At 39.7% G+C, this 288358-nt stretch overlaps 2 protein-coding genes and 1 long non-coding RNA gene across 9 annotated transcripts; all 3 read right to left on the bottom strand.

Annotated features, from left to right (window-relative positions):
• Positions 1-141765: 141765 nt before the first annotated feature.
• On the bottom strand, positions 141766-246356 carry TBC1D1 (TBC1 domain family member 1). 7 transcript variants are annotated; one of them, XM_018068212.2, is made up of 23 exons: positions 246263-246351; positions 245509-245622; positions 238141-238656; positions 193505-194038; positions 190371-190460; positions 187782-187886; positions 187025-187157; positions 185523-185614; positions 183861-183971; positions 181449-181577; positions 179313-179399; positions 177366-177655; positions 175508-175636; positions 173089-173208; positions 171805-171944; positions 161056-161241; positions 157639-157800; positions 155679-155837; positions 151173-151417; positions 150613-150772; positions 146233-146402; positions 144069-144239; positions 141766-142825 (listed from the first exon to the last, which is right to left on the bottom strand). In XM_018068212.2, the coding sequence occupies exons 3-23, from the start codon at positions 238555-238557 to the stop codon at positions 142625-142627; spliced, it is 3831 nt and encodes a 1276-aa protein (XP_017923701.1). In that variant the 5' UTR covers positions 238558-238656; positions 245509-245622; positions 246263-246351; the 3' UTR covers positions 141766-142624. The 7 variants fall into 7 exon arrangements, with proteins under 7 accessions (XP_017923701.1, XP_017923697.1, XP_017923704.1 ...); XM_018068208.2 differs by lacking the exon at positions 245509-245622 and having other exon boundaries at positions 246263-246356; XM_018068215.2 differs by lacking the exon at positions 245509-245622 and having other exon boundaries at positions 177405-177655; positions 246263-246356.
• On the bottom strand, positions 219889-233491 carry LOC108638850. The gene is made up of 3 exons (XR_001920110.1): positions 233089-233491; positions 231541-231663; positions 219889-220210 (listed from the first exon to the last, which is right to left on the bottom strand). It is a non-coding gene; the product is annotated as an uncharacterized LOC108638850 (long non-coding RNA).
• A 5880-nt stretch (positions 246357-252236) lies between the features above and the next one.
• On the bottom strand, positions 252237-266296 carry PGM2 (phosphoglucomutase 2). The gene is made up of 13 exons (XM_029961495.1): positions 266113-266296; positions 265114-265220; positions 264682-264766; positions 263553-263636; positions 262552-262745; positions 261957-262146; positions 261167-261264; positions 258550-258730; positions 258343-258436; positions 257117-257246; positions 254382-254571; positions 253644-253777; positions 252237-252875 (listed from the first exon to the last, which is right to left on the bottom strand). The coding sequence occupies exons 1-13, from the start codon at positions 266197-266199 to the stop codon at positions 252773-252775; spliced, it is 1677 nt and encodes a 558-aa protein (XP_029817355.1). The 5' UTR covers positions 266200-266296; the 3' UTR covers positions 252237-252772.
• Between the last annotated feature and the right edge of the window lie 22062 nt (positions 266297-288358).

Below are 288358 nucleotides of genomic sequence, written 5' to 3'. Positions count from 1 at the left end.
GAAATTTCACTTATACAATATGGGCAAATACTTTGAGACAGTACACCCAACAGAAACTTGAGATGAGGATTATCTTGTAGTTCTGGTTTTTCATCCTAGCTAGGGTGTGTTACCTTAATAAGTAAGCCAAATAATTACTTATTTACAGATTCAGCAAATGGTAAGGTCACACTGGCATTTCTGAGCAGAGAACCACACTGAACTGATCGGTTAAAGTGGCCTGAATTTCTTTGAAATACTCCAGTGGTAGTTATAATTCAAAAAAAGTCTATGGGATTGTAAAAGAAAAGGTATTGGGTTAGAAGTGGATGTGGCATTCAGAATATCTGAAGTCGAGGGAGTCACTAGGTACCTGTCTCCAGTTTATTTTTCAGCCTTTCATTAAGAAATACTGACCTTTAAATGACATGGAAGTAAAGAAAATCTTTCACAATACGTGCAAGTCTTCCAGTTGTACTCATTGTTTTTTCAATACAATAGGAAAAGCATTTGTACAATATGTTTTTCCAAACACCTTCAAAATTTTTCATTAATCAGATAAGACTATGACCAGAAAAACATTTTCCAGTCTAAGCTTTAAGGGAAAACTCACCATTTCTGTTTCTTTGTCTACATCACTTTGTGCTACTATTATATTTTCAAAAACAACCAGATTCTTTTTAAGTCCTAAGGTTTTCAATGTGCATCTTGAGACACTTTTGAAGGAATCAGGTTGTCAAAAAGTGAGCGTTGTGATTTAACCCCAGCTGGCAACTAAGTACTATGCAGCTGCTTGCTCTGCCCCTGCCCCCAGTGTGATGGGGAGGAGAATCAGGGAAAAAAGGTTAAATCTGTGGGTTGATGGGAATAAAATAAAATCTAATAATAATATTAAAATAAGTGTAATTAAAAGGGAAACACCAAGAAGAAAAGAGTGCAAAATAAAACCCAAGAAACACAAATGATGCACAATACAATTGGTCATCACCCACTGACAAATTCCAAGTCCATCCCTGAGCAGCAATCGGTCCCTTCTGGCCAACCCTCCAAATTCATTTACTGAGTGTGACATTCTATGTTATGGAGTATCCCTTTGGCCAGTTCAGGTCAAGTGTCCTGGCCATGCTGCCTCCCAGCTTCTTGTGCACCTCCTCACTGGCAGAGCACGGGAAGCTGGAAAGTCATTGACTTAGTGTAAGCGCTATCCAGCAACAACTAAAACATCTGTGTTATCAACGTTATTTTCATTCGAAATCTAAAACACAACCCTGTACTAGCTACTAGGAAGAAAATTCACTCTATCCCAGCCAAAATCAGGACAGTGGGGGAGTCAGTATATTATAGAAATTCTTCTCTGTTGGCATTTCTCAGGGCAACCTGGGCTATTTTTTATTTGTTTGTTTGTTTTGTGGGGTTTTGTGTGTGGGTTTTTATTTTATTGCTGATGACTGAAGGAGGAAATAGGATTGAATTGTCTGTGTATATATGTATGCACTACAAGCACTGGAGTCATGACTTGTCTTCTCAGTGCTGGATCATTTACTATCCCTCTTTATATTTACGTAAACCCTGTCTTTTAAATACACAAATGTGATGGAGCTGTGTCTGACCTGTTCTACATGCTTTGGGAAAACTCTACTTCCTTAGGTGGACTAACTGTACATTTATTTTTAATGGTGTCAGAGACTATTTCAAGTACAGCACTGCACTTGTATCTTGTGAAGAGTATCTAAATGGCCTTTGTTTAATGAAAAACTATGTATGGGTTAAAAGTTCTGATATCAGTATAATTGGCATTTGAGGAGCTGCAAGATATAAAACTGGGGTAGCAAGTATATGCACGAAAGGTGAAACAAAGCTTCTCTTCACAAAGTCTGCTTGCCTATATTGCCATGTGATGTTAATTAAATCTTACTTGTGGTCCTAAATGACCGTCCCTCATATCTCTGTTTTGTTGAGCTCTCTCCTTGTTTCATTAAAGATGCCACAGCATCAGTACTGGTTGTAAAAGGAGCATTTGTAGCAGTTGTCAAGAAAGGCAAGATTACAACAGACAGTAGTTTAAATAAAAAACAGTTGGACATTTTGTATGCCTTGGATGCAGGGATTTTCCATTTCAGCTTTTCTTCAGTCCTTTTCATCAGACTTTGATGTTAGCACCACATACTCGCTAAGAGAATTTGTCTTTGCTGCAGCTCTGTGAAATAGGGAAGCATGATCATCACCTCAGTCATAGAAAACAGGTAGTGTGAGTGGGAAGGGTAAAAATTAGTGTCTGAATCATTAGATTCTTTGTTGAATGTTCAAAAGCCTATTTCAGTTTGGAATTATGGACTTAGGCTTTAATGTTTCAAGAGGTCAAGAGCTGAAAATTACTTTCTTGAAAACATTGGGAAAGCAGTGAACTATCCTTCCCCTTACATGGAGGTATCCACTTGCAATTTAACTGTATTTGGTGGAACAATAGAGAACTGATAGACTTTGAGGATAGTGGACTTTTTCTAAGTAATTCCCAAAATTATGAACATGATGGTGACAAAGCCAAATGAATTTACCAGTTGGTTTAGAAACTTCTTTTTCCCTACCATATGATAAAGAAATATTCATGAGTAATAGGAAAATGCCTGAGGCTGTAAGCATACCACCATGGTTAGGTAAGATTGCTCAGAGTTTGCTCTGAGCAAGCTGGTGATTTTTGAACCATGCTGAGCCAGCCACCACCGCACGTCTTGTGCATGGAGACAGCGGTGACATGACAACTGACTAGCTCTGCTTTTTGGGCTCCTTAGCTGGGATGCGTGGCCACACCGACACCCTGGGCCTAGAGTTAGCTTCTTCCAGGATGGTTGCTTTCTGTGCACATCATTGTCCTGAGTAGTCCAGACAAATGCAATGTACCTTCATTTCTGTTTCCAAGCTGTGGAATGTCTGCTAGTATGTGTTGCTGTCTCTCTGTGTCTGAACAAAATCTGCTATTACCCTTTCAATATTTTTAATGACTGTCTTAATTGAGTTTCACACAATTGTTCCCAGATGCTTCAGCCATGTTCAGTCCCTTGTGGGCCTCAGGGCAGGCACACAGGCTCTCAGACCTAGAGAGAGGTGTGAAGGGTACCTTTCCCTCCCAGCGCTTTTGCAGCAAATGCTTTCTGCATCAGATTTGCACAGGAGGGTGTTATGTCCCTCCTGACACCCTTGCCCTCACTTCTGCAGAGGCTGACTATGTAACTTGGTGAGGCTGAATTCCAGTATCTGTAGTAACACTTAAACAGAAATAAAACAGTTCCCAAAACAGGAAAAAGTTATTAAAAACTATCCAGAAATTAGATCTCACCTCTTGTGGGTCACACAGGCAGCAAAACATGGGTTGTTGGATCTATAAAATCTGTAGATGAAATCCTTATCCTTACTGTGTCCTTTCATAGTATGCAAGAGAGATGGAAGAGAGGAAGAGGTCTTTAGAGAGGAGACAATTGACCTGAAACGAGAACAGATGCAGATGTGTGGCCACTTTCCAAAGGTTCAAAGATACTTTGAGAAACTTGGTAAGAGGTTTTTACTAGGGGTGGGTGTGGGAAGAGCCACGGGAATATTATAAGGGCTGCATTTAAGGTGTATTGTTGCTGGGAGAGCACTGCTATTCATGTGCCAGCTGAAGAGTCTGTCTGGGATGTCTGGATTACATGGAACTAAGAAGAGCAAGATTATGAGAACATGAAGATGGCTTTTCAGTTTACTCTCCTCTGTCTGCACTGAAGGCATGCTGTCCTCAGGCTTCTTTGAATCCCTTATGAACAGCAAAGCTACTCCTATGGTGAGCACCTCTCAAAGGAACTGCTTCAGGAAAACGTGGTGAGACATGGCAAAAGCAGATTCACATCAGTGAAGAAATTCCACCTTTGGTAAACAGTTCTTTAGAGATACCATCATAAAAATCTGCTGTAGCAATTCTGAAGCTTGATTTATTTAAATAAATAAATGCTGTATTTATAAATAAATAATTTACAAATAAAATAATTTATAGATAAATAGACATGATGTGTTTATTTCTGCAGGCATCGAATCTGCTCTGTCATCTCTTCAGGGCATGCAGTATTCAAAGTTTTTCTTTGGCCCCTTCCATTGTGCCTGTTGCCATCTCCCTTCTTTATGAAACCTTTTCAGAGAGCATCTGGAGAGGGCAATATATTGTGCATACTTCTAATAAAAGGCCTGGACAAACTGCTACTGGTCAGCCAGGTATAGTTGGAAATTTAGTGTTTGGAGTTTGTGGAGCCTACAGTTTTGTACGGAATACATGTTTTTTTTCTTGGATAACATTAATGGCTCTTACTTTTAATGCAATTTACAACTTTTTTTTTTGTTCTATGTTTGAATACTCGACTTTTTCAAAAGAAATGTGATATAATTATAGCATTCTATTCTGGCACAAAGTTTCTTCTCTTTTTGGAGTGTGCTTATGGCAGGTAAGAATTATAAGTTCAGAATACAGAAGTTTCAAATCAGAGTTTTTACTTATTGGTTTTCAGAGATGATAATAAAATGTGTGAGTTATTTAAGATGTAATGTGAAAATAGAAAAGATGCTTCAACTTAAAGGTCAAGCTTTAAGGAAACACAATTTTAAAAAATATGACAGGTAAAATAACATTCATTTTCAAAAGCAGTTGAATTTTATTACTTTAGGGACATAATTATATAAATCAAAATACAAATTAATGTTTCACTCAAAAAGGTCTATTAACTTCCTGCAAAATTTGCCACTAAGTCTGAAGTCTTTAAACTCTCAGATCTTTCAAGGAAAATTTTTGCAACCACCAGTCCTTTGGGGCTGGAAGTTGTTGGAAATAAGCACTTTAGAAAGTTAGAACTTATATGGGCACCATCAACTTAGAGAAGTCCTCAGCAACATGCTTTTTCCACAGTACTCCAGAAACCAAGACTTACTCTGTTAACAAATTAGCTTTTAGTTACATGGCTAATTAATTAAAAGGTCATCAATCCATTTAAACTTTTTTTAAGCTGTTATGATCAGGGCTGGGGAAGAGGGTTAAAGGTGAATGGAAAAAGGATCAGATATGGAATATTTTGACCACAAGGGTCATAAATCTGTCTTCAGGTGTACAAAACCCCAAAACCAACAACAGTGATCTTGGCAGGCAGTAATGAAGATTTGGGAGGATCAGAAATTCTAGAGTGGAAAATCAACATACCCACTCGACAAAATTCACCCATCTGTTAACAGCCAGCAACAGCCCATTTAATGATAAATCCTATTTAAATCCTGAAGTTAGAGTACAATTTTAGGAGAAATTTCAAAGATATACTCAAGAAGAGAGAATTTCAGTATTTGTGAAGTCTCCTGGATTCTACAAAGGCTTATGTATGTGTCCAACCTAATATACCGCATATACTGCAGTTATAATAACTAATAATGTGTAAACTTAGAATGCTGGCTCTAAAGGTTAGGTAGAAATGGAATCTAAGTGAAGAAATGCAAGACATGAAGAATAAATCATAAAGTCTCTCTTTTAAGTATGTGTCAACAGTAATGGAGTAGTTAGTGCAAGCTTTATATATCAAAACCACTGTTATGAACAATGGTCCAAATTCTTAATGCCAGTATGTCAGTAGTTCCAAGGAAATGCAAGAGGCTACTGTGGTAGAGTTGCTCTTCACTAAGCTTTATGTGCAACAGAGTCACCTATGTTATTACTTCTTATAGTTTACAGATGAAGTACCGTGATGGGGTAAGAACCAAATATTTGCATCTTCTTGATATTAGTAAACATCTCAACAATTCCAAGAGGAAACACCTTCAGGAATCAGATGAGTAATACTGTGTAGCTGTGTAGACAGACAGTAGTAAGGCAAGCTGGTGTTATAGTTTTTTCACTTTAAAATTCATTTTAAATAGAGATACATCATACACTTAGGGAGATTATATTTTTTCCTTTAAAGATCCTGATCTAAGAAACTCTAAGCCAGTACGTTCACCAACAAGCTATTGAGTCTTCAGTGGAATGTTATCCAAGGTGGATTTCCATTGTGTGGTTGCCACTGTTTTAAGACTTGCAGTAAGCATTGCTTCAGTGTTGCTGTGGAGCCAAGCAAGAATTGTTTACTTTAAGAAGATGCCACATCTTTTCAGGCCGAGCTGACTTCTTTCCAAATACACCCCCACCTCCTCATTTATTTGTCTTTGAGGGGTTTTTTTGTGTTGTTGTGAGGGTTTTTCCCCTTCCCTTTATAATTTCATTTATTACTTGAACTTCTGTCAATTTTACAGACTAGAGTTCCTGTTTTTGTATCGATAGATAAGAAAACACACCAAAACAGTTTCTTTCAATCTTAAAAATGGCTCACGTATCCCAGTGGAGAGAAGAACACAAAGTGCATAGAAGGAGTGAAAGAAGTAAGGTGATTCTGTATTCACATTGGTTCTGTGAATACAGGCTAAATTCCGCATTCTCCTCAGCTGTGTTGCACCCAGAAGTTATTTGCCCCCGCATATTTAACAGGAGATGTACTTGGGTGTGCCTAGTGATAACTCTTGTTGAGAGAAAGCAAAGCAACGCAGGTCCCTTTTTATGCCAGTGGCTCGCACACTGAGGAACCTTGAAAACTCTCTTGTTTCTCAGACAGGGTATCTGTGGAATTCCTGCCATCTATGTGCAATGAATTCAGACTGAGATCTTAATACTGGCTTTCTTCAATTGAGTTTTGTTATGCACTTGGCATGCTTTCACACCCAAACCTCCCATCTGCGGCCTGCACCTGCATTACTCAATATTTAACTCAAAGATCTCTGAACTTCCTGGACCATTAAGGTGTCTTTTGGTTTGTGGCTTGCTGGTGTGGCTGTTGCTTACCATAAGAAAGGGGTTTAAATGCAGTAAACAGTGTAGTTTTCCAGTTTCCTCAGTTTTGTTTCTGCTCACTGAAAAGAGCTCCTTTCTGGCATGCTGTAGCTTTTCCTTGGCATGAAACTTGGGGCATGAGGAGCAGAGTATTTACAACCTGAAATTAAAATGCTATTGCATTGCATTCTTACATTTTCTCTTTCTGCACAGTAGCAGCATGAGTGCAGGGTGTACCGCTATCTTTACCACAAACAAACCCACTATTTTCTGCTCTCAGCTACAGAACTGTTTGAAAAAGAGCAATTCCTTCTTTGTCTTATGACTGTTTCTGATAAGCTGGTAATAAGAATTCAGGGCTCCTATGAAGCCCCTTGTATGACAGAGCTGAGCTGCTCCACAACACACCCTCCTTGTGCAGTGGGGAGTTCAGTGGCTCAGTGGATTAGAGACATGGTGGGTATTTACCCAGTGGTCTTACAACTACATTGCACCACAAATTATTCACCCCGGCTTTATAGCCATACTTCTCCCTTCCTGATCTTGCTGGTCTCTTTAGAAGGCTGAGTCCAGCTTGATAAAGTGAAAAATATCTCTCTGGGGTTTCTCTTCAGGCGCATGCAAATTTCTGGTGAGCTGTATACTTCTGTAGTAAGAACAAATATTTAAGTATCAAGAGTTAGCTCCTAAAAATTCAAAAATTGTGTACAAACATTTCTGGGTACACTCAAATATGTGTAAGTACATATATTATTACAGGTACACATATATAGTGGCTTGGATAACCTATGAACTTGAAGCTTTATTGACCTACTTTTTATATGGGAAGTGACACAGTACCTGTGAAGGCTCAAGGTCTGCTGTACACTAGAAAATACGTTTGGAGCTCACAAGCCTTACACAGTTACGATCAGAGGAAAGACTGCTTTTACTCATATCCCTTCTTTCCTGGGAAACAAAAAAAACAACCAAGCAAACACTTTTCTGGTACAACTGTCTCCACTGGAATTTTACTGAATCCAGAACAGTGAAGTATCACTTAGAGCTGCTCTGATGTGGCCCTTTACTGCTTTTTTCAAGCTTACTTGAAAGATTTAGAGGGCATGGACTGACCACTCAGTTCCAGAGTATCCTTTGTGTGTGACTACTTTTTTTTTGCTGTTCAAAGGCAAGGCACTACAAGCAATTAATAACCCCCATAAAACTGCTGTTGAGGTGTTTGCTGGCAACAAGTAAAAAGATGTTTGTTGAAAGAAGCATGATTTAATGGTCTTAGCATTGTGATGGAAGATCTCTTGTCTTTGTTTTGTGACTTTGACAGTGATTGCCAGTCTGTCTTTTGACAGGTTAAATATTCTCTATGCACTTCTATTTACCTTCTCTGAAATGGGCTAAAAAGTTTTATTTAGCTTTTAAGAGCCAGAAATAATTAGTTTCCGTTTACGAAACACTGTCAAGACATAGACCATCAATCATCGATCTCATCTACCTTTAGTTTTCTGAGTCTTAGGTGTCCTAGACATGCTCTGCATTCAGTGGAGAGAGACCTCTCCAGAGGGTGAGACTGCCCCACTCTGTCAGAGTGGGAGAAGTTTTTCTTCTGAAAGAAATTTCCCCTTTCCTGTTATTATAGAGAGAATCTAAATGATTGACTGAGGCTGACTTTTAGATGGCTAAGGTGAAGTGAAATAAACCCTATCCTAGTTGCTACAGTCAAGGTTGTTCATAGACTGTGCAAAGGAGACAGAGTTTGTGTTTCACATCTCTGATCTCTGAAATACAAGACCTGCCTGAATGAGAGTGATGAGTGCTTCCTAAGGAAATGCCTGAAAAAGAAACATTCTAACCCAAATTAGAAACAATTTAAGTAAAATCTTCCAGCAAAGCAGAGTCTTTTCCATGAATTAAGGGGAATGGGCTACAGGGTTGCTTGGAGCCTTAGAAGCAGAACAAGGACACAGGATCATGAAGTAGTGCAAAAACTCAGGTTAGGGAAGAGAAGATACAAGGTAAGAAAAATAGCAATTATAGATATTATCATTGCTATGGGGCAAGGCCAGTGCAATAGCCCAATTGCAAGCTCACTGTATCACTGAGAAACTGAACAGAAGGAGAGAGACTTAGACCATCCATCTGAGTCCACAAGTAGAGAGACAGTGCTCAGAAGTGATCTCAACTGCAGCAGGCAGGGTGCCAGCCACATTACTAACACAGTCTCCTTCGCCAGCTGATCTTTTTGGCAGCATTGGTGCCAGCAAAGCAAAACATGGCTTAATGAGATTGCAGGAAGAACGGCAGGCAATGGCTGTAGCTGAGCAAAACTTCATTTCAGTACGCAATAGCCACAATTTTCCACATCATGTGTGGTGACAAGGTTGCAAATAGACCAGAAAGTGACCCCTGGGTGGGACTACCCCATCCATCCAGAAAGATGGTCTTTGATGAAAAGAGGATGAAGTCAAAGAGCTGGGCTTGGAACACTCCAAGATCCACAGCTCATGTTAACAAACTGTCCTCTTGCTGGCTGCTTCAACACTGCTAGTCTCTCCTGCAGTTCCTTGGGTTTACTGCGTGTTTCATACTGGGTTTCCAGCTCTCTGAGTGCTTGTGCTCAATGCATGGCAGTTTGCAGCAGGGATGTGTCACTGGGAAGTGCTCAGCAGAGGAGCCTGGGAAGGGATGAAACGGCACAGCCTGGACTTGGGTAACCCATGCACTTGAAGGTGCTTTCAGCAGTGACTACCACTGGCTGCACATCTATAGCCACAGCAAGCCAGAGTGATTTCAGGAAAGAAGTAAACATGAGTAGGCATTGCCCAAGACCTCTTAATTTAAATTAAAAACTAAGTTTGAGATGGTAGTACTTGTCAGCTCTTGCAATCCTTGAAACACTGGTGATGCCCAATCTTCTACGGATGGCTGAACCCTGGAAATCCTGTGGGTTGTACCATACCTATAGGATTAATACCAATTAGGTAGGATGATACAATTCAGAAGGACATTTTGGATGATCTGTGTCTGTCCTGTTGCAAACAATTGTATCATACAACCCCTTTCACAAGTTAATCGTGTTTCTCTGCAAACCCAGTTAGGTTTCTATTTCCACTTTTCTTATTGTCTATTTCAGAACCCTATTTCTTTGCTGGTTAAAAATCTAAGCTGAAGAAGTTATTTTAGCTTTCTGGTGTTTATGATGTATCCCTATTTCACTAATGACGTTCATTTCCCTAGGTTTAACAAACGAACCTATTGTGCTCTTATGTATTGGTAACCTATCCATTCTTTGGCTCATGCCAGTCATCTGCACTGCTTTTGCATCCTGAATTCATCCCTTCTGAACAATGGGTGACTAGAATTGTATAGAAAATATTTCAGAATTAGGTGAAGAAATGCATTGCACATTGCCATGAATATTGTTCCATTTCCAATGGAAACATATCCCAGGACCACATTACTTAGTTCATAATTACATTTGGGTGTAATGGGCGTGCCGTGGTCTTGGTATCCTCAGTTTTCTCTTCTGTGTTTCCAGTTAATAACTTCCATCTTTCTGCAAGAATTCTTGTTTCTAATCCCCAAACACAGGAATTAATATTACATTTAATTTATGTTAACCTACAGAAACACTTTGTTCAATGATGAATTTGTAAAGCATTTAATGAACTGCCCCTGATTTATATCAATGCAGACAAGTAATTAATTCATTATTATTTTTATTTCACATAAAACAGAAAAAAAATTGGATGTACTCAGAGTGTGTGTTGCCTAGTTTATGAAAGCATTACCATTTGAGTGGGTTAAAAAAAGACATTAGTAGTAATCCTGAGTACTAATAGGAGATCTTTAGTTTAGATTTCTAAATCCTTGTCCCAATTGTGTACAATTTTACTAAATTTGAGCTTCATAATTTGTTCCTTTGCATAAAGGAGAATGCATGTACTGCATTTTTCATTCCAAACACATTAAAAACCTTTTCCCCAAACAAAACCACACTTTCTTTGTGCGAGGAGAACTAAACAAGATGATTTTACCAAAATTAGTTTAATTAAGACACCTTGCCATTCAAGTATGACAAGCTTGCAGAAAACTAGCTGAGCAGAAGTTCTCCAGCCTATAGATGTAGAAGGGCTGAACATTATTTTTGGTAGAGGATATTATGCTGAGTTGTATAAAAAATGGTTTTGCAGGTTTTGTGTTTTTGGTATCACCAATATTTCTGCTGTTTATTTCTATAACAAATCCCATATTTTAGAATAAATATAGGAGAGTAAAGTTCAAGGATAGCATTTCATTTTAAGACTTTGTTTTCCTGCCTTTGAAGTGCTTGTTTTCTCAATTCTGTAGTTGCACTAATGGCATTATTTTTCTTGACATCTCTGTGTATACTTTATATACAGAACATTCACGAAGATGCAAAAATATTACATACAGTGGAAGAAAGGCTTGTTCATTGTCTTTTTATTACTGGCAGTTCTTGACGAATGGAAAACAGTGTTTGCTTTCTTCTTCATTCTTTTTAATTTTTTGCTCTATTTCAGGCCTACAGAGATGGGGCCTTTGGGAACTGTGACATTTTTTTTCCTACTTTGAGGAAAATGTAACTGTCATCCAGCAGTGCCTTATCTGCCACATTTCTCTGCTTGAAGCAATGTTTTATAGAAGTACTTGTTTATAAGTGTAGAGGATCTCTGGCTACCACATGCCCCTGGCTTTAATAGTTATTCCTGGGAATCTGACCAGTCAGACTACTTTAAAAACAAAAGCTGGCAGGTCATTTTGGTGCTAGCACTGTTTGAAAAGCAAGATAAAAAGTTTTATAAAAAGCAATATTAACCGGGACAAAACAACGGCATAATCTCCAGAAACACTTCATGCTCCAGGTGAGTTTGATGTTCACAAGAGAAGGACAAGCCTACAGGTAAATAAGGAACTTTCTTTTTTTTTTTTCACAGCTTTTAGTGCAGCAGATGGCAAAACCCGTGGTCCTGATGTCCCTGGTGTCACCTCATGTCTTTTCTCTGCCTCCAGTGGACTTTGGGTTTTATTTTTATCTTCTTGAGGTCTTTGGGATCTGATGTATACAAATGCCAATTGTCTTTTTTTTGGGTATTAGAAGGTTTGATTCATTAATCTGTTTAAAGAATATTAAAAACCTGGTATAAGGGTTGCTATAAAAACTGTTAAATATTAATATTGGTTTGGATTTTCAAGGGCAGGGAAATGCAGTAGGAACCCATAGGGAGTTTGGTCCATTAAAAGCCATGGGAAATTTTACTGTTAAAAATTCTTTTTTCTTCTGGCAGTCCTTGCCACTCTGTGCAGAGTACAAATGTGAATTAAGATATATCATGCTAACAGTTAAATTCATAAATGTCAGCTGGTTCAGCTCTCAGGAGAATAAGGAAACTGTGAGTAAAATATGGCTACAACATTTGATAAAAATTGACATTGGTAAATGTCTGATATGTCCTGCTGAAGAGGACCACGAAGAGTGGAATTGGGATCAAAGGCAGAGAAAAAGCAGGGGCTGAGGCTGACTTGCCAAGTAACCCCCTGCTACTCTAAAAATATGCATTTTTAAGTTAAAAATCAGAAGTAGGTTCCTTATAGTTGAAATTTATATTGTAGCTTCAGAAGAAATAATGGAGAATGGGATTTATTTTATTTTCTACAGTAGTGACACATCTAGTTTCTCCAACTTTGAGCTAACTTGTCCTGTTTTTGCAGGAAAACCTTGGTGTCCATATCTGAAAGTATCACTCCACACCTTCCGATAGGCTTATAAGCAACCCACAATCCTGGAAGCAAAGTTGTGGGAATGAACTCTCATGTCCCTGTGAAGCCAGAGCCTAAAAAAAAGAGTAACGAAAGAAGTGCCTATAGGATAAGAACAAAATTTTTGCAAAAGAAACTATAATGTTTAAACCAAAAATTAAATTTGAATAGCAGACATTTTTATTGAACAATTGTACAGAGTTCAAAACAAAGTAATCTCTGCATTTACCCTCCCCTTTTTATGATTCACTTTGAAATTTATTTTTTGTTTAAATGAACTTGCTTACTTCCCAGAAATTCATTCCTCTTTCTATAAGTAGATTCATGAAGCAGAAATAATGTCCTCATGTTACACAAACTCCACACCCTTCGTGTTTTATTGTACTGCCGGTAGTTTGGTCTTGTTCAGATGTTTGCTTGCAAGGAGATATGGGGCTCTGGTTATGATAGTAATTTATTACCTGTTTTATTGTTGCCATTTGGCCTATGATTTTAAAGGTGACCTGAAATGTTTTCCTAAGAAAAGTTTAGCCTTGGACTTGTGTCCCCAGTCCTCCGGGATGCTCAACATCCTCAAACTCCTGTGTGAGCACAGAGTACATTTAATATAATTTTGAGGCTGAGCCAAATGCTGAATGTTTCACAAAAGGGCAAGAAAAAAAAAAAAAGAGAGGTCCACTTTATTTTAACTTTCTCCACATCTGTCAAAGAGTTGCAAATGTTTTAACTTGGAAGATACTTCCCAGCGTTTGCTATGTGGTAATGTCAAGTTCACTTTGTGAACAGTTATCAACAAATCACTGTCTGAGGTATGGAATTAGAAATGCACTGTAGGTCACAGAGCAATGCTCCAGAGACCAGATTTCATTTCCTGGGCTATGCCACCAATTTGGGAAAAAAATGCTTTAAAAAATTTAGTGTATTTTGAGCACAGTTCATGCCCAAAGTCTATATGTGCCTACACTCATGGGTGCAAGAGTCCAGAACAGATTTGTCATTATAGCTCCTTGGCCCACTGCACTGATGTCATGTAGGTAGATTTGATCAGCCAAAAGGCCCTAAAAACACATCCCAGAATGGTTAAAGAGGAATACGATCAATCAAGCAGCTGTCTAGGGAAAATGCTGGTGCTGTACAAGCTACAGGCACCCTATGGCTGGTAATAGGGGTATGTAGGATGAGAAGCAGGGAATATACCCCTGCTGGAGTCTGATCTCTTGCTGAACCCCTCTCTTCTCTACTCTCTTCTGGTTACCACTTTAATTTCTTTTTGCTCTGCAATTTTTTTCTCCATAATACAAGCAAGCTTTTGACCCAGAGCGTGGTTGGGTACTGGAACAGGCTCCCCAGGGAAGTGGTCACAGCACCAAGCCTGATAGAGTTCAGAAAGCATTTGGATGATCCTCTCAGGCACATGGTCCTATGCAGGGCTAAGGGTTGGACACGATGATCCTTGTGAGTCCCTTCCAACTCAGCATATTCTGTGATTCTGTGACTCTTCCACCTTAAAAAAACCTCCACCTTTGATCTCAATTGCTCCTGTAGCTACTGCTTCTGCTTTCTCTTTTTCATGAAGTTTTTAAACACTGCTAGGATTTCCTCTCAGTTTTGTGAGGCTCTGTTCAGTCCAGTTTTCTGTTCACTGCAGCTCTCTTCAAGTCTTAGCTGAATTCTAGAAATACCCTGCAATTTCAGACCTCTTTATCCTATCAAGCTTCTCTGGCACATAGTCTGGGCTTCCTTTCCACACATGGCCTTGCTCTTACCCCTGAGTGTTTCTACAGCATGACCATTCCTGCTCTGTGTCGGTCTCACTGGAGCCTGTACTTGGTCCATGTATGCCAAAGCTTTGCACAGAGCTGTGTTCAAAACAGTACAGCAACAATTGCACCTGGGGCTGGATGCACAGTTTTCACATGTGCACATGATAAATAGGTAAATAAAAATGTGGATAATCGAAAAGGAGAAAACTCACAATATCACGTTGAGATTTGCACGATAATTTTGCTGAATTTCTGCAATGTCACTGCCATTATAAAGGCAGTGGAAAGGTGCTTTTTGCATGACTCTTTAAGCATACCTTTCTTGTTTGAATAATGACCTTTTTGGTTCTGTGCAGCACCGGGGGGAGTTATTTTGAGTGGTGACCCACAAGAGAGAGTGAGCACTGACACAGAGCAGTTTCTGCTGAGTTCAACAGCCCATCTGGATCTTGCTGACCAAGGAGACACTGTGTGTGAGGAGGTTTATACCTTTGGTCTTGCTGAGAATCAAAAAAAGGTTGTTTCAGGTTTATTTCTTACCAGCTTTTACATACATCTCAGGCTGTGCTTGCACAGCAAGTGGTCACTTAATGTTGCCACTTGTTTTTCCTTCTGTCTTTCTGAGTACAGAGTAATCAAGGATTTGTGGTTTCCCCCCTTATCAAGAATATCAAAACTGAGACAGTAATATTCCGCATGTCTCCATTTATGGAAATGACCTTCTTGGGGCTGGAGAAAGAATTTTACCATTTCAGTTTAGAAGAAGCCGGGAGTTGAATTTCAATATAAGGGTCTTTAACCACTGAAGAGATGTCACTGGTACTAAGTTACTTTTGTTTGGGCCTGTTACCCCAGACTCATGTCATGCCTACACCATGTGTCAGTGTGTCAACTGGCTAAAATACTGAATACCTGCTCACAAGGTGGAAGCAGTCAGGTGCCATCATTTCCACGAGAGGTACAAGTCACCTTCAGTCCCAGAGCTGCATCACATTAGGATGGGAGTTTCCATTCCAGCAAGACTACCTGAAAACCAAGATTTATTATAATACAGACATTGCATGCTGACCTATCTCTACAGCTTACACTCTAGAACTGGCAGAAGTGTGAACAGAGCTATGCAGTAATGTCTCCTTCTTTGCCCTCTCAGCGTGTCTTTCCTCTCTTGGCAGTCAGCTGGTCCTCTCACTATTTTCATTTTGATTTCCATCTTTGTTTTTTCCTCCTACTCTGTGTATCCTAATTTCTCCAGATGTTTCTGGTATCTGAACCTGAACATCACCATAGAACTTCAGAATCTGTTTAGCTGAGGTTGAACTTCCTAGGAATTTCGACAGATTTGGATTTAAATGACATAAATTGGATAACTCATTTTCAGTAGAGTTGGGTCTGAATTAAGATTTTGAGTCTGGGTCTGAATTTGTGTTAGATCAAATCTGAACACAGCTTTGAAAAACCTAAAAAGATGGAAAGATTAGATTCAAGTCCAAAGTCCTAATCCCTAGATTTAAGTGCTCTTGTGTGCAAGGTTCTAGTTTCCCATAGAAAATAAATACAAAACTCAGATCTATAGTTTTGCCTGTGGTTTATCTCACAGTTCCGTTTCACCACTCAAATTCACATCCTTCTCATAATACACATTAATAGTCCTTTACCTCTCTGTCCTTCTGCAAAGGTATCAGATCAGGTTTCAGCTCCTTAACCATTGATACTGGGTGTGTCGCCTTTTTCTGTAAGTCATTGTGCTGGTCACGCTCGCTGCACTAGGCAGTGGATCGTGTACTCAGGGCTGAGGTCCCTGGTACAGCAGCTGCAGGTCTGATTTTTCATATGGCACACTCCCGAACAGCCAGCAGTAAATACAAACTCACCTGTAAGCATCATTCATGAGGTTTGGGGGCTGATTGATTCCCTCAAAGTCATGGAAAAAAGCTCCTCTGATTGATGTAGGATCAGAACTATCAATCTGGGTGTCTCCTTGAAATTATGATCTCTCACTAAATGCTACAAGGAGCAAAATGGCTCATTATTTTTTCTATAAATGAACAAGTCAGACCTTTGGAAAAATATGATGTCTAGAACAAGAAACCATGGCAGAAGAGTAAGGTTTTTCATGTCACAGCTGCCTGATGACATGTTCAATAGGCAAATTCCTACCATGGAGTACACCCTTGGGTCTGCAGTGGTAAGAAATGCCAGACTGGGGGTCATCACCTGTCTCTGGTGGGGAACTGGCAGCAGTGATCTCTGAAGGGAAAAGAAAAGATATCAAGTGCTGGGGAGATGGGAAAGGGGAGAAATTAGGAGCCTAAATGAGAAGGATGTCTCAGCATCCTAGTAAGTTGGCTCAGCCATTCAACCTAAGGCCCATTGGGTGAATAAAAGTAAATCTCTAAATTCTGGGACTTATACAGAAAAATCTCTGGGCAACCAGACATACACTGATGAAAAGCATCAGAGTCTTACTGTATGTGTAGCAACCTCTGCTGAAACCTAAACCGCGGAACTTTTTAAACATTTTTATTTGTTCATGATTGAAACTACACTGAGGATTAACTAACCTTTCTGTTTTCCAGTAAGATATCTGGAATTTTGCCACATTGTTCTCATTTAACATTTATCTACAGAAATATGAGAATTATGCAACTGCAATTTGTTTAAAAGTGACAATTTGTCATAGGATAGTTTGATTTAGCAACAAAGAAACAACTTGTAGTTACTAGAGACATATTTTGTAAGGATTTTCAAAGTAGAAACTGACGGGCTTGACTTCATTTGAGTGCTAGGCAAACAAGTTGCTCCTTAGCTGAGACTGAGCGAGCTAGATTTCACCCTTGATTGAGCTAGGAAAGCCCAGGGATCAACAGCTCTAGATAGTATTTATAATGAAATAACTTAGGCAGTCAGTACAGCTTACTCAAAGGCTACATGAAAATTCATGGCTACTACCGTGAAAACAGGCCTAAAAGAAAAAATAGTGTATTCTGTTTGCATAATTGGAATTATGATTAACAAAACAAGAGACTGATTTCCATTCCTTTTGCCCATGAAACCCGCTCTCATTGGGAGTAATTGGCACAGTCATCAGTGAACCAGCCAGCTAAGGCGTGGTACACAAGGGCACTTTGGGCAGTCAGGTGCTGGCGGAGATCACTGATTTTGGGAGAGGTACTGATTAGGGAAGGTTAGAATTAGGAAGGGGTGAAAGTGGAGTTCAAAACATAGATACACAGTAGGAATAGATGGTGAAGCAATAATTTTTGTGTGTCATATACTTAGAATACACGTGATAATATTTCATCACAAAAGGATTTCACAGTTTATGGAAAGTATTTTTCTTTTCCTGGATGCAGGATCTTCTCACAGAAGTGAGGTTTCCTGTTACAAGCGCCTTAGGTGCTCTAAAACCAAAACTGGCCCTGGCCCCCCCAGAGGCTGGGGATTTTCTTCCTCAGCTTTGCTGTAGTTTTTGTATGTACTCAAAACAAAGCAATTATATGAGGTTGCATTGCTTGAAAATGATGAAAACACTATAGCCAGCCATGCCATTAGCAGTCCATCCTTGCCACATCAGTGTGCAGCTCCACTTTTGCCATGTGATTCATGTATGTAGATACAAGCTAAATGAGCATCTGCATCCACATGCAGCCAAGATCTACAGAAAAGTCTGAGATTCAGAAATTCTATGGAAATTCCTAAAAAATTTGACTCTCTCATACAAATGTGTTTTTTCACATCAAGTTACAATAACCAAAATTTTGGTTTCCTAGTGACCTGTTTACCTAATAAAGGCTATTTATTTTATTGGGCAGATTTTTATATAAATCCTTAGAATATAACCCCCCCCTATTTATATAACTGTGTGAAAATATGAAACAGACTGCAAATGCAGTAATGTGTAAGTTATGGATGCCCCAGAGCCATAGACAAGAACAGAATTAGAACACCTCCTGAAGAAATAGGTCTCCTACTGAAAAAGTTTCAGGTTCATAGAAATGGCAAATTTGTACATCCACATTCTCACAGATGAGTGTTCAGGCATTCACAGAAAGATAAAGGAGTTAATTAAGATGTTTAACTCTGATGGTTGAGCTCCTATCCATTGTGATGTACAGTAATTCTTCTTACATGATAAAAAAAGAAAAGAGAGAATGTAAGAGAAGCCTTTCAAGCCTTGGAGGAAGGCCAGAAGGGAAAAAAAAAAGTCTACCAAAAGCAGCTCTTTAAGTCTGCTTATTTAAAGAACATCTTCTCAGTGAAGAAAACGAAGATTGTCACAGAAAAACTAGTGAAGATCTGCAAAAAACCTGGTAACACGCAGATCTGAAATATCAGAATCATCAGAAAAATGGGCTTAGCTTGATGCTGTTGAGATGAATGAACCCCCGAGGCAATTAACTTTTTGAATTCAGAGGAGTGAACGAGTCAGATTTTATAGGGAGAGGTAGTGTCTTTTGCTCAAACAGCACATGATACTGCAGACTGGGGATGGAATTACAAAGGCAAGAGAGAAAAAGTAGGAACGAGAGCAGGGGAAAAGGGAATATAATGTCCACGGCAAGAGTAGGGCAACCAGGGCTGGGAAACAACACAATCTTTTCTGAGAACTGTAGGGAGTGAGGGCTGAGGATGCAGAGAGCTGGCACTGAACCAACAGCTGAGGAAATGGTGGAAGAAGAGAGGGTTGAATTCGTGGAAAATGAGTTTTCTTTCTCTGGGAAAGAGGTTGTTTTGTTTTTGACAGTCTCATTTGAACAGAAAGAGGAATTTGCCATCTGTGGAGACGCCACTTCCAGAAAATCTTAACCTTTTCCTGACCAACTGTGGAGCAGCAGCTGCCTCAGACACTAACTGTGCAGTAGCCCCACTCAGTCTCATTTTTCACTGCCATCAGTTTGAAACTGCACAATACAGAGGTTTGCAATACAGTTCTTCTAACATAACTTTTCGTGGCATTACACCACTGGAAGTACAGATCTCCTTTCTTGGCCATAACTCACCTCCATAAATGTTATACACTCACACCCAGGGACATAGCGCACAGTGTCACAGCTTTTAATGTTGTGAGGACTGATTGCTAGGATTTCTGGGATCTCTGGGAAGCCAATCTGATTACCTCTCCTCCATACTCTGAAGTAAGAAAGTTACAGTGTTTATGTCCTTTCTGTTTGTCAACACTTGGGTACTCAAATAGCCTAAGTGATGGGGGACTTGTGGGGAAATCGGTAAGTATTATTTGTGCCGTAATCAGGTGTGCGGTGCAGCAAACTAATAGTTAAATTTGAATTACAGTAAATCACGTCAGGGTGGCACAGGAAAATAAAAGCCAGTAAGACAGGCTAATTCTAAAAATAAAGCAGAAGTTGTTTGTTAGGGTGGTCCAGAAAAAAACAGGGCAGTAAAATTTGTAGATGCCGTTTTATAAAACACGACAGGAATGTGTAACAAACATGAAGAATTCACTGCTTTATTGTGAGGAAAGGAAAACCTTGGCTCAGGATAATAGAAATTGTATTCCTCAAAGATACTGGCTCATGGAGGAATAGTTGAAGAGAACTGATGTAAAGTTTTGAAACTGAACTTTCCCTTTGGAAAATGCTGCTCCACAGGGTACAAGATGTATTTCACAAAGCAGAATGTTGAAAACAAATGGCTTTTTCAATGGGAAAGTTTCAAAGAAATTCGAAATTGAATTGGGAGATCCCATTGGGATATTCTCTCCTTGTTTTATTTTGATTCTTCTGTATCACTTTTCTTGAATTTTTTGTTGGTATTCTTGTTGCACTTCAATATTTATTTATATTTTACTTGTGTTCATGCAGGTAGGTGCGTGTGTGTGTATATTATGTGATAATCTTTTAACAGTATTAAATTTTTTTACTAATTGGATATTTTTGATTTTTCCTGTAAAATATATGATCTGTATTTTTCATCTCAAATCTGATTTCAGATACACCCTGGCATGCTGGAAATTCCCCATGACTAAGTGAACTCCATTTCCTGATAAGCTGGGCTACCAGCTGATAATTTGGTTGGGAAGCATCTCTCCAACATCTACATTTCTGGTTTCTTTTTTTTTTCTTTTTTTTTTAATAGGTAATGGTTATTTTCTTGTCCCTGAATTTTCTTAAATTCTTTTTTGCTACTTCTCCTTGATAGTTACAGTGATATAAAAATCCTCATAACCTCTTAACTAGTGCTCCTTCAACTGAAATACAGTAACTGTCCATAAACTCTCAGCATCACAGAATAATTGAGTTTGCATGTCTGGATATCATCTAGTCCGCCTGCCCTGTGCCCTGCTCAGAGCAGGTCAGCTGGGGCAGATTGCTCAGACCATGTTTAAACGTCTCCAAGGATGGAGACTCCACAGCCTCTCTGGGCGACCTGTGCTAGTTCTTGGTCCCCCTCATGGTGCAAGTAATTGCCTTGTATCTAGTTGGAATTTCCCATGTTGGAGTGTGTGTCTCTCATCCTACCCCCGTGCATCTCCAAGGAGAGCCTGGCTCTGTCATCTCTCCACACTCCCATGCCACAGCTGCTCTTTTTACTGGGCATCTCAGCCAGTTAGCAGCACTCAGACTGTGTACTGCTGTCTTTCAGCTATGGTTCAGGGAAGGTGTGGGTTCAGGACTGACAGGCGTGGATGGCAGCTTATGGGATACAATAATATGATAGCAAACACTTGTTAGATCAGCTCTGCTGTTATCTATTACAAGATAATAAAAGATAAACCTTTTTCCATGGTTTGAATCCATTGATTTTTACCCAGGATTGATGAAGGAGTTCAAATGGTGCTGTCTGTTTTGCTAATGCAGTAGATCTGTGTCTACTCAGATAGCACAGCAGTTTACTACCTGGTGTCATTGGGCTTCTGCAAGAACCTACAAATTAAACAAAAAATATTTTAAGCTAGTCAGTAGTTATCTGAAAGTCTTCACATTTTTAATCTAGGAGAGTTGGTTCAGTAATTTCAGAACAGTCCACTTCACCTGAAAGAAAATGCACGTACAGTAAGGATTGTCACTGGTTATCACATTCGGCTACTCTTCTAATTTCTTAGTTTATTAAATATTTGGATTAGAAAATGAGCATGATAATTTTGTGCTGATTGGCAAAAGGCTTTGCTGGGCTCTCTGAGGCTGATGTGGAGCCCTAAAGAAGAGAGATGGTGCAATGGCAGCACAGAGAGGAGCAGGCTAAACAACAGGAGGGCTGGCTGGCAGGAAGGGCTGTCCCCAGAGCGCTGATTCAGCAGCCAAGAGCTAATTGTGCAAGAGGAATGGCACTTTTAAAGTGTTTACATTCTCTTATCAGACCAGTCAGTGTAAATAATGCCTTTGTCAGCAGTATGGTTGTGACCAAAAATCTTTGCAAATGTAGTATAAAGACTGTCTGGACCTCCTATAGCAAGGTAAATCATGCTGTTTGAGCCCTTGGAAGTCCTTTGGAAAAGGCCAGGAAAGATGATTCTGCCATGGTCAGAAAATGGCTTAATCTTATCTAATTTCAACCATCACATCTCCATGAGCTTCTGAGAACCTATACTGGTTTAGGTCTTGTTCAAAGTATCTGAATCCTCTGTGGTAAAAAGTGCTTTAGCTATGCAATATAGCTTTATATATAGGCTACATATGTTATAGCCAGCTTCATAAAGTGAAAAGCTTTCCTTACTGTGTGACCATTAAAATTATATACATATGTATATTTGCTTAATAGAGTTCTTTAAGAGACTCTTTCTGGCCCATTACAGTAACAGGTTGTGTCTTTAACTTCTAGGAGCAAACAGAGAAAATACCAGTAAAAAAAGAAGTAGAGGGGAGATTTGTTATTTGTAGTGTTCTAACTTATAAGATAATGAGTTTTCATTCCCACTCTATTCTCACATAGCAATGTCGAGAAGGAAACAAACACATTACATTTTTTTTTCCCCAGAGATGAGTTTTCAAACAGAATGTAGGCAGGTAAATATCTGCATACAGCCTCAAAAATACTTAGCATTATGCACTCCAGTAAAGCAATTAGATTCCCCAAATCAGTAATTAGACTTGAGAAATTTGAGCTTGACTATCTGGTCCCAGAATCAGTGGGAGGTCACTGAAGTTACAAACAGATTTACATTTACTTTTTAGTCTTCATTTTGCATTTTTCCAAAATGTAATTGAATTAGTAGCTGAAGATACTAAATTGCTTATAGCAGTAAAACTACCCCGCTGTATGAATCTGTGATACAGCACCCGCTCTGAATACTGTGTGCTCCTCTCAGAAAGGGTACAGGAACATTGTACAAGGTATAGAGAAGGTCAACAAATATCATTGAAGATATGGAATAGCTTTCATCTTAGGAATACTTGAATACACCAAGATCCCTAAGCCCAAGGAGACATAACTGAGAGAGGATAAACTAGCAACTGATAAACATAGTGAAAGGGAGAAAATGGATGTGGGTTGAACTGCTTAGTGTTTCTTGTAGTACAAGAATTAGGGGGCAAAATCATCAGGTGGGAAGTTCAAATAAATTAATAAAAGGAGATGAAACTTCATGAAACGTTGTTAAAATAGAATTAATTGGCATTGGGTATTGTGGATACTGGGGGTTTCTGGGGTTTCAAAAAATAATTAAAGTAGGAAGTTAAGCATCAAGCACATTGAGAGCTCTGAAAGGATGCAGTAAGCCAATTTAAGCAATTAAATTTATTCAGTAGAGAACTTTTTTCACCCCCAAATTACGTAGCTCTCTGATCCAAAAGGGTAGGGAAATACTGTTTTAGGCTTAAGGACCTTCAGCTCCCGTAATCATTATAAGCAAGCTACAGTGCTGGGGTCTGGCTGCCTGTTCTGTGACAGACGAAGTTTCCACTGCTATGTTCAGCCATGGCAGCCATAATAGAGTTCAGATATTAAAACCCACTTATGCTAGTGCTACCTGAAGAGACTGATGCTGTACCTGGTTCCTGGAGGAGCCTGATCATTCTTAAAATACCAACAGAAGGCACCCCCCTGAGCAGACAAAACCCCTCACCCTCTCCCCAAGTTTTATTTTTAAGTGGGAGCAAATAACTTGTAATTATCAACAAATTAGAAGCAGCACTGAAAGACAGTACATTGCTTCCTTGAAGGTAAATAATTTACTGAAATCTTAGCTTTAGACAGATGACTTTATAAACTGCTCTTGGTGTTTCTTCAGTACAGTATATGCAGATCAGCTGTGGTTTGTAATCTGTGAAGGCATTATTGTTTGCATTACCCACATAAATCTTCCAGCATCTGTGTATTTCATAAGGGAAAAAACATTTCTGCCTATTACAAGAACGCGACCATTGTAATAAACTCATGTTATGACAGACTGTAATTACTGCAAGCAGTTTCCCCAAAGCCTATAGCCAGGGTGTTGCACTGAGACAAGAGTATTTCCAGCAGCCTCGGGAGGATCAGTAGATCATGATCAAACTGCACAATAGCTCATATTTTCTGTTGGTTCTGCCTTACCGTAGGGACTGGTGATCAATAGCCCAGTCCCCCAGGGCTAAATTTGCTGTCTTTTTGCCCACTGCCTGTGGAGAAGGTCAGGGAGGAGTTCTCTTGCCCCGGGCCAGTGGGGCTGTTGCAGAGGGAGGGAAAGGATGTGCAACGCCCTTGGGTGGCTGTGGTACACACCCACAGAGGCACACGCCCAGCCACACTGGCTCTGCCCGAAGTGGGCAGAAACAAGCTCTTACCAACCTACAGGGGCACAAAGCAGAAACTGTTCAAGTTAAATATTTTTATAATTGCTCCTCAGAGCATTACCAAAGTTGTCAGAATGACTCTCTGAACTGCCAGTGTTAGCTCAGCACACAGAGACGTCTTGCAGAGATCTGCCGAGATCTGTGTTAGTGCTTAAAGGTTGCATCAAATTGAACCAGGAAACTGCTTTGATCCCAGGTAAAATCTTAGAGGGGCTACTGTGGCTTGCAAATAGTGAGCAGAGAGGTTAGTTGCATGATTTGTGCTTAGCTGTGAAGTTGTATGGTAGCTAGATTTCAGTTTGATAACAATATCTCCCCCAACACACTTAGCCTAAGAATTGGCTCCTCCAGCCAATCCTTCGACTTCTGAAAAGCATTTTTCCCCATGATATGGATTGAAAAAAGTGCCTGACAGAAAAGCAGTACAATCCACTGCATTAAGTGAATTAAAAATTGCTTAACTCATAAGTTTTAAAGAACAAGATTTTAAAGGCTTCGTTATGTGAAGAAGCAATTCGCAATACCAATTGGTTTTGCCTTCAATTTCCATGAATCCCTGACTGTTTTCTGGGCCTGTAGTTTTTTCTCTGGTAACCTCTTGAGCTATGAATTCATGACTACTAACACTGGATCCGTGTTTGACTGGATCTTCCAAAAGTACATGTTTCAGATCAGGTGTGGCTCAGGATCGCATTTCTGTGTAGTCATACCAAGCACATTTCTGTTGCCTCTGTGTGCTGGCCTGGCTGGTGAAACGCTAGAGGGGATCAGGCAGGCATGGTAATTGGTCAGTCATAAAGCCTGCAGGTACCAGACAAAGTAAACCCATCACAGATTTTTTTTGTACTATCTGAATTTTTAGTGTCAGTGCTTTGCAGACAGGGTTGTGGTATTTGTGATCCCAATCAATACACTTCAAATCCAGATTTACATAGCTTTTGCCATACTAATAGTAACAACCATAAGTGTAGACACTGCATTTCTCAGGTCTTTGATTTCAGGATGAGGGCAGACGCATTGCCTTGTCCTGCCACAGCAATGTTGTACAGGACAAAGCCACCCACCAGCCCAACCCTGAGTTGCTGCCTGATTCTATGAGTGAAGTATCACAAAAAATGCAGAAAAAGGAATTTTCCCTCTTTGCTTACTTTGTTTTATTTTTTATTAAGTGAGACTACATCTTCAAAATATCATTTTGTCAGTTCTTTTTCCCTTACCCTCCCAGAACAAGAAAAAAGGAAAATAAAATAACCTTCCTTGTGAGGGAGCTGATTCTCCAGCAGAAGAAGGTGCCCCTATGTCTTACATGTGTTTCATGTACACTATATTCCACTGATGTTCAGCCAAGCAACACACAAAAGACATGTCACTGACATAGGAATGGGAGCGGGCCAAGCAGGAAAGAGTCAGAAGAAGAAAGGCGTCATGGATAAAAGTGAGCCTGTCCCTGATGAAAGCTGGGGACTGGGTTTTAGGCAATGATTTGAGCAGAAGCTGGTTCTACCCACTGGACTTAATTTCAAATTCAGCCTCTCTGTGTTGAAGTGGTACCTGTGACCCCAAGTTGGTTCTTGAGGGTTGCTGAAGAGGTTGGAAGAGGACCAGGCACCCCAAGGTGTGCTAAGTCAGAAGTTTGTGCAGGTACTGAACTGCCTTGTGCAGAGGGGCTGGGAGCACGCAACTGCCTGCAGTCATCCACACCCGCCACAGGTGAGGCATTACTGTGGCAGGGAGCTGAACTGAGTTTGATCCACCCTCTTTTTCTAATAGCTACATGTCCCTCCTCATTATTCTAATGTTCCGCTTATTGCGTTGCTACATGCAATACCAGCTCCTCCTTGCCTCTCCTGCTTCAAGGTGCTTTTAGAGGTCTGTCACTAAATTGTGATAAAAAAGTCAGTCCCACCAGAAGAGGACATCAAAGCAGTGAGGGGTGCTGGTTTTGAGCTAAGTGAATAAAACATCTCTGATGCAGTTCTAGGGAGCTAGAGCAGAGGAGCTATCTAAGCCAAGGTGACAGTAATATTGCACAGCTACGAATCCTTAAGCAATAGCTTATAGGAAGTATGTATGAGGTATAATGAATATTATTAAATTTGTAACAAAATGAAGACTATCAAAAGTTGGTTTTCTTTGGAGAAGCATAAGTTAGGGGAGTTCAGCCTTTGCAAACATATTTTCTTTCTTTTTATGTTCTTATGGTTGTGCTGACTAAGGATTACTGAGAAGTTTTACTGCTGGTGTACGTGCATGAAAGACATTTTGAATAATGTATTTATGTACCAAGACATTCATTATGCATTCTCCATATGAAATTAAAATAATAATTATACAAGTCATCATGCAATGACATTTATTCAATATACGTATCTATACACACACACATATATATCTATATGAAAGAGATATTTTTAAATTGCCAAAATGAACATTTTGGACAAAAAGTAGTAGTTTCTTTTATGAGGACCGAAGTCAGACCTAGTCACAATCAGTGACATTATGTCTCAGAAGAGACATAAAAACCATAACTGAGATTCTCTTGCAGATGAAATATAATTAAATCCACAACTGCTACTGCCGTCACATCTTCTAAACAAAGTGAAAGACAGATCTGTGTTTTGTCATAGCATACCAAAGTAGAAATGTGAAGAGAACCAAATTTCTTCTATTTCAAAGGAAAAGCTGAGTCATGTTTGTGTTCACTCAGGAACTAGCTGGGAAAGGGCCCAGGCAAGTACAAGCTGGAGAAGTTCCCTGCAGCTGAAAGACTTTTCATGGGCAGAGGGGAGACAAGGGTGCAGGGAAGTGAACTTGAGCGCGTATGAATATAGATGAGCTTTTAGATACTTCCTCTGCTGGCCTGACTGATGGCATCACCAGCATATCATCTCCTAGCAGAAGAGACCATCCCTCAGGTGAAGATGCTGCAAGAAACTTGCACTTCAGATGCATAACAACGTCAGATGTTGAAGTCCCTCGTGGGTAAAACAGTTGTGGAGGAGGAGAAGAGGCATTGTATGCACTGGAGGATCACTGAGGTGAGTGGCTGTTGGTATCAGCCATGTGCTCCTCTGCAGGCAGGTGTGCATGAGTTCTGCCTTGCCCCAAGCTGAGCAGGGCTGAGGGATCTGCTTGTAGGGTGACACAGGCACAAAGGTGGTAGTGATTCCTGATGAGAGGAAGGCTGGGGGTTGCCAGCACCTCAGGCTCAATGTCCTGCTGATGTGTGCCTCCTCACTGACTCCCCAGACAGGCATCTCCATTCCTCTGCAGATGCACACAAGCATGCAAAGCCATGCTGCCAGCAGCATGCCCTCAGCTTTACTGCAGTGCATAAAGATTTCATTTATTTTATCCATAAAACTCTCTTTGTTAGTTCTCTCTGACTTTTCAGTTCTCTGTGGGGAGACACTCTCTAGCAGTCATGCTGCAGAAGACTTGTAGCAATACAATAAAGCAAAATTTCTGCCTCTTTGCTAGGCTGCCTATTTCAATATGTTTAAGGGAACCAAAACATTGCCTAACACAATCCTCTAATTTAGAAAGTTGCAAAGATTTCACCTGTCAATACAGCAGAGACTTTTATGTTTCCTTGGGAATATTGTAATATGTCTGTATTGGATACCATACAAAAAGAAAGAAGGGTTTGGATCTGAATAAGAAATTTCAAAATGTGGGGACTTGAGATGACAGTTCAGTAATTAATTATTAAATGTCTATGCTTTTAACATTAGATTTTTTAAACTGGATTAAAATCCTGATGCCTTTGTATTGCTGTGAAACTTGACTGGTAAAAGCAAGTCATTGAGAAATACGAAGTTTCATAATGGAAACAAAGACTTAATGTCAAAGAAGAAGGAGTTAGAAAAAAAGCTGTTTTCAGCACAATAAGACTTTATTTTGGTGTGATTTATTACCTGGATAAATTTGATGCCTGATATTAAACTCATTATTCATTACACTGTAAACATGGACACAAAACCCTCTTTATTTTGCTTCCTGTAAGATGTCAATTGCATCTGGATTGCCCACATTCATAAAGATTCTCAGATCTGTACTTCAGCGATGTGATCTGCAGGGCCTTCTCCCAGACAGGAGCGGCGTGCTTTAACATGTAGGGACAGGAAAGCAGTACGGATGTGGTGGATGTTGCTGGGAAGACAAGATGAATGTCAATTGCATTTTCCCACAGCAACCTCATCTGTGTGCATCACACATTGACGAAAAAATCAGTGAATTTTTTCAAATGCATTTCTGTTAATAGCACCCTGATCAATAAAAAAAGTAACGCAATGTTTGCAAATACACAAATGTTTCTTTTTTCATTACTTTCACACTTGCAGTCTACATAAATATAAATCATCTTATGTTTCACAGGAGAACAGATTGTGGAAGTTACCAATTAGCCATGCCACTAATTATCCATACTATACATCTGAGTTTTAATTTTCTTAGCTAAAATTCAACATTTCAGTGTCTTAGCTAAACTCAGTACTTGCTGCAGTCTCTTTGAGGTGGAAAGAAAACAAATGAGAATTTAATTTTCTCTTAAGGTGTATGACTGTTACCACCCTCTGTAATTTATCTCCTGTCTTCCAGTCTCTGATTGCCTTAAAGAAAGGTTCAAAGAGGTGTGTGTAGCTTTTTTCTCTTACACATCCAGCTTTCTTCTGCTCTTCTAAACTTCTCTACACCTCTCTGATTAGTAGAAGGCTAATAGCTCTGGGAGTTTCACTGGGATCTGTGTTCTGTTTGGTGTGTTTGTTTCAATCATATTTTCTGGAGATAAGTGACAAGGGCAAAACCTTATCTTGATTCTTCTAATGGAGGAAATGGTTGCATATGAACCCTAGGGACTCAAAAAATCAGATGGAAAATAGAAAGAACAAAAATGTCATTTTGCTTTTGAATCTTACGATTCTTTGGGACCTGACTCATGGCTGTGCTGTGCTAGGACTTGGCAACGATATGATTGTTCATTTCTGCCTCCCTATTCTGTGCTTCACAGAAGTGTTTTGAGGAAAGAGCTTCTACCTTTCCACTTTGTCAGATCAGCTTTCCTGCCTATATCCTGTGTTTGCAGCCACAGCAGCTCCCACACTATTGTGTTCATGCTCACAGTGCTGCTGGTAGGGAGATGATCACAGCTACTGCAAGAGGAGTGGAGGCAGAGGGGCTGTGAGTACTTTAGCCCTGGGGCATGGACTCCCAGCTGGGCTGGAGCAAGGGTCCTCTGGCACAAAATCATCTTAGGTACTCCGCTCCCACTCCCACTTGTAGTTGGCCTGAGCTCAGGCAGCACACAAATCTCATCTCTACCTGTGGCAAGAGACATTTCTGTCTCACTCCAAGTGTTCTTGGAGTATCCACCTGATAAAGGTCATAGGATATGTTTTCGAGGGCAAATGGGCCAGGCAGAGGCTTTACAGAAATGTGGGGCCTGTGTGCACTGCATGGAAATAAGGGTGCCCTTGAGTGCTTTTCAATGTTTTGGGTGCACACAGAGTTCATCTCTCTGAGTACCAGCTGGGCTGCCCTAGAACATATCCTGAAGGTACTTCTGTGAGCAAGTAAGATGGATAGGAGGTGAATATGGCCTTGAGCCTTGACTTTGTGGCACTGCTGCACACAGTGGAGTTCCACTCCAGAGATTAAAGGCTAGATTAACATTTAGGCTAGTATTTGGCTAACCTGATGCTTGCATGTTCCTGAGATCATCAGAACCCCCTCCGCAAGGCCTGCTTAGCTTGAGAGGCACTTGATGTCCTTTGATGTTGATGATAACAAAAGTTAAGGCTACAGTGCACCTACATTTTTGCTGTCAGCATGCATACAATCCTTCCTCCTAGATGTATCTGAGCTGCTAATACCTGCTTAGAGCTCCAAGTGTCTCTACCTTGCCTGAAACATGCAATCTGAGAGAGCACATCTTCTGTATTGCACCTGTCCCAAAATATAAGAAGGAATCCTGGCTTCTGCATGAACCAAAACCTAAAAAACCTCAAACAAACAAACAAAACCAAACCCCCAAAACCTCTCACAGAGATGCTAGAAATTCAAGTCCTGATCCCTCTGGGTCTAAACCTATCTCTTCTGTAAAAATTGCCTAATTTAATAGACTAAAGCATATCCTGCAGTGGGTCTCAGCTCTTCCAGTTTGTATATAGTACACTGGATGAGAGCTGGAGTGTTCACCCTAGATCAGTGCTCTAACACCAAGGAATGAGAGTACATTTTTTTCTCTCTGGCCATAAGAAGCATTTAAAAATTTTGTGCAAAGTTGTGCCATTGACACTGAAAAGCCTGAGTGGCTTGCTTGTTTAGGAGACAGAAGAATCGAGATTAAATCCCTGCTCAAGATTCAGGTTTGGATACCTTCTCTTCTGCCTCAGAGCAGGGCAGAAGAGAAGGTATCCAAACCTGAATCTTCCACCTCCAGGGTGAGTTCTCTTGCCTCTGGGCTACTGGGCGTCATCTCTGCCACTACATCCTCTCCTCCTCTTTCTGTGTACAGTCATTGACCTGGTTTAGCTTGCCTCAGATTGTAAGAAGGAATCCGCTCGCAGCCTGGACTCAGGCATTGGTGCTTTAGGAGGAGTTTAATTTACTACTCATCCTTCTCCTGGTATTTCCTAGGTCACGTTCAGCACCTTTGCACCCATGCTGCATGAGGACCTTGGTCTCCTTATGGGTCAAATGAAGAGCTTGTGAAAGGCTTGTAGGTGCCTTCATGCTAAAGGGTGAGAATGAAACATAGATATTACATATCTATCTATCCCTTAATGTTTTGCCCAAGCCACACAGGACGTCTCTGAAAGTGGAGTGAGCTGCCAGAAATTCTCACAGGTCCCATGCTCCCATCTGAAATGGAAGCATTGTCTCTCTTCTCCTGTCTCTCTTCTCCCTCTGGAGATCTATTTCTATCCTTGCTGCTTTCCTGTGCTGGTATAAGTAGATGCCCATGCCTGGACTGTGCCTCTGTTTCAATTTGTCTTTGTAAGCCTTTGGGTAGGTTTGTGTCTTCCTTTTTGTTCCACATTTATATCACCATCAGTACTATCAACATAACCTGATTTCAACAGGATCTGATGGACTCTTCTGGCATATGTTGAACTTCTTGCAGGAGAGGGCCTTGGATAATAGGTGTATGTGGCCACTTACTCACCTGAAGCTGGCTGATTACCAGGTCCATCCTCTAATCATTTGATCATCCCACATACATTTATTTGGCAGAAGCAGAGCTATTGTTAGCCAGTCAATATTGCTCCATACAATGTCATAAATACAAGATTTCTCATGGAACTTCACCATTTCTGCTTCTGAAGACAATCTTGCACAAACGAAAGGGCTATGCTTCAGTCCAAAAATTTCTACTGTGGCAGAGAAACCTAACGAGATGGGAGATAGGGTATATAGGGTAGAATGTCTGTCTCTTAGGGAGGGGAGGCTTGATGTCCCAGTGCCAAAAGCAATGATTTATTACATGAGCCATGGCTGCAGGGTCTGTGAATGGTGCGCATCCTCCTCAGATTCATCATATGTCTTTAAGTATTGTTTGTGAAGGACATCTCAGGTGAAAGGAACTTGATATTAAGGACACCTAACTCCTGGTGGTATGTAGAGCACGGGAGAGAGAAAACTCCCCATGGCTTCCTCCTTAATATCTGTCATGATCAGGAGAGCCTAAGAGCAGTGTTTTGGAGGGTGGCCTTCTACTCTGAACACCAACTAAAATTAGAGTGGAAAGATTGGTTTGGGTAGATTTTCTTTCTCAGGAAGTGACAGATGATGAGTGCTGATACAAAAAATCAGTTCTTTTTTTGTGCGATAGCTGGGATTCAAAACACACTGGTTGGCTGGAGACCAAAAGCCAGAACTGCTTGCCACAGGAAAGCCCATAGGGTTGACAGTGAAAAATTAAAGCAGATTTTACAACTGGTGGTGAGACCTAGTTACAAGTTTTCTCACAAGCTTGAAATTGGAATGATTGTAATTTTTGAGGTCAGTTACCAAAATACTGGCTACTGAACTTTCTTTCAAAACTAACCAGGATTTGGCAGGTGAAAAAAAATACTAAAAAGATTTAACTTCTGTTTACTGCAATGCTGAAGACAGAAATACCATTTGTCCTTTTTCAGTAGTCCACGTGTCAGTTTGTGATGTTTTGGGAATGTTAGTCCACTGCCTATACTGTCAGATAGTGTAAGTGGAAGAAAGAGGGTCATTGGCATTTGGTTCTAGATGTGCCAAAGGTGCTGACAAAGTCTGTGGAAGTGTACTGAGACAGTGAACAAAAGCCAATCTTGACTCAAAAACAGAGTAGGCAGGGAAAAAAATAGCGAGATTTCCTGGAATTTATTTGCGTTTTACTGGCCAGCAAAACAGACAAGCTTTGGGCTATGCATGACAAATTGGACTTTTAGACATGCACCTTAACACCACGTCGCGGCCGTTCTGAATCGCATGTAATTCATTAACAAGGGTTTTAGCCACAGGAGGAGCAAGAAGTCCCCCCAAGTTATGCTGTTTTCCCCGCTGAAGCTCTCGGGAAAAGGAAGCTGCGCTGCGCTCGCCGCCGCGGGCGGGGGAGCCGGGGCGAGCGGGCCGAGCGGGCCGGGCGGGTGGCTGCGGCGGCGGGGAGGCCGGGGCGGGGAAGGGCGGGCGGCGGGGATGCGGGTCCGTGGGCGGCGGGCCGGGCCGGGATGTTCCGGGGACGGGAAGAGGGGGCGGGCAGGGCACGGGCGGTGCCCCCGGCGGCGGGTGGGTCCGCCAGCTCCGGCCCGGGGCTGCCCTGCCCCGCCCGGCCCGGCGCGGGGAGGAGGGAGCGCCCGGGCTGCTCCTGCCGCCACTGCCCTTGGCACCGAGGGGACAGCGGGGTTCGATGGACACCTCCCCTTGGAGCGTGTCAGGAGCGGCATTCAGTCTGCGGGGTGCGGGGAAACAATTCTGACCTGCCAGGAACTGTAGGAGAAGTTGGACATTAAAAACAAGCCACCCGGATAACTACGTTCAGATGAGTTATCACAGTCGTTCTCAAGAGTGTCTAATTGCTCACGTGTTCAGTGATTCCTGAAACTCCGGAAGAGCTGGGAATCCAGACAATTTTTGGTAGATACCAGAAGGCCTATTGCGTATCATGGGCAGAATGACAAGCTGATTAAGACTAGATTAAAGAAAAAATATATAATTATTGCCAGTGACCATTACTAGATGTGACATTGAAACTGTAAATCTAATTTACCACCTTTTTTTATGAGATGGCAAGTTTGATAAGGACAATGGAAACAACCAAATTTGACCCAACATCACATGAGGCAGCAATTAAGAAAGATGAGCAATATAAAATTAACCTGACGTGTTATATTGATTGAGAGCTGGCCAGCTGACAGGTCTTGTAATGCAAACAGAGAATCAGGACAGAGTCATTTGGGTTGGAAGGCACCTTTGCAGGTCATATAGTCCAGCCCCTTGCTAAAAGCTCTAGCAGCTTCAAAGGCAGATCAAGTTGCTCAGGGTCTTGTCCAGCTGAGTTTGCATTGTGTCCACAGGTGGAAATTGTGCATCTCTTATTTGGTATGAAAGTTCCTCTTCCTTAAACAGATATGTTATATCAAAGTTCTTATTCTTCTATCTGTGATGTTCAGTACTTTTTTGAAATATGCATAGAACTAGTGCAAATGAAATTTGCAAAGGACATTAATGCTGAAGAAACTAGCAAATGTCACTATAATTCAAGTGACCTTTGATTGCTTATTTTAACATGGTTGAATATAAAGTCACTGGAGTGAGAACAAAAATCTTAGGTCATACAGATGGCATGGACAAATTTGGGCTGGGGAAGAGTAATGTTCAGAGGGACATGGTAAACAGGGTGAATAACTGTCTGAGCATGAGTTGGCGGTGTGGGTCTCTGAAAAACGAACTCCTGTAACCCTTGAAGTTAAAAATATGAGGAAATTGATTAGACAAGTTTATAATCTGTGTCTATGCTAAACAGTAAAGTGGGTCAGGTTCAGTTCTCTGTCGGTGTGAACAATTGGGATAGCATAGCTTGCCTCCATACAGCTGGACTCCTCTGAACAAAGTGTCCTCACCCATACTGCTTGCTTGAGCAACTTGTCCTGTGCTACTCCTAAAACCACACTCAGGCACTGGCTGGCAGAGGTGTGTTGTGTGTGTGAGCAAATGTGTGTCTATACTTGCACCCGCATTTAGTTTTCTCATGCAGACACTGCTGTTAGTTTTGTACTTAGCACTGTTTTAACAATTGCTGGTGTTCAGTGTCCAGTCTGGGTATTCACAGGACAGGAAGAATGCTACCCTGTTAGCAAGTGTGCAGTCAAAGTCCTGAGAAATGGCAAAATGTGCCTAATAATGTTCATATTTTACTGGGGAGAAGGTAAAGGAAGGACCTGGCTGTAGTCTGTGAACAATGCAGATAGGTGGGAGACTCTGATGGCCAGAAGTTGAATCAAAACAAGCTTTGACAAGAAGGAACCTCTCAGTTTCATGGTTTTAGTCTTACAAATAGGTGTATTCCTCGTAGATGTTCTCTAGTTTAAAATGGGATTAATGCAAATCCTGTGGAGTGTGCTATGTAGGAGAACAGAATAGATGATCACAACACATCTTCATAATCTTTGAATCTTTGAATTAATTAACAGTATTTTGAGATATGAATGAAAGTTTGGCACTGTTGTTCTGCCAAACAGGGGGACTGATAGAGGTTCAAGGCTTCACCTTCTGTCACTACCTTATATGACTATATACCAATTGGGATGATTCCCAGCACAGAATACACTTGGTTAACATTTCTGCCTTTTGTATACTGCTACTGAAAATTTTTACATTCTCATCTCACAATATGTTATAGAGACACTGTAGAATCTATTAATCTATTCCTTATAGAAGATTTTCTTCTTCATAACATACTATTTTTTTGGTCATTGTGCTTTTATTTCTCTGTTAGTCCCTATTTTCTAGTTACTAATTATTATCAGCTTCCTTTTTGCTTCATAGCATTTAATATAATACCTGCCCTCACTCCCTTCCTAAGGGAAAGGATGGTTGCCTTTGGCATTTTGAAACTGTGGCTTACTGAACATCTACAAAGTTTCTCAAGAATTTCATAGAATCATTCACACATTTGTCCTTTTAAATCTCAAGCTCAATAGAGGAATGGTTTGAACTTCACAGTCTTTACATGTAACTCATAGCATATAATCCCTTGTGTTATATACTGGCACAAACTATTTTCAACCCAGCTCTAGTATAGATTTACTTTATATCAGAGACAATTAATCTTTAAATTAGGAAACGATTACCTGTACTTTTGCATTTGCTTGGTGGCCACAGAGACATCCAGCATTCTTCATCCAGATAAAAGATGTGAGTGATAATGCATTTTTCTACTCTGGCACCATGTAACTTATTATGGGTCTACTCATCTAGCTAGCTGATTTGGTTTGATAGTCTGCAAAACGGACATGTTCACTCATCTTGAACTTCATAAGTGACAGTATTAATTCATAAACTTTCAAAATAATTTTCTTCCCTAGTGCCAGCAACTTGGAGATTAGTTGTAGATCTGCAAAGAGCGCAGCTTGTTTGCAAAGAGCTTGTAGTGGCTGGGCTGCACACACAGACGGAATGGACAGATCTTTGCCAAACATTTTAGCTGTAAGGGATTTCTGAGCTGCACACTTGTAATGATGTACCTTACATGATGTGCAAGGCCATCTTCTCTGTTCCCTGTGCCTATGCAGATCCCACCGATTTGCTTTAACATACTCATCATGCTGGGCTCTGTAACACTGTCACATCGCTTGTGTAACTCCAGTCCCTCTCATCTGTTATCCAGCTATTGGTGCTGATGATTAGGCAATTTCAGTTTTCTTCTTTTTACATTCTTTGGGCTCATGATTAATTTTTTTCTCAATATCTAGATTTTAATCAGTGTTCTATGAGTCTTCCTTTTCACTCCCTCTTTTTCTGTTAGTTTGTCACCTTGCTAATTCATACACTGCACTTGTCTCCTAAAAGTAAATTTTTCTGTGGGTGTGGAGGCCAGCTGAATGCCTCGCCTCTTCTTTATATATTCCACAGTTTCAAGCCCCCCTATTATTTACCTTTTTAAAAATTAGGAAGCTGTTTGCCGTCTATTCTGCTTTCAGAATAGATCCATCAAGGATTTCTGAAAATGCAACCTTCCCTGGTTTATTCATCTTTTGTACAACCTCCTGAATTGACAGCAGGTCAGTCCCTTTAGGATGGGATAATGAGAGTTGCTTGGTAATTAATGCTTGCAACTATAAACAATCATGCCCATGTGCTGAAGGGCCAATTAAAAGCAATGGGAAGAAGAACATATTTCCTGGGCTGGTGTGAACACTGGTAGCCAGTAAACACAACTCTTTGCCCGGAAGGACTGAGCTGACTAACTCTGCTTTTGTTAGTATTACGTGGCCTCTTTTGAATGCTTTCAGGTCTTCAAAGGAGTCACAATCCACCATTTGAGAAGCATTACTGGAGTATGATGAACTTCATGGGACACTTGTCATTGGTAGGAGAAAATAAATCAAAGAGGTGGCTCAGTCCTTGTTAAGGAAATGATATTTCTGAATCCATCTGGATCATAAATCATCAAAGGACTCTTCACAACTACCCACTCACCTCTTCATACACAAATGACAGTAATGGCCCATATATACTGATAGAGCTCTCTTCTGTCCTGGAAAGGTAGTAAAAATCATCTGCACTGCATCAATGAAGTGCCAGTCAATGGCAGCTCTTCTGTGAGGTTAAGGTATGCAGCAGTTTATAATTTTTAAAGCATTAGGTTCTCACAGAGGAAAGTATGTTATAGGCTAAACTTTCTGCATGGAAAGCGTATGAAACAGAGCAGAAGGCTTTCCTTAGTCTTGCTGTTAAAAAGAAACTTGAGACACACCCTAGGCCAGTGTACAGTGCTGCTGGTGCTAACAATTTTTGAGAATGGCATAATTAAAAGAGGAATCCTAGAGTGGAATTGCACATGACTGTTTTTCAGCAAAGCTTTTCAGATGAGTCCCACATCACTGAAATCAATAGGACATTCACAGGACAGGATGGAGCTTTAGTAGTTTGTTGGCTGCGATTCTCCATTGACATTTTCTGGGGCTGCCTGCAGTCAGTGCCGCAAGTAAGGATAAAGAGCAGCAGACTTCAACTATCTAAATAGCAAACTTGGCTACATTTTACTTTAAAACTTCTTCTTATTGAAAATTTAGAGAAATTGTCCACTGACTGTAAGTAAAGATTTTGCTCAATAAGTTCATTGCTTGAACTGTTGCTAGGTGTGGTTCAAAACAGTTCTAATTCTACCACTATGTCCTCTTAAATAACAGTAAAACATGACTCTTCAAGGAATTAGAAATGTGTTTCAACCATGTCCCTTCTGCTGGCACAGCTTTGTTGGTTTGTTATGTTTTGCATTAGTACTTTACATAGAAACAAAAAAATATTCTACTTATACAAAAATACTGTCTCCTACCAGGAATGACATGAAATACAAACAATATCAGAAGTCTCTATCACATACTACCAATTCTTAGTGATTTAATAAAATGTCCATCATCTGCTATGTGTAAGTTTGCAAGTCACAGCTTGTATACATGTACTTAATAAGTTATTGCACTGAATTGGTGAGGCCAATTAAAATTTAGAATTGAAAATCATCTGTAGATAATCAGAATTCTGAATTATGCATTGTCATTAATTTAGCTGTTTAAATCTAGAAATTTTACTGCTAAAACAGAGAAAAAACTGTAACATATGGGCCACATATTGAATCTATACAGGGACTTCTAGAATTGAATAGTTTTTCTCTTTTAATCCAACAGAAACAAGGGGAATAAAATACTTAGTGTATTTCATAGCAAAATTGTTAGGCTAATAATTCCATATTTAGTAATACATGTAGGTTTTTAAAATATTAGCAAAATGAAAAGGTTATAACTTTTAGTAGTTTGTTTTTATTTAATAAAAAACATATATTTGCTACCAGAAAGTTTCAATTTGGTCTAATTAATTAATTAATTAATTAATTTTACAGATGTGCACCAATGTAGGTCTGAGAACATTTTGAAGGAGATTATTCCATATGGTGATACCGACTGCTGTGATCTTTCTGGATCATAATTTGAGGTTGTTAAGGAACACACCATGAGACATGATCAGATCAAGGCCTTTCCTAAACCTGGAGTGCAAAAAATCAAGACAGTACTATTTCAAAGTAAACTTAGATTTGGCTTGCAGCATGGCAAGCAGCTCCCACATTTCCACGGAACAGGAAGGGATTAATATTCTCTCCCTGCAGGTGGGAAGGCAAGTTTCCACCCTCTCCTCTACACCTGCCAATGCAACCCAGCGAGGAATGAGGGGAGAATATCTGAATGGATGAAATAATGAGAGGACTGAGGGCTGGAACTGTGCTGCTGTGTTGGGGGCTAATGGCTGATATCTAGGACAGAAACAACCTTAGGGGATGGCCCCAGGTTGTGATTAGAGTTGTTAAAAAGAAGCACGAAGAGTGAGCTGAGTCTGTTTATTTTTCTAGTAGCAACTGGAGGAATTTTAACAAGAATTTGTCTGTGGGGTTGTTGATTTAATCTGAATAATTTAGCAGGTGTGCCAGCCACTCCTGTGAATTGTTTTAAATCTTTTTTTCCTTATACAGTTGATTTATTCCAAAAGAGTTTTTAAAAATCTGGCTCTTGCTACTTGTGATTTCCCAGAGGTGGTGGGGTGTGTGTGCTCTCTGTCCTGTGCTGGATTCTTTGCGAACATTTCGTGAATGCAAACTGAAACAAATTCTGTTTTTATTATTCCTTGCACAGATTAGCTGTGAAAAATAATGGTATACTTAGGGCATCTTAGGAAAATTTTTGATCATTTTGGATGTCATGCTGATGTCTTGAACCATGAAAACAGGCATCATCTGTGGCAATCTCCACAGAGGAGCTCTTCCCCTCTTATCTAGTTTTTCCTGTTTTGAGAGTTTCACAATGAACACTAAATGTGAACAAAAGAGATGTAATCAGGTAAACTGGGCTGCACCAGCTCTAGAATCACAAGACCGTGATGGTGTGGTTGCGTGGGCAGTGTGTGAGCCACTTGATAACTCCTGTTCCTTGCGGTGACCCAGACCATAGAGTAAGAAGAGGCTGAGGAAAAGCAAAAGTGTGCAAATGGGTGCAGCAAAACAACCAGAGATCTGAAGTGACATTTCCAGCCCTACATCCCAAAAGCCATCTGAAAATTTCTTGATTCTGTACTTTTTTCTGAATTCCACATTTCCGTTTCTCCCCTTGAGAGCTGCAGCCCTGGCTCTTTATTCCTCCCCACAGCTTCTCCCTTGACAACTGATCTAGGGCCAGCCCATCAGGAGGATAGATTGTGGACACCATTCCAACTCAACTGTTTTAGTCTTGCATTTCTGATAGTGTGGTATTGATATGACTTGAAATTGCTTTTCACTAGCCCCGTGGTTTCCCTAACAACATTTGAGTGTGGCCATTTATTTTACCTTGGTAATGAAAGTGTGAATCCTTTAAAATAGATTCATTTTTTTTGTCAAAAAATGTTTAAAAGAGGTTTACAGTTTGCTTTAATGCCATGTCAGCTGCTTGTAATCTGTTACATTTCTCTGAGGTTGAATTAATATTTTACCATCTGTCTGGAGTTCCTTGTGATTTTACTATTCTGTTGGGACAGAAGCATCCTCGTGCCACAGAGAGAGGTGCTTTGACCACAGACAGAGTGGCAACCTGCAAGCACCTAGTTAGGTAGATGAATAACTTCTGTATGGTCACGGCCTATGAAATCCCTTTGATTTAATGCCAATTGTGGGTGCTCTGGAGGTGTGCCCCTTGTGTGGGATTCTTCAACTTCATTTTTATTTTCTAGAGACAAATACTGAGCAGGTGCTGCATCTGGTAAAGCAACATGAATACAACTGAAGGAAGCATTCAATAACAAAACACATCCCCTGGAGTAAATCCCATGAGAAATCATATTAGCTAACTTGCTGCAAGAAGAGGTGAACTACTTTTAAGGGTACTTCAGCTCGGAGACTGCTTTTTCTGCTTATTGAACTTCTCTTTCATATTTGTGTTCTGCGCACATTCACAGCCGTGCCCTGGGGTGGTTGCACAAATGATGTTTTAGACATGTAAATTTGACTAATAACACACCCACCCATGGTTGGCAACTGAGCATGAAGCCTGACACCAAGGGATGATCTAATCCCCGGTGGTATCTCTGGCCTGAAGGAAAGCAGGGAGGGAAGGGAAGGGTGGCTTCTCCAGTGGGTGAGCCACACTCTGTGGTGCTTAACTTAGGACTTGCTCATCCAACAAACCACTGGGAGAAGTGTGGGCCCTTGGATAGCCATATCTGGTTTGTGAAACATCTTTTGCATAAATTCATTCAGGTTTATAGATAGATCAGCTTAGAAGCTGAAATTTTACTTTTCCCCAAGATGACTTTTTCCTGATGATCAGGTATGACCATCTGATGGGGGAACCAATAATTTGCTCCAGCAGGCACCTACTCCACTGTAGGAACTGTCCTCAGCATCACCAGTTACTGCCAGCTGTGGCAAGGTGGTGTCTGTGGAAGCAAAGCTTTGCTAAGAGATGATCAAATCAGGAATACCTTCCTGAAAGTCAGCAAAGTTCAAAAATCTCAGGCCTCTGTTGAGTTGTGTTGTCCCTTCTACCCCCACTAGATCAGTGTCCAAACTATTAGAGAAGTAACACAATTTCTGGTTCAGTTTCTGATTTCAGTTTTCAGATATGACTAAGATGAACATAGAAAGATGGGAGAATTTGGAAGAAAGGACACACAAGAATACCAGCCTCTTGTAAAAAGTCCTTTGTTGTCTCCATCATTGATGAATTGTCTTGTGACATGAGGGGAATGTAAAATAAGGCAATTCTGGATCCCTCACTGTTCAAGACAGGTTCAAGTCCTTTTAAGAATCCTACCAGGCTTTTGCCTCCATTGAACATCATAACTGAAGTTGCACTGAAGTAGGTAAAATAATACGACTTGATTTGTTCATAGTTTGATGTTGTAGTATCACATGTGATACCTCCTAAGAAACTGCATAGCTCTGGGAACTTGGCTAGAGATACTTTACTTCGTAGCTTTACTTCCCTAGCCATTTTCCTCCTTTTCTTGGTTTTTCCTCGAAGCACATTTCTTTTTGAGTTTATCCTCTGAGTGGCAAGTGCTGTTGTTGAGTAGGAAGCTGGCCCCAGGGATCTGGGAGGGGAGAGCTTGGATGTAGCCTTTCCCTCCCTCCAGGGCTGCTGCGGGTGTTTCCTTCAGTGCCAATCCCAAACTGCCAGCTGGGGTTTGGCAAGGAGAGGCACCTGCTACACCCTGTTCCTGATGGTACACTCTCCTTTAGGGCATGCAGTGCCTCTGGCTGTGCTAGAAAACCACTGCTTCCCCATCAGCAGGCAACACCAGCCTCTGCTTTGCCTGCCTCCTTTGCAGTAATGCAGAGAAGAAAAGGGCTCCCTGGTTTATTTGCCTCTCTTGTATCCCTTATAGACGCTGTAACACTAAGCCAGACCTCATTTACATGTAACTCACTGCACTTGTCCCTTTAAATTATAAAGGCTCAGAACTGTCTATAAAATGGCTTAACAGGTACCTCTAGCATATAATTAGCACTGCATGGGCTCCTCATCTGGGCTAGTACAAACAAGCAAAACTTCTGCATGTTGACACCAGGCATGGGCTGTCTGAAGAAGAAAGCATCTGTCTGTCAGAGGCTAAGTGGACATAAGCAAGCCCTTGTTGTTACCATGGGGTTAACACAGAGCCCCCACAGATGAGTGCCCCTGAGGATGCCCTGTTTTCCTTGCAAACATGCTGCTAGGTAAAGCCAGGGTTTTTAGACAATAGGAAGCCCTGCTCAGATCTATCACTGTGTGATAGATCCTTGCCTGAGCTGACATAAATCTGGAAATCTGCACTGTTTCTGTGGTGCATGCACGGATTAGCTATCCCATATGTGCACAGCCAGCCTGAAAGTTCTGGTGATCTTAGACAGTGTTGTTCTGCTTGTGTAAATCTATAGTATGGTAAGTCTGAAGTGTCCAGGATTCTGGATTTGCCATGCTCATTCATGTTATTAATTGAGTCAAGCATGCATGCTGAGCCAAACAGCTTCCTGAGCTTTCAGATCTATTGAACATCCACAGATCTCTTGTGTAAAGTATGTGCAGTCAGCCTGGAGGCTTCCTGAAATTTTGGGTTTCTAACATGTAGTCTACAGAGCTCATTCACACATATTTCCATATGTGAAATCCCAGAGAAAGTGTTATGAAAGTCTGACTGTTAAATGAATGTAATTTTCTATCCTTAAGGGCAACTCAACTTGCCAACAATCATGGGTTTATCCTCTGAAAAGAAATTCTAAAGTTATGCTTGGCTAACCATAATTATTTGGCAATTTAATGTTTGCATTCTCTTTTCTTCAGAGCAACTGATATGAGCCTGCTCTCGGGACTCAGGAATACCACCAAGCACCCAGACGTAAATTCTCTTCCAGTTTTCTCCCTCAGTCACTTCATATCTATTCCTCCATTTTTTTTTTCTTGAATTTACTGGACTAATTTACAGGCTGTCTGCCAGGATAGCAGTGGCCAGAGTTAGGTGGAATGCTGTTAGACATGGACAATTGATCCTGTCTTGAAGAGAGAGTAATTTGTGAGGCCAGGTTTGGGTGGTGACCCCAAATAGTGTGATGCCAACAGAGGGAAGCTCACCTCCTCATCTCACCCATGGGCTTCAGGAACTGGACTGTTTCCACTGTTAAATATAAAATGAGTGAATTCAAAGGTGTGTGTCATGTCACACAACACTGAGTGTGAATCAGATCATATTGCAATGAGAGGAAAAGCCTCTGTGGATGCTCTTGAGAAGCAGCTCCTGGGGGACCTGGGTGCAGATGCAGTTTCAGGCTGGGGTGCAGTGTGTGAGGAAATTTTGCTGCCCAAGTGCAAAGTGGGCAGTCCTGGGTCATCCTGGTTGTGTTTGGCCTGGCAGAGTGCCACGCCTGTGTGTCCATGTGTGTGTACATGGGTACCTAGGTGTACATGGGCTGCAATGATTTGGCAGGGGCTGTGTGGTTGTGATGTGGGCAGGGCTCAGCCCTTGGTAAGTATGGAAGCTGTGCAGCCAGAAACTCATGAGTCTATTGTGGGAGATCCCCAAGGCATGTGGGATTTCTCCTTGCCAAAGCAGATTCTTGCAGGAGATGCCCATGGAGCAGCACCTCATCATCAGCACAGGACAGAAGGGGAGGTGGTGGTCAGAGGGAGGTGGCACCCCCTCCCACCCGTCAGAGGGAAACGGGAACTCCGCCTTCATTTGCGCTGTGTGTTTAGATTGCAGGCTTTGCAGGCAGGCACTGTCCCTTACTGTTTGTACAGTCCTTGACCCAGTAAGTCCTGATCTTTGACAGGGCACCCAGGCACCTCTGCAGTACTAATGAACAGTACCAAACCCTACAATATTAACTCTTTACGTGCTCCCTACAGCAACCCCTGGCTACAAAGTCAGGCAGGCTCACAGAAGAACAAGATGATTAGGAGGGTAGTTCTGTTCAGATGTGAAGAAAAGGATGTGGGTACCCACTGCTAAGCCACTGAGTGTGGGAATGGGCACATAAATTAGTTTCCTGGAGGTAGCCGAATGAGATTTGACCAGTGACTAAAGCACAGTATAGAGATGTTTGTAGGACAAGGAGGGCATCTGCCACTTGGTTTGTAAATGTCTGTGTAATAGGAAAAGGTTTTAAAACACTGGAGAGTTTATATCTGGAAGCATGAGAGGTGGTGGAAATTTGGTTGAGTGAAAGTGGAAGTAAGGAGGTTTATGAGCTCAGTGGCCCTGACATAGTCAGGGTAGCATCTCCTCCTCTGAGCCATAGTTCTATAAAAATGGATTGGTTTTGTACCTCTGAGGTACCAGGTCAATTAGATTCATGACATACTTGAAGGGAGCGTGAACTCTTGGCAGCAGGAACTCCAAGCCCTTACTTGCAACGGCCTTCAAGGGCAAGTAATTACACTTGGCTCAGTTTATGTGTCAATATTTCACAGAATTAATGAGATACCCCTCTACTGAGCATATAGGTACTCTGCCCTTTAAGATTAGCTCAGGGGAGAACTGATTGCTGCTCCTCCCAAAAGTTCAAATTCCCTAATACTTTCAGAGAGTCTTTATTTCTTTTCCAGCTAAGCTAAAGTGGTGTGAATTCAGTGAATCAGAAAAAGTGAGACACTCCCTGGTACTATTTGCAGTCACTTTTGAGATTAGATCAAGTTGCCCTTTCTTGAAATGAAAGTAATCAATTTTTGTGTTTGTTGCACTCGCTATGTTACTAGCACGAAAAAATCAATATCAGGGCGGTCAGTCATTTCAGTGTTTTGCTTATTACTTTTAATACACTAAATTCTCTCATTGAGGGAACTGAGAGGTGTGGATTCTTGAGATGCTGATGATAGAGGGCTCTTGAGATAAAAGGTGAAAAGCAAAAGAGAAGAAAGGGGGGAAAACAAGCTGTTTAAGGTCAGGTGCTGGCATCATTTGACATGTTTTCTAAAAGTAATTTTTTGATTAGGAAGATTGCTTTATTTCTGTTCTGCTGATTGCTTTATTTCTGTTCTGTTCTTCATACATCTATCCATTCATATATCTTACATTTTATTTTGAATATATGTGCACATCCTTCTTAATCTGTTTTCAAGTTGAAGGTGTGTTCATGAAAAACCCTAAAAATCCACTTAGCATCCCATGAAAGAGAACTGATAGCTTTAATACACTGGAACCATCTGGAATGCCATTCCTCATCCTAGCATTTCAGAGGAAGCTTTTGGGGTACTTTGTTACCCTAGTCTGTAGAAATTTATTAGGCAACAAGTCATTGGCTTGCTGGCTTTTCATCTAGATACCAAATGTTCCCTATCTGGGCCCTTTTCTGTTTGATCTCACACCCTGGGAGTGGGGTCTTAGTCTCTTGTTTCTTATGACTTCCCCAGCGATAGTAGGGTGTTTGTGTTGTGTGTCCTCCTTTGGATTCTTTATGTATTTTATGAATTGAAACTGAATTAATTTTTTTTAATAGGAGACAGGAGACAGAGAGTGCCTGGAATATCACTTTAGACATGGGGTGAGTCCCAGCTTGACCCAGAAGGCTGCCCACTTATGTCTTTTTTTTTTGAAAAGATTCACATTTCCCTACATAATCTGCTCCCCAACAGTAATAGCATTTTGGGGTGCAACAGAATGTCTTACAACACTGACTATTCCTGTAGGCCTGGCTGCATAATTGTAAGAGGAAAACAAGCAAATAAAACATCTACACCTGAATTCAGACTTCCTTGAGTGGAGAAGCAGTTGGGAATTCAAGATTCTCATATAAGCAATGCAGACACCACCATTGCATTGCAGTGGTCCTTCTTTACATCCCTGCTATTAATCAGCTCTGTCTTTTTCTTATTCTGTTTAGTACACTCATTGGGCAATCTGATGGTTTGCTCTTGTTATCTGGTTATCTTTGAATGGAAGACACAGTTCAGCTTTCATCTGAAGAAGCTGGGTCCTATTTCTGTCTCTTTTTTCTCTTCACATTCTTTAATACTGCCTGTTGGTTCCCATTCCCTAATGATTTTTTAGATCCTTTTTTGTTTGTCTCCTAGGACACTTGTTCCTTTTGATGCAGATAAGAAGATGCACAAAAGTGCTTGCAGTTAGATACTTAGAGTAAGCCACCTAAAACAGACACATGAAGAAGCAATATTTATTAGAGCTACATTTGTTTTCAACTGAAAGAAGACCCTTCTGAAAATGTACTGGTGGCACATTTGTCTGGTGGAAGAGCAGAATTTCCTGAAGGGTTTTGTAGAAAAACAGATAGTCATTGCTATGACCTACTCATAGCAGGGGGTTCTTCCAGGAGTAACAGGTGAAATGGAAAGGCAAAGCCTGGCTCTCTTCAACCAGTAACATACTCACAGGTCAAAGCTATTGCTCTACAAAGCACTCTGCAAAAGTGATATCAGTACAGTGGTAACTTTCTTCTGTTTTGTGCAGAAAAAAATCAGTTCCTGTTTTGAATTAGAGCAGATGGCCCAGGTTTGAACTGATACATTTAAAAATCCACACACAGTCACTCTTATAAATTTGTTTCTTCTTTCAGAAGACTGAAAACTGGGTGTGAATTCCAGGGAAAGGGTTAAGTGGATCAGGAGATTGTCAGCCATTGGTCTGACTTTAAAACAAGGTGCCTGAGGGCATATCTTAACTTGACATGTTGCATTGTTAATCTACAGTTTGGGTGTGGAGGGACCTGCCTTCCCTTCTTTGTAATCTATGCAGGTGTGTACAGGACTTCAAAGCCAGTTGCAGTGGAGCTTATGTCTGTGAGAAAGCCTCAGCTGAACAAAAATGTGCTGGGAGATGTGAACCTCAGCTGCCTTGTGCAACTGCCTGTATGGCAGTTTGTACATGTGGATTTTTGCTGGATATCGTTTTTGCAGAGGGGGTTTATCCCTTTTCTGCCACAAGTCCCAAAGCTGCAGATCTTAGGTTTTATGCTATAATGAAATTCTTAAATGATTTTTTAAGATGTGTTTGAAATCACATAAGCACACTAGTCACTTTAGTTTTTTTTCTTTGCTTCCAGATCACTTGTGAAATACTCTGGATTTCTACCATTGTTTTAATTAGCAGTATTTTGAGGCATCTCAGAAGAGAGCAGTTTAACCCAAAAACTGATCACAGGCTTTTCATACTAAGAATTTGCTATTGATTATTTCTCACGTGAAACTGGGCAAATAAAAGCTCTTCTGTCTGGACCTGTTGATTAAAACTCTTTAAACATGGAATAGCAAAAATGCACAGAAACAGTGCATGGTGAAGCACAAGTGCGTGTGCTCTTCCAGACCCTGTCTACATTCATTATTTGTAGGAAGTGGAGCTCTTAGTAGGTTTGGCAGGGCAGGGCATGCAGTTTTGCCCACACAGGCATTTGCACACAGGTACCTAACCATTAACACTGCACAGCTGAATAGAGCAGAGATCAGTCTATCCCAGTTTTAATCTTTCAAGCCGGAGGGAAGAAACTTCAGCTCTGTATTCAGAATTATTAAGCTTTTTATTTTTTTCCATTTTTGACATTAGCATAGAACAGTTACAAGGAAATTAAGTGTGTCAATAAAACTGGACTTCACAAGTGTTGCTTATTTATTAAATGGCTCCAGTACTTCATTGTTGCTTGTTATTGTGATCACAGTTATGGAAAGAGTAATAGCAATTCATTCCTTATGGCTCTGCTTTGTTCAGTAATTTCTTTTATAGCTTTCTCTGTCCATTTTATATTTCCACTTATCAATTCTTTTGGACTCCATGGAATGAAATTCAGCATTGCTATATAGGAGATGGTATTTCAGCAGTTGTACAGTAGAGAACATTACTTTTTGTCTGCATCTTTTATTTTTTTTTGAAGTTTGGTTTTGGTCTGATGCAGAATGAGACTTGCACCTTTCAAACACTTTTGGGGAAATGCACAGGGGTAGCAACCTCTGATGGCCAGATAGGCTGCCACACTTTCATGTGCCATGCAGGTGAGGCATGGGGCATCTGAAAATGGCCTGTGAAATGCTTACTGGCTCCAGCCCTTGCTAATGCCTGACTGCAGTCATAGCTGGGAGTTGGCAGGAATTGCCAGCATTTTTAATTAAAATGTTTGTAGCTATAACAGTAAAATTATGAGTTTGTAAAACAATAATTTTGTATAACTTTATATCTTCTCTCTGCAATTCCGCTCATCTCCTAACCACCAAAGACTAATTGAATACAGAATGTTCTGGGAATTTTTGTTTTGCTTGTTTTGCAGAGGTCATGAGGCCTCATAAATGCTGTGCTAGTGTTTGGAGTCCTCTTTTGAGACAGAAAAGGTCCAGATTGAACTTCTGACTTTACCACATTCAAATATTTTTTCTTGTCCAGGGAAGGAACTAAACCCCATGATATCTGTATCACAGGTGAGTATTCAATGTACCAAGTTATAAAGTCTCTCTAATAGGAACAGTTCCATTTTGAATTAAATATTCATTAGCTCAAAAAGAGAGAGGAGTTACTCTTTTACCAGCATTCAAACATAAAATGTCCCTGAAGCCTCTGCTGTTAATATTCACCTCATTACTCATGATCGATGAACAGATTCCTTGATCTATCCAGTATGTCTTATTCTTGTAAAAATGAGGTTCTTACTGTCTTTGAATCTGTGGAGAGTTTAAAGGAATTGCATCATGCTAAATAGATTTAAGAATGTCATTTCTATGAATTAGAGCTTAAATCACTGACCAGCTTCTCATGAAATTTTATGGAAGCCTTGAAGGTCAGGAGCAGACTTTTAAGTGAAAACTTGGCATGGAAAACACAGCGCAGGCAGCTGAAATGACGACCTTAGAGGATGCAGGTGATATCACTGAACTGGTCAGGGACAAGAAAAGACTGCCTAGAAAGATGGGTAAAATAAAAATAAACTGTGCATTAGGCTCCATAGCCTGGTCTTTTGGGGAACTTCAAGTTATCACAAACCCCTGCATTAAATGGTGCAAGATGTCCTAGGCAGGAGAGATTGCAGCTAGTGGCCAAGGACTGGTGTGTACAGCTCACCTGGGAGGGTGCCCAGGCTCCAATTGTGCATGTTCTTATCTGTTACTTTCTGCTGCTGGTGTAAGATGAACAGAAGTTGTCTCATTTTAAAGCAGCAGTCCAATACAAATGACTGTGTGACCTTTATAAAGGAAAATACTTGCAAGCCCCTGATTTTTTTTTAAGCTTCAGAAAATACAGAATACAGAACAAAAAACAAAAATCTGAGAAGGGGAATTAAGAGGAATATGTAGAAGGATATAAATTTGGAGAAAGAAACCAAGAGAGAAAAGAACAACAAAGAAATTAATTTTAGTAACTACAGTAGGTTGTTTGCTTGCCAAATGTTAGCCTTTTATACCAGAGCAGTAAAACTAATATTTTTTTTTTTGTTGAAAGAGGTTGTGTATTCTCCCATCCAATGTTTGTTAACTGGCTTCCAAATATGAGGACTAGGTAGAATATCAAGTTATAATTGAAAATAAGAATAAATTTAAGCTTAGCAGTTACAACACTGAATAGTCCTGTGGCAAGCAGACATTACAGGTTTTTTTCTTGTGTTTGCTGTTTAGATGAAGAAAAAGTATGTGTTTTTTTTTTTCTTAACCTGCATCAGAGATGGCCAGGAGAGAAAGGGTCCTAGCTAAGGCAGCAGAAAGCCTGTAAGGAAAGGTAACAAGAAAACTTGTGGAGACGAACAAGAAACCCATTTTGAATGGGACCCTGGACTGAAGAGAGAGGCAGTATGCTGCAAGTGATAGTGGCAGCAGAACTTTTCCATGCCTTCAAAGAGGGGTATTCATATACCAGGGAATAAGGGTTATTTGGTTTTAGGAAGGGAATTTTGGTAAGAAAGTTGAGTGGAGATAAAGATGCAGATGGAGAGCATTGGCAGAGGTAGGGTACACTGTGACAGTATACAGGGGATGGAGTACAGGGGTGTGTGGATTGGTCCTGGGGCTCTGCCCTTTAGCTCATTTCTGGCTCTATTCAAGGCGTGCCCCACAGCCTGAAGGGCTGCACGTCTCAACAACTCCCAGGACACTGAGCACACGTGGCCACAGCTGATTAGGGTATCTCAGAAGATGAGTGTCTTCCACTGGGTGCATTATTTATTTCTTTGCTCCCCAGCAGTTGCACGTGGATCAAAGGGAGTGAAAGTCCATCTCCCTATGGAGGAGGATTTCTTTGCAATCCCCTGGGATGAACTGTACCTTGAGGTACAGTTGCCCACTTGCTGCCCTCTCCCAACAGCTCCTGGCTCTGCCTGTCTAAGCCACTGCTGAAAAACCCCTCAGTTAGGATCAACCCAGGTGTATCTTGTATTTAAAAATAACTTACAGACGTTCATGCCCCATGAGATTTTCTGAAAGGTTTTGTGGACAAAAATCAGCAGTGAATGATGCCAATACACAGAATAATATTAAAGTTTTAGGCACAGTTTCCCACTGAGAAGCTTGGAAGATGATGTGTTTTTAAAACATTTAACAAGACATTGTCCTTTCTGCTGTGATTGTCTGTGGAATACATTTTCATAAGGTGCAGAGCTATGTTGGACAGGAAACTTATTTTAGTACTCAGTTTCCTTTGCGTGACCCCTTTGACCATTTGGGAATTGGACATGTGTGAAGACAGGAAATGCAAAATGAAGCATTATGTGAGCAGCCAAATTTCAGATCTCCTCCAGGCTTTCCTCGTGGCTGTGGGTAATGCAGGACCCAGAGGTCACAAGTTGCAGTGTTCATCTTTGCTCTTTTACTCATGGTTACAGAATGTGGGATATTTTGGTTCTGAGTGAGAACAAAACCTGGAGGAACAAATTCCTCCATCAGAGGCAACTAGGGTTTAGGAGAGGAAAAAACCAAACACCAGAGCAAAAAAAAACCCCAATAGTAGGATTGTTAGCTGAAATTAATTTTCCATTGGGGAAAATAAACCAAAATGAATTTTTTTTTAGCAACTTTGTGTGCCATGAGTCAAAATGAACAAAATGTTTAGACATGTAATTTTCTGGAAATAGAATCAGGGAATCATAGAATCATAGAATATCCTGAGTTGCAAGGGACCCACAAGAATCATTGAGTCCAACTCCTGGCCCTGCACAGAACCATTCCCAAGATCACACCATGTGCCTGAAAGTGTTGTCCAAACACTTCCTGAACTCTGTCAGGCTTGGTGCTGTGACCACTTCCCTAGGGAGCTATTCTAGTGCTCAACAAGGTGAAAAACCTTTCCCTGATATCCAGCTCAGACCTCCCCTGACTCAGCTTCAGGCTGTTTCCTTGAGTCCTGTCACTGGTCATGAGAGTGAAGAGATTGGTACGTGCCCCTCTGCTTCCCCTCATGAGCATGTCAAAGACTGCAATGAGGTCTCCCCTCAGCCTTCTCTCCCCTCAAAACCTTTCACCATCTTCATTGCCCTCCTTTGGACATTCTCTAATAGCTTAATACCTTTCTTAGATTGTGGTGCCCAAAACTGCACACAATATTCAAGGTGATGCTGCCCCAGTGCAAAGCAGAGCAGGAAAATCACCTCCCTCAACCAGCTGGCAATGGTTTTCCTGTTTCCCCCCCCCCAGGACACAGTTGGCCCTCCTGGCTGCCAGGGCACTGCTGACTCATACTCAACTTGCCATTGACCAGGACCCCTAGGCCCCTTTCTGCAGCACAGCTCTCTAGCCTCTTGTTCTCTACTTTATACACACAACCAGGATTTCCTTGTCCCAGCTCTTGTTAAACTTCATTTGATTGGTGATTACCCATCTCTCTAATCTGTCAAGGTCTCTCTGCAGGGCCTCTCTGCCCTTGAGGGAGTGGACAACTCCTCCCAGTTTAGTGTCATCAGCAAGCTTACTTAGTATTCCTTTGAGTCTTGCCTCCAAGTTGTTAATAGGCTTGATGTAGAAGCCTAAAATCAGAATTAGGGACCTCAGAGTTTTATCTGATGTGGGTCTATAAACATAAAAGCATAAATGGACAATTGCAGAGACTGTCCTGATTTGGAGTTAGGAAGACTTGTTTTTGTCTTTGTCTCTACTGGATTTGTTGGTCTTGCTGGTCTTCAAGGATCCTGTGAAAATGGTGGGGTCAAAATCATAGAATCAACCAGGTTGGAAAAGACCTCTGAGATCATCAAGTCCAACCCTTGATCCAACACCACTGTGGTTACTAGACCATGGCACTAAGTGCCACATCCAGTCTTCTTAAAAACCTCCAGGGACAGAGAATCCACCACCTCCCTGGGCAGCCCATTCCAATGTCTGATTACTCTCTCTGTAAAAAATTTTTTCCTAATATCCAACCTAAACCTCCCCTGGCAGAGCTTAAGTCTTGTCCTACTGCTGGTTGCCTGGGAAAAGAGACCAACCTCCACCTGGCTACAACCTCCTTTCAGGGAGTTGTAGAGAGTGATGTCTCCCCTGAGCCTCCCCTTCTCCAGGCTAAACAACCCCAGCCCCCTCAGCCTCTCCTCATAGGACTTGTGCTCCAGTCCCTTCACCAGCCTTGTTGCTCTTCTCTGGACCTGCTCCAGCACCTCAATATCCTTCCTGAACTGAGGGGCCCAGAACTGGACACAGCACTCCAGGTGTGGCCTCACCAGCACTGAATACAGGGGAAGAATCACTTCCTTGGTCCTGCTGGCCACACTGTTCCTGACACAGGCCAGGATGCCATTGGCCTTCTTGGCCCCCTGGGCACACTGCTGGCTCATGTTCAGCTTCCTGTCAATCCAAACTTCCAGGTCCCTTTCTGCCTGGCTGCTCTCCAGCCACTCTGTCCCCAGCCTGTTGCACTGCAGGGGGTTGTTGTGGCCAAAGTGCAGGACCTGGCACTTGGCCTTTTAGAACCTCATCCCATTGGAATCAGACCATCTCTCCAGCTTGTCCAGGTCCCTCTGAAGAGCCCTTCTTGTCCAGGTCCCTCTGAAGAGCCCTTCTGCCTTCCAGCAGATCAACACTCCCCCCCTCCCCAGCTTGGTGTCATCTGCTGATGGTGGACTAAATCCCCTCATCCAGGTCATCAATAAAGATATTAAACAGGACTGGACCCAACACTGATCCCTGGGGGACACCACTAGTGACTGGCTCCCAAATGGATGAAGCACTGTTCACCATCACTCTCTGGGCCCAGACATCCAGCCAGTTCTTGATCCAGCAGAGAGTGCCCCTGCCCAAGCCGTGGGCTGCCAGCTTTTTCAGGAGTGTGCTGTGGGAGATGGTGTCAAAGGCTTTACTGAAGTCCAGATAGACACATCCACAGCCTTCCCCTCATCCACCAGGTGGGTCACCTGATCATGAAAGGAGATCAGGTTGGTCAGACAGGACCTGCCATTCCTAAACCCGTGCTGGCTGGGTTTGATCCCTTGTCCATCCTGTAGGTGTTGTGTGATTGCACTTAGGATGGTCTACTCCATAACCTTGCTAGGCACTGAGGCCAGGCTGACAGGCCTATAGTTCCCTGGGTACTCCTTCCAACCCTTTTTATGGATTGGCATGACATTTCATTAGCCAACTTCCAATCATCTGGGACCTCCCCAGTGAGCCAGGACTGTTGGTAAATGGTGGAGAGTGGCTTGGCGAGCTCTTCCACCAGCTCCCTCATCACCCTAGGATGGGTCCCATCTGGTCCCATAGACTTGTGAGGATCCAAGTGGCTCATCAGGTTTCCTTCTGGGTTATAGGGGGGCTATTTGGCTTCCTGTCTCTGTCTACCAGCTCCGGAGGCCAATTATCCTGAGGACAACCTGTCTTACTGCTGAAAACTGAAGCCATTTCAGAGGGCCCAGAGCTGCCTTGACCACTGTCCTCTCACTGTGGCTCTGGTCCTCATTGGCTGACTGAGGACAGTCTAATTATAAGTTTTGTTTAATAACAAACCCTGTTTTATTGTATTTGATTCCCATGGGCTTGGAATCTGCACTGGCTTGGATGCTATAAGATCCTCCCAGCGTGCTGGCAGTTTTCAGCCAGCTATAGCTCATGGAACACTTACAGAGCTGGGAGAATTAATCTGGCACTTAGTTACTGGCTCTACCTTCTAGTTCCCTTCTGAGAACTAGTCCCTGACTTGGATTCAGGCCACAGCCCAGTACAACCAGGCATGAAAAAAAACAGATTTCTCTTAAGAAAATGCTTCCTTCCAACAGATTTCTTAACTCCTCCCCCTGCATCCAACACGTAATAATTTAAGCGGAATTTGTCTAGTCTCATTTCATGGAAGGGTTTTTTTAAAAGATTTTTTATTTATTATTTTTTAGGTTTCCTTCCATGCCTTCTCTGGTTATACTAGAGCTTGCTGTTGTTAGTTAACTGTGATGTCATGGTTAAAGAAAAAAATGATTTTTTTTTGTACCATGTTGGAAAACTGTGTGAAAACTGCCTTTTCTCACATGAGGGGACTAAATGGGCTCCTCTGCAAGGTGTCCCCTTTGCTGAGGCACAGGAGGCATACATACACCTCCTGAGGATGCTGCAGCTTCCTCCAGCCAGGGCTGTGCAGCCAAGGAGAAGGTAGATTGATCATGACCTTATAGAAAGCCCAGAGGAAACCCTGGACTATGGCAGTCTAGGTACCTGTCTACCATTTCCAAGTACTTGTCAGCTAGCCAGTCAAAATCCACTTTCAAAAAACTTTTCCCTTATGGAATTCTGCACCCTGAAGACAATAACATATGCAATATCAGCAAGAAAAAATTCACATCACAACAGCAACTCATAAAACTTACTCGAATGAAACAAAAATAAGAGGAATGCTGAATGGTTATTTAAAAATGCAGCAAATATAATTTTTTATTATTCCAATGCTTCATTAAGTAAAGAAAAAAAATCTGCATGGTACTGCTTTGTGGTTTTATACCTCTGCTACCAGGTCAGGACCTGATGTTCTCTGCAAGACTTTGATTAATAATATTTAATAATACAATATATCAATAATATGAATAATATTTAATATAATAATAATAATAATAATGATATTGTTTCCAAATGCAAAGATGTTGCATACAATGCAGTTGTCCAGTCTCCAGGAAGGTGAAAATCCCAAGCATATACATGTGCCATAGAGCAGTGCTCCATGTTTGCTTTTTTGGGAATCTCCTGAACAGTAAACTCTGAGTGTTGGGGACTTTTTTTGTTTAAATTCTGCTGAACAAAAATAAAATAACTTAAAAAATCAACTTGCTCTTTTTTTAAAAACAAAACTTTTTTCAAAAAAGCATTAAGAAAAAGCAACAGGAGGAAAAAAATGCAGCATGTAACAGTCTGTCATGCATCATTACACTAGAAATACATCCCCCTCACAGCAGAGCCATGGCTCCTTTACCTGCAAGTAATAAACCCCATCATCTATGCTACAGAAATAACAGATGGGGAAAAATGGAAACAGGCTCAAGATATTTTACTATGATGACTGGTTCCAGTGCTACTGCAGCTACCACCAAGAGCATGATTAATTGAACCTTGCGCTAGCAGCTTGTCTGGGCGGCAGCAGGGCTGTGGCAGTCTCAAGGGCAGCCTCCCAGAGTCCCAAAAAGCTATTCAAGGGGAAAAAAAAAATGACTTTGCCCTTTTGTGCCTGGAATCCGGATGTCTGGCAGAGGGGGCAGGAGCGGAAGGGAGTTGCAGCTCTGCATTGTCCTTCTGCTCGCATTGCTGACACACCCCAACATCCTTCTGCTGTGCAGATCCCTTTCAGCCGCCTGGTCTTAAGCACCTCTGGCTATAGGAAGGGCTGAATGCTTTCTCACTAGTGTCCCAGCAATGGAAGAAATCTCATGTTCACAGCATTTTGTTTTAGAAATAAACAGGTTTGACATTAATATTGATATTGAAGGTCTTCCTGGTTTAGCCTTTTCCCTAACTTGCTTTACTTGGTCACTCTCACCTTTGCACATCCACACTGCGTACTGCCACAGCCCCCTGAGTGGCTTTGCTGTTGCGGATGCTGGACAGCTGCTCACCCATCACCCACTCATGCTTTCTCCCTCCCTCTATCCCCAAGAATCCTGTTCTGCACAATCCTAACCACCCACAGCATCTGCTCTCTACAGTCCTTCCTGCTCCACCAGGTCCCTCAATGGCATCACCCCAGCCCTACTCCAATTCCTGATGGTCACCAAGATGTTCACTTCTTTGCAAAATGTTTCTCAGTATTTAGGGTGTTCTGGGCAGTGGTTGCGAGCTGGGGAGGGCTTGAAGGACATTTTAGTTTTGTGTATGCCTCAAGTCAAGGAGAGAACCCCCACACTCACAGGTGTGTTGCGCAGGAGAAGAGAGCCAGGATGCCAGGACCAGGACTCTGCAGCTCCAGTGGCAGCATCTCAGTGCTGATCAACTTGAAACAAAATTTTCTATGCAAGTCATGAGAGCATATAGCAACACTAATGGAAATGAGCTGATGTAGGTTTAGTTTTAAGCCATATTTTTTTCAAAGTTTCTAAGGAGTGGTTACAAATGAAATTCTTTGCCCTTGGCTGTGGAAGGGCTTATGAATTCCACTTACCACTACTTGCAATCACAATTTTCCTTCACAGAGCAAGTATGGGGGGGGGGGGAAAGTTTGCTAAAGAGGTGTCATTGAAGTGTAAACACCATTGTTCATTTTCAGTGCAAAGAAAAGTAGTGCTGCCTATGGCCCCTCAAAGACAGGCTGTGGTTCTGCAGCTGGCTGCTGCTGCTTGAGGTGGGTATCTCACTGCTGGCCAATGCAGACTTCTTGCTGCTATTCACTCCAGGGAGACCCATCAAATCCCCTGTGCAGAGCATGAGATGAGCATATTTGGATCCCAGCTCATGCCCTCTCCCCTTGTTTGCTTGTCTCATACATTCGGGTTATAATGACACCACCTTGTCATCTGCTGGGGTCAGAACAGTGATGGGGCCATGTGCAAACCTGCTGTAAAACTTGCTCCTGAATGCATCTGGTAATTTAAATTAGTATCTTTGCTCCCTTGTTTTCTAGGCTGCTGGTTCTCCTTTTGGTTATCTCTCTGTTACAGCATTATTCTGCAAAATTTCATCTCTCTCCTAACATCCTCACTTTTTTTTTTTTTTTTTTTTTTTTTTTACCATTCAAAACAACAGTGAGAAGCATTGACCGGTGGTTTTAAAGTTTCTGTGTGGTAACAATAGTAAGTAAATGCCATTTTTTTCAGTCTGTGATCTGTAGTGCCATGAGGATATTTCTGAATGGAGCAGTTTCAATGACCATAGTTTTAATAGTCATTATTTATAGAAGTCCTGCCACACACTCTTTTACCCCTAATTTTACATTTCCTTTCATATTTTTAATATGTTTTAAGGATATTCTTTTCAGCAAACCAAACAGATACAGTACATAAATGAAAGATGACCTTTATCCACAAGGAAAGAGTTCTCATGAATTGCAGGAAGTAATAGACTATATGGGAAAAGCACCTCCTGCTCTTTTTTTATTTTTATGTACAGCATTTCCTCCAAAGTCCATGATTGTAAAACAGAGCCTTAAGTACCCACCAGAAGCAGACTCCTGAGTATTTCATATTATTCAGGTTTACACAGTTCCCTGCCTTTGTCCTTAGACAAAAGGCTGCAGTCTATTAAATTTGTCTGCTCAATTTGAAATGAAGGCCATATTAAATAGACTTCATTGTGCACTTCTATAGATAGAAAATGCTTTAGAGGTTATTGGAATGTTGGCTGCAGCCATCTACCACTATTTGGTATAAGTAAATGCTTATTTAACCAGGCTTTAAATGGAATATGATTAAGAGACTAGCATTACTCTTTCCATACTCCCATTATTTCACCTATTCACTGTGTTTTTCTCCAGCTTCCAAGATACATTTCCCAGGTGCTCTTCTCCCTCACCCTCTCCCATACCTTCCAGGTTTCCTTTGCTCTCACACTCCTACCTCCCAATAATCTGGCTCTTCCTTTATGACCACTCTCATTTACTTCCAGTCATGCTATTTTTCTTCATCCTGTGATTGTCACCTCAGTGTCTGAATAAACGAGGCCAGCTCCATCTGCCAAACCATTATGCCAAGCATATTCTCTCCTTTCAGGTAAAACAGTAGAAAACTCCCCCACTCTGCCAGGCTGATGGGAAGGGTCTCTTGTCTATTCCTCTCTGCAAGTGTTGGATACCAGGAATTGGCTGCTTAGTGCCTCTCCCTCCCTGACGTTGGTAAAATGTTTTTTATCTCCTTTTCCACCCTCCTAAGAGCCAAATAATGTTTGAAGAAACCCTTATCTTTCCCTTTTGCCTATATTTGTGTTGTCACAGGTAGAGCCTGTTGAAGTGGTACTTATGAGAAACTAGTATTTTTGAGTAGATTAACATTCTTTTCTGACCTAGTCTTCCTATTTGTTATTCTTGATGTGAGCAGAGAGAGACAATTAAGAAGCAGGCTTCACAATGCTGCTTCTTTATCAGAAGTATGTTTGTTTAACTAAGGGCTAGGATGTTTGATCCTTTACAAGCTGCTGTGCTTTCTATTGAGAAAATTTTTGGACAAGAATTGCATTCACAAAAAACCTCCAAGCCCAAAATCAGAATAATGAAAAATGAGGAATAAATAATATGTTTCTAGTATGAAATTTGAAGGTATGCTTTTACTATTCAGCTGACACACATGTCAGCAACAGCAAGGACAAAAGCAATGAGGGATATTTGACAAGCATATCTGACACCTTCCAGAGGCACTATGCCATTGTAATGGGCTAGAACATTGCCAAATCTTTTCTCCTTGACTCTTATCAAGTGACATTCTGACCCATGTACACCTGTACCAAGGTCTGTGAGAGCCACACATACCTCTGCTCACTGATTTAAGTAAGTTTTCTACATTCTTAGTGTCTACTTTTCAGATGTACTAATATGAGGCAACTGGGAGAAAGCAGTAGTTGGTCTTGGTATATCAGATTTTCTAAAACATTTTCATATCATCTTCTCAATGTATCCATATAATAACCACACTTTTCTGGATTCACTTTTCATGTCTGTATGCTCAAAACCTACCATTTCTAAATGCAAACTTCCCAGTGGTATAATCTCTAAAATAAAGTTATGCAGAGCACAGTAGGAATCAAGCCCAGTGGGACAACAGAAAATTAAGATCAGATTTATTTCTTTCACCACAAAATGCTCACTTAATAAAAAAATCCATCCCACAGAAACTGAAGGCCATATTAAACAATTTCTGAAAAAGTAATATGATATAAGACTGTTTAAAAAATAACTTCATTATAATGTACTAATAATATTGATCTGGGGAAACATTGCTGGAAAAGACAGAAAGATGGAACTGTGTGGGGAATGATTTCTTCTACTTTTTACTAGCATGCCCCTTAACTCAAATGATGCTTGCCTTCTTCAAGTGGGGTGATTCCTATTCAATTTAATTGATGAAGGTGTTCATCATTGTCATCCAGTTTCATTCTGTGCAGTTTCAACTCTTACTGGCTGAATGATGGAGAGAGAGCTTCTGTAGTAACTCTGAGTCAGTTCACAAAACCATGGAAATTTTGCACATATTTTGTGTAATACAGAAGTGTTTAATAAAGCAGTTTGTTAAAAACTAAATTGTCACTTTGATTTTTTTTCAATACCTTTGGTTCATTATTATTTTACTTCAGAATTTCCTTTAATGGTACCTAAAATATTCAAAATGTCAAGCTGAAGCTGAAATATTTTCAGTAGCCAAAAACATTTAGTCATAACAAAGCCTCCCGACTGACTTTCGGTGGTTGATTGTATTCTTAATTTGCCAGAACTTAAAATAGACTTTTCAAACTTACATGATCTTTTAGAAGTCACAAATGAGAGAAAATTATGTTCTTTCCTCAATTCAGTTTTACAGAGGGATGCTTATATTAAAAGTTGTGTGAACCATTGGGTTCCTGGGAACAGCTTTGGCAGTGAGATGCCCACAATTTTGAGAAATTTACTGCTCAAGCTGGTGCTTGGTCTCACTGAAGTTTGGGGAGGCACACCTTTGCACCCAGCTCCTATAAGGGTACCAATGTCGGTGGAAGGACAGGGATGCACTCTTGCATTGAGACCAGGTGAAGGCATCCCAGATGGCAGGGACAGAACTGCAACTCTGGCAATGCTCCTGCCCAACCTGTGCTCCCTCCCCACTCCCTCCTCTGTAGCTCATTTCTGCAGGTGATAGATACATATACATTCTGAACCTTAGAATAAGAGAGCCATTGTCACCACACAATGCTATGTGTAGAAACAGAATTAAACATGATTTAGCATTTTATTCCCATCATGTAACTATTAGCTACACTTCCCACATCTGTATCACTTGTCCAGGATGCTTCTGATGTGCCTGTTGATCCTGGCCTCCAGATCCGCGCTCAAGATATCAGCCAGCACTGCAGCCATCCGGACACATACAAGGCATAGCAGATTAGTTTTGTAGCTGCAGATACAGAACAAGACCAAATCAATAGAAAAGTTACAGTGGCTCACCATACCATTAATGCCATTGGGTTATAGTACAGCTGACTTTTCATACAGTAAATTATCCATATCAGGCCACAAGACATATCAAAGTGCATAGAGTTTATGGCACTTGGGTACTTATCCTTAGAAGACGAAACTGTGGGTCTGAATGCATCTTGAAGTGTGATTTGAAGCAGTCTGCAGATGGGAGAACTGCAGGCACACACCGTGCTCAATTCCTGTCTGCACATTGCAAGGCGAAGCAGCTCTTTTTTGGGGGTGACTGCCCAGACACCCAGTGTTTCATTTCTGCACCAGTGAAGAGGGACCTCCCAACTAAAGAGCAGGGATGTGTATTTTGGGTTCAAGGCCATCTAAGAGTTTCCTGTGGATTCATTGCAAAATAATAATTCACGGTGCAACTTGTAGCTCTTGTCCTATTCATTTCCATCTTCAGTGTATATCTTGCTCTCCTAAATAAAATCTCTACTGGTCAAACAACCAGACAGCTTTAATTTAATGTGACTAGGACTCAGGCTGGAGGGGTTTCTACTTATCTGGATTTCCTCTAGCACCTGTAAGGTTACAGAAAGGTCAAAATCTCCAAAAGGGCAGGGTCACTCTTCATACTTCCTCCTTTTCCTGGAGAAGAATGGGATGCAGCTGTCACCTGTGGTTTTTTGACTACTTGTGATTACTTTGCAGTCACCTCTGTCTCGTGTTTCCCTCTCTGTCTGGGTTTTCTCCTTCTCTGTCATAATTGTAGTGTAAACAAGTGGATATAATACGAAGAAATATCCACCCTTTTGAAAAGCAGAATCATGTAAACCCCAGACTGTCATAAGCATTGTCATCCTGGTGTCCTGCGCTCCTTCCTCCTGTCTAAACTTCCTGTGAAAGGCTTGTAAGCTTGGGGAGCAGAGAGTGTATGAGGACATACCTGTCCAGAACGTCAAGTGCAGAGGCATGTTCATGCAATGATGATTAGGAACATAGCATGACAAATGGCATGGAAGCTCCTCTGACAGCTAAAATGCCTCAGAAAAAAAACTGTTTTAATTTATTTTAGGGTTTACACTGATAAGTTGTGGTTCCTTTGCACAGGGTCCTCCCTCTTTAATTCTTCTCTGCTGCAAAATGTGTCTGGAGTTTGACTTGATAAAGGCAGGAAATTCTTCAATAGAGTAAAATGTCCAGTGTTGCACAGTACCAGATGATAGGAAAGATGACAATTCTAGTGAAGGTAACTAAATACGGTTTTTAACCAGCTGTTCATTTGTAGTCTGTGTAGAACATTTTTAATACATTAACTTGAAACAAAAGAGAGTTGAAACAAATCCCTATGTGTACCAAAAGCTAAAAAATGAACTAAATACATAAACTTTTTTTTGAAGTTCTATCCTTATATTTCTGGCAGACCATTAAATCCACAGAGTAGGAAGAAATATATTCTTAAACTTTGCTTAGAAAGTGGGAAATGTACTGCTCTGTAGTCCAATTTTTTTCTAAGGGAGCACAGTAAACTCCTCAGATGGCCAGATCCTGAGCTGTACAAATAAAGCTCACAATACAAAAATAGCAAGAAGGTTCATAAGTCTAGTCTTCCTGTTCTTTTTCTCCATGACTTTTTGGTGGTCTCAGAAATTACGTCCTTGAGTTTTTCCATCCATAGCAGACGGAACAGAGAGTTGAATCTTTAAGAAAAAATTGTTTCCCTTAAAAATGCTTGCTGAGTACTTGAGTTGAACAAGTAGTCTAAGAACCCAATGACTGATTAAAATGCAAAACATATTCAGTTCCATTGATTAAAAAATTGCCAGTAATTTCATTGTCACAACTTTCAGAAATAATCTGAAATAATTAATAGCTGATTGGACATTCAATTTGTAAACTGGAAAGTAAATTAGGACATAGAAGGTCTACAAAAAGGGAATAAATTTAAATCTCTTAGTCCTTTGATGTAAGAAAAATAAAGGAGTATAAAATGTGAAACTATTCACAGAAGCAAGACATTTCTGCTATTTAAGTCCAAAACAAAATTGGATTTTTTTTTCCAGATTAATGTGGGGGTTTTTTTCAGATTTATGTAGTAAGACCAAAATGCAGTCTTGACTTGACTGAAAATATTGAGAAAATTGTACTGAATTCAGTGAATAGACTTAAGAATTATTAAAAAAATTGTTACAATAACTCTTTTTGGTATTAATATTTTGGGCCTTTTTAAAGGAAGTAATTGAGGTTGCATTTAGTTACATTTATTTTTCAAACTATTCATGGAGTGAAATATAATATTTTATTTCCCCCCTCCCCAAATGATTGTTAACTTTTCAACCCCTCCACAAATTTTCCTCTCATGGTATTGCACATCAGCTACTCATTAATTGCATTGCTCCAGCCACATCTGGTATTCCCTGCTCCCTACTTAAGTAGAGAATTTTCTTCTGGAAGTGGGAAGATGCAGAAATGTAAGCTCCCCTCCTGAAACCAACAGTGTTGTGTTGGATTTATTTGAGTAAAAAAGAAAGTAGGATTTATCCTGCGCTATTGTTTTATTTGTATGAGTGGTACAAGAAAGAAGCTTTCTTGCATGTGTCAGTGGAAAGGGAGTTCCGGGGAGTTTCAGTGTGATCCAGAAGCATGTCCTGTACTTAGTAGTGCTGTGTAGGTGGTGGGACAAGGGAGTTCCCTAGGTGTTCCCAAGAGATCTGCTGAGCCCTCTGGGTCATCCCTCTGGCCTCTGCATCCACCCCAGCTGGCACTCATTCCATGCATGTCCCTCCTGTGTCCTCTGCTGCCTGTAAGGAAACAAGCAAGAATGGAGGGTCATTAAAGACTCTGCACAACTCCAGAAACTGATCCATCTGACATTTGAGGGCCAGGGTTAAACCCAGAGATAGAGAAAACAGCTAACATCTCCTTAAAGCTTTAAAGGTAAGGTGACATTACTCAGCTGAAGATCTGGTCAGCTATCATTAATGAATATTAATGATTGAAAAAAAAGATAGTTTAACTTTCAGCCATTGCTTTATAGTTTGAGTTCTCTCTGAGATTTAGGACCTCGGCCAAATCAGTGCTCTTGTGAAGTGGAGGCAGGAGCTTTTCCTGCATCTCTGCTTATGCATTACAGGTCACAAAGCACTGCCATACCTGAGCAGTGGCAGATGTATGTGCATCAAAGGCAAGAGTATGCATGCTCAATGAAACAGAGGGTTCAGCTGCACTTGGGTGTGTGGGTGGGGCTGGGCAAAAGTAATTTTCATTCATTACTCAAAACACTTCCACAAATCACATGGGAAAGATGTGGAACTTTATTCTCAGGGTATAAAGCCAGTCGCTACGTGCTGCCTTTTCCTGATGTCCTGCATGTGCTGTACCTGCTGGCAGATGGGATAGGTGTGAGTTCCTGAGTACTTTTTCTCCTTCTCTGATGCTGATGACTGGTGTATTGAGTGAGTCTGATTGGCAGAGGCAGTCCAAGGGTCAGAGCTCATTCTGTTTTCTTTTTGACTGTGCAGAGCTGTTGGATGAGAACAGTTTAGACTGTGTTCAAAAGCCTGTAGAACAAACTTAACATATCATCACTAAACAGGCTGATAGATAGACTTGCATATGCATATTTTGGCTACAGAAGTACCTGTGACTACACAGAGAGAAACAGCTTAAGTAAAACACCACCTAGAGCAACGAACTTTCTCTGGCACTACAATTTTTTATTGAGAAGAGGAATTAAAAAAAATGGTAGTTCTAAAGTGTTTGGGAGACTGGCTCAAACTTGCACAATACTAATGCAACCTCTGACCTACATTCAGGCCAGGAAGTTTCTGACATGATATGGGTGCTCAAGCAGGGAAGAGAACATGGAAGCATGACTCCAGCCCTTCTGGCTGAACACAAGGTGAGTCCTATGGCTGATGGTGCAAAAAGACTGATGACCTCAGAAGGAACACAGTGAGGGGGATTGGAAAGGGATGGATCAGTGTGCCTCCAAAGGCAATCCAGCTTTAGTACTCTCTAGGAGTTTATCACAACATCTCCCTGTGCCTACATGAGGTCTATATGCAGCTGCACAACCCCAGGAAGGAGTCTGTATGTCACGATATACCATCAATCTGCAGAACTCAGCAGAGTTTCTGTAGGAAAGCTCTCACATGCTTTGCAGTCTTTCCTGCCTATTGTTGGTTTTCTATTACTCTGCTTCTGGGTGTTCCTGAAAAACCTCAAGAACTTCCTTACTTGTCATGTTTCATCTCTTATGCCTCAAAATGAAAAACAGCCAGATACAGAACAAATCTAGTAAATGAAAAAAAAACAACCAACCAACCAACCAAACAAACAAAAAAAACAATGCACAGAAAACCCCCAACCCCTCCAAAATTTCAAAAAATAAGGTGATTTCAAATCCATATCTGGTTTTGGTCAAACTGTGCACCCATTTTTAGATATTTTCCCTCCTGTCAGTTCATACATTCTTTGCAAGAATAATAACATTTTCTTTGAGTCCCCTACCAGTCTCTGATCATTGCTTCTGTTTTGCTGCCTTTCAGCAAGTGATTTGCTGCTATGATTATGGCTTAAACTCCAAGTTTTTGCTCAGGACCTAGTAAAAAATTATGGCTTGCTTCTTTTCATTTAAGATCTGGAATACTTTTGTCATTTGGGTTGATGCTATCATGAAGAGAGCTTTTTCTAAATCCCCTGAAAACCTTTGTGGCTCTACTACCCTATTAACCATTGTTTATATTTTAAGGCAGGTAAAAGATCAGTTCTAAAAACCTCACTTGAACAGAGGCAAATAAGATCAATCAATAATTAACACTCTTCATGTCCACTAAGTCCAAATTCCTTCATATAGAACATTTCTCTTGGCATATCCTGCTTGTCAGGTCCATTTTCAACTTGACCTGCCAGCAAGTGATAGCAACAAAACTATAGCAGGCATTCTGCAGATTTTTATATCCAGGTGGGTACTAATTTTATAAAGTAAGGACATAACAGGAAAAACTAAAAGAAAGCAGAAGTTTCAGAGTAGGACTACTGGGGCAGGGCTCTGGATAATAACTTGTAATACAGATTATTGAAAAATAAGCTGTTCTGTGTTAAAGGAAAGGTATTTAGGGGCGTGAAAGAGGAAGCAAATAACTGCGTGTGAAGGACAAAGGACTGGAGGCTGGAGAGGCAAAGTGGATTTTTCCAAAGGAAAGGCACAGCCTGACAAGTTTTTCCCACACTGCTCCCCCATTAATACCAGCCTGTTGTGAAAGAACCTCATTTTGTGTCTCCTCAGTGCTGGACCCTCCTGGAGGGAAAGGTGAGGCCCAGCCCAGTGGCTCTGTGGGTGGGTGCCCGCCAGGAGAGGCGCGGACTCCAACCCCGTCCCTGCCCTGAGGGAGGGCGTGCTGCCCTCGCGGCCACGCCGCTCCTAATCTCTCGCTACTTTATGTTTTTAGCCTCTTTGTTTCCCTTGTCCTGCTGCCAGCCGGGCAGACAGTGCAGGCAGTCAAGGAGCAGCTGCCTGCCGGAGCTGGGAGGCTCACGTCACACAGGCAGGGCTGCCGGGCAGAGCCAACCAGCCAGCGAGGGGGTGAGGTTAGGTGAAACATTAGCCACGTCCTCTTGGCTTCCCTCCAGAGCCTTTCAAATATTTCTTTATGTGCTGCTGATGCTGGGCTTGTTTGGCATTTAAAAGGTATGCTCCAAGAGGATTTCACAACGAGCTACCCTTTTACGGTTCAAAACAGATGCGAGCTTATCACCCATGGAAATGTGTGCCTGCATGAAACCCTTCCTCTCCCCTCCTCGAGGCTTGCAGAAGAGCTACTCCAAGAAGATCAATCATGAGGACTGTGTAATCAGCTAAAAATAATACGAGTTGTAAAACTCTGGAAACTGTTGCTCATTTTGGGATTTGAAGATTCATATGTCAGTCAATACCAATGACTCTTGAAGCTGGACAACAGTAGGTAAGGGTCAAATGTTCTTCTAAGGCAAATAACGTGACACGTAATCTCCTGCCTCCACGCCAGTTGCCAAAGTGTGCCTCCTCAGTTTCCCAGGTTGCAGGGAACAGGCAGATATTCATGACAGTTTGTCAGGTGCAGAATTTCACCATAGATTGAGAAAAACAGTGTTGGAAGGCAAAAGGAACTGTGCTTGTATCACTCTTGACAGATGCCAGTCTAACTAGTTTTTAAAGACTCGATGGAGACTCCACCAGTGCTGCAGGCAACCTCTTCCAATGCATCTTTGTCCTTCCCATTGGAAAGCTTTTCTTTATGCAGATGGGCTATGTTCCTTATCTGCCTGTCCAGCCACATAAAGGTGGAGCAGCATGTTGCAACACCACTGGTGATTTGCAGTGTCTGAAAGACAGGACTTCCTCTGGGTCAGGGTGGGGTCAGTGAGAGGAATACTTTGATAAACCTGGAGCGCAAATTCAAATGGCTGAAATACATCTTCTGCCCAGGATGAACAACAGAGATGTCAGAGAAGTGAGCAAATGCAGGCATGAGCTTTCACAACTTTTTAAGCATCGTAGGCTTGTATCTTAATTTTGTACTGGGATTTGTAATGCCGTCAAGGGAGGCTAATGCACTGAGATGACTCTAATTTGTGTGCTATTCTTTAAAGAAACAGGATGTTTGAGTACTCAGGGATAAAATATTTTATGTTTAATCTGGACTGGCTCTTTGACAAATTTTGTTGGCTGGACTGTTATGCTAGCGCTGTGTTAACACTATAAAAATGGGCAGAGGATTTTTTTCTGTTTGTAAGGAATAGGTAATATTCTGACCAAATTTCGGGCAATTAGCACTGCTTTTGAGCTCATTTTGCTTTTGCTTCTCCTGGCATACATCAGAAAAAGAGTAGCTTGATAAGAAAGACATGCTTGCAATTTGACACACACACATAGCTTGCCAAGAGAGGTCACTGCAGCATCCTCGGTGGATGCATTCACAAAGGCATGAGACAACACACTCAGAAGGCTAGTCAGAGGGGACCACTGCCTGCCACGTAGGGTTTGGATCTTACACAGGACTCTAAACCCCAGAAGTGAAGAAAACTCTGCACTCTCCGAATCATGGGAATGGCCTTAATATAATGAGGTATTTAAAAAAAGGCTATGTTTCTTATTTTTTTTTCTTGCATGCGCAAGAGAGAAAGGCAGACAGTGTGTGTTGCCAGTTCTTTTACATGGACAGAGAGTGATACTCTCTTCTGTAAGAACTCTCTCTGGTCTCCTGAGAGTAGGAAATTTCCAGCTAGCCCTCAGTCTTAATTTCTCATTAATTTATTCTAGATCCTACCAGCCCACTTCTGCACTCTTCTCTTGCTCAACAATTAGTTATGCAACCCAAGAAAAACATGATATTAATTTCTGAATTTCTAAGCTCAGTTCTTGCACTGAAGTCTTTTTGCCTGCCTATCTCTCCCACTGCTGCTGCTCCTGGATTCTCCATCCCAGAGTGGAGGAAGGCAATGCTGGAGATGCTTCACTTTGCTGCCACTGCTCACAGGTCTGGTGCTGAGGGATGGAGAGTAAAGGGGGAACAGAGTGCAGGATGACCCACTTTTCATTGGCTGATGTCCAGAACAAATCACCTTGCATGTCCTTCCGCATAACATGGATCAAAAGTCTTCCCTGCAGTTATTCCTGTTTGAACTATTGATTTTCTTTGAGTAAACTAGCCAATTTTAAGTAAATTATGCCCAGTGATGGAAAAATCTACCCTCCTCTCCATGTAAATTGTTCAAGCAGGTAATTTCTCCTCTCTGCTGAAACCACATGCCTTATTTCTAAGGCAGATGTGTGTGAGAGCCCACTTCCAAAGCTTTGCTTCAAATGTGCTGGGTCCTGTACTTTGGCCACAACAACCCCCTGCAGTGCAACAGGCTGGGGACAGCAGCCAGGCAGAGAGGGACCTGGGAGTTTGGATTGACAAGAAGCTGAACATGAGCCAGCAGTGTGCCCAGATGGCCAAGAAGGCCAATGACATCCTGGCCTGGATCAGGAATAGTGTGGCCAACAGGTCCAAGGAAGCGATTCTTCCCCTGTACTCAGCACTGGTGAGGCCACACCTGGAGTACTGTGTCCAGTTCTGGGCCCCTCAGTTCAGGAAGGATATTGAGGTGCTGGAGCAGGTCCAGAGAAGAGCAACAAGGCTGATGAAGGGACTGGAGCACAAGTCCTACGAGGAGAGGCTGAGGGAGCTGGGGCTGTTCAGCCTGGAGAAGAGGACGCTCAGGGGAGACCTCATCACTCTCTACAACTACTTGAAAGGAGGTTGTAGCCAGGTGGGTGTTGGTCTCTTTTCCCAGGCAACTATCAACACAACAAGAGGGCATGGTCTGAAGTTGTGCCAGGGGAGGTTTAGGTTAGATATTAGAAAGAGTTTCTTTACAGAGAGGGTAATCAGACATTGGAATGGGCTGCTTAGGGAAGTGGTGGATTCTCCGTCCCTGGAGGTTTTTAAGAAGAGACTGGATGTGGTGCTTAGTGCCATGGTCTAGTAACCACAGTGGTGTTGGATCAAGGGTTGAACTTGATGATCCCGGAGGTGTTTTCCAACCTGGCTGATTCTATGATTCTGTGAAATACAGATACTCATAAATTATACCTCTATGAGCCTTTCCCTTTTCTCTACTGAAGAGCTCCAACTTTTGGAAACTCTTGCCATAAGACATTTTCTAGTCCTCAGTCATTCAGTGAACTCTCTTCTGAATCGTCTACTCTTGACGTGTACATGTGAGGCCAGGACACTTTTAAATGGAGACCAGTTATAGACTTTGTCCATAGCATCTAGAGTTCCCAGATTCATACACACAAGGATTCCTCTAGCCCTCTAGTTGAAGCAAACATTTTCTCCTGTTGAGTTATCTGCCCTGGCCTCCCAGCAGACTCACTGCTTCTGAGGACTCCACTAACCTGTAAGGATGACCTGAAAAATTTGTCCTCTAATGAATGACTTTACTTTTGGCTGTACTGAAGCTCGTATCAAAAATTTGTTGCTTAGGTGCAGTTTGCCAAGCATGTCACATTGCTCCTACTCCAGGACATGATTTCTTCATTATTGACTGCTCCATCATTTCATGTGACTTTGGGTCTGTCCCTGCTCACTGAGCTATCCAAGTACTTCACATCAGATAAAATACAAAAGAGGAATAGAAACAAAGAGCCTTCTGTCCCACCTGTGCTCCTGAACCACAAGGCTGAATCACATTTCTTAGACTTACTTTAATTTTGTCTGCCTAGTAGAGATAACATAGAGCTATGGAGGAGGACCTCTATCTCATCTCTCCTAATTAATGAGTAAGTGCCAAATTTGCTGGGTGTGCCTAGCTATACCACTGGCCTGTAAGCTAATGTCAGCCCAGGTGACATTGTCATCTATCTCCTTGTTCCTGGAAGAGATGGGGAGTATCACTAGAACTGCTCCTGTAGGGAACCTTTCTAAATAACCACAAGAAACCTCCTCATCCTGCTGTAACGTAGACTACAGAGCAACCTCCACCCCCATCTCCCCAGACCCATGATGCAGCAGTGCAGGAGCCTAGTTTGGTGCCCCGTGACAGATGAGGGTGGAGATAGCTCTTTGCTTTAGGGTATGCTGTCTGCTCCTGTGGCTTGTGCCACCAGTATTAGGTCCCAAAGCTGATAAAAGCAAATTGCTGGTTATTTTAGAATGTTGGACTCCCCCACAATTCACAGGACCCTATCTTTGATGTTCTGCATGAAATTCAATGCCGAGGTGTATTCAGAGTGCATCGACTAGACTGAGCCCTTTGTGAGACTTTGGTGTTGTGTTTCCTAGTCTGTGCATGCCACTCAGCTGTGGGCATGAAGTAGGTACCGATAGCTCAGTATGTGTGACATGGTGGTGAGCGTAGGCTGCACAGAAGCCCAGGAATGCTGAGGTTTGATAGTGAGGTACCACATGTATTTGGAAAACATCAGGTTGCAAGTGCCTCAAATAGTCTGAGCATCCCTCCTCCTTTTTTCCCCCCTCTAGACACCAGTTTCCTTTACTGGATCTAGCCATAGTGATTTTGACTGCTGCTCTCATGTATTGTTTCCATCCGCACTGAGGCTCTACTTCTTCAGTTTTTCCACCATCCATTCCTCTTCAGCCTCTTTCCATCACTGCAACCTTTTCCCTCAGAGAGGTCCTACTATTTCAGATCTTTGCCAAATTTAACTGGTCATTAACACAATGAGCCAGGTTCTGATCTCATTTACTTCTGCAACCTTAATAGAATTTCTCTGGACTTGTACTAATGCATATGAGAACAGATCCTCTTCCATTTAATTTGCCCTACTGCATATTTGCTAAGTGCTAACTGTGTATTTGGCTCAGTACAGAATGCAGACAAAAAGACTGATGCATAATAGAGAGCTGTTACCTCCCAGATGCTGCTGCCTGGGCCATTTGCACGGAGCACTGTAGCCATGGCAGTGTCTACTCCCACAGTGCTCCTACACCAGCTCCAAAATTACTGAGATGATTTTTTCTTTAAATACCCTACTGACTTCTAGGTGCCTTACTGACTTGCATGTAATAAGATTTAAATGTCAACATGATGATAATATTTAACAATTATCCACAGAAGCTTCCCACACCTTTTCCTTCGAAGATACAAAGAAGCCCAACCTGTTTCTAAAGTCCTGTCATCAGTTTGAAGCAGATTCAGGTAATATGTTGGACCGTTATCAGTTATTGTCACCTGCAGTAGCCGGTGGCACAGGACTGCCCTAAAATATGCTTTCCCTGGGAGCCTTCCAGATTTCTCCAATTGCAATCTCCTCACAAGCCAGAGAGTGCTTGTATTGTGTAAAACAAGAAATAGAAAAACAAAACCTAAGTGGATAAGAAATAGCCCAAGTGACTTAATTTCTGTTTTAATTCCAAAAATACACCAGGCCCCTGATATTTCCCACATAGAGCTCCTTTCTCTGCAGCACAAAGAGGATATATTTTAAACAGTACTGTTAATGGAATTATATGTTGCTACTGGATAATGGTCTGCTGTGGAGAGATAATTGTTGAGACAAAGCTGAGGTATTTATTGAGATAAACATTGAGGCAAAGCCAAGATGTTTATTTTCTAAGCATCAGACCTTAATGCAGACAAAACATATAATATCATTAGCATTATTCCTAATGCGTTGGCAGTCTGAACATGCCCCAGCACAAACTCTTGTTAAATCGGTGGTGTCAGAATTGGCCTTCAAATGAGAAATGCATCCAGGCCGATCCAAGTGCCAATGCCAGAGGGCAGCTCTCTTGACCTTATCAGGGGCAATGCCCAAGTGTTGCCCCTCTTGGCTGGTGTCTGCCCTTTTGTAGCCCAGGGACATGGCAGAAGTACTTTCTGCAGACCTGGCTGCTCACAGATGAAGCATCAAAAATAATAGATTTCTTTGTTGTTGGTTCAATGAAAAACTAAACTAAAACATTTGTTGATTCTCCAACTTTGTTTGAGGTAATAAAACCATGGGAGGTATGACCAGCCTGTCACCAGATCGTTATTTTACAGTTTTTAAAACAAATTTTACAGATACCTTTGAGTAATTCATGCATGTTTGTCTCAGCATAGGTGAAGTACAGGCCCATAAAAGCACATGGGCAGCGTCAAGCAGAAGCAAGGCCATGTGGTAGGAGAGAAGGACAGACTCTGTGATACACTCGGGTGGTGTGTGCAGCTGTCCTTGCATGTTTGTGTGTGGTGGGACTCCACAGTGACCTGCTGCATCTCACTTTCTGACTGTTTTGTGGGTTTCCTTCAGTAAACCATGAACTGAGGGAGGTGGTGATCGACAGGGCTTGCCCTAATGCACCCTCAGGATGCAGCCAGGTGACTCCTCAGGACTGACATGGAGGGGTTTGCCAGACCAACCCTGTGGGGTATGTCCAATCTTACTGGGAGCTATGAATTCATCCTAATTGTTTTCAAAGCTCTTTACAATGTTTGCATATAAAAAGTTGGCAATCACAGAAATGCCAAGGGAACATAATGTGATTCATGCCTTTACAAGTGCTATGAGGTAAGTTGACCTGATTACAGAAGAGTGTATTTCTAGCTTTTCCCTTAGTTTTGGCAGACTCCCACAAGAGTTATAATTTTGATTTTAGTTCTTCTCTGAAAAAGTCAGATATGACAGGTAGATATTTATTATTATTATTATTATTATTACTTGTGTTTGATAATGTTAAAAGTCTCCAACGAGATCAGCAATAGTCACCATATGCTCATATACACAACAACTGTCTTAGAGTAGCTACAGTTGTAAAAGGAAACTGGGTGGAGTGATATGATGTACAAGCAAAACCTTGAGAGTTGCAAGTGTGAGGTTATTCTCATGATTTTGTCATTAAACTACTTCTGTAACTATTTATATATTGAAAGAACGAATTCACAGGAAATATAGCACAAAAATAAAAGTTGTATGGGAATTTCTGGTAGTTACCTGAGCTTCAGACCTTATGACTGCTTGTACTGTGTTATCTCCCAAGTCATCTGTGCCTGTCATGCATTTGACAATACATGTTTTGTCAAGTCAAACAGGCTTCCTTAGAAAGAAAGAGGTGACATTATTATTGCCCAAGTAGGATTCTCTGTGTTTAATGCTGAGGTAGTCAAAGCTCTTTAAGGATCTTACAAAACATGATTCACATGATGTTTTTCAGAAATTAGTATTAACTTTTTATATGAGTAAAAGCATTTACAAATGAAGACACAAAGCCAAGTTGGTTTGCTTTTGAGAAATCTCAGGATTGTTTTGCTGTCAACTGCATCAATGAATTCCAGTAGATCTGAAAAGGAAAACTGTAATTACTGGATTACTTTTTGCTATAATATTCAATATTATGGTAATGAGGGATGAATTAAACATGGTATTGGACTGAGGAACCCCTGCCTTTTAGACTCAAATTCATAGAGCGTTTAATTGGGTATTTAGCAGAAGGCATGTTGGATATGTATTAGGGCACTTAAATTGTCTGACAACATACTGACTAATCCTTTCAGCTTCCATACCCCAAAAAGTAGATGTGAGTCTTGCCCTCTACTCCTGAGCTGCATAGATGGGAAAAACAAGAGTAAAACCAGTTGTCATTTTGGTGTGACCAATGCACTGTAATATAAATTGTTTTGATCTGTCAGTGTTATAAAAGCTGTGCTTCAAGCAGGACAAATGCGAAGATAACTTTTTCAGTCCTTCCTCAGACAACACTGATTTTTTTCATGGATAACTGAAGATGGTGAACATCAAAAATAACACACTAGCTGGAAGTCTCTAGAAGCACTTTTCTCTTTCAAATGTCTGTAGAGTTAAAGGATATTTGCTTATACTCATTAGCCTCTGTTCACATATATACCCTGATCTTCCACTCAGCCTCCACAATGTGCTTTGCAGCGGTGGTGGGTGTACATGCTGTGATGTGCCCAACAGCCACCCCATGGGGGTGGGCCTTCCACAGCAGTCTCTTTTGGTGGGATAGCAGCCAGCACATTTCTTTTTATTATTGTTAGAAATACAAGGTCAAATGCAGTTGGAATGAAGTCCTGTGGTTTGTGGTGGTCTTCGGCTTATGGGAAAGTTCATTCCACAGACTCAGAGCTCTAAAATGTTCTTACTACAGCCCAAAATAATTTTTCCTTACCATAGTGATTTCTGTATCTCAGAGGACTGTGTCTGAGAGAGCTGAGGCTGATCATAGTCTTCACTTTGCAACTTTCTGTGGTTTTTTTGTGGTGGCCATGAAGGGTCTCAAAGGTAAAAAGCCTCAACTATGCTTGAAATGCCATGACTGACCGGGGCAGAGAGTAGGGGACAGGTCAGATTAATTCATAGCCACCTGTGTTCTTTTACAATCTGCTGTAATATCTGGACTTTGGTATCATGACATGTGGGGTGAAGATCGCCTTCCCAAATCTTAGTCATGGAGGATGTCAGGTGGAGTTTTTCAATAGGGAGAGAGTTTGGCAAACGCTCCCTGCAGAAGCTGCTCTGTGTGAATATTGTCAGTCAGGAGTTCAGAGCTGCTACCAAATTAAAGACTGACTTTAGCCGACAGTGCATTTGTACTGTGCTGCACAGGGGATACAAACTCTTCAAAAAACATTTTCCTCCATGTATCAGAAACTTCCCTTTTACTGCAAGTGAACTTCAGTTCACACAGTTCACGCAGACATCTGTTCTCATACACACAGAGACTCCTGATGTCAGAGCTGAGGTCTATAGGCATTTTGATGGTGATTTTAATAAGTGTGTGCTCTAGTACCCTTTGCATATGTATTGGGATGCTTCTTCATCAAGACATGAATACAGTGTTTTCTGGGTTTGAAAAAAGTGTATTAATTATGTCAAACACTGAGCCCAGCCCAAACATCAAAAGGACTTGTAGGTGCTGACCTTCCCGCTGGAGGTTTGCTTGACGAAACCAGTGGTCTGTGCTGTATTATACATGACCATATTCTTTGTCCATAACTTCTGCTGGTTTGCATAGATGTAACAGACCTGAAATCATTATGGTTCCCATAATTCTTCCACACATTCCTAATTACAAAATGCATGCTTCTATTAGAAAACCACAATTCATACAAGAGTTGTTTTCACTATTTGCATATTTTGCTCTGGTGATCATAGCATGAGGAAGATGCTTGAGTTCAAGGAGTGGGAATGGAAAGAAGAACAGATTAGAAGTTACAAGAGTTGAAGGAAATTCTGTCACATCTTTGTCTTCGAGCAGAAGGTAAATCATTAATATTTACTAGAAGAATTCATAAGAGATTTGAATGAACTTTCACAATCTTGACAATATCAGTATTTACCAAGCTTAGGGGCAGTCCCCATTTCTATTAAATTTAAGTCTACTGACAGTAGTGTCTGTGTTTCTCACTTACCTCTTGTGAAAATTTGGGCCACAGAAGTTTTTGCTCTGTGTCTCTCAGCGGTTTGAAAAATCACAGAATTAAACAATTAACAAAAATGACTCCAAAAGGACTCCAAGTTGTGGAAAGGTCTCAGGACTCCCCTCCACCTCATGTTTGAGCCCATTCTCCTGAGCTGCTGCTCAAGCTCTGAAGGCAATAGGAGGCTGAAATGAAGGGACTGTCTCTTTTTAGAAAATGCAATGTATTGTAAACAGTGGTCTGCATTGTTGACACTCTTTTAAGCACTATTGGAGGCAATGATTTGGACCCATTTGTCTCTCTTTAAATGAAATTATTGGTAGCATTAGCTGGTGAATTATTCTAAGCAACATCAATTTGTGAAAATGACAACATTCCAGAAGGGTTATTTAAAATGTAGTGTGTTGTGTAATTCTTTTTATTTGTCTGTTGCACAATCTATTTGCTGATACTTGTTTCTCTCCCTCCCTCTCTCTCCCCTAGGCTATCAAACAAAGCTGCCCAACCTTACACTCATCCATCATTCTTGAGTTATTAAGAAAATAGCTGCAGAACATTTACAAGTGGATGGGATGGATTGCTGGCTGCTTTTCAAGAACAGAGTCAGTGCTACAAAAACTTTGCAAGATGGCAAATTTTCTCATGTTTCCTGTTCCTTGCTCTGCTACGACCTGCTAGAAGGAATGCTTTCTTGAATTTCGGGGTGACTAATCTAGGCTGATGCTAAAACTGTTAATCGTTTGTTTCTAATACCATAGTATAATTTTATCTGAGTAAAATATTTCTTTTTTTGGTAACTTTTTCTTCAAAAGGCTTTGGGATACATTGGAGGCAAGGAAGGGGTCAGAATAAGTTCGGATATCTGAGGGCTAGTGTTATATGCCTTTCTCAAGGTTAGGCTTAAAAAATCAATGCATGAAAGTAGAGGTTAAGAGATTGCAAGTGTCTCAGATGAGAAGTATAACAAAATGAAGGTAAAATAGATCAGAACTGCATGACTTTTTCTCAGTGATTAAAAGAGAGAGGTTGGAATGGAGTTGCCATGTAATAATCTAAGAATCTGATCAGCAATTTAGGGTGTGCACAAAGACATCTATGCTTCTGCAGTATTATTTACTCCCACAGCTTGAAACGCTGGGAAACAGTGCAGAGGTTTCATGCAGACCTGCACTGAACCAGACATGGTGTAGCCCTGAGTGCTGTGCCAGCTGAACATGATTATTCTGCCTTGCAGTCCTGCTTGGCATATCCACACAGTACTTTGCTGTGCTGTGTGACTTGCCAAATCAACTCAGTGCTAGCTTGGGGATCTCTGCATTATGTTCTCTGCAATTTAAATGTACCCTTGGAAATTAAGCTTATTTGTTTGACTTCTAGAGGGGTAGGAGGTTGCTTCCTAACTAGCCAGCATTGCTCTAATTAGGTGGGACTATCAGAAGACCAGAACATGTCAGTTGTACAGCGACTTTGCATACAACAATGTCTTGGCAATCACTGAGACACTGCTCCATTTGAGCATCCTATATGCTGCTCAGTGAAAAGCTCTAGGCTCTTCTTTGCTGGTTTAGATACTTACAAATCCAGAGATCAGCAAACAGTCAAGAATTTGTTCCCAAGGGGAAGCAGTCAGCTCTCTGGAGCTGCCACTGGGCACAGGACAAAGTGGGGAGAGGTTCTGGAGTCCAGAGGAGCAGCTATCAGTCAGCCTTAGTGGGAGGCAGAGAGATAAACTGATATAGATAGCTCTTTTGTTGTGGAGCCTTTTTCTCTGCCTTGCCTTTGTTCTGAGTAACCAGGCTCTGCCTTAGCAAGGCTGTTAGCTGATGGACACCACTACGCTCGTGGAGGCAGAAGAACTGAGAATGAGTCAGGACCATGAGATAATCCTGGCTGACCGCAGCGAACTGGAGCCTGGGAGAGTCATGGGGCTCTGTGGCAGGAGACATGGAAACTGGGAGCCTGGCACTAAGAGAGGGAGCACCTGATGGGATCAGGAATGTAATTTACACAGTTATAATGACAAAATTTATGAACTTGCATTTTTAAATTCTTTTTTGTGCCAGTTCAGAAATTGGCTACAAAGTTTTGTTTATAGTCAGCAGTAAATTTGGCATGTCAGAGAGCATTTAGTATCAGGAAAAGTAGCAGTTACACTACTAAAACATGACTAATTTTCAGCACTGTGAGTTGCCACTCAGTAACAGCACTGCTTGGTGACTCCACCCTGCTTGTACAGCAATTAGCTGGCTTTACCACTCCATGTTGTGAAGGACCTCAGCAAACACAGCACAGAGTAGTGTTAAGGGAGTATTTACCGAAGTTGTTGTTTGTGAAGAAATAGCACAAATTGAGCCACAATTACATGAAACACAAAGGATAAATTTCAGTGATAAATTCTTCTACTCAGGAGGGAAGCTGAATGAAAAGCAATGGTTCCCCCCTGTAGCTGTACTCTTCTCCCCACTTTTATCATTTTGTTTCATATCTTCCCTCTGACTTTTCTTCCTACTGTATGTTGCTGTGATGCACATCACACCTGATACCACCCAGCCTTAGCAACCCTCTGCCTTGCCTTCTGGCTCTCCTCCCTGTCTTCCTCTCAGTGACTTGTATTTTCATTCAGAGATTCCCTCTAATTAATTAAGTTTCCTGCTGCTCCCCCTCCTTCCTGATCTGGCATTCAACTCTAGCTCAACACTTTTAACAAAATCCCTGGTTATCAACCTGATATTTATCAAGCATATTTATCTTCCTCTTGTTTAAGTCTCCTCCAGCACTGGCCTTATCGTTTGCCTCATTATTTGGTTCTTCCATTACTCCCAGGCCATAAATTCCCTCAAAGCTTTCTTTGTCGTTGATTTACCTCTTCAACTCTCTTTGAACTTCTGTGTTGCACCAACACCCTGAGTGCTGGCTATAACCCTGACTACAGTCTGAAGAACAATGTGTCCACAAGAAGCACTGAATATTCATGCAAGTTCACCCTGATTTTGGAGACAGTTTCCAGTCTCCTGCTGGCACATCTGATGCAAAGGAAAGTCAAGTACTAGTTGTGTACTTTCAAATCTCTCTTCTACATGTTAATTTGGTTCATCCCTAAGCAAAACAATCCTGCCTTTTTCCTTACAATACTTAGGAAGTAAACCTATGTTATATATTGATTGTTCTGCTCACACTTTGATTCCTAGGGCAAATGATCTACCCAGGCAGTCCAAGAAAAATTCCCTCCATTTAACCCTCCTATGTTAGCACCAACCCAGGGACCAGCTTCTTAGACCTCATTTCTTTCTACTCTTCCCTTGTCAGCTTCTTTGTCAGCCAGCTTCATGCTATTGTGTCCCACACTGCAACCAATGGCAAGCTCCCTGTTAAAGTTTATAAAACTGCTGTCTTGCAAATAACTCCTTGTGCTTCTCCCTTTGTTGTCATTACCTCGAAAGCAGTTCCATGTACCAGTGCCTAGAAAGGTAGTGAGCTTATTCTTTTCAGGACAAGCCATACCAGGACAGAAGAGAGCAGCACATTTTGTTTTGTCTTTTGAAATTCTTAGTATATTAAAAGGATCTCATTCTGATGCCATTTTCTCCTATTTTCAAATATTTATTTGCATTCCCGCTCTCCCCATAGCTTTTCTCATCTTTCCCTTCCCTATGAGGTCCAGAGACATTATTATTGCATCCCATATGAGCCAAATTATGCCAACAGCCAGGAGGTGTGGTGGAGGCTAACTTGGGTCACACAATTTCACTCATTTATCTAGGTCATCCAGTCCTTAGTTATTTCAGGTAATGAGTTCAAGATAAATCTTAAACCATTAAGACAACAATATTACTTGATTCTGGGTTGTATTTTCTGTGAACAAAATTCCTAGGAGAATTGATTTCCATTGATTTCCAAGCTGATATGAGTGTGTTTTGGGTTTTTTTTCATTGTCTCATAGACTAGAGAAGTCCCTTTCCATCGAAATCAGGAATGTTTGCAAGAATTTCCTACAGATTGATCATTGACATAAAATTAATGCATCAGGCCTCTGTAAGAAACAGAGTAGACCATTACTGAAAGCAAAAACTCTCAGCTGACGTGTTGGCTGGAATTAAAAATCCTGTTGTGTGAAAACAAATTTCTAATTCTCTTTCTTCCTCCCTTGTTTTTAAGGTGAATTTAACTGTATTAGAGGGAGAAAAACTGAGAACATGATGGAAGAATGACCCAGTACTTTTTCTGAGAGCGCAAACCCCATCTTGCTATGTGCTGTTGGAGGACACAATCCATCCTCAACCGGTTGGTTTATACAGGGCACCAGCAGAGCTGTAAGCTCACAATGGCTCATTGTCACTATCAAAATAAGCACATTAGAATCACAAAACACTTAAGCATAAACACATAAATCTTGATTTGCTGTCGTCAGTCCCTTGAAGTGCCTGGTGCTGGCAGAACAGGTCTTTTAAAACTGAAGGCCAGCTGCTCAGCTAGTATAAATCAGCATAGGATGTTGCGAAGTGGAAAAACATTGGTACTGCTTAAAGGTTGTTTTAAAGAAATCAGTGAGTAACTACATGTTTAACATGCCCACTGGGATGTGTATAAAACAATATTCTAATTTGCAGAAAAGATTTAAATTATATATGAAAAAAAGAATATCTAGTGGCTAGGCACCAGGCAGGCTGTGTTTTAAATCTCCTTCACTGGAGGTTTGTAGGAACTGATTAGACCAACATCTGTCACACATGGATGGATTCTGCTCCAGTGGAGAGGCTGAACTGCATGGGCTCTGGAGATCTCTTCAGTGTTTGCACAGCATGAAAAAACAGACTTCAGTGTTGAAACAGTTATAGGATTAGCAAAAAACCTTTGGCACCTTGCTTCCTGTTCAAGATGGGCCAGAAGATTCTCATATTGGTTCAGTCCCATCACTGTTAACCTCTGTGTTATTTAGCCAAAGTTTTTCAGCCTGCACTTGATTTCTGAGCACAGCTAAGAGAGGAGACATGCAGTGCATGTAAATCATTCTAGCAAATTCACTGGCAAATATTAAATCAACCCAGTAAAATTTTAATATTCCTTTTCATGCTAAAATGAGCTATAAGTGCTATTTAACTTTGTAGTTAACTGTACTATATAAGTATCAAGTTATTACTGTATAGCTATAAAAATATAGTTATAAAATTGTATGCAGTAGTTACTTATTAAGTAGCTATAACAGCTATGCTGTTTCATTTTTTTGCTTTGTTTTTTTTATGGGGTTTTTTGTTAGTTTGTTTTTGGTTTTTTGTTTTGTTGTTTGTTTTTTGGGGTGTTTTTTTTTTTCCCCAAAAAAACAGAGTCAAAGGAATGTAAAAACTTCCAATTGCTTCAATGGAAAATATGTCAGAATTAAAGGGAGGTTATTAGTGTATTTTGACAATTAATGGTAGGCACAGCAGAGCCATAGTGGTGATATATAACTGGAATTCACAGTGTACATTTTTCCAATGGAATTTGCTAAGCATGTTACAGTAAAAAAATATGTTCTTCCATCTTAGTCTACCATTTGACATTTGCTCTAAGAAGTTATAAGTATTTTAGTAGTGCAAGAGGTAGATTTCAGTGGTGTCTCTTCTGTGGGATTCTCTGCACTGGCTTGCCCACTCTTCTGCTTAGCGTGCAGTTTAAGGATTGATATGAGAAGAGGGACAGGACAATTATACTTTGAGAAGATCATTATAATTTCTCCAGATCCCTGTATTGTTCAGGCCACTTGAGTGGAGTTGTTTTGAGGCAGAAGAATGCTTTACCACGTAGCACAGTTGAAGCTGAGACAAAGCTTGCACAAGGACATTTCTCAAATTATGCTTGTGGAATGGGTTGTCCAGGCATCTGCAGCCTCAGGGACACTTTTCAAGGCTAAGCCCCAAGGCCTGGCACTGGAGGGATGGGGACACCACACTGTTTGTGCACAAAGAAAAGAGAGGGCCAGATCCCTTGTGAAGCCTGGAGGGAAGTCTCCCACTGATCTACTAGTGATCAAGGCCAGGTACAAGTACCAACACACGTGTTACAAGTACCAACAGACGTGTTACACCTATGTGTCTGTGTGCTGTATGACAGCCATAGGAAGTCCAATAAGTGGAAAATAGTGCCCATCATAAGCACACAGAAAATATAATGTAGCTTCCTGGGTTAATAGGAAAGCACTTGAGACTTTGGGGTTTTTGAGGTTTTTAAAAGTATCCCATTGGTAGTTGACCCTGATGCTTCTCTGCTAGATGGTTATAACACCAGCTGTGCACCATAAATTACCAGGGCAGTTAATATTCAATTACCTGCTGGAGTTTTGGGGCATTATTCTACTGGACAGGAGAGCCAGCTGGGGATCAGCAGCACTTACTGTTTTAGTAGGAGTATCACACATGCACAGCTCCACTGCTTGCAGAGCCAGTTCCAGTCTGGCAGAGGGTTCTCTGCAGGCTTGGAGGACAAAATTAAGCAGCATACTTAAACTGAGCTCACCAGCTTTAAATGGGGTAATCCTGTTCCTCCTTCCTTCCTATTCCCCCACTCTCCCAGTCTTTCCCACCTTCTTCTTTTTCACCCTGGTAATAACAAAGCCTTAATCTTAAGGAGCCATGCTGGACTCCAGCTGACTACTTACACAGCCCCCTTGGGACCCTCTTTGCTTTCCCGGTATGAGGACTGCAGAGCGGGTACGCTCACATCTGGCATCGTTGGCGTTAAGCCCAAGATGGTAAATCCAGCCAGATCACTGAGCACTGAAGAGAAAAACATGCTTGCTCTGTACTGGGATAAGTAGGCTTGGTATCTCTGGCCACATGCCAGTTTTGCTAGTGCTGTGTTGTCTCTGGGTAACCCTATCTGGATGTCCCTGTGTCACCCTCTCCAGTACCTGTGTGATATCGTTCCTGCCATTGTCTAGAGTGTTCCAGCCCTTCTGTTTCATCCTGCAGTTTCTTTGAATTGTGTCACTCTTCATTAATAGATAACGTGCCATTTCAAAAGAGGAAAACTCAGTTTTTACTCTGTCCTTATAACTTCTAGTTGGAGTCTTATAGGGTAGAGTACAGTAGATTGTAATCTCCTGGCCTTCAATAGTAAAAGAGTACTATTCATGAATATTTTGTACTATGAAGAGCTCATCACTAAAGAACAATGGAAGAAGCACATGGAGATTCAGGATATTTTTAAAAATAGGACCCCAAAATAGGCAACTGTGAAGTAGGAGTCTGGGTGTGATTTTCATTTAAATAAATTTGTTTTAATGTCAAAATATTTCCAAGCAATATCAGTTTTGTCAAGAAGAGTGACAGACAAAGTAATTGAAGAAGTAGGCACATATCATGCTCTGTGACAAGGGGATTAGCTAATTTCCTAGACTAAGATTCTGACTCATTCCCTGCTTTGCTGTAATCCAAGTGTCAAGGATGGAAAGATTTATAAGTGAGTACCACAAAAGAAACTCGGATGGGGATACTGAAAGACCAATGCCACATGTGCCTTCTCAAAGTGGAAAAGCACAAGGTTTAATCTGCAAAAAGATGTCTTAGTACGCTCTTGACAGAAGAAGAATTTGAAAGGCATTATTTTAATCTCCGAAGAACAAAAATAACAATCATTTTAATACTTAAATGCGGTCGCAAACAACTTAGGTCGCACTTCTGGTCCATGCTACTTTTGTCATGGGATTGCAGTAATGCTCTACTGCAACAAGTGTGGAAACAGTAAAAAAGAAATGATAGCACATGGTGTGTACAGCAGAAGGCAAAGGGTGAGCTGGTAGAGAAAGTCTGGAGTCAGACTCTGGTAGAGGCTGGGTTTTTTTCTCAGTCTAGACCTGAAGTTATTTCTACTAGTTTGACAGATCTATCAGCTCCTTGCGGTCTCTCTGAAGCAGTCTTGTGGGGTACATTAGCAATTGGAGTGCCAGGACTGCCTCTGGTCACAGAACCAGAGCATCTGGGAAGTACCAGTCCTGCCATGCTCAGGGAAGTCTGCAGGGGAGCTGCATGGAGAGAAGATGCACACTGGAAAAAGTGCATGGACAACCTGGACAGAAGAGCACCATGGCAGGGCAGAAAGGGCAGTAGGTGAGAGAGTTTAATAGGAGGCAGAAGAAATAGATTATAGAGCTTTTGAGATGGTGATACGATGGCCAAAACGTGTTCCAAGCAGAGCAGTGGATGTGAGCGTGAAAGTCCAAAGAAGCTTTAGGTGCGTACACTGTGTCACAGGGCTTGAGGCTGAGAACAGCACGACAGGTGCCACCTGTCTCCAAAGCAACAATCTAAGAAGACTCTCTGCAGCTACTCCCAAAGTTTGGGGCTGCCTGTACTCAAAAGGGAGGTCCCGACATGCCCTGGGCACCTCCAGCTCTGCTTCGCTGCTTGGCCAGAAGCACCACAGCCCACATGGCTCTGTGTCTGGGTGCTGGGAAGGGCGGGATACAGGAAGCTGGCAGCTCTCAGCCCCACTCCCTCCGGGCCCATCCCACTGCCTGTTCCCAGAGCGCACCTAACGCCCACGGATGGCATTTGGCTGCCTGCAGAGCTTGGCAAGGGCCAAGCTCTTTGAAAACAGACCTTGGTTATGATGGAGAAGGCAATGGGGATGGCACTACTGTCTGGGTTTTTTTTTAGTTAATGGCGTGCAGTGGTTAGGGTGCTTGCCGGTAGCTAGGGAAGCCTCAGTACTAGGTCTTCTCAGTCTGGAGAAGCTCAAGTGTATGTTTGCCAAGAAAGCAGGCTAACAAGCAGGCCAGCTGTGGGAGGGGAAGAAGCTTGGAGCTTGTTGTTGAAGCAGGATAATTTATTATCCTGGCAGAATAAATTATCTTGGCGGAATAAATTTTATATGAGTCAAAGAGCCAGGAAGGGAGCAACGAGGGGCAATGTGACAGCAGCCTGGGGGCTACAGCAGAGCTGGGAAGGGAATAAAGCTTGGCATATCCCCATCTCCATATCTGTTTCTCCATCTGAGCCCATGCAAAAGACAGTCCAGAACCAGATGTGAAGACTGCTGTTCTTAGAAGGAGATATTAACCTTTAGTCACAGGCCTTTGTGTCCCTGAGTCTGTCTTCAGAATCATTTCTTGGTGGCTGTCTTGTACTTGGTTGGATCCACTCGGGTCACTGAGGATAGCCATTTCTTGGGCAACTGCTTAAGACAGCACGATATCATATAGTATGGCATCATCACTGTCACAAGTTTTAAAAGTAACTGCAATCCTTGGTTTTTCCTTTTTGTGGGTTACAGGGCTTTTTTTTGGGAGATACTTGTTGGTGAGGGGTTCCAAATAAACAAATATTCCTAACTGCATTTCTCCATGAGCATCCCAGACTCTGGACAGTGGTTCACAGAAGCACAGGATAATGTAGGTCAGAAGAGACTGCTGAATGTCATCCAATCCAACCTCTTCCTCAAACTATGGTCAAGTACAGCAAGCTTCTCAGGGCCATGCAAAGCTGAGCTTTGAATATCTGCAAGAATTAAGATTCCACAACCTCACTGGGCAACCTCTTCCAGTGTAGGATTAGCCCCACTGTGAACATTTTTGTCCTTGTATCTAGACAGAATTTCCTGTGCAGCAACTCATGATGATTGCCATTGTCCTCCCACTGTGCACCTCTGAGGAAAGTCTGGCACTAGCCTGCCTTAGGTAGCTGATGGCAGGAATTAGGTGCCTCCTTGCCAGGGTTTTGCACTGGCATAGCTCCCTGCTCAGCCTTGCCATTCAGAGGTGCCTCACCCTCCCTGCATGGTGCAGTTTGCCAGCTAGCACAGCATCCAGCTGTTGGTCTCACAGGACACTGCTGTAAGTCTGTGCTGGATTTGGCACTGTCATGGGCTAATTATATCATACGCCACTAAATTTTCACCTATGATCTCTGTTCCCTTGTAGTTTCCCCTATTCCTGTCCAAATTTGCAACATTACATGAGTAAAGAATCATATTCAGTGTGGCCAGTTATTATTTTATATTGAATGAAGCAGATGCTGTCAAACAATTAAAAAACATCCTCAACACCATAAATGTTTTCAAATATAAGCAGGTACTAAGGAATGAATGTATGGGAAAAGAGAATGTGTTTATTATGTTGCCACTTTATACAGTTAAACCATTTCTTCTGTGTTTTGTTTGCACTGAGATATGGGTCCTTTGTAGGTAGCAGCTGTACACCAGCTGTGTGTGTAATTCCCTCTATAAAGATTACAGAAGAAACTCACAAGCTGCAATGTGGAAAAGGAGTTTTTCCTATTAAGTAAAGACACAAAAGACGTGCTGGACATTGTCTGCCTATGATCCATGCAGAGATTCCTCATCAAGCGTGTAAATTCAATCAGTCAGCTCCAGTGCCTCTCAATGGGTTACCTGTTCATTTAGTAAATTGACTGTGGTTTCAGGAGTGCCTCAGCTGGCTGGTGTAGCGCTGGAACTGGTCCAGAAAGGTCTTGACTGAGCCTGAGCTAATGAGCCCCAATAAACTCATGTCTGCTCTTTGTGGACACAAAAGTAGTGTTATACATGGGCAGCTATCAGGAGCTGACTGTACTGCTTGGGACCAGCCAAAGTAAGGGTTCCTCAGCCTCCTGCTTCTGTGCTGGGGAGACCTGCAGTGGATTTGGTTGTCTTTGAACCTGTCAGCTTATGCGTTTACATGCTGCTATGTTTGAGCTAAAAATCCCTTTCCATTAAAATACTTTAGTCCTTTTCCATTAAACTTCCCATTTAAAGTAATTCAGGATTATATATCCCTGTGAAATGAATAGTGGAAAGTTGACTGTACAGGCTTTTCCTTCTTGTCTCCTAAGCTTTATCCCTTAAAATAGGTTGGAAGCCAGAAGAAAATCTTAGGGAATGTGCCTCTGTTAAATGGTGAACTGGGGCTTGGTGAAAGTAGCAACAAAAATAATGGAGCTGCTCATGAGAGAAATTATTTGTGAATGGAAGCCTAACATGATAGTGGACTTTGTCCTACCAGACGTGTGCCGTGGAGACCCAAACAGAATCTGGCATATCTCACATCTCTGCTACCATGGAGTTTTTGAGCTGTTCCACGTCTCAACAGAGCTTTGCCTACTGCAGTGCTGAACCACATCCTCTCCTCCCCTTCATTGCAAGGTTAAAAACCAGTTTCTCTACCAGGTGGATCTGCCAGTGCTCAGTCCTAAATGATTTTTATTACCAGGTTCTGATACTTTGAAGAATAAGATGTATTTAGTATGATATCAAAACCAAAGTGAAAATCACAAAGGAACAGAGATTACAAGCAGTGTAAAAATTACCATGCCAAAAAAATATACCTTATATACACATGGCTGGGAGTTACAAACTAGTGATGAAAGCAAGACAATACAATCTTCATGACAGCAAATCCATCGATAATGTTGAGTACTGCTGCCTGTTTCTTTCTTCCTCTCTCTTACATGGGTTAACTTGCTAATGTTTGCTTTAATAGTTTTCTGCAGGATTTATGAACACTGGATTAAAGACCAGATTATAGGGCATGCAGCATTGGCTGGCTTTTTGTGATATCCAATACCTTCTCTATACTTACAGCCTTTGCCTAACCAGGTCTAACTTAGACAAGCACTTGACAGCAGCCTTTTCTTTAGAATTTCTGTCTGAGATGATTCAGCACTAAAAGATGCAGTCTCTAACACTGTCTTTTTCTTCTTGAGCCAGAATTTTATAATTCCTTAAAGAAACTCAATCCCATATTAATATAACACACAATTACCAATGCTCTTACCTGATGTACCATGCTGAATCCATGTGTAATGTTAAATAAGCCTTTGTGGTGCTTGGAGCTGTTGCTTGGGCCTGTGTGGTTCCCCGGAGACGTCAGCTCTACTGTTAGAGACAGTGCTGCTCCAGTACAAGATCTGAGAACAGAACCTACTGTCACCCCTCCTTGTCCCTGACTGCTTAAACTCTGTGCTGGTGAACCAAAAGCCTAAAGCCTATTGCCAAACATTCCTTGTAGCTCCACAGGATTGGCTGTGCACATTCACTTTCTGACTTGGAGAACTTCCTAGGACAGGAAAATAAGAATAAAATATAGGATAGGCAAATACCTTTTTGGCAACAAGAGCAAACTGAGCTTGCTTTGTTTCAGAGAATCAATTTTTAATGTCATATTTGCACAAGTTATTCTGTTATTCTTTTCTAAATTAAACTGTCACCTGTGCAGCTTCCTGTACCGACACACAGTTGTTTTCTCAGGAAATAAGTTGGGTGTTGAATACAATTCAAATATCAGTTTGAGAAAACAAAGACCCTTAAAAAAGGAACTGGATGTACAAAGTAACATGTTGTAGGGCCACATTCTTTCTAAGGGTAGTATCTAGGTTGCTGATGACACGTTCGGTTAGGAAAATAATCAGCTGTATGTCCAAAGAATGTTCCCTTCTTCTGCATTTGCATAATTCTTCTGGGCCTACATGTAAAGATAGGATTTATTTCTCAAATCTAGAAGACCCCCAAATGTTTAGATTGCTGCCAAGCTCTATTTTGTTTTCACTGAGTGCATTACTTCTCAAATTTCCCTAATGTGACATGTGGCATGTACTAATGAACCTAGCCTGTTCCCCTGAATTCAGCCAGGAAATCTGCCCTGCTCTTCTCTCAGTGGCTTTTGCCTCCACTGCAGAGATGCTGTGGCTGCTCAGGAGCAGTTCCATTCCTGCCATGTTAGAGGTAGGTGTAGAAGGGGAAATGGAAAGGGATCCTGGTTTCCTTCAAATGTGAGTGGTGAAGGAGCTTCATGTGCTGCTGAGCTACTCCTGGAATAAGAGGAATAACTGCCAAGAGAAAGCCAGGGCAGAATGCTGTGAGTGGAAACCAACAATGTTGTCCCAAACTAAGGCATCATCACTAATAAGTCACATGTTTCGTGATGCTCATTTAAAAAAAAAGTAAAATGTTGGGTGTTCAGGGGCAGTAAGGATGAAAAGTTTAAAAAAATGATGCAGAAGTTCAGGAAAGAGTGGCATTACTGCTCATATGGAAGCTGGAACCACAGCTCCAGTTAGAAATGGATGAAAGGTGGTTTTAAAATGTTTTGTGAGACCATTTAGGTATTAATTTTTTTTCAGTTTGTGAAAAATCTTGCACACTCAAAGTATTAGTTTTTCTCTTGTAATTTCTTCTTTTCCCAGTAAGTACAAAAAAGTAATTGCAGTCAGGTTACAATTTTCTTCCTTCTCACAACTAGCAAACGTACATTTTTCTTTCATTCTTCTGTAACTTTTCTAAACCTTTTCAGGTTTATAAAAATAGAAGTGGCAGAAAGGAAAATGAAATAAATAGATGTTACTCTGTCACTACTAAGTACTCCTCCTGTGGAAGTTTTGAGAGACTGCAGAATAGCAAACCAGGGTGAGAAGAGGGAGAAAGAAAAGTGGGAAAAAAAACCCCAACAAAACAAACAAGCAACATCATCAACAACAACGACAAAACAAAAACTGAAACAAACACCAAAAAAAAACTAAAAAGAAAAAACTTACCCCACGAAGAAAAAGATTCTTTTAACACTAGTTTTTTTTCTGTCATAGTCATAATGAACACTGAGGAAAAAACAGCTTCCTAACATGGCAAATCTGAAACAGAAAAAGTGTCTCATCTGATTACAGAAAGTTTTTACAAAACTATGTTTTTTTAAATGCCACTTTTATTAAAATTTCTATGTACACAACTGACAATTGATGGTTCTAATAATAAACATGGATCAGAATTATTCTTGTTCCAATTATGCCTATCCAAGTGTTTTAGAGTTCTGTTAGAAACTTACAGTTTTGCTGGAAGACACCAGTGTATCTCTGAGGTATTTTCCAGATGCCATTGACAATGATGTGAAGTGCATCGGGCCCCAGAAGTACTGTTTATATTTTATTTGATTCCATGTGTTATGTATTGATATATATATGCAGACACATATACATGTCTGCATACATATATTTATATGCATGTCAGTGTGTGCATATGTAGAAAAGATTTACGAGCTCTCTAAATTGGAAATGAATGTCAGAAACTACCTGTTTCATGCAGGTGAAGAGAAAACAAGTGTCAGTCACTTTCTATGTTCTTTTTCTGCCTTTCAATTTCTTGCTTTGTGATTCTAGGATGCAAATCTAGGAAAACTCCAGAACTTCAGTGATTTGAGAAGGTGAGGGTTAGGGTTTTACTTTGAATTTTGAAACAAAGTTCTCTTCTTATTGAGATTTTTAGGGGTAAACTGTGAACTTTTGACAACATCTGACATGACCATATGCTGCAATAACAAGATGTAGTGTGAAGTAACTGCAGTATATGAAGTAGTATTTGGAACATCTCATGCACTTATGTTTCCAAAAATGTCATATTAACCCAAGGATTAACCCAGTACATATTAGCAGTCAGTGTAATTCCTTCCTACTGCCTTCAGAAAGCCTTGGATAGCTCAAAATATTCACTTTACTATGTAATTTAAATGTAACTGAAAACAAGGAAAGGAGGATGAAAAAACTCCCAAAACTTCAACATGTGGAGAAAAACTAGAAAAAAAATATCTCAGTTACAATCAAATGCCTATTTTCATCCTCACCTTTCCTCATTGATCTCACCTCAGCTGGCATAGAAACAGGCTTGGCAAGGATGCAAAGTTTTGCTTCTGACTTTTGAAGCCAATCTAATGTTCTGTCTTACAAAATAACATCCTCAGACTCATATATCTGTACTTCCTGAGAAATCTGTGGATTTGAATATGAGGGAGTCAATAGCCTGAGAGAGACTGGGCTGTTTGTGAGTCAGAAACCTCTTTCTCAATATTTCCAGTCTAACCTGAAATGGATGGGACCAGAAATTGCAGAGGAAAGCCTACTCCTAAGGAATTTCTAGGGAGAATTTGCAAATGGAGTTTAACTCATAGAAGACTTAAAAAAACCCCTTTTTGTGCATGCTTTATGCTACAAGCCTTTTAGATATGTCTGTTATAATTTCGGATCTTGCTGCTGCTGTTCCTAGTGACCTCCTTATATTTCTCTACTTCAAAACAATCACATCCTTCTTGCATTTTCTGTCCTATTGTTCTTGTCCCTTCTGGCAGCAAGCAGAGCTTTGCACTGGCCTGAGGAGGAGGTACTACTTCTCCTTACCAAGCAGCCCTGGCCTCAAACGACCTGGAGTGCCATGGGATTAGCCAACACTCCCCAACTGATTTAATATCAGCTGAGCAGCTTTTCCTGAAACAGTCCTGGTATTCCAGAAATCTTCATACTCAGCCTTCATCTCACCAAAATTTTCCAAAGAACAGTGGCCTCTGTACTGCCTGAACTCAAGCCCTGAGGAATTTAGTACCTGTACCTATTTGAGACAGTTCTCATCTTCTTGTGATGGGATAATGTTTGTACCTGATACCACTTATTCACCCCTATTGAGAAGTTGAATTTTATAAATACCTGGGCTAATTCCCACTTGTCTATTGGGAGGAACTTCTGTGATAAGAAAGAAGAGTAGTTCATAGAAAAAAAAAGAATTAATTGCAAATATCTATGAAAAGAGAGCTCTTTCTCCTGCAGCAGTTGGAGATAGTCCTGCTTTTCAAGCAATGAAGAACAGTCTCTAGAGATTAGCACGGCCTCGGGCAAAGTCTATTTTCTTTTGTCTTACAAATACCATTGACTTTAAAATTGTACCTGAGGTGGAGCTTTGAGGAAGGTACCTATGGCACAATACTTAGAACAGCTCACTGGAATCCTGGGGATAGTGACTGGACATAAAATTCAATGGAGAGTCTGCATGAGAAACAGCATCGATCTTCTTGTCAACCCATATTCGTCAGCAGCTGGGCTGCTGTGTTGCATCAGCTGGGATTTCTTTATTTTATTGGGGCAATATACTGGAAATCATTATAAGACTGGATGCTCTGTTTAAATCTGGGTGGTTTCTTTACCTCACTAATGGAAAAGGCATATTTTCTTGCAGGTGTCTGAATTCTCAGCAGCAAAGGAAAGATGAGAAGATGCACACTGTTTTGATACCTCAAAGGCTGGAGAGCTGTGAGTTTATGTCAAAGACAGGGAATCACAGTGCTTCCACGAGGGATTATCTAACAGTGAAAGGACTGAGAATATATGAGGAATGAGCTTGAGACAGGAGAAGCAAGATTGCCCCACTAAAACACTGTTCTCATTAAAGACACCCTCATTGCTCCACATAGCTTTCTAAAAGCATTAGGTTTGAATCTTTTCTGCTGAAATGTGACAAATGCAAAATTGTTTTAATAGGAGAAGAATTTATCCTATTCTGTGGATTCTATTGGTCTGCACAAAGAAAAACCTGAGAGCATGGTATAAAATTGTGGAAGTAGGTGATGACAAATCTGTTTTCCTGTTCAGTGTTTTTACAAAGTATTTATAAGGACAGATGGTGGGCAACAGCAGAACATGTTCAGTTTTATCAAGACATTTGGCTAACAAGCACAGACTGAAATAAATTTCTTTCCTTCTCAACTTAATAATTTTAATTAGAGGCAAAAGGTGTGGTAGTCTCATTGTCTGGAGGCGTATGTGCAATATTGTCTTGGTTGGGCAGGACTGGGTGGGAGAGAATATCACTGCCTCTAATGAAGGGTGGTGCATATCTGTGCAATCTCAGAGTTTTTATTGTCTGGTAATCTAAAAAATGCAAATTCCAAATCTGCTTTTGCACAACATACACAGAGAGACACAGACACTTTCAGTTAGTTGTAGAACAAAAATATGACTACAGAATGTGTGCAAGTAATACCATGCCACTGGAAAAGAAAGGCTTTTTAACAAATAGTGGGACACACATTTATTATCTTGAGGGGAAATTTTCAAAGCTACCTATGTAAGTTAGTGGTCTCTGGAACTCCTTCACTATTTAAGTGCTTTTGAAAATCTTACTTATTAGCAAGTAATTTTGAACTTCCTATTTTGTCTCTACAAGGACATCAGAGTGTTCTGGAAATAATCATGGACCTACTCTAACCAGGTCTAATGGTGTTCACTTACCCTACTTATCTCTGGTCATATTCTAGCTTTTTCATAAAGATGCTCACACAGATGATAATGTGCATTTTGTCCTTTACCAGCTCTCCAAGCTTCAACCCAGGAAACGCTTCTCCTGCTTTTGAATGCTGCACTGGGAGGTGTACCAGTATTGGGCTGGTCCCAAAAGAAGCAATGGAATGAGATTTGTTCCCTGAGCAGCCCTGGCATCCTGTTCTTACTGTGTATTCCCTCTCTCATGTGTGGGTTATGGAAACATTCAAAATGCCTTCATTCACAAATATGCTTTTGTTAAGAGATGTGAGTTTCTAAGATTTTCTGTGAGAAGCTGTCTTACTGCTTTGTCATCATAGTCCTCATTAAGGTGTCTGATATACCCACTACAATCACAGTATTTATGCAGAGTAGTTTCTAACTGTTTCCTGGGCTGCATCAAAAGAAGTGTGACCAGCAGGTCGAGGAAGTTGGTTCTGCCCCTCTACTCCACTCTCATGAGAACCCACCTGGAGTACTGTGTTCAGGTCTGGGAACACAAGAAAGAAATCAGCCTGTTGGAGCAGGTCCAGAGGAGGGCCAAGAAGATGATGAGAAGGATGAGGCACCTCCCCTATGAGGAAAGGCTGAGAGTTGGGGTTGTTCAGCCTGGAGAAGAGAAGGCTCCAGGGAGACCTTATAGCACCCTTCCAATACTTAGAGAGGGCCTACAGAGGGACTTTTTACTAGGGCATGCAGTGATAGGACAAGAGGGAATGGCTTTAGACCGAAAGACAGTAGGCTTAGATTAGATATTAGGAAGAAATTGTTCACTGTGAAGGTGAAGAGGCACTGCAACAGTTGCCCAGAGAAGCTTTGGATGCCGCATCCCTGGCAGTGTTCAAGGCCAGGTTGGATGGAGCTCTGAGCAACCTGGTCTAATGAAAGGTGTCCCTGCCCATGGCAGGGGGATTGGTATTAGATGATCTTAAGGTTCCTTCCAATCCAAACTGCTCTATGGTATTTTTCTATGATTCTAACTATAAATCTGCCGCTGACTTTGTGAAACTATTTCTTTCCCATGATAGTAAATCTTTAAACCAATAAAATAATTGATTTTATAACATCTTATTGAATGTTTTCCCTTACTGACTGAAGTTTACTTCTTGGGAACAATTTAAAGGACTGTTATCAGCCTCTTGGCTGTAAAAAGGCAATACATCTCTATCAGTCATTATTTTACTGCCTTTTAGTCACTACTGTTCAGAAGAAAGCTCAGTTCACTGTGAATTACCAGAATTACATCTCTTTATGACTAATAACTTGTTTTTGTGTCCCTTGTGAGTATAAATCTCTGAGATTTATGAGAAGTGTCTGACTACACTGCATTGGATTTCATCACTGCCCAGTGGGGACACATCCTCAGCAGGGAAACACAGCCAGGAAGGCCTGGACTGTGCATCTCAGGGTAGGAGCTTGAGCAAAAAGAGGTTTCCTGCACACTGCTCAGGTGGGAGAACTGAGGTTTTGTGTCCGCGCGCAGCCATCAACCTCTCACAAGTTGCATCAACTGCCTAGCAGGATTAATGTTCTAGTCTTTATAGTCTCCCAGGCAAATGATATATGGCCCAGTAAACCATAGTGGTTTGTTACATACTGCATGCTTTCAAACTTTAAATACATAGTTGAACTTCAGCAGTGTCCCTTCTGAGAGGCACAGTCCCAGTCTCTGAAAAAAGGGATTTTACTCGTGTCTTATTTCTTCTTCCTCCAGATCTGAACTCAAGGAAAGCAGAGCTGGGGAGTTTCCAATAACTGTGCCACTGTTCTGGGAACCCCACAATTATTAACATATAAAAAGGACAATTCTTTTGAACTATGTTGGTTATATTTGATTGGAAAAGCAGGTCAATGTGCTAAAACAATTTAAATAATATTATTTCATGTTTTGAAATGCTTACAGTGCCTACAAAGCAATTTTTTGGATGAGAGGCTATAGTCTATGTTTCATGGTTCTTCTATTTGTAACTGCTTATAAGACATTGTAATACATAAAAGAGTAATTGTAGATATTAGTGTAGATATCTAAGACCCATGTAAGCAAACCTACTTTCAAGTGCAACACACTGCACTTAGTTGAGGAAGTACTCTTAGTGTAAAAATCTCTGGATTCATAATTCCTGACAAGGGTAAACTTCCTGCACAGTATGTTTTTTACACGTTTTGAAGGCCTATTTCTGTAAGCAGGTAACTTCAGATTGTTCCTATAGGCAGACTGACACACGCATGGACGTTTGTAGATCTGGTCTGACACAGCACAGCTGGCACTGCTCCACTGCTGCCTCGAGAAGAGCTACTTTGTTTTACATGTGGTGAGATGCTGGCTCTGAGCACCCAGTGTGGTTCATGTGATTGGTCCAAGATTGAAAATGTAGATTTTGCTGGCTTACAAGAGTAGGAAGGATGTATCTCCTATAGGGTGTGTCTGATCAGTTATAGTTCATAGATGCTCTTTTTAAAAGAGAGATAAATGCGTTGCTAGTAACAAACCCGTCTCACCCCATCTAATCACCTGGAGTAAAAGCTGTTGAAAACAAATTTGCTTGTTCCTGTGTGTCAAAGGTATCAACATCAACCCTTAACCTTTCCTGAGAATACAGTATTCTTGTCATCACTTGTTCTTGTTGCTTCTCTTACTGATTGTGGCCAAATATCAGTAAATAAATATCTTCTCAACCATAAGCTGATTTATAGGTAAATGAGTCAGATTTCACATGGCCTCTTTCCCTGCCCTTCTGCCCTTAATTTGAGCAATATACCACTCTGCAAATAGATCCACTGACTTCATACCACCATACCATTTGAGTGTCAGTGCAGCATTGGATGCCAAGCTAATTCACATGCTGCTATCCGAAACACAGCATGTGAATTAACTGCAAATTTATTTTAGCTAAGCTGTAATTAATACAAATCAGCTGGCCTTGTTGTAGGTGATAGAAAAATAATGGATATTCACTTTTTTGGGGACTTTTGCCTTTCTGCTGTTGCGGGGCTGACACTGGTGAAATAGGTGGTGGATTTATCACAGTGCTGTAAGAGTGGCTGCATAAAATGGGCCACGGAGCATGTCCTGCAAGTTGCTAGCTGTACCCTGGCTACTGCTTCATGGATTTCCTGGGGAGTTTACTCCTTTCACTGCTGCTAAGGAAACACAAAGGCTCTGAAGTAAGGACCTTTTCTCTGGCCACCTGCCTGCCTCGGTGCTGGGCTCTCAGAGGTGCTCTTCCAGAGTTCAGAGCTCCAGCTTGAGAAAGATGAAAGGTATCCTCCTGGAGAGCTTCCCAGCTCAACCACGAGAGCAATAGCTTGAAACTGAGGTTCTTGTCTCCTTTCCACCCCATTCATTCCTTCCAGACAGGCTGAAAGGAGTGCAAAGTCAGCAGAGGATAGTGCTGAGCAGGCAGTTTTGGAGGCAAAGAATTCCTGTGTGACTGCGTGTTTACAAGTATCAGGTAAAATAATTGTCTGTGATTTGACAATGAACCCTACGTATTGTAGGGAAGGAAGACTTCTGGCATGGAGAATGTTGTGCACTCACCTGACATCATCTTGAAAGCTTTTGAGGGCAGGATAACAATAGGGTATTATTCCTTTAGGGAAAAGAAAAAGGAAAATGGTGAACCCTGCAGGAAGCCATCAGGGCAGAAACCTAACAAGAGCTATCTGAACACAGTGACTGAGGACAGCTAAATATTTAATTTCTCCTTTTATTACAGCTGACAGAATTACAGAAAGAGTAGAGTTGATGCATGGATGCAGTTGATGAGCTACGCCTTTGAAAAACTGGGCTAGTATGTTCAGGCTTTGAGAGGTTCTGACTTGCTCATGGTTTCTTTTTCTCTCCCACTCATCCAGTACTGACTGTCAGAAATTCCTATTCACTGTTCAGCTCCTCTGGCTTCGTCTTTTTCCTTGTAAATTGTTGGTTTTACTTCTAGTGAGCTGTAACTATTAGACCAGAGCACAAGCTGTTGTCTGTATATGCAGTAGAGATGCTGAACAGGCATAAAAGCCAGGAGAACATTTCAGTTCCAGTAAGTACCACATACCTAATCCACCCATCTCCATATAACATATACTGCATGTCTAACTTCTGCAGCACTGCAGGAATATTTGGTTCTCCTCATACTATGTTCCACAGGCAGCTTTGCCTCTGGCATCATATCATGCTTTGTGTCTTGGAAAAAGAACAGGACAACTGACTGGGAGCCCAGAGAGAACACTACAGATTTGACTAAACTAGCTCTGAAGGATGAACAGTGGAAAGCTAGCAGTTAATTTTTGGTAACTGGTATTATACACATACCAAAAGTCAAGGTCATATACAAAGCACAGAGCAGACTTTCACATGCAATTAATTTAATTCCATTAACTGATTTAATGGTTGAATTGTCAGAGGGAAATCTATTTACTAAAACAACTTAGGTAAATATAATTGATTGGTTTGTTGGTTTCTGCAATTTCATTTTTTAATATTGTCATTTCAGATATGGATTTCAGGTATCAGAAGGAATAGAAGGAATATAGGAAAAAAGCTAGGAAGAAAGCAACCATTTGACTAAGATTGACATCTGATGTATAGCAAATAGAAAATTTAAGCCCCATTTGGGACTTAAGAGACTAAGGAAACACTTGTTATATAAAAAAAAAATCCTTCTGTGATGTAAATTTCTATGTTCTAACAGTTATTTATCATCCTTATTATTATATGATATATGAATGGCAAGGTGAAGTCATATAAGGAGTCTTTCCTGATTTTTTACACTGAACTATATAATGTATATAAGTATTCATCATGCCCAAAACATTAATGAAATTGTATTAAGTAAACTCTATATTTTGGGAGAAAGAACTTAGCTGGAGTAAAGCATAGTAGCCATCAAGTTAATTTCTGTAATTTAGAAAATACTTCTGTCATAAAACTCTACCACTAGTACCTAAAAGAGAACTGAAAATTATGTTATGGCAAGTTGGTTCCCAAAAGCACTTAGCAGTCTATATTACTCTCAAAAGAAGAAAAAATAGAGGAGTCCTACAGTAAAGGCATTGGAGAGTTACAGTAAAGTAACAAGAACAAATAACCAAGTTTTGAAACATATCTTACAGACTGAAAATTTTAACCTGTATTCAGTGAAGATAGCCAGCGATTGTCATCAGTCTGTGTTAATTTTCTGTCTGCATAACTATCCCTCCTTTCAATAGCTCTTGACTCATGTTGCAGCCAGGCAGCTGTGTCAAAATGAAGGAAATATAGGACATGGATGATATGCTCTATAAGGGAACATTGGTATCTTGAACAGTCAGGAATGGTTTTGAAGTGGTAGGAGTCTGTAGAGCATGTATAAAACACAGTCCATGTGAGAGGCTTTTAGAAAAGTTACTAAACAACTGCTGAGATGAAAAACATGGTGAAACTGAGGGAGTGGGAGCTCTTATTCTTGCCAGAAAAAGGCTAATGTTACATCTGTCTTTAGTCAAGGCAAGAAGGAGGACCAGAGAAGAGGAACTGTAGACAAGTGAGGCTCACCTCAGCCTGGAAAGATCATGGAATATGAATCTTGGAGATCATTTTCAATCACATACAGATGGAAAGATAAAACAAGACTAAATCCTTGACAAACCTGACTGCAGTCTGTGATGCAATGACTGTGTATACTAATGGGAGGAGAGGGCTAGATGGAGTATATATTGACTTTAGTGAGGATTTGACATGTCAGAAGAAGGTATAAAACCTGCACTTCTCTCAGGGTTTTCAAATGATATAACATGCAGCTATAGCCATGAACTGGAGGTTCGGGCTAGATATTATGTGAAATATTTTCATTAGGAGAGTAGTGCAGCACTGGAAGATGTTGTCTGGGCAGACACTGGAGTCTCAGTCCCTGGATAGTTAGAGGACTTGACCAAAGTCCCAGCTGACCTGATCAACCAGCATTGGTGGTAGTTCCACTTCCAGAAAGAGGCTGGAGTTGATGACTCTGTGACTATGTACTTGCCACTGACCCTCAAGAAGCGCTTCAGCAAAGCCAGCAATGAACTACTCTGAGCACGATGCCTTTATTACTTCAGGTGGCATAGTGCAGACACACATCATGACTCTTGTTCAGACTTAAGCCCTTCCTATTGCAATTGTGACATTCCTGGCTCAGCTTCAGCAGCACTTTGTGTGGGGGTAAGAACTGGTGAAGTTCAGTGTGTTGGACTGCAATCCACATGACAGGCAAGCCAAGAAAGGAGTTTAAGGCTCCCTCTTCCGTCTAACCATTTATTGTCTGCAGCATTAAAGAGAAAGTGGGCTTGCTGAAGTTATCTGCATCATCAAGTTCATGCCATCCCCCTTGCACGGGTTTGCAGGAAAGGGCAAGGCTAGGTGGAGTATTGATCCCTGCCCAGCTCCTGCCACTCCCTCCCTGGGCACTGTGCCTGCACCAGCACCCAGCACCCAGCACATGCCACTGTGTCCAGCCCTCCACAGCCAGAGGCGACCCAAAGATTGAGTGAAACTCAGCACCCAAATGTGCTTTGTAGGTTGTTTGGGCAACATCATTCCTCTTGCTGGGGGAAAGCTGTGAAGCAACAATGCAGCAAACAGGAAATGAGTCACCACTTTTCTGCACACTTCTCAGGCAATATTTGTGCTACAGCAAATACACCATTTAATTTTGCCCTGGAAAGTACTTATAAAATTAACAACAAAGAAACACTATTCTATGTTTTTACCTTTGAAGAGCTACAAATGTCTTTTTGCCCAGATATTGCCTGCATTGAGTTGTTTACTGCAACACAGTGTCTTATTCTTCACTGACTAGCTTTCCTTACAAATCCTGCCAAGCACAAATTAGGTCAACCTAAGCGGCAATATGAAAGGTAATTAGCCAAAAACTTTCTTAATTAGTGCTGTTATTCAGGGTGGGGAGAGCTTAGCTCACAGCAAATTGGGGCAGGGCACTTTGGTAGAGAGAGAGTCTTTCTAAAGAAAGGTGGATCTAACACTGGATTCCTGCCCGATATATTTAGAAATTTCGATTGCTGTGTTTTGTGACCAGAGTGAGAACTGTAACTTGTGCCTGTAGGGTGCTCTGCATAGCACTACTAGACTGCAGTAAAACAACAAAACCCAAACTAATCCTTCTTATGGACCTTCTTCTTCATCTAAATTCATAATTTCGGGTTTTCAGGCAATCTGTATCAGTCGCAGAAGTGTTGGGAAGAGATTTTTTCCCTCCTCCCAGAGGCACAAAAAGTGCATTGGTGCCTCTGCACAGCTGCTCCTGTTGGACTGCCTGACCAGGGCCTGGCATCCTTAATTCGGTGGCTCTACTTCTGGGGTCTTGTTCAGGACCCCACTTTGCAGGGGATATAAAAGACAGATCAATATGGTTTCCAGTGAGCAAGCTCCTGTAACAGTGCATTTGATATTATTGGCATCTTAACTCTTGGACAAGCCTGGGACTAAAGGGGCAAGATTAAATTAGTTTGAAGATAGTAAATTTGCAAGAAACTTTTACTAGCCCTCATCCAAGCAGTATTTGGATGAAGAGAGATTTCTACTTTTTGTCATCAAGCAATTTTCACATTCTCTCACCTCTCCCCTCCTGTCAGTATAAAACACTGACCAATTTTGCTTAAATAAAAGAAAAAACAGTATCCCAGCTTTTCATTTCTGCTGCTTGCTCAGTTTTTACTACCCTTACAATCCATCTCCCATCTGGAGGGAATAAAATTATTTGCATTTTTCCACGTACAAATGCTGCTAGGTATTTGATGACAAGTTACTGATTAATAATTCTGATTAATATATAATACACTGATGACAATCTTCTGGAATAAGCAGCTAAATATCATATTAGTGGGCATAGACTGTAATAAAACATACAAGTGCAAATACGGAAAAAATATGCAAGGGTACAACCAACAAAGCTCCAAAAATCAATGATTTTTGCACTGGCTATGTATGAACCAACTCATTTCTAAAAGCAGCCTAGCTGTGTTCAGGCAGTATTGCGCTCAAGCTAATAAAAATGTTCCGTGGACATTTTTTTTTTAGGTAAGTGAAAAATATTTTATGGAAAATACTACAGTTCTGCAAAAGTAGGCTGTTCTATGAATACTTACATTAAAATTGCATCCTTTCTTCTCATTTTAACATTTTTTCATTTTATTATGTAGGCATAAAAGCATCAAAATAGATCTAAAGTGATATTTCTCCTGCAGTTTATATCTGACTATTAAGTTACGTAGACATGGTGCTTAAGTGAACTTGGCAGTGCTGGGCTAATGGTTGGATTTGGTGATCTTTAGGGTCTTTTTCAATCTAAATGATTCTATGATTCTACTTTTGTCTTTACAGAAATGCTTAAATGCCTGCTTAAACAGACTTGTCATCTAACTCCAATCATGAGTGAATATTTCACAGAGAACCAAACCTACTTTGATCATTGGCTGTGAAGCACTTTTGTGCTCACAGTATACACATTTTCCCCTTTATATAAATCTACCTATCATTTGCATTAAATCTCTGGTAATGCTGTTAAAACAAAGTATATCATATGCTTAGAGACATAGAGCTTCAGTGTTTATGTTGACAGCCTTTCTATATGAGTTTAAAAATCAATCCTTCCTCAAATTGAGGATTAGTCAGCAACACAATGGTGATCAGTTTTGTAATATGTGAAATATGTGTCAAATCTAATAACTAAAGTCTGCCTAAACAAAAGAATGTGTTCAAAAAGATTAGTGGGTTATTGCAGGCTCACACAGTCCGATGCCATTTTTCGTGCTCCTTGGACAGCTTTTAATATGTCTCAGCTGCTGCAAGTCAACATGTGCTCTTTAAGCATGGAAAATAATGCAGGAGTTTAGGAGAGCTGTGCTCATGCTTTGAATGAGAAGGCTATTTGGTGAACTGGAGACATAAAAGGCTTTTCTTTTTCATCAGAAGAATTTTCTACAAAGGCTAGAAGAGATCTCATGCTTCAGTTAATAAATACTTGGTTAATACATATCATCCCCATATAGCTCTTGACTGCAGCAGGCTTAACCAGCAGATGATGGTGCACTCTCTCACAGTTTCTTGTCAGTCACTGTACATGCTGCTCTTCAGTCAGATTTGCATTAGCAGCTACTGCCAGAGGGACAAGACGCTTATCAGGGCACACAGCTCGCAGCAGCACAGATAGTACTGGTGAGGGTGCACACCCTCAGCCAGGAAAAAAGAAGGGTTTGAAAGGTTAGGCTAGCAAACACGTGGACCAAATGATCACTGATTATTATAAAATTCATCAAATTTGCTCTTTTGTACTGGAGACCAGTGGAATTACACTGCTCCTGCCTTACGATGTGTAGGTAGTGCTATTTGCACAGCATCTTCAATAGCCTGATTTTATATACTTGGAAAAGTGGATCAATAAGCTTCTAAATGATGGCAGCTATCTACTCGGTGTGATATCATCACCCACAACACGGTCAGATGCTGAGATAATGATGCTTTTGACAAGAGGCTTTAAAGGTTTGAGTTAAAATGGTACAGTCTGCCCTTGATGATTCACCTACATATCTAATTTTGGGAATTCTGTGTGTAATGTTGTGACTATTAACAAATTATTGCAATTAAACTTGAATTCTTCTTTGAAACAGGTTTCTGAGGACTAATGGTGCACACTTTGCAGAAGTTAATACTTCCTTAGTGGTGAAGAAATTCTCAGCTTTCTCATTGCCAAGGCACATCTTTACCTACAACTTTAATGGAAAGTGTGCCCTGCTTAAACTTTTCACAAAGCATCCAAAATAGTTGCAGATATAATTTTCCCTCTTACTCTAGAATTGCGAGTCAAACACCCTAAAATGTTAATGCTTTCGAAGCCTCCAGTGCTGTTTCAAGAAAAATTCAGGGATGTTTATCATGAACTACAATACACAAAACTTCTGTTTATGCTGCATGCCAGTTTCACAGTTCAAGGGACAACTCTGCCAGACCACATCTAGTATCATATACTAGTATTATATCGCTCATAAACAACATGTTGTCTTCTTAAGTACAAAGGCAATGAATAGTTCCTTAGCAGAAGTGACAACACAGCTGTTGCCAAGAAGGTTCATACTTGTCTGTAACATTGCAGTAAGTTCTCACTAGTCATAGCATTTCTGTGAAACTGCACAGGGCAGATATCGAACTTGTAAACATTTTAGTGCATAAGATGAACCCCTGTGTGGTACCACTCAGGGACTGAAACAGGTGCAATCCCACAAAGCCAGATTTGGATCTGTTTTCCTAGCCACATTTTGCTCTTTTTCCATATTCTGTGTACTACTGTAGGTAGCTGACATGCAGGTAAGTTGTCATTAATTTATCTTAAAACTTCAGGATCTGAGTGTTTTGGAGACAACCTGCAGAAAGCCTGCAGAAGTCCTTTGAAGTGAATCTAGATCTAAAAACCATTACTGTTGCACCTTTAGTTTCAGCTACTGCAAATCACTATTGCATCAGCTGATTGTGGGAATATTTTGTTTTCTTTCTACTCACGAACAATTTGTCAAACATTAGATTTGTTTAAATATTGTTTAAAGTTTATTTTAAATATTGCTTTCCACATTATCATTTATTAAGATTTGAAGAGAAATATGGCCACTTCTGCCAATACAAGAATAGACAGGTTGTAAGACAGTCTAGTCTGATGCTATCAAGTTCCTGCAAATCACTGATTGATTGTCAGCTTTCACACTTTCTATAAGCCACTTTGTAAAAATTTAACTTCTGAAAATGTGTTTTTCTTAGTTTCCCACAATATTTTTGAATCTTGACTTCAATGTCAACTTTTAAGATTTTTCCATCTGTCTCTCACAGATGACTGAGGCTGTGGGCATATCTCTTTGCCTGTGACTTCTGCTGTGAGACACTGCAGTGTCCAACAGGTACTGTTGCACAGTCTTTCAGTCGTGCAGTGAATGAACAGAACACATTTCTGATACACCTATGCAGCACAACCTCGTCAAGGATGCAGCCAGGTTTACACAGTTGTAAACAATGAGGCATTCACAGTTTTTTTTCTTTTCATCTCCCTGCTCCAAAATCCAGTAAGAGGGAACAGTGCCGTTAGGTTCTAATGACAGACCCTCTAATCATATTGGCCAGCTAATTATTGATCAGATAGGAAAGCGGACCCTATTAGACACATGAGGGTGATCAGCTGTTGTCACATCCCAGGCAGATGCTGCCCAGTGTGTGTGTGCTCAGTTATCACCTTCTTTAATTCTCCTCTTTTTTGTAAACCAGTTACTTTGAGCACTGAGGAGGACATGACATCATTAACTGATGAAATGCTGGCCTTTCCTGTTTTGAAATGTCTCAGAAAAATGCATGAGGACGGGTACTACCTTGATCCTGGGAATGCAGAGACTCCTCTCTTCCAGTGAGCATCTTCAAGCACTTTGAAGGGGCCACCACTTCCCTGGACTGCAACTGTGTTCTGATGGACCCTGGTGAAGGAGCAGCCCCAGGTTTTGGTGAGCCACCTGTGAGGCAGCATGCACTCTTCTCGTGGTCACAGAGGAAGATTTGCTGCAGCTGGAAGGACAAATAAGGCAAAAGATAGCCAGTCACCTCCTCTTGGCATGGTGTCTCATGAGCTCAGCACTCAGTTCCTGCTAATTTTTCATGGCTGATGGGAAGCAGACGCGCTGCTGCAGCAAGAGATGGCCAAGCTGGCTGCTCATTGAGATGGCTCCTTCAGCACAATCCCTGCAGATGCAGTGAGGTGTGTTTACACCTGGGCAGCCAGTATCACAGAAGAGATGTGGAGAGGGGCAAATACGTTATCATTCCCAGATGCAAACTAGTCTGTAATTCCAAAAGGAAAACATTCATCCCTATCTGAAAGCTATGAACTTTGCACTTTTTTTCTACACCCTTTTTTTCTTTGAAATACTCACCATTTTTTTGGTAGATATTTTTCTATTAAAAGTTTAATTTGTTGAAGTACAATTTTCCATCAGAAGTAATAAATGATGGATATGTCCTTATCAGTGTTTTTAAAAACTGCATAAACCCAAATAAAACATTCCTTGTGGTATTAGTGGGCTAATGCAATATGTTATAAAGGTCATATTAATAAAAGGATGTTCTATCCTGCATAGTCTCCGTGTTGGAAATTAGCCCAAGTCAACTCCTGCTACAGTAATCTTTCCTTACCCTTTGTGCTCCCTGACTTCTGCAGTGTACTGACTGTCAATAAATAGTCACATTCCCTCAAGTGGCACTATCCATGCTGGAAAAGTATCTACTCTACAAGTCATGCTCTTTGATTTCTGTTGATACCACAGGAAAAAGGCTTTAGCAGGCAAAACTCTGGATGAAGTACATTTTTTTTTCCTGGACATGAGCCACATAATGAAGCCATTAATTGGTAGACTGCCATTGGAGGGAGAGCCCAAACCTAGTTTGCTCAGAAGCCACCTGCAAACATAAGGTGGGATTAAAACAATATATTGTGAAATAAGGTGATACTAAAACAATATATTGTGAAAAGTCTTTGACTCTTTCCCTCTTCAAATGCAAACCATACTAATTACAGGAGGTACAGAGAAGTAAAATTATAGCTGCTACCCTAATTATCTGGAGTCTATTTTATGTTAGGATGAAGCTTTAGGTGTGCTTACTATCTGTTTGATTTCATTAATGAGACTTCATAAATTATAAGCCAGTAAAGAATGCAGATGGGAATGATTTCAGGCTTAGTATGAGAATTTTATTGCTGACTATCAAAGACCTTCTTCTAAAATGCTAATTTTTTAGACATAGTCCTTTGATCACTTGTGGATAGTGAGTATTAACCAAATAAAATTCTGACATAGTTTTTATGGTTCTAAATGGGAAGTGAAAAGTAGTCTGCCAAATTTTAATTGTTCATTTGGGCTGTACTGCTATCACTTTGCCAATCTCAAAATCTGATTTTAGAGAATATCCTTCTTAAGAAGAATAATACATTTCTGGAGACTGAGTGCCTGAGTATCACTGGCTTGAGAGCACAAGGATTCCTCACTTCTGAGAGCTAAATTAATACTCCCACTGATTGCTGCAGCAAGTTGCAGTGCTGGATGTATTCTGGAGGCAAGACTGGACACAGGTTAGCTGGAAGGTGGGATGATGTGGACTCGTACATTCCTCTAACAAGCTGATGGCAAGGCTGTGGCATTCCTCCAGCTTTCACAGTGCTGTTTAGGTTGCAGAAATGAGGCCACCACAACAACCCATGCCACTAAGCTGTGGCCGCTATGAACCTTGCAAACACCTCCTTTTGACACTCAAATCGTGTAGCCAGTCAAGTTTTGATTTACCTGAAAAAAAAAAAGCGCAAAACAGTTAGGAGGGAAAGGAAACACCCTTGTCTTCTGTCTAATAATCCTCTGAAAGGGAACCATAACTTAACACCAAAGTATTAAGAAGCCTTTTTGATTAGATACTAGGGAAAAAAATATACCCTGGAGGAAAAACATCACAAGAGAGAAAAATACCACTTTCCACCTCCATTTTCTTAGGGCCAGGTCATGAATGTTTACCTTGCTCTGGTGTTTATTTTACTGTAACATGAACTCTACACTAAAGTTGAAACCATTGTGAGAAAATGTTTGTAGAATACTTTTAACATGGACTTTCAGATAGGAATCAAGGTACTCTGAGGGGGAAAATGCTCGTTCATTTCATAAATATTAGGATTTTTTAAGCAGCCTTCTGTATAAAGTTCTGATAAAACACTTCTGTGAGCATATTTATGTGGATTTCTCCTGTCCCTTTTAAACCTCAGTTATAAGTTTTTAACCTACTTCAGATAGTTTAAGGAATAAAAAACTTCGCAAATACGTAAACTTATATATAGTCCTGACTATACATCCATACATCAGCCCTTCATACATCAGCCTTTCCTCATTAACAAAGGGAAACTTCTCCAAAGTTGTCTAGAGAGGAGCTGATTGTGGAGGAAGTACCACCACCTTCTTCAGGGGTCAGCATGAAGTTCCTTTAGGAACGGGCCAAGAGCCACTTCAATGTCTCTGGTGGAGAAGTTCTCTTTTTAAGCAGGTCTGGGTGAGGGTGAAGGGTAGGCACAGTGGTGCTTTACCCCTTAAGATGCTGAGAGCGGCTTCCCCACCCTCCTGGCACCCGAGCATACATATGTCTCACAGGAGAGGAATCTCTGTCCCTGGGTAAGCTCCTGCCCCAGGCAGGGGCAGGGAGCAGTGAGAGTGAGCAAAGCCTTGCAAAGGCACCTCTGTCTGAGCCCAGGGCTGCCTGGGAAGGAGGTGGCAGCCAGTGCTGGGAGGAGGGGCCCTGAAATGGGAGAGACAGGAAAATTCCAGAGGGTAAAAGTTATGCTGAGAAGATGTGGGGAACATGTGGAAAAGACTTGGGCATGGCTCTTTCAGAAGTTATTATTACTATTTATTAGTTCAAGAGCAAAGAGCAAAGGCTCTTCTGTGCCTCTCTTTTCATCCCAATGGTAAAGAGCCACCATAAAGCAAATTAATCTTTAACAAAACATACTTTCTGTTTTTCCTGGGAACTCCATATCAGAGTGATGGTTTTGGCTGGGTCTCTCATGAGCAGGTACAAAGAGGGAGGCACAAGTCTTTCTTCATCAACCCTAGTGATACAGCTATAATAGCCTTCTGACATAGTGCCTGGCGCACAATGTGCTAAGAGGAAACCCTCCACTTTCCTGGACTCCTCTCAGATCTTGCCAGATGAGCACAGAAGGAACTGGTATTTCATGGAATCATAGAATGGTTCAGGTTGCAAGAGGCCTTAAAGATTATTTAGTTCCAACCCCTCTGCCACTGGCAGGGAACCTTGCACTAGACTGGTTTACTCAGAGTACCACTGAACTTGGTCTTGAACATCTCCAGGAATGAGAAGTCATCTTTGGGCAGTATTTTATTTCGAAATGGAAATGTATAGCTTTTGCAGAGCCTTTAATTCCAAGGCAAAAATTGCAGGGGTATCATCAGAAGTGGGTTCTAAAGGTTTTCTCTCAAAGTGGATGGCATGAAGCTCATCTCCTCAGAGCTCCCTGAGGTGTTTCTTCTCTGGACACACCATGGCAGGATCCATGTCAGAAACTTCATGGGGTACACCCTAGAGAGGAGATTTTCTTTTCTTCAAATACAGTGGCAAATTTTATAGTCAGAGTGGAGAGGCCACTTAAACTAAGGTTGAGAAAATCCTTCTTTTGTGTGCAAAATGTTACTCTGCCATATACACATAAGCACATACATATCTCCAACAGTGGGACTGTTCGTTATTCCACTGAGGCAGGACAACATGTGGACCATGGTCTACCACCATTCTAACATCATATTTAACACTAATTTCTCAATGTATCTGCACTGGGAGCAATGGAAGTGAATGCAGTTTCCTGAAAGGCTTACTGCTTGGCATTCATACTGTCCTTGAAATGTCTTCATCAGCAGACAAGGGGTGGTGGGGCTGATACAGCACAGAAGGATACCTTTACTGCGTTTGGATGTGTGCCTTGGAAACCATCCATGTACCAGCAGGGAAGTACCAGTGCTGGCCCTTGAGGCACACTGGAAAGAAAGTGGCCTGGGGAGAAAAGAATCCAGGTTTAAGTGAATGCAAATGTGTGCAATCGTGATGTGGTGAGCTGAAGATGGGATTATGTGTTTTTCCTTAATTATATTAATAAAGATTTAATTTGAGTTAGAATGGGAAAACATGTAGCAGAAAATCAAACTATACTTTTAAAATAAATCTTATTCTGACTTCATAGGCTGCACCTTTCACTTGCTGCACCGTCTTATGTTTAGGTAGTGTTTAAGAGTTCCCATGATAGACCAGGCATCTCTTTTGCAAAAACACAAACTCATGACATTCCTTGCCTGGGTTCTAGGCCATTTTTTCTCCTGCATATTTTCTACTTCAGTCTCCAGGAAATATACACATGCAGAAGACACTATTTGGGTGTAGTGTCTTCTGCATATGTAGCAGAAGGGGTAGCATTGCTGAGAGGTATGATGAAAATTCATGAAAATTTAGGTCTGAAATAATGCTGAAGTGTATATACTCATTATCCGTAATGAATTTAAAAGTGGGAAGGCAAGAATTACCAGGGTTTATTGCAATTGCACTGCTGACATGTTAATCATGTTGCATACATGATGGTATAAATAGAGCATAGCAGCAGAACGCAATGTAACCCGTGGTAGGAAGTAAATGATGGCATCAAAAGAACCAGAAACCATCAGTTCATCGTGGACATTGTCCTTCCCACACAGTAATAGTCCCTCAAACTTGGCTGAAACATGCTGTAGCTCAAGCTTATTAAGAAGATATAAAAATCTTACTTGGAAGCAAATTTCTGCTTCCTCTTTCATTCCATTGAGAAAAATAGCATTGTAAAACTCCATTTCTCCTTTAACCATAGTCTATAAATGCTTTTAATTACATCACCTTTCATGATATAGCATTAACTGCAGTTACTTAAAAAGCTGACCATGGCTCAGGTATCACAGAGAACATTTTCTCCTGGCAAGTGTCACCAATAAAAGCATACATGAGAGAGTAACAGGTTTATAGTCAATAAATACTAATTTTACTTTTGCTAGATAGTATTAACCTATTGAGATGGGTAAAAAAATTAGTTTTAAAAGTATTTGGCAAAGAAAATTTCCCATACAGAGAAAAGTCTTTTTTCCATTAAGTCTCTTTAAAAAATTACAAACAGTGGAGAATATGTGATAAAAGCCATTTTTCCCTATTACTGTTTATGGATAATGTGCCACACACATGACTAGCTCTGGGCAGAAAAATGTAAATACACCTGAACTCTCTTGATTAATGTAAATGCCTTTCCTTTCTTCTACATCAAGTTTAAACTGGATATAATCAGGTTATCCATGAGAAATTAATTGTAAGAACCATCCGTATATAGCTATTTGGAGGAAGTAAAATACTAAACTTGCTTTTCTTCTGTATTTGTGACAGCAAGATAACTCCAAGTTTGATTACTGATAAAGAATGGTATCATGGGATTGATTTCTCCTGGACAAAACCATCCTAAAATTAAAATTAAAAATTGCAAAAAATATCAAAATTATTCCTTACAAGTAATACCCAGTAAGAATATTTTTGAGATTTCCCATTTGCAATAGATCTTTTGTGAAAGGAAAACAGTGGTTTTTGTGTTACAGTGTTTATAAAATGGGCAAAATTTTTATTTAATTCTTCATTGAGAAATGGTCTTGGAAGCAATTTTCAAGCAGCTGTATTTCTGTGGATTATTCCCTCAGTGCTGTTCATGACATACGGTATTACTAAATGTCACAAATCATCCTGAGACACCATGTATTTTACAGTGCAGATTATTTATTTTGCCAACTCCAGGTTTTTCTTTCTTAGCTTCAGAGTTTGGAAACAATTCTGAAGGTAATAGGGAAGTTTGAGAACCTTCTCTTAAATATGCCTCTTGGCTAGCTCCCTTTCCTGTTTCCTTCGCCTCTCCAGGGACACATAATCAGTTCTACTCATGCAGTCCTTGTGCAGTTGCATACAGGCTTTCTCGCTTCTTACATTTTAACAAAAAAAAAATTGAAAAGGCTGTTTTGAAAATCTAGCTGCTTTACACTGCTGGGTAATGAAGCTACAGATGACTGCCCCCAACTCTCCCACACCTGCAAATTGAGGGTTATTAAATCAAATGCAGTAGGTTGCCTTGTTTTGCTTCTAATCAGGTCAATCTCTCCCTGAAACAAAATTCCAGAAAGCAAATAACCATAACAAGTGGTTGCTGCATATAATGCTTCTCTATCATTACATAAAGAACTTCATAATACTCAATCATAAACAACTGGACTGGTTATCTAGGAATTTCACAACTGCAGGTAAGATAACTTGAGGTATCTCAGTTTGTCTGTACCTGGATGCTCCTTTCAGTTAGTTACCTTTTTTATGGCTTTGGTGCAAAAAAGTTTGGGATTTTTTCCAGATCTCTTCATTTACTAAAACAAACTTGGGACAAAAGGCATTGATGAAGTCCAGAACAAGATTTGGATTCATTTATTTCTTTATAGTCAAGAGAGAGAGTGAATGCTGAGTTCCAGCAACAGCTACATGCTTGCATGAATTTGAATCTAGCAAAATGAATGCTTGTCTGCCAGTTTAGAAATTCACCTCTCTTGAATCTTATAGGTTTAAAACTCATTTTTCCTTAATCTTATTTTATATATGAACATGTATTATAAAAGAAGAACCTTCATTCTTTCTGTTTCTGGAGATGTTTGGATTTCATATTCTCACCTATTTTGCTTTCACACCTGAAAGCCCTTGCCTGTATGTCAGATGATGTCCTCCCACACGTCCTACCTTTCACACCCTCTCCCCCACTAATATCATGCAATACCAATGTTGAAGAGAATCAGCTTTGCTTTGAATAGAGCAGAAAGCTTCTTGAAAAAGTAGCATATGGTCAGATAGTGAAAGTATTATTACAGAATATATGTCAAAGGGGCCAAATCAAAGACATTTATGCCTTTTGCTAACTTATTAGGCATCTCCTAAGCAAAGTTTTGGACTTCAATCTTCCAGCCTTAATGGCCTTTTACCATTGTTTAATCTCATTATACAGATGTGATATGAAACCTCACTGGAGCCAATCAGAGTGCCCACACACTCCATCATAAAGTGAAAGCACGGTTTTCATTATACATTTATTCCTATATGTGGCAGATGTTACAGGTGTCATTGTTACATCCTCCTAATATCCCAGACTCCTCAGTGCAGGGGTCTTGTCGGCACCATCACTGTGAATGCCATGATCAGAGTTCTGGATATGTAGAAGTGTTACAGAATAACATAAAATTAAATACAGGATGAAAGCCTCAGTCCAACACTGCCAGAAGAGCCTCCTTCTGGAGGCACCCTGAGTCAAGAGATGCTGTGACAGTCAGTGAGAGCTAACTACAAACAGGGATTTTATATAGTCCCTTAAGAAGGACTCTGTGTTGCTTCAGAGGTTGTTTTGTGCTGTCAAGCAACTCCATAAGGGAAGAAATAATCTTTCTGGTGCTATGTTGCCAAATCATCTTCAGCTCTGACAAGAGAAAGCCATGATGAGGGAAAGTCTCAGGTGCCGGGGTGCAGGGAATAGAGAGAGGGGGATTAGGAATAATATGATACACAACTGAGGGAGATGCAGCGGCCCTAGATAAAACATAAGTTCTGGTTTGTGGTGGATGTAGCATTATCCAGTGAAAAGGACATTAGGCATTAAGTCAGGAAGCATGGATTACACATCGTCCTCATTGCTGCCAAGCAGTTCATTGCCATCAGAGAAGCAACCATAATATCTAATAGGTGTATTTAAATTTTATTTTAGGATTTTGAAGCTTTTAAATTTGTTTTTCTTCTTTGGTCTACACTGTCACATTACATCAGAATTTAATATATATGATACTTTCTATATAGGTGAGATACTGTTTCTTTGTTCTGTTTTCCCTAAATCCGGTTTAGTGCAGCTCTATACTTTATCATGCCATTTGTGTCTTTCACTACACCACACACTGTGTTTCTGCTTCTCAGGGCCTCTGTTATTGTATCAGATCTGTGTTTCTCTCCATCATTTTATTAGAGTTGTAAATATTTTATTCTACAGAAAATAGCTGCTTATTATTGCTACCAATATAAAACTGAGATTATACCATGCAATGATAAACAGAAGTAAGTTACATGTAGATACCCGGTTAGTTAGAAAAATTGCTGCTACAGCCAAACTAAGTTAAACAAAGCTGCAGGCAGGTGAAGGAGAGAGCAAATCTGACAAGGCTCAGTCCTAAGGCTACAAAAACTCACTGTAAGTGATGGCCTGTCTCTAGCAATGATGTGACCACTTTACCAAGGTACTTGGTTACCAAAGCCCTAAAGTCTTCTGCTCGCAGGTAGTAAGGCTGTCCATCTCACTTCAGCAAGCAGTCCCTCTTATGCAATTGTTTAGGTCAGAAGGCACCTGGAGATCATCAGCTCAAAGCAGGGCCAGCTTCAGTGGCCTTCAAAAGACAACTAGGGCTTTGCTCTTTAGGGCTGTTTTTAACAGTGGCTTTTCTCACCAAGAAAAATCCAAGGTGTGATACTATCGTGGTTTAACCCCAGCTGGCAACTAGGCACCACACAGTCACTCACACCCTCCTCCCCTTCTCTGATCAGACTGGGGAGGAAATCAGAAGGGTAAAAGTGAGAAAACTTGTGGGTTGAGATAAAAACAGTCTGCTAATTCAAATAATAAAATAACAGTCATCACAGCTAGGCTTCGCGAACGAAGATTTGGGAAAATAACAGTAATACAACAATAATAATACTAATACTAATAAATTGGCATAATAAACACTTGAAGAAAAGTACAAAGATCAGTGTTTACAGAGCCATAGTGCTGTCTACTCTCTTATACGGATCTGAATCATGGGTCACCTACCGCCACCACCTGCGTCTCCTAGAACGCTTCCATCAACGCTGTCTCCATACAATCCTAAACATCCACTGGTCAGATTCTGTGACCAATACATCTGTTCTAGAACAAGCAGCAGTCACAAGTATTGAGGCCATGTTGCTGAGAACACAGCTGTGTTGGGCAGGACACGTCTCAAGGATGAAGGACCACCGCCTCCCTAAGATCCTGCTTTATGGTGAACTTGCCACCGGCTGCTGCATGAGAGGAGCCCCGAAGAGGAGATACAAGGACTCCCTGAAACATCTCAGCCTTGGCCATATTGATCAACATAACTGGTCTACTCTGGCCCCCGATCGGGAGGTCTGGAGACACACCACCTATAACGCTGCTGATGCTTTTGAGAAAGCACGCAGGATCACTCTTGAGGAGAAAAGACAATGCAGAAAGAATCGTGTCTTGCAGAATATACCACCTAAGGAGTCTTTCTGCTGTGCCTTTTGCAACCAGACGTGCCTATCTCGAATTGGCCTCTTTAGCCACCAGTGCGCTTGTAACAAACGTGGGTAGAGCCCTTCCCAAGTCTTTGTTTGCAAAGCCCAACCATGATGACATGGGGTGGAGGGGGAGATAACAAAGAGAGAGAAAAATAAAGCCCAAGAAAGACAAGTGATAAAAATTGAAACAACTCCTTACCACCAATCAACTAGCCAATGCCCAGCCAGTCCTCAAAGAGCAGTCCCCCCACTAACCTTCTCCCTAGTTTACTGCTGAGCACTATGTCATACGATCTGGAATATCCCTTTGGTCAGCTGGGGTCAGCTGTCTCAACTGTGTCCCCTCCCAACATTTTGTGCACTCCTGGCCTACTGGTTGGTGAAGTAGCGTGAAAAACTGAAAAGGCCTTGACTCTGTGTAAGCATTGCTCAGCAATAACTAAAACATCCCTGTGTTATCAGCACTTCTCAGCACAAATCCAAAACACAGCCCCATAACAGCTACTGTGAAGAAAATTAACCCTACCCCAGCAAAAACCATCACAGGTGCCATAATGTAAAGGAAGCCAGAATTGATGGGCTTCATTTTCTAAGTAAATAAGATAAACTCCTCAAACATCCCAAAATTAGCTACATGAAGCACTCTCAAAAATGGGTTCTACTGAATAGTCATGACTTTAAAATAATTAATTTCAACTTTTTAAATCAATTTTCCCTATGCAGCTTCATTGCACACTACTTTCTTAAGTGTGAGTACTGCCAGAATCAAATATTGTTGGTCTAACATTATTTTAATTGAGCAAGATGGAAAAATAAGAGCCTGGGCAAGATATCTGGCATATTTTTCTAATTCAACTTCATCCAACAAGCTTGCCAACCAATTAAGAAACCATATTTCTGATGACGCTACACCTATTCCTGCCACAGAGCGGTTCCCTGCTGATGCAGGGAGCCTTGGGGTTCCCACAGGCTGAAGCATGTCTGAGTGAAGCCTGGAGCCCAGCTGCCTGGGGGAGATCAGGGTTGGGGAAGTGAACGAGGAAGAGGGTGGGGTACTGACCTTTTGCTCCCTGGGGCCCTTGGTGAGCTGGGAAAAAAACTGCCAGTGAAAGGTGCTGTATATCCAGGATCACTGAAAGCAGCTGTATGTATGTGCTTATCTTAGAAGTAAATGTTTTAAAGGAATTTAAAGTGTCAGTCTACTCAGATGGAAATAATCAGCAGGGTTAGTGATGCTTCATTTAAACACTCTCCTTAACTGTATTTCATGGAGATTTATATGCTTAAATAAGTCATAGAGGGGCCATTTGAGTGAAACAGCCAGTGGCTGATGGCAGAGCTGAAAAAGAGCAGAGGCATCCTGCAACCCTGTATATCCAGCTGACACTAGGCTGCTGTGACCTTCTTGCTGTCCCAGGGAGAGTACTCTGTACTTCAAAAAGGAAAGTGAGTTCAATGTTGCAAAAGAAAGATAAAGTTCAAAGGCTGTGAGTTGTAGTGGAGCAAATACAGTCTAGGAACATTTAAGAGATGAGTGTCAAGAGGACGGAGCCTGGCTCTTCTTGGTGGTGCCCAGCAATAGAAAAAGAGGCAATGGGCCGAAACCGATGTACAGGAAGTTCCACCTGAACATGAAGAAGAATTTCTTTACTGTGCACATGACCAAACACTGGAACAGGTTGCCCAGGGAGTTTGTGGAATTTCCCTCACTGGAGATATTGAAGAACCATCTAGATGCAACCCTGTGGCGTGTGCTCTAGGATGGCCCTGTTTGAACAGGGAGGTTGCAGATGACCCACTGTGGTCCCTTCCAACCTTACCCATTCTGTGATTCTGTGAAATTAACTTCCAGTCAGTAAGAGACATTAATCGTGGAAGGGCTTTAGATGCTGTGATCTCTCCATCTGTCATTTCTAAATAAAATTCTATCCCCAAAAATATGTAACCATTTGGAAAAGAAGTCATTCAGGCAAGGCTGTAACCCATCTTACTTACAAAGTAAAATTAAAAATTTCCTGATATGCAGTCTATAAATTGTTCTATGCATTTTCTGTGGCAAAGTGATGTAGTCACTATTTGATCTCAAATTAGTAATTAATTTGTTGTTGTCTTGATTTGTGGAAGATTTTCTTGTAATGTAGCCCCATAATTGAAGTTACCATGTTCTGATTTATTATTTGTAATATTCCAGGAAGTGAAATTACTCCATTTGTCATTCTTTTTTTTTTTTTTAATGTAAAACATCAACCCTATTCACTTCTTGTCCATAATGACCTTCTTAAATTTTCCTATTTCAGACTTTCTATAAGAAAACCAGTAATGAATAAATTCCAGCTATTTGCGCTATGAATCTCAGCCTAAATCAAGTAAGTGTGTAGACAAAATCCTTATTGATTTATGGTAATGCAGAATTTATTCATAACACCAAATAAACCTAGTCTTTCTTCTTAGTGCAATTCAAGTGTGGACTGAATTGAAGGGAAGGAAGAGTATTTGATGAGGTTCAAACTAGGAAGACCATGAGTTAGCTTGACTGGGTTGAGACCAAGAGAGAAAGAGGTCAATTGGTGGATGTTGGTGGAGGCAAATAGTCAGAGTGTAGGAAGATTCAACTGGGCAATGTTAGCTCAGTGGGAAGGAGCTATGGGCTTCCTCCCTTCCAGGCTTGGGTCTAGGTTTGTAAAGACCATTTTGTTTCATTCCCACCATTTATTCTACACATACTTCTGAAAGCTTTTCCTTTATTACTGGAAGTGGTGATATATCACACATTTGACTTTCAAAGTAATCATCCCCTTCTTTACGCCTGCCTTGCAGGGTTCCTCCAAGAACAAGCTCAGCCATATCTACTGATGATCTAAGGAAAACCTTTCCCAGTCCCACCCTTCTGGGTACTGATAGGGCAGCAAATTAAAAATTCAAAGCCTCTGGCATAGGAGTGGCTGTTTCAGATACAGCAGAAACTGCAGATACCTCCTCCTATCTTACTTTGATGTTAATCAGATATCAAGATATTGGCAAGTTCCATCTCTCTGTCTAAACCCATGATGTAATTTATACAAGTAGGCTTTAAGCCCTTGGCAAACTGGCCCTGTTTGTTTCTGCAGTCCTTATGGGCTCTGCTAATGCTATTCATGATTGAAATTCAAGGTCTTTGGAAATTCAGTTGGTGTTAGAGCCAAACTCGGAACTCTGGAGCTCTCCATTGCTGGACACCTCTTGGTGCCTGATTATACCTCCTGTGCCTGAGCAGGCTTGCCTAAACACCACAGGCAGCAGCTGAGTAACCAGCAACATTTTCTGAAGGGTCACTTTGTCCTTAGCTAAGCCATAACAACCTCTGTAAGAGATTATATGTCAAAAACATAAAAGAGACAAATGGCATTGAGTTTCTTTCACCTGTGGGCTGGGTCTCCTGGAGGTACATGTGGAGTCTCAGGCTCATTGCTGTTGAGTCTCAGGCTCATTGCTGTTGAGATTGGCCTCAGTGGCAGACCTGCCAGGCTGCCATTTGCTCAGCGAGTGTCACCAAGCCATTTTCTTTCCTGTCTTCCCTAAAACTGGTTAGCTCCCTACAGCTTTGGAAAGGAAGACACCACAACAACTCTCCAAGGAAATCTCATTCTTTTCAAATAATTAGCATTACTGAGACATTAGTAGCAACTTTGCTAGTGCCTGTGAATAGAGATCTGCAGTCAGATATCAATTCAGGTGGTTGATCCAAAACTACTGGAAAAGCATGGTTTGAGACTGAGAGGACTGCTTAATGCACCCCACAGATGTTTAACATCTTTGTTGGTGACACGGGTTGAGTGCATCCTCAGCAAGTTTGCTAATGACACCAAGCTCTGTGGTGTGGTGGACATGCTGGAGGAAAGGGATGCCATCAAGAGGGATCTGGACAGGCTTGAGAGTTGGGCCCATGTAAACCTCATGAAGTTCAACAAGACCAAAAGTGCACAGTCCTGAGAGGTTGTGGAGTCTCCCCAATGGAGATATTAAAAAATTGTCTGGACAGAATCCTGTGCAATACGCTCTAGGATGACCCTGCTTGAACAGGGTGTTTGGACCACATAACCCATTGTGGTCCCTTCCAACCTTATCCATTCTGTGAAAATATGACTGTAGTTGAAATTCCAAGGATGGACATATGATTAGTGGGTCAAGAATCTCTCATTTTTCTCCCTTTTCTTCCCTCGTAAAATGCTCATGGATTACACAGTACTCACGAAGTCATTTGAATCCACTCTCCATGTGAAAGAGCTTCTTACTTCATGCCCTCTCCAGTGCCACATAAGTTATTGCAGGCATATAATTTCATAAATTAACATTTATCAATCAATTCAACACCTCTTGTAGCTTTTTTTCATATGTGCTCTCAGTGTTATATCCAACAAGATAGTAACTTGTAACCTGTGCATCATTTACATTCAATAGCAAACAAATGCATGGCTTGCCTCCTTGTCCACATCTGGGCATATGGGGTTAACAGGTCCATTTAAGAGGTCCCAGGGCACATGAGATACCCACATGCAGCTGACAAATATGACAAATGGGAAACCTCTCATGAGATATGTATATATGAGAAATCTATACCTAGGGATGAAACTGGTACCCTATAATATTCTCAGGTAATACTAGACAACTGTACAGAAGCAGCTGAACTGAGATCTGTGTCTATAAGAAAGCACTTTACCAAGTTTTTTTCTGAGTTGACATGTGTCAGCTCATGGCTTGCATCCCAATGATTTATTATATAAATCAGTTAAGTCAGGATCAGAATTTAAAAATAAACATTGCTGTTCAGCTGAATAAATTTTTGTTTCTTTGGGGCTTTTTGTTTGGGTTTTTTTTGTGTGATTGTTTTTTACTTTTCTCTTCTTCTTTATTCCTGGTGGTGTCATTAACTCTTTCTTTGTGCCTATACAAAACCTGGAAGGTAGTGGAAGAGATAATAGCATTCTTCTCTCAGTGCACCGTCAGAGGAATTCCCAGGGTGCTAATTGCTTAGAAATGGCAGGCTTACACACAAGACCAAGATGAAAATAAATGGAGAACTTAACATAGCTATAAATAGGTAGAGCTATTATTTAAGCCTCCACATATAGGAATTAGCTGCCTTAAGAAAGATCTGGTATGAAAAATCTCTAAAAAGGATAACTGGAGAAGCCCCAAGTAATCTTATTTGTGTTTGCCAAGTGACAAAAGCCAGTAGTTTGTTGTTTAAAGGATGTTGGAAAGGACCCCAACATGAATCATAACATCCTTTTGGAGTATATTAAACATGAGGAGATAAGTTATTTGAGGTTATCAAAGATAATATGGGCAACCCCATCTCTATGGGAAAGAACATTTTTCACAGTAGTAACTACTGAATCTAGTAGTAAAATATAGTGATGTAAGACCAAAGCTACAAAAATTGCTACTGGAAATGAGGTAAAAAATTTTAATTGTGAAGTTGATTAAAAACTGAAGGACTTCATTGCAGACTGATGGATTCTCCACCATCTGAAATCTTTATTTAAAGGCTGAATGTCACTCTAAAACCATTTTGTTATTTCCTCTTGAGATTACTGGACTTCATATAGAAATCATGGGGAGAAGTTCTATGTTCTGTATTTTGCAGAAGATATCAACATGGTTCCTTTTGACCTTACCACCTGTGAAAAAAAATGAGCCATTTTCCTGCTCTGTAATAAGAAGACATTCCATGACAGGTCAGAGAGTATGAATGAAGAAACATGATGAACAATGCAGGAAGAAACATATCACTTTACTTATTTACAACAGGAAATATCAAACTTATCTTATCTTATCAAATATCTTAGCATTGCTGTCAATCTGTTACTGGATCACACAAGATCAAGCACTGTGGTTATACAGCATCTAGCACAGAAGAAAGCTAATCTCTAAGAATGTATGTACTCTGATAGAAAACTAAAAGTTTGAACAAAGGAAAACAGGCTCCTTGGGATTACTGCTGATGTACAGATGCAGAGGATATTCCTGAAGCCTTCGGTCTCCAGGCTGGCTCAAAAGGGCAGGCTGGGTCGAGTTTCTGAAAGGTGTAGGAACACTGACTGATTCCTGACTTTTACCTTCAAATTATATATATTTGACTGATGCTTTCATTTTATGCCATATTGAAGGCTATGGGAAGTTCAGCCACTCATTTCTGCAGAAATAGGATTTGATTCTTCAAGTATGTGAAGAAATGGAAACTTGAGCTTGATCCTGTTTTTTTTGCCACTCCATGGCACCAGGAACTGTGACTTCAGTTCAGTAGAAAGGTTTCCTGGATACAACAAGTAAGAATCTGGTCCTATGCTTTAAGTTCAGTTCTGAAACAATCATAACAGAAATAAAAGCTGGACCATTTTCTGGGCAATGAGAAAGATTGAGAAAGCAACCCCCTCCAAAACAAACAATGTAATTACAATGGCAGAAAAAGTCATGTGAATAAAGCAAAACAGATCCACCAAATGAAAACATGATGACGGTGTAACACTACCTTCCTTCACTAAGCTCACCCAGGCCAACATTCAAATAAATCAGGCAGGGGTGTGCTTGAGAGGGATTAGTTCACTGAAGGCATCTGACCCAGGCCAGAAACTGAACGATAAACTGGAGCATGGCTCCAGGCACTCACCTCGGGATTGAGCAGCAACCTACATGGATATGCCCTGCTGAAATGCATCCAGATGATCTGGTTCATCAGGTCAAAATGATCCCAGCTTCCCACCAGACCCTGTGTCCCACCTGGTTCATCCATAAGCAAAGCTTGCCATTCTTCTGGCCTCCTGGTGACATGGGGCTGAGGTAAGCTGGCAGAAGTCTGCTGGGCAGCTCTATGACAGGCACACTCCATTTCATGCAAGGTAGCAAAGTACACATAAACTTGACATTTTCAGAAAATCTGCTCCCTAGGTCAACACGAAAATCCCCACTGACGTCAGCAGACGCAGTCTTAGGTCACTGCTTAGTGTTTTTAGACTCATTCACCCATCCTTGTAGGTGGAAAAACAGGACACCTTGGCATGTACACATTCATCAGGTGCTGATGCTGGTGTGCGATGGGAACACAGAGATCAGTGCCAGCCCTCAGCTTTAGCAGATCTTGCTTCGCCTCCAGTACAAACATGAAGCTGTGGAACAAACCAGTCAGGAATCTGCCCAGCTTGGTACTGGGGGAAGGCGACCTCCTACAAGGTGCTAACAGCCTGACCATACTGCCTTGATGGGAGGAGACTCTTCCTGGGAGATTCCTGAAGGAGAAGTGCCTCAGGAGAAGCTCAGGACCTGACCACTTAGAAAAATCAGGTGAAGATTCATTTGTCTTACTTCATATGAGGGAAGTCCATTTTTACCAGTAATTGACATCCATTTTTATATATTTCCTAACTGAACATTTACAGTAAACAGAGCCTTTATCCTGTGAGCATCCCCATTTTCTCTGCAGCTGGCCAATCTACTTCCTTTAAATAAAAATATTGAGAGAAGAGTTGCATCCAGCAGTGCATTTACATGTGTTTTCTCACAGTGCACAAATAAAAACCCAAGTCTTACTGCTTCACTAGAGCTAGCTCAGGCTGTTTAGGATGGAAATGGTTGTTGGGATAAGGATATACTCTAGCTCTACCCTGCATTCATCTCCAGGCAGGCCATGTTCTCCAGTCTCTCCTCCCCTCACCTTTTACATATCCTGAGGAAGCCTCTCTGGCTCCCTCCTCTGCTCCCGCACTTGACCCTAATCCTCACACCTTCCTTGGCATGATGCCATATCCTACCCCCAGTGCATATGTCCTCCCTTCTCCTTACACAACCGAGACAGAGGAGCTGTGATCTGGCTGCAGATATCACAGGCTGGAAGTCTCTCTGCAAAACAAGCTTAGTTTGAGATGAACACTGTAGCAATGTCTCATGTGAAATCTGATTTTCACATGCAACAGTCCCTTGCAGTCACCTCTGTAAAGCTAGACCTGTTTTTTTGAGGAATGCTTGCCCAGATATTTGTGCAAAGATCTGGCTAGTCTTACCCACACTTAGAGATGGCTCAGGGAAGATAACTCAGGGAAGTGGTGGCTCTCCCAGCCAGGCTTTCTCATGTGGCTTCAGACTGTGACTAGGTGTGAAACCCAGTCTTGAGAGGAGCAGTTAATGAAGCAAAACCATACACTTAGAAACCTTTCAGGCTTCACACAAACAAGAGCAGTCACTTAAGTTACTGTCATAAATTAACTCTACTGATGGTCCCTGGAAACACCTACATGTCCATCTTGTCAGTGGAAAATACTCAAAGCAGTTTCACCTGAAATTGCCGTAAGACTAAGGGACAAAAAAAAGGACAGTGGGGAGGTGCATTGCCAGACGGATGGGAGGTAAGAAAGTTAGCATAACTGTATCATACTGGAACATGAGGAGGCATCCTTTTACATAGTATTATTAAGAAATTTCAACAAGGTACATGATCTGTGCCAACCAGCATTGCCCCAGAAGCTGTCATTACAGCAGCTGGTAGTGGCTGCCTGGCAAGGAGTGCCGTAAGACATTCAGGTTCTCTACTAACTGAGAGCTTGTTCCTACCAGCTGCTGAGCATGCCATCTTCTGTCCCTTTTAGCTGAAGACAAGAACAGTCATATCTGCATGACAGGAAGCTTTGGCAGGATGAGAGGCTTTGAGGGCCAAAACTTTCTCATAAGATCACATTAAACATTTACATGTTAAAAAAATAATCTGGAATTAAAATAAAAATCAACAGCTCTGTCTACCAATATGTAAATCTCCTCATTTTCTTGCCTTCCTCCTGATGTGGGTTTTAAAAACATGATGAATTGTAGGAAGCCATTCCATCCCTGCAAATGAAAATGCAATGTGTGGAACAGACGAGTCATGGCTGAGCTGTTAAATACAGGACATCCAACTGCTGCCACAAATGAATTTTTGGCAAAATTTGGAGAAAATAGATGATGTTTACATAAGTAGAAGGAGATATCTTGATTAAATCCCTGAAGGAGAAAGCTTATCTTTATATCATGCACGTTCTTGTCAAGAACATTCTGGAGGATCTGAGACAATCAATGGATTCCTTATTTTGAAATTATGTCAGACTCAGAATACGGAAATAGTAATAGGATAGTAAGATTGTGTTAGGGTCATTATCTACTGTACAGAGCATCCTGTGGCACTAAAATAAACACATACATTCAAATAAACACATACATTTTTTAATCCCTGAGAACACATTTGTTCTGTGGAGAGTTGGACAGTTTAAAGGTTTGTTAATAGCCCAGAATGTTTTTTATGCTGCAATTGAGAAAACACCTTTTACAGTAATTCAAAGCAGAGACTACTGTGAGATAAGCAGGTTTTTGAGCACTCTTGCTACTTCCATTCGTTGACTGAGGAATACCATTGGCAGGGATATGGTGAACATCAGTTAAAATCCTGAAAGACCTAGACTTCACGGGTGGTATATGAATTGTTGACCAGACATGATGGTGTGTGACTGCAAAGACTTACAACAGGAGGAAACCGAAACATACAAACTTACAAAGCAGGAAGCTGATAAAGGCAGTGAAGATAAAAAGGATATTGAATAATGTAGCAAAACACACAGACTTCAGAAGTAGTCACTCAGGCTGAAAACTTTTGTGAGTTTGGTATTATGATATAAAAGGAGATAACAGTACTGAGACTGGAGATGATCCAGTAGCTCTTACTGTTTCAAAGTGGTGTGGAAATTAAGATTAATGGAGAAATAAACTTCAATTTTAAACACAAATGTAAAGGAAATTTTATTGAACAGGTCAGAGACACTGGGGACCACAACGGAACTGGTGAGAATACTTCTAAACATTGCTATCCCTCCACATTTTAGACAGTAATGGATGATTGGATGGATGACAAATGAGAGCACTGTATAGTATAAGGGAGAAACATCAAAGCTACTATTAAAGAAAGTGGAAATGGATTAGCCACTGTCTGAGGAAATCAGAAATCAGAGCTAGCAGGCAAGCCATGGAATGGAGTCTACAGGGAACAGAGAAAAAAGGAAGACCATAAAGGTTTGTGCTAAAGAAGATTCGTCTGGCTTGGAAAGACATCAAACAGCACTCTGAGGTATGGATAATTTCAGAGGCCCTGAGTGTCTCCCAGATAAGTAATATTAGCAGGAGACTTGACCAGTATACCTTTAGATAAGTCTCTGTGAATTGCACTGGAAAATGGAGCTCTATTAAACAGGAGGTTTACATGTGTTCTCACGAGGGTGACTGTGCATCAATGATACACTGGCTACTTAACCCTTGTCTGGTTGGAATATATGGCAACTATAAAATACATGCCATTAAAAAAAGAGCATTTTTATTTTTTCCCTGTACTACTACTACTCTGCTGATGGCTGCTGATGCAAAAGCAATTTTTGCAACAAACACATATTTCAGCTTTTTCTTACTCTGTCACAGCTGTGACCTTGCTCGGCTCTCCTTTCTTCTCTCCTCTCAGTGACTGCAGATCACTCCTGTTTCTCACTTTGTCCCACACCAGCCAAAACTTTTTTTTCTCAGTCACTTGTCCCCTCTTTACCTTTCCACTGGCTTCCCCCACTCCCTTTACATAAATTTTATTGTGACAAAAAAGCAGGAACCACAAGGTGGACTTGAAGTTATATGGAGGAGAGAAACAGACACAAGAGGGGACCAGACACAAGGATTTGTATCTTCACACATGCTTTGTGAAAGAGATGTGGAAAATAGAAGTCAATGTCCTTTGTGGAGTGACCAAGCTTCCCTCCTAGCAATCTACAGAATTAATTTCTCTAAGAGGAGAAGTGGGAGATATATTTTGTGTTTGATATTGTCACAAAGTTCTCTAGTAATGTCGCGGTGAGCTAACCAAGCCATCAAAAGAAACTATGTAGAGCACACACAGAGTTTTCATGTCAAGAACTTTGTAGAGTGATTGCACCAAGCCTAGAGCTTATCAGTCCAGGAATAAACTATCCATCTAACCAAAATACAATCTTTCATCAGGCAGGCTATTGGAAACAGACAGATTTGGAATTATTGACAGGCAGAAGCTCATTTTCAGAGATGGGCATCAGCCAACAAATGGGTATTGGCATCAGCCAAATAGACTATTGTAATGTGCAAAATAAATAATGCACACACCTAATTATTTATTAATTAATGGCATCATAAATAAATTTTACTGCCTAGCCTTTCAAAAAGTGTAAGTAAAATTACACTGTCAATTTAAGCTAAAAGGAAGGGGAAATTATGCTGGATATTGAAAACAGAGAAGTAAAAATCTTCAAGAAAATTTTTGCTAAACTTCTTACCTCTGGGTTCACCAAGACTGGAACTACCAAAACACCAACGAAAAAGGTGGTATCTCCAGAGTAATCAAAATTCTTCACAAAGTTCTTAACTTACATTGATAAGAACACAAATTCCTCAATGTCATCTCAACCTAGTTATCCTAATAGTCACTCATTTTTATTTACCAGTGACTTCATTCATGATTTTTCAAGAAAAGAAAAGAGAGAAGGAAAAAGATTTGTTCAATACATACATATACCAGTGAAAAAGTCTCAAGCCTGATCAGAGCAGGCAATATCTGATGAAAGACATTTGGCTGCAAAATTCACGACCAGCTCTAGTTAAAAACTGCTCTTCAGAGTTAGCTTTAATCGCCATGGCTGGCTCTGGGCTCCTCTGTGTTTGCTTTTCCATATCCCCTGGTAAATTTGCACAAGGGTTCAAGGTCTGCTGCTGCAGTGCATGTGTCCTTTGCCAGCCCTACTTCTGTGACGTGTTCAGGAAGCTACACAGTGACCTTTCCAGTCCGATTTCAGCACCAGCTGCAGCCTGGGATGACCCGCAGTCTCCCTGCCTTCAGAGGCCGCCTGTCTCCCGCAGCCCAAGCCCCGGCCATAGCAGAGGACACGGAAGGATGCGGGCTGTTGCCAAGTGACTGCCAATCTCATGAAGCAATGTGGAGCTGCTGGGGCTGCCTGACCCTCCGGGACAGTTTCTGACACTTGGCCCAGAACGTGCAGCTCCGGGCGGATGTGATTTCTTGGCTTTGCCCCCAGCATACCCTTCCTGCCAATTTTCCCTCATTTGTATTCTGCTGGTGCTCCCAATAGAAAAGGCACTACTTCCATAAACTCCAGCCACACCTGCTGGTGGGTCACAGTGGTCCAATTCACAGCGCAAACCTTCCACAATTTTAACCTGCCCTACCTCGCCTTCTGGATCTGGCTCGAGGTCTCCTGTGCTGTGATCACTTCTAGAAGGATAAGCCCCTGTTCCCTTAGCCCCTCTCCCAATGGCACATTGCACAAGCCAGCATATCTACGAAAAGAAACCCCAGAAGCATAATTTTAAAATCTGTGTTGGTCACTGCTCTAAATGTAAAGGGGACAGTAGAGGGGGGAAAATTATTCTACTTAATTTTCAGATTCTTGATAATAAAAAACTTTGCTGAGTCTACAAGTAGAATATTAGAGACAGACCATCAATAACTGAGACTTTGGATGAACAGGAAGCTCTGAAAAAAAAAAGAAAAGTGAAAATTAGGGCAAGGTGAAATCCACAGTGGGATCAGGTGGGTGGCAGTGTCTAAATTAAGAAGACATAGCTGAAGAAATGCAATATTTTAGGCTCGATTTTCATTACTAGATGCAAACAAGTATGCATGGAAAGTAATCCAAACTCATTGTGCACCAGCTGCTCTAAGCAGGCACAGAAGGACAGCCCAGGCACTGGTACAACTTTATCCATGAGCCACTTCTGGCTGCACTTTTTCATACCACAAAGGCAATGCAATTACACATGCTCTTGCTTTTCCTCATCTCTTTTTTGTTTTCTGTCCTTTTTTTCTTTAAATTCTCAGTAACTCAAAAAAAGGGTGACATCACTTAGGACAATCTAATTAGACTAAAAGAAGGAAATGAGTTTACTGAGTTTACTAGGAGGAAATCCTGGTTTTGCTCTAATACTTCCTGTCTATTTGGATATTAGGTTCAAAAAGATCAGAGAAAGAGTACCTGTTCAATCATCAGCACATTTTTCCTTAAAATCTCTGGACATCAGATTTACACATTTATTTTCCTAATCAGCATTGGTATTTACTCATAGCCCTACTGACTGTCATCTAATGACATTGAAAAGTCAACTTACATACATAGTTTAGCCCCTTCCAGATCTTCTGCAGGAGGTTTGCCACAACAGCCTATACCAATTTCAGTACTGCTGTCCTGCTTTGTTAGCCCTCCTTTTGCCCATACAAGCTTTCTTCCCTCAATTCTGCTTACATTTCCAAAGCACACAGGTGCTACAGGTGAGGTATTCAGCTCAGCTTCATCTCTTTTACCTGCTGCTGAGGGGTCACCTTGCTGAAGAGGCTCAAAACAGGTGAAGCAAGCAGGCCCTGGGGGTAGGAACTGTGGGAGCAGTTTTTCAGCATCTTTTGTAGAAATGTGTTGCAGCTGGCCAGCCATGCTGCTCCAGTGATCCATGGAGACTTGGGATGTATCTGTCTAACTGTCCCACACACCAATGATGGGAGCGCAAGCAGACACCTCTATGTATGGGTAGAAATGCAGAGCAGGAGCAGAGAGCTCTGCTTCAGCTGTAAAGTCCTCCAGAAACAGGTGGTTAGCCTGTGGGAAGCCAAGCCACGAGGTTATGTTAGGCCATGGTTCCTTTTCCAGTTCCATGAATGGCCCAAGAAATTTTATTTGTGTCATACTCTTCCTGGACTCTGCACAGTCACTTGTAGAGAGGCAGCAAAGGTTCTCACCACACTTGTTCTCAGCAAAGTGATCTGAGCTCCAGCCATTTGCCTTTTCTAGAGCTCTGCACAGAAGGTTATGGATACCGTGTGTCCTCTCACCCATTCAGTCTGTGCTTGCTGTGCTCTGAGGTCGTGTCCCTCCAGGATGAACAGGCAGTGACACAGGAGAATAATCCAGGAGATCAGTCTGTTTAAATCAATTCCAGTCATGTCCCCAGTTGTGCCTAGTGGCTCTCACATGTTGATGCTTTTCCCAAGGCCCTCTCTGGCCTTAAGAGTTACTCTCCTGTATCTGCTAGCCCTGCTCACACTGAAGACAAAGCTAGGGATTTTTGGCAGGCACCGCATGACAAAGCTGGGCTCCTGTGGCCCCTCACCCTGGCCCTGCCCTGCTCACACCTCCCTGGCCAGTCATGGCAGCTCCACACCAGGCAAAGGGGGTTTGCTGTCCAGGGGTGCCCTGCCCTGCCTCTCACTGCTCACTGGTGCTGCATATATTTCCTTGTTGCATGGGAAAAAGCATTGGTCTCAGTGTCCCTGGTTGTTTTTTTATAGAAATACATTAATTTGGACAAAGGAAGTTAATCACTTTTTGCTAAAAATAGGAATGACTGCAGTGTAGATCTAGCAGCAATATAGATCTGTAGCAATTTAATTTTAGTGCTCACTCTCAGAAGAACAGCTTTCTAAAGGTTAAGATACATGTTTAATCGTGGTCCATTTAGAGCATATAGTTTAGACATCTAATACATAGCTAAAAGTGAAAAGTACTTCTTAAAGGCTTGGGTGGCAAGCAGACTGCATCTTATCCATATGTCCCAGCACTATCCACAGCCCCCAGCCCAGCAATAACTTCAAATGTTTTCTGCTACTGTAGTTCAGCTTCTTTGTCCTGGTTCAGTGCCACTGTGCTCTGCACTTAGACTAGGAGTTTACACTCAGGAAAGGCAGGGCTATTTCAGGGTTAGAGTGTCTGAGTGGGGCTAAGGGCTCTCTAGCATCCATCTCCCTTCTGCCTCTAGTTTTGTAGAGCAGGAAGAGCCCCAAAAGAAACGTTTAAACTCATTATGTTTCCACTACAGTGCTTATAAAGAGAAAAGAAAAATGGGACTCTTTTTTAAAGCCCTTGAAAAATCTGCAGATGAAAACCTCTATAGAAGACCAGAGAAATGGAATAATGTTTTCTAACTAGTTCTTTGCTAACAGAGATATGCAAAATTGCTGGATTTTAATTTGAGATGATAAGTGGAAAATAAGAATTTTTTTCTAGGTAAGATTTTTTTGATTATCAAACTACAACAACCATTATTAAAGTAATTTCATAATATTGAAAGATTATGAGCATAGTAAGAGTGCAATATGACACAAACATCCCATACATTTCAACTTAAACAAAAAGATCTACATTTTCAGATCTTTTTCTCTTCGTGTATCTACAAACCGAGCAGTGACCCAGCAGCTGTGCCATGTGTCAGAGCTGTGAAAGAGGTTCTGCCCCTCAAACCTGTCTCAGAAGAAAATTGTGAGGTTCAAGTATCATCCTCATCTGTGGGAGTCTGACTCCCAAGATGTTCTGATGCCTCAGAACAAGATACAACAGCAGGTGCAAATTAGGAAAAAAGGAAGAAAAAAGAGACTTTGCAGATCTATTGTACGTTTTCTCTGGAAAAAGCACATTTAGGTTACTCTGCCAACAGTCAGGCACATGCATTGTGTAATGTTGAATAGGCCTTGTGGGTTACTGAGCTGTCACCAAGTATGGACAGAAATTTGTATTGTGTGTAGAAGACGGGTTGCCCAGAGGTTTTTCTAAGGGCCTGTTCTGCAAAGACTGTCAGACAGGCTGCTCTCTCTCTGCGTCCAGGTGATCTGCAACGTGAAGTAACTACCTCTCTATGTAGCTTGAGGCTCAAGAGTGTTGTAAGGGTCATAACAATATAATATGAATTTTAAATTATCTTGTTAAGCTTTAGAGTAGCTCTTTTGTGACAGAAGAGTGTGATAAAATCAAAATATATGCTGAGATGTGGCAGTAACTAGATAACCAGGATGGATTCATCCTTCTTCTCAGGCAAAGCTGGTCTTAGCCTTGAGGTCTGCACTTACTCCTTTCTGAAACAATACTCCAGTAGAAACCAGTGGCAGTTTTTGTGGAGACAGCACCATTTAACATCTTTAGAATTAACAACACCTTTGCCTTTTTAAACTAAGGTCTTTCTGACTTGTGTGGTTGCTACTCAGTTGGAGACTGAAATAAATACAGCCATGAGAAGATGGCTTTGGTGGGTGGGCCAAAATAAGCATTCAGGGTAACCAGTGGTGTGCATGGGATGTCTAACTTAATTCAGTTCCAATGTTGCAGCTTTCTGTCTGGACAGATGAATACAATCTGAGCCCAAAGGACATCAGATGTGTTAGCTCTGATTAAAACTATTACTTATTGTAAATTTTGCCTCTCTAGATAAGGCAGGGGCACAGCAATTGGCAACAGGACAGTGCCCTTAGAAGTGCCTGCAAAGACTTCTCTGAGTGTGAGATTCATCTCATGTCTTTTGAGAGTGGGATAAACCTGTTTCTCTAATTAAAAGCAAAAACAGCAGTTATCCATATTTCCATGGCAAAAAATAAGGAATACTAACCCAAACTTGAAGCTGAAGCATTAGCTTTTTCTCTCTCAATCCAAATGGTGCCTTTCCATCACTGGAAATAATACAGCCATAACCATCTCTGTAGCCAAGGCCTGAATAATCCTTTAACAACAAGTAATAGGATCATATTGCAGAACTATTAAAATTAGGAATTTTTACTTTAAATTGAATCTCTGTTGAATTTTCCCTGGTGGTATCTTTCTTACTCTCTTGTTCCAAGTGAAAGGTGAAGTGTCTTTTTTTAAACTTCACTTTATTACTAAAAATAAAACTAGCATGGATGAACTTTGAAGTATAAGTAATCGAGTCTCATGTGATCAGAGGATCCAGTGTTGACAAGGACTCTCTTACTTGACCTAAGTTAAACGATGATGTTCTCAGACAGTGTCAGTGGAGAGCATGTTATTGTTTGCAAACAGCATAAATTTGCTTTTGATTTGTAACATTGCTGGATCACCTATAAAAAACAGACTGAGCTAATTTTAGGTTAGTATTTGTAATATATCAGTTTAGATCTGTCAGCACATTGTGGTAAAATTTAATGTTAAGGATTCCATTGAATTTCATGACAAAACCTAACAGAGAAGCCAGAAATCTTAGGTTTGTAAGGTGAAAACTGTATTTGGCTTTAATGCTACATGCTATTTAAAGACTTATTAAAACATTTTCCAGAGCTGCACTGGCCTAAGATACTGCCTGGGAGCAAGCTTGCAGCTGTTTGACTGCAGGACATACAGGAATTGTGTTTCTCCTTGTGGGACAAGCTGGTGCCTTTTTGTTTCATAGTGGTTGTGTTTTGCTGAATTCAAATAAATTAAATTATGTTAGTGTGACAAGGGCTGCTCTTTGGTCTTAGCTGCAGCCCACATTCACTGTGAATAGTAATGTACCTGTTTCCTGATCTGTTTTTTACTGCAGCGGACTCACTTTACTACAAGCTACCAGGCAGTGCCACCCTCTATCTCTCCTGTAGCAGCACCACCAGCACTGCAGAGAGCCGTGGGGACCTGTGAGTGTGGTTGTGACAGGCTGCAGGGCCTGCCCACAGCCTCCACTGCACGTACATCGTGGTCCGGGCTTTGGCTGAATATGCCAGTCTGGCCCAATTGAGCCAGGGGGAGCAGATGAAGAGGAGCACAGCTGCTGGTTTGCCCCGTGTCCCCAGGGAGCTAGTGAGGTTTTCTAGTACCATTGCACAAATGGTTTTTTGCTTCTCTGTCTCCTTTGCCATAAAAGGAGGAGGAGAAGAGTACTTTTCTACTTCCCAGCAAAACCGTGGCTAAAAACAACTGAAGGATTTTAAGTCACTCAGCAACAACGATGGGTATCAGATAGCATAAAGCAGAGATCACTCTGCTTGTCTTCTGCATTCTCTGTTAATTAATTTGTTGTTTCTAGACTTCTTCAAACTTGTTTCATTAACTAAGACTTCCATGATCCTAATAATTACAGTACATACAAAGTTTTCATCAAAACCTTTTCAAAATAAAAATGAGCCTGTAATAAATGGAAAGTATTTTCTTCTCCAAATAATCCAAACGAAATTTCTTGGATAAATCTCATGGCTTTCACTTTCTTTTGGAGTCGTTGGCAGGGAAGCTCCTTTCAACACAAACCATCTGAAACAACATTACCATCTAGTGGAGAACATGATCCAGCACTGATGTGAATTCCTTAATGCAGAAATACACACTGTGTGACTCTTGCACAAATGCAGAATTAGGAAGTCAATTAAATGTTAATTTTGAAAATGTTGAAGTTAGCTGACTTCCTTAACAGAGGAGTAAAAGAGTCTTTGAGTCATACTGTAGATCAGTAATATTAAAACCACAGTTAATGCAGGAAATCAATAAAAGAATATTCAGTCTGACAAAGCAGCTAAATCTCTATCTGGAAAAGATGACAAAATGCAATTACTCTCTCTCTATGAGTTTTGTAAAATTAGAGCCTGAATTTAATCAATACAAACCAAACCCAAAGTCTTATCTTTCAGATTGGTGTAAATGGAAATCTTGAGGCAGACTCAGACACGTGGCTTTTTCTGGAAAATCCATTAGGCCTCACCAGCTGTCTTTCCCATGTCTATCCCCTTGCATGCAGGAGGTTTAATCTCTCTGGTGTCAAACACTGTGCAGCACTTTCACGTGTGCAGGACAGAAGCTCACAATCGGTCAGCCAGCAGCAGTGGACAGGACTGCTGGTTACGGGGTTTTGCTCTCTGTACCTCCACCCTCCCCTTTCTATACTTTCTCTCTGATGCTCAGTTTGTCAGGTTCCTCTACCATGTTCCACTAATTGTTTCCCCTGCACAGACTTTGGTACAACATCCAGCATTTGGTGGGGTCTCCACAGTGAAGCAGAGCACCAAGAATGTGCAGGACACATAGTCTGTCTGGTCTCATCTGTGTTGTCCTGACCTACCATGCTTTTTCCTGATTGCCACATTTACTTCAGCATTGTAGCTTAAACTAGTTTGCAATTCTGGACTTGGCTAGCTTGTCAATCCCCTGTGGCCTAAACCCCTCTGATTTAGGCAAAAGTTAATTGTTAGGAAAACACATCATCCTCTGGAGATATTAACTTTATACAGTGCTCAAATGTCAAAGAAGAAAGTTTGATAGAAAAATCAAGGTCACTCAGTGCTTTTAAACCTACCCATGATGAAGGCCACGTTTTCACTTGCAAAAGGTGTCTTCCTAGAGCAACATGCACATATGAGAAAAGCCATACTGAGAACTTGGTTCAGCTCCTCTTCTCTCCTGGTTGTTCTGTACAATTGCTAGTACCATTTAGAAAGACTACATCTTATGGAAGTTGATGTCTGGAGGAGATGGAAGTGTTCTGCGCAGCACAGTACACAGCGGTTGCACAATACTGGATAACAGTGTTACAGCACCTCCTTCACTTGGGATCACAGTAGCTGCTTTGCTTTGGAGATTACCAGCTCGGGTCTTAAACTCCAAGGGTAATAAACACATTAAAAAATAACCCAGCAACAACAAAGGAGCCCCTCCCCCAGAGGCATTTTGTTATCTGAGGTAGGATCCATCCTGTTCTAGTTGGAATTGATGATTAAATTCTGCCTTGGGAATAAATTTGGGTCCTTTAATATGAGCCATTAAAAGGAAAGTAAAATGAGACAACAGAATATGTGCCAAAAGTTTTCTGAGTTTTCTTTTTTAAAATCAAATTTCTTCCCTTCCTGATAAGATGCAGCAGGGTAGTACTTCACAATGTTGGTGTTTCTTCTCTTATACAGACAGAACATGCTAGATCTGAGAGACAGAAAGTCCTTGAAATTTGTAATTATAAGATTGTTACCATCTGCCTGGGGTAAGCCTATATGATAATCAGCCTGATTTTTGTGATGAGTCTGTGTATGACAGCCGTTTACTTTTTAAATCTCCTCCAGTAACAGCAATGGCTACATAGCCAGGCGAATCGTCTGAAGTTTTACAATCCTTTTCAAACAGTGGTTGAAGGGAGCAGGAAAAAGTTTTCATTACAGGCAGAAAATAGGAAAAATGGCCAAATGAATTAAGGCAAGGGAATGAGCTTGGCCTTTTCTTTGTGGAATATGTGGTACATCTTTTCAGAATTCCATCTAAACTCCAGTGAGACTCATAACTGCTTTTTTTGTTTCCAAATTTGGCCAGTTTGGTATTCAGGAAGAATGTAAGTATCTGAATGTCCAGGGGTTTGGTAAATTAGCAGAGTTGACAACTCCAGAGTTGCTTGCTTTTAAATGTTGCTCCTACCTTTAAAAAATTCAACCACAATCCAGTCTCAGTCCAGTGCCTTGCCCACCTATGTAGCAGTGGGGACTGGAAACAGCGAAAGCTGGGTGGTCATGATGTACATAATTCCAGACTGGAAATTTCGGTGAATTTTGCAAACTTCCATAGGGGGAGAAGAAATGCAGTTATAGAAGTTTTTCTTCACAGGTGGTCTTTTAGAAGATACAAGCTTAGGAAGGCTTCTGACTGGTCTTGATTCCTATAATGGTATGCTGTCCTAAGGAAATCAAATGTTTTAATGCAGTGGAAGTTACACAGTTGGAAATGAATAATCTATGCTACAGAATAAACATCTGGATGATAGAAAATGACTGAAAAGGCTTCAGGAGCTGTGGCCATTGCCAACAAATTTAACACGAGTTCCCAGGGTGTGCTGAAACAAGATCTAATATCATCTACGAACATGTAACCAGGAGCATGGAGAAGACCACCAATGTACCATGATGTATGGTTTCTGTGCCTGTCTTCCAACAATTATGAAGAAATGGAAAGTGGTACAGTAGCCTACAACATGTATAGTCAGGGGCTGGACAAATGCTTCACACTGCCTGCATACTCATTGCACTTAAGTGAAGTCTTGAAGTTGACCTGAAAACACTCAAAGGTATATCAGCATGCAATAGTGTAGGTTGACATGAGTGAGCTCTTTCTACACTCCAGGCTTGCTGGAGTTTGCAGGCTAACTCCAAACTGGGAATCACACAACTGCCTGAGTTTGGGACTGCACTGAGCCCAAACTAATAAACTTGGTTAAGAAGCAGAGGGATAAGGTGTGGGTTCTGGGTAAAATGAACTACCTCATTTGGATGGTTCAGTGTATCTCAGATCACAGACAGCTTGTTTTAAATCTGTCTTCAGGGAATTGTGGATACATGCCTCAAGAAATAGCCAAAGATCAGGAACTGAAGAGAGGACCCAAATTCGAAACCATGCATCGGGAATGGTACATAGCCCAACATACACCCGTCAGTCAGCGACTGAAAAAGCAACATCCTGACACAAAAGCTTCCGGACTGCCCATGCCCTTGGTTCCCTTAGTACAGCTGAGAGGGCTGGCAGTACCAACAACTTCTGGCCAGAAACCATACTTTGTAATTTGTGGGAGAAAACATAAAATCTTTTAAAAACTCTATTCCCATGGTTGATCTGCCTGAACAACAAAAAAACAGAAATCTGTTGACTCTCTTGGGTCTTCAGAGTTTCATTCTTGTTTGACCTCTACTAGATAACACTGTAGTGGAAAGTGGAAGAGTCATCATCTCTTGACACCTGCTGGATCATATGCTGCTAGTTTTCCAGAAGATATGCTTCACCAAAATGCACAGGACCAGAGTCAGAACAGAGCAGGTCACTCTTGTGGACCTCACATCTGAAGAAAGTACCTTAGTCCCCAGTGAAGTCAGTTTTTCCTCTTGACTGGTTGGCTCATCAGGTCATAGCAGTTAAGTAACAGACAACAGAGGTTGCAGATGTTTTGGCTTGTGTCTGTGTTGTGTGCATGTCCCATCTTTATATTGCAAGATAGAGTAGCTGGTGGGAGGGGAATACAGAGGAGGCTTTCAAGGGAAACTATACTATAACCTTCTCTCTGAGAGAATTTTTAGTCACTACAGGGACTAAAAATTTCTGAAATTTGCAGGCCACAGCAGTGAGCTGTTGCATGTTTTTCACTGGGATCTCTCTGGAGGTCATACAAAAGGTTTGTGTAAATCCCTGCTGTCAGCTCTTTGCTTCTGAAACTCTAATTTCCTCCTTCTCTCACATACACTCATGTTCCTTTAATCATAGAACTTCCTGCTTCTTTTTTAAGCAAAAGCTGACAATAGAAGTTTTTATCTTTTGTTGAGGCATGAAGTTTTTAAAAAGGAGAAACAAGAATTTACTGTACTTGCGACACACACTCAGCAAATAATAATTAGCACAGTTCCCCTCAAATGTCCAAATATATAGTCCTTCATTTGTCCACAATTTTAAGCAACTGTTGCCTTAATCTGTACCTATTTAGTAATGTCTTGTAAACATCTGCCCCAGTTAAAATGGTACTCCTTTCTGGAATTGAGATGCTGGAACAAATTACGACACAAATGTAGCCTTTGTTGGTTTGTTTGTTTTAAACAAATGTTAATAATTTTGGATGCCTAAAGATGTTCTAAGTATAGAAGAAGCTCTTTATGCCTGCCTGATTTAGGCTAACACTGACTTATTCTTCCAAACCCATATGGAACTTGCAGCTACCAGAGTATGGATAATGGTTTGCTATGGCGCCTTTCACACCAGCCAGCACCTAAACTAGCCTGCAGCAACATTAAAGTCAGTAGTTACATATGACTGCATCACACTATCCCATTAAATCCTGCAGGAGCCAAGTTAGCCACCTGCAGTTTCTGCAGCTATAATTTCTGTACAAGCAAAGTAAACCACCTACATATGTTCTGTCTTGCCATCCTTTTTCTTGTTTTTCTGCAACTTCAGTGCATTCTACTCTGTTGATGTGCGTTAGCAGTTTAATGCCAAATAATGAAGTTAAGGTTACAAACTTGACAGTCAAACAATAAAATCCAGATTTTGTAAGCAGATAACTTTCTCTTATTAAAGGTAAGATAAGGTGACAGGTATCACCAAAAAAATGTTCCCAGCAGGGGCCTTATGATAATAGACCAGCATTAAGGACTGCCTTCATTTCAGTTCCAGCCAGGTTACATATTGCAAGTATCTGTGACTGGAAGTGGCTATTTAAACTGTTATTTGATTGAGGTTTTTAGGTACTATTGGAACATCAGCAAGACGAAGATGCCAGTGCATCCCAGAGATATGCCAGAAGCTCTTGGGGGATCTTTTTGTATTAAAAAGTCTTGATTTATTTTCCATCCTAGCAGGAAGCAACCTTTTCTGACCAGATGACTATGTTATGTAATCAGGTCTTACTTGACTATCTCCATTGTTTGAAAAAACCAGCATATTTTCTTCATCAGAGAAACCTTGCTTGCACTAAACCCTGCCTTTATGAACTCCATCATGAACCGCAAAAAGCCCTGAAGGTTTTCTGAGGCTTATCCAGATTATTTCACTATGCTCAGATTTGTATTGCCTCTTAGTTTGATGGATGTTTGCACTCACAGCTCTTAAAGGTATGCCAGACATCCTACTGCAGATCTTGAAAATGCCATGGCTTTATCCTATCTGGCTCTACATATTATCCTCTTAAAAGTCCATCTCTTTCCATTTTTAATAAGCATCTTAGTTTTTTCTTCTCTCAAAATGAGCATAATGTCTATTAACAACTTGCTTGACAAGTTTACTGTATAGAATGCACTTCAAAGAATCTAGAAGTATTCCTTACTTACATACTAATTATATTGCTATTTGGAAATTGCAAGGTTCACTGCTCCTCTGTATCTGTCTGTTACCTCAGTTTCTAACCACTGAAACCACTATTCGAGATTTCTTACCAAAAAATACTAGACACAATTGGTTTATCAGGCCATTAAATACTAAACAGCGATCATATTTCAGGTTTTGTTTGTTTTGCAATGAGATTTTTTTGTGATATGCCCTAAGAGAAAACTGCAAGTAATGAGCTGGGAAGATGAACATGTACCACTAATCCCATCAAGAATCTATTGCTTCATGAGCTCAAATTCTCAGTCAGTGGCTGACTCTTCAAGCTACTCAGCTCATCTTATCTAGCACATGGAAGAAATGCTCTTTAAGTCAACTGTTGCTTTGGCAATTCCAAATTTTTGACATTGCAAGATATTTCACTATCTACACACCCCACAACATCCAAAGCATCAGATGTTGGAAACATGGAAAAAAGACTGTATACAGGAGGAAAAAGGACTATATATAGTAGTGTTATTCGTATTCGCTCATCTTGTAACAGCTTATTAAAAAAATGTGAGAAAACAGAACTTGAAACTTCTTAATGTTAGTTAAAGAGTCAACCTTTGGCCACCCCCTTCCTCCCACCCCCGGTACTTCAAGAGAAGTAGGAGGAACCAAATTGTAGCAAGAAGACTTTTTTTTCCTGTGGACCATCTTGATTTGACTGACTTGCAAACAAGGGAAACTCACTGTCTCATTAGTAACAGAGGAACAGACAGATACAAAAGGTAATTATCATATTCTGCTTTTAGTTAGAAAGTGAAAAATGTCCTTCTATCTCCTTTGTAGACAAGCAGTCTAGTGTGAAATGTTAACAAAAGGAAAAGTGTTATGGAAGAGTGCTAGACAGCAACAGAAAGAAGTAGGCACCTGGATGAGCCTAGGACCAATGTCTGTTGTTAGAACATCTTTGTCAGTCATTTTATTCCTAATCAAAAGAGAAATGTCATGAAATTTTCCTAAAATCTCTTTGGTTCTGAAATGGTATGTAAGAAGTCAGGGACAGGGAGCTAGCACAAGCTTCTCCAGAAGCCCTATTTGAATCATCTCTGTTCTCTCTCCAAGAGGAGTTTCATCATCTTTCAGCATCTACAGCCTCAATGCTTTTCTAAGACCATGGAAATATATGATACAATTAGACAGAAGGAAAAATCCATTTATACTAAAGTCTTGTTCATAATGAAGCACTTAGTGAATTGCTTTAGGTTATGCTGAAAAGGCCTACTTTGAGGCACTGAATTCTTGCAGCCTTAGCTTTGTCTAGATGAAAGGAACATTTTCTGGCAGCTGTATGTGCAAATGAGTACCCAGTGATCCACCCTAATTTAGGTTATGTAAAACTTAGTGGGTGCAAGCCACATGTGTCTTCCAAAGGCAATGCCTGGGTTGCGCTCCTGATGGTTGGCCTGGCTGCCAGTGTTCTTCTCCCTCCCACACACCTGTTCCTGTAAAGCTCTGTTGAAGAAAAATTACTTCACACCATATAAATACTGTGCAACCATCTAAGGTGCCTCAAGCAATCATGGCAATAATCCAGCTGTAGTCAAAATGTATTCTTTTAATTTCAGGCACTTTTCTGGTGTCATCAACACCAAAATTTTGTCTGCAAATACGGTGCACTGCTTGAAGTGGAAAAAACATGAACACAGTATTTTGAAATAGATGAGAGACTAGTTAAGGGCTGTGTTCCACAGAGCAACTCTAAGCAGGTGCTAAGAGAACCAGTTGCTTGTTCAGGGAAGAGCAGTGGCATGCAGAGACACCTAAACAAGCTCTGACCAGCCCAGCACCACAATCAGCAGCAGTGTAGACATGTAACCTGAGCTATGCTATGGGGCTGGGTGTTGGGGAGCAGCAAGGGCCAGCATTGCTCTGAAAGAGGACAGTGAGCCAGGAGCTGAGGGTGACAAGCAGGCAGGCAGGCAAGGGGCCAACTTACTGACAGGGGCCATGTCCCACAATACCCAAAAAAGACAGGCAAGGCAGGTTAACAGTTCAGGTCACTAACCAAGGCTGAGCTCAAGCCAGAAACCAGGGTCAGGATCGACAAAGGTACGTGGCCAGACGCAAATGTGGTTGCAAAATGGCTCAGGCCAGGACCAAGCACAACAGATTCAGGTTAAATGCATCTCTGAAAAGATAGTGGCAGCTTGAGAAGCACCTGGTTTCTTCCAGCTTTTTAGTGAGTGGCTGCAAGGCCAGCAGACATTGAGGCCCAAAGCTACTGGAGGCCTGAAGTGCCTCAAAACTAGTTGTCTGCATTATCTAATTAAGCAGCCAAATCTCCAGGAGAGAGGGGAATGCATTTAGGGCACTGACACTATCCCCCCTGACTTGGCTAAGAAGCAGTATACTTGGCCCTGTTGACATACCAAGCTGTTTTATTACAGTGGAGTTGCAGCACCTACTGTGGTCAACTTGAAGTAAAAAATAATTGGATTCAGCTCCTTACCCTGCTGAATGGTGGACTAAGATCTCAAAGGAGAAAAAGCACCAGCTATGTTGTCTTCCCTGCTATGCATAGATTACTGTCCTTCATTCAGAGTCCTACTAGCTGCAGTTTTGTAACTTAGCCCTAAGTGATAACAACTCTCATCAGATTATTATGCTTGAAAAAAAATCAAATTGGTTGACTGGTGATGCTACACTGCAGTCTCTGCTACCCAGTGCAGGCAGTGCTTCTACTCCAGCATATCAGGCAAGAAGTGGTGGGTACAAGGTACCTGCAGAGGAGGTACCTGGTAAGGACACAACATGTTTTAGTAGGACTGAGAACATTTGAGTTGGGAGGGAGGAATAGCTGTCAGTAAAGGACAAGGTTCCAGTGGCTGCATTTCCCATTTCATATTGTTTCAGCAGAGCATTGTCTGACATACTAAGTACACATTACAGGCCTTCTGGAGCAATCTATCAGGCAACCAGTAAGACAGCTTGACGTGACTTAGAAGATCTGAACTTCAGCAACCAGTGAAAACTGAAATATTTGATGCAAGTCATTACACATCTTTATGACTCAATTTTCACTCTAAACAAGGGAATTTGTGGCTTTATGAAAGTGCTTTGACCTTCCCACGATAGGCACTGTATCATCATTCTCAGATTCTGTATTAAGTAACTATCTCTGGAAATAGACAATAGGGCAAAATACAGCAGTATATCAAAGAGCCAGAAGCACAGGGAGTTCCAGGTAACCACCTATCACAAACTACCACTTGCACTAACTAGTTTGAAGGAAATCAAAGCAGAAGCAGGTGACCACAGCATACCACATCCTCCAGCTACACAATGCTGTTCACTGCTATGGTTTCAGAGGAGCTGCCTTTTTCTTGTTACACATGCCAACATTAGTTCTTTCCACATTTCAGGCTAACCTTTCTCTAGACTGCTTGCACCCAGGTCATTCACTAGCACGCTCACACTGCACCCCTTGCTGCCTTTGCCATGCACCTTTGGAAGCCTAGGTTGCACATACCAGTGAACTCCTTCCTTCCTTCTTCACTGTTTTTTCTTTTCTTCAAAGACTTAAGCATCACTGCTGGGGATTTTTATCTGGAGAAATGATATGGAGAAAATGTTGATTATTTCAATTTCGATCTTCCAGGAGTGGTTCATTTGCGATTTCTGCTGAGGGACCCAGTGTATGGATTTGGAAGCTTTTTTTTTTTAAATATTCTCTGAATCCAAAATTACTGCTCAAACAGAAGATGGTATGTGATGACAATTCCTGGCACTCAGACAATAGGAGATCTAATTTTACACATTCTTCAAGATGCTTAGCTAATAGTATAGTTGGAGTATCAAGTATCTGGGACTAGCTCTGGGCTCTATTACTTCTTTTTCATACTTCTGGGGGGAAAAGCCCTGAGCTTTTCCAAAGTTGGGAAATTAGTAAGTGATATTACTTTCCTCCAAAATCTAGTCCAAAGCCTTTTATTGAGAATTTGTGGAATACCAGAAGGAAGTGCACTTAGACGAGAACTAGAGTCTCTGTTCTCAGAATGCACAAATGTGGTAAATAGATAACAAACAACTTTACGCTTTTGTGACTATATAGAATTGTTTCACTGTACCAGGGTGCTGAATTTTCTGTGGGTACAAATGAATTTTCCATCTGTACATATAAAATTAACAACCACTGCAGACAGCTTTCTTTCAGGGAAGTTTTGTCTTACACAATTCTGAACTGTCACCCCACCAACTGTGCTTTTGTTTTTAAATGTCAAAAAATGTACAAACATAGATGTAGGCATGGATTATTATTTTTTTATTGCTCTTGTTAAGAAGTCAATGTATGAATTATGACACTATGCTGTGAAAATGCAACATTACTGAGTGCTCTGACAGTATGAGGTCCATTATGATAAGATTTTAAACATGAAGCATGAGCTTCACTATGGATTTCCAAATAATAAAACAAGCTTAAGGGTTAAGTGGATTAATAATAACTGACTGATGTGAAATTTCAATACTAAGTGAATACAACGTGGACTTGCAAGAACCAAACATATAAAAATCATGTCCTGGGTCAATCATCACCATAACAAAACACTGATGCCTATTAAACTGTGCTTGGGGACTGAACAAAACTTGTCACTATTCTTAATTCTGAAGCAAACCTAAACAACTGGGTATTCATAGATATCATTGCACAGTGGTGCTTTAACTGGCTTGCAAACTACTTTCATTGTACTAAGGAAAGTGAGAATTGTTTTTTCATATATGTAATCTTACTTGAAAGATGCATTGCAAAAAAGAATGGTGTCCCAATCAGAACTGCAATACTGTTTATAAAACATTTTAAGCATATGTGGCACAGCATGAAGCTCTTGAAATGCCTCCACTTCTTCAGAAAAAGTCTTAAAGAACATTTCTCAGAGGATGGGTGGGCAGAGTACCAAATAAAGGGAAAATGACAATGAACATTAGTTTCCCAGCAAAAAGATGTCTTACATCACACAGCAGATCAGAAATAAATAAGATGAAACTTGAAGAGTATGAATATAAATCCTCAGATGATGCTAGAAGAGTCACAGGCTTCACCAAATCAATGGTAATATATTTTGTTAAGAATAATGCAGTTATTATATACAGTATGTTTATCAGATAATGCCAACCAACAATACACTACATTAATGGCTGTTAAACAAAAAATATACTAAACCAACATACTTATAAAAACAGATGGCAACCCCCTAATTATGCATAGTTACATATGATAAAAGTCCAGCTCCCTGGAGTCCAATGGGTTGACACCTTCAAGCATAAGGAAGCAGTTTTCTGAAGCATAAACATAATTAACAGAACCCAGTCAAGATGCAGGGGAATTACACTGTCAAAAATCTCAAGTCCAATCACAAAACTCTCTGTAAATGTTTCCACTGCATAGCTGCAATGGGACAGTCATCTATGCAAAGGTTTTACACTGTCATATTTCTTCAAAGGACCTTCTAAAGGATGTGCTATTTAACACAGTGGTGATCCAGACAAAACCAAAAAATGTGACAAACTCAGAGCACTTAGGTTCAGAAGCACTTACTGAAGAATCCATAGCCTATTTACAGTGTATTGTGTATGACTGTAAACTATTAAGTTTCTCCTGCTTATTATTTATTACGTGGCATCTTACTCTTCATAGTATTTCTACATACTAAGAAGAAAAGAGTCTTCTCCCCAAGAAACAAGCTTCTCTGATATGGGAAGCCACCATGTCTCTATCTTGCTTTGCTACAGTAAGGCATGTACAATGAACATGACAATGTCAAATCCCCGTGGATCATGACAAAAAGACTCTGTTCTTCCCTTTGTTTCTCGCTCAGCTTCTCTGCTCCATTCCAACTGTGCATGTCAGTCAGCATCCATATGTTCTTGTCTAGTAAGTAGAGGATTCCTATCTGTATCACCAATCTTTTTTTGCATCTCTTCCACCGCTTTCAGCAAAGCTGCTCGCTCCTGCTCAAGAGTGAGAATGGTCTGCTTCAGTTTGCCTTCACTGGTCAATAAGACCTCTACTGTAGCTTCAAGGTTTTGGATTTTCCCATTAGCAACCTTTTAAAGTCAAAAGATAGAAGGAGGGGGAGGAAGGACAGGACAGGGGAAAAAAAAGTAAATTCATTAATGACTGAAACCATCTTTAAACTTTTTTTTGAGATACATGAATACATATAAAATACTTAAGAAATTACAAAAAATTGCAAAGTTAAATGCAAGTATGAATGTTATTAAATCCGTGCACTTTAGAGTACAACTACGATTTTGTCTATAACAAGAAACTTCCCCGTCTCAACTTGATTGCTTTGGTTAGTTCACAATTAAACTCAGAATATAATGTAAAGTAATGAAATTAGAAAGCCACCAAGTCTGCAAATTTTATACCAAAGAACTGCAGGTTAAGATAAGCTTCTGTGTGGGTAAGTTGAGAGACATTTTTGGCCAGTCACAGCTGTTGCTTTGCAAAGCAAACTCAGCCTGTTAGCTGCATCCTCATTTCATCTCGACATTGAGTCCAATGAATTTGGAGGCAAAGAGGAAGGAGGGGATTTAGAGCAATCCTGAAAAATTCCAAAAACGCTCCTCCAAAAGGCTGCACGTATTGGCATTCTACTTCACGGGGAAACAAAGTGTTAGATTGTTCAAACTCATCATGTGAGATCTGTAGCTGAGATACTTCAACAACATCCAATATCTGTTTGGACATTTCAGCACTGGATAACAGTTGGTGACAAGAGTACTGGATGGTCTTGGCTTTCAGGGAAGTATGTGCCTTTCTGATGAGCTCACTGCCCTTTATGGTGGGTTAAAAAGTTCAGCCTTTGCGGGCAAAACATTGACAAACTCACATTATCTGGTGACGCATTGTAATTGTAATAAAAAGTATGTCTTTACAGACAATGTATCCTATCTCTAATGTATCTGTAAATTGTGACACTGGAATTAGTTTTTCCATTTTTGATAGACTATTATCCCTGCTGTAAAATAAAGCAGTGACTGAAAATGTAAAAATGAAGTTGAAAAAGCACCTAGTGTCTTTTTAGTTATCTTCTACAGCTATGATTTTAATTTCAAGAGAAGAGATAGTGTGATGAACCAAGTTTTCACTAACTACAAGCATATGCTCTATCCATCCCCCTCTCAGAATTTCTTCTGCATTAAACTTTAAGGGCTAAACTAAATAAAACTTGAAAGTGGCTACACTTTGAAGTCACTAGACCAAACACTGTGGTGTAGAACAGTCTCTTCTGAAAAGGTGTATAAATTAGAATGATAATTAAATATGAAATATAAATTGTACCTGCAATTCTTCCAGAAGATCAAAGTTTTGTTTGCGCAAGCTACTGTTTGCCTTTTCTAATTTATCCAGTCTCTGATTGTCATTTAAAGATGAATCTATAAGCTCATCCTGAAGCACATGATATTCAACTTCATAAGCTTGCAACTGTTTGGCAATATCCATTTCAAACACCTGTTGTATATAAAAATATTATTAGATGCTGCGCAGATCAAAACCATAGCTCTTTCAATGCTTAAAAATCTATGGGTCTAGATCTAGACTTAAATATCTAATGACTGCATACAAATAAAAGGCCTTACTTTTTTGGCACTCACATTTCCTGCTCTGGAAATGGCAAGACTCTGGCAGTAGGGTGCAATACATTGGCATTAGATCTACTTAAAAACTTTGCCACTAATTTGTTGCCTGATTTCAGCAAAACTACTTACATGAAAGCTTTCAAGAAGTGTAGACTTTGTAGGATATTCCCCTTTTCAAATTTAATGCATCTCAGATTGGCATAAACCCTCCTAGACATACTTGAAATTAGTTGTCACTTTCAAAAATGTGTGGCCCAAACCCATGTGCCCACGTAAAAGTGTAAGCCTAAGCAGAATAAAAGTTTTAAATGAAAAACAGTAAAATTTGCTGGCTTTATTTATAATTCTACAGTACCTTTACAGACTGACAGAAAATGAAATAATCCTTACACTAATGCACTTAACGGAAACATTATGTAATGTCCAAGTAGATTTCTATTATTGTTAACTACAAATCACTGAAATGGATGCTCAGTCTTATACATGAATATTATGACTCCAATGTCCCTGAAGTATTTATCTCCTCTAAAAGCAGTGAAGAAGATGGTAAATTAAAAGGAAAAGTGTGCCAATCACAGAACATAGAAGAAATAAAAGTTGATTTAAAGATGCATCTGAAAAATAGCCCAAGAAGAGAAGTTCATGGGATATTCTTTATTTTTAAACTTCTTGTACTTTATTCCTTTTATAAATTAGTCAAATGTCAAATCCTATCTGAAATACTTGTTGAAATAACAAGAACAATTTCCTATTTTATTTATCTGTGCTGTCTACAAAACTGTAACTGTTGGTTAAAGAAAACATCAGTTTATGAAATGTTTCAGTCACATGGTACATGTGCTAAAAAACCCTATCTCACAGTTGTATAACAGCAGAAAAAGAGAGCTTTTAAGTATAGATGTATTTCAGCCTTCTGTAGAATAGATGAATAGCTGTAGAATAAGTTCAAATTTTGAGTTTGATTACACATATGGAACTTTCATTTTCTGTAGATCTGAGCATCTCTGGAGAAGACACTGTTGAAATTTCAATAAAACAAGCAGTGCAATTCAGCAGGGCAGAATGCTAGTTCCTCTCATGACCTCTGCCACTTCTAGCCCCTGTGTTCCTGAGGAAGGAGGAAAATCCCTGCTGTCATAACCAGAGTATCAAATCTGAAAGGGGGGAAACATGAGGCAAATCAAAAGTTTGACTTGAAAACTAGCTAACTGAAGGCATGTTAAGGCATGTGAACCAAAGACCATGCTACAGAAGGTGTGACAACACTTAAGGTTTTTAAACAAGCAAGCCTTAACTGCAACCATTTGTGATTTTTTCAAATTCCACAGTTATTGTTTGGAGTATCCTGCTAGCTTAGCAATATTGCATCATTCTCCTTGTCTGCTGTTAAAAAAAAAATTATCAAGGATTCCCAGTTTTTGCTGTCTAGAGTCACTGCTCATTGCAAGAGCCTGCACTGCCCCCTGTGCTCCTGGCAGAATGACATGTTTTTACATACTGAAGCAGCACCACAAAAGCCAGTATAGACAAATGGAGGGAGGTTTCTAATTTCATTAAGTAAGGTCAACGCTTAAGAGGCTCTTGTAAGTCAATTTTTGCTTCTGAAATGAGACTTGGAGGGCAAGATTCTTTGGTGAAAAAAAATTAAATGAATTTTCATTAAAGGCTTCATAAATTGACCATAACCAACATGTAGATATATGAATAGTAAGCTACTATACAAGTCATCTGCTACCAAAAGTTTTCAACATCTTTGGAACTACAATAACAGAATCCTCAGCCAGAAGTAGCACACTGCTGGAGTTTTCTGTCAAGGAAAAGAGCATTCCTTTGCATACCTCTCATATGTTCAGAATATTTCATACCTGACTAATGGTCTTTTCCATCTGTACCAAACCCAAGTTGGGGAGAGTACTTTTAATAAAATCAACAATAGTTTCTAGGTTCTCATGCTGCAGAATCAAGGGCTTGTGACTTCCCAGAAGGCTTAGAGCCACTTTAAATATAGCCTCTGATCCCTGAAGAAAGAGCATATCTGCAAAAAAAAAAAAGAAAAAAAAGATTCTATCAAGCAATCACATCTTTTGACAAGAATATTAAAACAATAAAATATCCAAGGACAACTACTTCTCATAGGAGCAACCTAGAGGTTAGATATACTGTGCCAGACACATGCTTTTGGCTATGGCTTTAGAAGTTTTATAGGTTCAAGATTATTACTGTGAATAGCACACTTGACTATCACAATCGTTTACTAATTTGTTCACTTAGTTTTCACAAAAAAAAAAATCCAGTTCAAATTTAAGCTAAGTACACAATAAACCAGGTAGTCGAGTTTGTCAGTGTTACCACTTTCTGTGCATGTAATAGTTTAGTCGGCTTTTTTGATGTTCATGAGAATACAAATTTGAATAGAAAACTAATTCCAATGCCCTTTAAAAATCCTAATACAACAGATAAAACCTAAACCTGAAGACACAACTGAAGATCTGAAATTCTGTTATTTTCTCATCTGGTGGAGAGAGCCACAAAACCTCAGCTAATAGAACACTGAGCACATGAGGCTAAATGCACGCTTTCCAGCAGCATCAGGTTTCATATGCATGTGTTTATTTTTAGTATGTGTCTCAACCACTTCTGTGAATATTCTAATGATATATTAATAAGTACCCTGAAATCTTAGTAATACAGCTCAAGTGTAAATATTGCAGGTGGCCCTGCAATGACAGCACCTGGCATACATTCAAGCACACTGAAACCACAGTATACAGTGACCTTTCAATGCAACACCCTTTCTTTCCTTGTCCTTTACAAAGTGCCTATGTATTTATAAAGAAATAGAAGTCTGCAATGAAAGCATCAGACAAGAAAGCCATCTTCACAAAACCAATCTGTATAAACAGCATTGCTCTACGTTTGACTTTCCTGCTACTGTAACTCAGAATCTGTTTTATTGAGGGACTTGCTATAGGCAGAAGCATCTAACATATGAAACACTACTGATGGAGGTGAAAAAGGAAGAGAAGATACTCTGGTTTTTTATCTTATTTCCTAAATGTGTACTTATTTTGAAAGGGCTTCTCTTTTTTTCTTTCCCTGCTTTGTATTTGAAGCTGTGAATGAAGCCACAATCACATACAAAGTAGCACAATGGTACCAAAAAACAGTGTCTTATTAAAAAAAAAAGGAATAAAGAAAGAGAAAAAAAACCACCACAAAGTAAGGTAAACAACTACTAGCAAAACTACAGGTATCTCTGATGTAGTGAAGAACCTATGAAAACACTGGCTAACTGCCTTTCTTAGTAAATGCAAACTCTTTCCAAATTTGTATCACAATGAAATTCCTGCCCTGCGCTCTTTTGCTTTAATGTTGAAGCCATAACTCATTTCACTCTCTTTCTCTTCAAGAAAAAAAGCACAAGTAATAACTAACCATAAATCTTGTACTTTGCTGCTGTTTCTCCTAAAAGTAGTGTAACATTTTTCAACTCTATGCTGACTTGAATGTGAACTCCAAAGGCAGGAATGATTAAAAAGTGGTAACAGAGCAGGCATCTGCTTCAATTCTCAATTGAAACTCAAAACTATGGGGAAAATGGTTCAGAGGGAAAGCTCTATATTAGGACAGGGAAAGCTGAAGAGCAGCTAGGAAACACAAAATGAAAAAAAGGAGAGCTGAAAATAATGTGTATTTATGATTCAGCACCTGCCCCATAATGATATGCAGATTAACTCAAGGTGACCTAGAAGTTGTTAATTAATGTCTGTATGAGCTGAGCTGGTAATAGACATCTGAAATCCCTCTCTCATTTAAAACAGCAAATACTTAACAAAGACCTGTTTGTTATCCACTCCCCTCACTTCCTGTTAAGTGGGCTTCCTGCCAACAACAATACCATGAAGGTACCCAAATTAATGTCAGCATGATTGGCAGCCTACGGGATTAAAAAAAATTAAGTTTTATATACAAACTTGAAATAAAATAAACACTATTCTATCAAGTCTCCCTTATTAATAAGTAAGCAGGGGTACTAAAGAACACATATTTCTTAACACTGTATTTTCATCAGATCCTGCTCAGGAGAAATGTTGAAAGTTTGGACAGATAATTAAAAAGTTAAAAGGAGTTTTGGTATTTGACTCACGAAACAGTCTAACGCACTTCTTTTACATATTGCCTGTATGGTGCCTGCAAAAAGCACATTCTGTGGAAATCTAAAGGAAGTGGTCTGTAACAACTGTATTATTAAATGGCAGTGGGCTAGCTTCAGATACCAAGGGTTCAGAGATACCATGCTAGAAAGTAGCAGTGCGATCTCACAGTCTTAGTAACCGATAAATCAGTTACTTCAGCATCAACAGTCTTACATCCCAAGGGTCTAAAAAGTGAGCAATGAAAACATATGTATATTTCTGCAAAAGTGTACAAACACATAGGTCAGAAATGACTGGATCCTAACTTGCCGTACTGCTAATGACAGTCACTAGTAAAGTGACAGCTTTAGTCTCTAAAAGTTATGTTTCAGAGTCTTTAGTATAGGTGAAGATGAGATTTTATTTTCTAATGTAAGAAACTATCCAATGTTCTCAACCTAGCTCTAGTAATCACTGTTTTAAGGAAATTACTAAACACTTTGAAACATTAAAAATTTCAAGTGTTGGTCATGCTGAAATTTCTCTCTAAAAAAACATCTGAGGTTTTTAAGAGGCAACAGTTTCCATCACACATGATTTGCTCTCCTTGATCTAAAATCAGATGTGTGAAGATCATGTATCTATGCCTTCTATTCTAAGGCAAACTTTGTTTTCTAAAGCCCTTCAATCCTCCAGTGACAGGTAAAGTACTAATCTGTGTATTAAGGCAGAAATCCAAATATACTGGATATACAAGGCACTTTTATAACCTCACTGCAGTCAACTGTCCAATTCAAAGACTCTTCTTACCATGTACAATACTATGAATTATTAAGAATAATTGAGAGATAAACTGATTATAAACTCAGTGGATAACACTCACATACAGTACTTTGTTTAATTCCTACAGATTATTAGTGTCAGCTAGATACTTGTTGAGGTACATTAGCCTACTTTGAACTCTTCCAGGAAAAGAAACCCCACTGTTTTACCTGGAGTTCAGATGCTAATCACAGGACATATAGTTCTGCTTAGATATATACATCATCCTTTTCACTCTGATTTTTTCTAGCACTACTTTTAGCATGCTCTTAAACAGAAACAAGACGGGATTCTTGTTGGTTCTTCTTGGGCTCTATATTAATTATTTGTGGTAGATAAGACTATGCTTTTTTTAAGTCAGGAAAGTATCAATATTAATACCTTAATAAATAATTTCTTCATCGCATCTCTAAAATGAGGCTGACTAAGGAAAATGAAAACAGCTTCTCATCAGACAAGAGGAATTGGAGAGAAAGCTCTAATCTACCCTGCTCATCATGGACAATCCAGTACCACATAATGAAGCTGAAAACCAAACAACTAAAAAGGAAATAAAGCATCTTCTCAAACATCAAACAATCTATGAAATATACACTCATAAGGTAGCATCAAGGTAAATTCTTAATTGGAATTTAATTTGAAAAGACCACTTCTGTCGATTTTAAAAATAGGTAACAGAAGTGACTTTAGAGTCTAAACCTCATATGCTTCTAAATATTTTTGGAAGGTGAGATAATCAGACTAAAATTGTAAGGACAAGAAATACTAGTTTAAAAGTCTTAAATTTCTGCGGAGTAAACCCATTAAACTGCAAGAGATTTCTCTATGTGTGTTTTAAAACATAACCCTAAAAAATTTCTGCTGACACTGTTGAACACAATGATAATGGAGTAAATGGATATATTCCTCAGATGATGGCTTTGTCATATCTCCTTTTAGCTTGAAAGTAACTAATGGTTGGTGTTGACGTGCCATTGTCATAACAAAACTCTTGCCTTCACGGCATCAAATTTTCCATCCTCTCTACATGTGGTTACAGGGTGGGGAAAGTTAACAATGATGAAAAAACAAGACAGGGACTGTTCTTTGCTTTCCTTCTCTCTCTTCCAGTTTACTGAAATACTGCACACTCCATAGGAAGACCCCTGTTGTCTTTCTTCTGTTCACAGTAAGCAAAATGTGTCTCCTGGGTGTCTGAAACAGGTTGGATAATAATGCTATTCCTAATAACAAGATTCCAAATATAAGACTTCAAAAAGAACAGATAGAAGTTTTATGAAGAATTACCAAACACTCTGGATACAAATCCAAGGGGAAACTGGGAGGCAAACATGGTGAGGAACCACGGAGCAGCATAGAGGCTGGGGCCAATCTCATGTTCTTCTAGGTGGCTGTAGAGGTCTCGATGGTAGTCATGAAGAAGTCGAGACAGTTGGTACATCTGGATCTGCATGGAATAAGAACAAAGAGACTAAAGTGTTTTAACACTCACAGAGAAAGATATTCGACAATTGATGTTTGGACAGAATTGTGTGAAGACAAGAAATACTCAGAAGCTACCTAAAAGACACAGGATGGGTCACCTGTGAGTCAGGCACATTTGCAGGGTCATTTGAAGCTCATACAACACAACAGAATTCTTCCCATTTATGGTTTCCATAGTTTCCCATGAAATCTTTTGATCTGAATCTAGTGCATTTAAAATGATATATTCTTTTCCCAGATTATCCTTCTCTATTTTTGAGAAGTCAATTTAAGTTCGAGTTCAGGTTTTGACAATGCTATCTACATTGCATTATTATGATCTAACATTAGCATCCTCTACTCAAAAAATCCTGAATTCATACCTGTAAAATTGTCATGTCAGGACGATATTGTTTTCTCAGGCCCATGTCAAACATGAGAAACTTTAGCATTTTAAAAGCATCTTCTTCACTCATATGGAGTAGTAGAACTCCTGCTACAAAACTAAGACCCTGGCAATATCCTACTTCCTGGTCCAGAAGCGAATAGGCCTTCAAAATATTGTAGAGTGACAGCTGCCCAGCTCCCAGCTGTGCTGAGAAGTACGGATGTGTTGGAAATGTGCGCCCTGTGAAAATAGCTGAAGTTAGTGATTTAAACTACAAAATAAACAACAAACCCCCCAAAACCCTGCCATGTTATCAAATCAAACGGTCCTTCAAAAATATAGATTCTTTAGAAAAGCAGATTCTGAGCCAACCCCCAGGAAAGCTGCAAGAAAGTTAACAAAACAAAAAAATTGACTGTCATACTCTACCACTGTTTTGTTACAGTCATTGTAAAATTAATTTTGAAATTGTCAGGGGGATGGTGACAATCTGTTTTTTGGAACAGTTGAATACCTGGTTCTTAAGACTGGCCCTGATCAGTTTGTTAAAGGGCTTATAGGGCCTGGTTGCCAGTGATAGTGGGAGACTTGATTCAGTGGCTTGATGAGTCACCCAGTTCTATTTTCTTGATTAAAAAGTGTTATCTTTTAAACAACTTTTAGAATCCAGACACAGACTTAGAACATCTGAGCTACCTCTGGGGGCAGAGCGGACACCGGGACAATGGGGTAGAGTGCACCCTAAGCAAGTTTGCAGATCACACAAAACTGGGAGAAGTGACAGATACACTGCTGCCATTCAGAGAGCAGCAGGCTGGAGAAATGAGTTGACAGGAACTTTAGAAAGTTCAACAAAGGTAAGTGCAAAAATCCTGCCCCTGGGGAGGAACAATGCCATGCACTGGTATTTGCTGGAAGTTGTCCATCTCGAAAGCAGCTTTGCAGAAAAGGACCTGAGGGTCCCGCTGGTCGCCAAGTTGAACACGAGTCAGCAATCTGCCATTGCAGCAAAGAAGGCTAATGGTATCCTGGGGCGTGTTAGGAGTGTTGCCAGCAGGAGGCAGGTGATCCTTCCCCTCTACTCAGCACTGGTCAGACGACATCTGGAATGCTGTGTCCACTTCTGGGCTTCCCAGGACAAGAGAGATATGGTTATACTGGAGAGAGTCCAGCAAAAGGCCACAAAGATGATGAAGGAACTGAAGCATTTCAAGAAGAAAGGTTGAGAAAACTGGGACTGTTCAGCCTGAAGAAGAAAAGACTCAGGGGGATGTTACCAGTGTGTGCAAACACCCAGTGGGAGGAAATGAAGAAGGAACCAGGTTCTTCCCAGTAGTGTTCTCTGACAGAACGAGACGCAATGGGCACAAATTGAAATACAAGAAATTCCACCTATCATTTAAAAAAACTTTTTTCTTATTGCAAGAGTGGCCAGACAGTGGCACAGGCTACCCAAAGAGGTTGTGGAATCTCCATCTATGCACATATTCAAATTCTGAGCAAACATGATCCTGGGCAGCCTGAGCAAACCTTGCTTTAAGGAAGAGCTCCCTTCCAACCTCAACCACTCTGTGATTCTGTGAACAAAGACATTAAGGACTTCACCTTTGCAGACATTTTTTTTTTCCAAACACTTTTCCGAATGGGAATTTTTCACTTTTAGGAAAAATTCTCCACCTATCAGACTTTCTCTGTGAAACACCTCAATAGAGAAGAAATTTGATTACCTCTTTTGTTCTAGTATTAAGTGGAGCTTGTTTCTTGTTTGCCCACTTGTTAAATATCACCCCACCTCTTAGGTCCTGGAATGCTGCTGTGCTGCCAGATAATATCAGAGCTCCTGTTTCAAGAAGACAAAGCCCGGGGCAGAGTCCTTCTGCCATCCGGTAGCTGCTCTAACCTGTCACATGGGACATGGCATTCAGTTCTGAGTAGGTGTCCCTGACCAGGGTGTCAGAGTTGAATGTTACAGAAGAAATATTTCTGGCTTTCAAATGAGAAGCAGCTTATGGAACTACAACACAGCCAAAAGGCAGACCTGCACTGCCTCACTCATGCAGCAAGGCTCCTTTCATGTAAGTCATGAAGAAAAGTGACAGGCTGAGCAAAAATAAAAATGCAAAGAAGTTCTAAAAACCAGTAAACAGAGGAGAAGCAGAACTGATTTGTTTCTGAGTGCCCTGGTGCTAACTTAGCTAAGAATTTTAGCTTTTATTTTGGAGCAAAGACCTCTGTTTTTGCTGAAAAGAGACTCTACCTACTACTTTATTTTTCAAAATGTAATAAAACAAAATATCATTTTCTACTGTGTTTGGCAAATACCCAATGATGGATGGTTTCCTATACTGATAGCATCTAGAAGTCAGTTTACCCTACCTTATTGAGAGCTGAAATCATTTACTGAACATGACTTCAGGACCTGAAATTCCCAGTGACTGCAGTGGTTGTACAGGTGGGCTCACAAAATAAATACATACAAAAGTCTTCAGAGAGTTGTGGCTTTTTTCCTTGTCCATGTAATGAAATAATACCATGACATGTAAACTGGGCCAGGAAAGCAGCTGCTGTACCTCACCTCTGCATCCAGATGCACAGTGCTGGCCCCATTTTCAGGAAGCACTATCTATAGCTGAAGATGCATCAGTTCAAATAGTGTGAGCAATACTATTACAGCTTAGGCTCATATTGTGTTAGCAAGACTTCTTTAACCTAATTTGGGAAATGTTTTCAAACATTAGAACCATATGTTGCAAGAACATAGGTTTTTACTTCAAGGTAGAAGTGTATGCTTTCAGAAGGATTCTTAAAGGTTTAAGAGATAGCCTGAAGGAACACAAGTCAGAACATGCAAATTCCTTCTAGCTGCCTATGTAGTTATGCTGTCTGTTACCACGCAGCACAGCTCTATTTCAATGTGAATCACTAGGAAGCCTTCAGATTCTTAATTTCATCTTGCTGTAATGACAAGGCCCAATCCCCCCCTCAATAAATGGGCTGGCAAACAGCACCTTCGCAAAAACATCTTGTATGAAAACCACCGTGAAGTTACCAATCTGCCAATACATGCAGACATTTGTTTCTACAAGAAGAGTATACGGCTAAGACAGGAATGTATCTGTGTGCAGAACCAGGAAGAAAATATGAACAGCTTGCTGAGCCAGTAAGCCACAGTTTGCTGTATGAGACAACCAAGCTCAGACTGATTGTGCTCCCTACTGTCCAGGAGTTATCCACCCCCCTCCCCTCTGCTGAACGTGTTCAAGACCAGCACAGAACTGTTCACCTCTTACTGAACCATTTCAGTGCAACAGAATCCCAACCTTCACTGGCAGGGCTCTCAACACCTGGTATGCTGGACCGATAGGTACTTGCTAGTAAGTGATCTCTGGTTGCATGTAAATGCCTCTCTCAAAAACAAAAGACTGTATCTGGCACTGTTCAATCCAGGGGAATTCCTAGAATTGGTATGAGAAGTCTGAAAGGAACAATTTACCTATGTACAACTGCCTATTCCCAGCTAGTATTAAGGCTCCTTTTGGAGTGTTACTTTCCCAGCACCAAGTCGAAACCTGGCAAGTCTGTAAAGCAGGGGAAAGTGAAGGTGGCATTGACCTCCATCCCTTCCACCTCAGCCCATGTCAGCTTCTGCAAACACACACCTGTTCTATCAGATTCCTGTCTTCTATGCATTGCCTTGATATTTTGACGCATTTTTCCAAGGATTGCAAAAAAGGAGAAAATACTTGCTTTACTGTATAAATCTTAGGTCACCCTCTAAACCTGACAAATCTTCTAACAGTTCAGTACCCACTGAAAACAGTTTGCACATGGAACTTTTTAAAAATGGGTACTCCCAGACAGCCCTGGGTATAGGTGATCTCTCAACAGGCAAGAAAGGGGAATGAATTTGAGCAATGAAAATGCTCAAATACTTTCTGAGTAGTTATAAAAGGCAGAATCATGAGGTGTCCCTCATGACTATGTACTACTGCTTTACAGAAAAAATGTAAAAGAAAATAATGCAATAGGTATTAATCATTCAGATCAGGTCAAGTACAGCTTTCCCCATAAATTTTTATCATTCTATCACATGACATTTGGCTACTTGCATTGCATGACTTCCCTTGATGGAGTTTTTCATGTCAAGTTAATCCAATCAAACTTTGTGATTACAGACTTAAATTGTCCCCCACAACTTCTCAGACCCAAACTGCCAACAGTTCTAACATGCTCTGGAAGACATTCTTTATTTTTTGCCCTTATAAGGGAAGAGCATAATGAACACTGAGTTCAGTGTGGGATTATCTCACACACAAGAGGTGGGATCCTCTTGGACAAACATCATCTCCTGGTTTCTCATTTACACCAGATGAAAAGCAGTTCTTACCAACAATCTGTTATTAAATGGTGAAAGGCTTTTTGTGTGTTACCTTGTTTTATTTAATTATCTTCCAGAGACCATAAACCCCTTGTTTTAATTTCAGACCATTACTGTACTTACCTAGGTCAATAAGTATTGCATGCTGCTGGGAAGTTAGTTGTTTTAGGAGTTCTTTATAAGGCGTGTCCTTTGGTTGTTGCTTACTTGGAAACTGATGTTTAAGATGGTATTGCTCTGCTAGAAACTTCCATATCTCCCCACGATGGTGACGTGGTACTCCTGATGGAAGAAAGTAATTAAATCAGTAATTTGTACTCCTACTGAGGGTTCAGCTATAGTTGAGCTAACAGGATTGAGGAACTGAAGATCTGTATATGCTAGACCGGCAAGCAGATCCCTATCTGATATCTCCAGTGAACCAAAGAAGCAGATCAAACTACAGTGCTTACACTTCCTCAACCACTAAAAGACATCAGCACCTTAACAGGAGAGATTTAAGGCAGAAACACGGGGAGCTGCCTACTAAGTCTGAGAAGTACTAGAAGAGGCAATACTTGTATCTGAACTGCAATACTTGTATCTGAAAAGTTTAAGCTTATCTCCCATTTTTCTATGTAAAGTACACAATAAAACGTTGCAATAGAACTAACTCTCACTAACAGAGCACTGACTCTGTTGTTAGGAGTAAGTTTTAGGAAGGTGGGATGCACACATACCAGAAGTATAAACAGGTAAAAATGAGATGTGATCTAGAGCCTACATTACAAGGCACATAATCAGATAGCAAGTATTGTATTTCTAGTTTTGCTATTGGTTTGCTGAATGACTGGTACACATAAAAATGTTTTAAAGTTTGAATTTATTTCTCTATAAAAAGGGATGATGCTACTTTCACACAGGTAATGGTAGTCTTCACTTTTATCTATATGTAAAGCTCTGAGAGTACAATTAATTCAGCACAAGACTGGCTCTATTAAATCATCTACACAAGAAATCAATACACTGTTCTTCAGGATGGTATTCTGTCTAATCCATGAGGTACTAGAACCAGCTATTGCAGGTCAAAGCAATTTATGGCTTGAAGTTTTTTGGACTGCTTTTTTCTTTTAGTATACATGTAACATATGGAGGACAAAAACAATAGGAGAAATCAAACCTCACACAAGCATACAACTTACACAGAAAGATAACAAAACATATTAGGATTTGATATTGCTAGAAATTTAGACTTACCTAGTCATCTTAAATGGACAGCTTGGTTTAACTTGCTTGTATAATTACATATAGTCACGTGCAATATTTAAAATATTAAACTTCTGATAGTGGTTAACTCTTGACACTTCCTTTACAAGTTGGAGAGCTTTGTATAGAACTATAAAAAGCTCCTTGGAGTAGCCATCTTTACCACTGGCTACATACAGCACTCAGCATGGTCCTTTGGGACTAACCATGGCACAAATAACATTGAGCAATAACCCAATTTCTTAGAACATTTAAAGAATATCCTTAGGTTATATTACTTTTGATGCAGTGCAGAGAGGTGCTGTTGCTCAGCCCTGCAGTTGTGAGGAAGACTACAAATGGTATTTCCAGGTAAAATGTGTTGTTAGACTCAGAGAAAAGGCAGTTCTGCAGTGATATCCATGTATACTGTTTGTATATAGACAAGGTACCCAGGCTGGAACAGAGAATTCCCAGATAATAGTGCAGAGGGCTTCCTCAGTTATTTACACAGTAATTTCTTTGGCATTATCCAGGTTTTTTTTCTTTACTTATAACTTTTTATTTATAAAATCAAATCACAACAATTGTAATACACTGAGGTACTGTACAACTCTACTGTAAGGACAAATGTTATTAAAAAATGAATTAGCTCCAGTAATACAACTGCAGCTACTCCTGAAAGGGACTGGTATTTGCATTCGCACAGCCATGATGGTACTGAACGTTGTTACTTGTTTAGGCAGCAGCCCAAGGAACAGCTCTAGTGAGAACCTGGTTATAAGGAGTGGTCACCCTATTCCTTTTCGAATACAATTTACATGCATTTCAACAACTCAGAATAACAAACTGTGCTTACCTTGCGCAACAGCAGAGTGTATTTTTTCCACATCAAATTTAATCTTTGACCTTCCAGGTGTACTCAACATTTTTTCCCAAATCAAAGTTACATCTTTTAAGCATGGTGTGATTTCTTCGTAGTCAAGTTTCAGACGTCTGTTCTGCAAATTGTTTTCTGAAGCTAGGAAGTGATATCATGAATGTAGCAGTCAATATTATTTACTATTTGTAAAATGGATTAATTTAACTTACAACTTCCTATGAATATGGTAAAGCTTTTAAGTTTTGTTTCTGTGGGGGTATTTTAGTATTATAATGATATGGAAAAATGGTTTATTAATGGTACTCATGTAAAAACTAAATAATAAAGCATCTTTTGTGACAGTGGATGAATTTGTGGAGGTTGTAAAACTGAAAAAATAGGAGAAAAAAAGTGTAGTTCAGATGAGATAGAAATATGTCAGTCATCTATTCTTAAAAGGATGAAATGCTGAAAGAAAATGTTATAAGGAAACCAAGATGAAGCTACAAAGAGAGCACTAAGGAGTGACATAAACTGGGGATATTTATGAAGAATTTAACAAAACAGGTATTTCAACTTTTTAACTAGGCTGTAACATGGCTGAGGACTCAATGCACCTAGCTCCAGGACAAGAACAGCTCTCTACTTGCAAAAATGAGTAGAACAAAAGTTCAAAAGACATTAAAGTCTGAAAAGGTTCTACAGTATTAAACAAAAATTAAGAAGTATTTCTCCTACAAATAACTTGATTTGAAACTATGTTTATGAAATAGTGTATCATGAAGTGACCATGTTTTTTTGATTCATTTTCTTCTTTGTTGTGATGATGCATTACTGTAATGCTGACAAGATGCTTTTATTTTGAGGACATTCTTGACATACATCATAAGCCTGCTGCTACTTTTGATGATTTCACAGGATGAACTCACAAAATCACACTCCTATGCATTTCAGTCTTGAGACAACGTATGTCAAAATGATATTGTATTATCTTTTGTTAATTTAACTCTCTACTGTTTGTATATTCAATTTCTTTAAATAAATTTACGAAATAGTTAAAGATCACCTGAAATTTACACTGCCCATAATGACATTATCAACACGCTAAATGCAACTTGTTCTAAGATCTGTATCTGCAATTCAGGTTTTTTAGACTATTGAATCCTGAGAGTCATGAAGGGTTACCTTGTCCTGTACTCCCACTGGCTAAACAAGCTTCTAGATCTTAAAAGCCAAAAAAGAACTGTTTATATTTAGGAAGTGTAGGCCCTCATCCTGTAGTTGCTTTCGCATGCAAATGACTTCATTTAGTGAGGTTATTCATGTGAGTTATGAGGTTACCTAAGTGTTTGCAAGATCTGGACCTCATAGACCATGTAAATACAAGCACTCACAGTTTTGTCATCACTGTGTGTCCACACTGAAAGCGATTCTGTCTATCTAAGCTATTTGTCAACTTCTTCACATTTTTGTCAGGTCAAATACAACACATTTACAAATCAGAATATTAAAAAAACCTTAAAACACAGGTGGTATTGTATGAAGATAATTAAAAATGGTATTTAAATTTCAGCTTATATGAAAAAGAGAAATCTTTCAGTGTTTCATTTTTTGTAAACAAATGTTTTCTGGTGCTTGGTACCTTTTCAATCTTTTCTGCTTTATTCAGTCTTCTTATGCTATATGCAAAAACGTGACAGTGGGAGTGAGACGTGAGGACTGAGATGAGAACATGCCTTTATCAACAACCTTATTTAGGTTATGACACTACCCAATTCCCAGTATCACACATAAGCCCTATCGGTAAAGATGCTGTGCTCGCTGCAGCACAGTCATCTGTTGTTTTCAAGTATTGTCTCACCATCTGAGATCTACATGTAGCAGCTACTTAGGACAACTTCCTCACTCCATAGTGCATACAGCACAGCCTGGGTCTTCAGTCCTGCCAACACCTGCCTCATTCATTCATTAACTACCTTTTAGACATGCTCATCTTTATGTATCTGTGATGGTTTTGCAATTTTTTCTTTTGCGCAGACAAATCCGAAGCATTTAGTTAAACTTGTTAAAATGTGTACAGATATTAACAGCCTGAAGTTGCCAAAAACTTGACTGCAGGCTCAAGATTCAGACAATTGGAATACAAGAGAAATTAAAAGAAAATCAGGAGTATAAATACACAAAAAGGAGCAAATTTGTTTCTAAATGCCATAAAAAAGTTATAGAAGTTCATTTACAGAGCTATTCTAAGCTAAAGGGATTGTATAAATCATTGCTCTTGGTACCTCTTCTCCAGAGGGTCTTGGCATCTGAGCCAAGGACACTGTACATTTGGTATTCACTGCCATATTTTATTTTACTGGATTAACCAGTACACTTGCTGGGAACACCTGTGGAGTTCTTAGGAAACTCAGGTGTCAGGTGTTCTTCACATACCAGGGTGGAACTAAGAGAGCTATAGTGCTGGGAGCAAATAGTCTACAGGTGGGCTAAGTGATTTGGCAGGCCATATCCAGTGTCCGAGAGGTGTGTTCTCTTTCCAATTAGGAGTCTTAGTCCAAATTTAAAGAAGGATTTCACATTTGGTGTACTGACCTTGTCACACAGCTGGGCCCTCTCTCTACACAGGATTGTCTTCCAAGAAGTTTACACAAAATTAAAGAAGTATTGCCATTTTCATGTCAGGTACCTCCCCTTTCGAGGGTCCAGATGCCTACTACCTTCCTGACATAAAATCAGCCAGATAAACATTTCTGTCTTCATCATGCATATCTTCAAAGGAGAAGCTCTCAAGGGCAATCACTTATGATTCTGCATGCAGCTGCTCTTTATGTGTAAAAGTTGCCACCAAAATAGATTTGTTGCAGCTAATTCATCCACAGAAAAATTGTGGTTAAGAACAACTGCAAATTACAGTTTCTCAAGTGCCTTCTTATCACCCTTCGGACTGATCTAAGTGGGTACTACAGTAGGCACCCATAATTTCAAGTCCACAATCAGCTCCTTAAGAACTTCCATTCAGCCTCACGAATGGCTAAACACAACATTACAATGACCAATACTTAGACAAGGACCTATGGATGTGAATGTAGAAAATAATTCAGTTCATGACAGAGATAGTGCTGAGTTCCTTGTGAGAGCTTCTAGACACCAGCCTAAAAAAGCTCAGCCATGGTAAAAATAAAAGAGGAACCCCCAAGATCAAGTAAACAAATAATATGGTGAAGTGATAAAAAAATAAGTGCCAATTTTCATCTACATTAATGAGTGTTGAGGGAGATATTGCTGACTTGATTAACCTGCATGTTCTTAAAATGTCTCATTAAGGCTTGGTGCAGTCCACTACAAAGGCCATAGAGCAAACCAAAAAGTGAATTTCTTTTGCAGTAGAGTGTAATCAAGAACTTCACCAACCTTGTAACTTCTGGTTTTCCTTCTCCATTCTGAGGAGCAGTATCTGCTGGATAATTGCTTTCTTCCACAGCTCACGTAGCTCATGGGGTGTCCGTTTCCTTTCTTCTTTCACTGGCCCAAAGGGGCCATCTTCACACACTGGTTCCAATGGAGATCTGGGTGGAAGTTCTCCCAATTCACAGTAATCTTTAAAAAAGAGAAGCTGTTGTGAACTACTTAGATGTCATGAACAGGTGAATAAATGGACACAATTTGAAAGACTGCATATACATATATACACACACACGTCTACATATATACACAAACTCATACACACAGACACACACACACACACACACATATATAAGAGCTAGCAGTACCAAGCAAGGTATCCTAAATGACAGTTTCAAGCAGATTTACAAGCTGCTTCTGAATAAGAATCATATTGGCCAAAGCCTAGAACAATTTTTTCTATAACCTGATAAAGCCATTGTACCACACACCAAGACCACAGCTTGCTAATTACAGCTTTACACAGAGAACTAAAACAATGCAAGTTTGAGAAATTACAAAAACATAACCTATAGCTGAAACCTGGCATGACTCAAATAGCAGATAAATCTGCACCAATAATCTCTGAAGTGTGTTTAACAAAGAAAACACACACCCTTAGCTGCACAAACATACCACCACCTAAGGCCATACAATGGGATGATTACCAGTTCTTAAAGTAAATAGGTGGAAAGGGACACAGGCATTTAAGATACCTTTGTCTTAAAAAAACTTTGTGTTTTTAACCATATCATAACCTTCTGCACTTTTTCCTTTGCCTTCAGCTGGTCTACCACAAAACGTATCTTTTTGTCAAGCATGCAAGGTAATTCAAAAAAGACTGAAAACACTACAAAAGAAAGTCAACATTAAATAAATCTCATGCAAACTGAAAAATCATTTATTTTTAGGGAGAGGGTATACAATATTGTTTTAAGTCAAGTAATGAATATAAGAAGCATAAGCTGTTATACTTGTTTTCTTAATATCTTCTGTAGTATCACTTAATTTTGTTGTTTTATACAGCTTTTCTGAAGGCTCAATAGTCTTTGATATAACCTGTATCTAGAAGAAAAATTACTCAATTCACCAACTTTAAAATTAATGGGCAAAACAACTGATCTCTTCCTACCAAGTCCCAAATGGAAGGCCATCACAAGTGCACTTCTTCACTCAAACAGAATGGCTGTGAAATGGCTCCCTGAGCTATACATGCAAGAAAATGCTTTAAAGTTAGTACAACGAAAACCATTCCCCCAGACTCTCCAGCCAAGGAAAAGTACATCTGTGCATGCTATTTCAAATAGCTCCTGAAGAAGGGGAATTCCTGAAGCAATTATTCTGATGGTAGCTCATTGGTCCATTTCTTTATCACTGACTAGCATAGTGATAAAGATTTTGAGTAAACACACACCCATCATCTCATCTCTTCAAAACTAACAAAATAGGAGGGTTTTCACATCTTTAAGTTCTGCTCAAAATGCCACTAGATATTGACTCACACCGTTCATATGCAGCTATTCTTTTCTTGTTTGTTTGAAGACACTCACAAAACTGAGCTCAGATGACTAAGAATGGAAATGTTTACAGCTGTTGCCTTCTGCATTTCTAAGTTTTGCCACTGTCAATCTTTTCCTCTCAAAGAGTCAGACAGAAGTGGGGTGGGTCCACATACCAGCTCTTTCCTTATACAACATTTATTTGCTTGTCACCACAGTTAAAGTCACAGGGTAAAATAAACATATAAAAATAAATGCAACATTTTCAGCTAGCAGAACCATTTAAACCTTTACAAACTTGCACTTTGGATATAAATGTGGATACTCATACTTCTTGTACCTATAGCATTTCAGAGAACAACAAACATCATGGGAATGAAAATTAGGCAAAGATCAAACATTTGACACTTTAATGGCAATCACCATTTGTTGCAAAGAAAGTAGGAAAAACTGACAGGTGCATTCAGAAATACAGCTGGTTATGGAAAATATAACAAGAAAACTGTATTATATTCCTTAGAAACTGCAAAACATTAAATTTTTTTCTTTAAGTGGAAAGACTTCTCTGGGGTAAGATCTGCAATTGTAACTGAGATTTAGGCAAATGTCATCGGGTAGAGAAGGCACTTGATAATTCTCAACTTTTATTGACAATGAAAGGAAAATTATTTTTACTTGACTTCTGGTTTTGATGTAATTGTTATTTTTTATGCACATGCTATACTGTCAGCAATGTTCTATACATTTTTATGTAGAATTTCTACATTTGTAGCTTTGATCCCAATTTTCCTTAGTGCATATTAAGTAAGATTTTAAGGAAAATAATCTAAAGGATAACGCTGGTAGAACTCCATGGCTAGGCTTCACGAACGAAGATTTGGGGAGAACTCCCTTAAGTTGCTTGAATAAAATAGTGAACTTAAAGAAATAAAAAGACAATCTTCAAGGGAAGGTTTCATATCCTCTAAGGCTGTACAAAATAATGGCACCATAAGAAAGAGGAATAAACAAAAATGGTCCCCAAACATCAACACAAAAGGTAAAAGTGATCCAGGTAGGAAAACCCTTATCTACTGTACACTGTCTGTGGTCTATTCATGTCTTAAATTCATGTTACTTCCCATAGTACCCAATACAGAATGTATGTGCATCTTGGGGGAAACAAATCTCTTCTCATCCTACATATTCTCTCAGTGGTTTATAGCTCTCTTTTAGATTCAGATGTGTATTCTGTTTTTTTGTATGTATATATGCACAGATGTTAGAAAATAATAGACTACAGATACAGCTCATGACTACCTACTTGCAAAAAAACCCCCAAAATTCAAAAAAAGAGGCTGGCAAAACACATGCAAGCAAATGGATTAAACACATCTAGAATTTTCTGTCCTTTAATGCACACATCCCACTTCCTCAGTATAAATTTTACGGAATGGTTTTAAAGTACCAAATTAACAAGTTTATCAGAGATGCTACTCACAGTCCTGCAGTGATCAACCTGTGGCAACACCTGAACTGCTGTAAAGCATTAATTACTGAAGACCACGGCTCTGTTTCCATTTAGGCTGAAAATTTCTCGTCTGTTACTGACTAACCTGATAAGATCAGTATTCATTAAAAGAAATAATAATTAAGGCTATAAAAGAAAACAGAAAGGTTAAAATTCTATAAGCTTAACAATTACGATTATCAACGCTACCTCTAATTCCTCTGTGAAGAGTACTATGCTTGATTTTGCCTTCCAGATGGCAGTTCCTTTTCTATCTTTTCTTTTTCTTCTTATCACTTGTGGACATTTATCAGAAAGTCTAAAGTCTACTCTGATAAAGTGCAACACATTCAAAACCTGCCTTCCCTCCCATCTGCATGCTGGCATGAGGCAGGATTTACAGAATGCAGAATGAACCTGTTTAACTGCTCAGGTGGCCTGTCGGAAGTCTGGAGAGTTGCATCAGCTGTTTCGGCTGGTAAAGAACGGGGGAAGGTGGAATGTGAAGGTAAGCCCTCAAAGCAAAGTAAAAAACCCAGACATTCGGGAAGTCAACACTAACCCATGTCCATGAATACACCCAGCTTCCAGATCCAGAACAGACAAGAGCAGATATACTGTAACAAGAAACTGAGTATTGCATTGTTATGGACAACCCAATATGGAGTAGAGAAATCAAGGCTAAATAGTAGAGCAGTTCAGCTGAACATAACTAGGAGCTCACATTCCACTGAACCAAACAGCCATGTGTTAAAACCCAAGCAATGTGCAGCCTTCAGAACTTTTATGAGATTAGTAAGTGCACTTAAACAGGATCTGAACACTTCAGTGCACACTGAAAGACTGTTTCCCTGTTCACTGAAAGACTGCTTCCCTGTTCACTTGCCAACCTTTTGTTGACTCCTATTCCATGTTTGACCTGTACCCCTTTCAAATATATTGCTTCCTTTCCTGCAGCTTCCCTATAAAATTCTACCATCATACATTGTACTCCTAAAAGGCAACCACACTTCTATTCTTTAAGGTTCGGGATTTGGCAAGTTGACTCAATAACTATTAATATATTTTATAAATATGCAGGTTATTTTCCATTTGAGGTTCATACTTGGACTACCCTTCAGAACTATTCTTCTGCACAACGCAATCCTACAGGTCTATGGGTCCAAACTAAGTATTCCTTGAGAAACAGTGCACTTCATTTGGGAAAGTCACCAGCTTTCCTGGGCTTGTGAGAACTTCTGCAAGGTAATGAACTGCAGATGACACTGCTCATGAACCAGGTGAAAATGTACCAGTGCATCCATTCATACCTCAAAAGCACTCCTCTTATGCTTTCACCACTTATAACACCCAAAAAACCGACAAGGCCAATAGGAACAATGGACTGAGGTGGAATTTGTTCGAATCCATCCATTTATTTACGAAGCTGTTGGCCTCACATGGCAGTGTTTCAATCCTAAGGGGCAGAGTATCCCAACACTCTGAAAAGATCAACAAATGCATTACACAAAACTCTTATGTGCAAAGATACATACAAAACAAAGTACAGAAGATTATGAACAAACTGTCATGACATATTACTACCAGGGACTACACTAAAGAAAGTTTGTACATGAAAAGCTGGTGAATGACTGCAGTAGTAATTAAAACAGATAATATCTGACTGGTAGGGATATGAACAGGGAAATTTCATTTGTAAATGACTAGGGAAAAATAATTTATCAAATATTTTTTTTTATTCTTATTCAATCAACTTCAGTATTAAACAAGGCTTTCCAAAAACAAGAAAGAGAAAAGGAAACCCACTAAGAGAAACCATGCAAAGTAAAAAGAACAATAGAAGTGACAAACCCACCTAAAAGCCTATATTTTAAAAACATTCTTTCAAAAGCACTTAGTCTAACCAACCTCGACTAGCAAAAACTACGTGATAAGATTAATCTTTGACTAGAAACTGCAACACTTGAAGTAGAAAGGAAGGGCTAATAGGGAGGAGGCTCAACAGTAATGCATTACTCCCATCCTTACTATGGAGTTGCTTTTGCACATGGCCCTCTACATGCCATGTTTACTAGTCACATCTGCTCTCCACAGTTAAAAAGCCAGGCAAGATTTGGTAAGAATGTGGACAGAAGGATCCATTAAGCATTTTATTTACTGTATTACATTATTTTTCTTTGTTGCATTTCAAACTTTAGAAAATTCAGCTTGGCCATCAAACGAGAGAACCCTCACAGTCATGTAAGATTCAACTGCCAAAAGAAAATACATCAACAACATCCTTAGTTCTCTTCAGATCTTCCATTCAGGTAGAGCAACACCTTCTTTCGTACATAGTATAGAATAAAAGAGGAACTGCAAACTCCTATAACCAAGGATATAATAGTCCTACTATTTTATACAGATGTCTGGAATATTTAACTTCATAAGGAAATGTGGTAACATGACCAGAAGCCTTCTGTTACCAAAAAGCTTCAAATACAGAATCAAAAGAAGCAACAAGTTCTTCTAGTCTGACACACAACTTAAAGCAATGGCTGAATGAGGAATTCTTGAAAAATTGTGTATTTTAATACTGTTGATTAAAATCAGCTCTGAAAGATGCTTTGTTTTTTCTTTTAAATCCAAGAACTTCTTAAAAAATAAGCACTACCTCCCAATTAATCCCATTTACTAACATTATCAAGCCCTGAGAAATGAATGCCCTGATATATCCATGGGCACAGAAGCCATCAAACATTAAATATGTACTTATGGGTTACAGTCAAGCTCCTGTTCTGCAAATTAAGATTACGAGCACATATTTACTCTGAAAGGAACAGAACTTAGTAATCAATTCTAACCAACTGGATTTATTACAGGATTAAAAAAACTAGTAATTAGTTAATAATAATTTTGTTGCTAAAAGAGCATCATTAAAACAGTATTGGTAAACACATTAGAAATAATTTACACCCCATAAACATTCTAAGCACAGAATGTTAAAGCAACAGTTTACAGTACTTGCAATACTACTACAAAATTATTTTAAAAATTTTTGCTTAAATAGTCAAGATATATAACTCTCACCACAAAGCACATAAACAGATAGGTAGGTGCTAACTACAGCTGGTTTCAAGAATAACAGTTCTTCAAATCCAACCTTTTCTTCAGCACTTAGGAGTGCTGAAGTTGGATACCTCTGTCAGAGACTGAAACCAAATTAATTTTAATTAATGAATCAAGTTAATTTTCCTGTACAGAGATAATTGCACTTTCTAAAATAATTCTTTTTTTCTGCAAGTAAAGCTGTAAAATACTATGTAGTTCTTTTGGCTAAAGTTCCTTCTTTTTTCATCTGAATCTATTTTTTGACTACTGCTAAGTAATACCAGGCATCTCATCCCTCTGAATTGCAATTTCTTTCACTGTTCAACAGGTAACTCCATCACACACTGCCCACTTCAAAACAAATCCCCATTCTCCAATCTAAAACTGACACAGCTGCTACCGAAATCTTGCTGTCTACTTCCAACACACCTCCCTCAGCAAGAAAGCTCTGACAAACACCATCACTCTCCCACCATGTACTTCAAAAACTATTCACGCTCCCTTTAAATCTAGCACTTGACTCTGCTGGGAGTTTCTGACAATCTGCAAAACAGTTCTCTTATTACAACAAATTCTGAACAGTCAGTATGTGAAAATTGTAGTGAAAATCGTCCCCTGCACAGATATTTGTAGATGCTGAATAAATGTATGTGAATATCTTGCTGCACTGCAGTGCAAGGTGAAGTTTCATAACCAGTCTACACTGACGTAAGCGTATCCTGCTCCTAAGCAGGGTAAGAGCACCCACCCTCACCTTCCAGACACCTGTCCCTTCCTGCTCTACTGCTCCTGTAATACCCTGAGTGGGACCAGAAAGTTGGTACAATTAAAAATCATGGGGTTTGAGTGTGTCCATACTTCAACTGGTTTAAAATGATTACTGAGTTGTTAGATTCACCTTTTTACCAGTGATCAGAGAACTAAAGAGTCCTGGACCATTTGCCAAAGAATGCAGCTCTTCTTAGGGTGATCCCACAGAAGTAGGAACATCTGCCTGAAAGTAGGGTGGGGAGGTATAACAGTAAAAATCAAATAACTGAAGACATTAAGTAGGAGAGACAGAGCTTTAAAAAAAAGACTAATGAAAACCTTATTTCAAAAGAAATACAGTATTGTAACAGATCAAAATGTGATCCATTTTGTGAGTAACCTCTGCTCCCCTTTTATTATGTTTCCATTTTTCAGGACTCAACACTCATTACACTCCCACAAATAAATAAAAAAGAAAAATATCCGAGGACAAGACCCTATGTCTCAAGGTGGCAGTGAGAGAAACGCTGCCCCCTGGTGCTCCACACCACTTGCAGCATCACAGCCATTCCATGAGAAGTGGCTAATGGCAGATGAGGTTGGGTAGTTTGAACAGTAGCTTGCCACAATAGAACAAGCATAATTTAGCACTCCATCCCCAGCTATCAGCTGTAAAGCATTAAAAGTCTCTACAGATCATTTCACCTATGCAGAAAATCCTTTTTAGATTTTCAAACTGGAGATCAGCCTCATCTTGAGGCTCACCAGAGATCTTCTGGCTGTTCTGCCAGGCAGCAATTGCTTAATAGTTCTCTGATGTGCTTCATTGTAAGGTTATATACAGAAGCAGGGAAAAATAGTGGGGGGAAGGGAAAGTGGCAGCACCAACAAGCAGGAGGTGGCCAGAGAACGGCCTGTACGTGGGACATGGTTCCTTTAACAACCAAAAGTAACTGTCTCTGTATGAGGCTTTCTGTTGCCTCAGAGCGCTCACCTTGCAGAGCATGCCTGCATTAGTCCAGTTGTCAGGCAAGGCAAGAATCTCAACTGGCAAAAGAAAATTATTTTCCAGTGTATGTATCTATTTGCAATATTTTTCTTTAATTCTACTGAATTAGGACTGTTTTTTATTTTACTCCCGAACTAGTAAAAAATTAACATCCTCCTTCATGTATAGTAACACCCTCCTTCATTTTAAAAAATGGTGTCTGCAAAACACAGTGTGCTCTCTGCCTGGTAATACGTGATGCAACCCCCAAAGCACAGCTAGTTACCATTTTTCTCCAGCTGAGCTACAGGAAACGAAGTTTAACTATTTATGAGCATTTCCTAAAGAAGTAAAGGATCCAGAAGTGCAAGACAGTGAGACTCAAAGTGCTGTTTAGGCTGTTCAAGCTTCAAGTGGAAATTCAGACATTAGAAATTTCCTAAGTTCAGAACCTGGAAAGAGTAAGCTCAAAATTTCTGCAAAAGCTATGTACCAGTGGTGGGTCTTCTTTTCTTTTTTTCTTTGAACTTTTAGTAAACACACCTTCATATCCTGCTGTGTTAACTACACAGAGAGTAGCAAAGAATATGATCTTGAGATTTAGCTCACCTCACTTTCCTGTATAAATGGAATCACAAATGTCAGTCTAGGTTTTTCTGTGAGTATAAAGCTTAAAGTTGTCTCTATCTCTTGTGACAGCTCACACATGCATATTTACTCATTACAAAACAAAGTTACAACCACTGAGCAGTTTCATTTTGTTGACAGTGCCTGCCCACACATGCTCAAAGCTATGCACAGTTTGGGCATACTGGTGGGTTTTACGTTTAGTACAAAGTTTAGTAAAGCAGCCTAGGCTACACTTGAAAAACTTTATCATCTCTGACTCATAGAGATCTGGGTCTTTTGGATGAATTACTTGCTTTTAAACCACTCTTCAGCTTTTTTCCTTACTGCTCTCCTGCAGAGTACTCTGGAGTGGTGTGTTGGCTACTGCACTTGAATGGAAATACTGGTCGGTGGAGTCAGAGTCTATAAAGGGATGATGATCACAGATGTTCTTATTTCCCTCTCTTCATGCTTACTTCTGCAGAACATGACAAACTATTGTATCTTTAAAACCTTCTTTGCTCTCTCTCCAATTTGGCTGAACTTGATCTTTTGGTGATACATCAGCTGTTTATACAAGTTAAAGGAAATTAGTCTAAAAAGAGCAAGAAAGACTTAAAAACAATATGAAAGAAAAGCAAGATGATGAATGATAGGCAGTTACATTTACTTTGGAACTAGAGATGTTACTTAGTTAACTGTGCTGGTGAGTCCAATGTAAGATCAGCTCTCTTAAAGGCTACAGAGACTGGAAAATGAGTGAGTATCCATTACTGCCAGAAATATTCCAGGAGATGCATAAAACTCCAAATGGAAAAATCCAGTATTCATTATAAATAATTTTTAAAAGCCTCAAACCCTAACACTTAGTCTTCTTCTTCTGTTCATAAATTAATAATGTGCACTGAAACAAATACAGAAAAAGAAAAGAGTGAAGACCAAATATTTTAAATTGCTCCTCCTATTAATAGCACATCCTGTTTTCCATTTTGGCCACACTTGTTTCTCCAACTATTCTGCTTACCCAGCTGTAGGTTGTTAAGATTTTATCTTGCAGCTATTATGTCTCAGAGGAAATGCTTGGATAGGCAATTTAGGTGGTTTTTTTCCCCCCATTTAATATGGGAAGGTTTTGTGGCTTTCAAAACCAAGTAAGACTATTTCCAGTCACAAAGAGATGCATCAAACCTGTAAAAACAGAAGTTTTACAGAACAGCTGAGGTTGAACAGGCCCTTCACATGCCTTTAAGTACATGAGAGCATTTCACATGTGTGTTTACACACCATGCTCTTGAGATCAGTTGACTTTGAAGTACACTAAATTTGAGAGGCACCTGTGTCCATATACAGCTTTCCTCACTGTCAGTCAAATTATATTGCAAGCAGTGCGTTAATGACAGAAACAATTCTGTTATGTGCTGTGTCCAGTTAATCAAGGCCTCACTTGAAGATGCAAGAAAAACATCTCAGTGACATTAGGATGGTTACTTTTCACTGCATTTACTATCATGTACTGTTCCTTCCTGTTTACTAACACTTTTTTAAATTTCTTATACAAAGGCCTTAGAGATTAGCCAGAAGTTAGAGCTTGCAGAGCTCATGCTATGAAATTCAAACTTTACTGAGCCAGAGACCATTACCTACAAGTTTTTGTCAGGCATTCTTGGCCTCAGTATATGCTGTACTGTTTGTCTTACATAAAGTAGGATGCATAAAATGATGCACCTGCATGCTCATGTGCAGTGATTTTCCTCTAGTCTGTGGTTCTTCATCTCTAAAGAATTTCAGGAAATAAATATGAGAACAGTGGATAACTATAACTCAAGTGGCAAATGTCACAGATTGGAGCAGCACTCACGAGGACAAATTCAGTCTGGTATGCATAACTCAACCGAGGTCATAAAAGGAATCTAATTCCTTCTGCTAGGCCTGGATTTATCTATTATGTACTTCTATACTGCAACATGGAAAGATGAAATAGAAGCATCATCTTTTCTTCAGAGCAATACTTGGTGATACATTTTTTTCCCAGAACTCATTAAAATAGCACACATAAAAACAATTTCTTCTCTGGCTAGTTAATGCAACACAATAGGAACAATGTTACATATGAAGCTGAAAAGTAAAAACTCAACAGTTGATGAGCTCGGCATGACCAAAAGGCAGGTGGGAAACCCCAAAGGTTCCAACAGAACACCAGACAAACATGTCCACTCAGTAGACAAACTGATTCACACTTCACAGACTACATACAGTAATCAGTCCACAGAAGCAAATAAGCCCAGACTTATTACCATCATATCGGCTGGGAGAATCACATGCTTTCTGAGGGGTTGCCACTCGCAGGAATATCTGCTGCCTCCACGAATGCCTTCGAGTCCTTACAGGGCTGTCTGCATCAGCAGCCTGCTGGCTGTGTTTGGATTCGTAGTCACTAAAATTGCAGAACATAAGAGAGCTCATGAGTAGGTTACCTGAATCTGCTTGTAGCAGTGACACAGTCAAAGACACAACAAAGCCGTGCAGTGTGCTGTGCACATGCTGTGGCAAGCTCTTCGTGTTAGGTAGGTGAAGCTTGCTTTGTGGCAGCAGCTTGTACAACACTGCAAACATCACTGAGGTTCACAAACAGGAGCTGGTAGCTCTGTGCAATCTGCTTTCTCTGGTTTTAATTAATTTTCACTTTTCTTTGCAGCAGTGTAGTAATCACAACATATTAAAGACACATACACAATAATGTAGCTTTACTGTTATGCTATTTACATGCCATCCACAAAATCTAGAAAGTATTCATAGGAGACACAAAAACTTGCTGATAACTTTTATCAGCACACATCAAGAGGCTTTATAAACACCAACTAAACTTGCAACCTTCTGTGAACGGGGTATGCAATATATTCTTTCCCAACACAGATTTGGAACAAAAATTTTAACCTTTGTGTTCACAAGTCTACCTTTGAAATAAGCAGCAAACTTGGTAACAGTGTCCAGGAACCTTCAGTATTACTCTGATGTAATCCACACACTCCATACAGAAGTTTTTATTCACAATATTAAATGAAATCATAAACAGCAACTCTGTTTTCCTATCCTACTAATAACTTTCACCTGTTACAACTGGAAACTATTCACTGCTATATTCCAGCCATTGGCTAAATAGTTGCATGTCTTTGTTGAAGCTGAAAGGGGTAAATGAAATTCAAGTAGCTCTGGCAGCAATAGGCAGGAGCATTTTACAGGTCATCCTCTCCTCCCAGTCTGAGGACACTAACATTGCTCAGGACGAATCATGTATATTTCCTTAACTGAAAACTGTCCTTTGTCAGGAATAATCACAGGAGTACACAGATGGAAGTTGTATGACCATTGCAACATCAAAAACGGCTAAGTTCTATTGTCTTAATGGAAGAGCAGTCTGGGATAGCTTCATCTTTTTGACAGCAATTACATGCAGAACACATATACATGAACTGTTGCACAAATCACGTTTTCCAAGTGCAAGAAGCATTTGAAATATTTCAGACAAAGAAACCTTTGAAAATACAGTTTTATCTCCAGGCTTTAAGGAAGAACCCTACCTTGTTGTGCTCCTAAAGTCAGAGGTGTTATTTTCATCTACAGGAGCCAGAAATTTTAAGAAATTTGGCACAGAAGAGGAAGAATGAAGCTTTTTCCTTAAGGCAGTACGGTAGGAGATGCTGAGAGTGCAGTTGGGAAAAGTATAGTTTAGAACAAAGAAGTATAAATCCACAGAATAAAAATAATACACATTTCTAAGTTTCAAACGAAAAACAGCTAAATCCTGAAGGCCTGAATACCAGCCAAAGTCAAAATTGAAGCTGCTAACAAAGTGCTACTTTGAAATACATATTTGTTTGGGAAAACTAATATGTTCCAATATATATAAATGTATTTCCAGTAAAGTTATTATTCTTTGCTATATCCCAAGATTTCAGTGCATGTTTCAAATAAATTTCTTTAATCTATTAAGAACCAATGCCAACTTTATCATTGGACATTTACTTAAATATCAGTTTCCATGACTGACTAAGTTTGGGGGAAAAGGTTATGAAAAGTTGACAGTGACAATCTTTGTGCTGGCAAAGGAAAAATAAGACTTTGGCAAAAAACATTTTGTAAAGCATTAACAGGGTTTTATTCAGACAAGCTTGGAACTTTTTACTTAAAAGCTGAGCCTTCTGACTAATCATTCAGGATTGTGGCTCTATTTATGCAACAGACAGGAGTACTAATCAAATGTCACGATCAGTCTTCTGGTCTTTTAACATAACAACTCCCAAACATACTCAGGAGAAGGTTAATAGAAGGAAATAAGAACACCTCAGACAACGAAAAGTTTTTGCATGGAGTGAAAACAGAAAACTACTTGGCTGATGATACTGAAGACCATTCTTCAGAAGAGTACACAAAACCACGTAAGTAGGAGAATTTACTCCTGAAAAAGTAAGTTTAAGAAATAATTGCTTTTAATAAACCCTAATGATATATCGGGATGGCTTTTAGCAGTTTCCTGAAGATGTGAATGGAATAGGGGGGATACTCTGGGATAATCACCAGTATGAAGCGAAGCAGGTTCTTCAGTAGCTGGTACAGAGACAAAGATAAGGCTGTAGCATGGTGTGCCCTGCAAACAGGGTTCACTTACAATCCCAGTGTAAATCCATCACAATTACATGGTAATTCCACTTACAGAATAGAATCAACTTGGGAAGCTTGACTGTATTGATTTAAACTCATTAACCCATTTGATATCCCTATCAATTTCCATTTTCAGTCTTGTTGCATACATGTTCAATATGGTATATCCTTAAATTACAAGGAAAGGGAAGGAGAAGTTGCATCTGTGTGCACAGAATCATTAACAAATCTACTTGGAAAAATCTACTTTTGAGAAGTTAACCTTCAGGATTAAAGTAAGTCTTACTAAACTGAAGAGTATATCAGGGCCATATCCTGCCCTGAGCTATATCATACTTCTGAGGTAAAGTTAAATTAAGGGATACTAGTTAGTACTCAGCAAATACAACTGAAGAAACTGGTGAAACAAGATTCTCAGTTGACTATTTTCCCAGGTTCAGAAAAAACAGCACCTTGGAGAAACAAGGAAACTTTCACCCAAGAGAACAAAAACGAACAATAAACAGCAACAGCAATAGAAATTGCTTGCCAATGGCCAGTGACTGTTGGCAGAGTTTCCAAGACATCTGGTTTCATTAGCCTTTTGAGCTAAAATAAGCAGTTTTAGCTCAAGGGGTTAAGAAAGGGTTTCACAGTTCAAGATTTTTAGGGAGCTACTTAATTTCAGATTCTCAGGGAAACGAAGAGTTAATGTCCTTTTCTCAACGTTCTCTATATGTATTTTAATTCTATGAAAGGAAACATAGAAAAGTATAATTTGATATTGCTGAAAGTAACCAAGACAAACATGTAAGCTGATGGGTTGAGGGTTTTTTTGGTCTTGGGTTTTTGTTTTATGAGGAGTGGGGGTGGTGGTGGGGACTGTTCGTGGGGGGTGTTTTTGTATCGGCTCTCCATAGTCCTGCTACTTCTTGCCCCTTTCATTCAACTTGGTGAAATTGCCTTTAGTGTCAGGCACAAAATAATATGTGTTACCATAAACAAAGCAGAACGGAACCGAATGATTCAGGAAGGACAGAGTGAGCTCAGGTTCTTGGCAACTTATCCCTCACACAATTTAAGGAGTGCTGCTGTCTGCTGCATAACAACAAATTGCTTTGGAGCAACTGGCTCTAGAGAGCGAGCCGGTGTCTGAAAGAATTTTATTGGTTAGAACAACAAATGATGTAAGTAGCTACTATATTCAGTAGCGGAACAGTTAAAGGGTTCCCCCTCCCATAAAAATCTACCAACCTTTGGTCTATATTAAATTATTTTAACTATTTATGCTATAGAATTTCATACTTATGACATGGTAAAAGAAATCCTACCCCAAACTATTTGCAGGTGCTAGCTCACCTTTTTTGTGCAAAATGCCCACTTTGTTCTCCACTTGAATTATGCCTTAGATATTTAAAAAAGTTGGGTGAAGAGGCTGAGGGATTAAGACGAGCTAGAGTAGGAGAACGTGCAAGTTGCCCAGAAGAACTTTTAGATTCGCCGACAAATTCGTTCGAACCATATAGTGGGATTCCAACCAGAGTGATGGAGTTGAGGTAGCACAAAGAACAAAAGAGTAAGAAAGGAAACAAGGGGGAAAAAAAAGAAGTGAAATTCCTTCTCTAATCTTTGAAAAAGACCCAGCATCTATAAATGAGACATTTCCTATTTTTTTCACAGTTAATGCAGTAACTTAAGAACATGAACATTTTAACGCAATTAGCAAAATCCCAAATAACACATTTACAAGCTTCATCAAGGCATTTCAGCATATGACTAAATTAAAATGCACAAAAACCTGGCACTAACAGTCCCATTTCTTTTTCCTTGTAAGTGTTTCCCCTTGATTTCTATGATAAAAGCAGGCATATGATCAAGAGTTCCAATGGATAAGAAGTGAACTGCTATAGGAAGAACTGAATTTATTTCTACTTTGAAAACAATTTATGAATTGAGGTAAGCTGTTCAAAAACACTCATAAAACAGTAGAGACTTTTAAAAGTCTGTAATTCCAGTGATTTTTGAGAACTTTAAGTATATTTGTCTTGTAAGTTTTCCATTTCCTCTGTTTCTATACATCTGCTATGAAATGGAAGCAACAGGGATTTCTTCTGGATTTGAGTTATGTGAGGGAGCAGGTGCACTCAGGTCTTAATAAAAATCACATGACCAAACCCAAATAGAAATAACCAAGGAAATGAAAAATATACTTAATTTCTAGCTGCATTCCTCTATTAAGGTAATGAGTCATTAAACTAGCAGCTACAAGCATCAGGGAAGCTCTTGTGAAGATAACAGACCAACAAGTCCTAAACTGCATTAGAAAAACATTCTAGTACTTTAAAATTAAAAAAGTTCAAAAAAGGGACAAAGAGGCAAGGCAGGTTATGTTTTCTTTCAAATACTATAATTCTCTTTTTTTTCACTGTCATCGCCCATTTCAGGCATGTTCGTTTACTGCCCTGCCTCCTGCAGGAAAAAATGAGGTGGAGCACATAGAGATTTCCTACTAACTTGTGTAAATGAGCAGTATGGGCAGTAAAACAGAAGCCTACAGACAGAAATGTTTCCACAGTAATTTGAAAAAGCTAGATAGAAGGGTGGGAGAAAACTGACATAAAGTTAAGAGTGGACTAGAGATGCAGAGGCATCCACTGAAGGAGGATAGCCTGAAGAATATTAGCATTAAGGCAAGCAATAGCTTGTTTTGGTGAGTAAAATCTAAATACACTCATTGAAAAGCTAGACAGGAGCCTCACCTCTACCAATAACTAAGCAATTTATGTCAGTTTAGTGTGCTATTTCAAAGCCACATATGAATTCACCAACCAGTAAGGTTTTCAGGATCAGAAAGGATACCGGATTTTTCTCTCTAAATAGACCACAAGAAGTAGCATTTATTTATACTGCTCACAGATAAAAAAACCCAAAAATTAATGCTTGCACAAATACAACCGAACTGCTTAGGAGTAATCCTATTGTGCTTACAAGTAGTTTTGTGTCATATACTATGGAACTACACATCTCATGTCTTCTCTTCCCTGTGGAGCAAATAGGGCTAAAAGTCTTTTAAACAGAATACCTACAAACCTCCAAAGAGTGACACACCACTGTAACACATTTCTTATCCATTAAGAGGACATACCTGGTATGTAGTCATCATCCCCAGATATGCCCTCAACAAATGAAATCATAGCTTGCTTTTAATAAGTCTTACTTTCTTTTGTGAGGAGTCTCTGTGCTCACTGAGTGATACCTCATAAGTTTCCTCTGAGGAACAGACGGTGATGTTTCAACAGGTACCAGAGATTCCTGGCTTTTAGTTGGCAAATGGCTTAGAGTGTTTGCTCTCCTCCGAAAGCTTTGCTGAGGTAACGTATCAGACTGATCAACAGGACAATCCTCTGTGATGCTGGAGAGATCACCCACCGATCCACTGGTCTTGACAGTGCTTCCTATAGGAAGGGTAGGAAGTCCGTCTTTCTCCTTTTCACACAATGGTGGTTCCTAGCAGTGCAAGAAAGAAGGTTATCAATATGTGGGTTTAGAATCCAGTTTTGACATTGCATTAGCGTGTCATTATTCACATCCCACAGAGACCTACTTCAAACATGCACATTTTTATCAAGATAGCTCAAAGAAAGATGTTTGATGTTTTTTGTCTTTGTTATTCATCACCGACGTCAACAAAGAAGAGTCTTTATTTTCCAGAGAAAAAGTAATTTTGAGAGCAATAGTATGTTCATTACAGCTCAGAAGAAATGGGGTAAAAACAAAAGGATGAGGGTTTGGCTAACAGTGAAGAGGGTGGCATTGCAGAGTACTGTACATTTAGGATGCCATCTAACAGTTCCTTGTCTAGCTGAAGATTCACATAAAGAACTTAATCCTAGGACTAGATGCCTGTTTCATTTTCTTCATTCCCCATCTTGTGTGTTTCTGGCAGTCAGCCATTCTTTCAAAAACGTAAGTAGAAAGAACAGACTCTTGATTACATGAAGTCAGGAGTCTGCAGGTGCTCAGGCATTACAGGAGAATCAATAGCTGTATATCAGGTCTGCAGAGTTCTATCCTGCCTCCAGAGAAGAAGACTGGCTTCTTCTATGCTGTTTGTTTGTATTGTTTTATACAGACTAAAAGCTTTCTAGCCACGCAAAGGGGGAGATTACTCCACTTCTTCTTTATGTTTCTTATGAATGCAATCCTGCATTCATCATATGTAGTTTCATGGCTAAAACCAGCCAGAGTAGCCTGGACAGCATGGTAATTACAGCATTTGTTTTGCTGCACATTGTTGCAGTATCCAGATGATGCATATAATATTTTATTCACATATAGACACTCATTCAAACAAAATGTACGTTATATACAGTACAAGGCATTTCTAATTCAAATGGAAACTCAATTGCACTTCTGTTGTTTATAGCATAGGGGACAGAATGAAAAGCTTGAAAGCAACTTGAAACTTCTGGAGAACAGAAACAGATTTACTATGTGTCCCATCTTGCCAAAAAGTATGGAAATCTCCAGTGAAACTCTACAGATAACAGCATCTTACACATCAATATTGTACTGCCATGTGACTACTATTCTTAGCCTGAATCTCTATTACTAGACTAAACTGATAATTTTTTCAAGTTGTCCCTCAGAGGACTTGCACACATTCTAACATTACATATATGAAAAATGATTTGAATAATCAACTTGCAAATTCTAAAAAACCTGAATATTGCTTCAGGCTGGGGGAAAAAAAAAGAGAAAAGAAAGGAAAGGCAGTGGCTGATCCAAGAAGCTGCCTGTAATGAATGCAGCCCTGTCACTCTCAGAGGGACTCAGCACAGAAATAAAGACACATCATTTGGATCAGCAAGCAGCAGCAGAATTCTTACAGATAGGAAGAAAAGGACATACCTATCCTCCCTACTCTGTGATATTGTTTTATCATACTGTTTGGCTGTTCTGGGTTTCTTTCTTTTCACACACAATCAGGTAATTTGTCTACTGCCAAAAACCAATCAAAAAAAATGCAAGATGTTAGAACAGGACAGTTATATGAGCATTTCACATCCAATCAATTGTTTCGGAACAACTAATATTATAGTCTTTTATTTCGACTATTATCTGAAATTTCTAAATATGTACAATTATCCCAGGCTTTACTTACTTTATTTGTGCTGCTTAAGGTATTGGACACAGAGCTGTCCAAATCCACAGAACCAGAACTGTCCAATGGACCTCTGGCTTTACTGCCCTGTAGAGAATAAAGCACACTAGCAGTTAAAATTATGATATAAGGGGCATACGAAAAAGAGATTTGTGTAGCATAGTCAGAATCTGTAATTTTCAAAGACAGTATCAAATTTAATTTCCTAAAATGCCTAAGAATATCCTTTGCCCTTATGGGAAACAGAAGCTTCATTCATGATAGTCTCTGACAATTTAAAGGATCCTGTAGAATTAAGGAATTCTCATTGGCAATTATGTGTTTTTACTTCTGTATTAGGTACTTCTTACAAAGATATAGAGAAATGAAAAGGATGTCTATGACAAAGGACTAAAGCCGTATGAATTTAATACACAGCAAAAAAATTTCTGGTGTTATCATTTCAGTGCCTACGAATCAGAAAGCATAAACATTTCTGTATAATCTGTTCAACAATATCTTTGCATGATTTGACTAATGCTTTTATGTAACCAAGAAAAATATCAAGAAATCTAGTGATGGATTCTTATGTGCTAACACAATTATGGAACTTCTATCTTCCTAATCTTAAATGTTTTATTTTTTAATGCTCTTATGTTATGATATATGTTCTCTTTGAACTGTTATTCCAGGTAAAACATAAAATGTTATCATTATTCACAACAGTGACTATTCTCTCTTCAAAGTTCAGTCACAACTTCTGGCTTCAGATCTGATAAAAATCAAGAATTTCCATCAAAAACAGAAATGACAGTGAAAATGCAACCAATATAGAGCTGTGCTTATGTGAAGACAAGCTTATGCCAGACAAGACAAACTGGCAAAAATTAGAACAGTACTATAGTTAATGTAACAATACTAACATTATGTGTCATATCCCAAACACATGTGCAGCAGGATTTTATGGGGGTGAATTCTAGGAACACTGTCTGGGAAGTAATGAGGGGAGAGATTAAACTAAAACCCTCTCTATATGCATAATTATGACAGGGAGACCATGCTTTTGCCATTATTTGTTTTATGGGAACAGGTTAGATATGTCTGAAACAAGCTTTGAAAACCTCATTTTGTCACTACAAGTTGCATGTCTATGAGCCAATAAATTAGACTAGATCTTGCTTCTATATAACTTTTTGCTGATTATAAATGAGAATATCCAATTTCTGTTCCTGAATATTTGTTGTTTGGCATTCTGTCACAACTTTTTTTTTTTTTTAAGGGAGAAGGTCTGATTTTTTTAATCCTTTGTTAGACAGAAGTCTTTCCAAGTTTATTATTTTCCTCAGACTTTTCCCATGAGGTGCAAAACAAAAAATATTTGAATGAGAAGACACTCCGTAGGTTTAAATAGTGCTTGAACTTGACATCTGATTCAATTTCATAACTGCTGCTGTATACTTTCAGCAGATAATGTCAGCGATCTGTTTATGATAAACAGATTTTCATTCACTCATCATTTTCCCAACATGATTTCTTGGGAATCACTATCACACAGAAGCTCAAGTTTTTCCCACTGATCTGTATTTCCAGACACTGTTTACAGAGAATTTTAGCTGATGTAATATTGCATAAATGCGTCATATTCTTAGTGCCGTCTGAAGTTCTTTACATTCCTTGCCTTCAAATAATCTATGGCATTTAAAAGTTCAGATGCCCCATTATTTATCAGTTCTGTGTCACTAATAAATACTATCTCATTAGGAGTGCTTAGTCAGTTGCTTAATTATTTTCTTCTACACAAATGAAAGTGAACAATTATAATTACTTTTTAAATTTCCTAAATCTTGAAGAGAAATAAAACAATAATCTCTTTTTTTAAGTCCTCATGCTCAACTTCATATTCATTTTTTGAAATGCCTATATACACTATTTCTTATCTAGGAATTAGTTCACTTCATCCAGGACTTGGTATTCTCTCTATCAAAGCCCTGCTTTGTTTTGTCTTCTTCTAAAATGTACATTCAAATATTTTTGTCACTGTGCCTTTAATAACTTCTGAGCTCTAGCCTGGAAGAATAACAAATATGACTTTTCTGTCATTCACATAAATAAAGCAATGACTTTATGTTCAAAGACAATAAACATGAAGATACTTACACGTGATAAAATACTTTCAAATGATTCTGTCAGAGACCTTTTTGCTTTGTTCTTTAACATATCTAATCTGAATCTCGGAGCACTGCTGGACACCTCATTTACAGCATTCTCAGCAGGAGGTTGTGAAGTCTGCAAACAGAAATGCAAAATGCTCAACAGCATGGAGCAGAATCTCAGTGAACAGGCTGAAGACTTCTGTAACCTGAATCAATACTTTCTCCTGGTGTCCTTGGCTTTTCATGCCTTTTTCTCTACTGATACTTGTACTGAAGTTGAACAAACTATCCTCACATAAGACCAGGCAATCTCTTAAAGGAAATGTGCTGAGTGTACTAGCATGCCTCAGAAGAACTGGTGTTTTGACAGGAATTTATGGCTCTGTTGACAGTTTTTCTCTAGTGCCAATGTACAGTTGTACAAATTCTAAATGTTTAAATGTAACAGATTAGAGATTTCTGATGGATTTCCTTTTCTTCAACTAAGAAATTAATCAAAATGGATGAAGCTCATAATTATTTGGAACTCTCAGCCATCTCCATTATATTAAAACAGGGCTTTCTAAGGGCCAGGGAGATGTGTAACAATCAAGCTCTTCAATATATTTCACCAGTAGAAACTTTTCCACCTTAAAGCTAACAATCAATTGAGAGTTTTACTTCTTAAATAAATGTTTCAGTCAACTTTTAGTGCTGTGAAGACCATCCAAATCCAACACCTGCACTAGAAAATCAGAGCTTCATTTTCAATGATATTTTTTGGGGTTCACCTTCAGGCTGCCAGGCACCATAGCCTTCTGTATTTGTCCCTCATTTCAGAGACTGAATGCTTGATCTATGCAATTACTACTACTTGGGCAGCTGAACAGCACATTATCACCATCACCAAATAGTCCTGCCTACATATAATTATAAACCATCCTATTTCCAGTATGACAAAGTTACAGGTTTCTGTATTTTCTTTTTACCTTCCCTCATCTTATCCTCAAAGAGCAAATTAGATGCTGCTTGTAATTATGTTCTTATGAAAAGATACTTATTGTGAAACGTTTTTGTTAAATAACATCCATGTATGAGTATCATATTTAATTTTTTCCCTCCCCTGATTTAGATATTAAAAAAAAAAAGTGATTATGAAAAGAATGAAAGTGAATACCTATGCAGAAAAGAAAGGAACAGGGATACCAGGGTGTGATGGGTTAATGATTGTTGAGACAAATAACACTGCCAGACAGGCATTCAAAGGTATCTGCTATTACACAGTTCTGGAGATTAATTATCAGAGTAAATATAAAATGTTATACTAAGACAAATGATGGACTGATGGCAAGTCAACTCTGTTCTTAGAGCACTGGCATCTTTGCAAGTGTCAGATTAACTAATTTTGGTTCCAGGAACTGAGCAAACAGACTGAAGCAGGCCTTAAGAATTTTCAAATCACAATGAAGACACACTAATCTATCTTGCTTTCTAGATCCCTATTTGCAAGCTGTTTGTGACTGACAACTATTTGATAATCAGCTGGCATTAGACCAAATAAAAATATTTCAGGTATGATGACAGAGGACTTCAGGCAATGTTTCTTTGTCTTATGCCGTAACTACAATACTTTATTCTTAAAAATCTGTTTCTGGTGAGATACCCAAGACAATAAATCGGAGAACAAAACATGCAAAGTTTTCTTCCTGTTTACTCAGTGAGGTTAATAATTAGCCAGTAAGCCATAAAAGGAGAAGAGATTAACTAAGTGAAAAAATAGTAAATGAAGATTTGCTGCTACTTCCCCATTTCTTCACAGGTCTAATTACTTTCCATATATTCATTTGCTAGTTTATATCACCAATGGCCAATAGCGGTTATCACAATGGAATTACCAGCCAGCAGCAAAGGGACAACCAAGATTTTTAAAAGGATCAAATAATTGGAACTGAAAGTTTCCAGAGAATGGGGTCTATCCTTTTTAAAATACAGGCCACCTTGAGGTGTTTCAAGTTAATTAGTCACAAACTAAGGCATCCAAAATCACTAATTCCTTTTGAAAAATCTTAACTGTGCTCTGTAAATGGCCTTAAACAGCACTGATGGAACCTGATGCAGTTTAGAAGGTAGCTCAGCTTTTTGGATATGGACGAGAGTCTCTGCTGAAGTTTCTGCAGTGAGTCTCCTCACCTACTCCTTCTTGAGGCTACTTCAAATGGTCATTTGCACACAAGAAATAGCTTCCAGCTCTTGAGTAAATGTAATAGGCTTTTTATCAAGGATAATAGCCTATGAATCATAAGGAAATTCAGTGATCACCACTGCTTAACACTTTCAACTTTCAAAATGCCAGTGATGGAAATTTACCTTTGGAAAGATATGGAAAGTTTTTTTTCTGGGTCCTCCTTATATGAACTAAACCCAAATGTTTACTTACCTGTTTTGCTTCTCCAACATGAACATGGTCCTTCTGTTTTTCTTCATACATGTTTCTCAAAACAGAGATAACCAACTCATTCTCTTCTTGATCATTTCTTGGTCTTAATTTCTTTAATTGAAAACACCACAAGCACAGTAATTACACATTTGTCTAACTGTCAGCAAATATTTATTCTTTTCATTTTGTCACAGTCCATACATTGTCAGTGTAACGTTTAGTTTGGTTAATGCTACTACTCCAGTCCACCAGAGGACACCAGTGTCCCAGGCAAAGCACCAATACAGCCAGAGAAACACTTCACCTCACTTCATACATGATAGAATTTACATGAAAGACAAAGGACGACCGTAAAGGTATCAAATTGCCACAAGCAAATGAAGCTTTAAAAAAATATGTTTGCCAATCTGCTTTTGATATGAAGAAAATCAAAACACAGTAGTTCTGAGTTTGTGGCACATGTGAAGTAGTGTTCTGGAGTTACGATGCACAACCCTTCTAGAAATCCTTCTCATTAGTCGTTTAATGTGGGGGAAATTACATAGGTATTTTCAAAACTACTGCACAAGGTGAACATATTTGTCTCTACTGCATTCTATTTAGATCAGAATTATTGTGAGAGAAAATATTTTTAAAACAATTTATCAAAGAATTTAGTCCCAGAAACCTAACTTTTGAAAAGCATATGCTGTTTTAAGCCTATTGATGTAATGCAGAGGATATAGTATGAATTAGCTAATGCCAAGCACATTAGCACATTAGATTAATTAAAATATCACAGCTATCTAAAAATGCAACAACTACAGCTGCAGGTAGTCCAGCTGTAAAAGTTAGCTGGAAAAGACGGGCAGGAGAGATGTACTTTACTCTTTGGTTTTACCAAGTTAATCGTTTGCAGACCAGAAGCAATGAACAGTTTCCTGGTACTACCAGAAGCTTTAGATTGTGTGCAGAACACTAAAAGGCAACAGTGCTGCTAACTGCTGGATACTTAGCTCATGGAATCAGCCCCACAGAGTAACTTCCATATTTGGTACTGAGTGATAAACTGCCACATGGAAACACACAAAGAGACTGAAATGACTCAGGAGAGGAAGGAAACATTATTTTCAATAGTCTGAAATTTCCTAATATTCAGTAGAGTGGCAATCCCAGTGATGTTTCCTACAACACACATCATCTGTCTTAAATCCACCTATGCTTTCTTCTGTCCTACAATAGATTTAATTAAGAAGATAGAAAGTTTAACTTTTTTAGCTAGTTTGACAAGTATTGAGATCTAGGATAAATTTTAGGCGAGAAATTTTCTGATCTTGGAACATTACCATAATTTATTTTTGTCAGAGTAATAGTATGAATGTCCTCACAGTACAAGCCTTCACACACAATAAAATGTGCGCAGTTTTAGTCAGTGAAAAGGCAACATCTTCATGGAAAACAAGTAGTATTATTAGTGGAAGAAAAATCATAAAACAGTTTTCATCAAAAGACAAGTTTTTAACAGCTCTAGAAAAACAATGATATTGAAATTAAAGCTCAAGGTGATTAACGCTATTAAATAATGAATAATTCACAAAAAATGAAAATAACTTTTGTGTTTCACACTGATGTTAGCAAAAAACATCAATTGCTTTAAAATCTCCCAGGAAACAAAGAGCTTACCTGAACCTCTTCGAAAACAGAGGCCTGTTCCTGGTTATTTAGTGTTGTTAGGTGCTTTTGCAGTTCTAGTTTAGTCTTAGAAGGGTGCAACCCTACCAAGAGGAACAAAAAAGAACAAATTACAGGGTCAATTTTGTCAGAATTAATCAATCACATAAATATGCCCACAATTTAAGCCAAAGCTTGTCAGTTATTTGAGCTGACCCACTGAATGATTTCATAACAGGGCATTAGAAGGAACTCCAGGTTCCTTTAAAGCTACTACTGAACTCATGCCTTTAAAATGAGGGACATGAACTCTGCAATGAGGAGATTTACTGAGCACGCACCAGGATTATACTCTTAGCTGAAGATTCCATTATCACACAAGATAAAATAAACCCACAATCTACTGCATTTTAGCAGACTGCTTAGTTGGTGTTTTATGCAGTGCTGCTTGGATTTTGTTTACGGTGTGAATATAATTCCCTTCTCTTTTCTCCAATTTGTATGCCTTGGTCTCTACTGAAAAAGAGTAAATTTACTGCATGTTAGTGAAATTCTTGCTTTGTCTCTTGCTGAAAATATTTACCGACAATCTAAAGCAGACTATCCTTTCATTCAGATTACATTTTCTGCTCTCATCCTGGATTAAATTCTTTTCCTCTATTTTCTGTGAAAAACCAGCAAACCACCAACAGTACTGTGTACTTCAGTTTCTGATCGTGGCATACCTCCTTCAGAATCAGACCATATGATTAACCAGATGGCATGATTGCAGACATTAAGTATCATTTACCTTTGGGAAACTTCCCAAAAATCATAGCTAGCTGAAAACCAAAATAGAGTGAAAGTAGTTTTGGAAGTTCTCCAGTTTCATCAAATTAATACTACATAGGTTTTAGTCCAACAAGCTACTGTCATGTGATGTGACAAGCTGCTGTTGCCCTTTACTTACCCCAGACACTGCTTAAATGAACAAAATCTAACTGTGAAATCTGCTGAAATACAAAGAGGTTTTTTATGGCATGAGCTTGTGTTCTGGGCAGCAACTACAATTCTAATTGCTGCATTTTCATGAAGGTGCATAGATCAACAACACAAACACATATATTAAAAGCAAACTGTTCAGTTCATGCTTAGTGGTAGCATAATGCCAGTATCTAAGATGGTCATAGCTACCACAGCATCTATCCTTCAGAGGTTCCTTATCTATGATCTTCTGCATTCAAAGGGCTAATAGAGGCTAATGAGCTGCAAGTAACTAATATTTAGACTCTTAATTAGTTTTCAAAAATTGAACTAAAACACAAGAAAGGAGCTTAACTTTTGTTAGAAAATTCTTATTACCTTACAGAAAACCTGACATTACACTCCTCCAAATAAAACGACTAGCTTTCAACTCTCCATCCCAAGTCCCAAGCTCTTTTTAATATTAATTTCCTTAGAGTTTCACTTGTAAGACTGTCCCCCAATGAAATAGTCAGAAAAGATATTCAACCAGAAAGCTCTTTAAACCTCACCTTCTATCTTTTCACAGAGTTTATGCAATATTTGCATAGGACAGCCTTCACAGAGCTGGGGCTGTGCTTTAGAAGTTTGTTGCACAGCTGCCACGGTGAAAGCCTGTTTCAATGTCATCATGATTTCATCAACCTGAAAAGAATGACATACAGAAAAACAAAATTTCACTCTTCCACCGAGCTTCTGTTTTACTTAACACAAACAGTCTTTGAGAATGATAGTGCCCCTTGTTTGGGAATATGCTTATGATTAAAAAGACAAGCTGTCCCCATGCAGTTTCTGGCTACAAACACACAAGCAAGACAAAACTCATCATGAAGTCCTATCTCTTCCAGGCCACCCAACTTTATTACTGTAGTCTAATAAAAGATACTGCCTCTATCTCAAAACCTTTTCTTCTCCATGACAAGAAAGTTTACTGCAGTTGTCATGCACTGGCCTGGCTTACAGCACAGTTGTGCAGTTCTGATTTTCAGAACAGGTGCACTGTGAAAAAAACATCCTTCAAAAAAAAGTGGTAAATGGTCTAACTTAGCTTGCGTAATAAATGGAAGAATTATTGGATTTTAAAGGGGATTTTAACTCCTGCCCTCAAAACAAATGAAAATTTCTTTTGCAGACTGCTATGTTAGTTACATCTTGGAAATAATTATATTTCTGAGTGGAATAGGATTTGAAGACATTCACTAAAATACAGAGAATGGAGCAACAAAAGACTTTTAGGGCCTAATATTCTATTTGGCTTTTTTCACTTACCAGGGCTTCATCTGTACACTGAAACACATAGCAAACAAAGTGGAAGCCTTCATTTTCTGAAGACTCTCTGCAGATGAACCCAAAATGATCCACGTGTCTAATTCCCTAGCAAAGAAACAACAGCAACGAAGCAGTAAGATCTACTTTCAGTGTTTTGTACCTGTATTACTTCCAGTAATAAAAGAACAAAAGGTCAAATAGCATTACATATAGATCAATTATCTCTATTACAACTACAGTGAAGTCATCTGGCCATTAAAATTCTCTTCTGTTATAGAACCTATTACTTCATGAATCTTTTCAATTTCAATTAAGTTAGACATTGTTTGATTTGAGTTTGGTTTTTTTCCTTTTTTTTCTTTTCTTTTTTTTTAATGAATGAAGTATAATAGACCAGAGATGAATAAATTCTACTCAAAATGTATTTTACTCAATACTGGAAATAGCTGGGGAAAAAAGCTTGCTTTGTTTTTCTTCTGTTTTGCTTAATTGGTCAACAATTGGTCTTTACATTTGTAAGAGCAAATCAAAGAAAGAGTTTATCTAAAGAAAAGCTTGGCTAAATAAAATGTTTAAATATATTACTTAAAGATCACTCATAGAAGCATTTATTTCTCTTAAAATGCACACAAATTCAAGCTTGCAACAGTAGACAAACAGCACATCCTGGTAAAATAAGAAAGTTGTTTTAATTCCTGGGATTTTTTTCTTTCTATTATGAAAAGAGTTTTAGGTGAGTAGAGCTGGCTGATCCCACTGCATGTCTCCTCAGCTCCACATTCTTAATTAAAAAAGAACAAGCGACAAACCAACTTATGACAATGAATGCACACATGCACAGCAGTAGAGCCTATTTAGAGAAAGACAGTTACACTCAGCACTATTTTAATACCTTCTAGCTGTCATGGTACAATATGAAAGTAGGGTAAAGAGAGGCAATAAAGTGTTGTATCAAAAATCATAACGATGAATTTCAGTAATTTCAGTGAATTAAACAATCTGAAGACAGCCAGCAGGACTTCTTTATTTTCTTTTCCTTGTTCATACAGCAAGAATCACTGAATATTCTCTCTGCCTTGTTATCATGAAGAAAACATTTTAAAAAGCATTAAAAAGTGTAAAAAGTGAATATTTCTATAAAACAGAATGGCCACGTGTTCAAAAAAAAAGAACACATTGTAGCATCAGATACCCTTACACAATCTGAATGATGTTGTCTTATCATACAAAACAGTAACATTAAATGTTCAGAGCATGCCAGCTGAACAAAGGACAGAATGCGCTAAGTCCTCATGCTAACCTTCCAGCCCATGTTTCTTCTTCTGAAAGCCCATTTCTTCTCCTAAAAACCCAACTGTGATAGTGTAAGGAGCCCAGCAGAGATCATGGCCCCGTCTGCAAAACTGCTGGCAAATGCTCTTCACTCTTTCAGATACTGCCCCAGGACCACATACTTCCTTCTGCCATTATAATATCTCAGTGATGGATTGGGCATTCTGGAAATTAAGTACTGATTCTTATCTTCCTTATAATTTAACTCCAGTGCCTTCAAGAAAAGATTATTAAACTTCTTGTATGATCAAGATAAGATTGTTCCCTCAAGTGTTCTGGAATGTGCACAGTTGAAGGAGAAGCCCTCTGTACCCCAATATCAATATTTGCCCAGCTGACATATCATTTGACCAGTAGTACCTTCTTCAGGCAAGGGGAGAATTCAATCAGAATCTCACTCCTACTGCTCTGAGTAGCACAACCATCTGTGGCCCTTCAGGGCAAGCCACCAAGTCTACCTAAATAGCTCGTGCCTAAGGATATGGCCTAAAGAAAGATGGGGATGAAGATTTTTCTGTGATCAAGGACTTATCTTTAAAGCTCTTGCTACTTATGTTTACTCTGAAATTTTCAGAATAGGTACCCGAATGTTTAGTGATGAAAGCTATCACCATCAAATTACAAATCAAATTTATGGAAAAAAGACTAAGAAAAAATCAAAAAAAGCCAGAGGCAAAAGGACAGGGAAGCAAACCCTGTGGCACAAGGAACAGAGACTGATAGTGAATGAAAAGGCTCTAAAACATGCTCACCCTCAGTGCATCACACACACTACCTCTGCATGGCAGAGAATTGTCCTCTTTTACATACATGCAACTTATACTCTTGAAAAAAACGTATTTTTGAAGTATTTTTCAGATAACTCTTACATATATCTTTTCTCCTTTTATTCTCACTTCTTGAAAATCATGGCTCAGAGAACCGCAGATTTGCACTACAGTGAATCACGCCCACTGCAATCACAAATCAGATGTGACCAGTGTGGCCCTTCTAGTTCATATTATTCATCCACTTCACCAAGAAGTGAGTCTTTATCTCAGAAATCACAATGCAGAGCATGAAAGAAGGATGACAGTTTTAAAACATTACTGATTAACTAGCAACTTTTCAATAGCAATTCCTGAAACTGCTGTTTAGAGAATCCATTTGGAATGCTAGGAAAGAGGAGTACATGAGCACTCACAAGTAGAGAATTTTTAAACAAAAACAAAACAAAACAAAACAAAAAAAGAGAGAAAGAATACACTGCAATCTTACCTGAGAACAAAAGGATATTTCTTTAAAGCTTTTTTCAATTGCTACTTTTTTTGTGTCAGGACTGATAAGGTAAACTTCAGACTGGCCAATCTAAAAAGAGCAAAATAAATAGCAAGATGATAACAAGTAACATTACACTTCCTTTTGTCTCACTATAAAAATCTTTCCTGAATATAAATCTCAATTTTTTTCTACCTGTATATTTAGACCTATTAGTGTATTATTTATTACCAGGGAGAATACTGAACCAACATTGATTTGGCATTGAGAGCTCTGCACACTACTGCACTGAGGTTTAGTTTCACATTTCAGACAAGAGACTGACAATAGTGTTTAAACAGATGAGAACAACACAAGTAACCTACTTTGCACTGAGAGAAATATACTCACATTCCGTTTTTCTAATTTTCTGTAGTCTTGGCATGTACTACATTCACAAAAACTACTTCATGAAATTGTCCTAAAGTTTAAATCCAAGTGTGTGCCTCTCCCTATATTCAAGCTAATTATTTTTAGGGTTTTATTTATTTATTTAAGACACACATAACATTTAATTTAAAGCCTTAAACTCAAACTATAACAATGATTTTACTGAAGTATATTTTCAAAGTTAATTTAATCTGTAGGCCATTTGTACAGCAAATGACCCAAAAAGATGATGATATCTTTTGACGGGCAAAGGGTGTTTTTAGAGTGAAACTACTGTTTTCAATTTTTCAACTTCTGGCAATATCTTTGCAAGATTGCAACAGAAAAAAATTAAATCCTCATATTTTCTAGCACATCAGAGAACCTGCTAAAGACAAGTCTAATATCAGATTTTAGGGAAGATAGGTAGAATCCAGACACACTTGTGAGTGTGACTTAGAGAAACCTGCTTCAACCACTACCAAATCCCAAAAGATGCACATAAAAACATCCTCAGCATCTATATAACTGTAATTTCTTAAGAAAGGGGGAAGGGTGGAATCCTGAACATGAATGAATCCAGTGAGATGTGCCACCTCTGTGTGTCTAAAAATGGTCTCATGCATTCACCTTCCACCTCTTCTTTTACTTCAACCAGTCACAATGGTTTTCCATAGCTCCCTGCTGGTTTCCTTGTATTGTCCCTGGGGCTGACCTCTCCTGTTCATGGGGTTATTCCTTTTAACACCTACTCAGCAGCCTCCTCCTGCTCACTGCTGCTTTCCCCTCCCTGCAGCAAGAGGCTCCTTCTTATAGCTCAGTCCTACATACTACTTTCACAATTGGTCCCAAGGCAGTAATGATCATTTGAAGTCAACTGAACAAGGGAAAAAAACCCAAACCAATGAACCTCTTCCCCCTCCCCCCCTCAACAAACAGCCAGGAGAAAAGCCTACAAGTAAAACCCCCCAAATCCTAAGAAACTGGCTAAGAAATCAGTTCTTCAGGAAGAGATACCAAAATCAGGGCTGTTTGAACCAGGTAAGAAGAGTTGGCAGGTAACTAATCTGAGTATTTTTCACACCTCATCCACCAACCAACCTTTGCTGCAGTGCCGTGGAAAATCCAAGAACCTTAACTAAGAACATACCAACAATTCTTATTCATTTGGATATAAAGTTACTTGTAAATGTTTCATATGTAGCCACAAAAAAGGATGAGCAAAGCTGAAGACCTGTGCATGCTGTGGCTACTCAGAACCTGCTGAACACAGGGGATAGCTAAACAACAAACACAGCACTGCCACGAGCTCCTCTCTTGTGGATACTGAAGGCACAAACTACAGTTACTTCACTTCCTGATATTGAGCTGAATTTAGACTGGCTGAATAGCAGAAGAATACAGCTGTGCATACTAAACAATATTTTCTCAGGCAAAAAGCAACCCAAGACAGAAAGTCAGATCAGCAGAGCCCCACAAGTGGTAAATGTGCCTGTCAGCACATTTCATGTTCAGGCTGAAGGTGCATGTGTCTTTCAGAACTGTGACATCTATTTAATATAAACTGAAAATGCACTCACTAGAGTAAGAGGATCTGGACCTAGGCAGTCCATCTATAATCTCTCTATCTCCAAAATATGTGCCATGAACTAATAATGGAGTCATGATTTGTTTAAAAATTAGGCATTATTACAAATGGTATCTATATTTTTTTGTGTGAAATACATGTCAGGAGAAGAAGGTAAACATGGATTTCTTTTTACTGGGGAAGACAATTTCTCTCCATCTTCTACTTCTTTCTGATGCCAGCCTGCCACAACCAAACAGAACCCTTAAATAAGGTATAACTAACTACAACTTTTTCTTCCTGTTATTTTTAGAGATATAACACCTCCCTGCAAAAAACTTGTTGTAATTGCACACACTCCTGTTACTGTCCTTAAAACACTGAGCCTCAATAGAAGCTGACAGATCCAAGATGACCTCGGAACAGTTAGCCATTGCAGTATTAGCTCCAGGTTTGCATTATGTTTATAAGACACAAGATATATAAAATATATATATATATATTATATAGCTTATCTATCATAAGGATTAGAAGACAAGCAAATAACACATTCCTTACTTGCTTCTCAAATCTTGGAAAATAGTTTTGCTGCTCACCTATCAAGGTATGGGCATTGCTAGCCACACCAAAGCAGGGCAGGAGTGGAGGCATGTGTGCAGTAGCATAGGAAGTTATTACACTACTCTATCATTATACAGACATTGGCAGCAGGAGCACTTTCATGAATTACACTGCTTATATGGGACATAAGGTTTACTAGCTCTCAGTCATGGTTTGGTCCTTCTGCTCTAGTTACATATAACTCATTCATCTGGAAATTTATTTCTGCTGTTACCAGTTGGTGTAACTATGTACCATTATGCAATTGCATAACTATCTACTAACATGCCATAGCTTTCTAAAAGCTATATTTAGAAGCCCAGTGTTTCAGGTAGTGCAGTTTTAAACTATTTAATATAAACTTATTTGGATATGTAAACCAATTTGCACTAATAGGTAATGCTCTCCAGAGAAACAGGCAAGTTTAAGTTAAGCTTTGGTAATTGCAAATAAATTATCAAAGAAGTAACTGCCATCTGTCAGAACATCTGCTTTGGTGTTAGCCACTCCAAACTCCAAAATGTGAAAATGCCACCGGGAGCTGCAAATCTTGCTTTACCGTAAACAACATTGTCCGGTTTTCTGCAATGTCAGTTGGCTGCACAACACTGTGTCCATAGATAAGTTGACTTTTTAGGTTCAGTGAAATTGCATCTTCTTCAAAAGACCTGATAAAGCTGTCACTTCTATGGCTTCCCTCTTGGAAATCCTTCTTAAAAGCAAAGGAACGAAGCCCAGGTTGAGAAAAAGATTTCCTAATTGGCCTTTTCTCCTCCTCTTCACTGACCAAGGGCTGGAAGACAGACCGAAATTTGCTACTGAAAGAGAAGCCTCTGAAGTTATTGGCAGTTTCATGTTGTTGGGACGATGAGTTGAAATCTGAATTTTTTGTACAACTTGCACGATTAAATTTCTCAATGCATTCATCTATGAGTGCTGGAGGTGCATTTTTATGTGCTACTGTCACCCGTCCACAGAACAGCACCTCGAACTTTTTGGCAAAAGGGTCTTCAATATCTGAGAGATTATTCTGAAACTCTTCTTGGCGAGCAATTTTCCCAGCTTGTCGAATAGAGCTTATAATCTCAGGCACCTACAGGAGGGGGAAGAAATACACAACATTAGCATCAGGTGCTCTATGACAAAGAAGCTGCAAAATTAAGAGGTGCTCCCTGTTGTGATTTTTCTGGAACGCCTAATTCAAAAAGAAAAGACCGGTTCAAGTGATCTTGCATTTGTCAAATAGACACATTATAGCAGTTAAGTACTGATAAGAGGAATTGCTCGTCCCTGCCAGGAGTTCACCGTCATCAACACTTTGTCACAAGAGCTTCATCTCCTGTAATGCTCTGTTTCCAGTAAAACTTTTGCCCCTGAAGCAACCAGTATAACATGACAAATTCCAACTCAAAATGAAACATAAGAATGCTTCAGAAAGCATACGAGAAGCCATGGACTAATTAATTGGTAAAGACAGTTAATCTTGGTTATTTCTCAGTTATATTTCTCTTACTCAAACACTCCTGTCATGCAGATTAATGAGTCCCCTGCAAATTTGCTTTCCCTTTCACAACAGCATATTGCATTGTTATGGCAGTTTGGTGTTAGGTCTTTTTTTTTTAAACTGTAGATAGCTGTATTTTTTAAAGAAACATATTCTTATTTCAGATGTTAATTTTTATTCTACTATCTTAGATGACACTTCAAAATAATATTACTTCCACATACAGTATGACCCGCAGGGCATCTGTAGGAGAGAGCAGTCTGCTACAGACCAACAGATGTTGTAATTAGAACCCAAACTGCCATCTGACACATTTTTAGTGACAGTAAACGGTCACAGTTGCTGATATGGTTAAAGGCAGTGATATGCATATGCTGTCTGCTAAGCTGCTGCGAAGCTCATGCTTGGTTACATCACACTGCTTTGACTGACCTAGGAGATTAAGGTTCTTTTGCAGCCTCTGCTGCTGCTGCAACAGAAATGTGGGGCCACCATCTATGATTACAACTGATAATTCTGCCAGTTTTTTTATTTACTGAAATCACTTGGAGAAAAATCCGTGTGAAGTCTGCTAATTTCCCGACAAAACAAATCTCCTCTGTCAAGCATCAACTGAAGCTTGCTTTACTTACAAGTATTTGGTTGCAGATAGTACAGAAAGAAGTCTGGAAGCAGCAGACTAAAATAGCAGCCCAGAAGAATTATCTCTCCTACGAGAAAAGGCATCCCTAAACCTAAAGAATATTTCAGACACATGGTCTTTGGTTTTTTCAGACATTTTTATGGTTATCTATTGCTTAATCATAAGATACATAAATCAACTAAGGAAACAGAAAAGGACTTAAAGGAAAAAAATTTGAAGAGTGAAAACTGAATGGTTATATTCTGGGTGTTCACTCATAAAGATCTCAATAAGATTCTTTTTATAGACAAGGAAACACAGATAGAAATGGATGGATAGGTAGATAGATTAGATAGACAGATAGATAGACAGACAGACAGATAGACATGCACACACATACAGTTAGTGGATTTAAAACAATACAGAAATAAGGAACAGATTTCAAAATAAATAAGAGGACTCAGGAAGCATTACTTCACCCTTGAGCGCAAGGCATGAGTCATCAGCTAATCATTCAGCAAAGACAATGGGGGAGAAGGGTAAGAAAAACAGGGTCAGTAACTCATAAGTCCTTTCTCTGATATGTCACAAACCAGTCAGAAAGCCTTGGGCTCAGGCAGCTTTGTGCTTAACTTCTTAATCATATACAAGATTATACTGGTAAAATGGTAAAACAAATCTTTAGTACCTCTAACAATATAAATTTGCTCTACAGTGAGCTCAAGGTTTACCTCAGTTTTATTTTCCTAATACTCCTTCAAAGAATCAATTTTTAGTGGGTTTTAGGATGACAGTAAAACATACAATTTTATTATACCAATATTTCAAGCTGCAACTGCTTTAGCACTTTTAATAAATACGTTTTACACTTGTGGGAATGTCTGGACTCACCAGCCATAGGCAGTTTTACTTTTGAGTTGCCCAGGATACACGCAGAAACCTGCTATCCCACGTCCACTTCTGCTGAGGCTGCAGAGGTGATAGTAAAGGACTGAGGTATTTTTTGGACTATGCTTACTTTGTTAAGGCCAGGAACACCAGCTCTCACTCAGACAGAGCGCCACTATCTCAACCAGGGTTAAGCTCCCCCCATATCATGCATGCTGATGACTACAAGCAGTTTCCAGCAGTGCAGGCAATGCAAGTCTTACAGCTGAGCTAAAGCCCTGACAAGGCATTATGGATCCATCACAGATGTGGGGTTAACTGATTTTGATTTCTTCAATGTTTTTTGTTATCAAACACATTAGACATTGACAAAATTGCTATTCAGCAGTGGCTGTACTTTACATAGACAGTGGTTAGGAAAAGACTGTACATCACACAGAAGTATTTTGCAGTGGTTAATAAACTTTATGCCTAAGGAGACTCAGCAGGCCTGTTGATGGAAAATCAAGGGGAGAATTTATTTATTTATTTTCACACATGCTAAGGCTTGAATCATGTCATTGATAAGTAACAGCTGGCTTCCGTGCTAGATTTACTGAAAAACACTGACTCTTCTGTTCCCACTTATAAACCTAAAACAATTTCACAGCCTGCTAATATAATTTTATATACTTCTGATTAGGCAACTGATGCAGCAGCAGCGGAAGCAGCAAATCACTACCTCACTTTCCTGTGACCCTTACTTATGTTAAACATTTATTTTTTTTATTAGTAAAGACAAGATCCCCAATGAATGAGAAGAAAACCAAAATACATATTTCCCTGGAACTGTTCTTGTTCTGACCAAGATCTGTGCTCTTTCTATCCGTCTGTGCCATTCGAAGCCTTTTGTGCAAGTATTGAGAAATTAGCAATCCACATTCTCCTGTGTGCCATCTGATGCTGGCTCCCTCAGCAAACAGACCTGGATGCTGAGTACATAAACATGAAGTAAACACTAGTTAAAAATAAATATGATTATTTCCAATTATTAAAATAATGACGTAGGTTCTATCCTGGCAAATGTTTATTTACCACAGATGGGATGTTTCCAGATTAAGCTGCATGCCATTGGGTGATCAGTAACCACATCTCTTGCAAACCTTCAGGAATTAATTAAGATGTAAAAAGAATCAGGTTTTATGGCTCTCCAATTTGTATCAAAAAGCAGCAGGGATGAAGTTGCTCCCGAATTAAGTTAATGTTGCTTAGAGTCTTTTAAAGGTTGTGGGTTCTTTTTGAACATAAGAAAACGATCTTTTTTTACTGTAAGGGTTGCCACAAGTTGCTCAGAGAGGTTGCAGAGTTTCTATCCTTGTAGATATGCAAACTCTGGCTGGACATAGGCCTGAGCAGGGGGCTGAAATAGTTGACCTCCTAAGGTCACCTTGGTGACTTTAGATACCAACCATTCTTATACACACCTATATGTAATTGTGTCTACTAATCTAGACTTGCTAAGACAGTGGAAGAAGACTGTTGCACACACGTATGATTTCTTCCTGATGGAAAAATTCTTTTTCTAGCATAGTTCCATTCTTAAGTGTTTTCTGACTTGTTTCTCAATATAAATATGTAATTAGTGGATAAAGATTATTTCTGTAACCAGAAAAACCACTGCTGCTGACCTAAAATTATTTCCCTAAACCCACAAAACTAAGTATAGAACAACAGTGTAAGCAACGATGAAACTTTACCAAACACAGAATGTTACCTTCTTATCACTCAGTCCAGGCCAAACAGGTTTGCTGAACAGAAGACACAGCTGAACCATACTAGGCAAAGTTTTTGCATTTAGAGTGTCTGAATTAGATATAGTAAAAGATCATGTATCTATAACCATTAAAACTAACACTAGACTGTTGAGATTTTTTTTTTTTTAAGTATACCCATGGTATTTCTGCTATAATGAGAATGTCTATTTTGCAGAGACAAAGCAGGGAACTGAAATGCTGAGTACTCTTGTGACTTGACTCTTAGGCATTCAAGCAAAATAGAAATGAACACCTAGAACTTCCTAGTGCACATTTCTCAGCTTTCAGATACACATAGCTACAGCTTCTATGCCATGCACTAAACCATGACAGAAGGCAATTGGTTTTTAAGCATGCACAGGTTTGCTGCATCTGCAGAACAAGGAGCAGAAACTGAAGCCGCATGCAACAAGTCACCCTGTTAGTTTACATACAAGCATGTAAGAGGTCAACTCCTTTAGCCTTCCAGTAGATTTAAGAAAGACTTAATAACTATTTTAATGAAAAAAGCCCGGTAACAACTGAATGCGACAGCTGCCTTTTTGGTAAATAAGACTAGACTAAAAAAAGATTCCCTGTTTCTTTTATACACAGTAGGTAAGAAAGCAAAGCGTGCCACAGGAAAAGAACATCAGCTGGCAAGACTAGGCAAAAAAAAAGAAAAAAGTGGGATAATTTATTATTTTAGATGTTATGCAGCGTTTATACCTACAGTACAAATCTACCAGTTTATACCTATCAGTCTCTTCATAAGGCTTCAGGTCAGTGCAGGGCTCAAGTACAGGCTTAACTATTTCAAGGGCATAGGTGGTTTTGCTTAATATAAGACAGAGCTGTGCTTTCAGGAACTGGTCTTACACAACAGACTCCATAAATTGCTGGAAACTGAAAAACATTAGAGTCAGATCTTAGGCTGAACCTCAGAAGGTCTCATACCATGGTGGCTAAGACAAAGCCTTAAAAATTTTTCACAAAGCTCTTGCAACGAGTAGATGTTTTGATTGAATTTTGCCAGCTTATTCAAGTGTGAGAGGACATCTGAATGATTTTTAAGTGTTTTTACTTGCCTTTTTTCTGACCATAGCAGGTTCAATAAAGTATGTCAAAAAGTCTAACATACTTTTTGCTGTTAATACCTTTCCTTCTCTATTTTACTAGAGAGTACTGCTACAGAAAAAAACAGGGTACACAGCTACATAATCCTGGGAGAAGCTATCTAGTTGTATCAGGACAGACAGATTTACAATCATGGGATACTTTGTAAAAGTAGTAGAACAGAAGAAAGGAAAATATTTTTTAAACATACACAACATATGTAAAAGATGATACAGCAAAGTATTTATTTGCATTTTTTAAAAAAACTGCATAAAAATCTTTGATTTCAGTAGCTTGCTATGTAATAGAAAGCAGTTGGTCTGTTTTCAGCACACTTTTAACAAAACAGCTGTGCAGTGATCAGCGCAGATCAGCACTTCCTGTCCTTATCACTCCTTAAACACACACTAGTGGTCAACTGAGTTCTTGGACATTTATCCCCACTCAAAAAATCTAAAGTTTAGCATTTTTAAACCTAAAGCATTTAAATTAATATATTTTAGTGGGACTATTTTTCTTTTAAATTGAGATTATGCACCATTTCTCCTTTCAGAATCACAGAATAAATTAATTTGGAAGTGACCTCTGATGGTGCAGTCTCCCACATAAAGTAAGGCAAACTTTCAAGTGAGATTCAACTTCAAACTTAGATGAGGCACTGGAGGTCATATCCAGCACAGTTCCAAGTAGGAATTCCAAGACAGAATTTCCTTATTCCCTGGTATTAGCAAAAATTCAAGGTAGAAAAGAGTTACAGACTTTTGCAGGTAATTTCCAATTCAGTGAAAGCCCTTTTATATTCAGGTCTTATCTCAAGTGTTTTCAGAGGCTTTTTAATTTCTATTATCTTGCTTTGAGACTGTTCTATAGTCTCCTACACCTTGCTGACTTTTCCAAGTCATTAACTTCAATTCTTGCTTTAAAAATTTTCGCACCTTGACTCTTAATCAACAGTTCTATGGAATACTTTAATTATTAGCTTTCTTCCTTTGCTATTTGTTGACTTTTATTCCTCCCACAAAGCCACTTTCAAACCCAGATTTAATTCAGAGAAAGAGGAGATTTATAGTTCTTCCAGTCCCTGGCTGTCAACCATCTTTTCAAGCTCCTGTCAGTTTTTCTGTGCGTAACAAATGCACCATGGGTAGAACCAAAATGACATTCTTAAAAACAGCTCCCTCAGTACTCAAGATTGGCAGGTGCACCGAGAGACAGTTCACCTTTCATGACTTCACTCCTCAACATATAATCCAAAATTTTGCTGCTGTATCCCCACTGCTCATAAAACAACTACGTACTTTGCCACTCTTGGTAGCTTCACCATCCAGTTGGTCTAGCTCATTTCTCTCTATAGTACATAAAATGCATTGGGTGTCTCATTTAACCTGGGATCTCATGAATGTCTTTTGAAAAGAAGAACAAGTCGGAGCTCAACTAGAGGGCTGGGAAGGGTAGCCACCGTAGCAGCCAGTAGGACTAACCACAGTGCAGGTGTTCTGCTCAGGAAGGACTGTGAAACCAGACCTACAAAGGCAAAACAGAGGTGGTGTTTCAGCCCTGATAAGGGAGAGCTCAATGGCTGAATGTCATCATGGGCCTAGGAAAGGAAAAACAATCACACGTGTCTACTTGTGGGTGTGCTTTGCTTAGTAAGGTGTGAATGGGCATTACACAGAGAAAGGGATAAGTGAGGCTAAGACTCAGATTTTGCAGGGATGCATGTAAGAAGCTGGTAACAGTATGAATCTGAGTGCGCTAAAATTCAAAGGATATCCTGTGTGGGGCAGAGGAGAGTCATCTGTTTAAATGTAGCTTTTTTGACTTGGAGTATGGTTGGTGAGTGCCATTAGTGTCCTCTTTGATGACTCTGAAGCACCAAGAGTGGAGCTCCATGTAGCCAACACATACTCTTACAGTTTACATATTATTGTAAAAAGCTGTAAAGCCGACTAGACTTCCCATCCATGTCAAATGCTGCCTCCAGAAGACTGCTAAGTACTGCAGACTGATGTCATGAGTACTGTATGCCACTTTCATAGTATAACATTCCTTTTAATATGTGCTGGTTTAAGAGTTAACCAGCAGGGGAAATGAACTCAACTCAAAGGAGAGACTATAAGTCAGAATAACAATTTATCAAAATAATACAGTAAGTACAATTATACAAACAAACAATTGGTCTTAACCCACAAAACCCAAATGTATAACCCAGTACCCTGGGGCATGAACAAAGTGGTGTTCCTTGGGCCCTGCCTGAGTCCAAAGTAAAGGGAGAGGGGAAGAACCCGCTGGTGGGAGAGCTGTTGCAGTCTGGTCAAAAGTGGTGATTGCAGCCCAGCTGAGGGTGGTGGTCTCAGTCTGGTTGAGAGCGATGAGCTGCCGTCCTCCTCTGGATCCCACGAGTGGTTCCAAAAATGTTCCAAGACTCCAAGATTATATATCCTCCAGTTCAGGCAGGAATGCTCAGTACTTCCCTCAGGGCGGGGAGTTCCACAAAAGGTGTGAGGACAAGAGCACCCTCCTATCTCACAGGCCTCTTAACACCTAGATTATAGCCTGAGGAGTCAGGCTCTATGGGCAGAGGCTGCCAATAGTCTATTGACAACAGTTTCTGGGAAATGGCATGGAAGGCTATAGAATACACAGTTTTGGGTTACACCCATACCATGATGAACTGGTCTCAGCTGTCCTAACTAGGACATAATATTACTGTCAAATCTCAGCTTGAGAACCCCCTTCATGACTCCCCAGGCTGATGGAAAAGGGTACACTTTTTGCAAAGTCATGTGAATGGGAAAGCACTCCATGCAATTTAAAGAGGCACAAAAAGGTTTTCTTCCCCTTGGAGAAAAAAAAAAAGCCACAAACCAATATTTGCAGAATCTGTTTATAGAGTATTGTAAACAAGCTCAGAAATAGAACATCATTGTACTCGGTGTTCCAGTGAAGTTGGACTGCTCTATTATGTGGTGGTGCTTCCTCCCCAAGAGAGATGCAACATGCTGCAGATACACTTTGAGGGTTTCTTTCACATGCTCTCAAGACATACCTTACTTAAAGCCCAAAATGGAACAAAACCTGGCTACTCTCCAAAAATGAACTGCAATATCCCAGATTGCTGCTTACTTTTGGACCCCTCCCCACAAAAATGCACAGTCCAAAACCAAACTGCAGTCGACAGGAAGTCTCCACAAGCTTTTAATACACCTTGCAGTGTAAGAGCACTTGATTGGCTCTGAAGGGGTATTCCTACAAAATCTGCTTCTGGGAAGAATGTTAGTATACTCTGCCCTATACCTGGTGGGTTTATTACATGGTGTCACTAATTTGTATTTCTCCAGCCCCTTTCTGTTCTTATAGTAAAAACCATTTCTTTTCATCTTGTACTGCTCCTTCATTCAGTATCATAAAAAGCAACAAGTGTGGGATAAGTCAGAAGATATTTCAAATAATGTATTAACACCTTCATAGTGTTATCTTCTCCATAGTTTGTTTCAAAGCTTTCTTTTTGCACAATTTCACAAAAGAAAACAGCACTTCAAGACATAAAAGTAGTTGGTGGTCATACCTACAGAGTTCCTTGCTCACATTTTATAAGGTGACTACTGAATAAGGTGACTACAATACCTATTGTAAAGTAATAGTTAGAAATATCTGTGCTCATTCATTATCAACAGAGATTAAATCCTTTTTTTGGAGAGGGGTGCAGGATGGAATTGCAAGCAATTCCCTTCAGAGGATTGAGACAGGATTCTGCCGGAGGCTAAGGGGTGGGAAACAGAAGGAAGCCTCCTCTTAGAGAGTTATAAGTGGAAAAAGACAGCAATGGTGTTTGAAAGCTTTCAGGACAAGAGTTCTGTGGGGTTTTTTTGTTTTGTTTGTTTTTTTGGTTTTTTGTGTGGTTTTTTTTTTGGTGGTGGTGGTGAATTTCTTGTAGTTTTGTCATCTTTTAGAACTGAAAGGCAATATCAGGATTTAAAACAGTTAATTAGTTACTAAGAACATCTTTTCTGGGAAAAAATTATTTATCAGAGTAAGTTCCATTTGTACATTAGGGTACAGGCTCTGGTCTCCTCTGCTCTCAGACTTCTGACACAGTTATCAAAATTGTTATCAAAATATCACAACTGACAAAACAGGGGTTAGCAAAATAGACAGAAGTGAATATAATTTCTTTTCAAATTACATAAAGCCTGAAATTCTTCTGTCCTTCTTATCAATATCCAATTCCAAAGAAGAAGGGAGGAAAATTCCATTTGTGATGTGTGTCCTCATTACAACTGAGGTTACTTCTGATATAACCTTCTTGACAGCTGATCCAAACAGGCGTCAAAATCCCTCTCCCCTCAAAATTTATTTTGAGGTTTTCGTGGGAGAAGGTAGAGGGGGAAATGAAAGCTTTTGATTGATATGATGTTAGCTTTACCTGCAATAAAGTAAAACACCATCTCTCTTACTCTGACAACACAGAGCTGACAGACTGCCTGTGGAAATGGACAGTCTCATGGTCCTTCTTCCTAGAGCTGCTAGGGAGAGGCAGAGGGACAGAGGACTTTTTTGATGGGAAGAATCTTACTCGAACGTTAAAATGATAAAGGCCCAATGGAACTGGAGTGCAGAAGCTGATCAGTATTTTCCAGCATTCTGTCTGATTGGTATAATATCTTTGTGAACTCATTTGCTTGTGGATGAGCACCTTTGCTGCTTTGTCATGCAGTAGTAGATTTCAGCTGCCTCAGGTCAACTCACAGGAGAAAAGGATGGGAAAGTAATGGCTAAACATCCCATGGAAACCACCCTGACATTGATTTAAAAAGCAGTTATTTAGTTCACCAGTTTTTGCCCTTTTCATCTGTAAAGCAAATGTTTTCTAATGTCTAGGGTTGTTTGAGTTATGGTGGCTTTTTTCTAAGATATGTATTTTAGTGATGGCTTCTTATCAGAAGGTCTAATGGGATTATGCAAACCTGTCAAATAACTGCATACTTCTATGAAATCCACACCTGTAGTTGACACTAGTTTTTATTTTTTTTCTAAAATACATTGCAAAGCACCCAAAATAACAATATATTTATTTCTGAAAATTTATTTTCAACATAAGGTGTTTGCCAGCCTTTTATTCCTACATTTTAGGAATATCTACACATTTTATGATACTGACATAGAATAATTCAGAGTTTTATCAAGTTAAAGTTTTGGGTTTCTGGTTTTCTACCAGGCATTCCTAATGTACAGTGTATTCAATATCATGGAAGAGAAGGAAGAACAATATACCTAGAGAGCCCTCAATTTTTTTCAAGATCCTTATTACCTAAGAAGCATATTGGGAAATTGTTAACAACTTATAGAATTAGACTGAATTTTTAAACTAATTACTCACAGGAAGCTTTCTGACCTCCTATGATTCACTGAGGACTATTTACATGAAAACATCATGTCATTTGAATTAACATTATTCATCCTTTTGTGAAGAAATTTAGTTACGATAGGTCATGTTTAACTCTGTCAGAAATCATTGCTAAACTATTATCAAGGACAGCGCAAAACACATTGCTTTCCTTAGGATATTTTGCATTTACTGGAAGCTATCAATGTAATGTTGTTGGGCAGAAAAGAGAAGAGCAAGCTGTTTACTCAAGATCCTTTCCATTAAGAAGCAGCCAGATCACATTAGGCGAGTTGCCAATTTTACCTCCAAAGAGTCAAGGATCATTGTCCTAAATGCTCAGTCCTTCCAATTTCTGCTGATGATAGATGAACTAGACCCTGCTTCCCTTCTGTTAGAAGATAAAGCTGTCTTAAAATTTTACAGCAGGTGAAAAGTTCAACTTTCCTGTATTCTATTATTCCTCTCAGGTCCAGATTCGACAAGCAAGAAAAAAGGAAAGAGCTCAGGAAAAAAGATGATTTTGTAGAATGGCTGTTCCACAAATCCTTATATCAGGTGTCTCTGAAAGTTATTGTAAGAGACTCAGTAGGTTTGCATAAGGTACTTAAGTGTGCTAGAACAGTGAGGGGAGAAAGGAAAAACAGATGGGATACTAGATATCTGAAAACATTATTTAATGATGTATTCAGAGGAAGACAATCAGTGTGGAAAACATGCCATTCACTTACAGACTGCCTGAAAGCCAGTATTTCACTGCAAATGCCAACACGGATGGTAGGAATGGATCATCTGCAAAGCAGGATTATAGAATAGCTATCCTATGCCTGGCAATCCTGCAATACCATCCTACACAGTACAATTTCACTTATTCATGATTTTGGACATCTTAACAAGATCTCATTTCTTCATTTAAATGTTGGAATTGCATTGGTTGGTCTCTCCCCAGTTTGTCACAGAGCAGCCAAGCTTGCTCCTTGTGTTGACAGTCAATTGGAGCTTGCACGTCTCAACAGAAAACCCAAGATGACACTGTTCTTTTTAGATAAAGCTGCACATTCACTCCTAAATGAGGAAGAGTTGTCAAAGCATAGATAAAAGTTGCCATCAAGACAAATGGAGCTACGGGATCACTACTGAAAGCCATCCTAGAGCCAAGCCAAGGTGCCACTCCAGGAGTACCTCAGAACAAGGAGCAAGGAGTCTTAGCAGTGCCTCCAGATTATGAAAATGCCATGAAGGCTCTCCCTGCTGAAAAACTCTCATATTTATGTCTTGTATCAAATTCACTATAGACCTACAGTGTCAGATCGATAGATCTGCAGGCTGTGCCAACAACTTTGTTTTGGTCAGCTCAGTACAGTGCTATGCAGTTCACCTGTCCTAAGCAGGCAGTGCTAACTGATTGGAAGCTCATCTAGGAAAACACTAGTAACCAAAGAGTAACCGCTGAAATTCATACTTCCACTCCTTCTCCATCAGCTGTACTACAGCATTACATTTATATAAAACTGCAGTCAAATCATTTACCTGCATAATCCGGATTATTTAAATAAATGCCATAATAACAATAACCAGTACCCAAGTCCTACATGATGCTTGACAGAAGTTTAGAATTACTAATGATGCAACTGATGAATGACAAGAGAAGAAATTCATGGAACCTCATTAATTTGAGTCTCAGTCTCAAAATTGTTCATATTCCTATGTAAGAAAGCAACAACAACAAATAATAAAATAATAAAAAAAACCCCACAGCATAGAAGAGACATAGTACCAGACTGATTGGAAATGGAAGATATTATCAAGATGCTCAAGATATTTTGTATTAGTAATGATACTATTCTATCGTCACAGTCAGAGCAAGGTAGCTGTACTGATGGGAAACAAAAACTTTCAAATCTCCAAACAGACCCAGCCTCAGAGTCTTCCTAAACAAAGTGTCTGTGTGATAGTGCACTGTGTGGAGAACTGTAATCAATTAAAAAAAAACAAAACAAAACAATCAGAGTGTATACAAAGACTTCCGATAATACATGTTGTCCCATGATCATGAGCATTTCTGGAGCTCCCACCATTTATTTGTATTACCACTTAATAAATACAAAATTTGATCCACACCATACTTTATTCTGCTGCTATTTATAACAATACAAACACACAAATTCTGAATCTGTTCTCTTTTCTGGGTTATGAAATTGCTATTTTAAGCCTACCCAGTCTCTTCTAAGAGTAAATTTTTAATTATTAGTTTTTGTTTTTCCGCTCTTCTCCATAAATTAAGGTTGTGTTTCTTTGAAAAGGATAAATCAGTCTGATAGCTACCAAAGGCTGAATTGCAGCCAAGCTGGACAGTTGACATTGTCACACCACTTTCAGAGTGACTGAATTCTGACCTTCACAATATTTCTGAAATATTCTATATTTAAACACTTACTGATGAAACCCAAATGGGAGTGGTGATTATTTAACATTTGTAAAACACAGATGAATAGGCCTACAGGATCTCCATGAGAAGCTGGAGGGGCATACCAGAATGATGCTTTATGTGGAACACTAACAGAGTAGCTGAAGGAAACCATTAAGAAGGGAAGAAAAAATACTTCTAGGAAAGACTCCTTTTAATGCCAACTTCTTCCCCCCAAGTTATGACAGCACTATGGACTGCTGTTATTCCAGCCACACCTAATACGCAAGGGGACCAGGCCTTTTTGGTTGTTTTTATAAACATTCGTGGAAGCATTGCTGAATCCCTAGAAATACCAGAGAAAAAAATGCTGACTGAATTATAACAACCTACAATAAATATTTTTTCATATGATTCCACACTTCACAAACAAAATAGCATCAGCTGCATGAACTGTGTTCACATATAAAAACCCACACTTCTCAAGTCTACAGAAGTTCGCCTTTGATGACTGTATGTCAAACAGAAATGTTGCTTCCACAGAATGATAAATTCTACAGGTTATATTACAGTGGGACTTAGCCAAAATTTGAACTTCCAGTACATATTTTCGGTTCAGATTCTGCATAACTAGCACCAGAGTTTTAAACACAGGCTGCTTGTACATAATGGTCTAAAATTCCAAAGCACTTCCACAAATCTCCTTTTCCATGACTTGCATTTGAGGAGACCGGAAGCTGTAAAAATTTCCAAAGACACAAAACCAGCATGAAACATTTAGTGATAACCATCGAAATTTCCATGACAATGGCTTCAGTGGGCTCACCTCATTGGTACTATAGCAGCAGACCAATGGTCCAGTTAATGTAGAGGGGCAACTGTTAAGTAAGATATTGGGCTACAGTGCTCCTTGAAATAAACACACAACCCCCCAAAATGTTTGACTGAAAAAAAAAGGAGCTGTTTAGTTTAGCTCAGCTTTGCCATTTTCAGTAGCTGGGAGTGTGCCCGTGTAAACTATGCACAAAGAGTCTCTTCTCCTCAAACCTGCAATGTCACAGAATATCTGTACCTGAAAATCCTGTTTGGTTGCTGCATATTCAAGGTTCCTCCTTGAAAAACAAAATTTATGTTTTTGATTATAGTGGTGATGTAAAGGTATAAACATTCACAAGTCCAAAGCCAGTAACTTTCGAATTGGGAAGAATACTTCGGCCATGAATAATTTTTTTGTTTTTAAAATGTGACCATCAACACATGCTTACATGCACACTGCTAAACATTTTTAATCTCTCTTCACAGTGCTTCAGTTAGTGACAGACAAAAGTCTAGGTCAGAGAAATTCCAGATAACCTCCTCAGTCCTGAAATTCTCACTATGCAGTAGCCAAAAGTCTAACATCCCAATAAAAAAATTAATTCTCTTATCAGCCATCATTCCTTGCATCACGGCCATCCACTCTAAAATTGTGTATATGCTGTTTGTCCAGCTTCTCTAACTGGATTCTCAAGTACAATACAGGTGTGACTACTTCATTATTTTATTTTGGACCAGAAAAGTGTTTGAGAGTGGATTCTCCCAATCCACTTCAGGTGCGACAGACTGCATTGTGGAGCTGTCTCAAAGCACCAGAACTGTCATCCATTTAAATAGAACTAAATCTTAATTTGCGATGCATTTCACTGCAAACAGGCATTTGGTTCATAGCAGCAAATCCTAATTTCAGTAGTTCAAAGTAAAAATCGTAAAAAAAAAGCCAGTTCAAAGTAAAAATTACTTCCTTGAGTGAAGTACACAACCTGTTCTCAGCACCAGCAGTCTCCCTCGAACAACCTGTTGCTGTTTGCCACTTAGTAATGTGGATTTCTACAGGGGATTTCATCTAGGCTAATAACTGCAGCTTTCAGACACCTGGCCAGCTGATCTGGGAATACTGGCCTGGTCTTTTGAGACCTTGGAGGCACAGGAGAAAAGAGGTGTTATACCCTGTTGTTATGCTCTAGTCCACCGAAACAGGGTGAAGGTGCCCAAAACCTCACTTTTGCTTCTCAGTAAGCAAACAGTGCTTTTCAGAAAGGTTTTACATTAAAACTCTTCCATTAAAATTTAATATTTATACATTAATTCACATCAGCATTTATTATTGTAACTTGGTTAAAAAGGAATAACTGACAATTCAGATACAACTCAGTACAGTTAATACAGTAATAAAACCAATTCACAGTAACTAATGTCATTCCCTGCCTCAGCTTCTGCTCTTTGAGTTCCAGCTGCTCTTCCCAGCTGTACTGCCTTACCTCCCCACACAAATTAGTAAGTATCGCTTGACATAGTTTGTGTATCTTTACTGATAAGTAAAATACTAACAAAATGGAGGCTGAGATTTTTTTAACCTCAATCATTGCCATCCATAAGTATTTCAGCTTGAACAGCTGAGCTGTAAAGGCTTCTAAAGTAAAAAAAAATAAATATAAATATAGCCAAGCTATAATTCAATTAACAGTGTTTCTCTTGAGGATTTACTTGTTAAATCATTAGTCAACCTTTGTATACCATACATAACCTGAGTTCCTTCAACTTTGAGAAGTCTTTTGAACCATTTTATTTTAAAGTATTTAAAGCATTTCTTAGTTTGCACAGTAAAAAAGTTTCAACATCCCCTTAAAGCAGAAGTTTCTCAGAAATGCTGCAGCTTCTATATTCAGGACAATGGAAATTACAAATTTTCTTGCATTTCTGTAAGCTGATCTCTGAAGAAAGAGGTGCTTTGCTTGACTTTTCCCTAAAGATACTTCTACTTAGGGAACCAGAGCCAAACTGCTGCCTTTGTGTACTCAGAAACACCTCTAGTGCACATAAAAGACTGTTTCATTACAGTAGCCTTACAAAAAAGCAGGCTATGATGTGTAACAGTATTTTAGATCATCAAATGTAAAACAAACAAAGTTCAAACTCTGGTGCTGCAGACATATGCATATAATGGCAAAAAATCCAAACAAACCCTTAGTTGTACCATCTGTCTCTGACAGGACCTGGAGGTTTCCCTGAAACTGCAGAATTCACTAATATTTTTCCTACTGGTTAGCCCAAAACATGTTAACTATATGAAGACAGCTAGCACCAATTTCCAGAAAACTTTTCAGCAAAGGAAAGCAAACAGCTTTTGACTAGAGGCTAAAAGTTCTGTTTTGAATTGCAGAGGGCAGAACCTGTACAAAAGAGCAAGCTCAGCTACCTTATCGGGCTTGGCTTGTTAAATCTAAAGGTCGACATGAATCTGAAAGAAGATACTCATGAGAAATTAATTCGGAAAGGTATAAATGATTCAAGAGAACAACCTTGGTAAATTGCAATCTACATGGCCCAGAATTTCACTGTGGAAGGAAAGCTCTACTCCTTAGTGTAGAGTAGAGTAGAGCTTTAAAGCACCCCTCATGTACCTTACAAATGCTGAGGACACTGCCCTACTACACCTGCCCAGCCACAAAGAAGCTGCGTGAGCTAGACTGTATTCTGGCCCTCTCCCACCAAACTGGGAACATGTAAGCAGAGCAGGTGCATTTCAGACCTGGCACACAGAAAAAGAAATGGAGGGATGAAGAATAAAAGCAAACAGCTCCAAAGGGAACTTAACTGCTGAGTAACAGAGGGGTTTCACCACAGGACTGACTTCATTTCAGATGCTGAGCGCATATTCCTCAGTCATCGCCAGGCCCCTGCAGGGGAAGGTGGTGAGTGACTGGCATACAGAAAACACTGCATTTAAAATGCTCAGCATTTTGTGATAATCTGCATTTATCTGAAAGCTGTCAATTGGTAACAACATTTTACCCCAACATAAACTGATCCGGAGAATCACACTGAGCAGCAACGCAGTGTGTTCTGACAGGGGCATTGTGCAATCTTGGGCACCAAAACCCAGCTCTGGCAGAAATCTGCACTTTGTCTTGGTTGCTCTGCTGGCATCCAGCCTGGGAGACAAGTGAGGGTCTGTCCCTCTAGCCCTACCCACAGTGCCAATGGTTTCAAGGAGATTCTTCTGCAAATGAAACTGCGGCATTTGAGCCTTCGCTCCCCAATGATCCCCAATTCTTGCCCAGCATTAATTCTCTATTAACTCTTTGATTCTTGATACAGTATCCAAGTATTCAAATTTCTTTACAAAAAGGGTTATTGGGGTAAATGTACTGACACAAACTATGGTTGTACCCCATAGGATACCACCATCATTTATTCACCTACCCAAATAATTCATCATCCTGTAAGTAAGATGGGCTTAAGAGAGGTTTAACAAACATCTAAGTTTTTTGGCTTTAGACAGTGTTAAAATGCCTGGTTATGAGGGCTCCTTAAGAGACCAAACCTTGATTTGTTTGGCTAAAATGTAAGTCATTCACTGAGAGACTAAATATGTTCAAAGGTCTTTGCTGGAAGCTCTGCAGAACAAAGCAAAGTGGCACATCAGTTTAGATGGAGCAAAACAGTCTCATAAATGAGTGTGATATACTCTAAAACTGACCAGCAAAAAAGCCAAGATCATCCATTCAGAACATTCTTAAAAAGGAAAGCAGGAGGCGATTTCTTGACCTTCTCAATTTTCAGTCTCTTGTTCCTTTTCATTCTTTTGCAGAAGGCAAATTAATTTCATTTGTAGCTTCTGACCAAAACTAAGAAGTATATAGTTACTCTCTCATTCATGCTCCTGCAGAGGTCTTCTAGGCACTCTATTATATAGAAAATAGTAGGAATAATGACAAAACATCAGCAAGATCAATTATAATACAGCATGTAAAGCTAAATTTGGATTAAAAGAAACATAAGTGATATTTCTGATTTTATCATAATTGCTTCTTCAATGATGTTTCAAGGCACAAACCAAGTAATCAGGCCTTGCTGCACTGAATAGCATAGAAACTTCCTTTCCTGATGGCCTGAGAGCTTCCCAAACTGAGGAAAGCTCACAGGCCATTTTGACTCAGCCATCCTTGGAAAAAAAACCAAACCAAACCAAAAACTTACTTCTTGTTTTGCTATTGGGAATTTTAGAGCAACTACTGTTAATATACCCTAAAACCTGATTTTCATAGCAGAAATCCAAACGATCAGCTTCTCAACCCAAGGTCCAAGATTAGCCAAGCCAGCTGGGCACAGCTACACTGCAAACCCACCCTTTTCTGCCAGTGCTGGTGGCACATTCTCGAAGGTTCCTCAGGCTGTAGTGACAAACTCTGTTGCCCTCAGTTCCCCTCAAGAGGGAACTGGGAGCATACCCCACCCACAAGCTGTCCTGAAGATTGGAGGCAGCTGACCAGGGTGGATTGATCCCTACCAGCAAAATCATTATAGAAGATTTAATTATTGATTATTGATTTATTTATTGATTTTAATAATGCAACCTTGCTTTGCATTTTACCTTAGTTATTTTCTTTACTGGTTCCTTGTTGGTTTATAATCCTTTAGACAAAAAAAGCTGAAGCTAAACACAGCTATTAAATTATATATTGTACTCTTTTTCTGTAAATAGAAAGACACACTGTGTATAAGCCACAGAACTAGCTGAAAATCTCTATTTATACAATTTATTACACTAAGAACTGTTTCTATTTCTTTAGCAATCAATTCTTTAATTGTGGTTTCTGTCAAGTTGCTACTGAATAGTAACTTGCATTATAAAATTAAATAATTTGTAAACAACTAATACTGATTTTTTTTTAACTAAAGCTGTATTAAATATGAGGGAAACAGAAATAAAATTACTCTTAACACTTATCACTGTATTATTATCTCCCACTAGTGAATTAACGATGTGCAAGCTCACCACGAATCTAAAAATCTACATGTCTTTTTTTTTTTTTTGGAGACTGAAGGCTTTGGTATATTTCAATTCCACAATGATTACTTTACTTTTAGTAACAGTTCCTTCAGTGATCTAAACGGAATACAGATAGTCTTTGTGTATCTACAAGTGTGACTGTATTTTCTACTCACAACAGTGTAAACTTAGTTTACACTTTCAAGAAACTATGTTTTTAGGTGCTTAATCAAAGGTTCCCTTAAGTCAGTTGTCTGACTGTATCAAACTGTGCAGGAAAAACAGGTATAACTATTCTTTTTTATTTAAATAATTTTAGGAGACTAAAACAAGTTAGTACTTTAGAATTCATTATCCACAGAGTCATCATTCAGTGGTTTAGTCAGCATCCATATGGCCAATGGGGGCAACACCAACCCATGTAATACTCAAGCAGGGCTTTATCCTCCAGCCCAGAACAGGCCCCATGACCCCGCAAAATTCATCCCCAAGGAGCCTCTGTGTAGGCAGGAGACAAGCTGGGGAAAACTGCACGTAAAAACCTGTAATGAAGACGTATTTAAAAGTAATGTTTATACAAACACTAGGGACCAAATTTATAGCACATGGGAGTCAATTACTTCACATGTAAGTATCTGCAGGCCTGGGGACTCGCATGGTGAGACTAAACGCCCATGTTACTTAAGCGGTTACTCATTTTTAAGTGATAGACTCAAGGGGGCAGCTTTGTTTCTAGGGGGCCAGATTCCTTCCCCGTCCACAACCCACAGTCATTCCCCATTTTGGAATGGGCCACCATCTTATAAAAACTGGAAAGGCTTACATTTGTGTTGAAAGCCCACAGCAGTAGTTCCTACATTTTTACTGATCAGATTTTGGCAGGCAGGAAAGCTTTCTTTGTTAACAAGCTTCATTTTATATTTCTAAGTACACTGCTTTTGCTTTCCCTCCCAAATTAGTGCTGACAACTAATGGCCATTAAAAGAATAAAACTAAACACTTGTGAGGAATCAGCATTGAAATAATTAGTTCTGAAAGCCCAGAAAGCACTCCTGAAAGCAGTTAGAAGTGTGTTTCTGCAACAGCTTCTTTTTCCCTAAAAATGCAGCCAACTCCATGTGCTACAAGTTCTGACCTCCTCCAAGACTAACTCCTCTCTGACCACTAACTCCTCTCTTGTCCACTTGACAAGAAAACAACGAGGGGGGGAAATGGGCCATCCCTTGGTGGCATCCTTGAAGTATGTACTCAACTGCATCACTCATCTTTTGACAGCAGCCACCTGTATAGGAGACTGATACATTTATAAGAGTCAGCATGGAAATCAGTTGGTATAATTCCCTCAGATAACATGTCAAATCAGGACTTAGGTCATGCACAGGACAGAGCCAGAGTGGCACAGGAGAAACAACTACTCTAACAAGCATTCCACCTGACAGCTGTACAGAAAAAAAAAGACAAGTGGAAAGAGGAAAGGATACATTTCAATTTTTCAGGGTACGTCTAAAATTAAGCAGACTCTTTTCAAAACAGAATAAATCAAGTCTTTCTATTTGAGAATCTGAAGAAAGGCAACACAGTCACATATCAAGCACTCCCTCTTACTATCTTCCCAGGGTAGGTATTTCACCTGTTAAATAGTCAGGAACAGGGATGTAGAAATAACTAAGCAATGGACCATTTACACCTGGCAAAACAGAAGGCAGAACCAGGATTTATGTGGTCTGTCTAGCGGTATTATAATAAAGTATTTTTTCCCCAATTCTTGCCTGTCAGCAAGCTGTTTCACACACTTGTCCTCTTCTACGCTTTCTATTGTGCCTCAAGACAAAATATCATTTACAGCTCATTTAAAATTTAGAATGACTGTTACTTTGGAATTTTTTTTAGGCATCAGCCAAAACTATATTCTAGATTTCTTCAACCATCTCTACTGCTTTGCATCGATACCTAGTTTCACAGTTACAGTGGAAAATATTACTGAAGCCCTAGGCACACAAAAAACACGTGCATTGTCACAGAAGTAAGTCTCCCACTAAAAGCTAGCTTACTCTTCTTCATAAATTCAGAGTATGACAAAAACCAGCAAAAAAGTCCAAAACAAACAGTGGGAGTGCTGTTGCACATTCTCCAGAGTCCTTCTGTGAAGTTTTAATTACAGCTCTCCCCTTTTGCAGATCCGCAGCACGGTAGAACAAGTCGGTCAGACCCGCAGCTTCGCTTTTAACCCTCAACCCAAGCCACGTCTGATAGCAAGCAGTCTGATTTACTGCTCACTTTGAGTGGTCCTCCTTTTCCCTGCCTGAGCAATACGGCAGGGCTCTGCTCCCTTCCCAGAGATGACTGACTTGCCTCGAAATCAGACGCGAACATCTGCAAACTCTGAGGCTGGACTTTACTTCCCGAGCGCGGAGGGCTGCGGGCGCCGCGCCGCCTACCTTGGCCACCCAGCTGAACAATGGTGACATCCTACGGCCTCCGGCGAGCCCCGGCTCCGGCCGCTCCTCATGCGCCGGGAGAGGAGCCAGCCGCCCGGCCTCCCAGAGCTTCCCCCACGGCCACGGCCGAGCCCCAGCCGGCGGGACTGCGAGCTCGCCGCGCCGGGGACGAATGCCCGTGGCGGCGCCGACTGAGCCGCGGAGTGGGAAGGGAAGGGAGAGGAAAGGAAAGGGCCGGGCCCCGGCCGCGTCCGCCCCGCCGCGCTCCGCCCCTGCCGGACGCCCGTTCCCGCCGGGCGGGAAGGGAGCGGGCTCGGGAAGGGAGCGGGCTCACCCTCCGGCACCGCGCCCGGGAACGCAGACACCCGCCCGCGGCCGCGCCGCGCTGACCGTCCACGTAATTCGGCGCTGACGACAGGATTCGTAACTAAAACTTTCTGGGAACATCCTGGCATCGAAGTCATGCCTAACATTAGAGGATCATGCAAAAAAAAAATCATCGGAAACCTCTGTGAAATGTTACTCTTCCAGTCAGGCTCGCCATTCGTGTTAGCTAGTGGTATTTGACATCACACACTAGCAGCTCTACTTCCAGAAATCAGACTGCCATAGAAGAGAATTAAAACACCTAAATGGTAGACGCATGTTTCCGGCAGGTCAGGGGATGTTCCTTGCCACCTAGCCAGGAAAGGTACTCATTCCCGTTGTTGCTCCGGCTGAGCTGCCTGCGAACACACTCCCCTACTCAGTGGGTGTGGGGCTGCCTGAAAACAACTAATTTTCCTCAGTTTGGAGGAAGGGCACAGAACTAGGAAAGAAAAAAAGGCTTAGATTTCACAGGAAATAATCCACTGGGCCCAAAACAAAAAGCCCTTTATTTTCCACCCCCTCATAGAAACAACATGAAGAACTAGATTTGCAAAATCGTAACAGAAGAGCATAGAGTCTGTTCTGCACTTCTTCGCAATAAAATTCAACTGCTCAAAGTTAGATGTTTAAGTGCCAAATTCAGCTCTTTTCTTTGCCCAAAGACAGTCATCAAGACAGCTACTCTGTGCCTTGCATATACTTGCACACTTACAGCCAGTGGAATCATCTCTGGGTTTAAAGCTGACACTGCTCCACTAGTCTATGTTATTAAATGAAAAAAGGAGGAAAAGAGCAACTCCACACACATGGGCTGGGGAGAAGGAGAACCGATCTTAGAGCTCACTGAGGCAGAAAAGGGGCAGTTTTGGCCCCTGCCACAGACTGCATGATCTCGGGTTTAGTTTATACAAAGCAAATAAGACAGTGAGCTGTCAGAGGGCTCTATCACCTCCTAATGCTGCACTGTGAGTGTCCTAGTGCTGGCTCTGTGTCTGTAAAGGGCTGCAGAGAGCTGGGGGGGCAAGACAAAAGCAGTTCTTCTCAGGTTGTACCTAAGCAACAGTTTCTGAAATTAAAACTGTAACAAATACATTTCAGATTTTCATAAAAGGAGAGTAGAGTTTCATTTTCTTATTCTACAGATTAAAGTAGAGATAATTCACAAGGATGGCCAATGGCTTTCTCTGTCACTATGATAGTGGCCATGGACATTTTGATTGCACAGATGTTCTTAGCCATAAGCCCAATAAATATGACCAACACCCATCCTGGTAGTGGTCTCTAAAGGCTTATTGGCATGATAGAGGGAGAAATTATCACTGCTGCTACTGTTCATGATGTATAGAGTACATACATGAATAAATTACATCCGTTCTCAGGGCTTTAAACTTGGAACCTTACAAGAACACTGGAATTATTACAATCTGAAGTACAGACCTGGGTCTGCTTTTATTTCATAAAGCAACTGAGGGCAAGAGCAAGACAGAATGCTTGTCATTATGTGCTGCTCATTGTTATACAGTATATCCACTAATTAGTGGCAGCACTAGCGTTGCATTTTTCTGAGTGTGAACAATGTTATTTCTCAATAATTATTTCTTCCCCTTTCTCTGAGGGGAAGTATTTTAAGTTTGGCTTGTGTAGATAACTATCTCTCCAAAAATACTATATATCCATTTTAGGTAAATGGAAAAATTCAAGGACAGGGAATAACATCTGTACTGCATAAAGAGTAAGTAGCACTTGACACCATCTTATCTAATCTTTTAAAAATCAAAACAAAACCCTCATTCCTATGAACTGTTCCATGTTATCATGGAAAGTATTAGCAAGATATTTGTGGCTGTTTTTAAATAGTAGCAAGTAAAATACTTCAAAGCTACAACTTAAAGCTTACATCATCAGAAAGTTGACCTTTCCATTTTAGAGACGTCCTACATAAATTTATACATACACAAATACCCCAATTATTTTTCCTCCAACAAGATGCTCTCCATTAAAAGAAGCCATCTGGAGATAAGAAAAGATGAGAGACATAAGGAAATATTAAGAAGAAAGGAGGGTGTAGTTTTAACTCAAAAGAGGAATATTTCTGACTAACTCTCCTCTGATTTCAGCTTTATGTTTAATGGCTGTATCTTTGTGAGTCTTTATAGTATGTCACCACTAAACGGTGTCTCACAAGAATTTGCACTAAGGGTATAGCCGCAACTGTATTACCTGAGAAGTGGCCTCTCCTGTTGCTTCTGTGTTGACTCTGGTGATGGTTTTAAAGTAGATCCCGTTCCCATTTAAAGCTTTTTCCTCTGAATTGTATTTAAACATGTTTTGGCAATTACTCTTCTCATGAACCCTCTGTCCATGTTCACAGTTACAAGTTTCCTTTATCTCTTTCCTCCCTGTACCCAACAAGGTCTTCACAAATTCAGGCAGAAAAAGTACAAGAAAAAATATACCTGACAGTAATTATCACTTTCCATTATTTGGCCTTTGTTTAAAAACACACACAATTTTTAACCTTAACTACTCAGTTGTCACCCTTCAGATTTCGTTGACTGTTGATGCAAGATGCAACAAATGATTCATCTGGATCCACCAAAGGAAAAGACTAATGAATCCTCTTGATTTCATCCTATCTAAAGACTCAATCAAGCCTGACTAGATGGCTTCTGAAAAGATAATGTGGTGAAGAAAGGAGTGAGCTTTGTTATTTCTTTTGGCTAAATTGTAAGCAAACCTTTTTCTCAATACAAAATAAAATATTAATCGCAAAACTGAACTACTACACCAAACCAGACCTGCCCAGCCCCTTCATGAAAGACAACAGCAAGACTTAATGCCACAGACTGGCAGTGGCTGTCCCCTTAATGTGAAGTCCCCTTAATCCTTAATAGGAGCCCACTGCCCATGCTAGAGATGAAATCCAGCTTTCAACAAAGCAAATAGGATGAGTTTCTCAGTGGTCTCCAGATAGTCAGTGGAAACAGAAATGACAATGTTTTGGATAACTTCCTTAGTACTGTTAGTGAGTGAAGTGTTTCAGCTATCTGCTAACCAGTAGCAAGTATGCAAAATGCTGACATTGGGCCAGTGCCCAGAGATGACATGCAATTCATTCTCCATGTGGCAGATGGAAGAGAACAATTCCTCACCAGATTGCTGGCCACTGACTCAGCAGCAGAGCCCTTCCAAACATCTCCTGTAGGTTTAGCTTATATACAATGGTATTTTTGGCCACAAAATTTGTAATTACTAAAATACTTTGATTCAAGTGATATTAGCATTTTCTGCTCAGGAATGAAAAGCAGTGTTGGTAATGGGCTATCTGTCCTCTTTCCTACCAGCAGTATCCCTTCTCTCAGTGTCAGAGCATAAGACCATTACCAGGTGCTGAGGCTCATTTGGGATCCTGCACCTTGGCAAGAGGACTGAGGGATAGCAGGATCTGTGAAGGGAAAGGTGATCGTACGCTATGTAGCAGAGAAGCATAAGAACCCAAGGGCTGTGTTTCTCAGCAGACAGTAGAACAAGGTCCTTCTTGGGCAAGTGCTGTCTTGAAGGCAGGGTTAGATCAAGTAGTGTGAGGTCATGAGAGTATTAGATGATAAAACACCTCATAAGACTGAAGTAGCTTTCCTAGTATACCCTGAGATTAGCTCAGTTGGCTAAAACATGGTGCCACTAACACCATGGTTGTGGGTTTGATCCCTGTATGGGCCATTCACTTAACATTTGGACTTGATGATCCTTGTGGGTCCCTTCCAACTCAGAATATTCTGTGATAGTTGGCTAATATTACCTTGAGATTCTTCCCTGTAGGTCTGTTTTGGACAAAGAAGTATTCAGACATTCTTTTTTTAAATTTGAAATAGTCTATCTAGAGAAAATGGGTTATGCTTTTCTTATGCCCTATTATAAGGCAGTTGTGGGTAATAGCAGATGCTGCGATGATCAGTCAGTTATCTTGAATGGAATGGATAATCCCTTAGCATTTGCTTCAGAAAGTTCAGAGTAGAAAGGTTTTGGTGAAGTCCTTAATTAAACAAGGCACCATAGAACATACTAAACAAAGCACGTGGAACCCATCATCCTGAAAAGGACCTCTCTTTGTGTGAGGTTGAGTGTTACAGAGAATCTAGACGGAGAGAAAAGCAGCTCTACCTTCAAGTAGGCTACAGGAAGAGAAGCTGAAAAGAGGACACTTCTAGATGTACGATATCTGACCAAAAAACATCATGCATTCCAAAAACATTGATGCGCACACTTTGGATTGGCAAGCTTTATGTTGGATTGTGTATTTTTTGTTATCCCACAGACAGCAAAATAAAACTTAAAGCTGTCAGGAACTTTACCATGGGTTCTAACTAATTCCACTCAAGCGTAATCCTATGTCTGTATTTGACCAAGATCAAATGTGCACTGTTGAGTGGTCTAATTGTCATCAAATGACCAGATCTCTATAAATGAGCAAAAAACCACAACGTAAATCTGCAGATAAATCTAGGCAGACTTGTGAAGAGATCACTTTGATCTGAATAGTTGGATGCAAAAAACCCACAAGGACAACGTGGCAAATGAGCAATGGGGGAAACTCAGAGCATAGTGGGGAATTGCCACACAGAGACATCAGAGGTTTCACGCATTTATTCTGTTTTGTGATGAGGGTTTTCTGGCAGCTGTGAAACCAGAGCAGGAAGAGTGGAGCACAGGCAGAGCAAACTAGAAAACTGCAGAAGCAGATCACAGAGCTCAGAACAAATGGGGATGCTCCCAATGTGCAGTGACAAACACAGAGTTCGAGCCCTTGAGATCATCAGCTAGGTCTTGACTGTAGCTGAAGCAGCTGGAAGCCTCCTGTTTTTCCTCCCTGCAGGGCAGTACTTTTTGGTCTTCTCAGTGTCACCAAGCTGAGGGATAACTTAGCTGAGCTCTCCAGACTGCTGAGGCGGCTCTGGGGAGAGAGCAGCAGATGCTGGGATGACACACACCTGCACACACACCCTGACACAACTGGATAAACTATAAAATATTAATGATGCAAGACTGCTTATTTTAAAAATCCTCTGACACTGGAATGCGAAAGATGTGAGAATCAAAAGGCCATTAATGTCCCCTGCCAGTAGATACCTGGTCCTGGAAGGACTTTGTACTTTTTTCCCCCAGCCTCCCATTGCTTCCTTGTGGCAAGCACTGACAGGTCTCAGGAGAAAAAAAAACCTCTTAAAGTTTAAGAAGCATTTTCAAAATGCAATTAATTAAAGGTTATACTTAAAGCTTGATCTTGAAGCTTATATGATTAACTCAAGTTAGATGGGAAGAAAGACATTTCATTTAAATACAGATCTCCTTTCCTTTGTGAAGAAGCACTACCTCACAATGGGTAAAAAATTAAATACACTTCTACTTCCAATGATAGTTAAGTTATGTAGTAAAAAAGTATAGAAAGTGTTGAGGAAAAACAGAGTATGAGCAGAACATGACACTCACATTTGACTGGTTAAAATCAAAACATAATTATAAATTTATCAATTCCCCATGTGCTATGGGAGACATGTATACTATGATTACCTATTTCCATTAAACAGGACTTCACATTAGTTAAGATGTCCATATTCACTTTAGCCTTTTAGAACACTCTAGTAATGAGTAATATAAAATAAGCAATCATGTATGCTTAATTTTACAGAGTTATATCCTAGTTCTTTGTTTACATATTTAACTATAAATACAAAAATAGTCCCACTGTCCTAAGCATATTATTTTGTGTACTTCTGTTGCAACAGTAGGAGACTAGGAAAGTATATTGAGTTCCACAGTATGGAGAGCCATGAAAAGTAGCCAATCTTCTCAGTTCTCCACAATTTACTTAACAGCATTGATTTCTCATAATTTAATTCAGCCACAATCTCCATAGACAGTATGCAGATTCTAATGGACTTTTACTGTGGTTCACATACTCTAAAGGAACATCCATTTTAGTAAACTGAAAAAACCTCAATAGTTGAAATAAAACTATGTTAAGCATTCCACCCCCAACCCAAAATATTCTTGGTTTTGCTGGAAAGACCTTAAAAATAAAAACTATCCATTCAGTAAGTGTAGGGTCCAGAACTTACCTACAGTCAATGGAACTACATTGCAATTCACATATGACGAGCACCTGTGCGTAAAAGCTATTCATTTGAGAAGGATCCAATCCTGCCCCCACTAAAATCACAGCCAAGTTGGTACTATATCCTTATCCATTTTAAACAGAGATAACAAAAAGAGGAAACAAATACCATACTGTCCTGTTCTTTTCCAGAATCAAGCTGAAGAAATTTTAATTTCTGTAACATTGTGTCATAAGACTCCCTGCTCTGGTGCTCTTGGACAAAACCCCGGCGGGAAAACTGCAGCAGCCTGCTGAGAACTGCAGCAGCCCCTCGCAGTCAATTAAGAAGTGCACTCTGCTGCCCACCCAGCCCTTGACCACCCTTCTCATCACCAGCCTTCCATTTGATTACAAGCTGCAGCACAGTCCTTCCTGAGATATTTCCTATGTAATATGAAATTGAGAATACCACTGGAACCTACTAATATAATAATTTGCATGTACAGTAATTTTGTATGATGCATATAAATCTGCCTTTTTATTAAATTATCTGGGATTTTTATCTGTGTTGTTCTGCTGGTTACATTCCTTCTCAGCTCTCTTGAAAGTGGAAAGCTTTATCAGCAATGTTCCCTTGCACACACTTTTAATTTACTGTTTCGTATGTCTCCCCTTCCATTTCTTCTCAGGGCTTATTAACCCACTGAGCATATCTTTGCCAATGATGAGGGCTCTTTTGCTTTTGTGATTTTCTATATTTTTGGCTAAGTCATATAGTGTTTCAATAACAACAAAAGCCACAAATGGCAATAAACTGTCTTTAAAATCAAGATTCAAACACTAACAATCTGAAAAAAGCACTTCCCCATGATTCACTTGGCTTTCCATTCAGAAGTTTGCAGCTCCAGGTTTCATTACAAACAACATTCCACATTTAGTTGTTTTAAGCCAATTCAAAAACACACTGAAAAACGTTTGTAAAATATAACACACAATCTGAGGCTTTTAAAATACAGATGCAGGATTTCTCCTTATGGCTCTTTTGTGGTTTTGATAAAGCTGCATTGCTTCAAAGGGCTCAGGATATACTACTGTAAGTCACCAGTGCATATTTCAGCCACATGTGCTGACTCTGCTTCCGCTCCTCTGCCAGAACAATGGAAGCCCTTACACGCTGAGTCAGCTATCCACAAACACAGATCCACGCAGACCAAATGCAGTCCCTCAGCACAGGTTCTGTTAACCACATCTTATCACAAAGAATGCTAGGTAGCTGCATCATTTCATGTAAAACTCATGGACTAGGTAAAATTTGGAAATGCACGCATATTTTCGGGAACAAACCCCAAAATATTGTTTGACATGAGGTAAGCTACTGAAATACATAAATAAATACAAAATGAAGTTACAACAAAATAATCATGGGTTCAGTTCTGCCATTTCCTTCCTCCTGGGTATTCTTAGTACCAAGAGGGAACTCTGGCATTCCAGGAGAAACCTGCACACAGCTGGACAGACAGGCTGGACATGTGAACTCTTACTGAACCAATCTGGTAAGTTCAGATACCACTGCAACTCGTGAGTCTGAGCTCACATATTTAAATAAGTTCACAAGCACGAAGACCCAAAGAACAAGTGAACCTCAGAAGTCAGCTGAGCAGGGCTTTTAGAATCATAGAGTCACCTAATTGAAAAAGACCCCTAAGATCATCAAGTCCAACCACTAACCCATCACTGCCATGTTCACCACTAAACCATGTCCCCAGGTGTCCTGTGCACATATTTTTTGAATGCTTCCAGGAATGCTGATTCCATCAGTTCCCTAAGCAGCCTCTTCCAATGCCTGACAACCCTTTCAGTGAAGAATTTTTTCCCAATATCCAATCTAAACCTCCCCTGATGCAATTGAGGCTATTGCCTCTCATCCTTGTTACCTTAGAGAAGAGACCAACCTCCACCTTGCTACAACCTCACAGTTGTAAAAAGTGACAAGGTCTCCTCTGAACCTCCTTTTTTCCAGGTTGAACAACTCCAGCTCCTCAGCCTCTCCTCACAGGACTTGTGCTTGAGCCCCTTCACCAGCCTTGTTGTTCTTCTCTGGACCTGCTCCAGCACCTCAATATCCTTCCTGAACTGAGGGGCCCAGAACAGGACACAGTACTCCAGGTGTGGCCTCACCAGCACTGAGAACAGGGGAAGAATCACTTCCCTGGTCCTGCTGGCCACACTGTTCCTGATGCAGGCCAGGATGCCATTGGCCTTCTTGGCCACCTGGGCACACTGCTGGCTCATGTTCAGTTTCCTGTCAATCCAACCCCAGGTCCCTTTCTGCCTGGCTGCTCTCCAGCCACTCTGTCCCCAGCCTGTAGCGCTGCAGGGGGTTGTTGTGGCCAAAGTGCAGGACCTGGCACTTGGCCTTGTTGAACCTCATCCCACTGGAATCAGACCAACTCTCCAGCCTGTCCAGGTCCCTCTGAAGAGCCCTACTGCCTTCCAGCTGATCAACACTCCCCCCCAACTTGGTGTCATCTGCAAATTTGCTAATGGTAGGCTCTATCCCCTCATCCAGACCATTGATAAAGATATTAAACAGGATTTTTAATCCAGAACGTATTAAATTCTCAAATGTACCATTGGTTTCAATTATAATTAATGAGTAGAATGTAGGCCAGCTATAATTAATTTTCCCAGTTTTTTCCCTAACATGCAAAAAGCTGTAATATACAGCCAAACAGTAAGAGCTTAAAAAATAAGAATCAATATTACATTCTCTCATTGTAGATTCACAATGTCATCCCCATACATGTGCTTTGATTTCACTCACAACTCCAGTTAAGAGTCTAATTCAGCTATGTCTCAAGCCAGCATCAAGACTTCCAGAACAAGCTGACATGCCTGTGCAAGTGTATGCACGTAAAAGTCAGGTCACTGAGGGTTATCTGGCTAAGGAAAATTTGTCATATATGTAGTTTTTATATGGCTTGTTGGAAGTGCATAGTCTCAACTTGTGTGAAGGGATTTATCCCAAGACCTTGACAACCTGTGTTCTGTAACTTGATAAGAAATGTAATAGAAATCTGTGTTTTGTTTGTTTGAGATTCCTGGGAACCTTTCTGACTTTTCCAATCCTAGCTGGCACATGGATAGTCTATTAAACACAAAAACTGAAATAGAAGATAAAAAAAAGACAATTTCATTTTAAAGAAAAACTTGAAGCGTGCCTTCTGCAGTACACGAACTCCCTGCAGAATACCCACTGAAGATGTTCTCCCACTGAAGAGGAAGCCTGCATACATGCAATGCATGGACTCTGAGCTTTGTTGTCCCCTGGATGTATCTAGTTCAGTATGGAGTTAGTAACATACATGTAAATAATATCTGTAAGCCCCACAAGTTTCTAAAGAGAAACTTTTGTCCTTATTCACATACAAGCATATAGCAAGCTCACACCATGACTGAGAGCTAATGTTTTCAAATCTGTCAGATACTCTACTCAGGGGAACTGAAACATCCCAGAACATGGGCTGATGGCAAACATCCCAGTTGAGCACGTCTTGTTTTGTGAATTTTAATACCTAAGAATAAACTCCAGAAACACTTCTACAGACTTTACTTACTGGTGCTTCTTGTACTGCATAGTAAAATACCAACTTGTTCCAACACTTTTACAGGTATTTATTACAAAAATATTGGAAAAAAATCCAAATCCCCCCCAAAACCCCCAAACCACTAGGAGAACCCAAACAGAACTTCAATAGGACAATTTGGAAAAAAAAAGTAAAATAGGAGTGACAGTACTGAAATTCTTATGGAAAGCCCACCAGGATCTTTTAATTGATTTCAACCAGTTTTAGATTAGCCCTTCAGTATCTTCATGATAGGGTGAGGAATTCTCCTATCATGAGGTAAAGCTGTGGAGACTGTTCGCAGTACCTTACATTTGCTCTGGACAGCCACTAAGTGGCACTTAAACACCTCATCTTAAACCCTTGTGAATCTACGAATGTAAGAAGGGAAGGGGGGGAACAAAAGGAGTTAGGTACTCTGGGGACTAATCCCTTTTAAGAATAATGAAATTTGCCTCCTGCAATTAGAAAAACTTCCTAAGGGTCTGACTAAGTATGAAAATGTTATTGGAAGGAATGTTACTGTGCAGTGCTCCACAGAAGCAGAAATACTGCAGAAAGCTCTGCAGAAGAAACTGCTTCCTCTCCTAAATCTGAAGTCCTGCTTTGGGAATCAGAGTGCCTCATTCCAGTGTATCACTGCCCATTATCATGTCATTTTGAAATATGCACTCGTATCAGGAAAATTACAGTATCTCATTGCTGCTCAACTGCAGGTCAAACTGAGGTGGCCCTAACATCATAACACAACTAGAAATATTGCCTGAACTCAGCTTCAGTTAGAGAACTCTGCAGGGACCAGAGCTATTTGTACTTGGAGATGCACATTAGGACATGGTTTTCATAGTTCACAGCGAATCAAAAGTCATGAGTGGCACTTTGTTCTTCTTCAGACTTTAGTACACTATTGCTTCACAGACATGTCATACTTCTATTTGCATTTTTAATCAAGGAAAGAAACCAAATTTTCCTAACAATAGAGTTTAATCAACTATGTTAATAATCTTGATGTTAATGTATTCTAATTTTGTTTGTTGTCTAGTTTTAAAAGTGGTTCTGTTTCATTAAAAATCTTTCTAAATGAATTCATTACAAATACTGGAAATTAATTTTCCCTATATGAACAACATAAGTGTCATTGAAAAAAATCTGAGAATAAAAACAAGCAGAATAATGTATTAGATATTTTAGGTGCTAACCAAGAAGTATCTACAAGCATGGGAAGAATACAGAGATTCTGCTTGCCGCTGTAGGGAGAAAATTCAACTGGAGTTGACGTTGGCCAGAAATGTGGGAAACAATAAAAAGAGTTTTTTCATATATATTAATGACAATAGAAGTATAGAAATATCATTGGTTCACTACAGGATGAGGATGGTCACCTCACAAACAGGGACAGAGACAAGGCAGAGGTGCTGAACACTTTCTTTGCCTCTGTCTTCAACACAGATGACAGACCAAGGGGGTCTCAGTGCCCTGGGCTGGAGGACCATGACTGTGAGAATGATCAACTCCCAGTCAACCCTGAAACTGGGTGAGATCTGCTGCTCCAGCTGGATCCCTGCAATCCATGGGGCCTAATGGGATTCATTCCAGAATCCTCAAAATGCTGGCTGATGCCAATGTAAAACCTCTCTCGATGATTTTTGAGCAGTCTTGGGAACCTGGAGAGCTTCCAGCTGACTGAAAGCTGGCGAATGTTGTCCTGATTTTCCAGAAGGGCAAGAAGGACCCTGGAAACTACAGGCCTGTCAGTCTCACTTCAGTGCCTGGTAAAGTTATGGAGAAGATTATTCTGGGAAGTATTGAAAAACACTTGAAGGACAACACAGTCATTGGTCACAGCCAGCACAGCTTCATGACGGGAAAGTCCTGTTTATCCAACCTGATTTCCTTTTATGACAAGGTAACCCACTTAGTTGATCAAGGGGATCCTTGTGGGTCTCTTTCAATTCAGCATATTCTATAATTTAAAGGGCATATACATTTTCAGCTTCAAAGACTCAGAAATAAGATTTATTGAGAGCTTTCTAGGCTCTCAAAGAAACACCTCCATTTCAGTTAGCCACAGATTTAGATGTAAAATATACTAGCAGATATTAGCTGCAAGCTCTATTTTACACCTTTGTGTTGAATGTTGCCTCCAGAAATATCAAGAGTTATAAAATTCAACTTTTATTCTCTCTTTCTGTGCAAGTTCTTTATGTTATGATTAGTAGCACAGCATATAACCAACAAAGCAACTCAACAAGCCACAATACATCAGGATTACAAAGAATGCAATTTTTTAAGCACATTTTGCATGTGTGAAGTTAGTGTTGTGAGGTTCTTTTAAAGGTTGAAACAAGAAGCTTGCAAATGAAAAGCATTCAATCAGTTATGCAGAAGGATCAAACTTAACCCAATGCATGAGGAATTACCAGCAGTGAGGCTGTTTTTATGACCAGCAATACATCTCAATTACTGTCACTCTGGGAAAAGTGGGGGGAGGGTGGGAAAGAAAGGAGAAGTCCACATCAACTAGCAATTTCATAGCAAAGGACAAACCAAGTATAAACTGGCATTATCCACTCAATCCTTGTATCAGATCCTCGATGATCAACCTTTAGGGCAGACACACATATTCATTTAAGCCTGTATTTGTCCAGTCACACAAATCATTCCTTAGGAAAATATTTCCCACAGCCCTTCCCATAACTTGATGTCCACAGAGAGGGTAAAAAAAACAGGAATACAGAACAACTGTGCCTACACCGGCCAAGGGAAAGCACTGATTTTACGACAATGATTTTCTACCATTATTCACTTTGACATATAACAGGATAGGAGATTGTACTGCTAAAGTAAATACAGAGGTTATATGTGCCTCTTCTGCTTTGGTTTTCTGCTCCACTACAGTCAAAGAGCCCCCATCTGATGACCTTGGGGGCACAGTATAAATGTCAGCCCAGGGAAGGCAAAGCTCTAACTGAAAAGCTGCCTGCATGGAAAAATAAGGAGCTATTTCAGGAAGGTGATTTTCTCAGTATCATAATTTTTGAATTGGCATCTTCATATTTTAACGTGGATGGCTTGCATTTGTCCTTTAGGGCCATTTTAGAACCTGAAAAGAAGAAAATATAACTGCCTGAACAAGAATGTTCATGTTTAAGTAGTTCCGAGTGAGCACAAGCTTTCAAAATAAACTTGTGAAGCACAGAAAATAGAAAGGTTTTGGTTCTATGAGTCTTGAGGAAAGATGGCTGATGTAGGACCCAGTCCTACAATCTGATTTGTGCCAGAACTGCTCTTGAGTCTGTCAGCAGAGATTGTACTAACCTACATGATACAGCCTTTGTTTATTACTGTATTTGACAAAAGCTATCTTCCCACATTTCACTAACTTAATTACACTGTCCTCAACATGCTATTGTACTGTGAGCCACAGAAACTAGCACTTTATTAGGTAAGACTGATTTTTTAATAAAAACTGTTCTTTTTCAAAGCAGGGTTTTGGATTTGGGTTTTTTTGTTCCTCTCTAATATATGCTTTCAGGCTTTAAATTGCATACAACTATCACTGCACCATGTATCCACAAAATTAATTTAAAAATATCACAACTGTGCATACTTCATATTACTTAGGAGCATTAATTAATTAAACAAAAATAAAACCATGTATTGAATCTACATTAGACTTTCTAACTTGTCTTTGGAGATCGGTGAGGTACATTCAAATTTCCAAAAGTCCTTTAGTCTTAAATTAACTTCAGCAAGCCACAGCAGTGGGTAACTCCAGCAAATACATTGGAATTCCTTTATCGTTAATTATTTTTCTTTATAGTACTGTGCATTCAGCTTATATTTAATGTTGCTATATTAAAATAGTACTTTCTGAACTCTTAATTCTGTATATGCAACTTGGGTTTCTGCACGCATCCTGTTTCTCACTGGGAACTTTTCCACGGGCACAATTCTTTTGTTTTGTTTTGGGTTTTTGTTTTATTTGCCCAGGGCTTTCTGCTGGCTGTGCCTTTGTTTGAAGCTGTAGGACTGACTAGGCTGGAAGGCGATGAGGGGACCCAGTGTGTTTGCAGAGCTCAGACTTTACTACACTACAGTAAGGTGAGCTGAATAACTTTGCTGTTACCTATTCTGTATTTGTAACAACTTGTGAAGCTGAGGAATATAATATTAGTGCTTGGGTAATGCATGGATAGACATAGTCTCTCAATTGAAGGCCCACATTCTTCTTTGAAAACTGTGTGGATTCACCAAATTCTCAAATTTTCACATTCATCTTTCACATTAAGTTACCTTTGAGTTTTTCAATCAAATTTTAAGAATACAGCACCACCAAACTCTAGCAGAGTTTAAGAAGTTGGTCACAGAAGGTTACCTTATTTTTTGGTGAGGGTATTGCTCAGCAGAGCAGAGAGAAATTATTCCAGCTGCAAAAATGAAATAAATAAAGCACGGGATGAGTACCAGAAAGTTAGTGCCATAGTGAGGTTGAAGCTGCAAAAATTGAGAAATTGTCACATGACAGTATTTCATAACACATTCAACCCCTCAGGGGCAGGCTCACTAGTAATTTTAAGATAAATAGGTGCAAATAATGGAAATGCACTAAAAGCCTTCCATTCCCATGATCATAACAGCAACAGACACAAGACTGTAAGAAGATATTTACTAGCACACAGATTGTTTCCTTTATATTTATGTCTTTTTAGGGTAAGGCTACTCCACCTTTTATTTCTTCTCACACAATGCTAGCAAAACAGACTTCAAAGTTGGTGACATATTGTCTAAGTGGCTCTGTGTACAGAAGTCAAGGAAGCCTGAAAGCCTCCCTGTGCACCTCTATCCTCATAGTTCTACTTTTAAGATCTACGTCATTATATAAAGAAAGAACATCAGGTTTCCTGCTGCACAGCCCAATCCCTTTGGAGTACTCCTGGTGCACTCTACTTCCACTACCTATGAAAGCACCAGGAAAAATTTGCCCTGAATTACTTTACATTCACTTTAGTTTCCAAATTCATGTCAGCTTGAAATTTGACAAAACATTTAAAACATTTAAAAATTTAAGGTGATCTATCAAGGTGCATCAAGTTGGTTTTGGAGCAGAATGAAATTAATTTTTTTTTACCTTAGGCCCTAAAGCAGTTCAACACAGAGCTACACAAACATCAATGCCAGCACAAGGGAAAACACCAGGAATGTACACCAAAGGATGGATCACAAGAGAAAAGAATAACAAAACTGTCTCTTTTGATAGAGGACAGCTACTAGATCTCCTCAGTGTACCATCAGATATTACACTTGAACTAAAACCCCACTGCAGTTTAAGACTGAATGAATCAGGGACTCAAAGTCCAACTTTCCCTCTGTTCTAGATGGCATGGCCTTGCTTCCCCCTCACTCTCACAAAGGTGCACATGAAACTGAGATTGTGTTAGGATGCTGATTTCACTGAAATTTTATCACTTTTCTGATAAATTCCTTTGGAATATTTAAAGTGCTCTGAAATACCTCACTGAATGATACCACAGTGTAAAGGATAGGGGAAAAGGTGGGAAGGTGCAAATCAGCAACCAGAGAGTACGAGGCCACCAAAAGCTGACTCAGACTAGGTTAAGATGTTAAGAGTGAGCTTCTCTTTGGAGATATGTAAAGGAGCTCTTCTCTGTGTGATCAGTAGGTTTTTGAAGAAAACTCTACTATAACTTTGGAAGATACTTAGATATTTGTGGCTCCAATTATCTGTGCTAGACATAATAGACCACAAGCATTAGACCTTGTAAGAAAACAGGAATGGTTAGTAGCCAGATGAGAAGCCAGCAGAAATCCACTAATTATGTTTTAGCCTAAGTTCCACTGTTTTGTATTTCTCTTACAGTCCCCAGCACAAAAAGAAAAGGAACAATAAATAACCTTGCCATAAACTCTGACCCTAAAGTAAAGTGCATGTGACATCACAAGTAACACACAGGTACTTTCAGTATTATGTAAGTTGAAAATGGACAATGTCACCTAATACAGATTATTATACTGCTGAAATCACAGTAAGAAGAGAAATCACAAGAAAATACAATTTTTATGTTGCTGTTGTAAGAGTGGGAATAGGTAACTTTTTTTACAAACCCTATGATTAATTTTATCTTCCTTGATCAGACATTATCTATGACTTTAAGTCAGGAAACAGCACCGGTATTACATGTGGCAATCACACATGCAGTTGAGAGAAATCACACAATATTTCTTAAAAAAGGAGGGTGAACACAGGAGCACTTAGGTGATGCAGGATGTCACAGAGTCACTCCAGGGTCTGGCAAGAGCCCCATAAAGGCTTGGAATAATGCTGCTAGGGACAGGGTCACTACAGTTCCCTGAGAAAAGATCTCGCATACATAAGTCCTTTGAAGAGATCCCAGGATAGAGCTGGTGTCATCACACTTATGCTGAAGGCTCAAGATGCCCATAAAGCTTGATTAATTGCAAGAGTATCCAAAGCACAGCTGGTTGTTTGCATTATACAGGACAGTCTATTAATATTTACACCACTAAACTTTGACCTACTTTATAAACAGGACTGTGTATGTGCACAAATATGTATTTGGTTTTTCATTTGTTCTGTTGGATTTTTTTTCCTTCCTTTTTTACATTAATTTCTTCAGTTAGCATTTGAGAGACAGGAGGGTCCTAAAACAAAAAGCAGTGTTAGCAGTTTACAATTATGCAGATTCAATCAAAAAAACCAAAGGTGCACAAGAACAGCAGGCAGAAAACACCAAATTAAGCTCTCACTTGCACTGACATTAGTCCAGTTCATTTTGTTTCGGTGTTTTATGCTTTTGCAAAAGAAGAACCATGTTTCAATCTCCCTAGACTCATCAAGCAGTAAAATACAGTAGAAAAAGGTCACCTCTATCTCTAAAATTGTCTTCCCTGAATTCTTTTAAGAAAGGGAAATGGTGGTATTAAAAAGGAGATACTTAGTGAGGCTTATCTTAGAGTCTAATGTAAAAACTAGTTGTGTAAGAATCGTCAGTCATGAAGCTAAGCCTCACAACAACTGCTTTGGAGTTCACTGGGCCTCTGCCATTCCTTTTATAGATGAATAATGTGAAGTTCACTCACAAGATCAGCTCTGTGCAGCCTCACAGAGAGCTAAGTGTTGATTATCTGAAACCAGCTTCTTCAGCACATAATCAGATCATAAACAACATGTAACAGAGTGCTGCATTCCAGGTAATACAGCATGATCTACTTAAGTGCATAAGCTATTTTAACTCATGAAAGTAGGTGAAGGTTGTTTAAAAGCATAGTAACTGTTAAAGCAACTGGTGGGCAAAAAACCCCTGAAGACCTCTGTCAACAAACCCCATCACTGTTGTAACCAAACAGCTCAACAACAGGGCAAGTGCTACATTTCAGTAAGTACCTCAGTGTAAAGAGATGGGGCTTATCTGTGTCCGCTGTGGGGCAGATTTGGCACAAGCAAAGTCAGTCAGCAGGCTCAGGTCTCAAGCAGGTGTCCCAGTCTGCTGCAACCATACTGCACTGCTGTTCTCATGCTAACATTCCTGCAGCTGCCTGGGCCAAAAGCTGTCCCTGATGGATGACTATACAGAGAAGATTCAGAAGCACCACACAGACTTGTGCACGTCTTGTGCAGCTGTGATCCTTTTTTAAATCACAGGCAATATTTCTCTGAGCAGAAAAGAACAGTTCTACCCAGTGTTTGCCATTATAGCATTAACTGCTCTGGTAAACACAAGTATATATTACAGGCTGTTATGACAACTTGTGTCCAGACTCTTGGGGGTAAAAAAAAAACCAAAACCCACACAAACAAAAACACCCCAATGAAATGTAACCCTTTAAAAATTGGAGCTGAACTTTTTACATTTCTTCATACTCTAGTTCTGCATTGTTAATTGATAATGTCACAGAAATATTTTTCCTTACAAGACATCAGGTCAAGTTTCTAGGCTTTCCCTCAAATCCCCTGAACCTCCAGTTCATATCACAGAATAAAAAAGGGGAAACTTTCAAGCATTCTGAGAAAAAAAGGTGACAGTGCTGTCTGCTGACTTCTACTATGCATACAGGAGTTTATTTTACCCCGTGACCATGAAGAACAGGTGGATGAAGCACTCTACAGACAGCTCAAAGTAGCCTCCCATTAGCAGACCTTGATCCTGATGAGGGAATTCAACCACTGAAATATCTGCTGGAGGAAAAACACGTCAGGCCATAGTCAATCCAGTAAGTTCTCAGGGAGCCTCAATAACAACTTGCCAGCCCAAATGACAGAGGAGGTGATCAATGAGTTGCTCTGCTGGGCCTCATACCTATCAACATGGAAGAGCTTGTTGGGGTCAGGCACAGCCTTGGCTGCAGTGACCATGAGATGGTAGAGTTCAGGATCCCGAGAAGCAAGGTAAAAAACAAGATCGCAACCCTGGACTTCAGAAGATCATATTTTGGCCTCTTCAGGGATCAGCTTGAAACAGCACCATCAAATAAGGTTCTGGAGGGAAGAGGATCCAAGAAAATTGGTTGTTATTCAAAGATCACCTTGTTCAATCTCAAGAGCAGTCCATCCAAATGACCAAGAAAAAAATGCCCACATGGATGAACAAGTGCCTCTTAGCAAAACTCAAAAGGGGAGAATGCAGAAGGTGTAAGAAGAGACAGGTAACCTGAGATGAAGACACTGTCTGAGCACACAAAGACATGGTTAGGAAAGCCAAAGTCCACCTGGAATTGAATCTAGCAAGGAATGTCAAAGGCAACAAAGAAGGTTTTTATATCTATGTAGACTAGGGATAATGTGGGTCTGCTGCTGAATGGAGCACAGGACATGGAAAAGGCTGAGGTACTGAATGTCCTCTTTGTCTCAGACTTATGTAAAACCATTAAATTTAGGACTGTTATTCTTTATTTACAATAAATATAGATGTATAATAAAGGACAGTACAACCTTAACTTGCCTTAAATCTAAACTAGTTCAGGGCATTAATCAGATAAACTAGTGACCAGTGTTCTGTTTACCAGCCAAAACATACATCAAGTAAAATAAAACATACCTAAGTAAAACAAATCATCCCGTACCCCAAAGAAAGATTAACATAATGATGTCTGGATTTACTTTGCCAAACTGAAAATAAGAACAGAAATTACTCTTCCTCTGTAATGTTTTGGCTACTTTTCATCTGCTGGAGGGGGATACCATGTGACAGTATGCCATTAGCTTCTTGTTATTTCTCTCTTTCATTCCTTGTAGTGAATGATGTGCTAAAGGAAGGCATCCTACAGAAGCAAAGCAATGCTGTGTTTGGGGAGAATGAGCTCAGGAAGGAAATGGCACTCACCTACAGTTACAGTTTAGAACTACCACTTCTCAAGTGTAAGATTAAAATGCCAATAATTTTTAAAGTATATAGTTTTCAATAACAACAGTGATGTCAATAGCATCACAAACATCAGACCAGAGGTTACTGGGGAGATATGGAGGCTGGTAGCACATATGTTTTCATTTAAGTCATCTCACTCCTACAGTACCCAAGCACTCTTGCAAAGGTGTTCCACAAGGCTGCATTCTTATGACGAAGGTACTATCCTGTAAGCACATTTAGTGGAGAGTTAATTTTTCCTCAGCTTCCACCACCATTACTCATCATGGTGTATATATAAGCCCCATGATCTATGAGTAGCCTTCAGAAGCTCCCTCAGGCAATATAACTGAATCCTGCTCCATTCCTGAGCACCTACAAAGAATATGCATCACTGCTTCAGCCCCACCCTCAGGCAGAAATTACTTAATCATGAGGCCCCATCAGGACCTCCAAAGAATGAGGGTGAAGGGATAAGAAATTCCACTATCTGTAACTAATGGAAACTTACTGAGGTTATACATGAAGAAGGAAGGAAGGCAGGTTCCAGATCCCATGTCTGACAAATCTGCTTAGAAAGGAGATTGTAATCCATAGAGCAGCTCTCCCTAGGCAGTGTAAACCCATCCTTTTAGCACTGAGTGGAATGATCTCTATATTCACATGCTTGTTTTCCATAATGTCATCTCATCCTTCCTTACTTACTGCTGTTCATCAGGGGAAGTGTGCCATACATTGCCATGATGATACAATGGAAATAATTACAGAAGATCCTACAGAGTGAAGACAAAGACCACAATGGAGCACTGCCTTTTCTCTCACTGCTAAAGAGGAGCAGAACAAAGAATTCCTTGCAAAGAATCCTGACATCACTTATTATTAATTACCTATCTACTGATTTCTTCTCTAAAGTGGATATGTTGGTAATGCAGCAACAATGAAACCAACATTCACATTCAGGAAAAGCATTGCATGCAATTCCCACACCTCCATCAACTCTAGAACTGAGCAAAATATTACCCAGCAAAAAATAATTTCCCATTAACAAAATTCTTTCAATTAAACAGAAGAATAACCCCTCACGAGTCAGATGCATGTTCTTGCTCAATTTGTACATATAAAGGAGTACAACTAGCGTTAATGGACTGCAGTCTACCTGCAATGCTGATATTAAAAGCCCAACCACTCCTGGCTTTCTATACTTTCTACCACCTCCAGTGCTATTCCTCTGTCTGCATGACATTCAATCTGCTTGTCCTCCTTTTCAAAGGCCTTCCCTATTTAGTCTTCTACTCACCTACTTTTGGCTTAACACGCTAACCTTCCTACTCTACTTCTCCTGCAGACATACTTCTGTCCTGTTCTATTCTACTTATACTAAGATGAGGATATACTCAGAACTTATTTGCAAAGTCACAAAGCACCTTCTACTTCAAATACTCAGTCAGACTTTACTTACTCCGAGATCTCTTTGTCAAATATAGCCCTGCTACAGATTTATATATGCAGATACAAAGAATTGTGGCTCTTGCAGTTTACAATGTTATCGTAATTGGTATTCAGATGTTTGTTGGGTTTTCTTCAAATAAAAATAGATGAAGTGCAAATATCACAAAAATCTAGATGTCCAACATTGCTGGGTAAAGAGTTGTTATGAACATGCAAATTTTGTGACTAAACCTATCTGTACTGCTGTGTCTCTTTTACAGAGCTGAAGAAAATAGAAAGAGTCCTCAGAAACAAGAGCACCAGCACAGGAGTCACACAGGCTGCAAAAGTCCATTTTCGAAAATGTGTTTCTTCTGAAGTTGAGCATAAGCTGCAGCAACATAATGCTAAATTCTTCATGCCATGCTGGCTTTTAACAAACAGCTCCTTCAATCTGTAATAAAGTATACAGTACACTCCTATGCTTTCAAGTTGGGTTTCTGCAAAACAGGTAACATCATTTCACTCCTCCTGATAAATATACAAACATCAATTAGCTAAAAGGCATTATATGACAATATTCAGGGCAGAGTAACAGCACCCTATAAAGCATAAGGGGCTTACTTAAAAGGTGGAAATGACATTGAATTTAAGTAAAAGAAGTAGGGCTTCACTTTAGAAGGTAAGAACACTTGGCATTTCCATTATCCTTTTGTTAAAACATAGGTCCACAAATGCTGATTAGATGTCTACCTAGCCTGCAAAAAATTCTAGAGCAACGACCCTTGTAATCAAGGCAAGTTAAGAGACCAGGTGGAGGGTAGTTTTTGAAAGGACAGATAGCTGTGTGAATCTAAACCAGGCATCCAAAAATTCTGGGTGTTGTCTCCAAAAACATGTAGACACAGCTGCAAATTCAACTAGAGACTTATTTTGTTCTCATTCAATTCAAACATGTCCAGGAATTTGATCAAACATGAAGAAAAAGTACCTGAATCCTTTGTTGCAAAAGAAAATGCAGAAGAAAATGTACTAGAAATGATTGTGCATTGTACTCACCATAATCCTGAAAAATCACAAGTGAAAATAAGTGCATAAGCAACTGCAAAATGCTACTTGAATACCAACTGCTATTCATTGTCGGGTTTTATAACATCTATTCCTTATTTCTGTTCTTACGTTCATAAACTTGGTATTCTATATTTAACTTGACAGGATTTCTCACTTGAACGCTTGTGATTTACAACGCATTTGCCTTCTAATTTACTGGAACTGCCATTTTATCTGGGGGGATTTAACTAAAGCTGTTTCCATATGTTTTGAGCTCTAAGCTTGAGACCATGGATTTGGAACTGTATAGTGTTTTGCTATTGGGCAGGTTGGCATAAATCCCACTTGTGGTGTATATTCACATAATACCTTCAGGGTGCTTTAGTAGGACATCCCCTATGAGTCAAGCAAGCATGCAGTTTTCCAACTTTGTAACTAGAGTCAACACTCAAGAGGTGAAGGATACATCACCATTTTGTCTCCAGTATATCACAACAGCCTTGTGTCAAATCCTAGTCATTTTACTCATTCACAAGCGCTATTGTCTCACATTACTCTCAGACAGAAGACATTGACAATTTTAATGCTTCTGCCTTTTCAGCAAGGACACAATTGGTTCTTATGAAATGCAGACAGCTAAATCTCACACAGTGCAAGACATGCACACTCAGCTCCTGTCTCACACTACACAGCAGCAAGCCTGCATGCCACAGAGTCAGAGAGACTGTGCCTTTCTCCCATTGTCCAACCCTATCTGCCAGGCTTTGTGGGGGACTACAGAACCAGGAAGAGGTTTCCACAGTGTCCTGTGGTTGGAGATAACGCTACACACGGAGGTTCCACCTTACTCCTCCTCTTTCTGAGAAAGGAGGTATCTCTGTTTCCCAGTCACATAGGTCTCAACTCAGGAAAACAGAAATTTGAGACGTCTGAGTACAGCATTAGATAAAGTTCACAGTGACTCAAGAGTGAAATCCTAGCCCTAGTGACATCAACAGAAAAACTCTCACTGACTTGAGTGCCAAGATTTCAGTCTATATCCCAAACTAAAGTGTCTTTTAAGGTGATGAAATTTAGGCCCAAATCCTGTAGGAAGGTACACATCTTTCACTTCACATATTGAGCAGTTCCAATTCAACTGAACCATTAACATTAAGTAAAGTGACACTTGCTGGTAAGTGAGACCCAGACTCTAATTGTAAGTACAAGCTTAAGGTCTTACAATGTAGTGATAGGATTCAAACACCACAAAAGGAACTCCAGGAATGTTTGCTTCTGTTTTAGGGGGTTTTTTACTTACTTTTGTCTGATCATCGGCTTTAAATACATAGCAGATACTTTGCTGTTTTGCTGCTTCATCCTTTATCAGACAAGCAAAGTAACTTGGATCGTGGCTGTTGTGAATCAGTTTGTGGACATGCTGTGGCTTGTATTCAAACAAACTTGAACAAATCAAAGGATCCCACTGCTGGATTTTCCCCGTGTCTGGTTCACATCGCAAACTCGCTGGTGAAACATAAAGTCGGATTTGGCTGATGCCAGGTTCTTCTTTGGAAGACTTTGTACTGAGCATCCGGATCTCTGCCACAATCCAAGGCAGCATTGACATGGTGGTTAGGGAATGCACTGGGAGAGAACCAATGAGCTGGAGACTGAAACTTGCTGAGAAATCACTAGGTGTTTGACACTTTCTAGCTTTGAATGTTATTGGCTCCATTTTACCACTCTTTAGGGAACCTGGACTAATTCACCAATATTTCAGTTCCATGGAATGACATTATCTAGACGGTTCCTTTGATTAAAGAACAGAAGAGTTCTGAAAGGAAAAGAAATAGTTATGTAAGTGCTGGTACCCTATTAAAAACAAACTGTCAGTAACACAAATAATTAACAGCTTAACATCGGAAGAAACAAGCTGGTCAGAAGAGTGACCATCTACCATGACCTATCCAGTGAGTTCCCCCTCTCTACAGTGGGCCTTACTGTTTCATGTCCAACAAACGTGATTGCAATAAACACATTGCTTGGAAAAAAGTTAGTCCTGATTTAAAAGTTGGTTTATGACCCTGGCTAAACATCCAATGACTAACTAAACTTTAAAACTTTAAAATGCACATTCCTGTGCATTACCTTGTAATGCACATTACCCTGTATCTGTTTCATGGGCAGGCATATGTGGATCACACCAGCCTATTTCAATCCTATTATCACAGAAGGAACTCAGCTGAGCTATTCTGACCTTCATGACAGTTGAAGTCAGTGCTTGCTAAGGCACTTTCACATCTGAAAAAAAAAAGGTAACTTGACAACTTTCTTGTTCGTATGTGGATGTCTTTGAATTTGGCTACTAATATGGAGTTGTTTCCTTGGGTACAGTTTGCCAAGTGATTATTGGTTGTAACCAACCAGGCTTTTTCAATAAATAACACTCCAGAAATCACTGTCATCTGAAAAAGCTGGCAGCAGTCAACTGACTGATCGCTGATAAACCTTGAGATAGCAGTCATGAGCAATAATCCTTACAGCACCCCATGAAAAACCAGACGATGATCACAATTCATGATTGCATTTTAATGCTGGGCAGCGAGACGGGAATATTTAAATGTTTGACACACTGACATTGTATCATTTCCATTCCTTAAAATATCAAATGGAACTCTGTTAGACACATCCCTGTTGTAACCCTGTTATACTCAGCATCTACCACCACTACTGTTATTATGTATCAGTAGTTTTAGTAACAAAATCCAATAATTGCATTTATTTATAAATATCACTTTGCAAAATACAGTCTACAAAAACACATATATTGGCATTTGTTATACTACCCTATTTTAACTCATTAATTGAGCCTGTTTCAGCTGTTACATTATATTGTGTAAGACTGACGAGAATCTGACAGGTCTGTAATTGTGTGTGTTTAAATACCAAGACACTAGTTCACCCTCAGTCTTAAGAGAGTTTCCCATGAGAAGATCTATTAAAACCAACATGGACAGTACCAAGAACTCCTTACAAAACATTTTAATTACATTTGAACATCTGTTTACTGTGGCAACAATATTTCTTGTCTTTGTTCATCTACAAATGTGACCAATCAAAAGTAGCAGTATTTTTCCTCATAAGTTTTCATTAAACTTTGTCCTTCATTTGTCTTTGTAATAATATTCTCAAACTGAGTTTCTAACAGTCTTTCACCTTGTTGAAAATGAAAGGAAACTTTAGAATTTAAAAAAATCCCAAAACTTCTAAAAAAATATTTAAAATGCAACCAGTTTGTAAGTGTCTGACTGGGGGAAAATGTTCCTGCAGTAACTGGCAAACAGTAAAAACAAGAGAACTGCAGAAACCATTTCTGGGTACATTTACTTTTCTGAAATTTTTGCATCTTTTGACAAATGAACTCTGTAGCAATGTCACCAGTTCCAATGATACCAAATTTAGCAAAACTAATAGTGCATGAGTGCGTGTTTTAAAGACACTATTCAATGAAATCATCATAAGCAGCACTTTAGATGTGTAGAACAATTTTTTTAAAAGCCCTTTCATAAAGCTCTGTGTGTGTGTCTGCATGTGGGAGGTGTGGGAAAAAGGACCATGAAAATCTATCATTTGCATGCCTAATTTCAATCATATTACAACTGGTTTTAATATGTTTGTTTGTTTGTTTCACAAACAAGCAAGAAAACAAACATCTTTTAGATTAATATAAATGCATTACAACATAAAAGGAAACGGCCTTTAGATATGCCAGGTTGGACACCAGAAAGAGTTTCTTCATTGAAAGGGTGGCAAGGATTGGAATAGGCTGCTCTCAGAAGCAGTGGAGTCACCATCCCTGGAAGTGTTCAAGAAATGACTGGACATGGCACTTAGTGCTATGGTTTAGTTGACATGGTGGTGTTCAGTCAAACGTTGGACTTGATGATCTTGGAGGTCTTTTCCAACATCAATGATTCTATGATTCTATATGGGATAGCAGCTTCAGGAAGCATTTTTACACCTCATCAACAGACTGTTAAATGCAATTATCATTATAGTTTTGTGTCTGCCAGGAATCAAAACGATATCTTCTTCTTTGACAAACTATTACAAATATTTTCCCCTTAACAGTATCAACAAAAAAAAAACTACAGGGAAGATTGGATTAATTCATAAGTACAACAGCAGATATTCCAAACAAAACAAGTAAAAATCAAGTTCTGAGCTTTTAGTGTTTTTGTCACTTCGTATCATACATCATAATCTCAGAATGAGAAAGCCTAAGAAAACTCCAGTCTTAGCTGAGAAGAGGAAAATTGAGCTACCACACAGATAATCACCTATTAGTCACTTACTTTTTGTAGCCATAGTTCTTATTTGTGTTTTCTCAGCACTTTTAAAAAAAATGCAATTAATTAAAAGGCATGTAAAAATATAACAGTCACACTAATTTTAATCAACTTTTCGAGGAAGAGACGATTTGATCACCACCATCTACCATGCTCTTTTACCCCAGACCTACAAGGCACTGTAGCCTCAAATAGAAATAAACATCACAATATAATACATTATTTTGCATGCTAACTCTAAGGATAAACAGTATATAAAAAATTAATGTTGATACTCTTTCATACTTAAACACTGTACTGCTGGAATGTATTTCATATAAATGCAAAGCTTCTTCGCATTCATCTCTTTTAAAAAAAATAAACACCTTCTAAAGTCAACAACATACTCCAGTGCCTGCATTTGTTATTTCTAAAGAAAAACAATTAATACTAAATCAAAACAGTTAAGTAGAAGTCAGAATGCTGCGGGGTTTTTTCCTAATGCTAGAAGGGGCTGAAAGTGCAGTTTCTCAGAGCACAAATTTAGCAGCATCAGAAGGTCTCCTTATCCAACCTGTATCATTCTGTATGTTACTGTTCTGCATGTTTACATCTCCCTTTCTCAGCCCTTCTTTCTTTGTTTCCTCCTCCTGTCACTTGTCTTAAGCAAATCCCACCAGAAATTATGCCAATTTCATGCTGCTGGTGTTAACGTTCTTTAAGTTTACAGCGAGGACTAGGTTTTACTTCAAGACCATGAAGTATTTCTGTACATGCTTAATTCAGACTTAAAAAATAGTTTTGTTCTACTCAATGGGCCTATTCCCAGCCATAAAATTAAGCACACATTGCAGCCAAAGAGTAACTGTGCTCTGAGCCTGTCCATGTCTGGCCTGACTCCACCACTTGGAATTATGGCACCTTTACCTATCTCTGGTTGCCACCATTCAGTTCATCCCCTCTGAAATTTGGCTCTGCAGGTGCCATAGGAGTTTACCATACATTATAGTACAGTAGGATCAAACAAGCTGCCTTTTCCTCCCAAATGTCTGAGTACTTTCAAACAGCTTCTTCAAAGCAAATGCTTATTACACCTTTAATCCAACAGGGAATAGAAAAGGTATAAATATAAAGCTGTCCACTTGTTTCCCTCCACCTCACTTTTGATCTTTCTTTGACAGCTCTAAGTACCATTTAGCTTTGTTACTCTGGGCTGGGAGAGGACTGCCAGATTTTGCTTCACACTGGCTGGGCATCTCTGATTATTCTCCCAGTGCTCACAGACATAACTAGGACAGTTCCTCTTCTCCACCGGCATCTTTTGAAGGATCTTGGTTGCCCTTGCACTCACAGCTGAGAAGAGCTTGAGCATCATCCCTCAGCTGACAGCTTTGCTGCTGTCTAAGAAAGGCTCATAGACTTTAAACTGGATCTTAATGTTGCCACTGATTTAGTTGTATTTGCTCCATCAGCATAAGAACAGCTAGTCAAACTGTAACACACATGATATTTACACAAACTACTCTCCCTTCTATACTAGGGGACATCAGACTGACTCACTAATGTGGAAGATATACATGGGAACATATGTATGCTCTCTGTCCTTAACTTTTCTTTCACCTAATCAACCCAGCCACTTCTCACAAGTGGGGAACAGGCTTAGAAAGCACACAACACTATGTTGATGGTCCTGTTGTAGCAAAATCTGATACTGTGTTTTTTTTTAAAAAAATATTAAGTTCTTATTCTCTGTGTTATGTCACCAGAAGCTAAAAGGAATGCCCTCAGAAGTCAGGATGATGGCAGGACAGCATGAAAGGGACAGCCACAAAAATTATTACTTCTGTCATTCTGGACCCTAGGTTCTCTCTGCATGAAGGTACACGTCTAAGCAGCTGTGTGTCACGCAGGACATCGTTCCTCAAAACTCATCTTCTCTCAAGAGAGCAAAGGACATGAGGACAAGGTATAGGCTCTGGGTGCCTGTTGGTTGGATGGGGCTAGGCAAGCTTTGAGGTTCAGAGAAGAATCTTATGAGGTTATTGTGTTATTAACCTAGGAAGGTGGGGCACTAAACATCGGGTTTGGGTAGCTGAGGGAACAGCAGACAGATTTAGGACAGACTCAAACTAATACAGTAAAAAGGCAAAGAGGGGAGAGAGACTTCTAAATGAAAAGAACACATGCAAATAAAAAAAAAAGAAAGAAAAAAAGAGGAAAAAGGAAAAAAAGCAGAAAAAAGTTATCCTTCTTTTGTTCTTTCTTCTTAACTGGACTAAATTCAATACAGACATGCAGCCAAAGGTTTTAAACTCTTGTTCAGAACATCAATAACTATAGACTTAAGCAACCCTTCACTCTCCTCCAGCTCCTTCCCTGGTTTGGTAGCAGTTAAGACTGCTGGGACTCACAGCAGAACAGACGAGTTTAGAAGATGTGTCAAGCAAGGAAGCAGTCAGAGCTTTCATACAGCAATGATTAAACACAGAGTTTGACCTGAGAGCTGTTGAACAGAGAGATGCCAGCTTACTCAACGTTTGCAGTTTTTCTGAGAGGCAACTGTGTAGTTACTTCACATCAGGCTGCTGACATGACAGCAGTTTTTTTTTCTGTAAGTTTTCTCCCCTTCAAGAAGCCAAGCAAAAATTCCAACCATACAGCAAGGTCTTGTGAAAAACAGCTGGTCTTAAAGAGCACAAATTTGTTCAGCTCTTCTCTGCACAGGATTAGCAGTGAACTCTGACAACAAATGGAACCAGAGGCACTGGTACTGACTGCATTTCACCTCTGATTATTTTAGCAGAAATATCGTACTGCTTAAGGATTATGAGGAGCCCTGGCCTACAGCCGGAGTTCTGGAACACAAGCCAGGACTAAATACCACTTCTTTCCCTCTCTGTCTGATCCTTAACCGAGATTTACATTGTCCTTGCTCATGCAGGATATATAGAAAAACACAAACAAGAGTATGCCATGACACAGTCACTGCTGAGAAGTCCTTTTATGTTTCCATCCATATGCATAAAATTATTTTCTTCTTGTCTGGTATCCAACACAGTATCCATTAGATCACTGTATGGGGCAGCTTACTGCAAGCTTTTCTTTCTTTTTCTTTTATTTTTATTTTGTGTGTGTGTATTCCTGCAACATTTTTGTCCTGTTTTCTACAGTTAAATAAGATTGTTTAGATATCTTATCACAGGTTACTCTCAGTTTTCAAATAGTTTTAATTAAACTGGCACTTGGAAGCAGGACGCGCCCCTCTTGTTGCAAGGATGTTCTTCTTATCTCATAGCTACTGATTATCTGCTGTTTCCTTCTGGAGCTATGTCTTGCTGTGGGCATCAGCATGTGCAAGTCCAGAAGTCAATCTAACTCAGAAATTACTTTTAATTTCCATTATTTTTTCATTAAATGCTGACTTTTAAAAGATACTTTTAAATGCTGTCATCAGCTTCAGATGGGGCCCTGAATAACCCACCATATACTCTGGTACTGGTTTTCCAGTAATAACCACACCTAAAATATTTAGCAATATAGCCAGCACTTATATCACTATTCAAATAGGTTAAAAAGTCTATTAATAAAAAAATTGCAACAAAATGGTAGTATGTTCTTGATTATAAACATACACGTTTATAATCAACTATCAAATGAAGAAAATAGCTAACTGTTCCTGCCCTTAATGCCTGTTACTCTTTCCCTAATGGAGTCCGTGGAAATTAATATGCTGATGATTGAGGTCTTTTGAGTCAGCCTCATACAGACCTGAACAAAATACTGGGCTGTTCTACCACTATAATGAACTGAAAAAAAAAAAAGATCTTTGTAAAAGAACACTTGCTAGATAAATCCCATTATGAATGCCATTCCTTTTTAATCAATTACATATCCACAGCCAAAATGCCTGCATCCAACTTTTCAGCTAACCAAATTAAAGTGAAAAAAGCGTCAAGTCATCCACCTATCACTGAAGGTGTTTCACATTCCTTCCAGCCTCTCGCTCTTCTCACCTGCAAGCATTTCTACTTTTCCGTATAACCCATGATTTTTAGCATTTCTATAAATCAACAAATTCTGTGGCAAATTTCTATTTCAGGACTTAGAAGCGTTAAAAGTATAGTCATCAGCTCAGAGGTATTTGCTATTCAGAAGACGTATATTTTATTAATTTTTGACCCACGATGTTCAATTCAATCCAATCTCTGGGCTTAACACAGGCACAAATCCCACCATCTGCACTACTGAAGGTTCCTACAGCAGATCTGCCATGTTAGCCTCTCTGCCAAATACAACACGGCACACAAAGGTCTCAATTTTTTCAAACTGCGCTATAAATAACCACATTCGTTTCATACCTCTCGTGAACGCGGTTTCAAGCGGTCATTCCCTTGTTGATTTACTTCGCGAATTTAAAGGGCCATAAAAGCACTGCGCCGTTGTGGAGGGACTGAAGGTTACACCCGGCTGTGCTGCGGTAGGAAAGGTCTATTTCACCCCAGGGAAGAGCTTTGCTGCCCTGAGAAGGAGCGGGGTCTGGGAGGAGCTACACCCACCGAATTTGCATTGATGGATAAGGAAAGAGCAGGCAAGAGAGAGAAAGAACTGAAAGGCAGACCGTGGCACATCAAGTGATTAAATTCAAGCAGGTCTTTCTGTTATTCTGACGAGAAGCCAGCTCTCCTGGGACCCCCACAAGCGAGAAGGGCGGCACCGGCGCGCCCGTCCCCTCCCCGTCCCGCAGCAATGCTGTCTCCAGAGCAAGTGCTGCGGCTTCGACCGACGGCGCGACCCGCCGCGGGAGCCGGAGGGCTGCAGCCGTCCTTCCCCGGTGCGGGCACGGAGCGGGCCCCAGCCGGACCCACCGGGCGGCTTCTCCCACCTCGGGTCGCGGGTGCAACAAGGGATGCCCCGCCAGCGAGAGCCTCACTTCTCGTCTCAGCTCTTTCACTTCCTCAACACCAAGAGCCGCTCTTCCTCCTTCCTCCCACCCTCCCAAAACGCAGCTCGGCCCCGCCAGCGCCGCTCCCCCGCGCCGGCCCCACTGCCCCCCCTGCCAGGCCTGGGGCTGGAGCGGGAGCTGGAACTGGGGCTGACCGGGGACCCGCTTACCGCCGCAGGATGTGCCGGCTGCAAGGAAAGTGCCGTCGGCGGGCAGGAGCGGCGGCCCCGGGCTCCCCTGCCGGGCACCTCCGCGAGGGCGGCGGGCACACCGGTAACGGGCCGGGCGAGCCACCGCCTCCGCTGCCGCCCGCCCCGACCTGCCGCGGCGGGCCAGGGCCGGGCGGCGCAGGGGGGACCCGGGCTGCACACCACGCGCGTGCCGTTCGCCGCTCCCTCCTCGCCCCGCCAGCGCGGCGAAAATTAGCAACAGGCGGCGGGTCCCGAGCCGGGGTGGAGGCGAGAGGGACAGGCGTCCGCCAGAGTCGACGGGCAGCCGGCGACAGTCGGGCGCCCATGTCGCGACCATGGGCAGCTGGGGCCCTCGCCCCCGGTCCGCGTCGTCCCTCTCGAGGAGCATTCCGGCCACGCTGCCCCGTGTGTCTGGCACAGCCTCTGATCTCCCGCGGAAAACGTGTCACAGTGAGCCCGAGCGGGCCACTTAACTTGCGGGCAGTTTGCTCGCTAAACTGGGACTAGCCCGGCTCCGGGGCTCTGGACCGGCCAAGTCCCTCCTCGGATGTGGGCCTAGCCCCGGCCGCGGGGCAGCCTTCTGCGGATTCACCTTCACTGAGTCACCTTCACACCTTCCATGCACGAGAAGCCACACTTAAAAATGTATAAAATCACTGTCTTTCAGTTGCCAGAGAGGATAAGGAATGAATGGATCCAGAGACATAATTATACTGCTCTGCAAGTGCAGATGATTAAGGCACCCTTATATTGCCGTTCTGCAAACCACTTTTGCACTCAGTTAATTTCAAGTCTTCTTGGCAGTAAGACCACTGATTTACTTACTTTTCTACACATTTGTATAATCGGAGCTTTCTAAAGGAAATCCACTCTGTTGGTATGAGTGGAACAGTCAAGCAGTTAAATGCAAGCATAGCCTTGCCCCAGATTATGAAAGCAAGTCAGATTTTGGTATGTAAGCAAATCCCCTACTTGCAAAGCGTAGATACACATAAATCTCCACAGCCTTTGGCTCCTAGGGATACTTTGATAGTATTGCTGATACGTGAATTGAAGTATGCAAGCAGCAATTCCCTCAGGGCACTTGTTCCCTATCTGTACTCAGTTCATGGTTTGCTTCTGCTTCTTCAGATGTGGGAATAGGTATGAGTGCCTCTTGTTTTTCAGTGACATCCTTTGCATTCCTTGGGAAGAGGAGTACCACTCCTTGCAACCAATGCCTTAGTTTTTAAGCCATCACAGCTAGGGACACCTCAGCTTATCTTACCACACCAATCTCAGCGCCTGAGACAAGTGTGCCCTACTGCTCGTTTTATGCTGCCTGAGCATTGCACACTCTGGTAACCATATTCTAGCAGAAGGTGAACTGCGATTCTCACCCAGACAGCACAAGCATTTCAGCTGAGGCTCGTGCATTGCCAAAGTACCAACGATCTTAAGAAGACATTTTTTACTGCTTCACTGTTGCCTTTCAGAATATAGTAATGAATGTGGATCCTACAAGACTATTTCTTGCTGTTAAGAAAATCCTTGAACAACAACAGAAGTCAATACTAGAGCATTACAATTAGAAATCCTTTCTTTCTTCTGCTTTTTGATAGCTGGGAAAGAAACCAGCCACAGTTTTCAGGCTACTTCCCATGAAAGCTACCTAATCATCACCTTTCAGGCTACACTGGACAGCGTTCCTTCTCCCTCTGCTTTGTGATGAAACTGTTACTTAAGTAGGGCGGAAAATAATAATTTCTGGAACAAGAAAAGAACCAGAATGGGGGTTGTACATTCCAGTCCCTAAAAATTAAACACTTCTATGTGTTCCATGGACTGGTACACCCATATTCAAGTGAAAGTCTTGCACACCAGGCTTCCTAACAATTTCCCATTTTCTGAAGCAATAGATCTCTTTTTCTTCACAGGTTAGATTTTCTTTACAGTTAGCCTATTAACTAAAACATAGTACTATCACATTAATTTTTTCAGACAGAGGAAGAAAATGTGCCTTCCACATCCTGCAAAAATTTTGTAAAAGAACACTAGTTTTTTTGTTTGTCCAGTCACATTCTGAAGAAATGCAAAGAAAACCCCTCCACTGCCTTTTGTACAGAACCTGAATATACAGGTTTATATGAGGCATGCTGTGAGAACATGTAGGCAATGAAGCCTCTTTTGCAGGCTAAGGAGCAGAGGCATCTACTCACTTGATCCCAGTTGGGGTAGGATAGTACATTAGTACAAATTTAGGCTGAATGTGCCTGGCCACAAGTGAGGGCAGAGCTTGGGCTGCTGTGACAGTGGATTCACCCTTTGAAGTACCACGAGGCAAACAGGAAGTTTTAAGTTTCCACCCAAGATGCTTTCAGAGTTCAGGTTGCTCCATAGTTGGGCAGCAGCTGAGCAGTAACATTTTTGGATCGTGAATTTGAATGCAGGCACTTACACTGAGCTTCAGTTGCATTGCAAGCCTCTGTGCTTTTCCCTCTGGATAACCCATAATGATGAATTTCTATTGCTGTTATATAAAACAGTCTTTTTTTGTGACTTCTTTCATGTAAATCTGTTTAGTACCTTAATATGGGCTACTAATTGTTTTGCAGTGCCTTGACTTAAGTGAACTCTGGAGGAAGTTCTAAATTCTTATGCAATTACATTGTATCTCCACATGCTATTTATATATAGACCCTGATATTTCATAAAATTTGCATAACTGTTACTATAGCATGTTTGCCTACTGCATATGCTATAGGAATGCATGCCAGTGACATTAATTAGCGATTATCTTTGTAGACAAGAGGCTTTCTATGATCACTGATAATGAATAAAGAGTCAAGAAAGAGTTGAGCTACAATTACAGATACTGCCTGCTGCTGTCTCTGTATTTTTGAGCATTTCAGATTTCATGATTAATCCCATCTCCCCTTCGTTCCCATAAATACATTTGAAAATTACTTACCCCGATTGTGTGAGTATTTTAAGCTTTTCCTGCTGTTTGGAAGCTGCTGTTGCTATGCCATCATCTATATTACAGTTTATTTAGGTGGGTGTTAAGATACAACTGGAGAGTTTAATAGGCTCATCTCACTGTACACAGTGTTCTGATGGTGCGTGTCCTCATTTCAGTTACTGGCCAATTGCTATACTAAAGAGTAATGCTGGCTTCCACTTGGAAGTGGAGCAGAAATACTATCCTTGATGAATGTGTGTCTTATATAGTGCAAATAAGTACTGGGAAAGAAAGCAATTCAGCTTAATTATCTTTGATTAGTTTTATACCTGTGGGCAGAGAACAGTTTCATTAGTGATTATTTTTATTTACAATTAATTTTTAGATTTATGTACGGCATCCAGATGTCTTCAGCCACAGAGTCCTAAATGTCCCCAAACTATGTTGTAAGGACTTAAGCTGGTGGTTAACAGATGTTAATTTAATATCATTTTAATGTTGCTATTCACAGAGACTGTTAATCAAGGATATAGGATTTGCTTATTGGTCATGTGTCAGAATAAACCCCACAACCACTGGAACTTTGAAGAGCAATAGTGAGGATGAAACTTTATTTACAGAAACTTTGTAGGTGAATTAACAAATTTAAGCACATACTTGAACAGTAGGAAAATAATTGCTTATATAATAAATCTTCTATAGTGAATTCCAGTTATCCTTGTATGATTTGTTGTATATATTGCAAAATTCTCAAATAAATCCTTCTGCAACTCAATACTTGAATATTATACAATACTTTTGCATAAGATGCTGTGGATTAAGGAAGATTAAATATATTTACTCCAACTGTTTCATAAAGTTTACTGAATAAAATAAAATTCAAGGATGAAACTGGGACTAGTCATCATGGCTAGGCTTTGGGAAGGACTCTACCCTAACTGGGACTAGTAAACAGATCAATAACCTTCAAGTGAAGTCTGTCAGTCTATCTTAAAGCATTAGTATATTTTTGGGTTTTTTTTGGCAGAGTTTTGAGTACTGTGCTAATTCTTATCAGTCTTGCCCCCTAGCCCCATAGGCATGTTCCCCTATAGGATCAAATGTTTACAGCTGTCAGTAAAATATGTATCTTCATCTGTTATAAAAAACAGGCTTATTTTATGTGCTTTTGGTAACTTAGGGATGCACCTTTCTCTAGGAGTAGCCAGGTATCCCTTATATTTGAGTTCAGTCATTATAAGCATTCTTTATTCCAGTCATAGCAATTCTCATTTCTGGATAAAATACTAGTGCCTCTGCTCCCAGTTCAAGGCTGCTTATTCACAGATTACATTTGTCTGTTTTTTTAATACCTGTTTTAGGACTAATAATCTCTAACTGGGCTTTTTTATCTTACACAACAGCTTGGTGGAGGAATTAGACCACTTATTCTGACTTGCAATACTGACTTCTCTCTTTGTTAGGCTCTTACTGCCTTTGTTTTGATTCTCTATTTCAGTCCTAGATCCTCTTTCTCTGATGCAAGACAATGCTAGTAAAGACTCTAGTAACAACAAGTTTCATTTTGTAATTCTGTAGTTTGTCGTAATTGTTCAAGCAGCTTGATAAACCACTGTGAGTTTGGTTTTTTTTTGTCCCTCCTCCCCCCTGGCCTGAAGTTGTGAACTTCTGTTTGGAACAGAGCAGAGAGTGGAGCAAGGAAATGCCTTGACCTCTGAAGACAGAATGATAAAGATTGGGTTGTCATCCTGACTACCTCTGTACTGTTTCTGAGGATGCTCTAAAGCCATCTTAAGGATGTCTCAGCATACATCACCCCTTTGCAGGTCCTGCTGCCAGATTTCTAAGACACTTCAGAATTCTCCAAATGCATCCATTCAGTGTCCAGCATACAATCTCTCATAGACTGTTCTGGGATGGTTATGAAGGTCCTTCTATCTTGCCTTATACCATATTCATGGAGCAACTGCTCCATAAGATCTTCCATATAACCTAAAAAAAAGAAGGGTTCTCAGCCTAAAGACAATAAATCACAATTTTGCTGTACCAGTATCCAGTAGCGATAACCAATTTAGGGGATCATTTAGGTGGAAGATGAGAGAGATATGAAGAGGTTACCTCTAAAAGGTCTAAACAAGGAGAGTAGAGAAGACAGTGACAATAGGGGCAGCATCATCATCATGGCCCTACCGTGAACATGTTAACAGAACCAGCCAGGCAGCCACCCATTCATCCCACTGTGTCTCCCCCTCCTCCTCTGAACCTGGAGGCATGGACAGGCATGGACATTCAGTAGCATAGATGCTACTGGTAGCATCTACAGGTAGGTAGTGACAGACTGGTACCAGGTTGCAGTAACTGACTACCCAGACACCAAAAAGCCCATGGCCACCAGATAAAAATTGCTTGCTCCTTGAAGAACCAATTGCATCTGCATTTAGGGTGAAAGAGGTGATTCTTGAATATGAATGGCATATGCATTCCTCCCATCATGATGCTGAAATATTACTTCAGCTTTCCAAAAGGTTGCCTTGCTGTACCCAGCTGCACAACTGCTGCAATCCTCAAGTTGTATTGAAAATAACAAGGATAGAGAATTTGACTTCTGAGAGGATAATAAAGCTTAGAATTTTTCCATGTATAAAAAGTATGTAAATGTTACACTGATACCCAAATCAAGTACTGAAAGTGCAGAAACCCCCTGTATCAAAGTCAACTGGCAACCTCCAGATAACCTTCTTGGGCTCTGCAAGTGCAGATGAAAACATGCAATAAAATGGAAACTTCTGTTCTAAACTAGACACGCAGAGTTATGCACTAAGTCGTGGTGGCAAACAGTATGCCAGGCTCCAAAACTGGGGTATGCATTGAAATCATTATGCTTAGTTCAGAGAGGCAACAGAAGGGTGCTGTATGTAGATATACTATCTTAATAAGTATATGGTATTAAAAGGTAGTTTAGTACACTTAGTATATCTAGCCCCAGATATGATATATAGTCAACAGCAGATATTTATTCAGCAAATTTGCTGAGTTTCTTGTTTATTTGGGCCAACATCCTCAAGAAGGATCACTACCTCTGAAACATCTGCCCCAAGTTTGTCAAGGTCTCACCACAAGCTTTCAGTACTTCCTGTTAACAAAAGAACTTGCTTTGCAAATCTAAACCTGGACAAAGTTGCAGTGTTATCAGATTATATACACACAAAAGAAATGAAAGTCCCCACAAAACAGGCTATGTTTCAGAAATTAGAATATTACTTATAATATTTAATTAAAACAAGTTTTGATTGAAATACATTTGCAGTCAACTTCTAGCTCGTAAAGCTTTTAGTTCAACTGATTGGGTGTTTTTGGTCCTTTAAGGGTAAAGGTACTTTCCTTCCAAAATAAGATACTAGATCCAAAAGTACCCAAAATAACTCTTAATAAAAGCAGAATTCTTTTTAGTCTGAGCTCTCAGCTGTTTGGTCCTAAAAATCCTTAATATCTTAAATAATGCACTTCTAATGCTGCAAAAACCAATTAAGGTACTAAACTTGGCTATTTTACTCAGTCTTTCGTTGAAGTTTATTTTTTTCTGGTTGAAAGAAGTGTTTTTCAAGAGCGTTGACCAGTTCATCTAGTTCCTTCTTCAGCTGCTCAACATCACTGGGAAAAAAACAAAACACACAGACATGGAAAACAGTGTCACAAGTGGAGAAGCTAAAAAGCACATTTTCAGTCCGAGGAATTTTTAAGTCTGTTGCATTGTTTTAGACAAATATTTTCTATTAATGCTAAAAGTATATAGACTTGATCTCTTATGGTAATGCACTGATGTTTGCTTCCAACTGATGTGGGTGAACACTATGGAGAACAAACCCACAATACAATCTAAAGTAGAACAGGCAATTGGAGTTCAGAAGATCTTCTATTACTAAATGTATATGATTAGAAGTGTAACTTTTATACTTGTAACAGTATATTTAGATGAATTTTCTTCTATGAGAAAGTGTTATTTTCATTATGCAAGTTAATTACTTATCTTTAAGACTACATGATTCCAAGACTATCAGTCAAGGCTACAATTACTAAACATAAAATGGTTTGAAATATATTAGAACACTGTATATGGTTATATAATTTTAAAGCAACCATGTGTGTGAAAAGAGGGTGAAAATATTTACTTTCATTTAAGGCAGGATGGTTTTCCTGATATTATTTTTACTGAATGTGAAAGTGAGTTCAAAGGAATTTCAGTGACAACACAAATGCATCAACAAATTTTGCAGACTTGAAGCTTTATACAAATAAATTCACTAAAATAATGACTTCAGTAATATTATTTGATTGTGGAAAGCCCCTGTTCCACTAAAACAATACCAAAAATCCACACAGCCTCTATTACACCAAATTTACTGCTGTAAGTGACCATACCTGTTTCCAGGAGGTGCACAAAGTTCAGAATAGTATTTGATCTTTGGTTCTGTCCCACTGGTTCTCATTGTGGCCACTCCTCCATTAGCAAAAGTGAATGTTATCATTTGGCTACTTTTACTAGTAGGAAGTATCTAGAAATATTAAGAATATTTATTTTAGAAGCTTGGAAAGAGACTATCTATAAACCCATGATATGTTACATCATATAACAAAAAGATCAGCGCAAATTAAGTTTAGTTCCGTTTTCTTCATCATTGTGGTCTTGAGCCTTGTGCTCTACACAGAATCTGGTAGCAGTACATCACTGCTAGGTAGCTCAATTCAAGTCTAGTCAACATTTTTACTGTGAATAGAAATTGCTCTGTGATGGCATTTCCCAGGAGGAAAAGAAACAGAGGTTGTGGAAAACTAAAGAATCCAAAGCCTCATCTCAGTAGACAGTTTAACTTACACCCAAAAGATGATAATGCAAAATTGCTGTAGCAAGACAGCAAGATCCTCCTATCACCCTTTACAGGTTGTCATCTTGGAGAGAAAAACCACCACAAAACCAAACAAAAAACCCCAACACCACCCCCACTTCATTTCCTCTCACCAGGGAAAACAATCATCCCCAATCTGTTATTTTATGACTCAGTATGTAAAATAATGTTCAGAGCGTTTCTCCATAGAATTTTTTATGTATGTGTATATACATACCCATATGATTTATATGTAATTTAGAAAGATACTTACAGCCTTTTGATCTGGCTGGCTGCTGTCATACCCAGTAGTTAGATCCCTTATTCCGGAAACTTTAAATCTACCGCAAGATTTTGGGTATGTGTTTTTTCCATCAAAATTCCTAAGGTTGTCAAAAAGCTGTTGAATAACTTTAGGATCGTGGCAGATGAAATATGAAGTTTTGGTAATATGGAAGCCATATCTGTGAAGATACAATATTCATGAATTAAAGAAGCAATGTTTTTCTTGCAGGTGTACACCAAACTCATTATATAACCTTCCATAAAGCAAGACTCTATGCTCATGGTCAACCAACTGTAGCATCAGTTCACCACCTTACAGTTTTAAGGCCTCAACAGCTTAATTGTCCTATTTTACATACTTTAAAGAAAGTTCTGTGCAGATGCCTTTTCCTGTTAATGATTAAAACTGAGAAAGTTAACTGCAAAATCAGAAAAAAAGATACCATTATTGCCTTGAAGAGCTCTAACAACCATAGGAAGAGATTACATCTAAATAGCTTCTTTGACTGGATTTCAGCTAACCTTTTCTAAGTAAAACAAATTTTAGGCTGTTTTTTCCAATCACACTTCAATAAAGTGTTTCTAACAAAACTGAACTGTTCTGAACATTGCCTCTTTACCTTACCTGTCTGATGCCAGGTAATGTGATGCAGAATCTGCATCACAGACAACTGACCTGCTAAAACTGACTTTTCAAAACAGCATGTTGTTGAAAAACATAAAAGCTTCAACTGGTTGTTTAAGTGAGCTCTTGCTACAGGTCAAGACTTGATAAAGATCCTTGGTGCCAGTGAAAATCTGAAGGGCAGAATCTTTCATTAGTACTGGGATGTTCACTCTAGAAACCCGAAAGACTCCTTAAATAGGGTCATGTTTATACCTAAATGGACATCTTGAAGGTTAGTAGTAGTTAAATCAGTCTTGAGAATTCAGCAAGGGAATTAACAAAACCTATCTTGTAACTGAAAAAAGTGATAAGCCAACTAGGACCGTGTCCTTTTCCTGATCTGCATTTACTTCTTTGAGAACAGATCCCCATTCTATATTTTCAAAATGCAGAGTAGAGTTTCTTCTGCTTCAACAGCAACTCACAAAGAAAATCTGACAATGAATAAAGTAGTAAGAAGTAGAAAACTACCAACTCCATACTAGCCACAAACAAATTAAAATCACACAGAAAACAATCCCCCCAAAAAACAAGAATTTTCCTTCCAGTTCTAGTTATCAAGCATCAATTTAACAGTGCAGATCCCTATATCTGCAGCTTTTCCACAAAGAGTGACTATGTGCAGTGACATCTTACAGACCGCTTCTATGCTAAAGAAGCTTTGACTTTTAGAGTCCTCTTCAGTGGCTATGTACACACCAGCACTGTGGCACAGCTCAATTCCACCCAGTTAAATATTCTGAGGGCAACCTGAAGCAGGTGTTTACTGAATTAGGATATTAAAAATATAACAAAAAAGCCCAAGCTGGAGAAGGATAATTCTTTGAACATGAACTTCCAGCTACTAGTAATAAAGGGAATTCTCATGTCAGATGCTATATTTGCAGCTCTAAGCATGAATTCCTCTTCCATGCTTTTATATTACCGTTTCTTAAACCCACCTAAACTTCTGCTATCTACAATAGCTGATAAATCCCACAATTTATTTATGCAGCGTAAGCAAGTCATTGCCACTTGATTTCTTCTTAAAGAGTGGACCAAAGGAGCATGGCTGATGCTGTACGCAAATGAGAACTCTAAGGATTGGTAGAACAAGCAGCAGCAAAGCTGGAGTTTTCCACAAGTCTCTTTGCAGGTTCCACCCCTCCTTTGTTACTGTCTGAGAGACATGAAGAAGTGGACAGTATCAGCTAGTCTGTGCTGCTCCCTCCTTTACAACAAACAACCCAAAACCTCCACAAAATCCACTCCCTGCCCCTATGAAAGCCAGTAGCCATCTTTGCTATTATTTCTTTGAACACATTAAACAAGAACAAAAGAAAAGTAGTGCCTCATATTAAAGGCTCTCAGAGGGGATACCCAGCTGTAAATAGCCAAGAGTTATGGCCAGTCACAGCATTTCTAAATAACCAGCTCAGATCTCAGTAATCAGAAGCAGAAGGAACAACCAAAATCCAACAACATAAACTATCCATCAAGAAAAGACAGAATAATATCATAAAAAGCCTAAATTTAGAGCCAACTAGAATTAATTTAATCGCAAGTAGCCCTGCAAGGACAAAAGCAAGCTGGCTTCTATGAGTAGCATAAATATGCCAGAGCTTAGACCCATTCTGCCATCAACATTTTTGTGCATCTGGCTCATTTAAGCAGCAAGAAGTACTATGGTCTCTACAACACAGCAATACTGCTGGCCAAAAACCTGCCCAATCTTCTGTAAAAAGACACAGAATTTCCCAAAAGGGAAAAACCTTTTGGACAAGCAAATAAAAGCAAGCCAAAAATCTCATTAACTAATAGGGAACTAGTAAGGGAGTATTATTATTTTTAACATATCTTAAAATGACACAAAACAAAGTCATAAACATATTCATGCCCATGAGGCAGGAGCACTTTCTGGAAGACTACTATTAGCACAGAATTGTGTTAATAGTACAATAACACACATTTTAATTCTTCATATATGAGAGGGTGCTACTGAGTCCCTATTAAACCCAGCATGTGAAATGAAGAAATCTGAAGATTAAAGCTCACATCACAATTATAATTGAACTCACTCATCATAGACAGCTTTCAGCTGCTGAGTCAAAGACAAATTCCTGGTTGCCAAAAAGCTAGCCATCTCCGCAGTTATAACGGCAGCACTGACACCATCTTTGTCCAGAACAGCAGGACAGCACATATATCCTAAACAAAAAACATTATATATAACATTTTGACATATTTTGACACAATTTTAAAATTAAATAAGATATAATGACAGGGGTGCGGTGGTTAATCAAACCAACATTTTTTAAAGGACAAATGCACATTACCATTGCACAGTACAGACATTTTAGAGTTAAAACGAAAATAGAAAAATTTTATCTTCTAATCAGTGTTAATTTTGATAAGCAAGGTATATAATGGAATTTCAAGACAGATGTTTGCATCATATCAGTGCCAGATGCTCCCAAGTACTTATGGAGCTCTCCTGAAAGAGAAATGCCACACTGCAGGAATGATGCAAGTATTTTGTCTCAAATGTGATTCCCCTACATGGTACTGTAAGGTAACAATGATAATGATCTGTGAAATTAATCACATTTTCTCTGGTTTTCAGGTATTGAGATACTTAAGAAATAGCTTGACAATTTCCTGCTCACAAATTCATAGCTTTTGTTCATGGCTTTCATTCATGGCTTTCCAGTTTACAAATATAATTTAAGGGAATTTTTACTTTATTTTATTCACATTTAAACTTAGCTTAAAACTATCAGGTAAACAAACAAATTCAACTCTGAAAAATGCAGTTTCTTTTTTTAAATAGCTTATGCATAATTTGCAGTCCAAGTCTACACAGTCATGCTACTCAAGATACATACACTTAGCTCACATCAAACTTTGTGCTAAGCAGAGATACAAAGGATTAAAACCAGTATTATCAATCAGCCAAATGGATGATTATCTGTTACTCACTGGAAATACACCCATTATGTTGAGGGCACCCTTATGTTGCCATCTTTACCTTTTTTTTAAAAAAAAAAACTTGTTCCTTCTTTACGGTGGGGGTAACAGAGCACCAGCACAGGTTGCCCAGAGAGGTTGTGGAGTCTCCTTCCCTGGAGGTATTCAAGAACCATCAGGACATAAGCCAGGGGACCCTGCTTGAGCAGGGAGGTTGGACCACATGACCTCCAGCAATCCCTTCCAACCTCATCCATTCTGTGATTCTGTCACTTTTTGCAGTAGTTCTACTTTCACCATTTCGCAGGACATGAAAACATAATATCCTGTTTCTTACCTATAGCCTCCTCAAATGCAAAAAGAACAGCTTTTCCCTGGTCCATGAGCTGTTTGGCACGGTTGCCCATCCACTTGAAACCTGTCAGTGTTTCCTGCAGCAGTGAGGAGAAATAGAAGGCATTAAAAAGCAATGTTTTAAAAAGATGTGACACTGTGTAAGAAAACAAATTAAAGAACATGGAACAATATGTAATATGTTGCTTACCTCAAAGTGAAAACCTTCCTTTAATGCAATTGCTCTCAGAATTTTGGAAGAAACAGTACTGGATAACATGTAGACATCTTTAATGGCACGAGTATCCCTATTGTTATTTTTCCAGCACGTGAAGATCCACCAGCCTAAAAGAGCTCCCAGCTCATTTCCAGAAAACACTTTCCATTCACCACTAGAGAGGAAAAAAATAATAGAAAATACATGATTTCAAAGGATAATACTGGAGGGAAAAAAAAATTGGTTCTTCTACACATCAATATTAACAAATAAACCACTGCCTCTGAATTCCAAGTAACAGTAACAAGATAGTGAATGTTAATTGTGAACAAACAAAAAAATTCCTCCCTCCCCCCCATTCTGAAATGGTTACCTTCCTCCTCCATCATATGTACAAACTTTTGAGCTTATCCAAAGATGAAACAGTGATATTTCCAGCATATTTTAAGTAAAACAAAAATATTCCGCAGAAAAATTATAGATCAGTGATTAAGACAAGCACAAAGATACAAAAATACAATTCTCAAGTAGTCAGTATTTTAGTCGACCCCATGACAAATACTTTTTATTTAATCCCAAATACATAAATTGGTCACTGAGAAGATTGGAAAAAAAACCTCAAATGGGTAAAAAAAGATTAATATGGATGTGTTGCTAGAACATAAAAAAACCTCAAGAAAAAAGGAAAAGACAAATGTGAAAATTGTCCAAAAATTCTCAGTCATAAAAGGGGACAAATACACTACCAAACAGACAAAATCAAGACCTACAGAAACAGTACCTGTTGTGAAAGAGAAGTAGATTCAGTCTCCTGCATTTATTGATGCCAACATGCACAAAGCAATGCACAGCGGCAACTTAGTGTAAGAGCGCTGAGAGAGTGTGCTCTAGCAGGAGTTTCTGTCAAAGAAGAAGTACAGATACTGTAGAAGCCTATATTAATATTTGATTAGTGTATGAACAGCTACAGCAGGAGTCTGAGAGGACACAGGACTGAAAGTTAGGAGACAAGACTGACTAAACAACGAGCACATAGGTAGGAGAATGAGAGCACCGTGCTCTCACTGGTGATAAATATGATAAACTAACACCTCTCTCTTCAATCTTCTGATAGCTCTAAGTTTTTAGACAAAAATCAGGAGTGATTTTGCATTCTTGCTTTAACCTATCATAACTAGCACAAACTGAAGCTTTTTTATGCCTTTTCCTCAATGCTGAATTGCCAACTGGGGCTGGCACAGACCAAAACCATTAAAATAAGGATATCTTAGCTGATACTGCCCAAGATACTGCAGAAAGTGCCAACTAGCTCATTCTTCTGAAGACAGAGAAGCCTCCTTAGTTCATGGTGTGAGGTTAATAAGTTTAAAAGTACCTCAAAACCCCAAAGAAAACCTGTCATCTTTGAAGCTGCTACAAAACAGAAAGAGATTATCTGGTGAGTAAAACAACTACTTGCACTGCCTCCTTTTAATGGGTTTTTGGAATTTGTCTAACTGATACAGATTCAACTGCTTGCATCATCCACAATCACTGAGGACATCTAGCAGGTGCCCATCTCATCCCTTGGGTACCAAAGACTGTTGCCATAATTTTATATCCCTCTTCTGGCTCTTATGCACAGGGAATTTATATATACTATTTCTCCTTCTGCCCTAGCAAAAGATTTTTTTTCTGCTCCTCTCTGAGCTGGAAACCTTGAAGTACTTTTATTAAAGATTTATGGTTTCTAACTGCTCAGATTAGTTTCTGCTCTATCAAGGTAGATGCAGGAGAAACACCACTATTTGTAGAAATTATACCAAGTGCAGAACTTCAGCTTGTTCTCATTCATCACATATAACCACAATACAGAAATGCAAACCATTGTAAAAGTACAGGATATCAGGAGGCATGAAATAAGGGGATGGCCATATTGAGTCAGAACTATAGATTACACTCCATGAATATGGTTAAGCAAGTTTACCTTTTGTGATCCCATTCTTTGATAGGGTATACACAGAAAAATAATCCATGTATAGTTGGTTCTTGAAGGGTAGAGTACAAATAACTACACTGAGAAGTACTAAACAGTGACAAACCTTAAGGTGAAATTCAGGTATGTAACATTATGGAAAGAAGTGGGGAACTGAGCAAGAGAGGCACAAATCATCTAATGATTAGTAAAATGACTGGCTTAACAGCATTTGAGAAAGAAGGAACTCATACTAAAGAACAGAGATTATCAGAGAACTATAAGGATTCTCCTGAATATACAAGTTATTATTTAATAAACAGTATGAAAGAATGCTCATTAGCCTTATGTAAAAAGTTGTAACTGAAAAACTACCTTTAAAAAGATACAGCACAATCACAACAACTCACATGCTTCTGTGCATGCCTCAAGTACAGCAAATGTCAAGTATTTATTCAGGTTTCTGTACAGTGTCTAGTATTAATCCCTATTTCATGTCCTGCCCCCACTGTGGTCTGCTTTATACAGTCCTCTCACATTTCTGTTTTTTCAGTCCAAAAATGACTATTGTGACTATTCTTCCTTTGCAATACAGGTAGTAAGAATTTTCCAAATCAGTAAAAAATGTGAATGGCTTGCACTTCTTTATTACCATACCTCTCTTGTTTCTCTGCCACAGCAAGTCGATCAGCATCAGGATCATTTGCTAAAATGATTCTTGCCCCATCTTTTTCAGCCAAAGCAAAAGACAATGTCTGGAAAAGTGGTAAGCAAGACCAGATAAGCATTAATATTCCCAAATAATATTTTCACTTTCATTATAGGTTTTAAATAATTTTCCCAATTTATTTAATCTCACCCAAAATCATTATGTGTCTCTGAAAAAACCTAAAAACTTCTAGCCTGGCAGCAGTAGACCACAATCAAGATATTTAACTTTACCTATATCATTGTAATTCTGTAGTTTGAACTAAAAGCTACTTAGATTCAGCGGGATCCTTCAATAACAAAGTGTAGCGAAAGTAGTAGCAGAAATTCTAACCACCTGTCAGGACTTCTCCTGCCCCCTCCTGGTGTTGTGTCAGAAATTAGTCCTTGTATTTCAGATGTAAATTGTACAAATCTTTCAAAACCAACTGAGAAGATTATTTTTTTATTTTATTTTTTTTAAAATTAATTATCACTTTGTTCTGTGTGCAGATGCTGCCCATTCTGTTAAGAGTACAGAACAAAGTAGTTGAAAGTTATACCTAATTACTACCTGACTGGTTCAAATAGTTGTATCAATGAAAGGATACTAGCTAACTCTTCATTAAATGTAAGGCTATGAAAACGTTAGAAACAAAATAGAACCTTCAACCAATATCTATAGCTGTGACTTCTGACAAAAAGGAAAGATATTGAAAGACTTTGCAACTAATTATAAAAAAACCCACAACCTATTTACCAGAACACCTTTTCCTTCTTCAGGATTTGGATACTTCACTGTGGGAAAGTCTGGATCAGGATCTTTCTGCTCCGGAACAGCAAAAGGAGGGCTAAGGTCAAATGCCTTGAAGGCCAACTGCACAAATTTATGACCCACGCCATGCACAGAAGTATGAACAAATTTCAGGTTTGTTTCCTTGTTTATATTCCTGAAATAAAACAGGTTAACAGTAAACTTGGATATGGAAGAATGTTCTGCACAAAACTGACTATATTCAGGAACAGATACAACTCGGTATTCTGTATCATAGGAGACATTTAATTCCAATTCTGAAAAAGCACCACAATTTCTCACATAGCCCCAGCTTTCTAGTAATTCTGACTTTGGTTTTTTTCACTTACTTTGCTGGGTTAGACGTCTGCCAGGCCAGCAGATGGCACTGGCTTGCCACAGCATCACAGCTGCCAGTGCTACCACAAAAGATGACAAGAAGGCACAGGCAGAACTGGGTCATGGCAGGATTGTGGCCAGTCTCATTTCCACCAATTTAAACTGCCCTGCTGACATACTAGATGGAATACTCTGCATTCTTAAAGGAATTAACACCAGACACCTGTAAAAGCACTGTTTCTGTATGTCTTTGAAATACTCCTTATTGACCGTGGCGTATGGATCATGAAGTAGCGGGCTGCTGTCAATCAGTTTGTCATCCCAAACCTGAGGCCATGGTTCTTGATTCTCCTCAATAGCCTGAGAAATTCCCTTGTCGTGAGGGGAAATGATCTGAGCACCATTCTCCCAGTAAACCTAAATAATAAATAGGGTGAGTATTTGATCATTAATATTATAAGATAGTTTTGTTACTCTTTTTGTTGGTTAAAGTGCACTACATTCAGTAGAGTGTTACAATAAATTAGGCTTAGGTATACCCAGAATATTCCCCTGTTCATATTCTCAGTGTTTCTTCTCCCGTCCCATTTTTGTTCTATAAAAAAAGCTGTTTTATTTTATCTAAAGATCTATAATAAAATCCAAAACAAGAGCCAGTCATTTACTGAGAAAAATTCCATTTTTGTATTTTGGAAACAGTTTGTATATGACTAGCCCAGATATGGAATGACTGGTGGACAGGTAATTCAGATATGTTTTTTTCAGTGGAAAGCAGATTTCTTTCATAGAAAAAACACCGATAACTGTATCACTTAGCAAAAGAAAAATATACTACAAAAATTAATGGAATTTATTTAAAATGTTTTGTACAAGCAACTCATTAGGCTTTACATATTTTGAATTTTCTGGGTTTGTAAAACTATGGAGACCTTTTAAATTCATGAACTAGAGAAATAATTAATGCTTTTGAAAAGGAGCCAATCTTTTAAAGTGTTCCAAAGTATATAATAGCATTACTTCCTGGTTTCTAGAGCAAAGATTTTAATTATGGTATTAGTATAATATGCCACTAGCTTTAAATAAATACACCTATAAGAGATCAGACTAGCAATTAATTTAGTCTATACCATGATAGGAACTATATACAATAGCATTAGTCTCTCTACATGAAAAAAAAAAAAAAAAGGTTTGAAAAGAGCCAGAAAGCAGATCACATAGGGATACCTTGTAACCATTGTCTTGTTTTGGATTATGGGAAGCTGTAACCATAATTCCAGCACAAAGCTTCAGATGAGTTACTGTATATGGCTGTAAAAAGAGAAAGTTATCTGAAGTGGAATGTGCAACTTACTATATAATATTATTTATTCTCATGCATACATAATACTTCCATACTTCTGAATGAAAAGAAAACCGGGATGTAATTCTACACACTGACTTCCTAAAACAAAAGCTAAGTAGTGCTTGCTCCACTAACCCCACGTGGCACAACTTTAGTCCTTGCTTTTTCTTGTGCATTTTTCCATTTATATGCTCTTAGTATTGTTTCAGATGCTTTGTGAATTTCTAGAGCAGCGTATTTATAGAAGGAAGCCAAATGCATGTGTTGCCTGCTGTAGAATGTCTTGTGGTACCCAAAGTCTTAGGGGGTGCCAAGTCAGCTGGGGTAATGACAGAAGTCCACGGGGGGCAGAGAACTACAACTCAAGCAGTCTCATCCATACTATCTTCTGAGAGCAGCCTGTGGAGCAACTAACTCCATCGTCATTCAGAAGAGAATTTTTGGAGAGAGCTCTTATAAACTAGCCCAAAACAGAGGGAGTGAATTAAAAATAAAGCATTATTTGTGACGACAGGTTCAATGTATGTTTACTCCTGGCTCTTTATTTAATAGTGAAATGCAATCAACTGCAGTTCTTGCAACACTGCTTTAAACTGCACTATGAAGAATTTGACCGTAAATCTGCAATAATCACAAAACTAAATTTGTGTGTATGTTTCAGACTTCAGACTCCACGGCAATCTAGAAACAATGAGATGCCTCCTACAAGACAAGTCTGCCGGAAAGCAGGAATGAATAGAAATGCATCCCACTGTCACTGACATTCCACATTCTCCTTTCTCTTGCTATGGATGTTGTAAACTAAACATAGCTAAATAAGCACAAGACTAACTGCAAGAAGAACTTAAAAAGTAAAAAGTGGTTTATCTAGTTATTCTTACTGTAAGTAATGCAAACTACCTGACAGGATTTATGTGTATATAAAGAAGATATATAGCTTTCTTAGCTTCAGGGGGAAAATCTGGTTCAAACTACTACAAGTATATAAAAAGATATAATAGGAAAACCTACCACAAAGGGAGTTGGTATTATATCAGAGAAGAGATAAACTGGAACTCCTTGACTGATGAAGGTATTGGCAGCAAGTCTTGCAAACCTAAACAGGAAGAAAAGATGCCTAGGGAATATATTCATTTTCTCACCGATTAGTGACCTAGAATTCACAGCTTTCCCTCCCACACCCATCCAATTAAAAATTCCAAAACCCGACAACAAACAAAACTATACATCAAATATATCTCAGTTATTACACAGACCCATTTTAAATGCGTTCCCTCACTGTTCTCAATAGACAAAGCACAACTCTTAAGGACTGCTTTGGCATTACCAGAATATTGTAAATACCTTAATTCACTCTACAGAAAGAAAATACAGTTGGAGTAGATATAAAACCATAATGGATCACATAAGGCATCTACAAAATACTGAAAACCTGAAAAGTACCTTTTGCTACTACCTCCGCTGGAAAGATGAGCACGAGCATCAAACCCAATCACAACTCCTCTCTTTTTCAGGTCACTGAAATTCTTCTCAAGGTATCTGCAAAATCCCTGAAAACAACATCAAATCTACCTCATTAACCCAATCTTAATAATTAATTTATCATTGCATTAAGGTGATTGCTAAGATGCTGATGTCTTAGAAAGGTGAGTGAACACAGCATCTCACTGAACTGCTCTGGGATTCAGCTTGTCCATGACCAATAAACAGCAAGAAATATCAGAAACCTTCAAATCAATATTGCAAACCTGGACAGCATTAAAGTACTTTTCAAAATATCAGAAGCAGCTCCGAAAAGGAACAGACAACATGATTAGTCTGAATTGCAAATTTTGAAAAGTGATTTATCTGTCTTAAGTCTCACATGAAGAAGAGAACAACTGGCCAGTGTTGTCATTTTTCAACCAAATCTCACCCTTAATAATGACACGTTTAGGACATGATAAATTACTGCAGCCTGGCATGGTGATGTAAGGTTCTGGGTTTTTTTAAGCTCTTCCCAAGTAGATCTACTTTAGGATCTATGTACATATATACAGCTTCACTGCCTTTATGTAAATTTATGTCCAACACACACAAAGCTTAGCCAAATTTTGGTTACCTTTGGGGTTTTTTGTAGTTGTTACATCAGTATTGTTACACTTGAGCTTAACTACAGCCCTGTATAAATTAAATTGCAAATTAAATATGGAAAATAACTTTTAATGGTTTAATAGCTTCTCTCTGCTTGTTTTCAGAAATCAGCACTCACTTAATAATTACCAATTAAATTACTTCTGAAAACCAGAAGAATAGTAAAAAAACTTGCACAAATAAATAGTTGTATTTACAGTAAAAAAACTGTAAAAAACTTGTAGAATACTGGTTTTGCTTGTCATTAATGAGAGCTCTTCCATTTGTATATACAACCAGTTAAGTGAGATAAAGTGCTGGACACAATACCTGGGTTGTCTGGATAATAGTCAAGTCGTTCATGTGGGAAATCCCTGCTCCCATGGCAGCTCTGAGCCCCGCTGTGCCGAACTCCATTCGTGAGCCAAAGTATTTCTGCAGTTCTCCAGCATTTCCTTCTGCAAGCAGTTGCTTCACGATTGCATAAGTTTTTGGATTCTGTAGATACAAAATTCGTATGTTCTAAAAAAGGTTTTGTTTGTCTGTCTTAACAGGATTGGCTTTCTGTCCCGGTCTCTGTATGGGCTTATTTCAGTATCAAAACATGGCACACCACCTCAAGAATACCAGAACTCCTGCTACATCTTCTTAAAATTAAATCAGTACAACCTCAAGTATTACTTATTTTAGATTTATCTCCTTAAGTGAACATGCTGCCTTGACAGCAGTGTATATATCACATTTTGGGATGTTAAAAGATTTCCAAGATGTCTGTTTTAATGTTTTTTTACAAACAAAACAAACAAAAAGAGTGCACTTTTACAGTTCTGAAAATTTTTGTCATCACAACACAAGAACTCTTCTAAACATTTAGGAAAGTAGGTTAAGCTGATTATTAAGAAATATTTGTTACTTTCATAGCACTATATATGTAGAGTTCGAAAAAAAATAAAATCACAACCTTGTCCCAAGACTAGCTAACACCAGGGGCAGCAGCAAAATTAAGCAGACTGGTCAGAAGATAAAGATGACAATTTCCAACATATTTGCAGGTAATGTTTGGGATGAAAGCCTAGCATCTGCAGCCAAATTCTTAAACAAAATTACTCCAGGGTGGCAACGAAAGGGCTGTGTCAGACAGCTTGTGAACAGTGAGGAGTTTCTAACTTTCACTGCTTTTCTTGGTATATTGCTTCTATATACTCTATACCGCTACCAACTCTCTTTGTTTCCAGACTTAGGGAATTAGTCAAGTCCTGTGTGCTCCAACTTCTCAATCTTAATAACATGAGATTTGTGAACTTCAGTATTTGATTTCTTGAGAACTGATGAGCCAAGAGGACAGTGGTACACTCCTGGCAACAGGGTTATCTGGAGAGGGGGCAGGTCAGTCACTGCATGAGTACACACACTTTACACTGGATTATAATTTCTTATACAAAGATTATAATTTCCAAAGGGACACAAGCTTTGATTTCTAGGCAATCAAATGGCCTCATAAAAGTCACAGACTTTACTATATCCTGGATGACCTAGGTACGCTTACAGCATGGGAAGGCATATTATCCCAGGCAAAAAGAAAAAAAAACCCAAATGCTGAAACTTATATTTTCTGCAGCTTCAGAAAATACTGCAGAACACACACAGTAGTAGGCACGTGAGCGAGCTTGCATATAAAGGTGTAAGCATTCTTCACATCAAACTGAGACCAGAGTCAGGATGTTCTAATCACTGACCTGTGCACCCATGCTGCAGGACAAACAACATAGTTTAAATAAACACTTAAAAAGCTAAAGAGCCTTTGGTGCTAATGAGCAAACTACTTAATGAAGAATAAGCTAAATAATAATAAAAAAAATAATCTAGTTTCTTGAGTACAATAAGCAATTAGGTAGCCCAGAATTACTGATTTCCAGTTTAAGAATTAGGAATTTACCAGTCCAAGAATGTTGTAATTGACAACCTCCTTGTAGAAGGCTCAACATCATTATTATTACTGAGTAATTATATTCCATAAGAATAAATACAATTCTATGTTATTATATAGGGCAGCATAACCATTCTGAGTTTAGGCTGTTTACAAATTGACCTCAATTTTTTGCTGCAACATCAGGCCTATGTTGAATAGGTAAGGCCTGAATGACACAGTTTGCACCAGGCTTTGTACACTGCCTAGTCACCTTTTTATTCCCCTGTATGAGCTTTGTGCACGAGTCATCTCCGCATTGAAATGAGCGTCTCTTTAAGTAGATACTGCACATGTTTGTATAGATGTTTGACAGACTAAAAGTTGCAATGCCAATACAGAAGGACGCCACGAACATCCTGCAGCCCTCACAGCCAAAGAGGTTTTTGTTTGTTGTTGTTAGAGGAATTTCCCAGGTTTGATATCTGCTGTGCAACTAGAGGGTCCTCCAGTTTTTTAAGTCTGTTTAAATGATTGTACATGTCCTGGTGGCTGCCTGAGTCTTAAGATCTTGTTTCAGTCCATATCATTTGATAGAGAAAACTTGATAGCATTAATTTAGTTGTTTGGGTTGTTTCCCCCTCCCTGCCTCCACCCCCCACCAAGTCATGGTAAAAACCCAGCCCAAGTCTGTTCAATATAGCAGAAGGATTTTTCCAGAGTTACTGTTGTAATTGTTTATGGCTATATTCTCCTAAGAATATGCCTATTTTTTTTTGTGGAAAATGTTATGATGCCATTATATACAGCTAAGTAAAAAAATAAACTTAGTTTTGGCTTTTTCTTCTGCTTAAACAAACTCTTCACAGCATCTCTACTAAAGAAGGATCAAATTGTATCTGAAGGATAAAGTGCTGGTTTCTCCTTTCTTATTGGTTCTCTCTGGTTACAGTTTTTCTACTCTGAGATTACATGAGATGTGAGTATAGGAATACCAATTTCTGTGATACAGTGGCAGGTGATTTAATATTGAGTTAATATCCACTAGTGCAATTAGCTTGAACATCACCTGGAAACACTTGAGTTATTTACTTTAATCTACACTACAGGAAGGCCCAAAGAGGTATCATCAGCACAGGAGTCCTCACAAGGTTTTAGAGTAGAGGGAAAACTTCTGACTAAACAGATTTTATATTTACTAAAACTAGAAACTACCTTCTATTAATAATTTTATGATTGATAATAAAAAAACGAACAATATGCTACTACTGTAATGAATACAGTGATGAAAACAGCCTGGTAACAAGCACAGTAATTATCTCTTAGGTAGAAACTTCCTCTTAGGGCAGTAGGACTGCTGTCAGCCATAAGGGCTTGCTCTTGCAAACTATTATTTTGTAAGAAACATGTTGCTTATCATCATTAAATATTAACCTATCTCTGCATGTCAAAAAGGAATCCTTTTTTTATATCAGACTAAATGGACAAGGGTTATACCTGATTCTTTTGTTGCTCAATACAAACATGTAACAGGTCCCTGAGAAATTAAAATACCTCATCATTTTTGAGCAATCAGCAATGGGTATTACAAATGGGTCAATTATTACCAAGTCAAAGATGCAAGTGTTAACAAAGGGCTAACCTTTCAAAAGTAAAGATGCTGTAATGGACACTGCATTAGATTTCCAGAGGGCTTAACAAAATAATCAGAAAAACCAGTTGAAAAGATAGAAATATACCTAGTGTTAATCAGGGAAGTTATGCAAATAAGATGCCTTTTGAAATCACACTGCTTTCTCAAAATAAAATTAAATTAGGGGGGAAAAAAGACACAAAAGCTTATTGTCATTTGATGTGATACATTATCCATTCTGAAAGGAGGACTGGTTTGGCACAGCACTATCATCAATAAAACCAGAGCTGGCTAACTGATAGCTAAACAGTTAAATGACCTTTAATGAGGAATCACAACAAGCTTGTCCTTTAGAACCTATAAAGAATACTAAATAAAGAATTATAATATGTTTTCACTGATAATCTTGAAATAAGCAGAAAATGCCTTACCAGACAAGTATGTGAACTGCACAAAGCTCTGGAGCATTGTACAGTGCTGAGTCCAAGGCAGACACTTAAGTGACTGAAGTGGGGCAATGGCCAGTGTGTTCCAATACAGCCAAAATAACAAATTTTATGAATAGGGCCATAAAAGATGCAAATTAAACATACCAGCAGAGGCCTGCATCTGAGTGGGAACTGCAGCAGCAAGCCACGACATGAGCATTTCCAGAACACCACTATAGCAAGATATTCCGATAGATATGTGGAAAATATAAATTATTTTACTTCTGCATATAGCGCTGTCAAGGCCAAAACTGCAGACAAAGATAAGTCTTAACAGAAGGGAAATAACATGTGCTAAAGTATTCCCAAGCAATAGCAAAAAAAGGGTGAAAAACCATGAAACCAGATAATATTGAAGATTCAGGAGTTATTTCATTAACAGTGAGAATCACTAAGCACTGGATAACACCTGAAAAAAGAGGATGGACAAATTCTGCATTTCCTAGTGCTTTTGAAGCAAGCCCACATGTCTTTTGGAATCAATATTTTAATTAACAAAAATTTGGACGTACCAGGAGGTTTTTAACACGGACAACACTGCAATGTCTGCTGGCCTTTAATAATTTAAGTTTATCAGCTGCCCCTGCAATAGAAGCGGTTCGGATCAACACAGGCCCTTTCGGAAAAGACATTCAGTACAGCTGACAGCCAGTCAGAGGGACGATACTGAAAGACCAGCTGAGGGGGCTTCCAAATGGAAGCAGGGCTGCTGCGGCAGCTGACGGAGCCGCGGGGCCGGCCCCGCATCCTGACCTGCGCGGATCCCGCATCCTGACCTGCGCGGGTCCCGCATCCTGACCTGCGCGGTCCCGATCCTGACCTGCGCGGGTCCCGCATCTGACTGGCGGGTCCCGCATCCTGACCTGCGCCGGCCCCGCATCCTGACAGGCGCGGGTCTCGCCGCGGCCCTCGCTGCGGGGCGGGAGCTGTGCAGGGAGAGCACCCCCTGGTCAGAGAGCTCTGAGGGCAGAGCGAAAGGAGCCAACAAGTGCCTTGACCGCACCCGGCACAACGCAACAGCCGGGAATCACCCCGGAGTGCCTCCTGACCCTTTTCCAGCCTGCGCCCCCATCGCCGCCCCCGCGTGGAAGGGAAGCGCCCGCGTCCTTACCTTATCCCAAGCAACCACTGCTCGGCCGCGCGTGGAGCGCGGCATCCCCAGCAGAGCCCCGCGCTGCCATCCCGATCCCGATCCCAACGCCGCCCGAGCCGCCGCCGTCCACTCCTTCGCCTCTTCCGGAGCACCCGCTCCGCCCGCCGGGGCCGTGCCGGGCCGCCCCACCTCCGCCCCGCCCGCCTGCCCGGGCCCGGCCGGTCAGGGTCGGGGGCACGCCGGGGTCGTGCCGGGCGCCCGCCCCGCTCGCCCGGGCCGTGGGTCAGAGGCGGGGATTTATGATTGATCTGGTGAGCCGCGTCTCTGCATTTCTCCGGAACGCCCGGAGTGCGGCGAGCGGCTGCCCCGCCGCTGGCGGAGCTGCCTGGGGCAAAGGGCAAGTGCCCCGCAACCGGGGCAGTCCCGGGGGCTGCGGAGCGGCCCCTCGCCCCGGCCTCGCACCGCGCGGGCCGAGCGGGAACGATCCCAAATAACGGCGGGAACGCTGCGGTGAACTGCCCAGCCGCCTCCTCCGCAGAGTGGCTGACTGAAGAAAATAATGCTGTTGTTAACTGTCAATTTTACGGGCATTGGACTGAGGCTACTAAGATTCCTTTTTAAAGTCAGTATAAATGAGGGATGACCTCTGGAGAACTGTAATTTGGGATAAAGATTATAAGCAAAATACAAAAACAGAGTAATCTACTTTAGCTTTAAGCATTAGATGCACATGTGGTATCTTTATTTAATCTTTACTGTCTGCAATGTGATAGTATGGAAAGGACAAAACAAAGGACCCAAAAAAAGGGTTTTAGCCACATCTGGTTTGACATCTTAACAACATCCTTCCCATAATAAACATATGAATAAATTATATTCACTTGGAGGCCAAAAGGGAAACAGCCTGGAGTTCAGGTTTCAGCTTTCCTCCTCTGCTGTCCCATACACTCCAGAACAAGCTGGAATTCTACACAAGCCAAGCAGCATTGCAGGGGGCCTATTACATGAATTTTTTTAGTGTTTGTCTCTAACTTCAGAACTTGATATTGCCTCTACTTTTCTTTTCATTGCCAAGCAGTCAACCATAGGAAGTTCTTTATGAAAGTCACGGTTACAGTGCTCTACTTCTGATTATTCGAGGCCTCACTCAGCAGCCTGTCCTCACATTACAGGCCCTTCATAGAGCTTACCCAGATGAATCCTGGATGAGTCCTATTCAGTGCTGTGAGAAGCTGGCAAACTCGATTCCCACTTCTGGGGGCTAAAAATCCCATTCCTGAAAAGACCTTGTTCACTGTTTTACTCTGGAGTACAGGCCAAAGTGGGGGAAGATCCCTGGGTGTAGTGTAGACACAGAGTGTGTATTGCAGGTGTACTGAGGCTGCTGAGTAATACCAGGTCACTGTGAAGGGGGCACACAGGAGGAGCAGAGCAACTTTCTAATGGTGCCAAGTCCTGAATCTGAACTCCTGTGAGGGATATACCTATCCAGGTGCTTTCCAACGGTGTTTTAATGGGAGCAATTGGAGCATCCCTTTTGTCCCATGTTTAGAGGATGAGACGAATAAGGAAGAGGCTGTCCTCGTGGAAATGTCACTGAACTTGTGCCATGCTTCTCAAAAGCATGAGAGAAGTAACCACCCGCAGGACAAAAACTAATATTTGCGTATGTGAAGAATGATACAGCCACTAGGACACTGACTTTGCAAAGCACCGTGACAAGCATTACCATTGACTCAACTGAAGGAGCGGTGACAGGTTCATGGAACATATCTTCTTTCTCCTGAGCACCTGGGGTTCACTATAAATCAAACAGATTTTCTTTAGGATGGAGGAAAATGGTCATCAGGATCCATTAGAGTGTAGGCTCAGCTGTGTCACTGAAAAACTCTTTTGAATTGTGTAATGCCTTCTGGGACTGCTCTGAACAGACTGGCCAGAACCATGCAACTTGCAAAGTGTGACAGTCCTAAAAACTTCATGATCTAATGACACTAGAAGAGGCTGAAAAAGGAAGAATAGCCAACTGCTGCCTGCAGTTGCTCTTGTGATTAACATAATATTCCATGAAGCAATATAGTGTAAATTACTTCAAAATACCAGATAATGTAATAATTAGATCCTTCCTAATGATTCTTTCAGAAAGGGAATTTCCAAGAAAGAATTTGAAAACCAACCAAGTATTTCATGGGAAGCCCTAGATACTAAGTTGTATTTGGTTGACTACACCCCCATAATCAGGTAAAACTGAGACATAAAGGATGGAGGGTTTTTGTCCTTTTTTTTCTTTTTTTTTTTTTTTTCTCCAGCTGTTACCAAACCCAGCCGAAGTTGACAAAATAACTATTAAAAAACCCAACAAATAAACCAAGTAAATTTGATGACTTTATACTCTTTCTGGGATTTTCAAATACTGTGTCTAATTTTAAATGAATCTTCTTCAAAATGTGTGGAAACACATTAGCATTAAATTCCAATTAATGTTAGCATTTTGGAGTGGGATACTTTGTGGGATACCTAAAGCATCTCTCTCTGCCTACACTTACTGGTGCAAAAAGTTTCAGATGAATAATGAATGTTGTAACTCAGGCTCAATGTGGCCGCATCTGCACAGGCTTTTCACACCATGTATGAACTAAATGGTGTTTGCTTGTTAACTGTGTTAGCTTTAGCTGTAACACCACAGTATTAAATTTCTTCATTTAACTTGCAGATGGGAAGAGCAATGAGTGTATCATCAATGGTGCTCATCAATATCTTCAGTCAAGTTCTGAATTTTATATTATGGGGTTTTTTTCAAGGGCTTGGTTCAGCTTTGAGAGAACTGATTTGTGTCTGTCCGTGGTGGTTAAATATTGTATCATTTCTTCTCAAAGCATGACAGTCCCCAAACAGGCCTGCTCTCTGAAATAGAAAAAACAATAACAACAACAAAAGTACTGTAAAGCTCAAAAATTACTCATGGCTGTAAGTCAGCCACAACACAGGATATCTTTGGACCCTGTCATACTGTTCAAGTTGTATTTCATGGAGCAACTGCTATGTTGGGTACAGTGTTTTCTCTTTTAGCGAAAAAACCTGTTAAGACAGTCTTATTTGTAAGACAGAAGACTACAGTTTGCAACCTTTTGGATACTTTTAACCCCACAAATCTTCTGCTGATACAGCAGATGTTACTACTACAGATTGCTCTCTAAGAGCAAAATAACTGCAATTTCAACTCAGTCTAAGGTCACAAACAAGATCATTCCCAAGTCAAAACAGCATGTAATATCTGTAATTGTCAATAAACATGGAAATTTGAAAAACTATATATTTGGTGCTACTTTTCTGGCTGATGATAGAGGTTTATCTAATATATCTGTTATGTATTTTTTGGTTGTCACTGGGCTGTAAGGTGCAAGAAAGGCTATTTGGTGCCCTTGGTAAAATATTTCTTTGTTCCAGCTTTAACACTGAGGAGTGTCATCACTGGAAGGAAATCTAAGGAAGGAAATATAAGGAAGAAAAGGGAAACTGTCCAATGTTTTTTCTTCTTCTGATGGGTGCTTAACAAGGTGTGAGCAAGGTTTTGCACTGCCTGTCACATGCAGCTAACCTGCCATAGGAGTGAGGGCACTGCAAACCTAAGAGAGGACACAAGCAGTTAATGGTTCAATGAAGACATATTTTTCCCTTTTTGTTAGTGCCCATACACCAATTTGTGAGATCCATGTTTCAGTTAACACCTGAAATACAGATAGCAACAGACAGTTAGAAATATGAGCAATGCATTGCATTTTCAATGCATCATATAAGTTTAGCATTAACTGTTAGCATAAGTAATTAAATATTACTTATGGATCTTCGGGTAATAAATGAATTTGCTGTGTGACAGAACAAAAGTCACATTTATTAAGGAAGCTGTTGTAAGCTGATGTGATCTGCCAAAGAGCCAACAAAATTCTGAATCTGGTGAAGTCGTAGACTAGTTGGTCTTAACTATGTTGCAGAAACTTCATAGGCATCGTAAAAAGACATTTCCTAGGGAACTTTTCGATAGAGCATATTATTTTGTACATGGGAAACAACAGGAGAGATTTCCAGTTAACTGTTATCAATAAGGATTTTTTAAAAATCCTGTTATCTACAACTGTAGGTTGTACAGAGGGATTTTACTAAAGTATATAAATACATGAAGGGAGGATGCAAAGGAGCCAGGCTCTTTTCACTAGTGCAGGACAAGAAGAAACAGGCATAAACTGAAACACAGGAGGTTCCAGGTGAACATTAGGAAATACTATTTCATTGTAAGGGTGACTGAGCACTGGCACAGGTTACTTAGGGAGGTTGTGGAGTCTTCATCCTTAAAAGCCATCTGGACGGTTCTGGACAAGTGGCTCTTGAGCAGGGAGGTTGGACTAAATGACCTCCAGTGGTCTCCTCCAACCTCAACCATTCTATGATTCTGTGATACATGAGATGTTGTATGTTCTGGCAAGGAATGTAATTTTTTTTTTTCATTGCTGACTTCCATATTACTGTGATAGAGCTGTAGAGAAAATTTGTGAAATACTAGCAGAAAGTGAGTACCACAACCAGTGATATTTTCCTGTTATATATTCAGATATTTCCCAAATCTTCATTTATGAAGTCTAGCCATGATTCAGATATTACATTTTAACTCTTTTACCCAGTTCCCCCATGCATTTAGTTAATGATCATTCTCTATTTGCAGCCAACTGGGACATAACAACTACTATTTGTGGTACTACAGAAATTAAAAAAAAGTAGGACTAAGGATTATAGGGTATTACTGATAACAAGTTAAAGTTAGCTGTAGGTTCTCAGAGCTTAAAGTGCATACTTCTCTTAGCTCCGCTACTTTGAGCAGTCTGAAAATTTAAAAGTATTTTATTAGTTTCCAATTTTATCACTAGCTTGAAATACTAGTAGGGGGCAGGAGAGAGGACAGCTTGGATTCTACAGCAGAGATTGGATGGGAAACTGTGGTGCACATTGCACATTTCCAAAAGCACATGTAGCCCTCAGAAGAGGATGTTTTCTTAAACAAAGCACTGTTCTTGTAATCTGATGCGGGGTGGGGGGAGGGCAAGCAGGGGAAGAAAAGGAAGGATGTGGTGGATATTGTATTGCTGGCTTGAATTTTAGTATTTCTTCTCCAATTCTGTCGTCTACAAGCTAATCCAAGGATGTGTCAGGATATTTTACATTTCCTCTTGGAAATTTTTTCTCCATTGTTTCTTGTAAGCTTTTTGTTCACAGCTGAAAGTCTTTTCTAATTTCCACTGTTTGGCATAAACTCCTGACCTCTGGTAGGCCGGCAGATGTCAGATCCTGTGGCAGCATAACTACTAAACTGTGCTTTTTCTGTCTTGTTCTAGGCAGCACCCAGTTTCCAGGTTCAAGGATGAATTAACTTATGTTTGCTCAACAGATAGGACAAAGTCAGAGCTAATGCCGGTTCTTTTCAAGTATATTTTGGATTGCTGCCCTTCTTTTAGGTGTTGCGTCACATTTAAAGACCAGGAAAGCCAGCCAAAGTGAAAAATAAAATTAGTCTGACTAATAAATACATGATCTCGAACTCACCCCTTGTGCAAATGTTTCAAATTACGCTGTGACAAAAAAGAAGCATTTGATGCTTTGGTTTCACAGAATTAAAGAGTAATATGCAGATTATTTTGGCCTGATTCCTTTATCAAAGAACTGAGTGGGGTACACTATTTTTATATATGTCTTTCAGTTCAGTTGTAACTATAATTAAACTTTCTTTCCTCCTTGGGTAATTTCCTGGATACCTAGGTAGGATTATCAAGCCTACAACTTCGATTTGAATAACAGTGCTGTCTGTTACAGAAACAGGGTTGAGAGGGATTCTGACAGTTCTCTTGCCCTAAGTTAAGGAAAGCTGTCCTTGACCAGGATTAGTTATCCAAAGTAGAAGTAAAAAAAGTCTAAACTGGTCACAGCATAAATATACTGGATAGATATTTGCCTTAACAACAATAACTTGTGAGGATTATAGACAAGTTTCTCAAAAATGTTAAGCTTCTAAATCCAACTTTAGACTTCTAAGTAAGCTGCTTCTCAAAAGTGCTGAACCTGCAGCAGTTCCCATTGAATGCTCAGGCTTGTAAATGCATGGCTGAGAGGCATGATGGCAATATCAAAGGGGAAAGGCGGTTGCTTTAAAAAAACTGGCACAGTATGCTTTTATAATATACAGCTACACTCCACAATTTACACCACTAAAGTTGAAATATTTGTTTTACAGCCAACAAAACTAAGCTCACATGCAAAAGATTATTTGATGTCCCATTGATGGAGGAAATAGTATCTAAAATATGGGAAGTTAGTAGCTGCACATTTGTGTTAGAAAGCTGCTCTAAGAAGGCAACACTAAATGCCCTACCATGTTTTTGCTGAATAAATAAAAAAAATCTGAAATTATGTACTGATTTAAAAGAGGTAGAATCTTACTAATGCAGATTATTCACTCTTGGAAGAGAAGATAAAGCATATTCTACTGAAACCATACAAGAACTAAATGAAAGGCTATACTGAGAAATTTGTATAGTAGGTCTTAAAATGGCCACAAACAACTTTGATATTGCACTACAGTACGCTTTTTAAACAGATGCATTTTTAAACTTCACAAAGTCTTAATTAAAATATAGCAGAATAATTTAAAAAATTAACAGGGTTCTTCAAAACCTTTTATGCGTTCAGGCTTCATGTCACGGTTTGCTGGGGCAGGCTGCCCTCTCGCGGTCAAAGCGGGAATAACAGCGGTCATCGGTTGCTGTAACAGTTGAGCTAGAACTGCGTCCCAGGGTCGTGCCTGATAAAAATAAATTCCCCACGTTTCTGCCAGATAGAAATTGTTTGATAATTTAGTGCCAGTCTTCCTGTATTTTGAGGCAGGAGTTTCCTCCCCTTGTCTTTGGAAATGGGCAACAAAAATTAATGTTAGTGAACAAAAAGTATCTACTCTCTTCCTTAAACTGCTACAATATTTCTGTTTCCAGAATGTTCCCGTATCAAGGAATGAAAAGAAATACTAACATAACAGGAGCGCCATGCATTTAGAAAACTACCATCTTTCCCGTATATCATTTTGCATAAAACTTTAAGTTGAAGTTGCATTCAACTAAATTTTACCTTCTAAAGTCCTATTGTCAATATATAGAAAACTTAAATAAATTATCATAGTAATACACTTTAGCAAGACTGTGAAACTTCACTATGGGCCTAGGGGGTTTATTTTGCTTTCTACGTTCCCTGACCAAATTGTTGAAAGGAATTAATGTTGCCACCTCTGAGAACAATTTGCTTCTGTAACCATTCCTGTATTAACAGATTTTTCTGGTGTCATGTGCTTGCTCAGTAAATGAAAATATCTCACCAGGTATTTGGCTCGATGCCTTCACTGCTTTAGAAATTGCTTTGAGATTCGATTTCTGATTAGCAAAATTATGCTTATTTTTGTTCTTGGTTTACTTGCCAAATACTCAGACTCAAAGTTACTTCCTGCTTGTTCATACTTTGTAGGTGATAGGCTAGTCATAGGATGCTTATTTTTCATGACAAAATTGCAATGGTACATGATCAAAAGAAGTAGTATTGTAATGCCTTGCAATTTTATTCCATCTTCTAGAATCAAAATGCACTGAAAAGGTTTGAACATTTTTGATTTAAAGCATAGTTTCTTCCTTATAATATTAACAGCAGCTTCATAACACCACCAACAGGAATGCAAATATGCTATAAGCAATTAATAATATTTGCCCCTCCCAGCACAATTACCTGATACCAGTAAGAGACCTTTCTGCCTTGCCCAGGGATGTATGACCACCATGTAATTAGATTTATATTAGGACAATAGTTCATAGTGTAGTGCTTAGGATCATACGGTAACCAAACCTTAAGAAAAGCTTTACTCTTGAGGAAGGAAAACACTGCATATACAAAAAGATTCTTGAAGATAGTTAACGGAAAAAGAAGAAGCCTGAGTAAAATGCTTGGGAAGCCTGAAGTTTGTTTGAAAATTCTTGGGAAAATATGACATAGATGACATGGTATGAAACCAGCACTGCAGAAACTCTTCAGTACAAGCTCTGCAAAGGGAGCAATATTATCAGTTCTGAAGGACTATCTTTCCATTCCTTGTCATGTTAAAATCAGATTTTTCTTTAGAATATCTGTCTGGGTCTGAAGCAATATTAACTTTCTATTTAGAAGATGCATCACTCTGAAAACAGAGGAAAGTTGGTTTTTTTTAAGTGAGAAGGCTGTTAGTAGGGAAGAGACAAAATCACCAAAGTAATATATATAAAATGAACAGTTATGTATAGTTGATAGCCGTGGGTACAAATTTAAAGCTTTCATTAGTACTAGATGACCCAAGACATCTCTACTTGAGGAGGCATTTATTGCCACTTGGTAGTCAGCAAAGAGGCCAGGATGGTTTGGTGGCACTACAGCCTGGTCACTCAGGCAACATGGAAGAGCCCCAGCTTGGTGACATGTGGACAGACTCCAACTGCCATCAAATCCCTCTTTGGTGTATGACCTATAGGTATTGTGCACCAATGACAAAAAGAGAGAACAAAGTTTCTGTAGGTGCCAGCTGATGAAAGGACTATATTGAATAATAAAGCCATAACACTACATTCTGAATCCTGTTATTACAGTACTGTACCTTTACTTTATTAGCATATACTGCCTGTTTATTGTAATACAATATTATTGTAGAGGAAACTGTGCGATTTCCTCTACAGATGTAAATATTTGTTGTAACAAAGTCTTCCTTTGTTTTGAGATTAGCATTCTGATTAGCATAATTATGCTAAAACACCATTTATACACCATTAAAGAATTCTCATGCAATTTAGTGTCAATAAGATGAGATGATGCTTTTCTATTTAAAGACTTGCTTTAAAGCAATAATCTGTCCTATAAATTAAAAGATTAATAAGCAAGAAGTAAACTGGAAGAATAAATCCAATATATAGCTAATACATATTAAGTCATCATTAGTGTGGGCAAGCATGCAGTGTAGGCACAGACAATCGCTCACATCTTTCTTTTCATGATGCAGTAGTATATGAGCTCAGCCACATACCAGATAAACTGTCAGTAAGAAGACTTACTGAATACACTAAATTATTAGTTAAAATGATTAAACACAGCATTCAGCTCATGGTCTACAACCAAAGCAGATAACACACTCACAGACACAAGTAACTCAGTTCCCCATGCTACAAATTTCAAATCATGCTTTCTTAGCTCATCTCCAAATGTGTGCCAAATAGATTTGGGGGGTTTTCTTTTTAAAGACAAATGTTCCTATTTTCTCCCCCTGCCTATATCATGTGAGGAACTTGTGCTGATGTTAGCAGTTTTCAGCAAATTGCATAAAATTTATGCAGTTCTAAAAAGTTTCATACACAGCAAACTAACAGTAAAAAGTGAAGGTGTTTCACTGTCTTTTAAAATTAGGTTTGTAAGACAAGAGATGCATCTGTCTACAAAGCATTTTCTCAGCTTTCTTGTTAAATATTACAGTTTTATGAGCCCTGATTTTTATTTAAATCAAATAAAAATTAAGTATTAAAAAAAGGAATCAGCTTTGGTATCTCAACAGGAAATTTGATAAATATTTGTGACAAAGTGGGAAATAAACACTGCAAAGAAATAAAATATTTTTCTTTCTATGCTTCTAGAAATATAAGTGACCTCTGTCTGCACAAGTGGGTGCTTCTGAGCTCAGGTGTGCTTGTGGGTCCCCCCACCTCTTTCTCCCACCTCTGCCTGGTGTTGGATCCCCTCTGCAAACTGCCCAGCAAGCCAGCAGAACCCACAGCCACCAGGTGCAGATCTGGAAGTTGCCACCCATCCTATGAGCTGATCTAGTGCTCTGATAGGCTGAGAAAGTACCAAAAGAAGTCATGAGGAAGGAGGCTTTTTATTAAATAAAATCCAACTTTTAGATGGACTTTACCACTTGCTGAGAGTGAGAGGAGGAGACCTCGAGAGGGAGAAGCATCTCGTCCCTGCTTCTGGAGCTGTCACCTCCTACCCTGAGATCTTGTTCACAGAATCCCAGTCCTCCAACATGCTCTTTTCCAGTGCAAGAGTTAGAATGTGTTAAACAATGAAAGTTCTTCATGTGAGATGTAAATTTGTAACATTCCTGGCTAAGGATGTTAGAAATCTGCATGGCTCACAAGCCAGTTATAAGCCTAAGGAACAGAAATTCAACCAGGGCTACTGAATATGTACACATCACTTCTAACCACACGTGCAAGGGTGCAGATTGTCTGAGACTGTGCAGACAGTCATCTGGAGATGCCTTGTCCCATAGTCTGTTTCTGGATAAACACTTGTGGGCCTCAGCTGTCAATCATTTAATAGAAATGTATTTAAGAAAAAACCTTGCTTATTCATACAGGAGCAAAGCTTCCCCCTCAAAATTAAGTAAAATAACTAGACATTGGATAACAGCAGATGTTCCAACTACAGCATAACCAGCACATCACTTTTCTTGCCAACCACTTCTTCCTTCCTTAGAGATCTGCATCTTCTGATTTATTTTGCTGTCTATAATATCTTAAAGTGAATATATTTAACAATAGTTACTGCATGAAATATATCACTTCAAAGGAGATCCTGATTCTCAGGTAAAGCTCTCCCTTATATTGCTCACTTTCATCCAGGAGTCTAAATATTAGCAGATCTGATGTACATATCTCTGTTTACTTTGTCTCAGGATATGAGATCTGCCAGAAGCAGAGGTTTACACCCCAGCATTCTTCAGGGTACAGTTTTAGCAAAAACATCTTGTAATTACTAATATTGTCACTTCCTCAATTCTTTCCATTTTTAATGCTATTATAAATAGCAAACTGCACCGTGCCTCTTCCCTTTCTCAAGTAAGACAGTATGATATGGAGATGCTACCTTGTTACTGACAGTAAAGATAACACACCATCAGGCTGTACACAGGACTGAAGAGGTAAAAAATAATCACATTATGCACTGGCGAGTACAAAGATGTAGTGATTTTTCATAAGGTGCTGCAGGACAGGACAAAGAGCATAAAGCAGCACAGTAAATTTGCAGCACAGCTAACATTTTGTAATAATCTAGATAGACAGATTATAAAGAGTTATCACTATGTACAAGTTTCATCTACAGTACTTCAGTCCATAATTAAGAGTTTTGACTTCTAGGACTTTTAAACAATTTTAAATTTTAGCATAATATTGCAAGTTATCATATTTCTTATTCTCTATGCTTTTATGTACTGAAAAAAAAGAACCAGGTAACATTTTTTCTGGCATGAAAGGGAAGATTTTTCTTGATTGGTCTCTGTTCTACTAAGGCAACAATTTACACTGAAGACAAAGTTCAATCTTATGTTAGCTGAGAGCCATTACACTTCTGAAGATACCTGAAATATCTTCCATTTTGCTGCCTATTCATTACAATAAAATTTTTATTACAATTAAATTTTTAATCAGAGCTTTAGACCAGCTGATTTGATGTGGTACCTCTGATTCTCTTGGCTTAGAAGCTTATTCTGATGTGAAGCTGATACCAGTATTGAAGATAGCAAAGTATGTGTATTTGAAGTGCTGTGAGAATTGCGATGAAAATTAAGCTTGTAGGGTGGCAGTGGATAAAAGAGAGGCCTCCAAACAAAAACGCCTTCTTTCCTCCCTGACTCAGAAGTGACTTGAAATTAAATTTTGCCTTATGTTGCCTACACTTACAGGAAGTTAAAGTTTACCAGCTAAATTCCATTGAAGTGACTCATTTATCTGACAGAAGCTCCCCAAGGAATCAATGAGCCATGATTTGAAGTTCACATCTACAGTAAGACTTAGAAGCTATTAAGGATCCTTCTGGGTTGCTGTGATAGCTTAGAGGCTCCCAGTAGGTCAGTGAGCACTGAGGCACGAAATACAATGTCAGCATCACTGTTAAACACGTGGAGAAGTGTTGCCTGTCAAAGAAAAGAAGATCTATTGACCATAGCATAAAATAGCAAACAAAAAAACCTATCTCCACCATTATTTGGAATATTTCCAGGTATAGATATTTGACCAGGTATACTGATATAGACCTACAAAAGTCAGAAAACAGAAAAAGGGTTTGGAAGCAAGAGAGAAGGACCGGATGAGACAAAATCCCAGAACTCATAAGGGCAGTTCTCCACAGAATGATGAGTTTTCTGTTAGTCATCCATTGCAAGTATTACAGTCCTTGGAAGATAGAAACAACTAGCAATATAACCTTGACTTACCTGTACAACACGGGAGGAATAAGTCAAGAATGCACAAAAGAGCAAAAGTGATTCCCCGCCCCACCATATTCACCACTCTGAATTAACCAGAAAACACTTCTAACCATATTTGGAAAGGCTTGTAACCAGCTATCTGTGTGACAAATAAGGATCACAAGCCAATGTTTCCTCAGCTGATTAAACCACAAGCTCTTGGTGTGCCTGTATTGGAGCTGGTAACCTTTTCAGCCACTAAAATAGATCTGTGTTCCTATTTTAAGGTGCAGAGCTCCTTGCTCTGCAATGCTTAGCTGAACTGATCTAGATACCAAGCCTTGTTTACTTGCTACCTACCTTTGGAAGCAGCTGTGGTCTTTGTGACTTGTTCAAAAGTCACAAACCTAAACTAGTTAGTGATTTTATGAAGAGGCAAGCATGCAGTCAGCATCTCCCCTCCTTTGCTGAAGCAAAATATCCTGCTTCAGAAAACTTCTGACTTCACTCAATCACTCTCAAGTTTTGTTATCACCCATGGGTTGTTTTCGTACCATCTTTAGCAATGATGACCACTGACTGTATGCTGATTAATCAGCTCTTCCCTTCTTTCCTGTTGTTCTGATCGCATATCTGGGATTTTTTTTCCAGCCCTGATACTATCAGTGGTTCCACATGAATCAGAAAAATTTATTGGTATAATTTGTCTCTCAACAGCAAAATGTCATTCAAATTACTGTTTACTCTTCTGCTAGACTTCTGCTGCTCTTCAATTATAAATTGCATGAAAGGCAGAGTAAAAAGATGAGCTGTGTTTAACCACAAATGTGAATCTGTGGCAAACGCCAATTCACTGGCATCTCTTTGGCTCTGATACAGCAGTTAGTCTGCTGCCCAAAGGGCTGCTCCTCCTCCTGCATCCATCTGACAACCGTTCTGGCAGAAAGGCAGAAGGAAGAGCTGAGACAGAAGCAGCATGAAGAACCTCCACTAAATGTTACTATATGATTGTATTTTCTGTCAACAGAACTTAGACCACTACTTGAGTTGGATTTTTGTTTTGAAAAACAGTATTTCATATTTTAAAGGAGAAAAAAATCCTCTTGTCTGAGTTCCCTGCAGTAGGGAATTAAGAGAAAGATCTGACATTACACAGCAGCACTGTTTTGATGTGGCTTGTACTCAGTTGTTAGGGTGGTGTAGGGACAAACACTATTGGAAAAAAATGCCTTTGAAGTCTTTTCAGACAAAATATTTTGGACTGAAGGAATGTGAAAATATTCAGCAAGACCTTCTTACCTTTACTAGAGGACCTCAATAGCTGAGATAAGGTTACATTTTATAAATATCAGGTAGAAATCCTGATTATGGCTACTGTTTGTACTGTGCTATCACCAGAAGCAAATATGTGGAGATACAAGGCCTTTTGTTGACTTAACGCTCTTGAGGGATGCTATGGAATAATTTAGGTGTTTACTTTAGGAGCCCGAATAAAGGTCAAATGAATACTTAGAAAAAAAATATACCATATACTGCTTATATATTCCCTGTTAAGTGATTGAAGAATCTAAGATTTTTATCTAACATAATTCTAGGTGAAAATATCTGTCTATAATATATTATACATTACACATATGGTAGAGATATATATCCTATATCATACAGATAATACAGAGAGATATATCTATCTAGGCTCTAATATAACTCCAGCCACGAGTTTTCCTGAGGAAGGCAGAGTTACACACTGTTCCTGGAATAATGATTATTAAGGTTATGATTATTGCAGGTTACTGTTGGTGTACATAATGATTCATACAAGAAATATCCTTTATAAGTCTGTCCTCATCTTAATGTAATAATATTATTTGCACTATTCTGAGATAATACTTACAAGACTAGGCTGCTTATGAAGTAATTCTGTTTGTATATTTTCGTTCCTGCCCCCATTTCCATTAGAAAATACTCAGGTAGGAAGAAACTGGTTTGTTTATACCCTATCTATATCTATCTATATCTATATATAGATAGGGGGTTTTATCCTGAAAATAAAAAGCAAAAAGACTTTATAAGAAACATTTAACTTAACATAAAGTTGAAATTCATTGAAATCATTACTAAGGAAAAGTGAATTATAAACTACAGAGGAGTTTCTTATCTTCTTTCCCGGTAGTCCAGCATTTGCTATATTCTCCCAGAATACTGAAACTACATATTCTGGCAATATGTTAAATCATCAAACTACGCAATGTTTTGAGACTTAGACACTGTTTGAAGTATTAAAAAAAATTCAAATAATCATTTAGGTAGCAGCGAAAAAAGACAATTATTCTCTAACTTTGTGTTTAGGACACAAGGTACTGCTAACTATAGTTTCTGCTGTTCTGAAGATTTGTCTGGTTGTATAAAGCAGAACAGCATCCATAGCTGAGAAACAGAGCAGGAAACCTCAGCTCTGTGACCCTTTGATTAAGATTCTGTTTAGCAAAGAAGGGCCTATGATTTTAAGCCATTTTAGCTTCAGAAGGAAATCAAACAACTTGTGAACATCTGAAAAGAAGGCTAACAGGCTGAGTTTTTTGATTAAGAAGTATCTCCTCCCTCTGCAAAAATGTTCCCGCCTTTTGCAGTACATTTTTTCTTTTATCATACCACCACAAGTTTGACTGTATTTAATAAGCAGTTTGGAAATATCTGAAATAATATATTTTAATTAATTTGCTATTAATTACTATTCACCCCTGCCCTCCCCTCACCATGACCCTAGCCAAAAGTAACTAACTTGCTAAGACTTGATATGTATGGGAATGTCCTGACCAAAAAAATCTATTAATCTACAAGATGACTTTAATATTAATTTAATTATCACACATCTATTAAAATCCTGTAAAAGATATTTATCTCAAATCCTATGGCAAGAGTAGGTGATACAGCAGAGTAACCAGGACAGTTAAGAAGACCATGTCCTCTGCCCACACAAAATATGGAAGATGAGCAGGTCCTTTGTCTCCTACTGTTTGAGAACATAACTTGCTTGTTTTTTGAAAAAAAAAAAAAGCACACTGCTTTCTGGTAACAAAACTATTTTTAAAGTGCAGCTTCTATCAAAGTTGAACACTGCAGTTCTTGGAAGAATGACACTAGAGATAGGTGAGTTCTCCAATGGTCTTAATTAAGCCATGGCAGAACCAGGTTTGTGACATTCAGTGAAAGGCACCAGGATCTCTCTTAATGCCACAAGATTCTCCTCAAAAAACACAGCACCAGAGTCCATTCTGCTTGTGGAGCTTTATCCTTTTCCCCAGAGTGCCTCTAAACACTTCTGCTGGCCTTTGGCCCTACTTTTTTTCTAATTATACTTTTTTCTATACCCAATGAAAATTCTAATAAATTTAAAACAAACAAAATAGAAGATTAGTCTGTACTAATACATTCTGTGGGGGGAAAAAAATGGAACTTCTCAGAATTACTTATTTTACTTTTTTAAAGCTGTCACAAACACTGACTGTTTATGAGCTGTTGAAACAAAAAATATTATGACTTAATCACAGTTCAGATCACAGCTTCGTCCTGATATGAAAAAGAAAAATCTGTCCAAACCTTGTAAGTCCTCACAGTCAGGGGACACTACTTTTTGACCAGCTCGAAGAAGCTGCTCCTTCCACTGACTTTTCCCTAGACTCTCAGCCACTTGACCCTCCTGCCTCCATCTACTATTGATTCCCTCTCAGGCTTCAGAAGTGAGATGACTCCTGAATCAACTGTGCTTCAGATCCACATTCCTACGTAGTTCATCCAACAAGGTCTTGTCAGGGTGATGAGAACTTTGTGCTTCAGAAATCAGCCAGGATTTCACTAGCCCTTCTCATTTCAATTCTTGTCAATAAACTATTCTGTGTCTTCCAAGGAAAAAGTTAGTACAAGATGCTGCCTTGGTCTGACGATTACTACACAGTTGGGCTCAGAGAAGACAAGATAAGAAGTTTCAGAAATTCCCAATAGTCATATTATTTTAGAAAATCCCCAAATAATACTTAGCATGTTACCTTTAATCATCATCCATACAACCATGTCCACTTTACATCTTACTGTATTCCAGCTTTTACATTTTTCTACATTTATTTGTGTAGAGCTGCTTTTAAGTATTCTCTGGCTCTAAACAATTGGTGACCTACCAGGGATTATACATATAAATAGAAACATTGTTGTGAAAACAATAGGCTGGAATTCAAATCAAATCTTTTCCCTCTCCCTACAGCTTTTCAGTCTGTTTGTGGCTTCTTATGTACAGAGATCATATCAAAAGCAGTGGAAATAAACAGGTCTAACAAGATTTGAGGTTTATCTCAATAGATCTGTTCTTTGCTGAATTTTAAGCTGAACTCCTTACACGCAAACTTGGTGACTCATATTTGCATAAAGCAGAGTGTGCTTCTGAAATCTCAGAAGAAATAAAGGCTGTTCCCTACATACTATGACTTTAAATTGTAATTTAGTGCCTATGTACTTAGCTCTGGGCTTTTATCCACATCATATATTCATGCTTAAGGAGATTAAACATGATAGCTAATAGTTTGGTCAACCAACATGAGAAGTCTATCAATCTAACAGACCACTTTCCTGATCTTCATCCTATGAAAATGTATGAGGAACTGTTACCACAGTAGTGTGACTTATATTTTACTTTAATAGTTCCAGCCTCAGTATTACTTTGAAGGGATATCCACCTGCACAGCCAGCATGCTTAAACTAAAGCACGGCTTGTTATGACTAAGTGAGCCTCAAAAATAATAACTGAAGCATTTAAGTCCTCTGCTAGAGGTCTCTTGGAGGTCTACATCCTTTTTATTTCCAGTTCATAATTCCTAAAATTAGATTCTAAATTTTCTGGAAAATATTACTTACGAGTGATGAAGAACTAGAAAGCAGCTTCTGAACTGAGAATGCTCAGAAGTGGCTGGGCAGCGTACAGCTAAGCATAAATATTGCTGATGGGCCAGGACCTTAAATCTTGATATGAAAAGGCCAAACAGATGTATTTATGCCATATCTCCTTACTAGTTTACTGTCATTATATTCTCCCAGCCTCGTTTTTGTTATGAATACCATCTTCAGCAGGGTTTTTTTGAGTGGGTTTGGTTTTTTTTTTTTTTGCTATGTTCCACAATAAAAC

Source organism: Manacus vitellinus, unplaced genomic scaffold, assembly GCF_001715985.3.
Source record: "Manacus vitellinus isolate BGI_N305 unplaced genomic scaffold, ASM171598v3 scaffold_0_pilon, whole genome shotgun sequence".
Classification (NCBI taxonomy): domain Eukaryota; kingdom Metazoa; phylum Chordata; class Aves; order Passeriformes; family Pipridae; genus Manacus; species Manacus vitellinus.
This window is presented reverse-complemented; position numbering and strand designations above follow the sequence as displayed.

Bases quoted from the DNA above. Each gene is read 5' to 3' on its own strand.
- TBC1D1 (XM_018068208.2), bottom strand. From the start codon at position 238,557: ATGGAGCCAATAACATTCAAAGCTAGAAAGTGTCAAACACCTAGTGAT. The intron at 187,158-187,781 runs GTAAGTGAAAAA...CATTCTTTTCAG, and splicing joins AGTGTACAGATGAAGCCCTG to GTTGATGAAATCATGATGAC. The intron at 171,945-173,088 runs GTAGGGTTCTTC...CTGCAATTTTAG, and splicing joins GACTTTAGGAGCACAACAAG to TGACTACGAATCCAAACACA.
- PGM2 (XM_029961495.1), bottom strand. From the start codon at position 266,199: ATGGAGTTCGGCACAGCGGGGCTCAGAGCTGCCATGGGAGCAGGGATT. The intron at 265,221-266,112 runs GTATTGTGTCCA...TGTTGTTTTCAG, and splicing joins CTATTATCCAGACAACCCAG to GGATTTTGCAGATACCTTGA. The intron at 258,437-258,549 runs GTAAGCAACATA...TCACTGCTGCAG, and splicing joins AGGAAGGTTTTCACTTTGAG to GAAACACTGACAGGTTTCAA.